The sequence below is a fragment of the Xiphophorus couchianus genome, chromosome 20 (genome assembly GCF_001444195.1).
Source record: "Xiphophorus couchianus chromosome 20, X_couchianus-1.0, whole genome shotgun sequence".
Classification (NCBI taxonomy): Eukaryota; Metazoa; Chordata; class Actinopteri; order Cyprinodontiformes; family Poeciliidae; genus Xiphophorus; species Xiphophorus couchianus.
In genome coordinates this window covers 18082098-18334494 of record NC_040247.1, presented here as the reverse complement: position 1 = coordinate 18334494, position 252397 = coordinate 18082098, and the positions used below count along the sequence as shown (strand labels likewise).

The 252397-nt window shown below is 37.6% G+C and overlaps 19 protein-coding genes and 3 long non-coding RNA genes across 35 annotated transcripts; 11 read left to right on the top strand and 11 right to left on the bottom strand.

Moving 5' to 3' along the window:
• Positions 1 to 1015: 1015 nt before the first annotated feature.
• On the bottom strand, positions 1016 to 13868 carry stat2 (signal transducer and activator of transcription 2). Of its 2 annotated transcripts, XM_028002078.1 has the most exons (24): positions 13682 to 13867; positions 13125 to 13266; positions 12886 to 13030; positions 12536 to 12631; positions 12077 to 12169; positions 11885 to 11963; positions 11674 to 11753; positions 11141 to 11292; positions 10891 to 11049; positions 10702 to 10791; positions 10074 to 10133; positions 9912 to 9932; positions 9731 to 9824; positions 9485 to 9532; positions 9323 to 9406; positions 9110 to 9208; positions 8891 to 9026; positions 7392 to 7444; positions 7075 to 7160; positions 5490 to 5626; positions 5202 to 5390; positions 4635 to 4689; positions 4356 to 4447; positions 1016 to 2110 (listed from the first exon to the last, which is right to left on the bottom strand). In XM_028002078.1, exons 2-24 carry the CDS (start codon positions 13253 to 13255, stop codon positions 1896 to 1898), a joined length of 2394 nt encoding a protein of 797 aa, XP_027857879.1. In that variant the 5' UTR covers positions 13256 to 13266; positions 13682 to 13867; the 3' UTR covers positions 1016 to 1895. The 2 variants fall into 2 exon arrangements, with proteins under 2 accessions (XP_027857879.1, XP_027857880.1); XM_028002079.1 differs by lacking the exon at positions 4356 to 4447 and having other exon boundaries at positions 1942 to 2110; positions 13682 to 13868.
• Positions 13869 to 18666: 4798 nt separating this feature from the next.
• apof (apolipoprotein F) lies at positions 18667 to 22430 on the bottom strand. The gene is made up of 2 exons (XM_028002095.1): positions 22159 to 22430; positions 18667 to 21074 (listed from the first exon to the last, which is right to left on the bottom strand). Exon 2 carries the CDS (start codon positions 21052 to 21054, stop codon positions 19744 to 19746), a length of 1311 nt encoding a protein of 436 aa, XP_027857896.1. The 5' UTR covers positions 21055 to 21074; positions 22159 to 22430; the 3' UTR covers positions 18667 to 19743.
• Positions 22431 to 28615: 6185 nt separating this feature from the next.
• LOC114135135 (uncharacterized) lies at positions 28616 to 33143 on the top strand. The gene is made up of 6 exons (XR_003593544.1): positions 28616 to 29376; positions 30521 to 30620; positions 30699 to 30792; positions 30901 to 30945; positions 32174 to 32249; positions 32340 to 33143. It is a non-coding gene; the product is annotated as an uncharacterized LOC114135135 (long non-coding RNA).
• Positions 33144 to 33170: 27 nt separating this feature from the next.
• On the bottom strand, positions 33171 to 42908 carry c1galt1lb (core 1 synthase, glycoprotein-N-acetylgalactosamine 3-beta-galactosyltransferase 1, like b). The gene is made up of 4 exons (XM_028002101.1): positions 42353 to 42908; positions 41982 to 42244; positions 37748 to 38412; positions 33171 to 35583 (listed from the first exon to the last, which is right to left on the bottom strand). Exons 2-4 carry the CDS (start codon positions 42196 to 42198, stop codon positions 35293 to 35295), a joined length of 1173 nt encoding a protein of 390 aa, XP_027857902.1. The 5' UTR covers positions 42199 to 42244; positions 42353 to 42908; the 3' UTR covers positions 33171 to 35292.
• A 7603-nt stretch (positions 42909 to 50511) lies between these two features.
• Positions 50512 to 63022, bottom strand: os9 (OS9 endoplasmic reticulum lectin). 3 transcript variants are annotated; one of them, XM_028002085.1, is made up of 15 exons: positions 62829 to 63022; positions 62277 to 62459; positions 60741 to 60804; positions 60040 to 60116; positions 59651 to 59749; positions 59194 to 59395; positions 58820 to 58987; positions 58596 to 58714; positions 57980 to 58028; positions 57724 to 57806; positions 57425 to 57628; positions 56575 to 56770; positions 56043 to 56210; positions 55573 to 55682; positions 50512 to 52929 (listed from the first exon to the last, which is right to left on the bottom strand). In XM_028002085.1, the coding sequence occupies exons 1-15, from the start codon at positions 62976 to 62978 to the stop codon at positions 52792 to 52794; spliced, it is 2010 nt and encodes a 669-aa protein (XP_027857886.1). In that variant the 5' UTR covers positions 62979 to 63022; the 3' UTR covers positions 50512 to 52791. The 3 variants fall into 3 exon arrangements, with proteins under 3 accessions (XP_027857886.1, XP_027857887.1, XP_027857888.1); XM_028002086.1 differs by having other exon boundaries at positions 57724 to 57803; XM_028002087.1 differs by lacking the exon at positions 56043 to 56210.
• A 2495-nt stretch (positions 63023 to 65517) lies between these two features.
• On the top strand, positions 65518 to 79481 carry b4galnt1b (beta-1,4-N-acetyl-galactosaminyl transferase 1b). Of its 2 annotated transcripts, XM_028002088.1 has the most exons (12): positions 65520 to 65888; positions 68276 to 68381; positions 70527 to 70749; positions 70839 to 71015; positions 71923 to 72029; positions 74922 to 74959; positions 75045 to 75225; positions 75551 to 75643; positions 75720 to 75907; positions 75985 to 76125; positions 76223 to 76460; positions 77231 to 79481. In XM_028002088.1, the coding sequence occupies exons 3-12, from the start codon at positions 70535 to 70537 to the stop codon at positions 77446 to 77448; spliced, it is 1596 nt and encodes a 531-aa protein (XP_027857889.1). In that variant the 5' UTR covers positions 65520 to 65888; positions 68276 to 68381; positions 70527 to 70534; the 3' UTR covers positions 77449 to 79481. The 2 variants fall into 2 exon arrangements, with proteins under 2 accessions (XP_027857890.1, XP_027857889.1); XM_028002089.1 differs by lacking the exon at positions 68276 to 68381 and having other exon boundaries at positions 65518 to 65888.
• Positions 79482 to 82392: 2911 nt separating this feature from the next.
• arhgef25b (Rho guanine nucleotide exchange factor (GEF) 25b) lies at positions 82393 to 113507 on the bottom strand. 2 transcript variants are annotated; one of them, XM_028002083.1, is made up of 17 exons: positions 113310 to 113507; positions 112561 to 112666; positions 97652 to 97968; positions 97478 to 97564; positions 92924 to 93048; positions 90579 to 90645; positions 90384 to 90487; positions 90211 to 90280; positions 89469 to 89558; positions 89240 to 89332; positions 88095 to 88145; positions 87932 to 88009; positions 87648 to 87839; positions 87399 to 87579; positions 86766 to 86956; positions 86541 to 86681; positions 82393 to 83149 (listed from the first exon to the last, which is right to left on the bottom strand). In XM_028002083.1, exons 1-17 carry the CDS (start codon positions 113355 to 113357, stop codon positions 83045 to 83047), a joined length of 2046 nt encoding a protein of 681 aa, XP_027857884.1. In that variant the 5' UTR covers positions 113358 to 113507; the 3' UTR covers positions 82393 to 83044. The 2 variants fall into 2 exon arrangements, with proteins under 2 accessions (XP_027857884.1, XP_027857885.1); XM_028002084.1 differs by lacking the exons at positions 112561 to 112666; positions 113310 to 113507 and adding an exon at positions 108030 to 108409.
• A 4043-nt stretch (positions 113508 to 117550) lies between these two features.
• Positions 117551 to 121415, top strand: ankrd33ab (ankyrin repeat domain 33Ab). The gene is made up of 4 exons (XM_028003453.1): positions 117551 to 117808; positions 117885 to 118014; positions 118143 to 118283; positions 120031 to 121415. Exons 1-4 carry the CDS (start codon positions 117551 to 117553, stop codon positions 120864 to 120866), a joined length of 1365 nt encoding a protein of 454 aa, XP_027859254.1. The 3' UTR covers positions 120867 to 121415.
• Positions 121416 to 125282: 3867 nt separating this feature from the next.
• Positions 125283 to 134145, bottom strand: prkag1 (protein kinase, AMP-activated, gamma 1 non-catalytic subunit). The gene is made up of 13 exons (XM_028002252.1): positions 134018 to 134145; positions 132070 to 132121; positions 131888 to 131988; positions 131730 to 131811; positions 131547 to 131605; positions 131397 to 131442; positions 131250 to 131304; positions 130819 to 130945; positions 130061 to 130226; positions 129937 to 129974; positions 128554 to 128700; positions 126760 to 126859; positions 125283 to 126659 (listed from the first exon to the last, which is right to left on the bottom strand). The coding sequence occupies exons 1-13, from the start codon at positions 134024 to 134026 to the stop codon at positions 126637 to 126639; spliced, it is 1005 nt and encodes a 334-aa protein (XP_027858053.1). The 5' UTR covers positions 134027 to 134145; the 3' UTR covers positions 125283 to 126636.
• A 1215-nt stretch (positions 134146 to 135360) lies between these two features.
• rhebl1 (Ras homolog, mTORC1 binding like 1) lies at positions 135361 to 141740 on the bottom strand. The gene is made up of 8 exons (XM_028002254.1): positions 141301 to 141740; positions 139486 to 139557; positions 139333 to 139400; positions 139093 to 139175; positions 137833 to 137889; positions 137699 to 137746; positions 136877 to 136958; positions 135361 to 136798 (listed from the first exon to the last, which is right to left on the bottom strand). Exons 1-8 carry the CDS (start codon positions 141350 to 141352, stop codon positions 136706 to 136708), a joined length of 555 nt encoding a protein of 184 aa, XP_027858055.1. The 5' UTR covers positions 141353 to 141740; the 3' UTR covers positions 135361 to 136705.
• A 1702-nt stretch (positions 141741 to 143442) lies between these two features.
• LOC114135194 (zinc finger protein Eos) lies at positions 143443 to 151113 on the top strand. Of its 7 annotated transcripts, XM_028002249.1 has the most exons (9): positions 143629 to 143953; positions 144486 to 144543; positions 144637 to 144741; positions 144848 to 145102; positions 146214 to 146381; positions 146476 to 146625; positions 146832 to 146963; positions 148458 to 148589; positions 148662 to 151113. In XM_028002249.1, the coding sequence occupies exons 2-9, from the start codon at positions 144504 to 144506 to the stop codon at positions 149330 to 149332; spliced, it is 1653 nt and encodes a 550-aa protein (XP_027858050.1). In that variant the 5' UTR covers positions 143629 to 143953; positions 144486 to 144503; the 3' UTR covers positions 149333 to 151113. The 7 variants fall into 7 exon arrangements, with proteins under 7 accessions (XP_027858049.1, XP_027858047.1, XP_027858051.1 ...); XM_028002248.1 differs by lacking the exon at positions 143629 to 143953 and adding an exon at positions 143443 to 143524 and having other exon boundaries at positions 148458 to 151113; XM_028002246.1 differs by lacking the exon at positions 143629 to 143953 and adding an exon at positions 143453 to 143575 and having other exon boundaries at positions 148458 to 151113.
• A 978-nt stretch (positions 151114 to 152091) lies between these two features.
• On the bottom strand, positions 152092 to 152948 carry LOC114135455 (40S ribosomal protein S26; the record flags this gene model as incomplete). Its single annotated transcript, XM_028002762.1, has 3 exons — positions 152092 to 152190; positions 152340 to 152470; positions 152753 to 152948. Coding segments are annotated over 3 exons (363 nt in total), but the record flags the coding sequence as incomplete, so codon positions are not given.
• Positions 152949 to 154613: 1665 nt separating this feature from the next.
• LOC114135616 (uncharacterized) lies at positions 154614 to 157179 on the top strand. The gene is made up of 5 exons (XR_003593623.1): positions 154614 to 154759; positions 155394 to 155516; positions 156496 to 156670; positions 156896 to 156955; positions 157067 to 157179. It is a non-coding gene; the product is annotated as an uncharacterized LOC114135616 (long non-coding RNA).
• On the bottom strand, positions 156383 to 159301 carry fkbp11 (FKBP prolyl isomerase 11). The gene is made up of 6 exons (XM_028003053.1): positions 158543 to 159301; positions 158393 to 158455; positions 157064 to 157151; positions 156920 to 156953; positions 156740 to 156810; positions 156383 to 156634 (listed from the first exon to the last, which is right to left on the bottom strand). The coding sequence occupies exons 1-6, from the start codon at positions 158669 to 158671 to the stop codon at positions 156426 to 156428; spliced, it is 594 nt and encodes a 197-aa protein (XP_027858854.1). The 5' UTR covers positions 158672 to 159301; the 3' UTR covers positions 156383 to 156425.
• Positions 159302 to 162565: 3264 nt separating this feature from the next.
• On the top strand, positions 162566 to 171702 carry LOC114135615 (ADP-ribosylation factor 3). Of its 2 annotated transcripts, none has more exons than XM_028003054.1 (5): positions 162566 to 162657; positions 165668 to 165899; positions 165983 to 166093; positions 166183 to 166307; positions 167662 to 171702. In XM_028003054.1, exons 2-5 carry the CDS (start codon positions 165752 to 165754, stop codon positions 167821 to 167823), a joined length of 546 nt encoding a protein of 181 aa, XP_027858855.1. In that variant the 5' UTR covers positions 162566 to 162657; positions 165668 to 165751; the 3' UTR covers positions 167824 to 171702. The 2 variants fall into 2 exon arrangements, with proteins under 2 accessions (XP_027858855.1, XP_027858856.1); XM_028003055.1 differs by having other exon boundaries at positions 162645 to 162701.
• A 7218-nt stretch (positions 171703 to 178920) lies between these two features.
• On the top strand, positions 178921 to 203001 carry erbb3a (erb-b2 receptor tyrosine kinase 3a). The gene is made up of 29 exons (XM_028002364.1): positions 178921 to 179340; positions 188439 to 188596; positions 189280 to 189466; positions 189801 to 189926; positions 190741 to 190806; positions 191027 to 191145; positions 191607 to 191748; positions 191942 to 192055; positions 192602 to 192719; positions 193413 to 193486; positions 193576 to 193666; positions 193823 to 193843; positions 194467 to 194675; positions 195739 to 195871; positions 195999 to 196092; positions 196242 to 196399; positions 196480 to 196536; positions 196634 to 196775; positions 196862 to 196972; positions 197051 to 197149; positions 197311 to 197496; positions 197579 to 197731; positions 198505 to 198583; positions 199214 to 199360; positions 199455 to 199552; positions 199639 to 199827; positions 199930 to 199992; positions 200083 to 200332; positions 201374 to 203001. The coding sequence occupies exons 1-29, from the start codon at positions 179247 to 179249 to the stop codon at positions 202132 to 202134; spliced, it is 4239 nt and encodes a 1412-aa protein (XP_027858165.1). The 5' UTR covers positions 178921 to 179246; the 3' UTR covers positions 202135 to 203001.
• A 971-nt stretch (positions 203002 to 203972) lies between these two features.
• pa2g4a (proliferation-associated 2G4, a) lies at positions 203973 to 211553 on the top strand. The gene is made up of 13 exons (XM_028002365.1): positions 203973 to 204156; positions 205842 to 205970; positions 206112 to 206217; positions 207535 to 207604; positions 207693 to 207785; positions 208008 to 208071; positions 208204 to 208282; positions 208379 to 208457; positions 209167 to 209300; positions 209386 to 209480; positions 210043 to 210170; positions 210251 to 210304; positions 210429 to 211553. The coding sequence occupies exons 1-13, from the start codon at positions 204075 to 204077 to the stop codon at positions 210489 to 210491; spliced, it is 1176 nt and encodes a 391-aa protein (XP_027858166.1). The 5' UTR covers positions 203973 to 204074; the 3' UTR covers positions 210492 to 211553.
• Positions 211554 to 213151: 1598 nt separating this feature from the next.
• On the top strand, positions 213152 to 215325 carry LOC114136094 (uncharacterized). The gene is made up of 4 exons (XR_003593735.1): positions 213152 to 213265; positions 213365 to 213391; positions 213812 to 213834; positions 214991 to 215325. It is a non-coding gene; the product is annotated as an uncharacterized LOC114136094 (long non-coding RNA).
• An 871-nt stretch (positions 215326 to 216196) lies between these two features.
• Positions 216197 to 229219, top strand: crbn (cereblon). The gene is made up of 11 exons (XM_028003548.1): positions 216197 to 216329; positions 216614 to 216726; positions 217593 to 217795; positions 217927 to 218076; positions 219818 to 219974; positions 220083 to 220145; positions 220247 to 220331; positions 220461 to 220576; positions 221568 to 221632; positions 225247 to 225378; positions 227070 to 229219. Exons 1-11 carry the CDS (start codon positions 216269 to 216271, stop codon positions 227251 to 227253), a joined length of 1329 nt encoding a protein of 442 aa, XP_027859349.1. The 5' UTR covers positions 216197 to 216268; the 3' UTR covers positions 227254 to 229219.
• A 7725-nt stretch (positions 229220 to 236944) lies between these two features.
• LOC114135784 (oxytocin receptor-like) lies at positions 236945 to 242564 on the bottom strand. The gene is made up of 2 exons (XM_028003360.1): positions 241199 to 242564; positions 236945 to 239275 (listed from the first exon to the last, which is right to left on the bottom strand). The coding sequence occupies exons 1-2, from the start codon at positions 242043 to 242045 to the stop codon at positions 239058 to 239060; spliced, it is 1065 nt and encodes a 354-aa protein (XP_027859161.1). The 5' UTR covers positions 242046 to 242564; the 3' UTR covers positions 236945 to 239057.
• Positions 242565 to 243083: 519 nt separating this feature from the next.
• LOC114135785 (uncharacterized) lies at positions 243084 to 248096 on the bottom strand. 2 transcript variants are annotated; one of them, XM_028003363.1, is made up of 5 exons: positions 247867 to 248096; positions 246367 to 246481; positions 245653 to 245816; positions 244038 to 244152; positions 243084 to 243915 (listed from the first exon to the last, which is right to left on the bottom strand). In XM_028003363.1, the coding sequence occupies exons 1-5, from the start codon at positions 247933 to 247935 to the stop codon at positions 243683 to 243685; spliced, it is 696 nt and encodes a 231-aa protein (XP_027859164.1). In that variant the 5' UTR covers positions 247936 to 248096; the 3' UTR covers positions 243084 to 243682. The 2 variants fall into 2 exon arrangements, with proteins under 2 accessions (XP_027859164.1, XP_027859163.1); XM_028003362.1 differs by having other exon boundaries at positions 245653 to 245819; positions 247867 to 248095.
• Positions 248097 to 248187: 91 nt separating this feature from the next.
• vhl (von Hippel-Lindau tumor suppressor) lies at positions 248188 to 252158 on the top strand. The gene is made up of 3 exons (XM_028003364.1): positions 248188 to 248611; positions 249946 to 250065; positions 251390 to 252158. The coding sequence occupies exons 1-3, from the start codon at positions 248425 to 248427 to the stop codon at positions 251575 to 251577; spliced, it is 495 nt and encodes a 164-aa protein (XP_027859165.1). The 5' UTR covers positions 248188 to 248424; the 3' UTR covers positions 251578 to 252158.
• Positions 252159 to 252397: the final 239 nt, after the last annotated feature.

The following is a 252397-nucleotide window of genomic DNA, read 5'->3' as shown; positions in this document are numbered from 1 at the left end:
GAATTTGACATTTAGACGGTGGAGGACCTATAAATGGTTTTGCCTTTTTTTTTGTTATATTAATTAATTATTGAGAGATGACAAAACATCTACCACCTGTAGCCCCAGTTTCAACTTTGGTCTTTTCATGTCTCCTTGTGTGCAATAAGCTAGATTGCTGTTACACATTTCAAAACAGGAAAGTTTTGGTGAACCAAACTTCCACTTTAAGCCATGAAGCAACAAGATGTGCAAAAGTCAAAAAGGTGAACAAAGGCTATTTGTTTAGCACTGCTGGATTAGATGAAAACATGCTGTTGCATAGTACAATATTTGAGACTTTTTTAGCATCCATAAAGTAGCAATCTAAATATACTTAAAGTTCTGAGTTAACATTTTATTCTTTTAATTTTGAATAATGTCATTTTTCTACAAAATAATTATGTGACAGTACAAGTCTATTTCCTGCAGAAGCAGAATTAAGGAGTATTATACTATTAAATATACATTTATTCAGCAGGGTATAAAAAAGTCACATTCATTTTGTGATGCAAATGTTCATATCAAGCTAAAAGAAATTATGTAACTGAAGCATTCCTAAATGTATTGTCTGTTTTTGAGATAATCATAGTTTTAATTAGTAATCCATGACTTTCTGTCATGTATATCTAGCAAATGGATTGAGAACCTTGATGTAATGCATATTATAAACTCTCTAGAAAAACTCACAATGTTTCATTAGGTCTTCAGCTGAATCCTGAAAGCAGGTTTTTGAAAATTATTCAATTATTCAATCGCCGTTAACATTACAAAAATTAACGGCGAGTTTAAGATCATCTGCACGTCTTTAATAATCACGCCAACAACGTTATCCACATCTATACCAAAACATCTAAGCAGAATATTCCTTTGCCCAGTTTGAAGCCACATAGGTGAATATTTTTCATTCTTATGTTGTTATGCCAAGTAAATGTGTATGACCTGTGATCATAAATGACTAGTTCAGTCTGTAAATCAAGACGTGATTCAAATCAAATTGTTTTCTTTCAACAAGCTTTATTACATAAACCAAGTGAATTAAACTCTCCAGAAGTACAATTAACAGTGGAGAACAACTGGATTTAAATCTGAAGTCAGCTAAAAAGACAGCTTATTAGAAACGATTTCCATTTCACCAAAAAAATATAAAGACTGAGATTAAATAGAGTACTAAAGTAGAACAGACTTTTTAGCCAAAATGACAAACTATTTGGAAGTGCAAGAGTAGACAATATATGTAAAAAGTCTTTATACGGGTAAATGAATGTTATAACGGCAAAGGAAGGAAGAGCCAAGCTTTGGGAAAACAATATGTTAAAGGTAACACAAGAAAAAAGGGTAAATTTTTACCACAGTTTCACCGAGATTATATTGATTTATGATACAACACTGATTAAATTGAGTGAATTTATATAGACTGCATATAAAATAATCAAAGGAGTGCCTTGGTTTAGGACAATTCTTCACAGGGTTCGTGGACGTCCAGCTAAAAACATAAAAATTTCAACAAAACAAAATAAAATACAAGTTTCAACCCAACAAGAATAAAATAATTTAAGAGCCACATTTTCAAGAAGAAGGCGTCTTCAAAGTGCTTTATACAATACTTCCCACCACTTGACCATTTTTCTGCTTCTAATCTTTGAAAAATGAATTGATAAAATTCCAGACTTAAAACCAGCTCCTTCAGTCTTTGACGTTTTGTTTGCATAAATATTAACGGGCGAAGAAGATTGACAATGACTTATCAACATGATCGGAAAATCAATGAACTGTTGCGCTTAATATTCAGCTTGTTCACTGCATCACAGTTCTTTACATGGATTTTGCAAATAGGGGTCAGCATATTAGTATAGTGATGGCCGGCATACACAGATCTACTGGAAAATGCCTCCACAGGTTTGTGCAGGCAGGAGGCTGGGTGCTAACATGTTGAAATCAGTCAGGAATGAGTCGGGCTGTATGAAGTCAGAATCACTGAAGCTCGGGTACAACAGACAATCGTCCTCCAAGGGTTCGAGAGAGCTGCTCAGCATGGGATCCTGAAAGATTTCCAGCTGTGACTGCAGAATATGAGGCTCATCCTCTTGTTCTAAGCGGGAGGAAAACCAGGAAAGAGAAAGTTATTGCTTTGCTTTTGGTTTCTGCGGCTGCATTTGTGTTGTTATGACTCTGATTTTAAAGGGGAAGTGAGAGTGATTAAAAATGGCATTTGGTCATGTGCACAAAATAAAAAAGGAAGGACTGATTCTGCATGAAAGCACAGAGGAGAAGAAATTGAACAAAGTATAATTTATCACCTGTAGTTGAGGTAATGCAGCAGCAGCAAGGCATAAGTTTTATTTTGAGTTAATAAAACTCAAAACAAAAGATTTGAAGAAGTAAAGACGCAGTAAATAAGAAGTACTTCAGTTGAAAAGGTGAAACCAAGCCATTCATTTTTTTATTACACCCCAATGCCTTTTTCAAAGTATTTATTACTGTTAACTTTAATGATTATGACTTCCAGCTAATGAAAACCAAAAATTCAGTTCCTCTGAAATCAAAGCATTAAAAAACTATTCTGTAAAAGAAATAAAAGCTTTATGAAAAGTTTTTTTACTCAATAACATTTGCGTGAATTACTGCATTAATGCGGAATGGCATGGAGGTGACAAGCTTCGCCACTGCTGGGTCTGTTAAGGAAGCCCTAGCTGGTTTGACACCGGCATTCGGCTCGCCTGTGTTGTCTGATCTGCTGCCTCATACCTTGTTCTTGGCAATACTTCACAGATTTGGAATAAAGATTAGGTCAAACCAGCCAATCAGTGACTGGTTTGACTATGTACTATTGTGGTTATTAGAGCAGGAATTTGGCGATATGGCTGGTGCCAAGTCCTGCTGGAAAATTAAGTCAGAAACTCCATAAAGCTTCTCAACAGAAGGAAGCATGAAGTTCACTAAAATGTCCTGCTGGACGGCTGCTCTGACTGTGGACTTCAGAAAACCCAGTGGACCAACACCAGCTCCCCAAACCATCACTGACTGTGGAAACTTAATGCTGGAAATCAAGCGATGTGGATCCTGTGCCTCTCCACTCTTCCTCCAGACTCTCGGACATCGATTTCCAAATTAAATTTTAATCTTACAATCATCTGAAAGGAGAACTTTGGACCAATTTTTTTTCTCCTCAGCCCAGATAAGACGGTTCAATAAAGCCTCCACCAGCTGGAGACCTCCACTTGTGAATTGCCTGCAAATTCTTTAACAGGCTTCATAATCCTCTCCAGGCTGTAGTTATTCCTTTTTTTGACCAGACTTTTTTCTTACATATGGTACTGATTGCTGCCCCATCAGGGTGGCCCATAATAAGGTAAAAAAAATTACTTACTGTATGTTTTTTTAGTCAAATGAAACATTTATTTGTTTCATTGGCTGAAAGCCATAACTATCAAAATCACCAGAGATAAGCACTTGTTTAACATCTCTGCTTGTAATGAATCTGTATATTTGTAATTCAATTTAGTTTTGAATTGCATTATAGTTCTTTTACTTTTACAACTAAATTACTGGATTGCAAAATTACTTTTACGATTCAAAAGTACCTAACTTTTGAATTGAATTTCTGAAAAAATTACTTATTTTCTTGAAATGCATATGGACTCACATTCCCTTTCAGGCAAGGTGTGTTATTGTCACCTTCCTAATAATGGACTAAGTCTTTTTTTTTTTTTAAAAAGATGATACCAGCAAAACAAAGAAAAAACACTTTTGGAAAAAATTAACTTATGCCTTTATTTTAGGAAGGTGTCACAAAGTGGTCCTTTCAAACAATTTAAAACTAAATGAGAACAAGTATGAGTATTTAACATAATTCTGCAAAAAAACAATTAGAAGTATACTATTAGTTTTAATTATCACATAACCATTTTTCTAAGTCAATACTTGGTTCATTGCTTCATTATGCTAAAAAAAAAAAGACTAAAATATCTTTAGTTTTCCTAGTTAATCTCTGCTCATTTGGATGAAATGTAGTTTTTACTTTCATGAAGTGAAATGTAAAAAAGCAAAACCTAAATGCAGCCAGACTGAATGAAAATGTTAGTAACCATCTTTTGTAACCCAGATACCCGAGAGGTTTGGTGAGAACAGAGGACAACAGGCATGAACATGCGGAAGAAACGACCCACAATGGGAGACATGCTCAGCGGTGTCACAGCCATCACTTAGCGCATGCTCCCCACTGCTCTCAAACACCACAAAGCCAAACTAAAGCAGTGACAGAGCTCTCTGATGATGGGGTTGATTGGTTTGAAGGTTTTCAGCTGGATTTGACAGCAAGGAGAGCCAGGACTCACCAGCTGCCTCTCCATACAGGCCATTCATTGGCTCCAGGCAATCACCCTGTGTCATGTCACAGGACATGGGTGACCTAGCTTCCAGTGTGTTCCTACATGACCAATGACAAACAGCCATTACAACCAGTAGCTCATATTACTAAAAAATTAAGTGGGTAAACTATTTATTTTGTTTTTCTTCTGTTATAAAAGGTTGTAAAAGGGTTAGGGTTTTATTTTTTTGCTTTTTTTTTGGCAAACAAAAAAGCCAGCCTCATTCAAGAAAAGAAAGACACTTACTCTTTAGAAACAAACATCAGCTTGGTTTTGATGTACTTCATGTAAGGATTGTCAGCTGAAAAGGTTCAAAGAAAACATGTGATTTTGTGCGTTTAGCCACAATAACATCTTGTAGAAATATCTACACTGCAAAAACACAAAACCATACCAAGTAATTTTAGTCTAACTTTAGCACACTTGAAATAAGACAAAGCTAACTTATAAGAAACTTTTCAGCAAGATAAAGAAGGTTGTTTTAAATCAATAATTCCTTAATATTGACAAAAAAGTACTAACTAATTGGCAGATCATTTTACTTGAAGCAAGACATTTTTCCCATGTTATAAGTGAAATTATCTGCCCATGGAACAAGTTAATTTTCATCAATATTAATAAATTAGTGACTTAAAACAAGCTCATATTTCTTGATGAAAGGTTACGTGTAAGTTAGTTTTGTTTTATCTCAAGTGTCCTACGATATTTGGAATAGAAACTAGTCCAACAATACTTGGTAAGATTTTGTATTTTTGCAGTGTAAAGAACATTTGGGTGTAAATTAAATTTTGCAGTGGCATGTGAAACCCATACCTCCACTCTTCTCACAGTACCACTTTCCAAAAGCTTCATCTTTTGGAGTGTCGGGATACAGGAAAAGCAGAGGACTTTCTGGGATGTTTTCGGCTTCCAAGATCTGGAAATTTCTGATGATTTCGTGGAACGGGATCTGGCAGAGATCGGTTTTTGTGAAGGGCTGGACCGTTTTTATATCAGGCTCACCTAAAATTAATGACAAAGATACAAGAGTGATAAAACAGAAAGAATAATAAAACAGCTTTATTTGGTGTTGAATGTATTTTGAAATAAAAAATGTCAAACCAGTTGAGTCTATTTCCACCCAGGAGAAGGTGATTCCTCCAACCACACTTTCACTGAAGCGCAACAAGAAAGTGCCTCTCTTCTTCTTCTTCAGGAGCAGTTTTTCTTTTCCTCTGCTCACAAAACCCATAATAAGGCTGCATTTAGAAAGAAAGAAAAAAACACTTTACTCTTACGTGTTTGTTTTTTTATGTTGAATTATATAAGGTGGCCTTGATTGTGAAGAAAGGCACCTGCAAACAAAATGTATTATTATTATCATTATTATTATTATTACTACTACATAAAACCAAACTAGATCACGCTCGTCCTACAGGTCATTGATCTAAAACATTTGCAATCTAATTTTAAGAAAATCCTAGATCTGCAAAATTATGGTTGTTCTGTATAACATTTTGTGTTGTATTTTTTAAAATAAATACCAAACAGCCACATACTTTACAGAACTTCTAAACATATCTACACAGCATGAAGAAGTGTTGTGTTTTTCATTGGGATTCTGTCAGATATGATTGATATAAATTGTTTTAATTGTGAAATGGAATCAAATTGATACAGGTATTTTAGTTTTTCTATACGAATAAACATCTGAAAAAAAAAAACGTACCATGAATTTATATTCAACGCCCCCTAATCTTTAATATATACATATATAGCTGGAAAAAACTGAAGAGTCCACTGCACTGAACCCCATTGAAAACCTCCTGGTTATTCCACCAAATATCAATTTCTGAACTCTGCCTGAGTTAAAACATTAGTATTGTTGTTTCTAAATGAATATGAACTTGTTTTCTCTGCATTATTTGAGGTCCGAAAGCTCTGCGTCGTTTTATTTTGACAATTTCTCATTTTCTGCAAATAAATACTACATTTTAACATGGAATTTCGGAGACGTGTTGTCAGTAGTTCATAGAATAAAGGAACAATGTTCACTTTATTCAAACATATACCTACAAAAAGTAAAATCAGTGAAATTGATCATTTTAAGTGTTCTCTTAATTTTGACTAGGCCATTCCAGTACATAAAATCTTTCATTTAAATGATGCCATTGTATCTCTGCTGTATGTTTAGGGTCTGAATCTCCACCCTCAGCTCAACTAATATGCAGCCTCTAACAGGCTCTCTCTTGCAATTTTCCCCACCACCACAACATACTGTTGATTCAAAGCTTGTGGTAAAATACAAACTGAGGTTTTATACCAATGCATGCCACATTTTTCAGATTTTTTGAGTAAAATAATTTGCGAACTACATATCATTTTGCTTCCATTGTCGCTTGATGTGTAAGTTTGTGTTGATTTGTCCTGTAAAATCCCACACATATGTAAGTGGAATACCATAAATGTTAGCATTTAAGTGTGTAGAAATATTACTAAATGCTTCACGATAAGCACACCTTAATGTGTTCATCGTTAAACACATTAATGAAATGATTTATGATTTCATTTATGATGAAATCATAGATCATGCATTTATGATGTAATCATAAATGCATGATAAAATCATTGTAGTGTAACAGTGTTAGATGGTTGGGATATATGTGAGGCCCAAGTTGCTGCGGGGTATGAAATCCAGAGCACTCACCCTTCCCTCCAGATGTTTTCCAGGTAGGATTTCACCATCACCAGGATGCCATCAAACCACACCCAGAAAGTCTCAGGACCACTTTCCTGAAATGAACAGAAAAAAATATATATCAATATAACAGAATAATAATACAAGTTGTGTAAATGTAAAAAGTTCTTAACATTTTCACAAGAACCACTGTAACTATAATTATACAGGAAAAACTGAAAGACAAATTAGAGTTTAGGTGCATATACGCAAATGTTGCATTAAATGGTGACGTTGAACATCGCAAAACATTATTTTACAACAAATGATCTACTTTCCATTCTCACCTTTGAAAACTTTGACCATGTCACTTGGCAGATGTCGTAGTTCTGCTGCTTCCCTGGCAGAGCACAGAGAGAAAGCTGCATTATTCATGTCCATTCAGGTCCACTAGCTCTTAGAAAACATGTCTGAAAGCAAAAACACTGAACTATGCTGCACAACCCTCATCATTATGAATTCCTGTAGAAGTGCAGGCAGGTTTTTACAGTCTTCAGACAGCCACGTGAAAAACATAAGCCCGCCCTTTAGACATTTTAATGTCTTTAAATGACAAAATTATAGCTTTAGATGAGCATTGACGCATGGCTTATTGAACTGATTTACTTAACGGAGGACAAAAAAAGCTGCAGGGGCAAATGCTTATTTCATGAAGTCATGGTACTGGATAATGTTTGGGAGACGGACTTTACTTGGACGAGAAATAATGTTTTGAAACAAAATTGTTATACACTTGTTGACTATGTCAACGGGTGTATAACACAGTCCTGTAATTTTTTTGTTGTTGTTTTTTTTAAATAACAGTGCAATAAGATGTTAATGGTAAACTAAAAGTGTCATGCACCATGTATCGTTCATATTTAAATTTGTAGCCTGAGCACCTCTGGGTATTTTATTACTTCCTATTATATAAAACCTTAAGATAGCAACAAGGTACTTTATTTTTACTGTATGTAGTTGCTGTAAATCTAATAAAGCTGTTAGGAATTACACTACACTTCTTTTTTTTCCCCAACAATAAAGTTTATATTTGCAAGCAGTTCTATCTCAGACTGAAACAAAGCAAAGATAATGCTGAAAATATAGGATGTGAAAAATACCAGAATATTAACTTATTAGTTCCCTAGTATTTAAAGACAGGTACAACATCCATAGTAGCTATTACTGACACAACTGAGGTCATAAAAATTGTTTCCAGTCCTGGATCTTCCAAGTAGACTTTAGGAAAATCACTAATACAGCTGCAAAGAATAGATAAGTCGATGTTTTTACTACGAAAAAGCCCTTTTTTAATCTCAGAGGGAAAACAGAGAGCTGGCAACCTACAAACTTGACTCAGTTACACCAACTGGGGAGGATTGTAAGAATTGGACAAAATACTGAGAGGTTTAGGAAGAGAAACTCAGTCTGGTGCAACTAGCCCCTTTTTCTGAAGGACGATTTGGTTTACAGAGATTTCAGTGTCCATTTTATTTGTTGCTTCAGTTGTTTTGTTTAATTATTTTGGACATTTAAAATGTCTTCCAGTTCCAGTGTTAAATGTTTGTTAGAAATTGAAGTGTATTAATCTTTCAGAAGGCATACTTGCATTATTATGTAATTACCCTATATTCCTTGAAAATCAACTCAAAACAAAATGATTGTGTATTGCAATAACTCCTGGGACAATTTATTTTCCAGAAAAGTTATTATCCTGACAGGAATAATAATACATATGCAGCCCAATACAATACAAACAAGACATTTCTCTCAGAATAAATTCTTAATTAACTTTTTAAGCATTTACCAAACAGCTTGTGTGCAATCATTTTGCGCTGATCATCATCCAGACCACGTTTTGTGGCAGAGAGAAACTGCCAGCTCAACATCTCTCCAAACTGTGGCCAAGGAGCTGCAGGAACGGTGGTGAAGAACATAATATCCTGGGCAAAGACGCGAATATTAACATTGTTGACATTGTTAACAATATGCAAAGTGTTGTGAGGTAAAGAGTGCGACTTTTCACCTTTGGATCCAAGCTAAGCATGTTGAACCAGAGGATAGATGCCCAGGCACTTTGCTGCTGGCTGGAGTTTGAGATAATAACCACAGGAAGGGAGGAGGCCTGCAGGGGTGAGGGAAGGACAGATTCAGTGCAGGTCATTGCTATGTTGATGATTAACATCTTTGCTGCTTGTTACTAAGAGTTGTAAATCAAAAGAAGCAGCCAAAACCTCACCTGCAGCTCCACTGAAAAGCCCTTCAGCTCAAAGACAGTGTTGAAGTAGATGATGTGCAGCTCCTCTGTAACACTCAGAGAAATCTGTCCAAGAACACACCGTCAGATCAAACCCATGACAAAAAAAAACAACTGAGGGTTTATCGATTTAATTTAACTCACCTCACTGATTCCTTTTCCACCCCCTCCAGACTTCTGCTCCTTCAGAGACTAAAAAACAAACACTTCAAGTTAAAATTATTCTGGCTATGAAAGTTTGCCAATGACTACTCTGATAATCTGGCATTTACTGTTAAACATGTGGAATAATTTAAACATGGATGTTTCACTGTGTTAAACTTGCTTAAATGCTGTAGAAATATTAACTGGTTAGCATTTACCAAGTCTTTTCAAACCATTAATACTCACCAGATGTCTGAAGTCTGCAACCATGCCTCCACTGAGACTCTCAGCCATGTTCAAATCCTTGGTTGCACTTCCCAGCACATTGAAGCGCCGATATCTACAAACAGACCAGCCATTAGTGGAAACAAAAAAAACCTACCCAGCTGTTCTTGTTACATTGAGGCTGGGAAGAAACAAAACTCACCCTTTGATCTGAGGAGTCTCCCTAAATTCAAGACCGAAGAGAGGAGGGCAGCGACCAGAGAGAGGAAATAACATGTCATTCATTATCACATGGAGGAAAAAACTAAAGGCAGGGGATTACTTCTGTGAGCACTAATTAAATACTGTAAGCTAGAAATCTTACCTTGACATGGATACATTCACCTTCATGGAGTGGTTCAGTTCAGCAAACTTAACCAGAAGTCTAAGATTTGAAGTATCAAAACAAAGAACGGCTTAGATAGAAGCTTATAGTGCAAAACAAAAAGGTGATAGATCTAAGTAATATTTGTAAAAACAAAACAGCAAACCACTCACTGATCAGAATTAATGTTATTATTATGTGATAAGCTACAATAAAATTAAAATAGTTGTAAATTTGCATGTTTTATATGTCTATAGAGATACACGAATCAAATGGTCAGAGATCGGATTAGGATGATTTTCTGCTCGGATTGTTGATCACAACTTTTGATCTGGTATAAAGTATTAATAAAAATAATCTTGTAATTTGTTCATTTTCTCTGAATTCAAAATTAGAACATCTATCAAGGAACCTGCAACACTTGCTTAAGTTTTTTATCTGTTATGGTCTTTAGGGAAAAAATCTGAAAGTATCAAAAATGGTTTTGGCAAACCAGACCACAAAGAAAACCATTTGGCACAACTTTATAATTACAACTCTGAAAAACAACCAATAACTCTCAAATCTCTTTTTAATATGCATAAATATTAAAAATATTAAAGAGCACTTCACATGGTGCAACACTGACCTTGTCTTAACAGAGAACTGGACATTTGTACGCAAAACCAGGGGGCCCTTTCCCTGAGGCATGGATGGCTGAGTCTCGACCACAAACGAACTTGGAAGTATCATAAAAAAAACTAAGTATCAGTGCATTTTCACAAAAAACAACCCCAAACATCAGCAGAACAAAACAAACTGCCTTGTAATGGCATACCTCTTGAGTAAGTCTTTAAGAAGAGCATCAACTCTCTTATTTAGTGCAGGTTTTTGGGCCTTTATAGGGTCGTTTTCATAGGACATTTTTCCCACTAACTCGTCCAGCTTATTGAGAAACTCCCGGACCTGGAACAGGCACACTGCCACGCAGGTGAACCTAGAAGACAAAGAGAATCAAGATTTAAAAGCTGTAAGTGGAAATAGTTCATTTCTAAAACTTAATTTATAAGGGGAGTATATAAGTATACCATTTTTCCAACTGATCTAGGCAAACATTGTCTGGAGCACCGATGCAGGATTTCTGCTGCCTCCTCTGCCAGTCCACCAGCTCTTTCCGCACCAACAGATTGATCAGGTCTTCAGCCCGGTCCAAAAGCTTGTTCAAGTCTGCTAGGGTGCTCTAAATATTAAATATAGAAGATAAATAAAAAGAATTATACAATATGTAGGGAAAAACAGAGATACACTGATCTGGCTTTTGACGTTTGATATCAAATTGAAGTTTTTATTGAGGTCTTAGCAGCTGATTCCACCAGAACTAAAACCTAAAACGTATGCTGTAGATTTCTTATCAGCAATAGCTCTTAATTAAACATGATAAGATAAACCCCACATATCCATTAACCTTTATCTGATTTTAATGAATTCAAGAACAGTGCATCAAAGTATAAGTGACTGACTGAAAACATTAGGAATTCTTACTTTGGATGCATTTAATGTGTTTTATTAATGCTGCTTTTAATAATTAGTTCACAATTAGTAAATAGTAATAGCTTCCTACCTTTCTATAGTCATTCAGTTTGTTGATTAGTGACTGAAACATTTTCTTCCGTTCATTCTTCTGTGCCTCATCTGTCACAGCTGCATGAGAATTTCCATTGTGGGTTGAAAGTTTCCATGTAAGACAAAAGAGCATGAAGCTGTGATTCAGACCACAGTATTACTCAGTATCAGTGAATGAAAATAGAATTAGGAGCCTTTAAAGTCCTAACCTTCCATCTTGTGGGTTTGATATTTAAAATCAAACTCATCTTGCTGCTCCTCCAGGCATATAATTGCATGTTCCAAACACTATGTGCCACAACATTCAGCACAAGACAGAAAATGAGAAAAAATCGGTGAGCATGATACAGTTTATCAATACAGAGCAAATCAGTCACAAAACAAAATAACACTATCTTCACCTGCACATCGTTCCTCAGTCCAGCCATTTTGCGTTGAAGCTCCTGCTGACAGGTCGTCTCCATGGCTTCCTGCTCAACTTGCAAAAGCTGCACCTGAAACAAAGGAGCGGGGAATTTAAAGGCTGGGAAAACCTACAGCAATGTGATTCTTCTGTTGATTAAGTTACAGAGAGACAGTTGCGTATATTAAAGTATTAATGTAAAAATATATATGAATAAACAAAAGTCCCCTTAAAAAGTACAAAAAAATAGCAGCAATCAAAAGTCTTTGAATTCAAGATTGCAATGTTGTGCATATTGATATTGAAATTTAATGTATTGTGACAGAGCAGTCATGCATATATCGAAAGAAACATAAACAGTGAATGCCGCTTCTATTATTGTGATGTGCAGCAGGGTGTTGTATGTCCCCTTTACAATGCATGTACAGTACACTAGCAAAATAAGAGTTGCCCAAACCTGTTCATTCAGCTCAGCACTGTTCAGGATTTCCTTCTCTTTTTCCAGAAACCACTGGATTGTGCTTGCCAAAGCACAGGGCTCATCTTGATACCTCTATCAGAACCACATATCAGGTGAGGATTTAAAAAAAAAAGAATGAGGAACTGTTACCGCAAACAACATAATGAATGTGATTAGAGCTGCAATGTTAATTACTTTTCTAATGCTTATCTTTACAACCAAATACCTGAGGTGACGTCAATGGGAACTCAATGTTCCCTTTGAACATAATGCAAACATGTTTAAAAAGACACAGAGAGCAATTCAGAAGAAAAACAAATACCTGAGTGGTGTTTATTTTTACACACCTGAAAGCTCTGTTTATAGCGTCTGATGTTGTGCTGCTGCAAGAATGACTCCTCCTGAACAAAGCGGCTGTGCTGGATATCCAGATTCTCCAGCAGAACCTGGTACAGCACCATTGCAAGGCCATAGTCCCTAGCTGCTCGTTGCCTAAGAATTAACACACCATACAGACGGGGAGTAAGTTATGTGCAAGATGCAGTTTAGTAATAACCATACAACATTATAGGCATTAGTGTCTTACCACTCCTGCTTCTCTATCCAAGCCGACAGGTAGTGGCGAACATCCATAGGCAAACCATCCCTGTCATAAAGCTCATGAAGCTGCTGCCAGTAAATAGCAGAGAGCTGCCTCAGTCTGTCCCACTGGGCCATCCTGAGATTCACTGGGAGTTACAACAACAGAAACACACATGCTGAGAAAAACAAGCAACTGATCTATTACTGTCAGCAATGGCTTTCAGACAGACCTGACAAATTGTAAGTTACATGCGAGGGAATAAAGTATTGAACAATCTGGCGAGTTTATTTCACTTATTTGTCCCACAGTACGGAAATTCAAGAGTGCCAGTAGCAAAGTGTCAAGGCAGGGAGGCATGTAGGTTCACACAATATAAATATTACACAAAATAAGTAACTCTTGACTGCAACTTCTTTTTACAGTAACATATAATGACCGCAACTACAAGCTACAAAACCACTAATACTGGCTACAGTTTATTTCCCGAGTTGCAGGATTTTCGAGGACATGTCAACACCATTAACCGCGTTAAGCACCGCAGTAGCAATATGTTTACTCACCTTTAGTTAAGTTGTCGCAGTCCACGTAATTATCTAAGTGACTATGAGCCAAGTTAGGACAAATGCATAGCTAGCAAACGCTTTAGGCTTCGCAAAGAGCCACAACTGCTGCTGTATGTTACTAAAACAACTGCCGAGTCCGAGAAGGCGTGAAAATGACATTTCCTCTTTCTTTTCCTCTCGTTCTGTCTCTAATTGGACAGCATTTTCCCCTCCCAGTGTGTTTTCGAAAGAGACCCTCAGGCGCCATTTTGGCTCATGAGTATCAGACATTGGATGAAACTCAAGAGCCGAAATGCCGTTCGCCGTCACACAGTTTCCGTTCCAGCTCAGAGCGAGGACCTGATTGGTCGAATCGTTCAGAGAGCGCTGCATTCAATTGGCCAATTCTCTACGTCAATCAGTAGAGAGGCTAGGAGACAGCAAAATAGAAACTTACGGCGCTGTTGTTGCCATTATCGTTTCTCAGAAATTACGTCGAGAAAGTGACTAACCAAACCGGAGCATGTGACGCACCAGAAATCACAAACCAGATTATTTATGCAACGGTAACTAAAAACATTTAATTAAGCAGCACCTTGCTTCCCTTTCAGTTGGTTTATATGTGACCACAAACAGAGTAAATACGTGACTTTTATGTTGTAAATGCATTGTGAACCGTAATTAACTTTTAAGTGGAATGTTGAAACAGCATTCCTTTTTATTTGATTTACTATTGCATGTAATTTATAATATAATAACGTTAAAGTAAGGTATTACTATGTGAAATAGGTGCATATAAAAAGTTCAAGTTAAAACAAACAAGCAACAATATTTTACATAATTTCGATTTTTTTTTTTATTAAAAATAATTTCTTACTTTTGTAAAAGTAAAAATCTGATATTAATTACTCTCGGGTAGTGCCAAGACACGTCAGATCTAAAAACAAAAAAATCGTTAATCTGTATTAGACAGAAAAAGAAAATAAATGGTGCGTCTCTTGGTTTATTCCTGTTGCATTTCTGCTCCTTGATGATTTTTAGCATATAGTGGATATTATTTTAGAACGATACATTTAGTTGGCATCATAGCACTGGATGTTTTCTTGTTGAAAATGATGTAAGGAAAGCAAACTTTCTAATCCACAAATGCACTATTACAGCGTGTACACATGTAGTCTGTTTTCTTTACATAGGTAGGTTAACCCTTCTCTTTGTCTCCAACAGCATAAATTGTTTGCATGCTTTTAGCTGTAATTGTCAACGTGTCAAGTTCACATATTTACATAAAAAGATACGAAACCTTTGGGTTTATAGCTCATAGATTTATTACATTGGTAAACATGTACATAGAGCAAAGATCACAGAACAACTCACGCTACAGTGTCAGGTCTGTAACCTACGTAGATCTGTTGCTCACTTGAGATGTTGAAACAAAACTTAAAATATGCATGAATTACTTGTTAAACAGATCTGAAAAGATACTTCTTTATACACATTATCATCTTTGTGTTATCAGAGAGGCAGGGAACACCAGGAGTCATTTTCACTGGTGTAACACAGCTAGGGTCAAAATGGACTAACCACATAATTTACATAGAAAAAGTTGATAACAAATGGTGTTAAATCATGCAAATTGTAGAAAGGTCTCTGTAGTTGGGTTTAAATTAGCAACAAACGGACATTATGACAGAACCTTAAGATGGAGACGATGGAAGAGAAATCAAGTCCTGACATGTATGAGAGCTTGGGGATTCTGTATTGATTTGTAGGGACATTCAATAAGACATATCTCACCTGTGTGTTCTGTCTTGTGTAACAAATACACAGAATGTTTGGGTGTTCTCATGTAGCCATCAGTGATGGCATAGTTACTTTGAAAAAGTAACTTGAATCTGACTACAATACATACCTTACTATAAATGAATTACTAATTTTCAGGAATGGATGGAGGAAGAAAAAAAGGAGAACTTTGTTACTGAACTTAAGTAGATTTTTTTAATTAAAAACACTTTAAGGTTCCAAGATTTGCAGACTTGAAATCAAACTAATAAATCGTGTGAAAATAAAGTTGCCCCTAATGTTTATCTACAAAGTTTAACATTGTCCTCAGTGTTAAACGTTTGTCACCAATGGTTCTCTTTATGTCTGATGTTTAACATTTGGTGTTATCGTGGCCATTTAATGCCATCAGGGATGTTTAACTTTATCTCTGATGTTTAGCATTTAAAATCCAGGATATTTAACATGGTCCCCAACTTTTTTATTTAATCAAGGATAATGCTTAACGTTATCCTTAATGTTTAACATTATTGCCAATGTTTATCAGATGTAAAATTTCATCTCCAGAAAAGTTTCCTTTTGCATTAAACATTGGAGATAAAGTAAAACATTCCAGATACAGTAAACACAGCAATAATGACAATTTAACCTTATATAACCTTAAACATCAAGGACAATGTTAAGCACTGGAGATAAAGTAAAAAATTGGGGACAACTTTAAACATTGGGGATAACATTGTCGATGATGTTTAATATTGTCTCTTTCTGTCATCTCAAAGGAATCTTCATGTCAAATCTCCACATTCAAAGACAAACAGCCTGCTAACACTTCTGGTTCTCTTATTATGCAGCTCTTGACATCTGGCACCTCTCTTAGATGTGCAAACAAATTGTTTAGTTATTGAGTACTGGTATCTGCACACCAGAGTTAATTCAAATTTGACTTTTCCTTCTGTGTCCCAGGCTGGGATTTGAACCCAGAACCTTGGGGCGTGCTGTGGTGGCGCAGCGGGTTAGCACGCCCCACGTTTGGAGGCCTTAGACCCGCGGACGTCCCGGTCCCGACGACCTCTGCCGCATGTCCTCCTTCAAAAAATGGTGCCGGCTCAGCTGGCTGCCTGCAGACACAGCTCCTGTCGTGTGCTGTAACTGCGAAATAATTTCCCTGCTGGGATGAATAAAGTAAATATTATTATTATTATTGGCGCAGTTGGTAGAACCACACTGTGCAGCCCAGACCATCATCTTATATTTCATTGAAGATCCTGGTGGTTGTGGGACAAAACAATCAACCTCCACTGACGCAAAGGATCCGTCAGGACGTCCAGGAAGACAGAGGTTGATCCTTGATCCAAATGAAGCTTCTTATGTTGGCTCCAGTTAACTAATCACAGGAGGACATCTGTAAGCGAACGACGTACAGACCCAAAAATGTCTTCAGAACCCATGTCGTCTCCTTCTCTTCATCCTTCTTGCTCTGCAAGGACCTCCAGGGGTTAGAAGGTGTTATTCACTGACAAGAAAAACATTTAATGTTTATGGTTTCCAGCTCCATTATGATGTGGGGAAACACTTTCATCAAGCATCCCGTTTTTGAAGTGATTACAACAGTGAGGCTGCTTACTGTTCCGCTTCTGTTTTTGTTTGTTTGCTTTGGATTTTCCTTTATAACGATTTTCATTTCTCAATCATCTAAAAACCTCTTTAAGTTTTTGCTTGTTTTCTAATAAATATCTATATTTTTATTAGTTTTTATTTATTTATTTAGCCTTTTTTTTTTTACCTTTTTGCATTTTGAAGAGACAAAAAGGCAAATTCTTTAAAGTATTTGCTATATCTCTTCCTGGATAAGGAAATGGTTGCTGTTTTAAACATATCTCAGTTGGGTATGGCAGTGCGTCAGCTCCATTACAGGAAAGCAGTAATGGAGCTCAGTAATAGAACTCTGCTTTGTTCTTCCATTTCAGAGGATTGTGAAATAACATTTCTGGGAAAAGAAATCTTCAGTGTTCCTACACTGAAGCCAATCCTGTTATTAAATAAAAGAACATAAAGTTGTTTCGGTGCATACCTGATCATGAACAACCTTCTATTGACATTTTCCACAGTTTGTGTGGCTTTTATTTACAACAAAAAAGTTCAGTGTGTTTTGATGGGTGTTTATGCAATAGACCAACACAAAGAAATACATAATTGTGGAGACAAAGAATTGATCAAAGTAACACCCAAAGTAGATTTTTTGATGTCAACTTATTTTTCCTTGCTGCCACCACCATGTTTAACGGTGTGGGTGGTGTTTAAATTTTAAACTTACCCAGATTGTTAAATGTTGCCCAGAGATTTTAGTTTTGGTCTCATTTGACCAGGAAACCTTTTTCAACATGTTTTCTGTACTTTATACAAAACATGTTAGAATTTTGTTGAAGCAACGAGACAAAATGTAATGTTCATGAAGCATGAAAACTTCTACAAGCTGCAGCACCTGAAGTCAAACACAACACACTTTTATTTCTTGTCATAAAGTATGGCTCAGACAAACAGCAAAACATGCTATGCCATGTGTTTTGCTCTGAGAAACTGCTAGCTGAATTTTAGAAAGTAAATTCTCTCTAACACTTAAATAACTTGATAAAAATATTTACTCCGTCTATTGCAGCTGCGGAGTCAGATTTATGTTTGAGCTCATTGTATTTCTCTCTGCTGGGCCTTAGGGATGGCTCAGAGGTGCCAGGAAGCAGCACATGCAGATAAGGACAGAGCTCTCCCTAAACTTCAAGTTTTAGTTTCGGTCAACATTTTATCTGAAGAGTTACAATCCTGCTCACCAGAGCAAGGCTGGCGATTACCGAGTTATTGTGAGGTGCAGAGGTATTGACTCCTTTTGTCTAATTAAAGCAGATGCTGAGCACCAGTGTCTGCTTTCTGTTTAGGAAGAATCAACAAGGGGCTAGTTGAATGCTTTGTAGCTAATATTGATGATTAGTTAGCTTTTTTCAGCATCTTTTTTTTTGTTATCATAGACCTGATGCCCTGTTTGCAAGTTCTCTAGAATAAACAAACGGATACAAAACTAAACTAAAATGAAGAACACTGAATATGAACTTAATATACAACTTATTAAGAGAAAAAAACATACAAATTATAGGAATATCAACATATCAGTTTACTTTCCCTCCATGTACGTCACATTGGGGAAATTAAGGAAACAGGACAGAAAGACAAGATCAAAGTTTGAGGAGTTGCAGGTTTATTTTCCTGAGATCAGTCTTTCAGTGCTGCTGCAAAATGTACAGGTAATTCAAACTGATATCCGCTTTATAAAAAATGGTGATAACTCTAAGAAGTCTAGTTTGTCATTTCAGGTTAGAATGAATATTCACAGTTTGCTATAACTAAATGAGTCAATTATTAATAAAAACATTTATTTCTTTATGTGAAGTAGTCTAGTTTCTAATACATTTAATTTTCAGATGTTGTCAAGTCAAAAGCTTGAAAAACTTTCAGATATTCATTTTTCTTTTATTAGTGAAACGTTTTGAAAATTCTAACCTTTAATTTTAGTACATTTATTCCTAAGGAAAACAATCCCACTGTAAGAAATTCCTGATGAGTTTAAAATAAACTTAGCTACAGCAGTATTTACACTTTTCTTTTTAATGACAATAACCTTTATAAAAAAATATGTTTTTTAAATATCTTTAAACTTTCACAATGTCTTGACAATTTAATATGAAACAGACAACTTGTGAAAAAAATCAAACCCCTCCATTTCCTCCCCATCAAAAACAACCAGTCAGAGCCAGGAGGAAGGTCTTAGCACTGCCAATCATGCTTGTGTATGTGCTGCTCAATGCTGAAGAAACAACCTACAGGAAATCTGTTTATCTATGTTCCCTGTAGGCTCCATTGTGGTGAAGGAGCTATAGAGTAGCAGAGATAAAGGTGATTGACAGCACTAAGGCCTTCCTCCTGGCTTTGATTGGTTGTTTTTGAGTGATGTATTTCTGCAGATGACAGTAGGACCACAGAAAGAAGGCCAAGCAGTTGGATTTGTTCAGATGTCAGGACATAGTGAAAGTTTGAGAAAATATGTTATAAAACTTTTTTCTTTTATAAAAGTTACCTAATGCAGCTTTAAAGGCGAAATAGTGTTGCACAGAAGATCGGCAGTATGACTACCAACCATTTATCTACCTATGTTTTTGTTTAAAATATTTATTTCTACACTTGGGATTTTTCACCCCCAAATAAACTTAACGATTAGGTATTCCTACATTACAAATTGCCTGAAGTGTACTTGTTCACTCGGCAGTAAAGGTTCCCCTCTCCAAGCTGGACTGGTTCACCAGCACATCGTCCTCTGCCTTCATGGAGTTCATCAGGTACTTGACTCCGGCTTTCACACCGGTCTTCACTCCTGCCCCCACAGCGTACCCCGCCACCCCAACAGTCCCGCCTGTGGCCACCATCAGGGCATCGGTACCCAGGTCCACGGCGCTGAGGATGGCTCTCTCCTTGGCCGTTGCCGAGCAATTGATGGAGGCGTAGTAGACCGCCGTGCCGAGGCTGTAGAGGGTGCTGACCGCGGGGATCCACTCCACCACGTTGTACACGCGCTCCTCATCCTTGTTGATGCAGCTCCTCTGAGGGCTGCGCTTCATCCGCTGACCTGAGGATTGAAAAAGCTCTTCCTGGGGGTTGCACTGGCGGATCCAGCACTCAGACTCCAGGGATGTGGATGGAAAGATGCGGCTACCTTTCTTTAACACGGCTTGGTACATTCCAGGCATGAGAGGTCCACCGCTGGTCACACCGGCACACAGGACTCCGAGTCTTTCACAGCTTCTGACAGCATCCTCCACTCGGCCTGCAGCTCCTCTTACAGCCGTTCCCAGTAGCATGGTCCCATTCATTCGGCTCCAACCATCACAATGACCCTCCTGTGATGCAAGGCCACCATCTTTCACTAAAGCAAGCTGCTGAATGTTGAACATCACTCCATCTATTTGCTGACTTGCTTCTTCTCCCTCGGAAAGCAGTGCTGCTGAAGTCGATGCTGATGTAGACCTGCTCATCTTCCTCTCTATAAGAGCCACCAAATCCATCAGCAGCTCCTCAGTGTCAGCCTTCCCCAGCAGGTCGTACAGCTTCAGAACCAGGAGCTGAGCCTCCTGTGGGCAGCCTGACGCCACCAGGACAGGCACCAACGAGAGTCCCATCAGCTCCTGAGGGAACACAGAGGATAACGGATCATCCACCGCGCTGGCATACAGCAGCTCCTCACAGCTGACGTTTCCTCGAATCTGGAGGTGATCTCGAATCTGACCCTGAAGCGTCGCCGAAATAGTCCATGTCGCAAGTTGAGCAGATCGGATCTTCTCCACGTTTTGAGAACGAGTCGATGTAGGTTCAGATTTGTCTGGCTGTGGACTGGAACCAAGGAGAACCTGAATGTCCTGTTTCTGCTCAGCATCTTCACTGGCTGGAGTTGTTTGGAGCAGGTTGTCCGTTTTGGGTGGAGGAGGCGGGACTCTGCAAAGGCTCTGTTCGGTCAGCAGGAGCTGGATCAGAAACAGCCACTTCAACTTGGAGAACATCCTCCCTCTCTTCATAGGGATCTTCCTCAAAGCCACTAATACAAGATCAAGACAATACATACTCAAAAAAACAGCAAGCTGTCAGTAAATAAAGTTTGCAGAGATTGTTGTTAAAGAAACAAGTTATAATTCCCTAAATAATAATCTTAGATTATTCTTAATCAGGTTTATCTTGTAGACTTGCCATTATAGTGGCTGTGCCTGGTAGGATTCAGTGGACTCCTGTTGGTTCAGTACAAATGATGGATATACCTTTGTGTTTGTTAGTATTTTTGCTCCAGTTTCTCCCTGGTCTAATTTCTCTTTATGTTTATTCATTCCATGTCAATTAGGCCAACTCAGTTCACTCTAGCCACTTTTTTTTGTGTTGATGTTCCCATTATAACTTTAGTTCACTTGCAATCAGACCTCTGTGAACGGCATGCAGTCCTGCACACAGCAAGGATGCTGTGTTTACCAAAGTAAAATAAAGGATGATTCTGTTTTTATGTTTATTAATTTTGATGTGCAATCAGACCCAACTCGCTCCATTAACGCATTCGTAAATACTGTTGTGTCATAAGTTAGATTTTTATTATGTCTTAGTTTTTTGGACTTTTTAATTACGTTGTTTTGCATACTGCACACCGGTGTGCCAAATACTTCCGCACGGTGTGATGAAATATTTAATTCAGTAGTTCCCTGTCAGAATGTCTGTTTTCTGATCTCTTTGTGACTTTGTAAACTGAGTTTATCTTCTTTTTTTATTTTTATTTATTTAGTTAGTTTTTTTTAATCATTAGGTTTTTTTAATCATTATCTTCAACCTCTAATTCTGTCACCTGCCTGCCTCCTGCTTGTATTTGTGGCCACAGCAACTATTCATCTTAAAACGTCGTTCTGTTCAGACAGTAAGAACATCATGAACAAAGATGTTTTTTTTAATGGTGCACAGTAAATCAGATCAGTAAAACAAAATTACAAAAAATTACAATGCAAAAGCAGCAGCAGGGCAATAAATGAATACATTGAATGTGTGGTTCTTATTTCATCTCGCTCACAACTTACATTATTCATCCTGTTCCTGACAGCTATGAAATTAAGTTTTTGCGTAATCTTAGATAATTTTATCCCACCTACCTTAACAATAACCACGTCTTGCAGACTGCAGCGTGTCAGATGGCTTCAGGACGTGGGAGGCTGTTTCTTCTCGTTCTCTCAGCAGCTTTTTTTCTCCAATGAGAATCTGCTTCTCTAACACGGCATCTCAGAGCCCTCCCTCTCTACCATCCGTCTTTCAGCCGCCTTTTCTATTTGGCCTCATTGCTCAATAGGGAGCGCAGGGCTTGAATATTGATTCACGTGGGGAAAGTCCATGTGGTCTAAAGCAGTTTTGTTTGTGTGTCCTGTTATCCACTCATCCCCCACAGTTCTTCTGCTCACTCTCACGCAGCCGCTCGGTTTTGTTTATGACCCACATAGTTGAAAGAAAATGCCCCCCGCCCCACTCCTCACACCGTGAGCGAATTTCTCTCTTTCACTGCCAACAAGAGGAATAAAGAAAGTGAGCTTGTTTTGAAAGTAAAAACGGGATTTCTTCACATAGTGGCATCTATTTGGATCTAATTTCTGCCTTCATTCGATTTAATCGCTTGGGGTCTGCAGTGGTAGCATCTGTTGCCACTCTAAATGTCTAAATGTCGAAAAAGCCCTTTTAGAAATTTTAGAAAAATCTACTTAGTTATTAATCAATTGCATTATATTTTATTCACTGGTAAACCATTTTACAAAACCACTGGTACCACAACCTCAAACAATTCATATAAACTTAATCTAGAAAAACAGTTTCTGTAATTTATACTTTTTCAGGTTGACTAGTTTCTAGACAGTCTTGACAAGTAATCCATGCATTTCCGTTTCTTTTGGGTTTAATAATAAGGCCTGGATGAGGATTAATATTTATTTTACCACCAGGCAAAGCAAGCAGGATGGAAAAAGTCTTACATGTTCAATGAAAGAGCATAATTTAGGGTCACCAAATCCCCAGTCTGTATGTTTGAAACAGAGTTTGCTGTCCTTCCATCACAAAAGCAAACATGTTGTGTTTGCTCTGCTGGGATTTTAACTGGAACAGTGCGCTTTGATCAGATGAGATTGAGCTTAGTTGGAACATAAGCTTCAGGTCAATCTGGCCATGGAAAGGCACCACATGCCCAATGTTTAGAATGATGCAAGATTTTAAATAAAAATGTAGTAAATTGAAAACATTCAAAGGGAGGTTCCATCCAGATCAGATGCCTGAACCAGAGCAAGTGATTTTCTTTTGAGGCAGAGCGGCAGCTCTACTCTGAGGTCCCTTCAGATGACTTGATTACTTGACTTGTCTCTCATTTCTAGTCCATCTTGCACTGCAGCTGCTTGTGTGATCTCATTCGGTTATCCCTCATGACCATAGATGAGGGTGAAAATGTAGACAGACCAAATCTAGGAACTCACACTTAAGCACAGTTTGTTCTTCAACATAACAGACGAGGGCTGCACCTACATTTCTCTATCCATCCATTTATATCCCACTTTAGTCACATTCGGGCCTGAAATTAGAGATCAGTCCTGAAATCTGGATGTAGTGTTGGACTCTGAACCTTCAGAGCCACATAAAGACAGTTGCAAAGTTGGCCTTCTATCAGAATATTTCTCTGATTAGAGGACTGATCTAGAGAAACTCATTCATGCTTGCGCCACAATATATTAAAGATCGGCTGCTGTTGTATCAACCTTCCAGACCTTCAGGTCTTCCACAGAACCAGAACCAAACATGGAGAAGCAGCATTCATCTTCTATTCTCCTATACTCTGGAAAAAACTTCCAGAAAACTGCAAAACTGCTGAAACACTGAGTTCTTTTAAATCAAGACTAAAACCTAGATTCGCCTTTGATTCATAATAATTTTAACACTGATCAATATATTTGGTATTTATTTCCTTGATGATTTTGTAGATAATATTGCTGTTTCATAACTTATTACTGTATTATGTTTTTTATGGTGTGTAAAACACTTTACTTCATCCTACCATCAGTTATGAGTGAAATACTACAATTTCTCTGTTTTGAGCTCAGACTTTGATTTTAGCTGCTTTTCATCTCGGTCGCTGCAGTGAATGTTGTGCCTGAAGTAGCAAGCAGAACGCCATCATCACCATCTTCTTCACAGCTACACCCTGAAATCCTTCCATGAACTCCAAAAACCTGACTAGAGCAGCCTTGGTTGACTGCAGCCTCGTGGGGAACAAGCTCAACTTTGTGCCAAGAATGCAGGCTTTTCTCTTGCTTAGGTTGTAAAGACCAAATTAAAAACATCCTCTGCGCCTTATTCTTTTGCAGCGCCCCCATGAAATGCTTCCAGGTACTTTTAATAGTTCATGAGAGACACATAATCAACCCTTCTTACTGGACCATCTCGCTCCCCAGACCAGAATCATAAGAAAAGCCTGTGGTGAAATAAAAAGCAGAGAGCAAAGTTTGTCTACTTCAACACCCTACCTCCAGAAAAAGTCTAAATCTTCTCCTATGTTTTCAGCAGTGATTTTATCATCCATAATTAATTTAGGACATGACATGGTTTCAGTGCAAAAAGTTAACTTTTTCCAAATTACTTTCAATTTTAAAGATGCTAAAGATAAATTTAGCTTGAACACTTTTCCCAGAACTTATCAGTGGTAAAAATGTGTGGCAAAAATAAACAATGCCATTTGTGCACAATATTGGTAATTACATTACAAGTAACACCCAGATTTTCCCGGTGAGATAAACTGACTTCATAGGATTTGTGCTAAATATAATGAAGAATATCTATATTTTGGAAAATGTCAGTCTTGTTGTGATGATATCAAATTCATATGGACTCCAACTCTAATTCTCAGAAACTATTTTAAGGTTTTATTTATTTGTATCTTTTGCTTTGTGACCAACTACTGCTTTACACCACCTCAGCTTTGTTTAGATAGAAAACATTCAGTCGTTCTCCTCCTTCGTCTTTGTAAGCTTCCTTTTACTCAGGGATTTTCAGGCACAAAAATACAGATTTACTTTTTCACAGTTTTCTAAAACTGTTTCTTATTTTTGAGAGGTGGCTTAATTTAAGCGAGAGCTGATTCTACCCACATACTGAATAACTTTTTCAGGCTCTAAAAAAAATTATTTTGTCAAGTTATTAATTTATGCTTTTGCAGAAGATATTAAATTACATAAATCCCTCTTGTTTAGAAAAAAAAAACAGATGCAGCTTCTGGGTTCAAGTTTGATTTCACATGAATCAGAGCTGTTCCTGTGCATTTATGTCTCCATTTATCTTAAGTATCTTTACCTGTTTACTCTGTTTATTTGCTTTGTTTTAATTTTGCTAATTTATTTCTGGTTTAGCAGCTATTTCGATTATCAGCACTAGGGGGCGATGTGTCTCCAAAAAAAACCTTGAGATTGTTTTCTGTGAAATCCTGGTCTGATTTGTCCCGCAGTGATCGATCTGTTTCTAAACAAGAGCCAGTTATAACTATGATAATAGATGCTGTCACAAATGGGTCTAAGGCATGAAAACACATTTAAAAGAGAGAGTATTTTCTCAAAAATGTTTTTATAAAGTCTAATTCTTGGTTTTAGCTCTCTGTTTAAATGGTAGTTACTCACTGAAAACACTTTACTTGTCTCCCTGAAGAAAATGTCAAAAGATTACAGGTAAATACAGATAAAATTGTGACAATGAACATGATTACATTGACCCTTTGTGACCTTCTTCCAGCCCTTAAGGAAATAGGTGCATTTCACTTCAATTAGCAAGCAGATTTATCCAAATAATGATTTTCATGCACTTCATTTAGTGATCACTTTGGAATAACACACAACAGAGCAAATCCTTTTTTTATTTAAAAGCAGAAACAAAGGTAATATATAAAAAATATAAGTTAATTAGAGGGGCTGCTTACGCAATTATTTCTGTAAGGAGCTGTGAGTTGACACCTGTTAGTAGAGGAGAAACAACCTCAGTAGTCCAATCAGAAACCAGAGGAAAGGTGACTGCTGTTCACACGACCCTCCTCTCCAGAGGCCAATCAGGGGTTGAGGCTTATCCAAATAGCCAGACGCAATGAGACTGTGAACCTGTTGCATGTCAAAACCACCTGAGCACAAACATCTATGCCAGGTTTGATTGGTTCTTGAAATGGAGCTACTAAATTTAGTTAACTGGGATTCCTCAGAGAACTGATGGGAGAACTGTTAAATAATCTTAAAAGCCTCTTTGTCTTTAAAAGTAACAAGAAGCTCCTTGTTACCCTCTTGTTCAAGTGTAACAAGAACCCATGTTAAACTCAAGACATGGGTGTCACTGAAAGATCTTCCTTCCTGGCAACTTTTACTGCTAGTAATTTGTCCAGCACTTTATGAGCACCGTTGTACTTGATTAAAAGCACTGTAATTAGAACGTTAAGTATTCTTTTTACATACAAAGGAAAACATTTAAGTTCTAGGCTGGGTTGGCATGCTGTGGACATAAACAAATAGCAGCCAGGATCCTATCTGAATTCCTTCAAACTCTTGAATGTCCTGAAAATGTTTTGTTTTCTACTTATCATCTTGAGGCTGTTGGAGATTTTAGGAGCTTCCCTGAATGCAGGTCAACACTGTTTGCCCTAGCCATGTCTTACATTTGAAACATTAGGTAAAACTCAAAAACTTTATGTTTATAACAATTAGTCCCCTAGTAAAATGTGCAGAATAAATTACAGTTTTAAATAGCAAAATAACAACAATAATGTGACTGCAGTCACATGTTGAGAGAAACTAGCAAAACATTGATTTAATGTAAAACAAATACTGATCGCAAACTGCAGTAAATGTCTCTATCAAGTTGGTTTGATCACAAGACAAATGTTTCGTCTTATATTGGGAGAATGATTTTGTATATCCATGGCAGTGTTAACACAGATGCTTACAATGAACTACTGCTTAATGTTAGGAGAGTAACATTAAGCAGCTATTGTATGTGTGTTGTTTTTATTTGTCCTGTATTTTCTTTTTACTTTCTCTAAAGATTAAAATCCTCTTTTAGACATACAGTCTAGGTTGCAGTGTCCTCATCCATTAAACATTCAATAGTCTCACCATGGACTTCTGAGGAATACCGGACAAGTTATCTTGAGACGCAATAGAGAAATATTTCTCTTTAATTCATTAGCAGCATTTTAACACTGCTACTAAATGTTGCACTCTTGAAACAGACAAGAGTTCTTCAGTGTCTGCAGCTTTATTTGCCTCACGCTGTGTGTATTTTTTCTAATTGCTCTCTCAGAAGCAGACGGGTACCGGCGCACAGAAACAAAACCGTTAAAACGTTTCCTGATCAGGAACGATCAGGAAGCTTCCCGCACTTTGCTGCGCATGCGCACTGCTGGTCCGAAGCATTCACTCCAGTAACAAAAATATTCAAATCCAGTTTACTCAAAATAACTTAGTCTTGTACCTTTCTCAGGCCAAACATGTACATTACTCACATTACTTGAGTTGAATTAACATTTTAGTGAGACTTAAGTAAAGCATACAAACCTAATTTAAGTAAGAATAGGTATTGCATTTTAGAGTGTGTTTTCCACAGTAAATAAATGAGTGAATTTATGGTCATTTTAATTCCATATTACAGTAAAAGTTGCCGTCACCAGATTTATTTTATGTTTTTCAAGCTTAAACTTTCATGTCACCAAGGATTGATGTCTAGATTATGTTCATCGTCAGGAATCAAACCAAATTAAAACAAGTGAAATATTGCTGCAGCAATTCATGTTTGTTTGTGATTCAGAATGATTCAAAACTGATAAACCACTGTCAGGGAGGATTAATCAAAGTTTTCAGTTTTTGTTTATAGAAAACTATAAAGGACAAGTGTGTCCACTTGTCCTTTCATTAGGACAGAGGGCGTGGGAGTTATTTGGACTCTTACGCACCAGTCAATGAGAGCGTAGACTGAAGAGCAAACATCCGCCTGCAGGGCGTACAGTCAGCTGCAGTCAACCACATTACAAGCTCCATTTCCTGTAACCAACACCCACTATTATTTAATCATTTAATATACTTTACAGTTGCAATAAAGGAAAAAATCCTGACTGTAGTTTAAATAGCTGCTCCACATAACGTCATACTGCAGTGTGGGTTTTCTCTGATCCACAAATGGTCAGAATAATAAACAATGGGAAAGGTATATACATACAGCCTCACTGTTATTTGGATAAATGTTCCTTTACAAGTTGTACATTGAATAAATCTTTTGCAGACATTATCAGGGTTCTGGGGTGATTCTGGTATGAATAACCCTAAAACTTTCTCTTAAATGTATTTGGTTTGTCTGTGTGGACAAATGCAAACTTAAATTCAGCTTGACACTATCTGGTGAGATTACTGAAATTCAGAAATCCGTGTCAGAATTGGTTTTAAAATACAAAAAGCAGGTTGACGTATCAAAGCAAACATTTCAAAGTGCTTTCCTCAAACGGAGGTGGAACATAAAATATATATGAAAACCATATATATTTTTATTTCTCCCTCACAATAATACAACACTACATTTTTGAAATATTTCAGCTATGTACTGGGTAAGTTTAGACAAAAACATTTCATGTTCTGGGTTGTTAGACCAGAAATAACATCTTAAAGGCAACTGTGAACATGCTGCTTAAAACCACTTAATAAGATAATGAAATAACATTTGGTGAATTTATGGCCTCTTCTAAGCAATGAATTACTGTAAACCTCAAGTTGTTGGTTAAACAAATCACAATACAACTACAATAATTTCTCATAAAAATGTGAAACAACGAGGAAGTTTGAATATTTTTCAAACAAATACCCCGAAAGACAAATGAGAAAATAACACAGTGACCTATCATTGTTGTGATCTTTGCCTGACCTGCTGATGTTGGTGCAGTGGCAGCTTTGTTTGGGCGGTTCCCTGTTTTCATATTAACTTAATAGACATCCTCACGAGGTCGCCAGTAATGGGTTCACAGAGATGATCGATAATAATCAGTGTATAATTTCAATGTATTTCATATAATTCAAATAAGTACTAATGACTGACACACATTTTGAAAGATAATAATACTCCATCAAAATGTCGCATGAAGTAAGTTATTTAATTAAACATGTCTGATGACAGAGAAGCGCAGCATTTCTTTGGGAGGGGGTGGAGTGTTAATCGGATTACTTGTGAGCTCAGAAGAACTATATTAACTGAGATCCTCAACCCAAAGAGTCGCTTAGCTTGAACTCAAGAGAAGCAAAGCTGATCGGTTTATGCTGGAGAACTCCAACAAGGTAAACATTATATATTTTTTATTCTATTATTTTAGAACAATATCAACACATTTTCCACATTTTCATAATATGGAGAGAGAAAAATCCTGTAGCTGTTTTGGTTTATTGCTTCAATGAATCACACAACTAGTGTAATATTTTTATAATAATATAACAAGTTCTTGTACATATTAGAATAGTTTGGTATTTTAATTGTGATTATTTTGTGTCTCAAACAAAAGTCATATACTGTGTGCTCTGTAGCTCTCGTTGTCATTCTTGTGGGAGTCATTTACAGAAAAGATAACAAATAATGAATGACTGAAAGCTGAATAATTGATCAAACTCTTAAGATGCATTTTATAATTTAAAATAGATTTTTAAATGAGTTTTTTTTTTTGAAGGTTCAACCATAGGGTTTTGTCATGTTTCAGATATTAGAGAAAATCTTTAATAATAGTTTCTGTGGAAAACCTAAGATATAAATCAATCAATTAATTACATGCCCATCTCAACCATATGAATTATTTCATGTTACAAAGCCAGACTGCTTATTGGTTAGAAATTAAATATCCAAGCAGGCACTTTACTTGTTTTTACTTTCTCCAACCATAAAATTTATCTTTCAGACAAATAATTGATGTCCTCATACATAAAATATTAATTCAACAGCTTTTATGTTTTCCAAAGTAGTTCAATATTCTCATGATGGTTTCTGTGAAAGGGGTTTATTTTAAATACTCATGTTACTCCTGGGAAAAACTGAACCAGAACCAGATTTTTTGGGCTAAGTTCTTGAATCTAGAACCTAGAGCCATTAAAAATATAGGAAATGGGTTAGCATTAGCGTTATCTCCTTTGAGCTCAAACACAAATATTAAACTTATATCATCAGGTTGTAGCTATTAACATAACAATCAAGATTATTTTTGTATTTTTAGAAGTAAACTGAACAATTCCTTTAGATATTTTATTTAAATTTTAAACAATTTAAAAAATTTTAATGCATCTTTCCTGAAACACCAAGTCAAATGTAATAATATTCTCATTCTTGATTGGCAAATATATAAATATTTTAAATATATAGTTTGTTTTAAAATTAAAGCAATTATGATAAATCCCTTGATTGTTTGCTACCATTTAAAATTGTATGATTTATTTTCAGAGAAATGGAGGTAAATCTTGCTTCCCTGGTTGTGTTGGTCTTTCTTATATTTCCTGTGACGTGTTTGAGTACAGGAGACACATATAAACCACCCAGAGAGGTAAATGTATTATTTCCTTCCTAAGCTGTTCCCTCAAAATGTTTTACCTCACTCAGCACTTTTCCTCTTCGCTTTCAGAGAAGTGAAAACAAACTACTCAAGAGATTTTATCCCACTGACTACGACAACTTTGTGGGTCTTTTGGGAAAGAGACATGCTGCTTCAACATTGAGTAAGCATTTCTTGTCTTTATCATTAATCTCAAAACATTTCCGTTTTCTTGTAAGGCAGTGTTTAAGTTGGGGTTTAAAAAATAAATTAAATTTTCTGTCTTGCACAGATTATGCCGATGACATCCTTGCTGACCCGCTAAAACAAAAAACAGGTGAGTGACTCTGCAACGTCTAAAGTCGTTTATTCAGGGCGGTTTAAAAACCAACTCTTTTGCTTTGGTCTGCTCAACAAACCTACAGTTTCCTATATGAACTTGATAGTAAATGTTTTGCTTTGCTGATATTGATAATGGCACATACATTTTAAATTCTTTATCAGCCAAAACTTTTGCAATTTAAAACTGTTTTTCACATCATTAAATCAAGATACTTGGGATTTGAATTAAAATTTTGAGCTTGTGATTTCAGATTTATTGGTAAGGGTGTAAAGGAAAAATAAAAACAGCCGTTTTTGTGCCAACGAGCTTCAGGAATTTATAAATGAGTTTTGAACCTCAACTAGAGTTATTATATATTTGTAAGATTGTGTAAAACTAGTACACAGACTCCAGATGTTTTTTAGGCTTTTCATGAAACTATTGAGGAGGAAAACAACCCTTGAACTGTCAGCCTGTCATGTTGATTCTTGTCTGATCTCCCCTGTGGTTGAATTATTTCTAAAACATGTTTAACATTCCTATATCGTTATTTATTCTGCTCAAAACTTTTTCACATCACAACCACAAAACCTCACTGCATTTTAAAGCATGCAACACAAGAGAGATATTTTTACATATTTTACAAATTTGCATACTTTCCAATTGGGGTTGATTGACAGCACTAAGACCCTCCCCCTGACTCTGATTGGTTGTTTTTAACTGGGAGTGGTGCATTTCTTCAGATAATTCAGGGAGGTGATGGAAAACATGGTGGCAGTTTTAACAAATATGTAAAAAATATTTTTTTAAAGTTATATACTGTAGCTTTAGCAGCTAGAATCCCAAAAATAGACTTTATAAATAAACAATATACAGAGTGTGACACTTAGTAACCTACCCAACAGTGCATTATAGCAAAGACAATTGAGATTTAATATGTTGTGCAGATGTAACCTGCTTTAAACTTCTCAATAAATCTCTTCCTGAGTTTTCTGCTGCGTTCTTTGGGCTTCAAATGTCTTGAGGCCTTCACAGAAAAGCTGGGTTTTAATATTTAATCAAAAACAAATGGATTCCTTATACTAATTAGGGTGACTTGTCAAGGCACTAGATTGCATATAATGTTCTCAATGGGTGTTAAAGGTTCAAAGAGTATTACACATTTGACAGTAACTCTACATTTTGTGATATAGGATCATGTTTAGCCTAATTTGTTAACTAGTAATTTAATCTTTGTGTGCAGCAGGAGCGGGTTGTGGATCAGTGCAAACATTTCTGCAGATGACGGGGTTTAAATTCTCCAACTGTGTAAAGCAAAGGTCAGAAACAGACTTCAATCTGCCCTAAAGACAAATAAATGTGATACTAGGCTATTGTACCATATTTGAACCATATTTGCTTTTCCACAGAAGACAACGCTCTCTGTAATGCAGATGTCAAACATCCGTGTGTGACCAGCTGCCATAAAACCTGCAATTTATCAAAGCTCTCCTATTCAACAAAGTCATCCATTGTTAGCAGCCAGAGGAATAAACACGCTGGTTAAGATATTGAAATCACAATTGTGACATCTGTTGCAAAAATGTATCACAAAACAGTACAGTAAAATATTTATTTATAGTGATTAAAGTACCTTTCACAAAAAAAACAATCACACATTTTCTGTGCTCTCACAAATCTGCACACTTCAATTCCAACAACTAACATAAATACATGTCAAGTGTCAATACAGCACTGCACATTTTTCCCTTTGAGAAAAACCCTAATATTGACAAGATTGTCAAGGAACTGGTGTCTCACTCTTCCCATTAATAAAAAATTCAACGCAGCAAGTCTTAAACATGAGCCCAAGCATCTTCTTTAAAAGAGGCTTTAACGTAAAATATCCCAATTCGACTGACAATGAAACGTGTGAAATCTTACAACCATCTCCTGTTAAAAAACAACGGATAAAAAGGGAACTACGCTGTTCACACACAAATAATCAGTTGTAACACCGAGTCTGAAAGGCTTCCATGTAAAACAAATTTAAAGTTGTTGAAATCAAAATCAAAAGTGCAGTATGTTTTTTTGTTTTTTTTCAGCCACTTCTTGGTCATCACTTTTTCACAAACATAAAATTTTCAGTTCATCAGACACTGTAGATAAACTAAAGCATACAGAAGCAAAACGGTGTCTAAAAAAAGAAGTAAACACACAATGAAAGGCTTGAATAAAATTATCCTTCATCCTGCTTTTCCCCCCCCATTTTAACGTCACAGTGCAAAGTCGCGTGTGCAGCTCGTGGCTCATACATTCTCAGTTCGCAAGGCACATTCTTTATGCGTCAGCTTGGGGAGAAGGATGCAGGAACTTGCCAAATGTACGTGTGTGTGTGTCTAGTGGCAGTTTCAGAAAGCGCAGATAAATATTCTGCAACCGTTTGCTTAGAGCAGACTAGGTGTTGTTTCAAAGAGAACAAAGGATTATTCAGTCAACTACTTCAACTATCTAGTTTTTCCAGCTGCGCCAGGAAACGCGGCCGCATGAGTGAAACTGCTGGATGAACTGAATTAAGAAAAGAAAACTACTAACAAAGAAGACAAATCCGTATTTGTCTTCCTTCACTGGGGAATCTTTTCTCCAGTGCAGGAATCTTTGGTTGGATTATATAGATCTGGAATATTATAATAACCATGTCTGGCTCATTTACACAGGATTGGGAATATTGTAGATTAGATGTTATGGAACAAAGTAAAACAATTCATCATCAAGTTGTGTCTAAATCTGTGTTCATGTTCCCTTTACAGTGCTGTGAAAAAGTTGTTGGTACTTTTTGTGTTTCCTGACATATTTAAGATCATCAAATAAGTTTTAATAGTCGACTGTCTCAATGTGAGAAGATAATTGAATCAATAATCAAACTAAATCATTTAACTAAAGTTGACCAGGACATTGTAAATAATGGAACCATGACTTTTGCTCTACCAGAATTATTCTGGTGCAAGACGTCTGGCCATCAGAATGTGACCTAAAGCTCAAGCAAATATTTGAATGGCTCTATAAATTAAAAATATATATATTTAATATTGGTTTTATTCAAAGTTCTGACTTGAATCTGATTGAGACGTAGCATCACTTTAGAGCAGGGCTGTACTACTAAAATCAAGTAAATAAAGTAGTCCGTGTTATTCAACACTATAGATTAGACATCTGGTTTTCAAATTCTTTTAGGCTCGGTTGAACAGAATTATTCTCAGATATAAAAACAGGATTTGTCTTAAATTCTTTGAAAACGTTTGATATATTTAGCCAAGTTTAATAAACTAAACAAAAAACTGATTTGGGTGCAGCAAAATGTTTTATTATGTGTATTACTGCAAAAACTCTCTTGGTCTGAAATGTAAGGATTTGGTGTTTTTCTTTTTTTTTTAATTGTTGGCAAAAAACCGGCAATTTTTAAAGTTTCTGAACCTTCATTAGGAAGCTTTTTTACATAAATTCAAAAAAGCAAATGAATAGTCTATGACAGCCATGGCTGTCTGGGTGAGCTTGAACATAGAAACATTATAAATAAATATTTCAGACCAGACTAGCTTGGGCATCTCCTCAGGAGGATTTTAAACTGTAGGAACATGGAAAGCTTTAGCAGGTGTAAAACTTCACTACACTTCGGCTGCCTGTTCCGGACAGGCAAGATTTTCTTCATGAAGCATTACAAATAAAATGTGACGACGTTGACAAAAAGTCCCAAGTGGAACGTTACGCTTTGTGTCCAGCTGAAAGACTCTGAAACACAGCCAACAGTTTGAGAGGTAGCTCATGCAAAAAAAACAAAAAACGATCACGAATGCGAAACTGGATATTTTGAACTGATGAGAAAGTTTTACGGCTCAGAACATGAAACCACGGCGTTCTTTGCACAACCAGGTCCCCTCCCTTGCAGATTTACAGTTCTCTGTGTGGAATGAAGTCAGACAACTTCTGCGGTTGTGAAGGAGAACCAAATGACAGTTTACTTGTTGTGACTGCAGACTTAAAACATAAAACACAATGCTTAAATGCTTTAAAATGTTGGAACAGCATCACCCTCTCAAAAATCAATATAGACAAACACAGGTGTCCAAGAACATAGTTGTAAAACCACTTAAAAAAATAAAAGGGTAAAAGTCTCAGCCCGAGGAACAGTCTTGCAGTCACAGCTGACATTAAAAGCAGTCGCTGAGCTCCAGAATCCTCAGGGAATGCACTTGTATGTGGAAGAAACTTCGGATCAAAGTGGAGCCAATTTCCTGCTTGTGAAGAACTACAATCCCAGATTATCACAATGCATGGGTAGCACAAAAAACGCCCATTTTCTCCTACTTAAAATCTGTGTTATTATCAAACCGGCGCTTCAGCGGGGTCTTTAGCAGCCACAGGTGCAGGACCTACTTCCTGCGCTGAATCATCTCCAGCCCCGGACTCCTTCACCCCAGATGCCCGCTCTTTTACTCTTTCGGCAGAATCCCAGGGATTTGGAAGTTCAGCTCTGTAAGCCTTTGGGGTCGGCGGCTGGTAGCGGTATCTATAGCCAAAGGCACGCAGGTGATAGGCGTAGTACTCCAACATGTACATGCCGGTGGCGTCTACATAATGAAAAGACACCGACACATCTGAACAGCACTTTGGACCCTACAACAAAAAAAGAGAAAGCATGTAAGTCACAGGTGTCAAACTCCAGTCCTCAAGGGCTGGTGTCCTGCAGTTTTTAGATGTGCCACAGGTACAAAACACTGGAATGAAATGGCTTAATCACCTCCTCCTTGTGTAGATCAGTTCTCCAGAGCCTTAATGACCTACGTAATTATTCTGTTCAGGTGTGGTGCAGCAGAGGCACATCTAAAAGTTGCAGGACACCGGCCCTTGAGGACTGGAGTTTGACACCCCTGATGTAAGTTTTCTACCATGTTATAGAGTCAGAACCCCTCAAACTTTCCAAGTTTTTGTCATGTGCGATAGACCAACACAAGTTGTACATGACTGGAAAGTAGGGCTGCACCGATTGCAGTTTTCTGACTGATTGCCGATTACTGATCTTTTAAAAAGCCTAACTTACCGATGCCGATTTTGACCGATACCAGTTTTTTGCCTGAAATGTTGCTTAATATATCAAGAAAGTTGCTGAATTGGCAACAATGGCGAGAGTAACTGTAAATGTCCAGACATGACCCGATCGGCCGTTTTGTCAGTCAAACCTCTCTCACAGGAGAAAAGAAAAGCACAGTGGTTGATTTTTAGACCTTTGCCAAGGTTGAAAACATTGGTGGATAAGAACAGCTCCACATGTAAGAACCGGCCAATCACTGATCTCCCAAAATTAAGGACCAACTAAAGTAGACCAGACAAGTAATAGTTGAACTCTCGTCAAATTAAATTAAAGAGCGACAAACTGGAAGCCATTAGAAGTTTCACAAGTCATGTAAAGGACACATACGCCCCTTTTTCAGGGCCGGCCCGGCTTTGAACCCGGGCCTATCGTTTTTGCATTAGCACTTCCAGCCCGGTACCACCCCGCTCCCTGGAACCCCGAGAGCTGCGGTTCCAATCGGGCCAGCCAGACCGGGCCTGTTTGGTGTTAGCTGTTGATTGGTTCATTGGCTGCGGGGGCGGGACAAAGATCAGATTTCTGGATCAGAGGAGCTCTAGACTTTCTCGATGGCTGTCATTTCAATATGCTGCATCAATAAATTCCCATCATAATCTATTCTTACTCTACAACGGGATTACAATCGCCTCTTCAGCCAAAGATTTTAATGGTAAATGTAAACAACATTTCTCCAATTTAACCGATTAGAAGTCGGCAAGGCTGTGAACAAGGGGATTTCCGCATCTGGCGTCGCTCCAGCCAGGAAATCCCGCCTACCGCAGCGGTAGTTCAGCTGACCGCGAGTCCAGATCAGAGACGACATTCAGACGAGATTTAATTTTTTTTTTGTTAAACTTAAAGCTGAGGTAAATGTTTCCTCGCTCATGAGCGCCTACAGAAAAAAATAGGACGGGAGACCCATGAAGAAAACTGTTCTGCGGTCGCTGGGAAGATCACCTGGGTAGCAAGAATTCTATTTACGTGATGTATCCAGCTCAATGCTAAACGACCAGGGCCATAGCACCAATTTTCTGTCCATACAATGACTAGGGAATCGTTTAGTTGTATCTTTATTTATGAAGACGCTTGAGCTGGTTTTTAAAAGAATAATTGGCAGAAATGTGTTTGGAGCTACAAAGAGGGAAAACATTGAAATTTACAGCAAAAAGATGATTCTATAAAGTAGTCAGGAGGGGTGGATGAATGCAAATTATACTTATTGTTAGAGATAAAATAAATAAAGATTTTATTCTACTTCACAACATTACGCTTCTGTGTTGGGTTATCACATAAAATGCCAATAAAACTCATGAATGTTTGTGATTGTAACATGATAAAATATGAAGCAGTGTGTACAAACTCTCTTACAATACAATTGAGGCTGTATGAAGTAATTTTCCACTCCCTACAGTGTATGCCTATACACGCCACCTCAATCTGGACACATTGCCATGGCAATTTCTGACAGGAAAACGGTTCAAAAGTTGCCACGGTAAAAAGACAAATGAGTAAAGTGCACATAAGCTGAAAAACACCCAGCGCTTTTGCTTTGTGGTTGTGATTATAACCGTATATGGTTCTTCAAGACAGGATTGTGAAAACCACAATCTAATGTAGATACTGGCATGTCTGACTACCTCACTTTATCCCTTTATCCCATAAGCATGCTTTATAACACCTTAGATCAATGCTGGGATTTACAGCACTTGCCTCTGAGATGGGGTAGTAGCAGTAGCTCCAGTACCAGAAGCTCTTGGGGAACTTGGCAGTGAGGTGTTGCTCGGGGACGAAGGGGTGGAACGTCTCCCTCTGCGCAGTGTCTCGGGAGTCTCCTGCCAGCACCCCAACCTTCTCCATACACTGCCCCATCGCCAGGTCCTCTACAGACGAAGTGTGAGTGCACACTTTGTCTTTAAAACCTTCTACGAATCTCCGCAGGGCTTCTCTGCTCAGTACGTATCCCGCGCCGCCGCTCATGTACCCCTGCTTGGTGTAGGGCTTGAATCTTCGGCCAAAGTAAATTGGCTCGTCCGGCGTGTGATTGGCAAGGATCCATCGCAGATTGTCCACTATCACGTAGGTGTCGTCATCTGCCTTGAGGAACCAGTCTGCCTCGTTGGCGTAATGCTCGTAGGCGTAATGGAAGGCCCTGATCGTTTTCCAGTACAGCTGATCGCGCCCCTCCTTAGTGCCAAGTCCCACCGTGGGGAAGTCGGGGTCATCCACAGAGCTCATGAAAACGACTACGTTGCAATGGCGGCTCCATGTGTACTTGACATGCCGAGTCTTTGTCTCCAAGTTTTTGGGACCAGTCATCACCCAGCAAAGGATTCGCACCTTGTTGTACAATTCGTCAGCCATGCGGCTATCCTCACCTGGCAAGGAGACAAAAACACATTAATGTTCTTTTATGTGTAATGTCCATTTCCTCTTGTGAACAAATCAACAGAGTTCTGGATTTCATCAAGACATACACTGGAGACCAACCATGTCATCATGTTGCTGGGTTGACGCCTTGGGCACAGAGATACTTGCATGTGAAATTACTCCCAACTCATTGTTGCAATTGGACATAAAGTCTGCTGAGGAGCTTGGTATGTGTAAAGATTTATTTTTACAGGATAGTAAAAGCTAATAATCAACAGTGTTATACACAGTAAACACTGGCCATTGACAATGGAAGTATTTTACCTTGTTCTAAAGTACATATATTGTATTAATTTGACAAGTTTTATATTGAAAAAAAATTATTTGTTTGAGTCTTTACAAAAAACTTTATGATTTTTGTCTGTCATCATTTTAAATTGTTTTATTTTACTTAATTTTTCCTTAAAATCAAAGTATTTTTTAATTTGAAAATGTCAAATCTGGGATTTGCCTTATTTTCATTGTTAATGTTTTATTCCAAAATAATTATATTGACACTCTTTATTATTTAAATTTTTCTAATGAAAGTTTTACCAATAATGCCTCTTATGTACATACATGTACAGTAGAAATAAAGTGATTTTTATCATTACTTTTGCCTTGCTAGTCTTTAGTGTCATTAATACAGGTATATATGTTGTCTGCAAACGTTCAGTGAACATTTCTGATGACGTACTGGGGAGGTTTTCTGAATATTCAATGTCAGCTGAGAAGCCACTGCACAGAAGAGGATGATGGTGTGGCAAACCTTTTGCCAAAGTCAATTAAAATGATACTTCTCAATGAAAATAATGCTTACAGTGTCACCAAAATCAAGTTGTAGCCTCCATTTCTCTCCCCCAACCCACAGCTCACAGACAGCTCAGTGACAAAGGCTCACAAGACAGAAGGTCAAAGCCTTGTTGTAAAAAGAGACAGAACGAAAAACCTGTCTGTTAAGCCAAAGACAAAAGCTGGCTCATCAGAGCTTTAGTCTGAAGATCTCAAGCGATGCCTACATGTTGACAGCCACTGTTGGGGGTGAGATTAATGCACAATAATGGAAATGAACAGCCTTGTTAACAGTGCCACGTTGCTAAACTGGTTTGTGGAGAAACTCTGAAAGCCGTTGTCTGAAAAAAATGCAATGGGATATGCCAACATTCAAATTGTCAAATCTTCGTAATTTCTTTTTGATTTCCATGTGTCTGATATCATTGGAAAGCTTAAAGTATAAATGTTTAGAATCTGTAAATAACTCAAAACACCCCCAAGTATACTAGTCCATACTTTGGCTGTGGCCAGTCACTTATGTAGAAATATTGAAGCAACATCTAAAAGATATCAGTCAGGGCAGACACTGGGCTTTCAAATGGACAATAACTCTAAACATACAGCCTTATTGGTAACAAAGTGTCTTAAGGACAACAAAGTCAATGTCTTGGTGTGGCCATCATAGAGTCCAGATCTCAGTCCTGTGGAGAAGTTGTGGGAAGATGTGAAAACTGAGGTCACTTTCACTGTAGCATTTGTTTCACTCCTACAAAAAAACCAATAATCAAAGCATCAACAGCACACATTTTCACAAAATTATTGCTGTGGTCTATTGTGTTATTGGGATCAGGTGTGTTCCTTATGTTCTCACCAACCAAATCCTTCATTAAATAAAATTAAATAAAGCCTTTTCCCCAACTGTTCCAGACAGCTGTTTATTCAGTTTATTTGACAAATGACAACAAACTATTAAATATAGCTGACTGAGAGTTTATTATGTCCACGCCTTTCATAAAGATTTGAAAGAAAAAAAATTCTGGCAGCCTAGCTTATTTAATGGCAGTCATTTTGACTTTGATGAGTAGGTATGTTATCAAATTTACATTGTACTTCTGCATCTTTGCACATTGTTTTGTACAGGTGGAAAACCTGAGACTCATCTAAATGGAATGCTCTCCTCCTAATATACCTGCTTTTCTCTGCTCAATTATATCGAAATGTCTGTTGAAAAAGAAAACTGCTTGATGTACATCATGTACGATGGCAAAAAATGCAACATTTTAGTCATGCTACTGTACAAACAATGCTCCTCTCTTTTTTAATGTAATAAAAGGACGAATTGCCGAAAGTCCCATTAGCTTGTAGCTGAGACAATGTCTTTATTTTATTAAAATCTCTTCCTGCTTTGAAGCAGGTTCAACAGTGTTGAACTGAAAGCCGGCAGGTCTTGTTGTCACTTCAAGCAATAGATAAACTGTAGCATTTGTTTCACTCCTACAAAAACCCCAAATGTAGCTACAGCAATAAGAGATTTCTATAAAAATCCTACAAGTCTTTAAGACAAACCAAAAATCTCTACCAATTAGGAATGTTTCTAACCATACCTGACTTGACAAAAATTCAAGGCACATTACTTGCAAACCGGTCTGCAGTCTAAAGTAGAAATCTAAGAATTAGTGAATGGCATCTCAATCACACACACTGCTGCAACTACACAAAGAGCAAGGTTATTTTTAGTGTCACATTTCAGACTTATAAAGCCCCTTTATACATTCAGCATGTTCTCTAAACCTGACACCCACTGAGAGTTTCAGCAGTCACATGTGAATTAACATCCTGGTATTTTGCTGTAACAGTTTGTGATAAAATTTTAGGCAAATTGAGATAAGCATGGGTAAATTAACATATAAAAATATAGTAAGTGTTTTAAAAGTTAAAACAAAAACACTAAAATCTTCTATCATACAGAAGATAGAAAACAAAGAGGATTGTTTTGTCCTCTTTATAAAGTCTTGCTAGGCTTGTTCCTCTAGTCTACATAAAGCAGAGTGGTAGAAAAGGGTAAATTCCCCTACAATAAGCACCTAAAAACTATTAAATACAGCTGTTTTAAAATCAAATTAACTAATTACAATAATTTTCATAATCAATGTTTGATCATATTTTAAATGCAGGAATAATTTGAGATTTTTCACTGTCACTTAAAGCAATAAGACTGTGTTATCCATTGTATTTTTATTTGTGTGTAACCTTTTTTTATCCAAGGCTATACTGTAAGAATCTACACACCTATTTAGAAAATGATCTTAGGAAATAAAACAAGCTCTTGTATGCATTTAGCTTCATCCAGTGAAAGCACATTCCAGACAGTGACACATAAATGCTGCCTGTCTTTTACATTCTTCCGCCTCAGAATAAGCAGGAAGTAGATTAATGCAAAACTCACGTTTAATGAAGCCCTTCATATTACACCCAGTGTCTTAAAGGGTTATGTAAGGCTTATACAACATATTAAAAGGTGATCTTTACACCAATACTCAAGAAACGGAAGAAATAATTGCTCAATAATAAAATTACTTAAACATCTGAGATGCTTAGGTAGATAACATTAGGTATAAAAAAAAAAAAAACTTCCTTTCATTTTGTCTAGTCAATCATTAAGGTGTGTTCAAGTTAAACCCTCTCATTAAGGCTCAACTGATCTGAATTCTTACTTCTGTAAAATAAAAGTTGCTCCTTTATTGCTCCTGGAAGACGAACATACCTATATGATGAGGGTGATCCAAGTTAAACAGAGCGGACCTCTCTTTCTTCCATATCCCCTGGTCTTCGTCCAACTGTTGCTGCTGGACACCAAGTTTCCCATAGCCTTCGGCCTGCTCAGACCTCTCAAACCAAACCTGCCGCAGGAACACGTACAATGTGAAGGTCCCCACCACAAAACCCGCATAAAAGGAGAATCTGGAACCCAGGGCCTTCATGCTGGACCAGGTGTCCTGCAGTTAATCACTGTGGCAGCAGCTCAACCTAAAGGAGGGAAGAACTGGAGTGAATATAATGCTATGTTGGAGAGTTGTTGATGCATCCGTGGCTGTACATGTGTCACTCCCTGTGTACGAGGTGTGGTTAACTCACCAGCAGCAACGGCGGAATATAAAACATCGCAGCCGAAATATCCAACGGGCTACTTCCTCTCAGCGATCGTAGCGCTTCGGCTCGGGGAAGCGAAACAACGAACAACAACAGCTAGCCATAATAAAAACCGAGCTAAGTTCTCACCCAGCGCCACGGAGAAAGGAGCGACCAAAACCCCCAGAGCCTTTTGTCCGAGTAAACTCCCAAGTGAGAGAAAACAAACAATGACACTCGTGTCCGGTTAACCATTGACTCCAGCTCTGTGTTGGAACCGTTGGCGAAAGCTAACTGGCTAGTCCGTTATTCAACCGACGGTGCTTGCTAGCGTCAACTTCGCTGTTAAGTTATTTAGCTGTCGCGTCGCAGCTGCGCAGCTAACGGAGACCCCGCCGACGAAGGAAGGAGGCTGGTGTTTCACTTTCACTTAAGTAAAATCCCCAAGAAAACCTGCAGACAAGACGTTTAAACGAGCTCCACGTCGGTGGAGGATTAAAAGGTCTAACTTGTGTGACTAACTGCTGTCTTCCGTCCAGTAAAAACCGTTACTTCCGGTCATATTAGTCAGGGGGCAGGGTCGGACTTTTACCCTAGTATACGTGACTTGTTGAGAATAAATGGTTAAAAAGTTTTATTTTCCTCCCTGGCCTGATACTTTTATCTAATATAAAATGGGCTCAAAAGAAGTCTTCAAATGAACTGAAAGAATAGAATATACAACTTTTTTTGCTTTGCTATTTTATGTTAAATATGCTACACATAAAGTACCGCGGATGCATTAAGGACACCCGGGTACTTACGCAACTTTCACGCCCTCTTTTGGGGGAAAGTTTACAGGCATGTTTTCACTGCAAGATTAAAAGATGGCGGCAGCGTAAGTCACTCTATGCCGTGCTCTCAGTGCTAGCACTCTTATTCTGCAATTTTCCTGAGTGTACGAGCGCTCAGTCGAGTACTTTTCTACTTTGTAAGTTTACTTTACTCTCGGGAAGATGCCTAAAACAGCCCAAAAAAGAACTAGTGACCACAGCAAGTTGGAAAAAACCTGCACTGGTATTGATGAGAAAGACCACGACTATGTCGGTCCGGCTCTCCAACCGGAGATTGGTGAAGAGGATTTCCCGCCGCTCCCGGTAACTCCAAGTAAGCCTCCTGTTGCCAAGAAGCCTTTTCCAAATATGTTATGAACAAATAGCAACTCAAATCCTGATGATGCTATTGCTATGCTTGCTAACCTGATCAACACGAGAAGTGATGCTTTAGAAATAAAGCTGGGAAGTATGCTAGAAGAAATCAAGGATATTAAAATGAAAATTAACTCAGTGGAAAAACGAGTGGAGCGCAATGAAAAAGATACAACGTCCTGCTTAATCCGTGTTACTGAGATGGAGCGCTATGGTCGTCGTTGGAACCTCAGACTTCATGGAGTCGCTGAGACCGAGAAGGAGGATGTTCGGGAGGAGGTGTTGCGGGTGTGCCAGGAGATTCTTCCGAAGGATAAAGAAAGGCTTCAGATCTTCATTGATGTCGCTCATCGAGTTGGTAGAAAGGTCGCTGCCAACTCCCGCCCTCGTTCTATCATCATTCGCTTCATTGCGAGGAGATGTCGTGATTCCATATGGAAAGCGGCTAAGGGAAATGACTTCCTGAAGAGAAATGGTCTCCGTTTCACCGAAGACCTTTGTAAAGAAGACCGTGAATCCCGGCAGAAGCTTTGGCCATGTATCCAGAAGGCTCGTGAAGAGGGAAAATCTGCCTACTTCGTAGGAGGTCGTGGTTTTATCAACGGGGTGGAGATACCCGCAGTGTTTACTCCAATGCTAGAATAATTGCAAGTCTATTCTCATTGATGGGTCCACTATTTTGGAACTTTACCCTAGGTTGCAAACTGAGATCTGGAACTTTAATAAGGTACTGACTCACGGTGTTTATGTCGTCTATAGATACCATCATTCATTAAGTTACTTTTTCTGTTGTTTATATGTTATCTCTTTCGCTTATTTCTCGTAATGCCAGGGGGTTGCGCAATATGTTAAAAAGAAAAGCATTATTCTTGTTTGCCAAAAATTTTAAATCTGATTTCTGTTTTTTTCAGGAATGTCACTCTACAGTTGATGATGTTACTTTTTGGAAATCCCAGTGGGGCAATTCTGTTTGGCTTTCTCATGGGTCTGAGCGCTCTGCAGGAGTCATGACTTTAAAACATAGATTTAATGGGAATATTATTTCTACTGAATGTGATTCGCTGGGTCATTTTATTTTTCAACTCTTTTTCTATGAAAATCGTCATTTCATTTGTGCCAATATTTATGGTTACAATAATAAAAGAGATAACGATAAGCTGTTTATCACAGCTGAAAAGATCCTTATAGAATGGTTAAAAAAAATGGCCAAATGCTATAATTCTTATGGGAGGTGATTTCAACACTGTCCTGGATGGTAACCTTGATAAATGGCCTCCTGGTCGACCAAATGCCTCAAGCCCGACTATTAAAGATTTTATGGAAAAATTTAATCTAATTGACATTTGGAGAACTGAACATCCACATGACTATTTATTTACCTGGAGTAATAAGTCATTATCTCAACAATCTAGGATAGATTTCTGGCTGATCTCAGATTCAATAAAGAAAGAATCTGTGACTGTTAATACTTTACCTACTCCCCTTACGGACCATAAAGTTGTTGAAATAATTATAACACTCTCAGATGGTAAATATTCTAGTTATTCTCCTTCATACTGGAAATTGAATAATTCTTTATTAAACTATAAAGAGGTCACTATAAAGATAAACAAATTATTGAAATTCTTCTGGCATAAAGCTCAAGCAGATAATCTTTATGGTATTAATTGGGAACTTTTTAAATTTGAATCTGGAAAATTTCTAAGAAAATTTGGTAGTAACAAGGCTAAGACAAATAGAAATGAAGAAACCAAAATTGTAACGAGAATATTTGAACTCACTCAGTCGAATCCTTCTAATTTAAATGACTTCGAACTACAAGAGTTAACTGAATTACAACTTAAATTGGATCATTTTTACATTAATAAGAGTAAAGGTGCGTTTATTAGATCAAGGAGAAAATGGTTAGAAGAGGGAGAACAAAACACTCATTATTTTTTTAATCTAGAAAAACACAATTCAACCACTAATTCTATTACCAGTCTAAAGATTAACAATGTTGTTACAGATAACCTTGATGATATAGCTAGATATTGCAGTTCCTTTTATGAAACTCTTTATCTCTCCAACTTCTGTCAGGCCTCAGCTGATGCCCTGTTGACCAATTTATCAGTTAATCAAATTTCTAATAGTGAACGAGAATGCTGTGAAGAGTCAATCTCTTTACAAGAGATTGTGGACGCCATCTCACATCTCAAAATGAACAAATCCCCTGGAATTGATGGCCTGAGTGCTGAGTTTTACAAACACTTTTTGTTCGACCTCGCTCCCTTTCTTTTGCAAGTTTTTAATGAAAGTATAGAAAACGGTTCGCTCCCTACAACCCTCACTCAGGGTTTAACCACTCTGATACCAAAACCAAGAAAAGACCCTTTACTTCTAGATAATTGGCGTCCCATTTGTCTTCTTAACAATGATTACAAAATTTTTGCTTTAGTTGTAGCTAAAAGATTAAAATCTGTCCTTCATTCAATTATCGATGAAACTCAATCCGGTTTTATGAAAAATAGGCATATCACAAATAATATAAGATTTGTTTTAGATATTTTAGATTATCCTGATCTTGTTTGTGATAATGGTTTTATTTTATTTCTAGACTTTTATAAAGCTTTTGATACGGTCGAACATGAGTTTATTTTTCAGAGTCTAAATAAATTTGGGTTTGGGAAATTCTTTACTTCTGTTGTTAAAACCTTATATCAAAACAGCAACAGCTCCATCAAATTAAGAAACGGCTCCTCTCCTAGATTCAACCTCTGCAGAGGAATCAGACAAGGCTGTCCCGTCTCCCCATATTTGTTCCTTTTAGTGGCTCAACTTCTGGCCGATCATATTAAAACTGGTCCTGTAAAAGGGATCACTGTTGCTGATAGAGTGGTTACTTTAACACAACTGGCAGATGACACTACTTTATTTTTAAAAGACCAGAGCCAAATCTCTTTAGCTATTAAGGAAATTGGTCCTTTCTCCAAAGCTTCAGGTCTTTCTCTTAACCTTAAAAAATGTGAGATAATGGCCATTAAGGACTGTTCTATAGCCTCAATTGAAGCTATACCAGTTAAGAATGAGGTTATTTATTTAGGTATAAACATCACAAAGGATCAAATAAAAAGAAGCTCCCTAAACTTCGACCCGCTAATTCAAAAGACTAAAAAAAGACTTAATCAATGGTTAGTTAGAGATCTTTCTTTGCGTGGCTGTATTCTGCTTACAAAGGCTGAAGGCCTCTCCAGACTAATTTATGCTGCACAGTCATTAGACATTGACAATAAAAATGAGAAGGAAATTGACAAACTGCTATTCAACTTCATATGGAAAAATAAGACTCACTATATTAAAAAATCTACTCTAATGAATTCATATGAAAACGGAGGACTTAACTGCTTATCTTTCTCTATCTTAAATAATACTTTTAAAATAAATTGGATCCGTAATTTTTTTTATTCTCCAGCGTCTTTCTGGAATACTATACCCTTTCATATTTTTTCCAAATTCGGTGGTCTAAAGTTCTTTCTAATTTGTAATTTTGATATAACGAAACTACCAATTAAACTCTCTAATTTTCATCGGCAGGCCTTTTTATCATGGTTACTCATCTACAAGCATAACTTCTCTCCTCACCGATACTTTATTTGGAATAATAAGGACATTCTATATAAGAGGAAAACTATATTTTTTGATTCTTGGTTTAATAATAACATTGTTTTGGTTGACCAATTGTTCAGCAGTGATGGTCTGTTGTTGACTTATGAAGAATTTCTCTGTAAGTTCAGTTTTCCTGTCTCTCCTGGAGAATATGCCAAAGTCTTTGGTGCCGTTTCTACAAAGATCTGTATGTTATTTCGGCAGAAGCCGAGAATCGTTTATCACTCTCCCATTTTATCTCCCATACATTCTCCTGTTGGCAAAATTTGTTTGAATCCTTTTCCTTGTAACAATAATAAGTCAATCAGATCCCTGTTTCTGAAGGACGTGACCTCTACTCCTGTGGTCGTTCATTATTGGAATCGCTTTCATATTACTGTGTCTTGGAAATTTATCTGGCTGCTCCCTAATCACTTTCTTCTCTCTAACAAGATAAAGGAAGTTTCTTTTAAACTCATTCACCGAATCTACCCCGTTAAAGTCTATTTAAAGAAATTCAATTCTAACATTGATGTGAACTGTTCCTTCTGTGTTGTTTGCCCAGAATCGGTCACTCATTTGTTCTGGTTGTGCCCTCATTCTAAAATATTTTGGCAACATTTTTGTAACTTTGTTGATTCCAAAATTTCAGCAGGCTTTCACTTATATTGGGAAAATGTCTTATTTGGATTTCAACAAAATGGAGGAATGAATGTAAAGAGTCTCCTTATCAATTTACTAATTATTAAGGCTAAATTTCACCTACATAAATGCAAATTTTTGAAGAAAAAACCAAATTTTTTAGTTTTTTTGATCGAACTTAAACATTATTTATCAACAATTCATTCCTCCACTAATCAAAAAGCAGAATCAACAATACGGGCTTGTAATCAACTTGGAATTTTGGATTATCTTTTAAGTTAATGCACTGTGACATCTGGCACACATATCACAATTTGTGCTATTTCCTTTATACATATTTATATTTATTGTCGTTTTCTTATCTTCTTGCTTTATTTTATGCTCCCCCTGGTAAATTATTGTTATCTTCCTGAGATTTGTTCACAGTACATTTGTATTGTTGTTTATTACAATAAATAAAGTTTAAGAAAAAAAAAAAAAAAGTTTACAGGCATGTCCAATAAATTGTAATGCTTTTCAAAGAGACTTGTCAGATTAAAAATATGTTTCGGAAAATAAGTATGAAACATACTCTTCTTTAAACAAAAATTTCTGTATAATTTTTTTTTTTGATTTGTCAGATGTATTAGTGTTTTCATTAAATGGGAAGTCATAGAAATAAAGGCTTGCAAACACCTATAGATGGAGTTAGTGAAATAAATTAGCTTTAGTAATATTCTAATTTATTGACTAGGGTTTGAATGAGTCAGTTCCAACCGTGAGTGTTTGGGGTTGAATAAAACTAATCTACATATTTTACTTCCATAATTGGGGGGCGTTATGACAACTCTAAGGGCCCCTGACCGACAGGGGGCCCTCCACAATTTATTCTTTTTTTTTTTTTTTTTGTTCATAGAAATAAAAAAAAATTGGGCCCTGTCAATTACAAAATTAATCATATTGTGTTTTCGAAGATTGTTTTTAGCAGTAAAAATTTAAGTTCCCACTCCCAGACCAAAAAGCAGACATTCATATTTGCCCTGAACCCTCCTGGATCTGCAGGAAATGGTCCGTTCCTGCTTGGAGCGCTTGACGGTGACGGTGTTCAGCAGCAGTCAATGCAAGACAAGAGAGACTGTGGCAGATACTATGCTACTAAGAAAAATTATAAAATCAGGTTTTCAAGAAAAAAAATAGAGAGAGGGAGAGAGAGAAAAAGGTAAGAGTGTCAATTTGTAACCCAGATTTTCTCCGAGGCGGGTAGACTGTGTGAGATTATCAACCATTTAACATAATTAGCTTAGCTATTTCACTAGCATTTAATGAATTAAGGAAAACAATTACCAACATATTGATATATTTAACTTGTACCTTGTACCACTTAAGAACAGATGAGTCAGTCAGCAGCAGCTCTAGCCCACGTCCCTCCTGAGTGAAATTAAAGCTGCAGTATGTCACTTTTCTATAAATATTTTTTTTCACATATTTGTTAAAACTGTCATTATGTTGTGACAGCATGGTATGAGAGATAATCTGTGAAAAATCTATTTCCTCTGCTTTCTCCCAGTTCCCTAGAAACAACCAGTCCTCAATCTAGTTAGCATAGCTACCAATGATGGCAGATAAACGATTTCCTGTAACGATATGTTGTTTCTCCACCATTAGCACATTTAGCAGTGAGTGAATGAGGGTGATTGACAGCACCAAGACCCTCCTCCTGGTTCTGATTGGTTGTTTTGGTCAGAATGTTGCATTACTTTACCCAGTAATAGTAGTTCAGGGAGGAGGTGGAAGAGATTGATGTTTTCACAGATTATCTGTCTCATGACAAACTGTCACGACATGGTGACAGCTTTAATAAATATGGAGAAAACATATTTTTTTATTAAAGTTATATACTGCATTTTATTGAGAAGTCTGGATTGTTTTATGTGTATTTTGCACGTTGCTTTTGACTGTTGTTTGTGGGGAGAGATATTTCAGTAATCTAAAACTAATAGAAAAAATTTAAGCCACCTACTTGCATACTGTATGCAGACTGTTGGATGTTAAATTCATGAGCAGTAAATATTGTGCCAGTATCAGTATTGAACCAAAGAAAGCAAGCCTTTAAAATTTTGATGCTTTTTATGGGTCAAATAGACTCAAAAAATTGTAACAGCAGCTGCACAGGGGGGGCCCAATCAAATTTTTTGTCAGGGGGCCCAAGATTCCTGGCGGCACCCCTGTGTCTTACAAAGCAAACGTGCTTTAACAGTCAGTCGTGTCTGGACTGCTAGTTTGCCTGTTTTCAACATTTAAATGGAAAAACAACACAGAACTAAGACCGTCACTTCAAGCTGTGCCTATCACAGTACAAATACCCAGACATTAAAAATAATAACCAAAAAGCAAAGTAGAACACATTAGCAAAAACACTAAAATTTAGGAGATAATTGGACATCAATGCACAAGTCTATGTTGAAATATTTGTGCAATTATTGCAGCTTACAAACAACTAAAGCAATTTGGCCAGATTACTTTTTTTTGTTTGCTTTATAAATACTCTAGCTGACAGTCAGCAAACTCTTTAGTTCTAACAAAGATAGGTTCCTCGATTATTCAGTGACTATGTAATGAAACACACCTCTATTACCTGAATGCACTTACCAGGCGATAAAACCACAGTTTACATAAAATACCATTCCACCATGACATAATTTGGAGTTATATAACAAAAGCACAGAGACTGTATTGTTAAACACATTTACTCAAGGAGTTTATTCTCCACTTAATTTGTGTTAAAACACAACAGAAACAATTTAATGTATAATTGACAACAATTATGTACAAACAGAGCTCCAAGAAGCAGAATTATTCACAAACTATACAAATTCAGCCCTTTAAATCCACATCTGAATTCATTCATTTCACAAGATGAACCTTGCAGAAAATGGTGGCATGTTTTTTTTTTTGCTAAATTAATATAAATTAACTATCTTTGTCACAAACAAATAAAAACACACATGCTTTGAAAACCTTGTTGCACGACAATGGTTCATTGAACCATTTAGAGTTCCTTTAATTTGTGTTTGGCAGAAAAATCAGACATATTTGGGGCAAGAGTTTGTGCACATATACAGAGCTGCTCAAAAGTATTCATATCTGTTAAACGGCTTCATGTTTTGTCACATTACAGCCACAAACATGAAGGTTTTTTATTGGGATTTTAAGTGACCAATCAACACCAAGTTGTAAACCTTTGAGGAATAGACAAATGTGAATGGATTTCAAATTATATATTACAAATACAAATCTGAAAAGTGCTTTACCTCTTTTACTTTAAAATCCCTAAATAAAAACACAAGCAACTAATTAGTACACAGTTTTGAGTGTAATTTAATCTCACTACAAATACAGCTGTTCTCTTAAGGCCTCAGACGTTTGTTGAGAACAAACATCATGAAGAGAAAAAGAGGACAGACGACGTGTCAGAGATAAAGTTGTGGAGAAATTTAAAGCAGAGATAAGTTACAAAATACCCATTGCAGAGCACCATTGAAGTCATCCGAAAACAGAAGAGTTGCTGCACAACTACAGCCAAGAAAGGTCCGGCAAACACAGCATTAATCTGGTAATTCTGGAGGAGCTGCAGCCATCCACAGCTCAGGTGGGAGAATGTATTGACAAGACAACCACAAGTCATCATTTCCACAAGACTTCCCTTTATGGAAATGGCAAGAAGAAAAGCATTTAAAAAAAGAAGCATGAAGCTCTGTTTAATGTACACCAAAGGCCAGTGAACATGTGAGAGAAGGTGGTCTGCTGAGTTGAGACTACAACTTAATTTTTTAGACAATATGTGATGGAAAACTGACACCCCACATCACAACGAGCACAACATTAATGTGACGTGAACGTCATTCTGTGGAAATGCTTTTGTACTGCAGGGACAGAGCAGAGTTAATGTGAAGTGTGGTGGAGCTACATATACTAACAGGAAAATCCTAAAACTAAAAATAACTGGTTGCAGGAAGCATAAGCATTGAGGCTGGGGCAGAGGTTCAGCTTCCAGTAAAGCAACAACCCTAAACCTTCAGCCAAAGCCACCATAAAATGACCTCGCTCTAACTTATTAAAGATTTACAACAGGCCAAAGTGCAGACTTAAATATGATTGACACACTGTAGCAAGACTAACAGAGCCACTCCATTCCCTCTGATTTCAAGCTATTTTCATGTTTCAAGCTGATGGAGTGACTTGAATAGAAAATTAAAGCAAACTGTGGATCAATATTATATTAACTCAGGAAACTAAATACAAATGCAAGCCACATTTTTTATATTTTAATTACTAAAACACCTCTGAATACAATGTGTATTTCCTTTCACTTTGGACTTTGCACTGTGTTGATATGTCACATAAAACTCAATAAAACAAATAAAAGATACAGCTGTGAATAATTGTGACTTTTGTTGTTAAATTTGTCAGGATTTAACGTTGCTTGTTGTTGTTGTCGTATACTTTTCAGTATGACAAATATGCAGTCCAAGGTACAGAATTTCACACGTCTGATAAATTAGCAAGTAAGAACTGTGAAGTGAATGGCAGCATTGAAGACAGCGCAGAACTGGTTGCAGCTTCAGAAGTTGATGTAAATGTTCAGTGAAGCTAGAAAATGTTTCTAGAAACATATTCGCCTCATGTCATCAGGTTCCGTCGGCCTTCTATAAACTGAATCCCATCAAAAACGGGAAAATGCATAACTTCATTCAACTGCACAAGTGCAGCTCACACAAACTTTGTGCAGCATCTGAATGTTGTCTATTGCAGACACCAACATTATTGCCTTTTCAGTTCACATTAAATTATTTTCTAAATGTGCAAACAGCAGAGTTACATACCATTTATCAGATTCAACAGCAATAATTGGTCAAGCTTTTCAAACAAACTGTGGTAACAATTATAGTCCCTCCACCTGCTGGTCTCCACAGGAGTTCATCGCAGCAGGGGCAGTGAATGTACACCGTGAGCTCAAATGTCCACATCGTCCGAGTCCGACGTGCTCGATGACTGGGTTTCCTCTTGACTTTCTCCCCATACAAACCTGTAGTTGTTTTCAAGCTCCTGCTGTCTCTTTTGCTCTTTATAAACCTCCTCTGTGCCTCCAGTCTGTGGAGTAAAACAAAAAACTAATCAGACAGATCCAGTGTTATTTTACTTGCAAAGTTAAAATTTGGTTAAAAGTGCATGCTTCTAAATCTCTACCAGCTTATTGGTACAACACAGAGGAGTGGCGCCATGCAGACTCCAGAGTCAACAGCAAACACTGGCAAACGCAAACCAAATTCGCTTTTTTTGCTCATGTGATTTTTACATGGCAGTCTCAATGGCTCAATTCTGATCTTTTACCCCCCAAAAATTAGGATTTGTGCCACTTCCATATGTGGTATTGCAACGGATAATTATCCATTTGTTGTCAAACGCCTGAACGGTCATTTCGCATTTTACTTTTACATCATTGTTGTGAGAAATGCATCATAAGAAAAATCCAGAAGCATTAAATCTGGATGTAAACATTGGCTGAACATTATGATTATGAACTTATGAAAGAAGTTGTCACTGCAGCACAGATCATCATAATCCCATCGCTCCTGGTCTGACTCCACATCCAAGCAGACTTCCAACACAAATGTTGCACCAATGCACCACAAAAGATAATCTCTATTAGTTGTGCTTTTTTTTCTTAATTTACTTCCTTCGTGTTGTAATTTTTTGACAAAAATGTTGGTAACAGGTGCCAACAAAAATGGCAAATCAATCTAATGATTGATTTCAAATCAATCATTAGATGGCACCATCCATTAGTGGTTCGGTAAACAATGCTTTTCTGCACATGCGGGTCGCTTTGTGGTCCTAGACTGTTCACACAGAAGTCTGACCGCTGTAGGATTTAGTAGTGTGAATGACCACTCAAAAAAAAAAAAAAAAAAACAGAATCAAGCATAAAAGAAATGTTTAATGACCAGGCCTTAGCAAACCTCGCTGGCATGCCAGCGAAGTCTTTAGGTCCAGACATGGTGTGCCAGACACTGGACTTAAGGGACTGGAGTTTGACCCCTGTGGTGAATGTTACACAGGAGAACACCAACCACTATTTCTACCTTTTAAAAAAAAGTTAGTGGTAGCCCTGTTAAAACAAACTAAAATAGCTCTCTGATTAACAGAATGTGAGGCCAAGTAATGCCTAAAAAGTGCCGTAATAAGAGAAGATTTCCGTTTTTACAAGTTTTAAATCTCACTGTGTTGTCAGCAATAACAGACTGAGAAAAGGGGAAGGAACTCTGCACAACGCGCCCGGACAAGAACCTTGAAGCTGAAGCAGAATCATCTTTGTGCGCAAACGGGGTCAACCTGTATCAGTCAGCTTGTAGATTAAAAAAAACCACCAACTACTTCAAAAAACAAAAGCCTTCAGTTGCTCTCAGTCAGAGGAATTAGGATCTACTTACAGTTGCCTATTCTCTAAAAAATAAAATACATTATTAAATAAAATAAAGGATTGCTGAAAACCAGAATAATCCACAGAAAGATGCTTTATAATTTGCAATCTGAATCAGGGATGTTACGTAGTTCTGCCTCTATGAATTTGGACACAGGTGAAACCTGGGCGTGGAACTGTAAACTTTGAGTTGATTGGATAGAAGCACCAACCCAACAATCATCACTGATAAATTACCTCCTTCACTCTGTTTTTTTTGGGGGGGGTTTTAATGGATTATTATTGTGCCATGCTTTTCCTCAGGGTTATTCAGTTGGAACGCTTAAACTCTATTAAAGCTGCTATTTTACCAAAACAGACAATGATTATTTCATTCCAGATGCCTTTTATCTTGAACAATTTTATGTTTTATAATTCAATATAGCCAGTTTCAGAAAGTTTTACAATTCAATTCAGATTCCCATCAAAGCAGCAGAAACTGCAACAACAGACAACAGGAGCTAACGTGATCTGAAGAGGCCAGCTGTGGTCTTGTACTTAACTGTTATGACTGAATTATGGGAGAAGCATTTACTTTAAATTTGCACAAGCTGCTAATGTTTCAAACTCAAATTGCAGTTTGGGGAATTTTAGACAGTCACTAAAACAAATAAAAGCTTTTATACAGTCACATGCTCTTATGTCGTAAAAGCCCAACAGGAAATTTCAAATCATAATGGTTAACCATTTATTGATAATAAAAAAAAATAGAAAGACTTTCTCCATCCAAAGGGGCATTAAATAAACATTTGTTTCAACTTAGATAAAAGCTAATTTGAAAACTGGAGTCAAGATCACTTGATTAGAGTCTAATCTGGGTCTTGGAGGTTTCGAATTTCATGGTAAATATGGCCTCACTTTATGTTTCAGTTTTCACTTTAGGAATTATAAAAATTAAGCCGAGAGAAAACCTCAGGTGGTTCTGAGGGTTTGTAACGTTAGATTTTCCTGGGTGAAATACAATAGCAAAATGTTGTGATTAAGATCAGCATAAATGTTGGATACAAAGTCAAAGCTGTTCAAGTTATTTTTGTCTGCATAAATTATGTTTATCTTATCGTAACTGCTGCTAAGATAAAGTTAAATTCTATGCTCCGTCATCAGTGCATTTTCCAGAAGGAAATAAAGATCATTAGAGGCACAAAGACACTCACTGTGAAACTAAATGGAGTTTTTCAATAATAATCGAATTTATTGACTCGGTCTGTAAACCCCACAGCCGGTTTCAAACAAAGTGTTTGCATTTAGGTCACATTGACTTATGGGTAAATTACCAAGAGGTTTATGAGCAGCTCCCTGAAGGACTTGGTGTCTTCTTCAGTCAGCCACTGATCGCCTGTATCCTCTGCATTCTTTCGTGTCAAAATCTTCACCTCAATTTTACCTTTAACAAGGACACAAGGATAAAACACGATCACCCAGATAGTTCAAGAGCAGCACAGCTGAATGACAGATTAATAAGAATGAATGGAGTGAACAGAAGAGTGGATGAAAGGAGACACAGAAATGACAAACCCTTCATCTCCAATTATCTTTTAAATAAGCTCTGGCATACAGCTGCAATCTATTTCCCTTTTGAAGAAGCATAGAGAGGATTTGTCGCCATTTTGATGGCAAAACTGTTTTGGAAAATTTTTATAAAAGATGTAAAGATAAGATAGAAGGAGACAGATAGCAATAAAGCTAAAGACAGGCGATGGAAAAGACAAAAGGCTGTGTGTATAGCCGCACTGCCCCTTCATACCTTCAGCCTTTAGTCCTGCCTTCTCTAGCTGCTCTTTAACCACGTCCTTTATGTGCTGCCACTGGGGGTCTCCTTCGCCCATCTCCTGAACTTTGACCTCACCATCAGGGCTGCTGCCCGTCTTATACTTAGTAATTTTGATCTTAACGTGGTCGTCAGCTGCTTGGTCTGAGGTGACAAAAAAGGGACAGAAGAGACAATTCACCTCAAAACCCATCAGCCGGAGGCGCCAAACAACCTTTTCAGTAACATTTCTGTGGCGCGGCGAATTCAGGTAAATGGGTTTGCTTTCATTCATTTCAGTTTTGATTTTATTGATGAAAACTAAGTCACCCACATCTAAATTAATAGCAGCAAAAGACCACAAACTGACTAAGAGTTTAATCTGAGACCATTTCTAATTTTTGCATCACGTTCTCCGTTTTCTGAGATGAAGAATATAATTACATTATAGATGATCATGAATGGTTGTGATGATGACAAACATGCACAGGAAGACGGCGGCCCAGGGCTTCAGGCCCGTGACGGTTACCTGGCTGCTGAGGAGCCAGGCTGGGGCTGCCTCTGCTCGGGTCACTGGTCCGTTGGACCTTCTGCTGCTGGGCGTCTTCAACATCCTTCTCCTCCAGATGATCCAGCAACTTATCCAAAGTCGTCTCCAGAGCCTGTGTTGCCTGAGTACGATCAAACTCTCCTTTAAGGCCCTCTGTTTCCAGCACCTGCTGGGCCTGCAACACAAACACAATGACGACATTCAGTTTCACTTAAATGCCACAAATTAGATCTCTAAGGCTACATTCACAAATGTTGATGCTCAATTACGATTTATGTTTTAAGTCAAATGTTTGTCCCCATATTATTACTGAATGATGCGACTGCAATAGGACTTCTTACGTCTTACAACGCTAAAATGACTCGCATGCGCAGAAGAAGGTGAACGTCGCAGAGCAAGTGTAAAGTAAAGTGTGCGAGTGAATTAATATGAGTTACAGCAATATTTATTTATTGAAATAATTTCATTTAGAAACTGGATCTATTATATGTCAAAATTTCCTTTGAGATCGATAAAGTATTTTTACATTTAAAATGTGATAAATACTTCAATTTAAAGTCATTCAGCAATGGAAGATGACATAACACAAAGGAAGAAGAATTGTGATGCATGTCTCTCCTCAATAGCCTAAAGTGCAACATGACTGTTCAGACTTCAGACACTTTGAAAACAATCAGATACATATCACACAATTCAATTTTTTTGAAGGGTGGAAAAATCAGACTTATGTGTGAGAAACAAATCTGATGAATGTCGCATTTGGGAGAAAAAAACCCGGTTTGGGTCTTAATTGTCTGCTGTGTTTAATCTATTATCTTAGGGTTCAAACCTCATCTATGATGTTGTCAAACTCCTTCTGCATTTCTTCTTTTATCTCTTCGATCTTCTCAGAAGGCACAGAGAGGTCGGCCATCTCATCCTCGAACTCCTCCAGCAAGTTCTCGTCTTCATCTCTCGCCTCCCCGCTGAGTTTCCCTGGATGCCTGTCACCTGTTGATTTCTCTTCTCTACTTTCAGCCTGGTTTTCTGCTTTCTGTAACAAAAGAATTTGTATATCAGAAAGTTTGTTCATTGCACCACACAAAAAACAAGGAAATGGAGAAAACGAGATGTGGGGAAAGTCCTGACCTTCCTGTTGCTCTCCTTAAGGTGTTGAACAAATTTCATCAGATCTGCTGGGTCTGTGATGATTTTAAAGTTGAATCGTTCTGCTTAAGGGAAACATAAAATCACATAAACAATGACCACAGGGTACTTAGACACATATGGTTCTAAGAAGTAAGTTACAAAGTAAAACATATAACAGCAAATGTTTAAAAGTTTATGGTTGTAAAGCAGTGACCTGAACAGTAAGGAATTATACTCTTCATTCTTTAAACAGTACCTTCTTCTGCTTCATTGTCTGCCACTGAGTTATAGTCACCATTCGCCACCTTTCAAAAGGGAAACATTTAGTTAAGATTGTGAAAGATTCAATAGAAATAGAGAAATTACACCCACTAGTGGTAAATAATGGAAGTGCAAAAATACTTTTTAAAAAGGAGATATGACGGTTTCTATAATTAGAAAATGTTGTTTGTCAAATGATTTTATGTGTTTTAGTCAGATTAAAAGATATTATAGTACAAACAACATCTGATACAGTCTGCCTGTGGTATCATACTGAAGATTTGGAGTGTGCACTGAGACAAATGAAATAAACAAACAACAGAAAAGGAAAATTAGAGTGTCAAGGTAGCAAAAATGCAAATGTGACTTTTGTTGCTTGTCATATCAGTCACAGACTACAACTTGACATCAATAAAGGCTTTGGCAGCAGTGTAGCAGAGGTAAGAAAGACTACCACCTACAGGTGGGAGTCAGCAGCTCTTAAACCCAACGTTTTTGACCATTTTCACGAAACATTTGCAACAAACTCGTAATAAATTATCATAAAAACTTGTGAATTTCCACAATGTTTAATCTTGTTTATACAATGTTTAAACTGTATAGTTCAGTACCTCATTGTCTTGACGAGAAGCTGTGGATTTTAATTTCCCAGGTTTTGTTACTCCTTCCCAAAACTCGGCATCATCCGTCTCTTCTGATGGTTTGTCTTCAGACGCGTCAGAATTTCCCGCTTAAAAACAGAAAACAGACATCCTTCTAAATAAGAAAAATACTACACTTTGCATTCTGAATATGTAATCTTAATATATGTAACTAAAAAATATACTCCAAGTACCTGAAGTTGGCGTTTTACCATTTGACACATCTTGGTAGCTGTTTGGCGGAGGAGTGGTCTCCTCTGCTGTTACCTCCACTGTCCCATCTGCACCTTCATTACCAGCCAGCATCTCATCAAGATTCTTCAGCTCCTCGGAGATCTGCTCCACTTTACGCTTTGTGTCCGCTGGGAACAGTCAGAGGAACAGAGCAGCAACAGATATGTCGTCACACACCCTGTTATGTTTTTCACTTGTAAATAACGGATAAATTAGAGCAACTATTTCACTTCATATAACTGTACTGCTATTAATGCACCAATACAAAGCAAAAAAAATGTTATATGTTCCCATCTGAACCTGCATTGTGAACATGGTGTTTCTGTTCACTCACAGACTTGAGCCTTCACATAATCCATGTACTGTTGTGCACTCAGAGCCGGCTGGCACACGATGCCCTGTGGCTTGGAGGAGGACGGTGGCTGCAGAAACGGATGCTGGCAGGTGCGACTGGTGTGAACTGTCAACACGTAGCGGCACGACTGTGGCTCGTCCACACGGGCGATGTAGTCACTCGAGCCTTCTTCACATACAAACTGGAAATAGTAGAATCAATACTAGAGTCAGATTGTGACAATGCAGGAGAATAAAAGGAACTTCTAAGCCCATTGTAAGGGAAGCCTAAAAACATTTGAAAGTTACACAAGGTGTGTTTATTTAATCGAGCTCACAGTTTTACACAGAAATAAATCTGGATGTAAAAGAAACTGCAAATAGAACTCAAGCCCTTTTTGACCACAACTACTTGGGTTACTCCGATTACAATCATTTTGTAAATTTAGATGTCTCACCCGGACTTCAGTCTCTCTAGGATTTCCATTTAGGTCACACTTGGACCCATTTACATAGGTCTGGCTGTGGTATCGTTTCAGTTTGTGCTGTTTAGAGGCCTGCAAGATGAAGAGATATGTTGTAATATGATGTGTAAGAGCTGATTATTAAAAAAGAAACACACAAAACACTCAGTGCCTTGAAAAAGTATCAAATGTACTATGTTCCTATTTTATCGTGTTACAACTCTGGGATGCATTTGTCTTGAGCCGTGTCTCTGATACAGTTTCCACAACAAAAATTACAATTAATAAATGTATTCACAATTTTTTCACATCTACTTCATTAAAAAAACTTTTGTTTAGATGTGATCCAACATGCAATTCATACAAGAAAAAGTGAGTCTCACCTTTGCTGTTTCATTGTTCCAATCAAATTCAGACTCATAGTATCCCAGAAAGAGAACATCCCCTTTGATTTCTGAGTCTGAGAAGAAAACATATTTGTCAAACACGTTTTATTGGCAGTGTAGGTTTATAAAGAAAACAAAACATTCATATAGAACAAGATATTTGCACACTAACATGAGAGCTCAAACAAACATTACTATAATAAATTTAATTATTAATGATTATTAATAAATGTTTGGTGGCATCTCAGAACTTTGTTCCAAACATTCATATATCATTTGAAGCAGAATGTCTGTCATATTCTTTGACAATTCTAAGAAAAAAAGCAACTGAATGATTTAAACACGATCCTGCAAGGAACTGACACCAAGTTATAACCCAACAGAACAGGCTATGAGAGAAGAGTTTCTGGTTTACAGCATTCTGGAGTCAAAGGCCGGTGTCCTCCATGTTTTAGTTCTCTCTCTAAATCAACACAAGTGGATCAAATGGTGGCTCTTTAGCAGGCCTCTGCAGAACATTAGCATGCTTTAGGGAGGTAGTCATCACCACCGAGAGAAATCTAAAACATGTAGAGTACCAACACTTGAGGAGCACCCTGGTTTAACTCAGAAAAGTCTCAAAAATTTAGGTCGGAGAAAAATATATATTTTTTACTTTACATTTATGCTTATCAGTTAAAGAAATGAATTGTTTTTACCTTCAAGGTGATACTGTCTAATATGATGACCGTAACAAAACTCGTATGTCCACCAGTCCTTTGTCTGCAATAAACAAAGACAGTAGATTATGCAGTTTTCAATGCGGCATTTCTTTTGTCATCAGAACACAGAGAAATAAAAATCTATTTTGTGTGAACTTGGAAAGTCTTCTTGTAAAACTGGGGAAAAGCTGGCGACTGTGTTTTTCTTCACTGCAAAACTTGCTCGTTTTTGTAGTCTCTATTGCTAGTTGCCAGACTGGGGATGGAGCGAAGAGAGGAAGACATGCAGCAAAGATTCCAAGGTCGGGAATCGAATCCAGGGTGGATCTGGCGCCCCAGAACCTCCTTTTTTGTTGTTGTTAAAAGCTGACAACTTTAAACTTGCTAGTTCATAACTTCTCCAAAAGGTGCTTGTATCCACATTTTTTCCCATAGCGTACCTTAATGACTAAAGACTAAAATGTAATCTTGCATACACTTAAAAAGAGGTTTCTTAACATTCTTCCCTTTTAGAATCCTTATAGAAATTTCATGATTTCTGTGTTTATGTTTGTTCCCTGATTTAAATGTAAAACATATTTAAATTTGTGGCAGACATGGACCGTGCAAAAGCAGACATCAATCTGGGTAGACAGATAGATGGCTTAATAGTTGATGGATGAATAGATGTGTGAATTAAACACAGTCTGTTAACTGTTTTCTTTAACAAATCAACAAAACCTGTCCTCTTAACGAAGTTTAATCTATCCAATTAACCTGGAAATGTATCTGCATCTGTAGATTTTTAGTGTGGAACTGAAAGAAACTCAATGAAAAACAAAGACAGTTATGCAAATGAAATCCAGACCTACTTCAATAGATTATGAAAATCTATGTTATGGAGATTGTGTGTATTTTTTAAATACAAAAACTACTAGAATTTCCAAAGTAGAGCAACCTACTTTTGGAAATTCAGATGTTTATCATGTAGGTAAAAAGAACAGAGAATATAAATCTGACAGCACAAGACTTTTTGCTTTTCCATAATTGTCTGGATCTGTAAAAGACTTCAACCAAATTTCAGATTTTTCCAAGCTGTGTTATATACTAAGATACCATGTACTGTTTCCAATAAAAGAAAAGCAACATTATGCCTGCCAACCTTGCATCATTTTGTTTTAAAGATAAAAGTAACAGTAAAACAATTCGGGTTGCAGGAAATAGTGTTATCTTGTAGAAATAGTAACCAAATCCAAAGATGTAGCGGTGCAATTACAGAACAAGCAGTTCCGATTACACTGAGGCAACTTTGTATAAAAAAAATGTATAAGCAGTAACGTTGTAAAAATCACAAACATTTAGTGTAAGAGCAATATGTGCAATAGCACATGTAATAAACTATTTTCCTGCAAAAGCTCCACTGTGACCCACTATCACTGTGCTGTAGTTTGAGACAAACGCTTTCTAATCGCTCTATTAATTAACAGGCTGAGCATCTGATAACTGGATTACACAGATAAGCAGAGGAAGACACGGATACGTTTAAGCACCAACCTTCACAAGACAAGGGACTTTATGCATTGGCCTCAGCAGCTCGGGGATGTCTGGTCCAGTGTAGCCCTGCGAGTCGGGTTCAGAAGCTGGATCCTGATGAAACCGGACTGCCTGGGCTGGAAGTCGACATTCATAGAGCTGCTTGTATTTATTGGACACCATCATGACCTCCTCTGTCTTGGTCTACAACAAGAAGACAGCCCCAACAACAGTTTTAGCTTTTAATACAAACAGTCAACGTTGATTTATTGCAAGCTATCTTGATGGTTTCCAAACAGTTAAGTGTTTGTGATGGAAACACAGTGGAGACAGAGAAGCTACCTGTGTAAAAGATGTAGTGACAGCTGTTGCAGTGAGCTGCGCATGTAAACTCACAACTACTCCGTTAATCTTCACGTTAGGATTTAAGAAAATGTCCGAAATCCAAACGAACCAACAGTCTTAGCACACGTTAACAATTACTATACAAAAACATTATCGCTAAAAACAGTAGCTTTCATCCTAGCCAACGCGCTACATGTTACCGTTAGCGTCCGAAACGCCTTGACTCACCTGCCCCAAAATGACGGGGTCGGAAAGAATTTGAATCCCGTATTTCATTTCATTTAGCTCCTCTAGGTTCAAAAAGGCTGAGACAAAGAGGGGACATATCAAAACAACAAGGCACAGTCTCTTCAGCCACCGCACCGAGGAAGCGGCCATCGTTAACCCTCTGATCGTAACCACCGCCTCCTCCCTCAGGCGCTCCACTGGCAACAAAACACACAACGCCTGACATGGTAGACGCTGATTGGTTACTGACATAAATCCTGTCCTGTCATTGGACTACATTCTTGTCCGTCAGCGGGCTTTCCGTTTCCGAGGTGCGTTTGTTTGAAAGACTGGGACAGATTTTGAAGGGGCGGCGCTGTTGATTCTGCAGGCACGACTAGCTTTCAGGGTTTGTCTTCTTATAAAATAAACACACGTTTTTGGAGAAAGGCGTGCATAAACACAACAATTGGCGTGATTGATGAGGCACATTGCATAGAAATGAATGGCTTCTTTATTGCCTACTTTTTCTGTTTCCCTGCATTTTCAAATTTTAAATGAAATTGTTGCATCTTATATGATGACGGGGACAAAAAACAGTTCGCTGTTGGGATGAAACGAGTACTTAAAATGTGCTTCATATTTATAGAACACATAATGGCTTATATGGATTTCCACTCATTCACACACTCACACACATGTAACCAACCAGTAGAGGATTTGACAATGGCTGTGAGAATTACACTCCAAGGACAGCATGGACAAGGAGCTCAGAAGACCAAAATAAAAGTGTTGTTTCTCTAATAGAAGGGAAATATTATCCCACTCAGGTGTACTAGCTCCCAGTTAAATGTAAATGGAGGCACACATATTCAAACTAAGATAAAAAAAAAATAGAAATAGAAAGATAAAAATAAGAGACTGTAAATGTAAATGGAGAAATTTACTGCAAATTCTTTCCTGCAGAGGTGTAAAAATAGCATGCTCCAATCAAAAGAAATGTGCAACAATTCTTTTTTCTTTTTCTTTTTTTTGCTTTTCCTTCCATTTTTGGATTTTTGAACACTGCTTGAACCTGACTGACTTCAACAAAACAGCAAGACCGTCACGTATCTGGGCTGAATTAGGTGTTTTTGTGAATCGCTTCTCTGTTGAATGCTTACTTAATATTTTGCTGGTTATATTCTGTGTTATTCTTATGTTATATTTTTGCTTTGCTGTTTTGAGTCTGCCACATGTTAGACTGTCTGGATCCAGAATTTAATTAAGTGTAGTATTCACTGACTCTCTTCTCCCACTCTGCCTCCTGCTTCCTTTTCTCTTCCTTCCTTGACTTCTCCACACACACATTGTCTATCTTAGAGTTTAGCTACAACATGTGGAGCTTTATAATTTTTTGTCTCATGTTTTGGACAGGTCTGAGTCTAGAATGTGACCTGACATCCTCCATCTCTTTTGTTTTGTTTTTCTCCCTCTACCTCATCACACTCATCTGAAAAGGGGGACAAACACAAATCAGATTTGGTTCTGCATATCTGATTTTCCCTTTGTTTTCTTGTTTAATTAGTTAGTTAGTTTTAAAATAAATTTGTCAGTGTTCCACTTCATTTGTCCATTGTTTGTTCATTAATCTGATTGGATTTTATTTTGTTCATAAATTCTCAGACTTGATTAGAAATAAGTGAGTCAGTGAACAGCCATAGCTGTGTGAAGAAACTGAGATTGGCTTATGATTCCAGAGATACTGGAATAGGTACTCCAGTTAAACTAAAACATTTAAATTTATTAATAATTTAATTCAGAGTAATCTATTGATTACAGTTATTAATAATTCCATAAAGCAAATATTGGTGCAAATTCTGATTCTCAACGATTTTTATGTCACTGTGCGAGATTGGAACATTTTTGGTTCCCAGAAGTCTGATTTCCAACAAATGTTACTGTCAGTTGTTATAAAAATGCTGCATATATTAAATATAACTTGAAAGAAATTGGACTTCACAATTTAACTCCTTGAAATTGAGCCTCTGTCTCTTTAAGAAATTCTTGCTCTTTCTGGCACTCTGCTTTCAGTAGCTGGCATAATTAGGTCAGCAGATGTGCAGTTCCACTAGGTCTTTGCTAATTGCTGCTGGCTAGTCTGAAGGAGCTGAGCGAGGAAGCCATTGTGGAGGGGTGGTCTTTACTGCAGAGGCTCAGAAGCTTGGAAACCACAGCTAAGAGGAGGAACTGCTTCTCGAAGGCGACGCTTAAAGGATTTCTCAAACATGCATGAAAGAATCAAAGTAACACTTTGATTCTTGTTTATGAGGGAATAGTATCCCAACCTGATGTAAAGCTAAAAAAAAGGCACTTTTACATAATACTGACCCTTTAAGTACAAATAACATGAAAGTACTCTGTTCATTAAGGGGTCATGTATTTCCATTGTTCTTACTCCATACCAAAAACAGCTGGTAAGTGGAACTGAGCTGCTCTGAAAAGGCCGAAACACATTTCAAAGTAGGCTCAGTGTAGGATGTGGGAATCTGTCATTCAATTACATTTACAATCATATTCTACTTTATTGACAGCCACACCCATCTTGAGTTGAGTGTGGAGTGGGGGGTTGTGTGCAGAGTAGCAGAAGGAAGGGATTGGCCAGGGTACACTCTGACTGTACACATTGCTGCAACAAAAGCGATTTGTGGTTTTTTGTGTGTTTTTTTTAAAGCATTTTATGCTTTTGAGGTGAACACGCTCCAGTCTGAGCAATTCAAAATAAATGAGCATTCCATTTGTCAGGGCAGGCTGGAGCTTGTGCAGCTCAGACATCCCTCTGGCTCTCGGCGTGTAGGTGCGGTGCCTCTCCGCTGCGCTGCAGCCGCTGTTGCTGCAGGGGGAGCATTCGTCCATCCACAGAGTGCTGCTGCTGCTGCTGTGTGCTGCGATGTGCGGCGGCCGCCTTATTATCAGTCTACCCCATTTGCTCCCTATATCTGGTTTTACTTCCATCAGTCCGCCGCGGAACGGATCCGTCATCACAGGGGAGCGCAATGTGCAGCAGGGAGGTGACACGTCTTGGAGCGCGTCTTAACTGAGGTGAGGAGCCCGTTCATTTTAATTCCTTCAATAATAAGCCACTAATTAAAGACAAAAGGGCCCGTTCTCAGGAGGATGTTTTTGACGATGCTTCGAGCTCCAGATGAACATTGAACAGTCTTTTTTTTTAAGCAACACACAAGCAAAAAATGTATTTGTGTGCAAGAGATTGCCTAAATGAGGGGTGAGGTTGCATTTGTCAAATGGGTTTAGGATGTAAAGCGTGCATTCGCCTTTTACATGGAGCTCCCCTGCAGTATTTTTCACCGTTAAAGGTATAGGCTAATGGGCCTGCTTGCTGCTTGCCGATTGGCATTTCAGCCCCGCTGTTTCGGAAGGACGGAGAACTGCGTTATCCTCCCATTTTTATCACAGATGTCGGTCGGTGGATGGGATGTGGCGTTAGAAAGATGGACCCAAATGAGCAGTGATTCTGCCACTTTGGGAGGAACCCTCAGAATATCCCAACAATGCTCCTCATAGTTCCTGCCTGTGAGCCACTTCTCACCAGCAGGCATGTTGATTGTGACACCAAACTGACAAAGGCATGTCGTCCTGTTTTTGCCCTTATTAAAACCTAATATTCCTATTTTATTTTTCACTCATTTACTCCTTTCCCCCTTTTTACATTGGAGTTTTACGCACTAACTTCCTTTTAACGTTGAATTGTAACATCAGCCTAATTTCTGTTAAAAATAAATAAATAAAAATAATTCTCCCTTACATTTTTCATCAGGTTTTATTTTCTTTAGCATCAACAATAATTTGATGCTAAAACCAATATATTTGAGTGCTTATTGTCATGTTTGGAGTGTAATGGATGACCCAAAGTTTTGCATGCAGGGAGAGCAAAGTCATTAATAAGAATTAACACAAAGAAAACTTGCTTTGACAGCAGATGCTTTGGTTAGAGTCTAACCAATGTATTAAAAATCAACCTGAGACACGGAGTGAGGAAAAGGGCTGAGTAACAGAAAAATCAGTGGAGAACAATGCAATCCAGATAGCTTAAGTAAAATCCAATTAGATACCATTAAAAAGTATGCAAACTGATTGCAATAAAAAAAAAACAAGTAGAGAACTACATATTTAAAGTTATACCCATTAGCGCAACCTTTGTGGAATACACTTACAGATGAGTTTAAGGAACTAAACTCAAGCAGGATGTACTTGCTTGACATCTTGCCAGGATGACTTGCAAGATGTACATCTGAACTACTTCAGATGTACTTTTAACTTAGTAAACCAGAATTACTATTTAAATCTACTAAACACTCAACATCCTGACTAGATTAATCAGTGTCCCAATCCTGTGATGAAACCAAACAAAAACATTACATTTCAACAGGGAAATGCTGTAAACTTTCTGTCCTGCCGACATCACTTTCCAGTGGTGTGTGTTGTAGGAATACTCAAGCAGTTAAAGGGAATGATCAATATCTGTTTTGTCTGTACATCCAGTAGCTATAGCTTTCAGCTCTTCACATCGTAACGGAGCTCAGCACAAACTGTAGCAGCAGATCGAAGTTACTGCCATACTCGCTGAAATTGAAAAAAATATAAATATATTATGATTTGCGCTATGCTAAGTTGGGTTTACATTAACTGCTGCCATCTCGAGGTCAGCCGCTGGACTATGTAAATTTAGAAAACATCTTAAGATTATTTTGAGACATTTCTGTTTTATTTGATCTGCACATGCACACTTCTTCTTTAAATGCGCAGTGAAAGAGATGCTGGTAACTTACTGTTTACGAGTGAGCTTAACTCTAAATAAAGTAATGTTCACTCTAAACAATAAATGTGTTGTGTTTTTCACTTCATATATATTAAGACGATAGTGCATTTTATTGTTAGCCTAATAAAGTTAACTAATTTCTGTAAGTCAGGGTAGCTATTAGACTTTATAGTGTGGAGAGAAGAGAAAGCAGCAAAGGAAGCAGAAGAGTTAAGAGTTACATGTGAGGCAGGATAGCTGAGGGAAAGGGCAAGCAAAGGAAATTAGAGGACGAGAAACAGCTGGCATACTGGCAGAGGAAACAGGACAGAGTAAACCATGCCCTGTTTCCTGGACAGGAGTGTGAACTCAAATCATCCTGACACATGGAATGAGGAAAATGGCTGTCAATTTATATTAATGTGCATTAACTAAAGTGTCTAAACAATCTATTAAAAATCAACCTGAGGCATGCATTTTTTATGTTTTCTACGAGCACCCTCTGCTACTTAGCAGTAAGAAGATTTCTGCATATTTATCAGATTAGAACTATGATAAAGTTAATTGTGAAATCAATCAAGTAATAAAAACTAACAAGACAGAGTTACTCTGCTTTTGATAGTGAACTTCCAGAATAACTGGGTTGATTGTTTTGTTAACTTACTTGCAGATGGAGCAGAAACTCAGATGTACACATCACTGCCTGCTTGGTTTCTGGAAATGCTGGTTCCTCCCAACAAAGATTAATAATTCTCTGACTGGATCGAGCCACTGAGGTAAAATTTGAGTAGATTGAGTTTTTCTAAAATGCAGTCTATGCTGTGTAATGATTACTGTAGCCTGAGCTGTGCTGCAGGCATCTGTTCAAAAGAAGAGTGTCTCTCAGACCCGACAACACAGAGGCTTGTGTTGTGCTCCATTCACACTACGTCACATCTGGAGGCTTGTAATGGATTCTGTTTGGTTATGTTGTGTTTTCTTAATTGCTTTCACAAATGGGTGAATTCTCACATAATCTCACAGTATAGCTCTGTCTTAATAAACAGAGCTATACTGTATATGGACAACATGACCGATCGAAGCACTGAAGCTCACAAGCAGATTATTCCTTTTTTTGTTGTTGTTGGTCACATTGAGAGGATAAAGACCTTATTGTGGTTTGCTAGAAAAAATGTGTGGCTGCGAGGAACTAGAATGGTGAGGGAATAAAAAAGAGTAACAATGCTGGCCAAGAAAATGAATGAAACCAGATACAAATTTCTTTGTGTCAACATGGTTAACTGTTAAAAAGATAAAAAATATGCCAACAATAAACACAACTAGTCTTTAATATGGACTATTTGTCTATATTTAGTCAGGCACAGCACATAGTAAATGATACAAAGTATGTTTATTTAAATTCAGTCTCACAATCTATGGTTTTATTACAAATCCAAAGTGTATTTGTTAGACTTCAGATGTTATTTACATCACTATATCGATTATTCTTCACTCAAAGATTGTATTGATCATCAATAGAACCACCTTACACACTTTAGGAGAAGAAGCAGAACACCTTACTGAGATCTGGATCTGTCACCTCCCAGTCAACCTGACTGGGTTTCTGGACCAGTGATTCCAACACTCATCTCCCAGCTTGGCTAATGGGAAAATATAATTATTCAAACTGGCCTGAAGGATTGGACATGTAACCAAGTCTTTACTAGAGTTCCTAAAAATAATAACAATACTACAGATGTCAAATGAGGATGCAACATGAATTTTCTTTTCACAGAGAAAGTTGTCCAGGCAAAAACTATTTTCACAGAATGACATTTGTCACTTTGAGCAGCATTGTTGTATTTATGGTTTCCTGAAAAAACAGGAGGCAGTTTTTCCTGTAAAGAAAAAAAAAGGTAATTGTTTTTTACCATCTCCATATTTAAATACACAAATCTCAGCATTTGACAGAATATAAGACAAATGTGAAAATAAATAAATGACCAGACAGTTTATTTTCTTAAAACAGTTGTTTCTTTTGCTTTTCAAACAATTGTTTCAAAATGGCTAATATTACCTCAGAGCTTTTCTCTTGCTTATTCAAGTGATGCCATCTTTGTTTCTAATTAAGATTAATAATGTAAATAAAAATTCATAAGAAATTTTTATTTAGAAAATGGTTTGAAAATCCAAGTAAAACCAAGTTATAAGTTGAAATAATATAAATTTATCAACTGAACATTTTAAATGCTATGAAAGCGACAAAATACACAATAACTGAATTGACAACAAATTCAACTGAATCATGAGTTAAAATGACACATACAAATAAAAACCTCTCTGTTATTTTCACCCATAGGAGGAAAGTTCTTAGAAATCAAACTGCTGATTGTGTAATAACACATAAGTATAGAAAATACTCATATCATAACAGGCTGCATAGTGACAGTGTTGTTTATACTGTTTCCTTGGTTCAAAAAAGTGTTTCATTGAAATTCATTACACATGGTGCTTACATGTGTAATGAATGAAGACATTTGGCAGAAGCATTCATACATAGAACATCTCCATAATGAAGCATATGGAGGTACAAAGGTTTCTGAAACCAGTTTTCTTCTAGCTTTGAGAGGAAAACATCCATTACAGTTATAAAAACCCAATCCTCACTGAGTTTTTGCTTTTTATCTCTGAGACAATATTGGCTGATTACACACATTATCTGTTTATACATAAAATTAGATTACAGATTCCATTTCCTGTCCATGCGAGAGTTAATCATAATAGTTCCCAGCTTTTGTAGTTCACTGTTTCGTTAACGTTTTGAATTCCACTGAGGTTTCTTGAGTGGCACACCCTGTGTTGGATATTGCAGGGTGTCTCATAGGGTGTGTACTTGACAATTAAGCAACTAATGGGTGACCTGTCTACACCTTACGCGACAGGTTTCAGTATGCGGTCCCTGAGAAAGACGGTGCTGCTCGCCATCCTGGTGTCTGTGGTGCTGGTCCTGGCTCTCCTCCACTCATGGCCCACTCGTGCCTACAACACGGTGGACGTGTGGCAGCATCTAGGGCCGACAGTGGAGAGGCACCTGGAGGAGAGGCTGCCAGAACTGGACCATCAGTTAAGCAGCGTCCCCTTTCATATCAGGAAAAGTGTAGCAGGGTAAGGCTTGTATTCTTGGTATCATGAATTCATTTTACCTCATGTGTGAATCAAAATCTACTTACATGTGAATTTGGTTGTCCACTCAGCTTGCTGGCACGCAATGGGTGCGTTTGTGAGGGTGAGAGTCCAGGAGTAAACCTGCCCTTCGCCCAGCTGCTGTTCCCGCGGGTGTCAGCTCACTCTCTACACACGGCCTTTGACGCCTCTGAGCTGGAGGAAATGAAGATGAGACGAGCTAAAGAGTACAGAGGTTTCCAAATGAGGTAAATAAGGAAGTTACAGTGAAGCCTGGGAACAAAACTCATTAGGGCACTTATTATTATTTTTGTTTGTTCATCCATAGACACAGAAAAACACACAGAAATATCTTGTAAAAAAAGAAATACTGGCCATATTTACCAAAATCAAGTGATCAACTAAATTATGTGGAAAAACAGAGAACATTAGACTGATAAAATTATACTGATTATTCTGATGGCTTATGGGTAATATTTGGTGTTTTTAAATATCAAATTAAAAGACAAGACAGGTTTTTTTGTTGGGTGGAAGAACTTAAAAAGATAGGATCATAATACTTAAACAATTTATTTTCAATTAACAATTTATGTGGAATATATCTAATAGGAAACTCTGCAGACATAAAATATCAACAGCATCTAGTCAATAATGAGTTACATAATTAACAGTCTGTTCAAATCAGACAAAAGGGTTGATGACATGAACTGTTTTCTCACCTGGAATGAAAACAGGAAATACAAAGCCTTGTTGAAGTGACAGTGACACTGCATGTCTCCGTTCATAAAAGTGTATTTATAATTCAGGTTTATATATTTAATATAAAGCTGTCTTTAGTGTTTCATTGGTTATAGGTGCTACGTTCTGCAGTTTCAGGCTTGTTTTTTAGAAGGTTGTTGTGGCACCGGTGGTGTTTATTTGCAGCAGCTCAGACAGGAAATAGATAAAGATGGAAGGTGTCTCAGAGTCAGGAATTGAACCGCTGCGTCGAGGACTAACAGGCTGCCACTTTACCTCTATACACTATGCTGCCCGCAGCCATTTTCAAAGAGCAAACAAACCCATACATAATCTCTGCTTGTTCTCGTAAAGAGTTGGTTTCAAGATGATCTGATTGCTTTTTGCATAGTTTTGATCAAAAACCTTCCTCATCAGATCCAAGACTGCTGCAGACACGCTCATCATCGCTGAGGCCAACAATCCCCTGCAATATCCAACACAGGGGGTGGAAGTACGGCCCCTGAAAACAATCATCATCCCAGGTATTACTTTACCCGACATCTCTCCTCATGTTGTGTAAAAGTCTTGAGTCATTTCTCAATGTTTTAAAATATTTGGATTCAAAAAGTTTGACTTTTATCTAGTCTTTTAAAGTAATTTCAATCAGTCCAGATTTTAAAAGGGAGCTGCAAAACTCTACACCAGTGTGACTGGTAATCTGCAACAAGACAATTATAATAAGAAGTATTCACTGTGTTTTTAGTATTTGTTCATTGCAAGCGTATCTTTGAGTATTATTACATTACAATATTATTTGTTGTTAGTTTTAATTGTGACCGTTTCGAGATCATTATAATTGTGAGATTAATATTTCTCCCTAAACATTGGACTAGTTACAGATGTCATCAAGTGTTATTACACTGTCAAAAGCTTTAACAACACAGTCATTAATATTTCCACCTGCCGGAAATAAAGTGGAACGAGTAGAACCAACAATAAAGATTTCATTAAGCTTTATTACCCTGTCAAATCATTTAATGATAAAGTCATTAATAATTCTTCTTACATCAATTGGAACAAGTAACAACAGTTATGAAGATGTTATTAAGTGTCATGATAGTATCATTAATTGTTAGAATTATTATGTTTTGTTATCTTTCTTACATTAGTAGTTTTATATTACTAGTTGTTTTTTATTTTAAGGTTTAGTGTTCTCACCCCAGAGAGGAGGAACTTGTTAAACTGTGTGTAAGACATAACTAACCTTTCCTTGACCTCAAGCATGTTTTCACAGGTGCTTCTCTAGGGGGCCTTCCTGAGATACTCCTTAGTTGCCTCTAACTGTCTGTGTGTAGAATTTAGTTCCTGTTTCCCTTCCTTGTTATCAGGGTAGCCCCCTTTTTGTTAAGATCACTCTCCCACTTTCCATTCACTCCCTTTCTCTGCTAATAAAAAGACAAGTTCTGCAGCAGAATGGCATAATGCAAGGAGATCGGCTTGTAGGAGCTGATCCTCTGTGCCTTCTCAATTCTTGCAAGAATTTGGTTGAAAACTGAGTAACGTTGTCTGTGGTTCTTTTTATATAGGTTGAGAAAATACCTATCATTAATATTAACTCTTACCTCAAATAAAGTGAAACAAGTAGCAATGGTTATGATGTTATTAAGTGTTATTACAGTGTCAAATGCTATACTGATAGTCAGTAATATTAAGTCTTCCCTCAAGTGGAAAACTGAACTATTTGTAACTACCATCACAGCTGTAGAACGAACGCTTTGTACAAATAAAACAAAGGATTACTTGTTCTTCAAACAAAGGGTCTGAAATACTGATTGAAAAACTAAAACAGAATTACTTATTCTTTAACTTAAGAAAAAAGGTTCTTTCAACAGTCCTAACATTTTTTGCTTCGATTGTGTCAGCTATCTCCTTTGTTATGGCCTTCCTGTAACGCTTTGAAAACAGGGAGATCATCTTCTTGTCTTAATTTCCTGGAAGCAGCTCTCAGAAATTATAGCTGTTCTTGCAATGGTTGTACTCAACGTTAATCATGGTGAAAGCCTTTTCATGAATTCAAACTTGGTGAATCTCTTCTGGACATTCTCATAGTGGGTGATGACTCAATCCACTGTGGTCACTTAAAAAAAGGAGCAAAAACAAATAATCAAAAAACAATGTGATCTTAATTCAGCATTTATTTAAAAAACATTCCAAGAATGATGCATTCCATTCTTGTAGACTGGCATTGGTAGACAATACCAGTCTACCAATGCCAGTTGGTAGACTGGCAGACAAATGTTTAGTAAACTTGACTGGTTGTTATAAAGTACAATGTAATTATTTCTGATCAAATATTTGTTTGGCAGAAGTTCATACAGCCTGTTATTCAGAATGCATCATTTAATGTCTAGTTTTAGGCATATGAATGTATCTTTTCACTTAATGAGCATTTAAAAATTTTTCCAACCAGACACCATGGTTTGTGGATGTTTGCAAGAAGTTTATTAATAAATAAATAGATTAAATACTAGTTTTACATTTGACAACAATAGCTGTCTAAATCGTAACTTGTTAACTCAGCTGGTGGATGTTGATTCCTGCTCTCCTTTCCCCACTTGTCCCCTCACACTCTCCTTCACCTGGAGAAAATAGTAACACAAAAATGACTTACAAAATTTTCTTGGGGAATATTTCACCTGCTCCTTTGTCTTTGGTCATGTTCATGGCAGGTGTTATGTCATGTTTATGACAGTGCCATGTCAGTCTTGTGCAAACCCTTCAAATAAAGTGTAATCAAAAATGACACTTTTAAAAACGACAAGAAGTCTGTATCAATGGGACGAAGGTATCAATAAATAATAGTTGTTTTTTCCCCTAAAACTCAACGTGAGAGATTATTGTAAAAATTTGTTTCAATATGATTATTACTATCTCATAAAAAACAACTTAAATTTCATGTGTTCTTTAAAATATTGTCAAATGCTAATATGTTGTATGTTCTGGGAGAAAGCAGGAGAGTTTAAAACCAGATGCCATCATGTCTGTACTGTCTCAGTTGATAACAACGATGCTGCATGAAGCTTCAATCAGGACTGCCTAACTATATGTGTTAGGTAAAGTCAGGACTCCATCCTGTCTCCCCTTTGTCACATTTGACGAGGTAGAGCTTAAACCAAATCACAGACACAAACTGGGTATGGTCGGTATGTTTGTTCATTAAAGAAGAACAAAAACAATTACAGGAAAAAACTGAAGGGATCATGACACTTCATTTTTCTCAAACAGGATTCTTGTATCAAAAAGTTTTTTCTGCATTGTTTGTGAGTGAAGTAATTTTTACCACTGACTGAGAAATATCCCAAAGCAGCATCTGTCGCCGTTTTGAAAAACTGAAAACTCCTGCAAGTCAAATTAAAACTAACTTATCGTTCCAGGCTTGGCCTTACACGACCTACCCAGAGACAATTACACAGTAAGTATCCTCCTGTTTTATTTTCTGCTGTCCAGATTTGTGGATTTCTGTAACTTTTTCCATTTCATCTTCCGTCCTGCTGCAGATAAACATTACTGCCACACTAGGAACACTAAACGTAGCAGCAGAAGTGGAGGGAGTGAAAATAAAAGGTGATGGAGGGATGCATATGAGTCTGTCCAGCAGTTTGCTGCTGAACTTGAACCGACAGCTGCAGTTTGTCACCTACACAAACACAATGTTTCATCCCAACACTGCAGACACAGGTAAGACCTCTTCAGATTTAGAAGTGGTTATTGCTAAAAATTTTATCAAATTAATTACAGTTTTTCCCATTTTTATATTTGTATAAAATCCTCCTTCAGTTCGCGCACAATGAAACTATTCTAAGATGATTTATGATGGTTTGATCCTTGATATTTTTGAAATATTTCATACTGTTCAAATGCATCTCTAAAAGCACAAAATAATATGTACCTGTACATAGTGAGTGGATGTGAAGTTTTTAACTAGCACTGCATTTAGATGGGTCGTTATTTTCCAAAATAGAGAGGAAACGAATCACTTTTTTTTTTTTTTTGTGTCCCTTAGTGGAGCTTGAGACAGAAGGTCATCAAGCTGCCTTCAGCATCAAGATCCGTCATGGAGTAACTCCAAAACTTTACGACACTGGACCTCAGGAAGGTACAGTAGCATGATCTTTTTATTTGTGATTTCTGCAGAAAGAGTGCTTAACATAAAATCTGTCTGCCCTCTGCAGAGTACAACGTCAGTGCGCTTGTTACCGTAGCGACAAAGACCTTCCTGCGTTATGAAAAGCTTCAAAAGCTTATTGACAGTATCAGAAAATACTATCCTGCAGTCACGATAATAATTGCTGATGACAGTGAGAACCCAAAAACCATTTCTGGGCCTTACATCGAGCAGTACATCATGCCTTTTGGGAAGGTAAGCAAGCTGGTCTTTCTCTGCTGTTGCAGCTAATTCTCTCTGAGTCTGTAGAGCTCAAACCTCTTGTGTCGTAGGGTTGGTTTGCTGGACGAAACCTGGCTGTTTCTCAGGTCACAACCAAATATGTGCTTTGGGTGGACGATGACTTCTTCTTCACGGCCAATACCAAGCTGGAGAAGCTTGTAGATGTTTTAGAGAGGACCACTCTGGATCTGGTTGGTGGTCTGGAAGATAAATTGTTGCTCAAAATGAGTCTATAAAGTTTTATCGCGGAGATTTGACTCCATGTTTTCCATTCTTGTGTTTTTGTAGGTTGGGGGTGCAGTGCGAGAAGCTACAGGGTACACAGCTACTTACCGACAAACCATCTCCATCGAGCCAGGAGAGGAAGACGGAGACTGTTTGCACATGAGAAGAGGATTTCATCACACAATTGAGGGATTTCCTAACTGCGTTGTGACGGATGGGGTCATTAATTTCTTCTTAGCTCGCACGGATAAAGTCCAGCAGGTCGGCTTTGACCCCCGTCTCGCCAGGGTAGCTCACCTGGGTGAGTACAGTAAAAACACTGAGATCAAATTTATTATCAAAACAGCAAAATATGTGCATTTTATTCCTTTCTGGATCATTTAAACCACATTTGAAGATACGATGCTGACTAAAAATAGGGTTCACCTAATGTTCTCATAGTGTTATCATAGTGAACATAGTGTTCACTGTGATATTTTTAGAAAAGCTTTGAGGCAACAGCTGCAGATGAAACAGTAGTTATTTTAAACTTTGACAAACAGTTCAAATTAACTTGCACATCCTCTCTGCAGTGCATGAGTATCACACTCCGGGGAGATGTAGGTGTTGACACCTACACTTTTTATGCAGTTTTGCTCATATACTTCATTTCTGTGGTGCTATGTTTGTGGCACTAATGTGAGTGCATATATTTATCTAAAAAAACAATAGTTTGTGGTGTAGAGCATTTATGTCACACTCAGTTGCTAAATATGTGTCTGACATGCTTAACTCTGACAGAAGATATGAAATGTCTGTGCTTGCCGCCACCCTGACGCTCCAGCACATCATGTACAAAACACTTAGAGGGAAAATATTGCACAAAATTTCCACATACCACATACCGATTGTTTTCATCCAACCACAGCATTCCTAGGATAGAGAAGAACCAATCAGTGCAATATGTAATATGTAGTTAAGCAAATCTGCTTACTATCTCATATAGGAATATGTGATATTATTGAAAAGACAAACCAAAATGATGAATGATTCGATGTTCTGAGTTCTCTTGTCTTCTTATTTCTTTTTTAGAGTTTTTCATCGACGGCCTTGGATCTCTCCACGTTGGTTCCTGTGACGACGTCATCATCAATCACGCAACCAAAATCAAACTACCATGGGTCACCCAGTCAGAAAGCGACAAGACATACGCCAAGTTTCGCTACCCTCCAGCTTCCTCTGACGCCACACGTACAAAAAATGGCCTCCTGTACTTCAAAAACCGGTTTCAGTGTTTGACTCGTAATTAGCGTTCACATCTCTCCTGGTCTCTCTGAAGGTTTGTCTGTTCTTCCTGAATCTCCAAAGGCATTTTTCTCCACCCTGCACTGACACATAAAACTCGTGGCAGCTTGGTTTGTTCTGCTGTCACCTGCCTTTGAGGCAGTTCTGTAAAAACCTGAAGAGAGGATTGATGGGATTTATTTTGGAAAGACCTAGACAGTCTTCTTTTTCACATTGTTTTCCTGTGAGATATGTGTTTTCTTGCTCGGGAAACCAATTATGACACGGATGGAGTGAGAACAAGAACTCCATTATTGGTGTGAGACACTTCTCCGTAGGAGACAATCCTGAATTTTCCAGTGCCACATGAAGAATATTCAGATTCAAAGGTCTGGCTGCAGACTTTGGAGTGCTTCAGTTATTTTTGTCACCTTTTTTCCACCTCCGTACCTACAGTCCTCCCTCAAAGCCCCGTCTGAGAGAGAGAAACTTCTTAATCTGTCCATCTGGAGCGACGGCTGCTGTAGAGAGATCGGGGAGCAGCTTTGGTTGTTTGTCTGAAACCGTCTGGAGCTTTCCAGTTTGTGTGTTTGCAGCCCAGTGAATGAAAGGAAAAATGCATCTTGAAATGCTGCCCAAAAGGAAACATGGATGAACCAAAGTGCATGTTAATATCACTCAATAAAATCAATGACTAATTAAAAAACAAGCAGGTAGAATAACTAATTGAGTTCTTGAAGCAATTAGTCAGAGTCAGAAGAAAGCTGTGAGTGACAGAAACACGGATAATGTTTCTATTCCGTTTAGGTACCGAAAGTCAAAGAGTGTGTGGTGCAAAGTTATTATACTTAACTAAAATGAACAAAATAACAAAAACTGAAATTGAGAAAACATTTTTGTTTACTGAAATAATAAGTAACAGGAACTAAACTGACTAATTCATCCTAAATTTATAGATCTAATGTCCTTCGCTTGTGTGTTCATGAATTGTTATTTATTTTTATTTATTAGCCATTCCAACTGATGTGAAATCGATTTTTTTTACCCCTCACACAAGCATTTCAATTACGGCACTCCATACTCCTCCATGGCGCCGGGCCCTTAGCCCACGGATTGGCGACAGCAAAAGTTGTAAGACATTGAGTAATTTTTTTCAAAATGGCATGTTCTGTTGAGTGTTCATTATACAATCAATGTATACATAATCAATAATTTGACCTCTTTGAATTCTGCACCTAAAAATGAACCAAAGTATGAAGAACAAGAACTACTCCTGTAATTTATAGAAGCTAAACAGACACTGAGCAATATTTAACTGTTGTTTATAAACTAAGCAACATACCATAAAAATTCATTACATTAACAGAAGTAGACAAACAAAACGTCACAACAAAATAAAGCTATAATATAATTAAAAACAATTTAAAAAGATGTCATAACCCTGCTGTGGTTGAAGTAATGATGCCATAATTTTTATCATGGCCTCTAGGTGGCTCTCTTGAACCATTTCACCGATTTCTTGACGCATAGAATATGCCATTTGTAAAAACATTTTATTTTAACTATTCAGGATATTTTTCTGTCTTGTTATTTATTTGTTTCTTGTTGGCAAACGTGTTATTTCTGATGACACAAAGATTACAACATTAACAATACTGTTAGCTAAGACTTCTGCACAGTCCTGTTTTGTCTCATTTCAGAGTTTGTAACATAATTTGCCCACAGATTTGATCTTTTGCAAAGCTGCATTTGTTGTCTTGACACAAATGTATTGTTTTATTTCCTTTAAACTGTCCCACCCATCACTCTAAAAAAAAAAAAAAAATTACCAGTACACAACTACTGAAATGGAAAGTTTTCTTTTACAGCATTACGAGCCATTTTTATTTCAAATGATGCTAAATGTCAATAGAAAAAAAATTGTTTTATATATTTTTGATTGATTTTAAGGTATGAAGATGTACACCATATTACAGCACCCTTAACAAATACTGTATTTGTACGCCTGCTAAGGATTTCCACACGAGCCTTAAAATAAATGGTGGTTAGGGAAATCATGTAACTGTGTGCAGTAGATTTTTTTATATACATTCTGTGTGAATGTGTCAAGATAAACCTGGATTATCATCCAGCTTGGTTTGTCATGATTGCCAAAGATCAAGAATTTGCAACCTTTACAATTCAAAGAGCCTTTTCTGGCCTTAGCCCAGCAAAATAAAACTGATTAAGATTTTTAAAATATATTTCTATTACAGAATATCTGCTTTATATTAGAATGTTAATATTTGCACATAGTTTCTAGCCCAAAACCATTTTTAATTAGACAGAGCTAAATAAAAACGACTGTCATTTTTAGTGTGATTTGAGGAAATGAAACCCAATTTTTCCAGAAAAACCCCCCCAGAAAATAGCTAAGTTTTGTTATAGTGTCTATTTGTAGAACCTCAGTTGTTTATCATTTGGTGTTGGTTGATTGGTAGCTAGATGGAAGCAAAAATACATAATTTATTCAATTAAATTAAACAAATCAATTAGTAAACGTCTCAAGTAAATAAACTATGTAAATAAACTAAGTCCTGTTTCTGCTGCACATCTGAGCAAATCTCTCATGATTTAAACTAAAATCATAAAAAAAACACTCAAAATGACACCAATAGATCCACAAAAGAAATCATGACATCCGTCTCCCCAGGGACAGCATCCATTTCCTCCTCGGGGGTTCCTTAAGCATTTGCAGCCCGTTTGTCACACAGTCTCCCAGGCGAGTCGTGGCTTTGCTCTGGGCGCTCCTTCCAGTGAGACACGCAAGGAAAAGCTCAGCAGGAACACAGCCGGGAATCGCCTCCAGTTCCCAGAATCAAACTGGCTCTGGGGATGTAGAACAAAACTGAAGCACAAATCTGTTGCAATAATTGTTTTTGTTCCAACATCAAACATAGAAATTAAAAAAAGAAAAAAAAACATTCTAACAACAGCAATATATTATACATCCCAAGAGAGGGTATTGATACACAATTATCCCATTGTTAAAAAATAAAAACAACTATGCTAAGGATTTAAAAAAAATAAAAAGTATAATTTTTTAAAAAAGCATTTTGGGTCTGCAGCCTTACAGAATCATACAGAGGCAGTGTGAGTTAATGAGTGTTGGTCTGACACTAAAACCGTGTAAATGAGCGAAGAGCCTCGGGGACTGGATGCTACGAACAGTGGAGACGACAAACAGGCTCTCTGAGCAGAAAGGAAGTCATTTCTGAGGTAAGAGCCACTGGTTGTTCCTAAAAGCTGTAGACAAAAACAGCCAAGTGTGAAAATTAATGTGAAGTATAAAAACATCTAAGCAGATGCAGTAGAACTGGCTCTTAAAGTCACACTACAGTATGAATTATTTACCTCATTAATCATCTCAATAGACACTGGAGTTTTTGGCACTGGAAAATGTGGCAGTCAGTGCTTAGACTTGAATTAAACACAATCGGTTTTTCTCCAGTAGAGCGTGGTGCAAACATACAAACATCCAGAAAAGTTAGGGTAGAATATCTGGTTCCTGAAGGCACCAGAAAAGCAAAAACAAAACCGCTTACTGTTCATGAAGAAATGGCCATGTAATCCTCCTTGGATGTTACCTCAGAAACTAACAGAGTTTCTTTTGTTTCAGAGACAAGTGAAAATAATACAAGGGCCCAAAGACTAAACTATGTGTTTTAAACTATTTCAAACCAAACTGCTTTGCAAAAATATTAATTCTGTTTAAACTTACTTATATTGTGACCCATTACTATGATGGCTTTTAATGATTTAATGATTGAGATTTTAAATCTCAATCATTAAATTGAGATTAATGATATCACAGTGTGATACTGTGCACACAAAGCACAGTATCACACGGTGCTTTATGTGATACACCAACACAAAGCACAGTGCAATTGTGGATTGGAAGGAAAATGATTCATGTCTTTTTCTACAAAACAAAAATTGAAAAATGGTGTTGGGTCTATTTCCTGAAAGTCTCCTAATCTTTAATATTTATATTTGTATTTATCTAAAAACTTAACAAACAGAAACCATGCTTTTGGATTCAGGCCCCTTTCCTCTGACACTCTTAAATAAAATCCAGTTGCCTTCAGAAGTCAACTAATGAATAATCAGAATCCATCTGTGCGTAATTCAGTCTGAATAAATGCAGTTGTTCTGTGAACGCCTGTTAACGTTTGTTAGAGAGCATGAGTGAACAAACTTCATTCCATTCATCTTGCCAAGAATAAAAAGAGGACGGCACATCTGCAGATCTTCCAAAAACATGGCCGTTCACCGAGACTGGAAGAGTTGCTGAGATCCACAACTCAGGTTGGAGACAGCAGGGAAACTACTGGTCAAGCATGCAACAAACCTGTTCTTCACAAAGAAAGTTTGTTATAAACTTTCTTTCTGAAGAAAGTATAAGTATAATATAATAGGGTAGCAAAAAATTGACTGTTGAAATAAATTCACAGACAGTTTGCCATGGATAGAGGACACAATATGTGGAGGAAGATATCACCCTGAATACATAATCCCCACAGGGGAACATGGTAGTGGTGGCATCATGCTGTGGAGAAGATTTTTTTTTTTTTTTTTTCAAAGAAGCTTATCAGATTTTACCCCCCCAAAATATGGATCTAAATATAAACCACAAAAAACGGCTAGAGTCTGTCAACTGAGGTGAAAGTTGACCCAACCAGAAACATGCAACCGGAGCCACCATTAAATGGCCTCCACCAAAGCATTTTATGTGTCAAAATGGTCCAGTCAAAGTGAACATCATGTGTCCGTGATTTGGCCTCTTAAAATCCTAGTACATTGAAATTTGTAGTCGTATAGTAGCAGATAAAGATTACTGAAGGACTGCAGAAAATGTCAAACATTTTAAATTTAAACATGAAACAAAAACAGGAAGTTAAATTTAAAAAAAGAAACACACCTGAACAACATTTCTGTTTTATACCTTTTTTATCGAGACACAACATACAGTAACATACTGTTATGATTCCACACAATCGTTTACTAAAGTGACAATGACAGATGATCACCACATTATAATCTTTGTTCCCTTTTTCCTCTTTCGGCTTGATTACACCACTGTGAGAGTTTCCAAATGTGCTTATTCCAGATAACACTCACAATGGGAGGGCAAAAACAGTCCACTGAACGGAAAACACACGCTATTTGCTAATCTGTGGGGAATGCACATATGGATTTGATCCGAGACTTAAACTGCAGGCTACAGATATGTGTCACAGAGCTGTGATTGCAACTCGGGAATTTTATATGTTGGTTCAGAGGGATGAACGTTGTAGTCATTAAAATACCCAGTGAAAAACAGGAGAGAAGAAGATTAAACATGTACAACATCAAGGAACATGAAAGACGTATCTGCGGTGAAATGAAACATTTAAAAAATTTCAGTCATTGCTACCATTTTGATCAACTGTATTTCAGATATGTGGTATAAGCACATAAACTCAGACACATTCCGACATGGATTATTTTGTACGGTTTTTCTGGCCATCCGGTGTGCAGCAGTGTGGGAGTCTCTCCTGTCAGGCTCCAGACAGGTGAAATGAGTTCATGCCTTAATGATGGTCAGTGCTGCTCGCTCTCCTTTAGCTGATCCAAGCTGTTTGGACGATGCGCTGGGTAGGACGCTCCATCACAAAACGCAATCGTCTGGAAACCGGCACCCACAGGCTGAGAGGAAATTTACAAACACAAAAACATCCGTAAGAGATGTTGCTTCCCAAGAATTGATTTATTTAATAAATAGAACTGGATTTTTTTTTGACTAAATAAACTATTTTGCAAATGCACAACCATTTATGTGAGACCTGGTTTATGTGGTCAGAAATCAGTTTCATGTCCATCTGATAGATAAGGAAACGTCCACTGAGGTCTCGGTTTGCTCCCGTTTTAATCAGATGTGCCTCATTAATTACATGTTGCCCAGAGGGAGCTAGGATCCAATATGAATCTCAGAGTGTAGATATCTTTCCAAGACGCTGAATTTCAGGCAGTTAAAGTGAAGAGACTGTTTGAGTCGTCGTTATCGTTAAGCAGATGATCTGATTCGGATGCATTTACTACCCAATTATTATTTAAGGCCCCTTCACACTGCATTGAGACAACCCTAGGGTCTCCACAGGCATTTTGCTAGATCTAAGCAAATTTGAACAACCTTTATTTCAGGGTGAAGCCATTCATGGTGCTTCTGAGCTTTTTTCAACTAGCCTATATGTGCAATTTGGAAGTGAACGCACTTCTCCCCATCCTGTGGGAAGACCAGGCCGTTGTGTTTCAGTGGAGAAAGAAGGGGAAGCCGTTTTCCAACACTGTTTTAATTCTCTATGATACACACCATGGTTTCACCATGTGACTAAGGATATTACCGACACCTAGTGGCTAAAGCTGATAACAGTTATATCAGTACATCCTCCTTTTTTTTTTTGAAAGTACAATAATCTATACATTAAGAATAAATAGTTCTTATTTAAAGTAGAACTTTAATCAACACTTCAACCACTGGTAAATATAGACAAACATAATATTTCTCCTTTATATATATATATATATATATATATATTCCAAAAGAAAACATCACAAGTTCAGTGTTTGGGGTTTTTTAATCTGTCTTTCAGATCTTCTTAAAACTGGCTCACTAGAGAGCTCTACTTTGGTGTTTGAAGAAGATGGAGTGATAGATTTGGATGGAGAAACTGCTTTATTATTTTCTCCAGACGTGTCTTCTGCTCCATGAGTTTCTTTTAAGTTTTCTGTGTTTTAAGCAAACTGCATCTGTTACGTCCGATGATTTGTCCTTTTTCATTTCTTACTGTGAAAGATTGAGGTGCAACTTCTTGAAGAACTGCAGCTTTAGCTTTCCATCCACTTGGACCTTCAAACCTGACAGTGTCGTTGCTGGTCAGAAGCAGAAGCTGCTTGGCTCTTCTGCCATGAGCCTTGTTGGGCTGGAGGTTGCGTATCGTCCACAATTTATTCATTTATTTTTTGTTCAAAGAAATAAAAAATAAAAAAATTGGGCCCCTGTCAATTACAAAATTAATCATATTGTGTTTTGGAAGATTGTTTTTAGCAGTAAAAATTTAATGTTCCCACTCCCAGACCAAAAACACACATCCATATTTGCCCTGAACCCTCCTGGATCTGCATGAAATGGTTCGTTCCTGTTTGTAGTGTTCAGCAGCAGACAGTAGAAAACAAGAAAGACTGTGGCAGATACTATACTGCTAAGAAAAACTATATAATCAGGTTCCCCAAAGAAATAATAAAATAAAAATAGAGAGAGGGAGAGAGAGAAAAAGGCAAGAGTGTCAATTTGTAACCCAGTTTTTCTCTGAGAGGCGGGTAGACTGTGTGAAATTATCAACCATTTAGCATAATTAGCTTAGCTATTTCACTAGCATTTAATGAATTAAGGGGAAAAAATTCCAGCATATTGATATATTTAACTTGTACCTTTTACCACTTAACTACAGATGAGTCAGTCAGCAGCAGCTCTAGCCCACGTCCCTCCTAAGTGAACTTAAAGCTGCAGTATGTCACTTTTATATAAATATTTTTTTTCACATATTTGTTAAAACTGTCATTATGTTGTGACAGTATGGTATGAGAGATAATCTGTGAAAAATCTATTTCCTCTGCTTTCTCCCAGTTCTCTAGAAACAACCAATCAGTGGCAGGAGGTGAGTTTTAGTGCTGTCAATCACTATCTCATGTGGCTGCTCATCCTTCCTCCCCCTCGCTCTGTGCTATGCTGCAGCTAGCATAGCCTGTTGTGAAAAAAAACTGCACAAAAAAATCCACGAAACAGCGAGGCCGTGAAAGGTGAAGCGCGTTATAGCGAGGGTTCACTGTAGTGCAGCGTGAATAAAATGCAACAATATAGCATTTTATTGAGAAGTCTGGATTGTTTTATGTGTATTTTACATGTTGCTTTTGACTGTTGCTCGTGGGGAGAGACATTTCAGTAATCTAAAACTAATAGAAAAAATTTAAGCAACCTACTTGCACACTGTTTGTGGACTGTTGGATGTTAAATTCATGAGCAGTAAATATTGTGCCAGTATCAGTATTGAGGGGGAGGGTTGGCACCTATTTTTTGTCAGGGGACCCAAGATTCCTGGCAGCGCCCCTGGTTACGTTTGCTCTTCGTTCATAGGAGACGGTTTACTGTTTACTACGAGATGGAAGCTAAAACTCAAAAGCGTAGCGCCATCTTGTGGCCTGGCATGACAACTACAGCTGGCAGCAGGAAACTGACTCATGTAAACATACCACAAGGCTCTTTAGAAATTCAAAAGGTTTGTTTTGTAACATTTGTTTGAAGTTGTCTTAATTGAAGTCTTTTTGAAAACTGTGTGCATTTAAAAAAAAGAAGAAGAAGAAGAAGAAGCTGCAACCCAAATTTAACCAAAGTGCTTTACTTGTTGCTATATTTACCAGACCACAAATGATGGTATTTTTCCACCAGACCATGACAGGCATGTTCTTTGTGCGCAGACCTTTTTAGGTACATGGGAAATTGTTCTACTCTTTTGCAGCTGTAGCACAATGGAAACACTGCAGATCCAAAAATACGAAGCCGGAGCCAAGAGGACAACAACAGAGCTGTGGACTCAGGCCAGATCAGCGTGCCTAATAAGTACTCTTCAATCAAGCTCTTGGTGGAAGTCTTAGCGACCGAGATAAAACCAGGAGGTCTCTGTTTTTTCCATAAACTGAGTCGCTGAATGGCTCTGGCAACAAATTAGGCTGAACAGATTTATAAATCCAGTCAGAAGAGAAAAAAAACAGGATACCAAACAAAGGCAGCAGGAGAAATATTTCCTCTATACATCAGTGCTTGTGACAAAAGTCACAGATTACAGCTGTGGTAACATAATCCTCACTATTTAGCTGTTCAATAAATAAAAAGCGTTTTAGTATTAATCATGTGGTATAATCTAAGGGTTTGAAAAGCATTGTTGTAATAAAATTGAGTGATTTTCCTTCTTTGTTTCTCTCTTTTAGAAAGTGGTAACCAGTCAATGCTGGATGCAAACTGTGCAGCAGAGGACTGACCTACCTTACAGCAGTGATGGCTGCAGGGCGACAGGGTGCTGAAGGTGCCACAATCGTGTTTCACCTCTGTGGACAAACTGAGCTGCTGCTGGGAGGAAAACGGAGGGTGGGCCGCTCGAAGAGCCACCGCAGCCGCATTTGGGACCTTAAACAGAAAGAGACATCTGGTAAAGATGGAGAAGACGGTGATGAAGCACTGTGCAAAAATAAAACTGTGTGAAAGGATAACCTGCGACGTAGAGGTGAGTCGTGGTGAGTGCAGAGAGGGCAGGGAGTTGTTGTAAAACAGCAGGCAGGGCTGGTGACGCCGATCCATTGGTGACGAGGAGTCGCTTGGTTGCACACCTGCACACTTCATGCTCCTTCCTAAACTATTGGTTGTGTTTTCCCTGCGCTGGTACTCTATCGGCGACTGGAGGGCTGCAGAGGACAGGAGGATGCGTCACATCAATCTGAATCACTGAATCCTAAATTAGGGGCAGACCGATTTATCGTGTCAATTTCCTTAATGTTGGGAGATCGGTGACCGGCCAATTTTTACATGTGAAGCCGATCTTATCCACTGATGTTATCAACATTTGGCAAAGGTCTAAAAATCAACCACTGCGCTTTTCTTTTCTCCCATGAGAGGATTGACTGACAAACCCACCCACCAGGTCATGTCTGCACATTTACAGTTAACTATAGTCACCCCGTTGTTGCCAATTCAGCAACTTTCTTGATACATTGAGCACCATTTCAGACAAAAATATTATATTGGCCAAAATCGGAATCGGTAAGTTAGGCTTTTTAAAAGATCGGCCAGAAAACTGCAATCGGTGCACCCCTATCCTAAATCGATGCTATCGCAAAGCTGAGCTACCATTTAGGAAGTTCCTCTGAGTCTCCAGAATCTGGACCACATCATTGTACCAAGCTTGCTGTATTTCTGGAGACGAAGCATGCATGATGAAGCGGGTTACACTGCCGTCTGTCCCCCGGGAAGTCAGGACCAGACAGCACGGATCCTCTTGAGGAGGCCCCTCTACACCCAAGCAGCTGACCTACAAAACACAAAGGGGAAGAAGATAAAACCTCCACGGATTCATTCAAATTAAAGCTCTTTCTTCACCTTGATGCTGTTTTTGAAGGTGTAGCCTGGCAAAGGGAAACCTTTTTTCTTCTCAATCGGCTCACTGAAGATGACCAGCAGCTCAAACAGGAAGACACGTCTCTCCCGCGCTCTGGACACGAGGTTGCCTTCCTGCTCACTGACAGAGAAAGTGTCCTGCTGAAGCAGCTTCCCCTGAGCTGTAATCTTGCCCTAAAGCAGCAGCACATCCCACACACAGTCAGTTCGTCATATATTACTTTTTAAAATCCATCAAATATTATTTCAAAATGTAAAAGAAATACCTCAAAACCCTGTAGCCTTCCCACATTCATCATATCGTTACAGCGTTTTGGCACAAAACACGTCACCTCTACCGCTTTCTGATTTAAGACATGGAATAAAAATATTAATCAAAACATGAAATGAAGAAAAGGTATTTCTGCTGAGCAGAAACTGAGTCCAAACCTGAAGCTTCTCAACATCCCTTCCTGCTTTGCTATAATATTTCAGAAAGTCCTGAAAGAGACAGAGAAAGGAGTTCATGTTTAGATTTTGAAATCAAATTTTTAAATTTTGTCATTGTATTTGAGGTCCAGGAAATATTTAACAGCATGAAGCAAAAACAAATAAAATTGTTATTATTTGGAAAAACTGTTTGTTGTTGAGAAGCTTATGTGCCAGAAAAAATTGTTTTAAAATGAATTATTTGTTTTTTCATCAACACTAAAAAAATGATGACTTATCTTCATCTTCTTAGTGAATTTCTCCACTAACTCTCCTTTCAACTGTACACAGTTTGCCACATGTTGAAACAGAGCCCCACACCATAATGTTCCACCATAAAGTCACTGTTAGTGTGTTTTTGTTTTCTTTTTTGAGGAAATGCAACTTCATCAAACTCGGTGTGTGCAATGACAATGATTTTAGGTCTAGTTTGGTATGTCCTCCAATTACATAAATAGATAAATGTATAATTTATTGTCCCCATTGGGAGAGTTTGTCTTGGATAATGTGTGCTAAACAAAGTTGACACCATAATTATTTAATGGACTTTCCATAGATGTTCTGCAGCAACATGAGCTTCAACCTGCATTTCCTTCAGAAGAGGAGTCTTGTGCAGCAAGCAAAGATAGAAATGATTGAGGTTAAGTGGACAACTTAATGTTTTCATGAAAAAAATAAAACTAAATTCAGGTCTTTCAGACTCTCTCTTGCTCTTTGCTTTCATCAATCAGGAGATGCACCTCTTGTAATTTCTTGGTAATGAGAAACATTTTTATAGAAGACCTAAATACTGGCAAGTTTCTAAATACTGACAGGTTTCAGGAGGTATATTCGCTGTCCATGCCTTTTTAGTTCCTTACCCTTGATGTGGTCAAAACTTATTATCTGTGGTTTTCTGTTGTATTACACAAAACCTAATTTATGGACTAATTTGTAAAAAATAAAATCACATTTTGGATACTTTGACTTATTACTGACCGCTGGTGTGAAGTTCATGTTGTTACCTCCTTAGAAATGTATTTTCAATACTTATGTTTCCTCCTGTGTGCACGTCAAATAAAAACGAAAGGAGGAAGCAGTGTAAGACACATGTGAAAACTCATCACCTTTAGCAGCAGTTGATACTTCATGATCCTCTGGACGGGTTTGATCAGGAGGTCATTGAGCTGCAGCCTGTGACCCAGCTGCTGCCGTAGATCCTGTCGACACGTAAATCAGAGCAAAATGTTTGAGTGTGCAGTTAAATACACACTTTGTTGGATAACGCGGTTGTTTCAATCAGATAAACGTCGGTCTGGTGATAAATTGAATAGTTCTCTCATGTTATGCTCTCACCTCAAAGTAGGTCTCGATGTACTCTGAGACGATATGTTCCGACTTGGGTTTGTTTTGGCAGTAAACCACGTACATGTGAAGTCGCCGCTCCTGCAGATTTAACACAGTCAGAGCCTCAAACGTTTCCAAATATTGAGTTTATGTGAGCAATCGAAGGCGAGAATGAAGAGAGAGGAAGCTAAATTACTGAGCCACTCAGGGTCTTGGTTTCCTCTACATTTAACTGTGTTCCTCACCAATGATTTTTAATATCAGTCCAGGAAATGAGCTTCATTAAAAAGTTTCACTGGCTGACAAATAAATGTTTTATTAGCTGCAGCTTGCAAAGGGAGCTAAGAAGGTTGAGCTTCACGTGCAAATGTTTCTTGTACTTTTCTCATTAGTTATCATTAACATTTTTGCTTCTGCGAGGTAAAAATAAAATAAAATAGTAATTCATTTAAGTTGACAGTGAAAACAAATGACCTGAAAATCTCTCAGAGCAGATAAATTTGTTCCTTTTCACCCACAGTCTGGTTTCTGTGGATGATCTGTAATGCTGATTGCAGGCTTTGAGGGCTCTGTAGCCAAACTACAGTGATTATAAGATCCCTTTATTCTGCAGCTGCAGCTGAATAAACCTGGGGGGAAAAAAACATCTGCAAGGCAGCTGTCTGAGATGACTGAACAAGCCTCCAACCTAATGGAAAATATGCAGGAAACACTTCTCATTCACACTTTTGTGTATTTTTTTAAGACTTACATGTTTGATAAAGAGCTGAGCCAGGCTGTCTGGATCACTGACACATTTTTCCAACTCTCCCAGGAAATAGCTGCAAAACACAGTCATGTTTTCAGGCAGGACGCACAGCGTTGAAGAAGACATGACACATTTTGAGTGATTGTTTAGATTCAAAGCCAGCAGGAGGGCCTCACTCCTTGTGCCAGTCGTAGATCTGGTGGATGTTTCCGAAGACAATCCTGTCCTTTCCTCTCATGTCCTCCGGGACGCCCTGGTTGGCCATCATGGTCATGTAGCCCTGAACAAACAAGCATTTCAGTTCACAGTCACGAATTTAAGAAGTTTATCAGATCAGCTCACTGCAGTGGATACTGTAGAAGGAGACAAACCTGAACCATGAGCCCAAGATCTTCAACGTATAACCTCTCCGTCTCGATCAGCTCTGTCAGGACGTATCTGGGACAGAATTAGGAGACACACAGAAATATGACTGCTTAGTTTGCAAGACAAACTTAAAAAAACAACAAGAATTTACACTTGATGAATTGCTGAATTGCTCTAAATAATGAACGTATTATTTTACCTCATTGGTTAAAAGTGTTGTGCAATGTCTATGTTTTCCTTATGTGAGAGTTAGTGTTGTTGCTATGGTTACAACATGTTTATAAAACAGGATCTTGCAGAGGGTTCACGTCTGAACAAAATGGAAATATCTGCCTGCAACACTTAAACTGAATTTTGAAAAAAATAAATTGGCAAATATAATAACGAGTAACTAATTAAGCTGGTGCTTAGACACAAATGCAATAATTCAAATAATAAATGTGTAAAATGCGCATAGTGAACACATTTGAACTATAAATATGTTTGGCTGTGTAATTTGCCTAAATGTAAGGTGAACATAAAAAAAATAAATAAATATAATAATAAAAAAACCTTTTATATGATATTTGAGTAGAACAGTTCAATTTAGGTTTTTGTTTTCAAGATAAAAAAATAATAAAATGCAGTTTATTTTTCTTCAAATAATTCATTGTTGAATGAGGAGCTGCAAATCAAAAACCAGATTCTGCTTCTTTAGCTGCTCTGAAAAATATGTTTCTACTTTCCTTCTGTGTGAATCATCGTGCAACATGGAGATGTTTACCGCTGAACATCATCAATGCTGAAAAAACTGATGTCCAACTTGTGCCGCCCCCAAGTGGGATGCTGCCCTGGGTGATGAGCCTTTTCACCCAATTTTAAAAAAACTACAAAACATCATAATCTGATGGATTAAAATAATACAGTTTATAAGATCAACTTTGTTTGAATTAGCTTTATTTGTCTAACGTATTGGTTCTGAATGTTACTGACTTGCAGCCATTTAAATTAAAATTTATCAGCATTTATGTTACAAAAATATGGTCTGGAAATAGGAACATATTTGTTCCTATTTTTCTTCTAGCTATGCTGCATGAATCGTGAGAAAAACAAAGATCCTGAAGAGATATTTTGACCCTGCAGTGAGTTTGTCCTTTTTCACTTTAGGTTTAGGAACTGAAGCACAAATAATCCGCTTCACTTTCTTCTATGTTTTTTGAAGTTTACTCTCCATTTTAAGAATTAAGTAAACCAAAAACTTTCATTTAAGTCAATCAATCAATCAAATTTTATGTGTATAGCACATTTCAGCATCAAGGCATTTCAAAGTGCTTTACAGCATATCAAACACAGAAACACAATGCAAGACAAAATCAACAATCAAAACATGACATTATGTAAAGTTCCATCAATAAATTTGTAATTGATTACATTTCAAATACAATCCTAAACAGGTGGGTTTTTAGTCGAGATTTAAAGGAAGTCAGTGTTTCAGCTGTTTTACAGTTTTCTGGAAGTTTGTTCCAAATTTGTGGTGCATAGATGCTGAAAGCTGCTTCTCCTCGTTTGGTTCTGGTTCTGGGGATGCAGAGCAGACCAGAACCGGAAGACCTGAGAGGTCTGGAAGGTTGATACAACAACAGCAGATCTTTAATGTATTGTGGTGCTAAGCCGTTCAGTGATTTATAAACTAACAACAGTATTTTAAAGTCTATTCTTTGAGCTACAGGGAGCCAGTGGAGGGACTTTAAAACTGGTGTTATGTGCTCTATCTTCCTGGTTTTAGTGAGAAAGCGAGCAGCAGCATTCTGGATCAGCTGCAGCTGTTTGATTGATTTGTTGGACAGACCTGTGAAGACGCTGTTGCAATAATCAATACGACTGAAGATGAATGCATGGATGAGTTTCTCTAGATCTTGCTGAGACATTAGTCCTTTAATCCTGGAAATGTTCTTCAGGTGATAGAAGGCCGACTTTGTAACTGTCTTTATGTGGCTCTGGAGGTTCAGGTCAGAGTCCATCACTACTCCCAGGTTTCGGGCCTGATCGCTGGTTTTCAGTCGTAATAACTGAAGCTGTGCATTGATTCTAGATCGAACCTTGGGGTACCCCACATGTGACCTTTGACCTCTTTGATGAGGTACCCCACATGTGACCTTTGACTTCTTTGATGAGAAGTTTCCAATTGAAACAAAGAGATCCCTGTTCTTTATGTAAGATTCAAACCAAATGTCTAAATTACTCACTTCATCATCGACTAAATAACCTTTTTCCCTTTTGCCTTCAAATAGACACTGAAGGAAAAATTAAAACATATATTTTACATCAAACTGTAACATCAGCTTAGACACAGAAAGAGTTCAGGACTCACAGGCTCTTCTCCAAGGCGAGTTTTTTCTCCTCCTCGCTGTCGACTGCAGCACATGAAGGACATGGCGAGTCTTCAGCCACACAGCTCTCCTCCGCTTGCAGAGTGTTGACCTCGGATATTTGACTCTGAAACGCAACAGGAAGATGAAACAGATTTTAAGAAACGTTAAAAAATGCTAGGAGGTTGTCTGACTCTGTGAGGTGGTGAACGTTTTGTTCTTGGAGTTTAATCTAAATCATTTTGTGTGTTTTCAGTATCATTTAATTCAAAGCTTAAAGCAAATGTAATAATTTGTTGGTACAAATTGTTAATCAAACCTCTTGACAGTTTTGAGCCAGAAAACTGTTTGCAGCCTGGAGAAACATCAGTAGGAGTACCATAATATGCATCAAAGTCAACATAATACACAATAAATAGCACATTAAAAGAGGTAATTACTTCAACTGGAATGATAAATAAATATTTTATCACATTTTTATGCTAAAGTGGTGGTATTATGTAGCTTCCAGGCACATCCTGAATTTTTATAGCACAATCAGGTAACTATGTTATCTTCAGTTACTATAAAAATGCTTTATATATCAAACATGACTTAAAAGAAATTTGTACTTTTCAACTTAAAACCTTGAAAGTGGGCCTCTGTCTCTTTAAGGACCTCCTACTCTTTCCAAAGCTCTGCCTTCAGCACATCATCACAACAATGCCGTTCTTAAAAATGTTAATCTGAGATTATCACCTTCTTCATACAAAGCACTTTGTATGATGAGCTCAGCAGATGCTCACTTCCACCAGGTGTTTGCTAATTGTTGCTGCCACTAGTCTGGAGGAGCTGAGTGGGGAAGGAGTGCTCTGTGAGGTCGGCTGGCGACTCCAGCTCCAAGGCGGAGCTTTGTGGAAATATGCGGCGCTTTTTCAGACCAAATGTTTAGGCACCCCTGAATGGTTGTCACGGGAGATTCAAAGATTTCTCAATAATGCATGTAAGAATCAAGGCAACACTCCAGGTATGTTTTTGATGAGGGAATAACATTATTTTATGATATAAAGCCAAAAAAAATTTATTTTACATAAAATTATGTGAAATTCTCTTTAAAAAATTATTTGTATTGGAAGAAAAAGTTAATATAAAATGTGGAATATATGTATTTCCAGACAATCTCACAGATCAAATTGAAAAAAAAAAACAGGGTACCAGAGTCCCTTAATAGAATAGAAATAATCTTTACTATCCCTCAGAGAGGAAATTCAGGATAATGGTTTAAGAAGCACTGAAATAAGTGAGAATCTTATTTTTTTTTTAAGCTAAAATATTTTATGCTTGGACGTGGATGAAAAATATCCATTCCTGAGTGAATTTATCACAGCGCAAGCATTTAGAAAGTAATTTTTCATTGTTGCAACAATGCAGAAAGCAGTGTGTTCGCGTGTCGTCGGCAGATGTGTCAACTCCTGCTTAATCAACTTTTATCTCCAGCATCTCCAGCTGGGAATTACCTCTGCAATGCAACTCAGAGTAACCTTAGAGTTAATGAGCAGCTTTTATTAATGCTGCAGTGGAGACGGAGAAGCACGCAGGATGGGTGATGGTGTGCTGCTTGTCAAGTCATATAACAGATACCAGGGTCACTGACCCAGGCACAGACACTGGTTATATAACAAATACCCCTCCTCACCTAAAAGCACCACGCTCTAATGTGAAAATGACTGTAATCCTCTTGACGTGATTTAGTCTCAACACATTTTGTCCTCTGCCTCAGTGCAGCAGATCTCTAATCTCTCTGCAGAACTGATCATATTTGTAGGTCAACAAAGCACTTCATGTTTATCCAGAGACACTTTTGTTTCTTTCTGGGTTTACGATTCACTGCTGACGGGTATTTTTAAGGCAAATTGTTTTTATGTTTATTCTTTTCATTGCTGAATTAGATGAAACAGCTAAACCACTCTGATATCTCTCTGACCTCCTGTGAGCCGTATGACCTTTGGGTTAGCTTGGTTTAGCAGAAAGATGTAAACTCTCCGCAGATGTTGAAAACGTTTAGCTGGAAGAATAAACTTCTTTATGTAAGTGGATGGAAAGAAAGATGAATAGGGATTTAATTAGCGAGCCACAGATGTGCCACTGGAAGTGTTTATCTGCAGCGGCTGCTCGTCCTGTTTCCCATTCATGTTACAAAGAATACCATGAATGTTTCTGTCTAACACTCATAAAGACTGTACATTTCTAAGTGTTGCAACAAACTAACCGTAAGCTTGAGGATTTGGGCCTTTGTGGCAAACAGTTTGGTCTCTACCGGTTTAGGTATAAATATTAATGTGTTACAATAACCTGGTGAAACTGCTTTTCTTTTGTTATACAGACTAAACCAGTTACGTCTGAATAACCGTGCCAGGTTTTCCCCCCAAAACACATTTTTTCCAGTGAAAGGTAGCTAAGACAGAGTTGAGTCAGGAAGATCACAACACAAACAAATGTGTGATGGACTGAAATTTGTTCAGTTATCATTCAGAGGTACATTTTCTCTTTGAGTTGTATTTACTCTTTTTGGTTGTGTTGCTTTGCCAGCAGTTTGGGCTAAAGATTTTAATCTCTGGTCTGATGTAGTGGTCAGATGCGACCAGCATCAACTTTCTCCTCAGAGCGACGTGTCTGGCTCTTCCATTAAACTATTCCCCTTCTTCAGGTAGGATTGCATGTTTAAACACACATGTACGGTTGTAAATCAGTTTATTAACTTTTGGAAAGCTTGTGAGTATATTTTTGACGCTCCAAATGTTGACGCAGTCTGTTGTTAGCACCGTTGTTAGCTACCATACTGTTGTTTCAGGTTTGGTATCATTGTGCATGTTTGTAAGCTAACTCAGATAATACATGCTGCAGCAGAAGCGACGTGTCTGGCTCTTTCATTAAAATCTTCCCATTCTTCAGGGATTTTGCATACAAAAACTTGTAGATATTTCCTTTCTCTTCCAATTATTTACAGTATTTTGTGTTTGTATACTTTGAAAAATAGTTAAACTGCAAATACAACATCAATATTTCATCAATCAAAGCTTTCTCCATCTGAGGAGAAAACATGTATTTAACCTTCTAATGTTCTGGTGAATATTTAGTAACAATTATGAAACTTGATCTTTCTGGCTGGAAAACTCTCAGACATCCTCAGACCTGATTCTCACCCCGCCTCTGGGATTCTTCCCCTCCTGGTGAAAAGGTGTCGTCTTCACTCCCTAACTTGACCCTGTTTCATGCTGTTAAAGGCTGCTTGACAAGCTGATTACTCCCAGATGCTATCTACAGAAGCACACATGATTGATTTCACTCCTCTGTGTAGATTAAACACTACAACGGTAGATGTTGCAGAGGCCTGTGTGGGAGTACGCACATCAGCCATGTAGCGACTTCTTTGGCACCACTAATGAAAGTCAAATGATGTGTACAAATGAATTTCTTTTCATTTGCTGCAACATCGTAGCATTAAAGGGGACCTATTATTCTTCCCCAAATTATATTATTGGATGTCAAAAAACATGTTTATTGCATTTTTTCTCAACAAAATAATTCTCAGATAATGAGATTTTAGCCTGCTTAGTTCTGCCTATTTTGAGCTCTTTTCAGAGCTGTTTTAGAGCCTCTTGTCACTTTAAATCCAAATAATTTGCTGCTGGCCACAACTCAACATTTGCACACGCTCATAAAAATGGCTGCAAACAGATACGCAATTTTACAATCCTACATCTCTGACCCAAAACAAAGTGAAGCCTGCTGCGCAACCAAGAAGAACACAGCAAGTGACAAAACACTTGTCTCTTTCAGCAAACCTTTTACAGCAGTAAAACCAGCTTACAAAACATCCTGGAACTCAGCTTGGGTTGCTAGGTGACAGGCTTAGCTCAGCTGAGGTTGCTAGGTAACAGCACAGTGCAAGTCAATTGTGACTCAAAATTTGGGAGGATTTTGAAACAGCTCATTTTCTAGACACCAAAACACATTTTGCCAAAAAAACATGTGGTTTGTAAAGCACTTGGGTTGTTTTAGAAGCAGAAGAGACCAAAAGTGATGTATGAAAACATGCTAAATGCGAAATCTGGATTAACACCAAGTATCTAGAAACAAATAATCAGTAGTTGCTGCACAAACTATATAGAAAAGGGAGAAAGTGTCACTTGTACTCTCTTAAAACAAGAGAAGAACTTTTTCACTTAGATTTTTGCTTCCTCTTTGCTTAAGGATAGATTTAGCAAAGTAACATTGTTACAAATAAATATTAATTTAGTTGTGCAACCATAACTAAGGCATCATACAATGTATCCTTAACTGAATACATACAATGAACATGTCATTCCCTCTGATTCTGATGAGCAAGCAGCACAATAAATTCAGCTCTATTTAATACTTTTTTATTTTCTGCAGATAGATACAGTATGTCTTATGTTTAAAATGGCCAAAATTAGTACTTTGTTGGCAGATATTATAATGATTGTTATTACATTACTGGTTGCTAAAGGGTGTTAATGCTAATTAAAGGAAGAGTAAGGCAGGTTAGCACTTACTGGGCTGTGTGAGTCATCCAGAAGGTCACATAAGTAGCTCTGACGGGACATCAGGGACGGAGACGTCGCTGTGGGACTTTTCCAGTCCTGCAAACAAAATGAGCAGCATTAGAGGCTGTAAAAACAAAAAAAATATGTAAAGGGGGTTTCCATGTTCAGCCATCAGGTTCGCACCGTGTTTTCAGAGGACAGTATGGTGTAGTTATTGTGCACTTCCAGTGAACTTTGCCGAGTCTCACTGTGCAAAAAAGGCTTTTGCTTTCCCTCTGCCTTGAAACTCTGCTTCTCGGCTTTCCCCGTTCCACCTCTGGGGTCAGAGCTCAGCTTCCGCACCGGGTTGGTGAGCCACTTTTTCAGGGCGCTGACCGGGTGCCGGGATGCTCCAGACGGGGAGTGAGAGCAGGGGCTGGTGCTTCCTGAGGCCTGGTGGGGCAGAGATCCCGCAGACGGAGCAATGCTGCCTTCACTGCACGCCACAGAGTACGACTCCGCTGCAGGGGGAGACAACAGCAGATGTCACAGACAGATTGCTGCTGCACAAAAATGTTGATCAATTTCCTGCGCTAAGTCCAGAAATGTAACTTAAATCAGAGGAGCTGCTGGAGCCAAGGCTCTGACTGAAATAAAAATAATACAGAAATAATATCTCCTCTGACAAGCAAGCAAGACAGAAACAACAATTCCTTTTGTTTGTTTTAGCAACATATTTATTTTTCAAAAATATATGACATCTGAGTTTAACACCCTAAGAAAAAGGAAAGAAAAAATAAAGAAAGAAACAAAAATGGGAAGAAAGGAAGAAAGAAAACAAAGAAGTAAGCAAGATTTTTGTAGTTTTACAACACATTTATTTTTCAAAGAATGACATGAGTTTATATCCTAAGAAACAAAGAGAGATAGAATGAGAGGAAGAGAGAAAGAAAGAAGGAAAAAAGAAATAAGCAAAGAAACTAATAAAACAGGAAACTAACAAAGAAATCACACAAGGAAGAATGAGAAGAAAGAAGGAAGGAATGAGGAAAGGAAATTAAGAAAAGAGGGAATAGCTACTTACTACTGTATATATTCTCTATGATGTTATAAAAACCCTGGAATACTTTAATACATTTTAATTTTAGGATTTTCCAAACATTGAAACCAAACGCGCCACATCTGCACTGAACGCCTTCCGTCTCCATCATCCATCTTCCCTGTCCAACCAAAGTCATTCAAGAGTTTTATATTATACATTTGTTCTTCTTTCCAGAGGCCCTCAGTCACTTTCAACACAATTATGTAAGTTGTAATCATAATGAGAAACTTTCAAGAAGCCAGAAACCGGGTCAACCATTTACACAAACTACTTGAAAAATAAGTATAAACACACCAGGCTGACTGTAGCAAATCATGTATTGTTTTTATTCGTCCTGCAAAGTTTGCTGTCCCATTTATTTGAATGAAACCAGATTTAACATCCCAACAATAGAGGAATATGTAAATATAAAAGCAATTGTTAAAGGAGCTTGTTTGATTTTTCAGCATTGAACCGAGCTTTGATTAAAGCCGTTTGATCAAAATCACATAAAACAAATTGTTCTACTTTTGCAATGAATCTCAGTGTTTTGGGGAGGAAGGTGGGGGACCAAAACTTTGACTTTTAATTCCCATGGAGAGAAATTAATGCTGAAAAGGATTCATGATCATTCATCTTTGTTTTGCAGCACTTTCCTAATCCAGAACTGTAAACAACCTAATAGAAATAAGATATTAAATAGTTTCCAAAACTTAGCATTAATCCGTCTATCTATCTTTCCATCTTTCCAGGATAGCTTTCCCAAACCAGACACCCTCCAGTCCATGACTACACCTTGAATCCCTTCCGTTTGATTTATTTAAGTATTTAGTTTTCTTTGACAAAAGTCCAAATCAGAACCCTGAGTCTTGACTTCACAACATTTTCTCACTTAACTTGGAAAAGTTTTCCAAAAACTCTTTTGTACATTTAAATGCGTTCTTGTAATCACAAGGACGCTGGAGAATAAAATCTGTCAGTTTGGGGTCAAAGTGCCGACAACCAACCTTTTGATTAAAATAATGTATAAATTAAGGAAAATTAAACCCCAGATCATGCTGCTGACATTGTGAGTATGGCGTTCTCTTGGTAGCATTCAGTGTTGGTTTTGTTCCACACTTATCCTTTGAACCCACAGTTAAAGCTTGGTTTCATTTGGCCATAATGGAAAATGTGCTATTTGTTAATGTTTTCTTGATCAAGGTAAAACAAAATGTCAAAAATAAGCTGAATGTCCTATTCTTGAGGGAGCCTGTACACTATTTAGTTCCAGGTAAATGTAATTGTTTTACGAGTCAATACCTGTGTAAGTACAGTGGATGTTTTATAGCAGAGTAAAATATTACACAAGATGTAACAATAGAAGAATAAGAAGGCCAAGTTAAACTTTGACCTTACAATAGAGGGTGACGGAGAGAAAAAATTAAAATTTTCCTTAAGAGACTCACTGAGGTTTGGCTTCTTACGTACATCTTCATCTGTTGAAACCTGCGCTACTTCACCTGACATTATTTAAAGCAGGAAGAAAATTTCAACCTTTATGCTTTCACACACAAAGTTTCAAGAAGTGTTAAAAAGATAAACAGCTGCAAAACACACGCGGATGAAAACAAAACATGTCACTTGATGGCAAACAACCAGAGAACAATAAACAAAAACTTCGACACGGACTAAACCTGAGGAACCGTGGGAACATAATCTAATGAGAAAACAACAGCACTCGGGGAATCTCTGGAGAATATTAATGTTTAAAGCATTGCAGGTGTGCTGAACATAAATAAAAACCTGTTGTGACAGCAAAACAGGAAGTAGAACAGGAAAAACTCCAAGAGCATAGACCAGGAAGTAAGATTCACAGAGAAAAAACTAACAAAACATGAGGCAGATGCAATAAACTATAACAGAATATACATTTTTACTCACTTTTGAAATGTATATCTACTGCGTTGTATATCTACTGTACATTTATTAGGTCATGAAACAGATTTTGGTTTAGAAACTTTTTAAAAGGAACAGCTGCAAACAACGATTCCTCCAGTTTTAGTTTTCCCAACTGAATAACAAATACTTCTGATCCTTACAGCTGCTCCAATTTAAAATTTCCACTCATTATTAAGTAGCAATGTAATTCTACATGAATAACTATAAAGTAAATATGCCATTGTAAATCATCTTTAAATTAAAAAAAATATTTCAATGATTATTTGAGGACCCAGTCCATGTTTTTATTTTTATTATAATCCACATTAGAGGCTCAAAAGCTCAACTTTGAGTAACACTGCCTCTCAGGACAAAACATGACAAAGATCACTTCAATTTGTGTTCAAGGAGAAACAAACAAACTTTATCCTAAACCACAGAAAGTGTTTATTGACAGACACCGTGACACCAGGCTCCTCGTATTGCACAGCTAAAAATACATGAAGCACAAACTCATGTTGTCGCCTGAAACCTGCTGCACTTACATTTTACGACACTTTGCAATGGAGCAATGATGGAAAGAAAAAGATCACAATTAATGTTAGAAAAGCTGAGAGTCTCATCTCTGTAAAGATGCTATAAGTGAATAAACAGACATGCAGAGCGCTTTAATCCTGGACAGAAACAACCATACATCCTCTCTGTTTTCACCTTAATCCGTCAGTTTCTGATTAAAATCACATCTATGCAAACTTTAACCCTGGCAAAACAAGCACCTGGGTCACACAGGACAAATAGTTATTCAAACACACAATCAGATCTAAGGTCAACTTAAAAATTTGTGAACCCAGCATGAATATTTTGGACTGGAGCTGGAGTACCCAGAGGGAACCCAGGCATGCACAGGGAGAACAGGGACCACAGGTGAGATTTGAATCCAGCTTCTTCTCGCTGCGAGGCAACAACGTTGCTTTATTGTGCATTTCTTCTGTGACTCAATTATTGTTATCACAACATGAAAGATCAGACAAATTTATGTTAAGTTAAAAAGTTTCTTTGAAACTCTGTCTTTAATTTACAACTGCAGGGAACAAATATAGTCGGTTTTCTGTAACTGTTTCTAAAATAAAGATGATTTTCTTTATTTTTCTAAGGACTCTTTATATTTAATTAAAGATAAAATGTAATTTCCAGCCTCTTCCTGTTGGCGAGTCAAAGGTAAATTGAAGTCGTCTGACTTTGTTTTGCTATTTTTCCACTTTAACAAATTTCGTCCTCACATTGTGTGATCCCATGTTCTCCTTTAGTTCCCCTGTTGGTGTCATGCATGTGCACAGAAACGCTTGCCTGGAAATTATTGTACTTGATGCTCATGTTGACAACGAAAAATATTTTAAAAATAATTTATGAGATTCATAAAATCTTAAAAAGATGAAATAATTTGCCTACGAAAAATATTGTTTCTCATAATACGTTAACACTTTTCGGTTTTGTGTTTGAAGCAGAAAGCATCTTTCTAACTATTACAGAAGTATTATTTATTTCCCATCTTCCAATCTGGTCATTGTGACGGTCGGCAGCATTATTTGAAAACTGCTGGAGCTGCACTTCAATCAGCATCATGATGTTTGAGCTCTAAAAATGATGAAAGCTCTGCACATTTCACATGCTAGCCCCACATTAGTGTTACATAAGCAGCTGTAGGGTTGATTATGATTAGGGCTTAATAACATGCAAATACTGATGGATGCAATTGTTATTATTACCAAGTCCTAGAAAATAATGATACTGTCGTCACAAAAACCACAAATCAGGAACTCTCTCCAGTCACGTTTAAGTTCTTACTCCTGAGAGGGTTTACGAAAACGTTAATCTGGGAACGACGCTGCAAACTTTGTCTCATCCTGCTGGATCAACGACAACCAGACAAGGTTTACTCGTAAACCACACAAGGAAATTATCAGGAGGTCATGCAATAATATCAACAATGTTATAATGGGATATGTGGGCTGAAAAGACGAGGTTTTTCTTTTAAAGTCCTTGTTAGATTTTTATAACGCCACACTTTATTTTGCACAACAAATGTCTACAACCTGACTATTTGTGTCCCTAATTCAGCAAATTACAGCTGCTGTAGTTTCTGATCCAGACTGTTCGGCGTTTTCCTGCGGCGCCTTGCAACACACACCTTGAACTTTTCCACATTTTGTCGCTTTGAAACCACAAAGTTCAGTTACACAAAGTAGTGCATAACCATGAAGTGAAATAAAAATGAATCATGTGTTTTTAGACAACATTTAAGAACAAACTTCACCATGAAGGACGAGAAAGACAGCAATCGGGTTAGAAAATAATATTCCAAGATCCACAGCTCAGGCGGGAGAATGCATTGGTCATGCTCTCCTTTGAGAGAGGAGTAAGAAGAACGTGTTTGTGAAATAAAGTCATAATAATTCTCGTTTAGTAGTTGGTTTAATGTCAGCGACAAAAAACATGTGGAAGAAGGACAAAAGTTAACCTAAATGCAAAATGCTGTGTGTGGAGAAAATGAAGCTTCCCATTATCCTGAACACACCGTCCCAGCAGTGAAACATGGTGGTGGCAGCGTCATACTGTGGGGGAGCTACAGAGCAGCAGATTAGAGTTGATAGAGCTAAAGCATGAAAAGGTCGTTCTGCAGTAATTGACTCGGGTCCAGAAAATTAGAAACAAAGTGTTATTTTCCTTCCACTTTTCAATGTATTAGCCTGTCACATAAAATCTGAACAAAACATATTAACGTTTTGGGCATAATTTATGTGAAAACATTCAAGTGGTGTGAAATCCTTTTGAGGTGAAAGGATTCTGTTTCCATATATTCTGTCTGGTTTGGTTACAGTTAAGTATCAGTGACTAATAAAGAGCTCAGAGACGAACGATGAAGCAACGTTACATTAGTAGCTGCTGTTTCACCTCCTCTCCTCTCAGTAAGCTAAGCTAGCTCTAGATATTCAGGTTTGGATGCTGCTTGCTTTTGCATATTTCATTTATGTTAAATCATATTTATTCTTTACTTTTTCGTGGATCCTTTGATGTTCAAATAATGCACAACAGATAACTTTTTAATGGCTTTCATGCAACATGCATGAAGTCTAAACTTCTCTTGTTTCTGAAAGAATTTCACCTCAGAGGACCTCACAATTATAAATTTAGAGTTGGATTCATGTCTGACTTGTTTAAATGGGAATCTGATTTAGCAGAAGAACCATCACAAAAGTGTGAGATATTCAACTTGATGCTATTTAATTAGAGTGAATCTGTGTGTCTGTATTTACTCCATCACACACTGGAAATAATGACTTGGCTTTTACTGGTGAACTCGATGAATCAGAGCTGGGAGTCAGACTGGTGATGTGTGGTGACTCAGGGAAACTATTTCAATGAAAGTCCAACAATTCTGCATCTGGAGGCGTTTCTCTTATAAACAGTAACAGTATGAGTTACCAGCGAAAAACGAAAACAATCTCAGATTGCTGGAAGAGAAGGGAACATCTAGAACGTTACAACACAGCAGGAGTTTTACGGAGATAACAAACTCATTCGCTTGAAGAAAAATGCGCACAAGTTCTTGATTCTAGGATTGCTTTCTTCAAAAACGCAACGAGCTCATCGAGCAGACCTGCGAACATTTCAATCCCAGAGATGTCCCGTTCAACTCAGAGGTGAAAAAGCGCTGCGCCGTTTTCATTTTCACCTCTCACATGTGGCGCTCGCTGGGTCCGCACAGAGAGACGGAGCTCTGTAATCTCCCCCCATGAACAACTGGAACAACAGAGGATTTAACGCTCAGAGCCGGAGAAAGACGATTGTCTACGTGTGCGCATGTTTTCAGCTGTCTGCGCCACGTTGGAGTATTAAAGCATTTGGTAAATCACTTTCTGTGCAGAATGGCGCTCAAATAAGCCATAATATGAGATAAAAGTAAGCATGCAATGTATAAAATATCCCTTTGTTTGCAAATGTTTTCACTGAATCTTGAGATTATTATGTTGCTGGGGGTGTTTAAATCCACTTTTTTTTTTAGGCGGGGTGTATTTGCCGACAGTGACTCACCGCATCCTAGATTTAGTGATTAGAAGATATTTATCAAAAAAAAAAGCTGCAGCTCAGACGTGGAAGTGCAGACTTTTTCTGCTGTAGTTCGGAAAACTGAGTTAATCCATAACTTTAATCTGACTGTCATTATTTTTGGTATTCTTCTAGAGTCGTGTAAACGTCGCACTAAACGCCTTCTTTCTGTCGTTTCACGTTTGCAGAAACGACGTGTTTAGAGTTCGTCGTTACTTTTCGTGGCAGCGGATTTAGTGTGGTTCGGCAGCGCTTTGGCTTCATTACCACCTCTGTGTGTGTGAGAGCTGCTCCAGCTCAGCGTCTTTCCTCTTCAGCTCAGTGATCTCCTGCTCCAGCTTCTCCTAACTCGACTCACTTCCGTTTCCTGCTGGGACCTGATCTGCTGCTTCACATCAGAGCTTCTTTTCTGGAGGAGACGGATCGGCTCAGTGAAGATCTGAAGTCTGAGTCTATTCAGCTTGACTCAGAATGCAATAAAATAAGAAAGGTTTTCCCAATCTGATTCAGATGTTGACATAAAGAAGCAAATAATGAAACAAGATTCAAGGATGCATTCACAAAGCCGTTAATGTCATTTAAGCTTTTTGAGATCTTCTCATCTGGCAAACACAAACTTCAATGTTTTCTGTAGCACAGCATAAATGTGAAGTGGAAGAAAAACTATTCCCTAGAGTTTCAAAACACTCGCAGAAAAACACCCGAATCTGACAAGCTCTATATTTGTTTTATGAAAAGTCTGCTTTACTCTGAAACCCCAAAATAAAATCCATTTTCACTAATTGTTTACAGATTCAATCGTCTGAAAAAGGAGAAAGCATGGCATTCGTCTAGACCTGCAGCTCTTTGGACTTCACACAAAGGTTCTTTATATTTAGTTCAGAAGGTGCAGAACTAATAATCCATCCATTTTCTTCCGCAGTCGGGTCGGGAGGTGCTGGTGCCTATCTCCAGCTAACGTTCCGGGCGAGAAGCGGGGTAGTCGCACAGAACTAATACATTTTTTAAATATAGATATAAAAAACGCATCTTTTTTTACATGGAATAAATCCTGCATTCAATTTCCACAAGAAAATGACACCAGTATCAGTATTATTTTTGTTTGCTCATCATTATGTCACAAACTAAGTGCTTTTTCTTATGTTTACATAATTTCCCACAAACATCAGCATTACATAAAAGAACTGAACTTTTACTACATGCTTTATATATTTTTTTTTTATTTAAACCCTAAAAACAGACATAAAATGGTGCTTCTTCCAAAATCACCACAAATTTCTAGTAGTTGATATTCATTAAAAATGCGTAAGTTGTCTTTTCCCAAAACGTTATGTAATATTTACAGCTCTAGACAAGTTTTATGTTGCTGGACTGAGGCTGCAGACCTCTGATCTGATCTCAGCAAGTAGAGAGTTAGAGAAGAATCAAGTGGAGGAGCTGCAGAAATCCACAACTCAGGTAGGAAAATCTGTTGACAGAACAACTAACAGTCATGCACAGGTCTCTCTAGTGCTTACTTTTATCTCATATTATGGCCTATTTGAGCGCCATTCTGCACAGAAAGTGATTTACAACAGATTGAAGCATCTGGTTCGCTGACACCCAAATGAACGTTAGACATTATCCCCTTGGTGGAACATGGTGGTGTCAGCATCATGCTGTGGGGATTCTTTTCTTTCAGGAAAGTTGTTTGGAGAATCACTCTGGTTTAAAACAATAAAATCTTTCACTTAAATATGGAAACATCTACTTATAACTTGGCAAAATATGAAAAAAAATGCATATGTAAAAATGAATGAGAACAAAATGTTTTACATTTCAGTGTAAAGCAGTATAGCATTAGTCTTCTCATTTTATTTTAAATTACATTATTTCAGCAGTTTTCTGAATCAATTTTATGATTTATCAGTTTGACATCAAACTGGTTTAAAAGTTATGGATTTTTAAAAAAATGCATATGAAGAAAGAATCACAGTTTTTCCTGAATGTAAGCTTGTTTTCAGGACGCCTTGTTTTCCTCAAGAAAATAAAAGTCAAACTCATCAAAGTTTGTTTTCCCAATTGGATTCTCTTCGAGGTACAAGCTGAGATCTGATTTCGAAGGAAAATTGCTTCACAACTTCATGACAGGCTTCTCTCCAGGAGGCGGACATGTTGTGATGCAATCGGCCAGACACAGGATTTCAAATCGGCGGCAGCAGGGAGAGCAAAGCGAGCGCGAATATCCAGAGCAGAAAAGACCAAAGAGAAAGAGAAGTTCAGGTCAATTTGAAGTAGACTAAACTGTGAACCTGAACTGAGTCTGCTCGAGAAAAGAAAACATCTGTACAACATGTGGAGAAACTGTGGCTGAAGGAAGTCAGAGAAAAACAGAAAAACGGAAGAAGAGAGAAACGGAGACATCAGTTTGTATGAAATACAGAAAAAATGCCTCAATAGACCAAAACATAGAGATCTCAGCCACGTTTGGCAGGATTCTCCTTATCAAAACAAATCTAAAAATAGAAATGACCCAAAGGTTTAAAGGCCCAGCGATTAATCACAAATAAGAGAAGCATCTTGTGATGATTTTTCAGACTTTTCAAGGGATAATGACAATTTTTTTCTTTATTTTATCACATTCCAGCATTATTTTGTACATTTGAAGAACAATTTTTAAAAAACCCTTAATTTCTATGATTTTTAGAGCAATTTGTCTACAAGGACACAAGCTGAGTTATTAAATTTAAATATGTTCTGTTAAAAATAATGCAACACAATCTATTTTTGTTATAGTATATGGACTTAAACAATTAGGCTTTTAAAACTTAACCCTAAACATTTTGACATGCACTTCAAAAACACTTGTTTTTGTTATTTTGATGAGGTAAATTAATTAAAAATGTTCTAAATAGGATTAAAGTTAATTAAAAGATTCAAGCTTTGAGAGAAGAAATGTAATTGTTAGCCTTTTTTTAGTATTTATTTCGAGCACCGCTTCCCCTCCACTTTTGACCTAATTGTTATGAAATCCGAATATGTTTTCTGATGTAGCTGAAAATAACTGTACTTTAAATACACCCCGTCAGATTAAATAGTCCTTCTTGGTCATTTTACATCTTGTGATTCGCAGCTCACAGATGTCCGGAGGTTTACAGAATCAAACTAAGCAGTAAAATATTTCGTTTCTCCTCCCACATGATGTCAGATTAGAGCTAACGCCGTTCATGATGATGGAGGGGAGAAGCATGAACAGCTTCAGTCTCTCATTTTTATTTTGTGACTCAATTTAGAGCAGTGAAGCTGCTCTGTGAACCCAGAAAGTAACTGTTTCTGTACAAAACGAGACTTTTTGATCTTAGAATGAGCAAGTGAATGGATTAAATATTCATAAACTGTGATAGGTGAATGGATTGGACTTATTTTTACTCTGAGAAATAACTTGAGTCCATCTCCAGAGACTGAGATAGTTTTAGCATCGATTCATTTACGTACCTCTACTTCTGACAAAGCAGCAGCCGCATTGGCTGAGAAGTTTTCTGAACAGATGCTGACACCCGCAGCCTCGCTGGTGGTGACCCCCTCTCATGGTGATCCGCTCGCGCTGCTCCACTCGACACCATCAGAAGCAGACACAAACACGAGCCCGCAGACACACACACTCTATTCCCACGGTGATCCCACGCGGACATGAGAGGAAAAGTGTGCAGAGAGCTTTCCACTCATATTCCAAATGTGACGAGGGGAAAAATTGCTGAAAAATAACGGCAGTCTCATCCCATGGTACAACAAAGGCAGAGAGATGCTCCTGACTTTGGATCAGAACCGTCTCTGTGTGGTGAGACAGATCATGAGTGGGGCAGAGAGTGAGAGAGGGAGCGACGGAGAGGCAGGAAAGAGGAGGAGGAGCTGCGATGGGAGACAAGCTGCCAGCATCTGGTCCCAAGCCCCTCCTCTCTGCCTTTATTTACTCCACTTTTATATTCAGAGAAAGAATAAGCAATTAGTTATAATGAATTAATTACTAATAAATAAATAATTTCACATTTTCAAATGAAAATCCAAAAACTGTGGCATACACATGCATTTTACTGCATTTAGAAACACATTGCTCATCTAGAAACTGAAATATTCTCCTTAAAATCAGTCAGATTGGATGAATTACAGCTCTGGAAAAATATAAGAGACCACTTAAAATGATCAGTTTCCCTGATTTGACTTTTTATAGGTAAATGTTTGAGTAAAATGAACATTGTTCTTTTATACTATAAACTACTGACAACATGTCTCTGAAATTACAAGCAAACATTTTGTATTTATCTACAGAAAATGAGAAATGGTCAAAATAACTAAAAAGATGCAGTTTAGCTTCATCCATTTTCCCACTAACTTTTTTATTGTCTTTGTTTGACCTTATGAGGCTGTTTTAATGAGCTGTTTTTAACAGCATTAAAAACAGTGTCTTTAATGCTGTTGTATGTCTTGATCTTATTATCTAACACAGAAATGATTGTTTTTGTATGTAAAAAATGAAATATTTGAAAATCCTGAACTCATTTGATTTCTGTTTAATTTTCCAATACAGAACATTGAATTATCTTGTGTATGATTGACGATACAAGCAAACTTGTCCTGCAGAAACCTTGAGGTGTCGCCGTGGATCCGAACCTCAGTTTCAGAAAAATCACCCGAAGTGTGAAACTAAATCAACCTACTGGCACTTTTGAAATGCCAGAAGAGAGATCTTCCAGTCAAACGCGGACACAGAAATACTGTCTCATATTATTAATAATGATCTCATTATTAAAAATAAGAGATCACTGCACTGATCCAAAATGTTCCCACTTCCTGTTGAAACCACCAGTGAACTCAGCTGATGGGGAATGTGAACCACTGTGTCACTCTGACTTGAATGTGCTCCTTATGATAATGCCGTGAATTTCCACTGAGGTTGTTTGATAAACTATACTGAACTGTGGTGCTGTGATTGTTGTTGGGATCTCAGTGAGAGAGAATGTTGCCTTTCCTTCAGGGGAGAGATGGATGAGATAGAGCAGCAGCACAAATACCAGGAAGTTCACTGGGACAGGAAACTGGGAAAGAGCCACAAGGTTCAGTTCTCTGCAGAAACAACCGATGACGAATCTGAAGCCTGTGGAAGATTCAGTCCTTCAGGGTATAAAATAAATATTTCATAAGTCTTTGGCTATTTTTCTGTATTTTAGTCTCGTGGATGGACCCTTGGTGCTTCAAAAGAAAAAATGGAGACATTTAGTCCTCAATAGTGGAAAGAAACGTGGTTACTTCAGGGTTTACATCACCCAATGCATAATTATTTTTTTATTAAATAAGCCTTTTAGATCAAGAGAGATGCAGCATGTCTTTAAAGTAAAAATACTTTTGTGCCTGTACATGTATAATAAACATGCACAGTAGTGCCTAATTGGGAAGTGGAAGCATTGAAATGCCACAAATGAAAATCTGGAGCAGTGGAGCATTTATGTTCAATTCCCTTTCCTTTCACACTCTCACATAAAATCCAGCTCCACCAGACGCCTGTTTCCTTTTCCTCTTTGACTATTCTGCAAGCACGTGTGATCCTTCCTCACATGGGGAACAGCATCACAAGCCAAGTAAACCAAAATACAACCAGCTGCAGAAGAACGAGCTCAGGAGGAACGAGGAACACAAACACGGCTATTTTAGGCATGTAGAAAGAAAATGATGTGAAAACAAAAGGGATTGTGAAAACAATTTATGATAATAACCGTATTATAAGGTCGTAGTCTGAATATTGCAGATGTTCACTGACACTGTTACTGAGTGGCTGAGTAGCTGCAGCTGAAGTCACAAAGAAAACGTAAATCAAACTCTCAAGATCGCGATCAAACCAACAGAACATTTTGTTGGCTTTGCAGAGCCGTGCCCCTGAACAAGCCCCTTCTTCACCCCACACCCTCTTAAATAACCCACAGAGAACCAAAATCACACACACTCTCCTCTGAACAAAGACCGTTCCGCAAAACACAAGAATGTTTTACATTTAAAAGTTACTCGAAGCTCCAGATGTGCAGGAGTAAAAGTATAGCTAATGACAACATTTTTAAACAGTGGGGTCAGTGTTGAAAACAAAATATTGGTGTTTTTTTGTGTAGTTTATTCTGTGCATGTGTACCTCAAAACCATTGAAATAGCTCTTCAAAGGGTTCATAAATATCAAGTCACATCCTAAAAAATATCTGGCCATTGTTTAATTGTCAGGTTCAGCTTCAATCACTGAATGCATTTAAAATTTTGAACTAGAGCTGAATAAATAGAGTGGAAATCCATTTAAAAACAGAAGAATAAACGATGACAACTTTGCCAACATCTAGCAGCAAATGCATAGAAAATGACTTAAAATGCTAACAAGCAACATAAATCTAACTCCCTGATGGCTGCCCAGGCCCATGACCATGCTGCCCTGGGCTGAGAGTCATAACTCTTCTATTAAGACCACCACTGCTGCTGAAGAAAACCAAATGTTATAAAGACTCGTACTGCTGACTCTGAAGCAGAAACGTTTCATCTAGAAGCCAAGCGTTCACCATCTGAGCACTGCTGCTTAAACTCGCCACAAGCAGGATTAGATTTAAACATATTTATGCACAAACTCAAACAAAGCTAAACATGGAAAAAGTCTGCAAAGAACAAAGTAAAAGCTGTCGCTTCCGTCTGCACATGTAAATACACAGCTCTGCTCTCTGACAGACGGAGAACGACTGATCACAGCCACATGCAAACAACCCGGTTATCTTTCAGCAAACTCTGCCGACATCATGATCCGTTCCTGCTAAAGCGCAACGATCTCTCCACAATGCAGGACTGCTGCATGTGCATGCCTTCTGCCGTGAGCAAACACAGGCTTTATAAGTCTGTAATTAATCATCAAGGCGGTGCAACATGAGACCCTTGCTTCTGGTCACTCTGTGTGTTTTGGTGCAGATCAGAGGCCTTTTCAGCGAATATTAGCACTGTGAGCACAGCTCCAACCGAAGAGCTGCAGGCAACAAAAATCAAACTGCTCTAAACCCTTCAGCACAGGAGTGTCAAACTCATTTTTGCTTTGGGCCAAATCAAAAACCTGAATGTTCTTAAAGGGCCAGTTGTGCCTGAATATGTTGATAAAACCCATTAAACTGTTAAATTAATAAATAGCTGTTTGTTTCAGCATTCAATATGTGTTTCTTAAAATTAATTAATTGCTGATCAGTCCCTCCAGGATTTTGTGATTGTTTTTGTATTTTTTGCAATCAAAAGAACATACATATATTTTGTGGTATTAATTTAGGAATATTTGTAAGGAATTTTGTGCTAATATATGGTGTCAAATGTGAATTTTAGCTACTCATCATGTCAGTCACACACTATAACATGACATCAAGTAGGACTGCAGCAGCAGTCACTTAAACTCAATGTTTTTGACCAATTTTGAGAAAAATTTGCAGCAAAATCAAAAGGAAAATGTGGGGATTTGTTAATTTTGTGTGAATTTTGCGAATTTGTGAAAAACTGGAGACTTATTGATGTAATTTGGAGTCCAGAGGGCCATGTAAAAAGCTACGGTGGGCCAGATTTGGCCCCCGGGCCTTTAGTTTGACATCTGTGCTTTAGTACTTCTGGTCTAGTTTCTGAAGGAAACATCTTAGTGCACTTGAAATAAGACAAAACTCCCTTACAAGTAACTTTCCAGCAAAATCCAACAGTTTGTTTTAAGTCAATAAATCCTTAATATTGATGAAAAACTATTAATTAAAATAGCAGGTTATTTCACATATAACAGGGGGAAAATGTCCTTTCATCAATATTAAGCAAAAGGTGGCTCTGCAAGCTATTGACTCATTGAAAATTATTATTTGTAAGCAAAGATTGTTCTCTTACTTTGTGTTGATCTATCACATAAAATCCCAATAAAGTAAATCAATGTTTGTGGTTGTAATTTCACAAAATGTAGAAACATTCAAGCACTTTGGACATGTTACTGTACCTTTAAGTCCTGCAGCCATGCTGGACATCCTGGCACAGACAAGCTGAGTCCTGCTGTCCTGACGGTCCTCATCTGACGGAAAACTGCCCCTGCTGGTTTCTGAGACCTGATCCACAAAACAGAAAACCGAGTGAGCGCGTCAGGAAGACAGGAGAAAGACAACGTAATTTATAGAAAATGTAGCATGGGACAAAGTGTAGTATATTCAGTAGAAAAGATGATTACATGTTTGTCACAGCTTCACCTCTCTTTTTGCTTGCCTGTCAAATAAAGTTGTCTCTTATCTTATCTGAGGAATTTCTCCAAGAGGCAAAAAAGATAAATGAATGCTGCGCAACATGAACTCAGACAAAGAAGAAGTGAACTTATTTTATGTTTGAGGCTTAATTGATTAGGAAAAGTTGGGGGAAAGGCACATTTTTTTAATGTTAAACTTCTTTATATTGATTGATTCAAACAGTGAAAGGTTTCTCTATTTCTAAAATCTGATTCAAATCAGAAATATTTACAAATGCATGTATTAATGAATATAAGGTACAACTGATTTTAAACTGATCTGACAGAGAACAGCTTAAATAAATTTGCCTTATACAGTCTTATGTTTCGAGATCTTATGAAATATCTTCCTCTATTGCATCTAAAAGAAATTCTGCATTGATTTAAGCTTATTGATTATTAAGAGCAGTTCCACTGTTACTTTAACAACCTTTATACTTTAGAAAAGTTGGTGCCGCAGACCAAACACTCACTTTTCCAGGACCATCAGTCTTCCCCTGCACTTTTGCCAAAGTCTTCATTTTGCTTTTTCCACTTGAATCTTCCTCTTATGTGTTCATATCTCATCAGATACGGATTTTATTTTGAAAAGGATTCCAGAAAAACATCTGCATCATCCCGTCTAAAATCCAGCAAACAGAAGATAATTCCCTTCCTCCGTCAGTTCTTTCTTTCTCCTTTGGTTTGCAGAAGACAGTAAGCCGAACGCAGACGCCTCTGGTCGATGTCTGGTGATCAGTCAACCCGGGCAGGTCTGGTCCCGTCCCACAGATCTTTGTTCACTCTGTGAAAAACATTCTTGGGAATAAACATAAAGTGCCTTGTCAAAGTATTCACAAACCAGAATTTTTCAGTTTTCATTTTTTGTCATGTTGAAACAACAAACTTTGACATATTTTATTGAGACTTTTTTTGCCGTTGACCAACACAAAGTGATGCATAACTGTGAAGTGGAAGGATAGGAGGCTTGGCTTTGGTTTTATTTTTAGAAATGAAATCTACATCAATGCTTAGCAGAAACATTTCTCCGTGTCTATTTGGAGTCTGACTCGACCAGCTCTGCACTTCTAGAGACGACAATGTTTTTGCCAAACAGCTCAAATTCAGTCAGATTGGATGGAAAACATCTGCAAACATCAATTTTTCAAGTCTTACCACAGATTCTCCTTTGGATTTAAGTTTGGACTTTGAGCCATTTTACCACATAAATATACTTTGATCTAAACTTACAATTCAAAGAGCTTTTTTTCCCCCTCTATTAAATACAGTCTGTACACAGCAACAAAACTAGCTAATTAAAAAATAATGCTTTTCAAGTTTTACAGTCACCTATTGACAAAATTGTGTTAGAAATTATAATTTTCTTCTCTTTTTTTTTAGGAACAATGAGAAATATCAAATGATTATTTTAAAAAAGGAAAATGGCACCAAACTACAACTAAAAACATTAAATAAAATCACTGGACAAAAATGTTACATCACTTAGTGCTATCCCTAAATTAAATCCCATGGAGGTATTGCAGAAGAAAACAAATCAGAAAATATACTAAAACTAACAGATTTTATGTAATTTTTGTATTTATAAAAATGTTATCTTTACATTTTTAAACACTTTAGTTTGAGTCACTTCAGCTCTACCAGATTATTTTTCTTGCCTCCTCAGGATTATGCACACATTGCATTTAGCATTTAGAGCAAACAGTTTAATTTTAGTTTATCTTATATCTATCATATAAGAACAATTTTTCACCAAGTGTCCACATGTTTGTCAGGACTTTTCGTCTCTTTCATTCTTTCTTCCATAAAGGCTCAATTTGTAGATTTCAAGAGTAGAAAATGTTCTTTTATGGTGATGCTCCCCAGATTTCTACGACTTACAAAAGAATTGTGCACAAATGACCTTTGCAACAATCTTAGCGCTTAAATTGAGTCAGATGTAAAAATTAATGCAACATTAACCACATAAAGAACTACGGCAAACTTGGCTGAAATCCTTTTAAATGGGTAATATAACACAATAAATATAGAGAATTTTTATCGGAACTGATCATATTTTTTTTCAGTAACAAAAAAAGGCTCATTCACATTATTGGGATCTTATTATCATCACTAAAGTCTAATTAGAGACTAATTTAGCTCTGAAATGCTAAATCTCAGTGCTGATTTCCTGCTGCACTTTGATCACACCTGATTGGATTTAACTGTCTTATCAATTAATTACATTCCGCTTCATAAGCAGCTTACACTTCTTTTACTGCAGTACATTTCAATTAATTACCTGATTGTTGGGATATTGCTTAATTCTTCCAATTTTGAACAGATAAAGGATAACATTATTATTCTTATTAATAAAAGAAAGTTACTAGACGACATGTAAGATTTTATTTCTCACAAGCTGGACTGTTTGCAATTATTCCTCATCATTTATTGTGTCACTCCTATGCCCCTTTACAGGTTGAGTTGTATTTAAATTAATCGTATCTTCTGAGAATGAAAACAAGACAATAGAACAGCACAAAGAATGTGCAAAGACATAAGTTTCCAGCTTGAAAGCATTAAGGAAGCAAAAATGAAATTGGTCTGAGAGGCAAGTAATCCTCTGTCCTGAAAGCTGTTTTAAAAGGGATGAGCTAAGCGCAGCAGATAAGTGAGCGGTGTCTCCGCTAGGACTCGGTGAAGTCTTCTCCTCCTAGCTTTCCATCAGAGTTTGCAGATGGGTAATCTTCATCTGTTTGCAGAAACTGGAGGAAACTCTGACGGCTGCGCTGGAGTAACTCTGGGAGAAATCAGGAGATATTTAGAGGAAATGACGGAGGAGTGACCCTGGATTGCAACGACTCCCAGCTGAGCCGCTGCCCTTCATTGGTGAGTTTACAGAATTTCCCAATATTCAAACTGCAGTAGACACTGCGGTGTTATTTCTTTTCTTTCTCTAAATAGTGTAAAAACACATTAACACACACTACCATCCTTAAAACATTTACAATAGATATTCATCACAGTATGTGTGAAGCATGCTCTGCAATGTGTTTAAAAGCCTCTAAAGAAAGTTTTAATTTGGTTTAATAACATTTTTTATACTTTGAGCAGAGTCAGACCCTTAGCTTGGCGGCTCCACACGTGAACTTTTCCTCATTTGACCCTCCTCAGTTCGGCGGCGTATTTTTACTGCTGATCCACTTACTCCCCAGTAAAAGCACACTGATCTGATGGCGTTATGTCTGTGACTCACAGCAACGTACGAGTCATAATCCCTGACTCTTCCTGCTCCTTCCCAGCCTGTCAACAAGAAAACTATTGACTCTGTTTTCCAACCAAGCAGATCTAAAATCTGATCCAGAGTGTATCAAAACACAGTAGCCTCTTTTCCACATCTTGTCACATTATAACCACAAACTTCAAAGCATTTTATTGGGAATTAAGATGCATGACAACTAGATTTTTGCAAAGTGGTAGAAATACAGCCACCAGTCTTTTAGGGTTTGCCTCTCGCAGCTTCACACATGACTGGAAATTTTGCAGTCGTCTTTACAAAATAGCTGAAACCTCAAACAGATTGGATGGAGACGGTTTGTGAACATTATTTTCCATTCTAACCTATGGATATGATTTGATCTAAACCATTGCATTACAGCTCTACCTGTATGTTTGTAGTGTTCTTAGTGTGAACCTCTGCCCCAGTCTCCAGTCTGTTGCATCTTCCAGTCAGCATAATCCATGAGTTGGGATATTTGAAAAACATTTGCAAAATTTAAAGTATTCAAATTGATCAACATAGTGAAGTTACAGATAGCTCTACTTCTTTATAAAGTTAAAAATATACAATTACCAGAAATAATTTAAACATTATTAAAGACTAAGGAGAAAATGTATACGTTATGGTGGGAATCATAGTTTAAAGAACTACTAGAAAAATCTTTTGTCTCAGTAAGTCGAGTCAAACTATGGAATAATTTGAATATTGAACTTAGACAATGTCCAAACATAAAACTGTTAAAATGATCATAATGTATGATCATTTTACATGTTTACAGTCATGCCATAATGAGTAGAGCTCTATGGGGTGTTCAGAGTTTGGGATATTATTTAGTAACACAGCTTTAAGTCAGCTGTGTGTGTTCCTGGTCTTCATGACGTCAAGTCAAGTTTATTTGTATAACACATTTCAGGAACAAGGCAGTTCAAAGTGCTTCACATCATAAAAACAAAATAACCGCTCATGAAACAAGAAAAAAACATAAATTTTTCTCAAATGACTTCTTCAAAATCATCAAGCAAATACAGATCAGATGTGTTCATCAATGTTACACTTACCACCAATCAAAAGCTTCTTTAGCCTTAGATTGACTTAAAGTGTTATGGAGTTTTCTGGAAGTTTGTTACAAATTGGTGGTGCAGCTGAATGCTATTTCTCCACGTTTGGTTCTGGTTCTGAGGATAAAAAGCAGACCAGAACCAGAAGACCTGCGTGGTCTGGAAGGTTGATACAACAAAAAGTCTTTAATATATTTTGGTGCTAAAACATTCACTGATTTATAATGTTTTAGCACCAAAAACATTATAAATCAGTGCTCAGAGAATTTTAAATTCTCTGAGCTACAGGAAGCCAGTTCTTTTTGCTGATTTGACTATCTTTGTTTTATTTTTATTTTTTATTGCTTAGATGTGACCAAACAAGTTGGAGTGACTCCCATTCCAGTGGTTCTGTTGGACGATGGCCGCTGAAGCAGAGGACCCCCACCTGGGCTCAGGTCCGGATGACGACGGCGACGCACCAGGACCGGACTCGGACTCCGACAGCATCCTGTCCGATGACTCTGTGCTCCCTGACAGCTCAGTGGAGGCAGCAAACAGCAGTGCAGCCAACACTGTCTATGAGGCGTGCGTCCGCAACGACTCGGCCGCTCTCCAGAAAGTTCTGGAGAGAGGGGTGACCAGGGAGGAGGTGATGGAGCTGGACATTAACGGATGGGTGAGAGTCTAATTTGTGATGATGTTTCAGCTGTTTGAAATCCAGTGCAGTTGCTGATGTTTGATTTCACCAACAGAACGGCCTCATGGTGGCTTGCTGCAAGGGTTTCCTTGACATTGTGCATGGGCTTCACACCTGCCCCTTCATAGACATAAATCATCAGGATAATGAAGGCAACACGGCACTAATGATTGCATCTCAAGGAGGTGAGTACAACAAAATACAGCAACTCACAAGGAGGTGAGCGCAATAAAATACAGCAGCAGCAATAAATGACTGACTGAGCAGAGAATAAAGTGATTATTTGGTCTTTGGCTCTCTCCTCTTCTTGCAGGTCATATATTCACAGTGATGTATCTCCTAAACTACTACCCAGGTGTTGACACTGAAATAAGGGACTGCAGAGGATTCACAGCCCTTATCAAGGCTGCTATGACTGGCCGCTGTGACGTCGTAGCTGCCCTTGTTATGGCCGGTATGTAAGGATTAAGGAAAAGATACAGTTTCTGTTTACAAGGATGGGTTGTTTAAGGAGGGTTACATGCAAAATCAATGTTTCTTTTAGCTTTAAATCATGGTATAATGTCATTCCCTCATCAAAAACATACCTGGAGTGTTGCTTTGCTCTCACAAAGTGCCACCTGTTTGCCCAAAGCTCCTCCTCAGAGCCCATCTCCCACTCAGCTCCTCCAGACTAGCGGCAGCAGCAACTAACAAACACCTGCTGGAACTGACAGTCTGTTGAACTCATCATACGAATTACTTCTCAGTTCAATGCTCCTAAGAACGGTAGTTATCGGCATCATGGAGAAGCATTGTGGTAATAATGGACTGAAGGTGGAGTTTCTGAAAGAGCAGGAGGTTCTTAAAGAGACAGAGGCCAGTTTCAAGGCATCAAACTGAAAGGTCCTTTAACTGTTTGATATATGCAGCATTATTATAACAACTGCAGGTAACATAGTTACTTGATTGTGCTATAAAATAGTAATATGTGCCTAGAAAATGCATAATACGACAACATAAAAAAGATTTTGTGTCTTTATATTTCGCTTCAAAAATGCCAGTATTTCTAATGTTAACTTAAAGTTGATTTTTCAAACAATTCCTGATTTTCTGAACGTCTTTGAGGTTTGTTTAAAGCTTTTATTTTGAGTTATGTCTTTTCTTTATCAGGTACAGTAACTGAATAGAATAAAACAAAAGCAACCAAATTTAAAAGAAAAACATCTGATTTTGAGAAAGTTAAGATAAATAATGATCAAGAAAAGATCATTACATTATGGAAAGAATTGAAAGGATATTCTGGATGTCTAAACCATTTGGACTTTCATGTATAATGAAGGGAATTAATCAAAAAACAGAAAAAGCAGGGAGAGTGTTGGATAAAAAGAAACGTAGATTCCTCAGCTCCACAGAAGCGTCTCAGTGCGGCTGATGACAGCAGCCATGTTTCATCAGCGCCTATTTAAAGCCGGCTGACTCGGCTCCTGAGTTAATGACTCGGTGACACGTGGCTGCTTTAAGGGATCATTCTGAGGGCATTATCACATGTCTACAGTAATCTCCTGACTGGTCCTCCTGGCAGGCTATAGATTAGGTACTTACTACTTTTTCGCTCACATGTTTTTCAAACTCGCTGCTGTGACTGACCAGATTTCTGGTAAAGATTGCATAAACTTTACTTTGGCATTGAACTGTGATGAACAAGATCATCACATCAACTGAACAAGATCACAGTGCAGTTAATGGATTTTATGCTACTTCCAACACTAACTAAACTCCCAACCAATGAAATTTGACTAAGGAAGTAAGCTGAATGACTAGTCAAGTCAATATTTCTTGTTTAGGACATTTCAGCAACAAGGCTGTTCAAAGTGTTTTACATCATAAAAACAAAATGCAGACGAAAACCAGAAGGTACATTGAAGATACAACAGCAGATCTTTAATGTATTTTGGTGGTAAGTAATTCTGTGATTTATAAATTAACAGAAGTATTTTTAAAGTCTATTTTCTGAGCTACAGGGACCCAGTGAAAGGGCTTTAAAACTGGGCTGATGAGCTCTATTTTACTGGTTTTAGTGAGCAGCAGCGTTCTGGATTAGCTGCAGCTGTCTGGATGATTTTTTACGCAGACTTGAGAAGACACTAAAGACTAAAGAGCCAGCTTTTCTTCCTCCTCCTCCTCCTCCGCCTCCTCCTCATGTCTTTCTTTCTTTTCAGGGGCTGATGTAAACGCAGTGGACTCCTTCCGGGGAAGGTGCGCTCGTGACTGGGCCCTGAAAACAGGTCGCTATGAGACCTTCCACCGTCTCCGCCGCCTCACCATGCGGCCGAGAGCCGAGCAGTTCTGCGAGAGCTACGTCCCAGAGTGGCCCGACCTCGTGGGCAGAGTGACCAGGGCGACGTCTCAGAAGACGTCTGCAGAGAAGATCACACTGCGGATTAAAAACACATTTGGATTCAGTTTTCCTCGTGACCCCCAGGAGAACGGGGTGATGGACCACATGGTGCGCATGACCACCAGCATCCACAGTCCGCTCGTTGTAACTGGTTGCCACCCTCTGCTGCCCACCAGCCCCCCCGAGGTGGGGAAGAGACGGCTCACGGTGGCGGAGCTGGTGAAGAAACATCCACAGAAGGATCTGGAAGGCAGCTCGGTGTGCCACAGCAACGGCTCGGTGTCGCACATCACCCCCTGCATCCACTCTGCAGACACAGTGGCCTCAGTGTGCTTCCCTGACACCGAGCGCAGAGGCAGCATCCTGTCGGTGGCCTCCAACAAGGTGGCCACCGCCTTCATCCCTCGAAGCATGGCGAGACGCAACAGCGTGTTCCCCTCTGGGTGTATCCCTCAGATCAACGTGAACAAGCCTTCAGACCCAACGCCAAAGAAAGAGAAGAAGAAGAGGAAGAAAGATAAGGGCTGCCTGGAGCCACCTACTTGGAAATACAAGGAGCATAAGGACGAGAAGAAAAAGGAGAAGAAAAACACAGAGAAAGACCAGGAAGGAAAAGGAAACAAAAAGGATAAAGAGAGTAGAAAGACAAAAAAATAATGGTGGAAACAAATAACTCCAAGGCTCTCTAATCTGGATAATAACAATAATTCATAATTCACGCCCAAACATGTCTGAATTAGATTTTTTTTTTTATTTAATGCTTCTAAAAGCATTCTAGTGAATGTTTTACTTTATTTGTTTGGGAGTTTGGTCACGTTCAACTTCATGCCCATCTGAAGAAAAACATCTAAAATCAGCCCTGAAGCTCAGGGAGCATTTCTTCCACACAGATATCAGTTTAGAAATGTTTTGGCAAGATTTTGTTTAACCTGAAGCTCTAAAAGTCACAAAAACACCTCAAATGTACAAAATATTTATATTAAATTTTAAACAGCGTAGCAATATTTCAACATAGTTGGTATCAGTAAAAACACCAGAGATGCTTTTTTATAAGATGCAGCACATAAAACCCATATTGAATCATTTCTTGACAGATATAGTGCCTATATTATCACCCATTCAATAAAGCCATAAGTCACAAATCAGGTGTTTGTCTATATTTGTTGCTATTTACAATTCAAGGTCTACATGTGGAAGCTAAATTATTGCAGCTTATTATCGTTGCTGTGCAGCACAAATGTAAGAGCTGCACAGCAAAAAGACCAATCACAGCCTGACCTTAATAAAAACCACAAAATTCAGATTTTAGTAGAATCATATCTGATAGACCAACACAAAGAGATTAAAACACATGAAATGAGAGAAAAATGACACATAATTTTCACATTTTTGAGCAAGTGACATCTAAAAAGTGTGGCATAAATTTGTTTTAGACCGACAGGCTTAAATTAAATGTTGCCTTCAAGGTGGCCGAAGAATGAGACGATTAAAGCAAATTTATCTGTTAGAATAACCAAGTCAAAAGTAAAAGTAATCATCAGTACATATATTGTGGAGAAACAGCAAAAAAGCCAGAGAGATGGGATATTAAACTAAGGATTAACTCTGAATAATAATAATAATAATTTATATTTCTAAAATAATTATAAAAAATTCTACCACTTTGTAAGTACAGTTTGATCAACTTTGTGTTGTTTTATCACATAAATCCCCATTAAAATTTGTGTTTGTATTATAATAAAATGCAGAAAGGTTCAAAGGCCATGAGTACCAGTTTATGCAAAAGAATCACTTTATTATCTTATTATTATTATTTATTATTTTACAGCCTGTGTGGATGAGAAGGAATGTAACGGAGAGTAAATCCTCCCGTCTTCTGCAGTTTTCTAATATTGCCAACAACTAATCAATAAGATATGAACAGTTCTCAGTCCATAGGTGCATGGTTTTGAATAAATTTAGAGTTGCAAAGGTTAGTGTGATATTTCTGAGTATTTAAATACATTTAAAATGCAAAATGGAATAAAAGACTTGAATTCTCTTAAGATTTGAAACATGAAACATTCAGAACTTTCTTGTTCAATAAAATTATATAAATACAAATGGTTAATTTAATTTATTAAATGATCATTATAAATGATGAATCATCCTTATTAATTTCTACATCCATTTCGTATGACCGAATAGTGAAGTGTTATGATTTGCGGGGGTTTTCGCAGCCATAGTTGGCCATTAATTTACCAAAGTATAAAGAAATCAAGCAGCTGAAGAATTTATTAAATACAAATTACTTATGAAACATAAAAGTTTTCATATAAAAATAAATGTTCACACACAAATATCTGCACATAGATAAGCAAAATTCAAGCTTTCATGTTTTAATTTTTACAATCAAAATTTTTTTGGTAATTTTTTGATCGTGGAGAGCAGTATTAAATTTAATTTGCCTGTTTCAGCAGAGATAAATAAAAAAATAAAATACTGGGTTTATAACTTAAACAAATTGGTAAGTTTACCAATAAAATTACAAAGAAAAATTTTCAGTGTTTCATTGTTGGATTAATCTGTTAAACAGCTAAACAAATAACAACGAATGTGACTGTTGTTAAGCTCAGACGATCAAATCTGTTTTTCACTTTTGGCGATGCTCTTAAAAAGAAGAGCAGCTCTAAATCAAATCCTGCTAAACCTGATTCAACCTCAGGTCAGTCCAGTCTGAACCATCCCACATAACCAAGACAGATCTGATTACTCCTTCACGTTACTGCACGGATTATTGATTATCTGAGCTTAGTTAGCAAACTAAGTTACTTTAAAACAAAGTTTGAGTCAAATAAATTTCTTTCAGCCTTCTAAGATGCATGATGCATGAGAGATTTTCTCCAAGAGAGTTCTGAAGACAGTCAATCCCCCTTTCAGCTATAAAGTTAGCCATCTCTGTTGTTGATTGCTCTATTCCTCTTTCCTAGTGAATAAACAGTACAGTATGTGCATAAGAGCATTTCCTGAGGGGAGTTTGCAATTTCCTGCATACATTTGACCTACAAATGTGTTTCCTGAAGAGCTGGCTCTAAGATAAATGCTGTCTGAAATGTTGCTAAAACAGAGCAAAATGATGGGAAACCAACAGGAAAGGCTGCAGCAGCAGAATCTATATTTTACTGGACAGATTTACAGATTTAATCTACAAGCAAAACATTTCTGAAAATAATCTCACTTCCTGAATACCTTAAATATATATAGGGAACAGCACTACACCGTTATCACTAAGTATGACCTATTATGTGAGTATAACTGAGTTTCATAAATTGCCAGGTAGAAGCTAATATGTTACAAAAAGAAATGGCCCAAACGGCCTTGAGGTACCCCTTATGTTTTCTCCGGATGCAGATAAAGACTGTGCTTCACTGAGCCTTAAAATCAGCTCCCATCAGACTGACTAATAACTTGTCTTTTTATCTGTTCTTAGATTCCTTTAAATCAGATTAAGGCTTTTTAAGATGTTTTACTCAACATCATGATTCAGACAGGTTATATTTAAAGAGGTCTGGCTGTCATTAGTCCTGGAAGTGGCAACTGAACCACAAAATGTGGTTAATCTGTTTATTTGAGATGTAAGAAGGGGGTTATCATAGTGTTATATTGAAATTTGTTTGATAATCTGAAGCAGATTTTAAAGTTTGACAAAAATCAAAACCACAATAAATCTATAAGTGGCTAAATACTTTTCAGAGGATTGTAGGTGTGTAATCAGAGTGTTTTGATTGATGATTGGTCATTAAACACAGCAGCCATAACAGCTTCTACACCACTGTAAAAATAAAAAAAAGTGCTTCTCAACACCCACACCTCCTGACTGAAAGCACTGACTGGTCATAGATGTATTTCCTTCATTTCTTTAAATTACACTGGCTTCAGATTATGATTATTTCCTTACAGTAGGTGGCTCTAACTGCCTGTAGGATAACTCTGCTCTGTGGAGTCCTCTAAACCTGCTGAGACAGATTTCAGCTTATCTGGTAACAACGTCATGCTGCTCTGTTTACTCCTGTCAACAGGTTTTCTTTGCTCGTCAGCAATTTGGATATTTGGAGGAAATGGAGAAACTTGTCCTCATGCTGCTGAAACAGAGAGGCCACCTGGACTACTGTTGAGCTCAAGTTATTAAAAACAAACATTTCCCAGAATCATCTCCAGCTGCTGCCACCAGGGTTAGCGTAAGACCGAGCTGCGCTACATGGGAACGCTTACAGAAACCCTTCCAGGAAGCCGCAGGGCCTCTTATTATTCAGGCTAAAAGCTGTTTAGATCATCTAGTTGTTCCTCTGCAGTGCAACTAGGAGATTAAACTTTCTGAATTTGGCTTTAATGGTTTTGTGATGCAAACAATAAGCCTTTTTCTAAATACATGAATATATGATAAATGCCACTATTTATACTCCTGACTTATTTATGTTTGAAGTATTTTTATTTTACCAAAATATTTCTTCTGACTGAATATTAACACTTTGGAGTCACTCAGTTAAAATCCCAAATAAAATCTGATGGGAAAACCTGCGAAGTGAGCTACAGATTAGGGTGATGGAGAGGAGACCTTCCAGCCTCATCAGCAAAGATAAATCGTCAAAATAAAAACAAAAAACGCTAGTTGGCAATTATAAGGATTTTGAGGGCAAAGATGATCCCACTACTCATTTGGAGGAGCATAAATCCTTTTCCACATAAAATTTTTGCCAAAATGTAAATAAAAATATTTGCTTTAAATTAATTTTCCGTGTACATCCATCTATTCTCTATTCCCACTTGTCCATGCACAGCCACAGAGCACATTCGGTTTCTATCTGCAGGTGGTCAAAAGGCAGAAAACCCTGAACTGGCTTTTATTTTTTTGACTCTACTTGTTTTCTGATGCGATCTCTTTCAATAAATGTGTGCGAAATCTTTGTTTTGCTCATATGTAGCTTTTAAAATGACTTCTCCAACCCACAAGTGAGGAAAATGTCAACAAGAAAAGAATAGCAGATTCAGAATTCACTCAGGTGGATTTTAGGACAAGCTGGTGACTCATGCAAATTAGAAACACAAAGGTAAAACAAAGGTTTTATTTGACATCTTTTAAATTAAGAATCTCAGATTAGTACAAAAACGATGCATTTACATGCGGTTGTACACACTTCATCAGGCATAAAGCTGGACATTTAATGTTCCTCACACATCCATCATAGAAAATGGAATGATAATGCTGGTTTTGTGATTCTTAGGATTATGTCCTTTAAACAATGGATCAAAACCTAAAAAAACTAAACAGTTAATCTGTTATGTTTTGACTGCCATCACTGTAGCTAACAAGAACCAGAAAACATTTTTAACTTGACCATAAAATAGAGGAAATGCTTCATAAATGGAAGACTTAGCATTAATGACAAAATTATTTTTCCAATAATGTCATCAATCAAAGTGGGTCACATGCAAAAAAAAAACAACAAATGTTTGAGTATGATAAACAATCCATTACATATGTAGTTACACGTAGCAGGACACAACACAAAATGTCAAAATAAAACAAAAAATACTTGTATATGTATCGATATTTGGACATTTAGATAAGAACAAAGCTGAATGGTGATTCCTGACCAGAGTATTTATGTTTGTTTGGAACCTGGATTATTTCCACAGGTTGCTGCTGTGCTGCAGGATTGTAATCCTAAACTGCTTGTGCAAACTCTTCCAGCTGCAACCTGCAAAAACCCAGACTTAAAGAACAAATCCAGACGTTTACCACATTTTTATATTTAATGGCAAAAACGTTTTCAAACATTCCTAACTTGACTTTGTGATGTTGGTGAACGTTTTTGGTGATGCTTAAGTCAACACTGAAATAATACTTACAAAGATATAGGTCAACACAACACCTGCCTTTAAATAAACATCCTAAATCAAATGAACAAACAATAAGAGAATAATCTGATAATCATCATACAAGCTTTAAAGAAAAAGTGTCAGGGGTTTACATACTGATGCTGATTCGCTCGAGTTTCTACATCCAATTTAACTCTTAGAGAAGCTTAGTGCCTTTGCTGCTTTCAGCCTTAAAATAAATTGAAATGCTGGTAAAATGGAGGAATGTTTTTTTTTATTACTTCATAAAGTATTAAAAGGGCAGAGATGGTGACTGTGCTGCATTCCTCAAGTTTCTTCTTCTTTCAAAACTCTGGTCAACTACTAGGGATTTCGAATTTGGCTCAATTTAAAGAAGGTTTTTGAAGAGTCCTGTGCTACTAGCTATAAATTTCAGTATTGCTAAAACTCCAGAGACAGAGAAGTCTTTCTATATGGACGTTCACGGAGAAGGCAACGCACTCTCTTGTTTCTCCACCCACATGCTTGTGCTTTCCCTTTGCTCTGGTCTCATCCCAAAACAACATTCCTAATTACTCCCTAAAGTTGTGCCTGTCGAAAGAAAAAAACACAACAATAAAACTAAATCAATGGATCCAAATGTATTGAATATAAGTAGCATATTATGCAGCAGCTCGTCAACTTTACTCACCCTCTTCTCCGTCGGTCAACACCAGCGCCTGGAGGATATCAGAAAGCGAGACGATTCCCTTCACCACTTCGTTCTCATCGACGACCACGAGTCTGTGAACCTGGAGGAGACAGAGGACCGCCACCCAAATGAGCCTCAGGTCTGCTGAGTACAGTAACTCAATATTACCACAGGGCAAAGAGAATGAACAGAGAGAACGAAGAACCAACATGTGAAAAGGTGAAATTAGCTGGAACAAACATGCTGGATACATTTCAGTCTTCTGCTGATTTACTGAAGTGATGACACACATTTAGAGGGATACAAGTTATGCGTTTTTATGCACAGACGTCACAAAATTAAACCGAAGAAGCAAAATAGATTTCCGTCTCCTCATGCACACATTTCGTCTTCTACACATGGATACAATGTCATGTTACTTCCTTCTCCTACAAACTCAAACAAGAATGAGAGTCAATGCAAATTTAGAATAAAATAAAAGCTAATTAAACAAATGTTCTATGGTTTTACTCATTTGAATATCATTATAAGATAGCTGATACTCACTGATGTGTTGCACAGAAAAACTTTACACTAAAGAGGAGGCAGACACTCTAACGCAACAATTTGTTCCATTACTTCAATATTTATATATTATACTGTTTTAAATAACAATCATATTTTTATCTTGTGACATCCAAGCAACTAGACTTAAAAGAAACACTCATTTTATGCTCTTACTGGAACAAATATGCCAACTCCAATATAAACTGTAGGTAGAAATGTCACAATAACAAATTATCCAAGAAATTATTGCAATAAATTATCATATTGTTGTTTTGAGACCATTCTCCACATGATAAAGGCATGACAATGCAAGTACACCCTCTCAAAGATCAATACATTTTACTTTCCAAATAATATTTAACACTGGAGCTAGAAGACATTTTAAATATCCAAAACAAATAAACAAAAAGCAACATATAAAATTAATTAGAAAGTCTCAACAAAATAAAATTGATCTTCAAAATATATTAATCCTTTGGTTCAGATAGGAGAAACAGGCAAAACTGCAAATTAGGACTTTTGTAAAAAAATAAATAAATAAGCTATTTTTTACTGTGTGCCAAATGTTTGCAGCATTTTTCAAAATGGCAGCTTTCCAATAATAATAATAAAGATTAACCGAACTACACACACAAGCATGCCAGCAGAAATTATTGCATCCCTTTTTAATTTATGACAGGTTTAACTGGTGGGTTTAGTTTCTCCCACATGTGAGGTGATGATGCTGCAGGAGAACCTGGGTGGTTAAATCCATCTGCACTTTATTTATGCAGCTCTGGTTCACCTTCTTATTAAATTAAGTTTATAAAACTGGTTGACTTGAATTTTCAATAATTCACTATTAATTGACAGACTGATTGGGTCTCTAGCATCAGATAAAAACAATGGAAAAAGTGAATTATTTTGTTACTCATCAGTCTTAGTAACTGTGAGTCTTTATTAACTCCAGCTTGGTGCTGGTTTTCATATAAGACTATATAGACACAAATCATGAGAAAATATTTCAATGAAGCAGACGGTGTCAACCTCAGCTGTCTAAAACTACACCGTCCACCTTCCTACGTTATGACAGCTGATTGGCTCCATTTCCTGCAATACAATCTGAATTTTCTAAAGCAGAAATGGATAAAAACTTTTTCTCCTCGTCTGGGAGAACAAGAAATTGTGACTATTTATTTATTTATAGTCTTGCTTTCTTTTTCTTGTTCAGGACGTAAAAAGCAGGTTTTGGTGTCCTCCGCTCCTCACCTCGGCCTCTACCAGTCTGGTGATGATGGCTTCAAGGGTCTCATGTCTGTTGCAGGTCAGGACTCCCTCAAAGTACTGCGAGCGATGCTTCAACGCCTTGGTCACAGTCACGTCCAGGTTGTTGTACGTCTTCTCTGCAGCCAGATTCTGTTAGAGGGAAAACTCTCAGCGTATGATGTTTCACAGTGAAGGGCATTTTCACACAAATGTATCTAAGAGAAGCAAACAGCAGCGTGACTCTGAGGCTCACACTCTGGCGCTAGAAACACAAACACCACGCAGCAGCTTCTCACGGTTGTTTTGAACTCCCCTCAAGGCTCCAGCCCTGCTGTGCTGTTAAACTGGGGCAACTTCTAGGATGAAAAGTCAGCATAACTCTGAATGTGGTTTCTCAATCACTTCCATTGTGACCCACAGAGGAAAACACCAGACAAGCACTTGTTCACTCTGCATGAAGGGCATTGCTTCACCTTTCAGTGAACCCTCACTGATGATGGTCACGCTCTGTCCTCAACTTCAAAAGTGCTGTCCCCACCCCGATACTGAGACGAAATACGAGGCTTACATGTTCTTCAGATGATTCTTCCTTTAAGATCTGAATGCAGGTCTTTCATGTTATCTTCAGCAAATTGAAGGATTTATATAAATAATCAAATGTAATTAAAAGAAGAATTTATTATTCTTAATATCACAGCTGTGACAAGCTGGAAGACAACAAAGACACTATCTGAGGTAATTAAAGGAGATCCATTATGCTTCCTTCAACAGGTTAGGATATGATGTCAATTATGTTTTTTTGCACAACATTTTTATTAGATAATGGGATTGTAGTCTGTTCAGTTCTGTCTATTTTCACAATGAGCTGTCCACTGGTCACTTTAAATCCAAATGAGCTGCTGCTTTCCACACCCCCAAATCAACATTTACACTCGCACGTGAAAATGGCTGCAAACAGATGCGCAATTATGAAACTGTGCTTCTTTGCAAAGCATTAGTAGAGCCTCCTGAACAACCAACAAGAATCCAGAAAGTTGTTTCTGGATGGTAAGTCCACAACAAAACATTTGTCTTTTCCAGCAGCCATTGTACAGAGCATGTAGCGGTAAAACCAGCTGACCAAACGTGCTGGAGTTCCACTTGGGTTGCTAGGTAACGGCACAGAGCATTCAGAAGGGTTTTGAAACAGCAGATACCAAAAACATCATCTTATTGTCAGAAAACAGCTGGTTTGTTTTGAGCGCCACAATTGTTTTTAGAAGCAGTTGAGACCCAAATGGAAGTACAAAAAAAAATGCAAAATGTTCATTTATAAAGTAATGAAAAAAATATACCTAGAAAATAATATTAGCACAATATCAAAATAAGTGACTGCACAGAACTTACTATGACATCAAATTTTGAGTATATGTCCACCACTCGACCTGCAAGTAAGACAAAATAATTTTAGAAAACTGCGGATACTGAGAAGAAGCAAACAGGAAAAAGAAGCTTCAGTCAGCCCGCTTACCTTTGTCATCCACAACAGGGAGCGCGGACACTCGTTGCTCCACAAAAATACCCAGCGCCGTGTACAGAGGGGTGTCTGCTCGGACCACTGCTATGTTCTTGAACGTCCCAATGTTCAGTTCCTCTAAAGTCTGATTCAAGAATGAGGCTCTTGGCATCTCTGATATCTGAGCACAGAAAACAGCCATCTTTAGGGAATCACAGTTGTTTTTCACCATGACGTTTTCCCTACTTTAGTTTTAGTTGTTGAACTTTATTACAGATCTACAACAAAAAAAAAAGATAATTATGTTGCATTGCATTGAGAAATTGTTGATTAGCTTGTTTCAAATTTTGTGAGCTATTAAAAATAAAATACAGAAAAGTTTAAAAAAAAACTATGTATAGGAAAATATATTTTCTATGACATGTTGAGACATTTCTGTGGTTGGTTTGGGCTTTCAGACAGCAAGTGAGACCAAGACATTGGAAGATAACAGGTTAAAGCGGAACAAAGTCACTTTGTTTCATGCTTTTGAGATTTCAACGTCAGTTAATAAAAACATGCTGATTGGGAAAAGACAAAGATTAATATTCTCTAGTGAATACACACACAAACTCCCAAGTTAGTAATGCTAGTCACTCTAGCAGCAAGATGATGACAGTTTCTAAAATGTTTCAAAATAAATTTAAAGATCAGTAATAGATCACCAAACTCTAATCGGTCTTTAGTCTAGACATATTCATCCTGTATCTGTAATAAAACCAGTGGAAACTTACAAAAAGCTTCAGGAACTTAAGAATCCTCTTGTGTGTGAGGATATACAGCGTGTTCCCGGTCAGCGGGTCGATTACAGGCAACCTGTGGATCTTGTGCCTCAACAGAGACGACACCGCATCATACAAACTGAGATGTAATCAGAAAAAACAAAATCACTAAGTTATTCAAACTTATTTTGTAATAAATGTTTAGAAAAAAGTGCTATAGTGTACGTTTGTTTCTTGCAAAAGAAAGTCCAATAAATAAGTTCAAAGAAAATAAAGTCATAAAGATCACATTTAAACAATCGTTTGATCTCTATGATGGCATCAGATTCAGCATACTTAAATGTCCAGTTAGGAACGATCACAATGCTGATCACAACTATGATAAGAAAAAAAAAAGAAAGAATTAAACTTTACAGTAAAAACAATGCAGTGCTGCTACCAACCTGGCATTGGGAGAAATGCAAACCAAAGGCTTGAAAGAGTCTTGAAGGTACACCTCTAAAATGAATACAAAAACAGAAAAATAATAATTAATTACAATTAATAAAATTATAAATGTTGAAGTTTGAGTGATCATTAAAAGCTCTCACCTCTCCATGTTTCAATTTTGTGCTCTTCCAACTCATATATCTGAACCTGAAAAATAAAAAAGCACAGGTTCAGTCACTGATGAAATAAATTAAAATGACATTAACAGTTTATGTTACAAACTTTGTGTTTAAAACACAAAAGCATCTCACCAACGGAGACTTGTAATAGCGATGAAGAATGTTAATGAAGTCTGTTATAGTTAGCATACCTGTGGGTTGGATTGGAAAAACACCACCGCGAATAATTAACTATATTATAACATTTATTATTGTTTTTTTTTTTTTACATATGTTTATCATTAGTGTTACTTTCAAATGAAAATTTTTTCTTACCCACAAAGCACTGCTTCTTGCTGTCCCAAAGAGGAGCTGCTCTCACCCCATTTGAAACAAGCGCAAAGAAAGCCTTCTTCACCTGAAGGATAGTTAAATATTCAATTAATTTCTGGAACCAGATAAAATTTGCATTTGTGTAAATGTATTTGCTTTACCTGAAGCGACGTATCAAACACCACTAATTTGGAACTAGTGGGCACGAGGTCGTAACAGCGGTGCGACTTCATAAACCTGGTGTAAACATTTTGCTCTCGTTCTGAAGAAATTAATGCAATGTACACTCTTCTGTGAAAGTGGATCTGATTGAGGCAGAAATATATTTAACAAAGCCACTTACCTTCAATGATTGGATCCTTTTTGCCTTCAAGATCATCAATGCTTACTGGGATCTGGAAGAAGAAGGTCAATAATCCAAGTATTAAATGATTTTAGGTCAGGTCATTCTTTTTTGCAATAGAGTTAAGGGGTCATAAACTAAATGTTGTACCTGCAACAGATATATTTGTCAGTGTTTTCAGACTACAGATACAAAATTAGATTCTGAAAATTAGATTTAGAATTGAAATCTAAATTGAGTGCAGATTGAAAACGAAAGCAGCTTTCTATCATCTTCATACAGCTACAAACTCAAAAATAAACAAAGCTGCATATGTTCAGGGTGTCTTATAACAAAAGTCAGCCTTGAATTAGATAGTTATTTACACTGATGTCAGTGGGAGGTCATGTTCTAAAGCAATAAGCTGACTACACCTGCTGCACAACAGAGCATTAAGCCAAACTGACAGTAAAAATAAAACATGGTAGTAAAAAAAAAAAAAAAAAAAGGTTAAAGCTAATTTCTGTAATATTTTTGCCAAAGACATTTACACTGCCTAAACATGCTCCATTTTGCATTACGTGTTCCAAATGGGGAAGTCATTATTACAAATTGCAATTTATTGCAAATAAATAAACAATGTTTAGCCTGGTGGGGGGCAGAAGTAAAGCCTGGTGGCCCGCCAGACTTATAATACACTGGGGGAAACTCTGAATAAACAGGCATAAAAGTCACCTAAAACCAACAGGTTGAAAGATACAAGACTTGATGAGCACAGTTGACATCAAATTGTTTGAAGTAACTTCAAGATTAACTTGAGTTTAAAAAGTAAACATTACCACCACCTCTAAAGTAAACTCATACTGAGTAAAAGCTTGACAAGGAAATCATAGGAAGAGGAGGAAAATAACCCTGGTGATTTGGAGCTTAAACAGCAATGAAGAGAAAGCCCCAAAACATTATGATCTATCTGTTTTGTACAGATCAACACATTATAATATTTTATGATCTAGTGAAGTTGTATAACCACCCATATATGAGCACACCTAAAGTTTTTAACTGTGCTGTTTCTGAACGAGAACCCGACTTTAAATACTAAATTTGTGAAATGTTCTACTGAGGAGAAACGTTAAATGTAACCCTCTGTGATCCCTATTGTTTACATTTGCTTATGCTGAGATCCCAAACTATTTGAAAGCATTTACTCTGCTCTGAAGCTGCAATTTGTACGGCCTCCTTTTAGAAGCAACTCTGGCGCTAAAGAGAATCCCCAACCCAGCTGAACTATTGATCCTGTGTTAATGGTAAACGGACAGGCCGTCTGAGACCCATGTGTAGCGTTCAGCCAAATCGTGTTTCCAGTGGTTCAGTCTATGCATCGGGTAGTTTACTGAGGTCACACTCAGAGCAGATCCGGGATGACACATAAACACTACCTGTCTCTCAGAATAAGACTTTGGGGGATGCAGGCTAGCTCTACTTCATAAAAACACAGGCAATCAGTAAACTAGTAAAACATCAAGCTGCAGGCTAGTCAGTTGACACATTTCAAAGTTTAATCTTAAACCCCCTCGGTTGTCGTTACTGAAGCTCTGGTCATACTAAAAAAAGAGACTTTTGTTCACCACTATTAGCACTGGCGTTAGCTTGTTAGCTAGCTAGCGTCAAAGTTGGCTGACTTTTAAAAGCGCCAGTCGAGGTGACATTTCATGACGGCTCAAGCTTTTAATGCACTTTCTTTGCACAGTTTGAAATCAATAGACAATCATCACATTTTTGCTAAACAGTGGCCTCTGTTATAAGCTTTCCTAACCAACCTCTAAGACAGAGACAACCCTAAAAACATATATAAAAAGCTTTCCAGCAAGTAGCTAAACTTTAGCGTACTAGTCAAAGCTTTAAACTGAAGTGGATAGGCTGCATTATAAGGGTTTCAAGAGTAGAAATAACAGCAAAGTTCATAGCTTACACACTCCATGTTCCACCCGGTCTACAACTGATTGGGATCTCACAAAGGCACGCAAACCTCCTTCCGCTGTGACGCAAAGGGAGCTGTTACCGTAATATCTGTGGTACTGGCGCAACCAGGCGGCATCGCCGTAATAAATGTGTTAAACGCATTTCAGGACGGGATCAAATAAAAACGTTAAGATCCTCTTTTATATAAAGTTTTAATGGTAAATAATTGCTTTGTAAATGTAATTGTGCGCATTAGGGAGAAGTAAATGAAACAGAACTCAATATAATAGTTTATTTGTTCATCAAGAATATTTACGTTTTGGAAGTATTTAGAAAAAACCTTCAAATTCATGTATCCGTTTTTTGTTTTGGACTGGGTTTTTTTGTTGTTTTTTTTTTTTCATTTTTATACTCCTGATTATATAAGTAAAATATATGTGCATAATAAAACATATGTGTTTTTTATTTAGATTGCAATGCTTTATGGGAGGTTATTTAATTTAACTTGGTGTAGACAGACATGCATACATACAAGTCATGCATACTTATAACATATGTATGCATATATGTACATTTTCAGTCAAGTTGATCAAATTATAGTATTTTGAAGTATTGATCAAAATATTTATTTTATGACTGAATAACAAAACAAAAATAATTCGATGACTGATTAATAAAATCAATCAGCAGGTAATTTTTCTGTTTTTATATGGTCAACACTATACATTAGGCTAGTTGGGGGGGGAGGGATTATAAATTTGATAAAACCTGTATGACAAATGGCAGAATGAGAGCATATTTAAGATATTTTTAATATTTGTAGCAGTCCTCAGTGTGTGGATTTTTCCTAAAATAAGTAAAATTGGGATATTTCTGTATACATAACACAGTATGCTCACTAGATAAACTACTAGCAGCTGTTTTCAGTAGAAAGTCCAGGACTTGAGTGAGATACCTGACTGTTGTGCTTGTAGTTGAGCTTGTATTTGTTCATTAAAGGCCTTTAGCTAAGACTAATGCAAATAAATCCACACCCTTAATGTGATTTTTTTTTTTACCCCTCCAGTGGGTCTTTTGTGGGTTCTAGTGTCCCTTATATGACAGTAGGCTGACAGGAAACGGGGAAGGATAGGGGGGAAGACATGCGGCAAATATCGTCGGGTCCGGGAGTCGAACCTGCGACGGCCGCGTCGAGGAATGAAGGCCTCCAAATATGGGTCGCGCTAACCACTACGCCACCACGGCACACCCCTTAATGTGATTTTTAAGAATACACAACTAATTATACAGCCTCATGTATATCATAAAAAAATAAATGTTGGCATCGTAAAGAAGAAAAATCAGGGACATCCAACAAGTGACAGATTTGTTTATTTACAAAACAGTTTACAGCAAGATTTCTAAATTACTGTTGACCCACAGGGGAATACTGGTGTTCAGGTGCACAACACCTGCACCTATGGTGTCAAGTCAATAAAGGAAAAAAAAAACAAAAAAACTTAAGAGCACCTTGAGTCAAGAAAAGGAAGCAGATGAAGGAGTTTGAACATCTGTAAGGCACAAGACACATCATCACCAGCCTCTGCTCAACTATCATCAGTTACCCACCATTTAACTATCTAGGCAAAGCATTTTATAAAGTTAGAAGTATCCAGTACAGCTACAACACAAAGCTTTAGGGGATAAAACAAACAGAATTACTGTACATTAGATTTCTGTAAGGGTACGGGTTTTGTAAAAACAAATCAAAAAGAAAAGATTTCAAGTGTTTGACAGTGACCATTTGTCAGAAAGGCTACAGGCACTATGGTTGGGTTTTATCAAGCACGTTAAAGTCATCAACTTAAAACTCACTAAACTAACTCCGTGGCCGCCTTCATAGTATTTTGTAATACTAAAATGCAAATCAAAAACTGAAATCTATGAATCCTTTAAGTTTTGATAAACAATCCAAGAGTGTACTCCGTGTAGAAAAACGGAGCGCAACAACTTGCGTCGCTCCAGATATTTTCCAAAGTACCAAATCACATTCTAAGATTTTAGTTATATAAAGGGCTTCACTTGTAATTAGCAAATATTTATTCCACCTACAAGTGTTGTCCATAACAACCTTATCACAATGAATGGGGAAAAATTATACTACAGATATGAGCGATGTGTATCGGCTTAGTTAAATATACAATAACAGAACGGTGTCATGACGACGCGTCAGCACAGCTCATGAGTAAGAGGTACCTGAGGATGAGCAGATAAAAATTACAGTGAGAACTGAGAAACCCCAGTGAGATTTCTTTTCTTACAGAGTGCTGATAGAATAGTGACCACATTTAAAGCAATGTGAACTGTGAGTGCATTTCTGTCAAAAAGACCTGCTGAAATCATGGACCAGTCCTTGGAAATAATAATAATAAAAAAGAAGCACAATTATTCCCAGAATGCATTTGAACGTTAAAGTATCCAGTGAAGATGCTTCTTTGAGAGGTTAATCCTGCTCTAGACATTTCTCTCTTTCCATGGTTACAATTGCTGGGATCTAGTATCATTTGTTGGGCAGCTGCTTTGCTATGTAAATCAATCTTGAATTCTGAGCGGAGAACAAACGTCCCTCTGCTCCATCAATGAGGCCACTGTTAGCAAGCTGGTGAAGTTGTGCCTCATGTCTTCAGTAAATCAGCTCACTGGTGTCCTGCATAAACCTTTACATCACTGCACACTTCTTCTCCTCTGGAGGTGCATTCCCGTCAGCTTTCTCCATCTCCAAAATGATTCGCTTGAAAACCTCCACAGCAGTCTGCGTTTCAAGCAAGAGTCTTTGTCAGACATGAACAATAGATTAGCATCAAGGGCTAACTTTAAGGGTTTTTTTTACCTCGTTTTCTTTGGCGGAAGACTCCATGAATGCTGCTCCCCAGGAATCAGCTAGTTTTTTCCCCTCCTCTGGTTTGATAACCCTTGAAACAAATTGACAAAATGCATAGTGAAGCGGGAACATCTCATTGGTTCCTTGTTTTAAAAAGTGTACTCGAAACCTTCACATGGTCAAATTCAATAACTTCTTAAGATATAAATCCTTCTGGTTAATAAATAGGCTATTGTGACCCGAGTTCCAAAGTACAACACAATAATTTGAATTTGGCTAATTAAGCTAATGTCAGTTTTAAACATGTATAATTTTTACTAAAAAACATGGAATTCAATTTAACCTAGATGATTCTTACACCAGTTTTACTTCATCACTTCAAATATGTTTTGTTTTTTTGTTTTTTTTTACATCAGTGTAGCTGTACAAATCAAAACAAGTTGTGAGGTCTAGAGTGCAACACAAGTTACATTTAGTAGCAATTTTAAGCACATTTTCTAAAGTTCAAGCACTTTCAAAAACTTGAAAAACACCAACGAATTTAAGTTTCAGGTGTCATAGGATCTCTGTTTAAGGACTGTATGGCAGTCGCAATGTTTAGGTTTCTAAAGATTGCTTATTTAAGCGAGTTTTCATCACCAATTTAAGCTGTTGCTCCTAATGATGAGTTTCAGAGTGTCTATAATTAACCAACCATAATGCAATCCAGGCATGTTATAAAATACTCCCACTTCATAGTAGGAATGAAAACAGCTTCTATGAAAGCAGGAGAAACAAATAATATAGCTATGATAGCTGTAGCCTAAACCAAATAATCACATCAATGCTCACCTTTCCATGTGAAGATCTTTTTTGTTTCCTACAAGAACAGTTGGAACCCTGAAAAGAAACATAGCTCAAATTGTACAAATACACACTTTAAATTTTCTCAGTTATAAAGAATTTAAGGGACTGATTGGACTTACTGAATTTTGCCAACCATATCTAGCAGCTTGTCGTGTAGAACCTGCACAACTTCAAAACTGGACAGGGGACAGACAATGTTATTTTAAACATTGATCTGGAAGAATAATATTAACAAAACTTCAACATTTGGATACAGAACTAACCAAATGGGAATCTTATGACATAAATTACTTCATGGTATAATTCTAATCAACATGAGTTTTTGCTGCTTAGCTGTATGAAATGCTCTAACTGTGAGCATCATAGTTGTTTTGCAGCATTTGAAGCAGCACTAAACACTAAACCGACAGTTTCCCTGAGTCTTAACTGTAGTTCATAGTATTACTAAAAATAAATAGTAATACTAAACACTGACCTCATTTAATTTGCACATCTATTAGATGCTTTTGGCTTTGATACTCTCCTGTATTTTCTATTCAGAGACCCAGTTTCCAGGATTTCCAATTAGAACTTAAAGACAAACATACGCAGAATGTCACTTGGTATTTTATTTAAAATAAAGTATCATCGATTTCTTTTGGGTCTGACAAAATCTTGTTTGATTTAGATGGAGATAAATATATTTACTGTTTATGTTCAACCTAACAGTTTCTTGAATGCTTTCAAGAACCTAAACACCAAAATCAAATGATTTACCAGAAAAGGACTCAGATTAAAACAAACATTTTTAAATCAATAAGAAATGGTGATAACTTGGCTGAACAAAATAACTGTTAAAATTCAATTAACTGAATTTTATTCTAACCATTAAAAAGTCAAAGAAGCAATGTTTTGAATACTTAATAGTAACGTCTTAAAAAAATGTGAAAATAAGAAAACTTTTGAGGATTTTTAGGCCCTTAGGTCTTTTTCTTTGAGACGTTTCTACAAAAATAGAGGGACACTTGTAGCTTATTAAATAGTTGTGTTATCTAGTACAATTTAAAAGTTGTTACATTCTTTCAAATGAGATTGTTTAGACACTAATCTCTTAAAACATTTGGTTGATATAACTTTTATGGTTCAACTTAAATAAATAAAAAAATAAAATATATATATATATATATATATATATTATTTTTCCTCTATAGACCGCTTATAAATAGCTAAACAACAAAAACTCCAATCTGGAATGAACTAAAACTTTACTTGTTATTGATGTGATTCAATAGTAAACACTGGATAAAACCCAAATAATTCCCGTCTTGAAGCAGATCTAAGACTTCTTAATGCAAAGTTTTTTACTGAAATAAAGGTAACTACAACAGCCATCCACTCACCTTTTCATGGAAGTCACTGAATAGACCAGAACATAACCATGGATGTCCATTGAGTGGGATTGTGGAAAAATTGAGTACTCATCCTACAGAGGGAGAATAGGGATTTCCATTACATTTTATAAATAAAAGTCTTGAAGATTTCAAAAACAACACTAAAAACAAGAGGCAAATATGCCTATTAGTCAGAAATATTCAGTTTAAATCACTCAGATCAGTTATGACAACAACTAAGTAACTTACTTGTCCAGCTGTGTCAACTAGCTGCAGATTGAAGTCCTGACCTTTCACGTTGACCATTTTGTTAAACGCTAAAGACAAAAAAGAGCAGTTTTTACAATTTTCACATTAAACCATAAAGTACTCTTAAAACTGAGCAAATATAAAATCACTCACTGTTTTCAATGGTTGGGTCATAGGAGTCGACAAACTGTCCTTCAACAAACTGTATCGTAAGAGACGACTTCCCTGCATGAAGAGCACAGAAGACTCTTAAACAACAAAACGATTCAATGATAACTGATGTTCATTCGTGATTGATGCTGCTCAGCATTTAAATGCAAACTATAAAAAATAACCTGACAGGAAAGAAAGAATAGGCAACCAGCTGCCAATGTGTGAGTTTTTTCCAAACAAAGTAGGCTGGACCTTTAACAAAGCGAGTCTTAAAACTAAGTTTTGATCATAATTTGTGTCCTTACAAGCATCCAAGGGTTTTAAAAATTACATTTCAATATCTGGATCATCAGTTGGGTTAGTGACCTTTCAGCTTGTTGCAAAAAGCACAGAGTTAATTAGAATTTAAGAGAACAAGGGTAGTCGGTCTGTCTTTACAGAAAATAACACAAAACTGTTAAAATGTTGCGAAAGCTTTAGAAGTTGAACTGAAGAATATTTTGTAGATGTCTATTTTTCTGGTGGAAATTTTAGCTGTAGATTTTGTCATTTTCTCTACAGCAACATGGATTATAGTCAGGAATTTTGTAAGTGAAAAATGTCTCAATAGCTCTGCGTCGATGAGCCAATTTACTCAGAAAATTGTTTAAATGTTCATTAGAATTTAAAGTTTATTGATTTTTGAGAATGTGTTCTTGCATTTTTATGTCATTATTACGATTATATGACTTGAAAATGTTCTCAAAACAACAATGTTATCATTTATCGCAATAAGTTCTGGGACAATTTATCATCCAGCAAAATTTGTTATTGTGACAGGCCTACTGATATTATTTACCCCATACAAGTCCCAAATTCCACAAAGAATTGGAAGGAAATATTCTAATTTCAAGATTTATCAATGTTATTTAAAAGAACTAGAGAATGTTTTTAAGTTATAGCTTTTATTGAGAAAAAACAAAACAATACAAGCACTTTAACAAATTAACTAAACCACTCAAGGTCATTTGTTTACCTTTCTCGGCAGCATCTAAAAATAAAAAAAATGTGTAATTTAGGCCTTTAATGTTTTACAAATTTTTATTTTAACCCTGAATTATATCTTTTGAAAACACTGAAACTATCTTAACCATCAATTAAAATATTTATATACTCTTTTAGACTAATTGTTTATTTTGATTATTTTGACACGCAAACAGAAAGCCAGTTTAAAGAATGCGAGGCAAATGAATACTTCTGGAGTGATGACAATCCTTATTTGATCAATAAAACACACGTGTATAAAAAAAATAGTTCAAAATTCACAACTTTTGAAAACTTTTAATACAAGTGGTAGGCACCGTTTTAAACTTGAGTAGGTTGTGAAAAGATAGTGCGTTGTAACCTTGTGCCTATTTAAACAGTAAACAAACATTTTCCGAGTTAAGCCTGAAACAGTGATGCAACAAAAGGACAAACATCGAGATATTATTAAACAGAAACAGTTGGGATAATATATGAATAGTGTTTGAAGGGTAGATATGTTAATTAAATGAATAGTCTACATAAATGTTATGGTTGAAATTCTTAACAAAAAGCTTCTTGGTAGCCGAATAACACCTGCTGAGCTAACATTTAGTGTCACATAAGGTAGCATATGGCAGAAAATATAGAGCTAATAGCTTTTAACTTTGGTATTAAGAATATGAATATAGAAAGCATATATAAGCTTGTAGACAAGATTTTAGTGCTGATAGGTAGATACACTCAAAACGAAAACAAAGCCAGGATATTAGCATGTTAGCCTGCTAGCTCACCGACATCAGCTGTACTCACCTACGGACCGGTAACCTATGACCGCGATCTTTCTGTATTTTGGTTGAGGCATCGCGGTGAAAACTTTGCCGCACAAGTTCTGAACAAGGTAATACGCCAACAAATTTCACGATCTGAACAAACTTTTATCGCCACATTCGTCCCGCGTCACGTGACAACAACAAACTTTCCGGAGCTCTGCCCCGCTCGAGCTCTCCGAGCTGGGCCTCAAGCTGGGTTTCCACACTTTTACCGAACCAAAAACAACCTGCGCCTAACTCAAACAGCTTCCAATTTCTGTATCTGAGTCGGACGTGAACATGTACACGAAATTTGTAGCGGGAAAAGAGGTCGTTCGAAACAAAACTGTAAACACAAAAAGGCGAGTTCAACGCGGTCGCGAGCTGCAAGTCAAACTGACGGAAATTGCCATTGTGTAAGCACACCGTCGTAAAACCAGCCGATGAGTCAGAGAAATGACATGAACGGGCTTTCAGGCTTATTTGTACAGTAGATGTCACTCTTTGGACGTCCCAGCAAGTTCCTGAGAACTATCCTTTTTAAGACTGTTCCAGACAGACGGCAAACAACATCAAATAACTCCTTTTTATTTAAATCACAAATATTGAACTCAACTAAACTCATACTATAGAACACAAATATGAACACGTGTTTACTCAGCTGGCCTCCATGATAATGTTTGGAAAGATAAATTAGAATACACACTAAATCTGAAAAGAAATTCCCTTTTATTTCTTTTTTCCCCTTTTCTGGTAATAGTATAGTGAGGATGGTTGCCTTATAGTGTGAAGGGCAGATTTTAGTTGAATTGAAAATCTATTTCTGTGCCAGATATTGCTATTTGCTAAAAGCACAGATAAATGTGTATAGTTTCACCAGAATGTTTCTTCTGACATGAAATACTATTGACTGATTGATCCACTGATTATTGGAAGAGTGAACAATACCAGTGGGAACATGCAAAAAGTGTTTGATTGCTACAATAAGAAGTGTATATAAACAGTTAGATAAAAATGTAAGTAAAAAGCGATGTATTGTAATTTAGATTTGGAAGCTATCTGTGTAATTTTCTATCAATATTTTCAAACATAAATTTATTGGCATTTTGATAATAGCTGTCCAGCCAAATGTCAATATCTGCGTATTACTATTGGGTCACATGGCATTGGTGTCTATCTCCAGAGAAACAGAGACGCCCTGGACATCATCAGTCAAGACAAAATTAAAATAAATCTAAATCTGCCATTCCACCGTATCTACTCAAACTTCTGTGACCACGTTCCCACTGTCCACAATGCGGATGAAATAGTGGCCCACAAAACATTTGAACCACCAAACCAGGTCACGGTATGTTTGATATTTAACAACCCTATTTACACCAGTAGCAAGCAATATTTCATACAAATTCTTTGATTATTAAAGGATGTTCCAAAAAAAAACAACACATTGAACAAAACAGACCTGAAGCTTTACTTTTAATGGTTGTCTAATTTGAAACTTTACATAAAAAAACTAATAAAGATCATAGGACTGTAAACATTTTTACTTAACCTTATTTCTCAATTTGAATTTATAAAAGCCAGCGTGTAATATGTGATTTAAGTTTTTGTCTTTCCTGTCTCATCAACAATCATCTTCTATGCATTTGTACATGTTAAAAATTGGAGGCAACAGTCAATACCTGACTTTGTATTGAGTGAATCATTTTTTGAATAGGGCTAGTTTGAACAATGTTTTCCCTTAATAAATGAAATCATTTGAAAATGGCATTTTGTATTGAAGGTACGGTAGTTATTTTTGTCTGACTTTAAAACTGGCTAGAAGAAACAATTAAATGTGACCAAAAAACATATGTAGAGGAAGCTCATGATTACAGTGAGCAGTTGAAAGCATTCCGAGTTAAGACCTTGAGTTATGGCAAAAGATGAATTGCCACAAACACTAATACATGTGGAAATATACACAAAAAGCTTTTTAGCTGCTAGACAATAAAAATAATTTCATTGATATTCGAAATGTCATTTCTATCTAAAATTAAAATATAAATTACAAAGAAATTTCTTTTTCAAAACTGATTGTGATAGTAGAGAAACTATAAAATGTATATGTAAAATGTGTACAAAGTCAACAAATGCCTTGCTCTGAACTGACGTGCCTAATGTGATCCGGAAGTTATCCCAACCTAGATAACTATTCTTCCGGTGAATATTGCCGTCATAAACAGGTAGATAAAAAAATCTGATTTACCTCAATGAAACGGCCTTGACAGAGACAGGTAATTTACCAAGTTTTTAAGAATCGGACAGCTTTTGAGAGGTATTTATAGTCGTTAGTCTTTGCCGTGTTGAAACAGTCAAACCACCAACTGACTAGCTGCAGCTGTTGGTGTGGCTGCGGCTGCCATAGCAACCGCTGAAGAAACACTGACAGGCTAACGGTTGTTTGTTGTGCTAGCCTCAAACATGACGTCGAGCCGAGTAGTGTGTTCAGTTCAGCGACATCTACCCAGTTAGTATCATAACCTAATGCTACTTCCTGGCGCCGTTACTTATATTTCTTACTAGCATCATTGTTCTTTGAGTTTTTATCAGGCTGTCGATGATGTCAGACTGTTGTATCGTCTTGCTGTTGAGTTCAGCTAACTTGACAAACGGTAATTTCCATCCCATGCAGTAAGCTAACGTTAGCTACCAAGGCCATAAACTTGGGTTACCTCACCCTCACCGTTATGTAAACGCTGTCTTTCTGGTTCGTGATCGGGATTTCAGATTATTTAGACACAAATAAATTCTAAAATAGGTTGTCTTAACTTTGAGCTTATTTTTTGAAGTTGTCATTTGCTGGTTCTAATTGTCTGGTTTGGTAAGGTTAGGAGTGGACCTAACCTAGCTGCCAGTAATCTACTCTAATGCGATTAATTGATCCACATCAACTAATCTACAAACATGATTGATTTTAAAGTGCATCCGTCAATCATCGCACAGAAACTGTGTGCTTTAGGAGTGTTGCAGTTAAGTGTTAGAAATGCCAGATTAAATCTGCCCTCTGTGTTTCTTTAACTCACTGATCAATTGTAATCTGTATCTGTTTTCCTAAACAGATATGTATAGTGTTTGACATGCAATGGTGTTCAGAGATTAATTATGTTTGAGAAAGTACTCAACTTGACCTAAATATAATTTCAGGATTCAGCTTGAACTAGTATGGATGTTGATGACTGTAATGGCAGAGCCTATATTTCAGGTAAAGGTTTATGTAGTAGAAGCTACCATGTTGTTTAACATTGGCATGCTTGTTAAATGTGGGACTCCGCAGTTATTATGGTTGTGGTTTTAGGTAGTGGGGAGTCATCACTGGAAAGAGAGTTTTCTGGGAACCTTGGAGGTCCAAATGTAAGCACCCCAAATAGCAAGAACAACTCTCCTAGACGGTCTCTAAGTGGTGAGTGGGAAGTTAAACTATTCTTATTTACATGTGCATTTCAATAAACAAGATTGATCAATTAATGTCATGTTTCCTCTGTCTGATTTTTCTCGTGCCTCTGCAGCCAACTCTATTAAAGTGGAGTTGTACAGTGATGAAGACCTAGGACGCAATAATGAAGATGAAAGAATAGAGCGGATAGATGATGGAGGCTCAGGACAGGGATCAGAGTCTGGTGGAGGCTACAGGGAAGTCATGAACCCTGAGACCATGGCACCTGGAGCCACCAGACTGCCGAACGGAAAGCTGAAGTGTGACATTTGTGGAATGATCTGCATCGGGCCTAATGTTCTCATGGTGCACAAACGCAGCCATACAGGTGACTAATGTGTTTAAACCATAAACATTTAAGTAAGAATTAAGAAAGCACATCATGTGTAAACAATTTAAGACATTTTCTGGATTTATACCATTTTAAAAAGTATGGAGTTGTTTTTTTATTATATATTTTTTTTAAAGTGTGGATAGGAGTGGAAAAATGTTTGGAGTTGGAGTTTGGAGTTTCTATTTTCTAAAAGAGAAATAAAATCGAATTTTCCAAAATGTAAGTGGTTTTTACATTGAAACCATATTGAATTAATGTCCTTTGATTTTGATTTGCTGCATTAGTTAAAAGTTTAGCCTTCTCTGTTTGGCTTTTCAAGTTTCTGGCTTAGACCCCACACATAAATACATACCTATTTAAAATGGAAAAAAGGACAATTTTATAGTTTTGTTTTTTTTCTCCAACTTTTACTCGGTTTAGGCTAGGATTCGAAGCATCTTCCTTACATGGAGCTATGATGCCAAACAACATCTCATTCAGAAACTTTTGAGTACTGAATGTACATGTGATGTTACTGCAAACAACTAGTGGTTGTAGCAATTTCATAAAAAATCCCCATTCTTTTACTTAGTTTTCTTGTATTGTCTGTTTTTGCTTGTTGTGATAACATTAATAGTCTATTATTGTGCTTTTGTGGCCAAGACTTCCTAGCAAAAGAGATTTTAAATCTTAATTGGATTATTCCAGGTAAAAATAAAGATTAATTGAAGAAAAGCTTTAAAAAGTTTACAAAATGTTTTTAAGAATTTGTGAAACATAAGGATCTTTGATTTTTCTGAGTTGGTGCAGAAGCAGAAAAATCAGTGAAACTATTCACTACTACAACGCTGAATCAGAAGCAAATGTCATTGTTGCGTAATTTCATAAACAGTGGTACAAAAAGATAATAATAATAATGTGAATTCTTAGTACTCAAATCTCTAAAATATAAAAAATGAAAACAACTGATAAAAGAAAACAAGTAATTCTGGGTCTGAAAATGTGCTACATTTTGAATGTAAGATCCTCAGGAATCCTGCGTTCTTGTCTAAGTAGACTAACACAATGCACTAAGCCATGTAGTTGTTTGAAGAGAACATGTGCTAACTTATTTTACAATTCACAGGGGAAAGACCATTTCAATGTAACCAATGTGGCGCCTCATTCACCCAAAAAGGCAACCTGCTCCGCCACATCAAGCTGCACTCAGGAGAGAAGCCGTTTAAATGTCCCTTTTGCAGCTATGCTTGTCGAAGAAGAGATGCCCTTACTGGGCACTTACGCACTCATGCAGGTAGAACAATTTAATATCTGATAAGTGTGTTTTGTTGTTCTTTTCTTTCTTACAATCAGTCTGCGTTATAACTGTCTTCCTCCTCTACCTCCAGTGTCCTCTCCAACCATAGGGAAACCATATAAATGCAGTTTTTGCGGCCGTAGTTACAAGCAGCAAAACACCCTGGAGGAACACCATGAGCGCTGTCATGGTTACCTACAAAGTCTGGAGTCACAACCAACAAACAGTGCTCATAATCTAGGTATAGTACTGGCACTCATTCCTCTTACAGAATGGTGACCGTAAAAACTCCTTTACAAGTTGATGACCACAATCCTCCTTCCATAATTGCCTGAAATCCCAAAATGTGGTTTTAGATTCCACAGCAAACTAGGACTCACAAGAAACGCTGTCTGAGTTATGACGAAACTTTAAAATAACGTAACAGTTTGTTTGTACTCTGTCCAGGAGAGGAGATGAGAGAGCTAGAGTTTGTACCAGACTCTCTTCTGCAGCCGTCCTCAGACAAGATGGCTTTTATCGATCGGCTCGCCAACAGCGTCACTAAACGCAAAAGATCCACACCACAAAAATTTGTAGGTGAGCATTTAGTCTCAGTGTGGACGGTTTTAGGGATTTAACAAAGCAATATTCGTTGCTTTAAGTGTAAATTCAGGTAGTCAAATCTGCCTTTTTGATGGGATCACCAGTCCTCTGTACTTATTCTCCCAGAGGGTTCAAGTAGCTTCCCAATTCTGTTTCTAGTAGTCAAACTTATGTGCAGTAGGAAGGACTTTAGTGATTTAACTAAAGCAAAAAAATTTAGATGTATTTATTTATATTTATATCACATCTACGCAGTTGATATTGCAATGGCGATTTCAATTTAATATATTGTGCAGCTCCACTTTAAAACCAACAACTTGAGATTTTGTGATGGATCAACACAAAATAGCAAAACATTGTGAAGGGATGCATTTTTTTTTTCAGAACTTTTATACAAGTAAAGATCTGAAAAGTGTGACAAGCAGACTGGTCAAGGAGTAAGTTGCAGAGAAGTGTAAACTGCAGTTGGGTTGAAAAACAATATTGTAGATTTTGGATACCTCACAGAGCATAGTTCAATCCGGCATCACCAAAGAGAAAACAATATGTCACTTCTGAAAACCCACAAAAGCACAACTGACCATCTAAACTGTCTGCCTGAGCAAAAAGGCTATAATTCGGCAAGGCAGCCAAAAGGTCAACGGTAACTCTGCAGGAGCTGCAGAGAGCCACAGCTTACTGTTTGCATCAAGACATTTAGGAGAGTCAACTAAAAAACAAAACTAGAAAGCTAGCACTGCATACAGCCCTAAACATACCATCCCTGTGGGGGAGCATATTAGTGGCAGAATGATGATGTGGAAATGTTTTACGTCAGTAGGAGCAGTGAAGCTGGTCAGAGTAAATTCAAGGCAGTCCTGGAAGTAAACCTTTCAAAGGCTGGAAAAGCCTTGAGACTGGGACGGAGGTTCAACTCCCTTCAGGATAGCTGTCCTACACATGCAGACTGATCGACAATGGAATGATTCAGGAGTAGTCTAGTCAAAATTTACACTTAAATACAATTGAAAATATGTAGCAGACTTTACAATTAATGTTCCCAGACCTTCTCTTTCCAATCTGGCTGGCCTCGAGTTGTTTTGTGAAGAAGAATAGGCAAGAATTTCAGTCTTTGGCTGTGCTAATTGGAAGAAAGACACTAGCAGCTATAATTGCAGCAATAGGTGTTTATATAAAGCATGGACTGAGGTGGGGTTAATACAAATGCATGCCACACTTTTCTGATTTTTGTTTTAAAAAATTATGAAAACCTTGTGTCTTCTTTTTCCCCTGCACAAATATGCCTTTGCTTGTTTTGGTCTATCACATCATCCAGCCAGAAAAAGTCATCCTTAAGGCTGTAATAAGAAACAATTAGGAACAAAAGTCTTTCAGGAATATAAATGCTTTTGTAAAGCATTACACAGAATGCATCAAAAGTTTCGGTAATAACTTATTTGATGGAACTGAATATTATATCATGAGATTGTGTGTGTCTTTATGTTGCAGGACAGAAGCACATGCGCCTCAACATTGCGGATGCACCTTATGACCTGACAGCTGGCTTGGATAAAGGTGAGGACGTGCAAGCTGGGGACCTGGAAGAACCTCACTTCGCCAGCCTTGCAGAGTACACAGCAGGTAATGGAGGAGGATTATCAGATGCCATTAGGCCTCTACACCTTCCTCCCCCTCATCCATCCTTTTTTAAAGAACTCCGGCCGAGCCTCAGCTCCCCTCACACCTCCGTTGCTCTGGGCCCGAGGTTGGATTGCACGGGCACCGGAGTTGGGCTGGGAGCTGTTGTTGTTGGCGGGAGGGAGGCAGCAGAGGGTCACGAAGACCTTCCTGCTGGCCGAAGTCATGCACCGTCGCCTAGCAATGGTTTCCAGGACTCCACAGACACGGAAAGCATGCCGGACGAGCCCTGCAACAGCACAGCTCCTGTCCCAACGTTGCCCAGTAACAACGGGCATCAGCTCCTTCACTCCAGCAAACACATCGCCAGACCTCCTCCCACCTCACACCACAGGAGTCGGGAGAGACGCAGCCCCAACCGAGCCAAAGATCGGGAGCTGGAAAGAGAAGATGGAGGACACCCAGCGTTTCTGCCTCCCGCCTCGGCTCCGACTTCCAGCTCACCTACGGCGCCTTCCTCTACCTCCAGGGAGGCTTTCCGGGTCGTAGATGCAGAAGGGCGGGCTGTGCGGTCGTTCCGGTGCGAGCACTGCCGCGTGCTTTTCTTGGACCACGTCATGTTTACCATCCACATGGGCTGCCACGGTTTCCGACAGCCTTTCGAGTGCAACATTTGTGGCTACCGCAGCAAGGACAGATACGAATTTTCTTCACACATTGTCCGCGGAGAGCACATTATAGACTGAGGTTTATCGCTGGACGCCCTTCTGTGCATACAGAGATCCCCCCCCTCCACTCAGACGAGGACCTGGCTTGGTTTGATCTGCACATGAGCTTGAAGGGGTCACCGACGGCGAGAAGCCGCTCCTGAATGTTTCAGATCCTGGCACAAAATTGTAATAGGATTTCTAGTTATTTTATGAGTGATTTAAGTATTTAAAGTACATTTTCATTAAAGGTGTACCAAAGTGTAGAAGGACAAAATGCATTCTTTTATCCACAGACGTGCCTTGCACCAAATTTCAGGATTCAGACTGCATGCACAAACTATAGTAGACAAATCCTCATCAGAATTAACACGGGAAAGTCTATGGTGAAATCTTTAAAGAAATGAATGCTTCATTCGAAGTTTATGCTTTTTCTTTTATGTTTCTTTAACACTGGAGGAATCCTGTGCAGTTGCTTTATTTCAAAAAGTACAACTCAAGCTCAAAACCAAGTCCATGTTAGCTAAAGTAAAACATTGGAAGGGGTTGTCCTTTATATTATATTAGAAATGCACTTTGGTTTTTACAAGAGGTGAAATGAAGAGATTTGTGTTTGTATGTATTGGCGTGTGTGAGAGAACAACCCTGAGGGGCCCTCAGTTTTGTTGTAAAAGTGAATAATGAAGGCCCTTGTTTTTGTCTGTCGATGCCTTGAGGAATAATGTATGAATCTGTTTTCGTCTCTTGACTGTTTTGTTTGCACTGATACCTGCCAGAAATCTGATTATATTAAATTATTTTATAGAAATATAGTAATGTTCTGCACCTCTCTGAAAAATAATGAGGAAAAACCGGCTGAAAGCTCTGTCTCGAGAGGAGCGGGGTTTAGTTATCACTGCCAGAGTTTTAGTTCAGAACTTCCCTTTGAAAAATAAATTAAGACCTGATCCAACACTAATATATAACAAATCTATTTATGATGTATTTAAAATGAGTTTGATGTTCTGTCATTGTATTGTGCCTTTGACTTGTTCCCCAGGCTGGAAATGCTAGACTTCATGTCTTTCTGGATGTCACAATAAGGATGTCACAGAATGATTTAAACACTTGCGTTCTTATTTTTGTTAGTATTTCATGCATTTTAGATTCTCTGTGGCTTTTTAGCAAATGTTTACCCTGTTTAGCAAAACTAAACCTGATATTCTATTATGAAAGTTGAAGATTTAAGGTTAGGGTTGTTGGACCTTTTAGTGGTTAAAGCGCAATGTTCTGCCCAGAAGGCAGTTTGAATCTCGAGTTAACAGGAATAAAATAAACAGTTATGAAAAATGTTCTTAAAATTCAAGACTGACTCGGGCTTCAACCTTGTGATCATGGTTCGAGTCTTTTCCCTCGTCAGTTTTTCATTCATTAGTTTTCTTATTTCCAGGTTCAAACTTTTCTAAGACGAACTAAATTGAGCCCACTCAGCCACTTTAGGCTTTAAATGAATATTAGTGGTTGTGCCAGTGTTGTGAACAGTTCCTGTTTTGTCTTACTGATCCCAGTTCATTGATTCTTGCAGTTTTAACAGTTGTTTAGATATGCAGACGTTCTGAAACATAAAATGTTTGAAAATAACGGTTTAAGGCAACGTGTTTGTTTGGTATTAGTGTGGTTCAGTGCGGCACCAAATAATTTCCTCATAACTGGGCCAAAGAACCATTTGTTTGCTACTGTAAAGCACTTTTCCTTGGTTATAGCAGCGAGAGGAAAATTCAGACATTTGTACATTTGGGAAAAGGCTGTTTATTGCTGTTATTAAAGGCTTTTGGACATTATAATCCTCATCTCCACTTTATTTTGTGGAAGTTCTTTCAAACTGTGTGACGTAAACGTATACCTCATTTAATCTGGAAGGAAAGTTTTAACTAAGCACATATCTCTGCTAAAACAGACTTGAGTCACATTGCACTTTAATATTTCAAAGTCTAAAATCACATACATTTTTCTTTTGACAGGAAATAAAATTCCCATTCTTCAGCAGTGAACAATATCCTGCCTTCCTGAGGATAGTGTTATATGGGGAAGAGGTTTTCTGAAATTTATAGATTCCTGGAGTTTATTTAAACACCTAGTGACCTCATTGTTAAGAATGTTGACTTTAAAGTGTTCATCTTAAATATATTTGTACAGCAAAAGCATTTAATACCGAGGTCTCCCTTTGCGTTTTCATTTAAGCCCCTCATGCAAAAACTTTTTAAATGTAGAAATAAATGTTGTGCCTTTAGTTGGAAGTCTTATTTTTCTAACAGCTGTCTTTTATACACTAAATGCTGTTTTGGTCCAGATTAATTATCCCAAACTCTGATCAGATCAAGTTTCTAAACTACTGGCTTATTCATATTTTTTGATCCTATAAAAAAATCCAAAAGAATCGTCTTGGCTCTCAAATTTACAATGTGCCATATCCTATATTTACCCACTAAAGGCACAAGTTTGACCCTCATATTGTTCCAAAGCTATTTGTTCCTGAGCAAACCCAAAAACGTTCTAGATAACTCACTAATAAATACATCAATTCAAGTTATTATATTTACTAAACTATAGTGATCTTTGTGATGCTTCTTTAATGTTTAACTTAATCTTTTTCCTCTCAATATTGCTTTAAATAACTACAGCTTTTTAAATGTATCATATGTACTTTTGCATTTGCTTAACTCAATCTGAACTTGCTGTAAGTTTTGTACTGTAAGCGTCTACCCTAAATAAAATCTCATTTGTGTTTCCTAGAAAAACAAAAGACTGAGTTTCACTGATTCAAGTTTTGTAAAGGTGTTTTAATTTTCTTTTTCAGGAACACAGCATCTTCAGATTTCACTTTACATTGGTTTTGGAGGAGCTCTTGGTGCGCCAGCCTGTAAAGAGAAACAAAAACAGAAATGTTAACACAAGAGCCGCTACAAACATCTTGTGAGCTCATCTCAACCAAGTTATTTTAGTCCAAATCTGGAAGCCGGCTTATTCCAGCGCCAGTCAGACTTATAAAGTCTGGAGAAAAACTCACAGCGGGCCTGAATCTTGGTGGTGGGGTTCGGTCCTTCCTGGCCTCACAGGAGCGGTTCCTCACCACTTTGCTGTGGATGGCACAGCTGACACAGTAGTGCAGCTTCACGTAGAGCTTGGGCAGAACATAAGCTGCAAAGTGAAGAATGACATCAATATAAAAATACAAAAAATAAATTTTTTGTATAAAAATCTGTTAATCTTAGCTGTCAGGTCATGGTTGGTAGATGTCACTCATTAGTACACAAATCTGATCTTTCAACTTAACATTTTAAAACCTAAAGTGTAGCTTTTATCAAACATTTTCTGTCTTATGTTACCCATGTAGATTTCCCTTCTTTTTAAAAAAAATCCAAATCCTTACTCTTAATTCATTGCTGAAATTTTGGGTATTTTGTTTGAGAGGACACTTACAGTCGAAGACGCTGGCATCTGAGATGTCTCTCACAGCCGCTGCCTCCACAATGTTCCTGATGACAAACTTCTTAATGGCCTTGTCCTTGGGGACGCAGCGGGCGCAGTTTGTGCAGCGGATGGGCTGCACATGTCCACGGCCCTTCTTGGCACGACCGTTGTTTCTTCTCTTCTTGGTCTGTAACACACAGAGCCAATGTTAAAAAAAACAACACACACACTAAACTCAGGTGACTGTTTTCATTCGACAATAAAGCAAAATAATAAACGGTAAGTTTCTCGAGTTTCCGTACATAACATACCAATATAAAACATCTCCACATTTCTTCATCTGTTCACTAATATAGATTATTCAATAACACTTTCGCTCAGACGGTTTGCCATCTTTTTATTCAATGATGTGTTGTGAAATATGAGATTGTCTGTATATAAATTCTTGGTAGTTATGTTAGTTAAGAGGACTGCTACAACTCAATTTACTGACAATATCTGAAAAGGTAGGACACTCCAAAATTTTAACATGTCATGACATCTAAAGGTTTTGAATTTCAGCCTGTTTTGGTATTTTGGCTGGTTTTATCACAAATTTCAATGTTAGCCAAGAAACATATTACCCCAGAATATCAGCTTTTTAAGCTCTGTAACTGTCTTTATCTTGGTATCGAATACATTTTAAAAAGTGTTTTTTTCCCTACATACATTCTTAAAATACTACTTATCTGTTACAAATAAGCTAAATGCCAAAGTCACCTCCCTGCATAGACAATAGTACATCTCTTATTCTTATGATGGATTGAAAATGAAATTGCGTTTGAAACCTTGAGATATAAACGTGTAGTACAATTCACAACACTCGGGAATCCAAACTATGTCACTGTGAACCTCCAATAACAGAGAGGTGCGTTGAATTAAAACAGATAATTAGGGCTAAAACGTTTTATGAAGGATGCGGTAGGTTACCCGACTGGGTTAGCTTCGGGGTTTTGAACTTTAGCTGCCAAGAGGCATTTTTACATCCATGTATTGTCAATTTAGCGTTTTAATGAACTAACGCTCTTGAGAATCAAATTTTCGTGACAAATTTATGTTGCTGCAGCTCGTCTCAGTTTACATTAGCAGCTACTTTATCGTTAGCCAGCCCAACGAACACATGCACAAAACGGCTAGCCTGCTAACGGTTAGCATTAGGCCCCGACTCTTTTACTACTTGTTCTGATGGATATTAATAGCCTGTTCGACGTGTCGTGTATTCGTTATGGGTTTAAAAATGCTTACATGTGTTCAGAGCGCCACACATGTCGATTAAAATACGAGTTTATTATGTGTGTGAAATGCCGCCGTCGGTAGCACACACTCACCATGTTGCACGGGAAGCTGGAAAGAGGACCGGAAGAGGCTGCACGGCGACACAAGAACCCGTCCGCTCCGCCCTCTGACTGATTTAAACATAGAGTAAAATCTACCGTCTACAGAAGAAGATGTCTAAAATGAAAATATCTCACGTATCATCTCATATCTATGTGTATTTGTGTCTATATATAAGATTAGGCTGTTCTTAATCTTGTTTTGCAAGGTATAAGTCATTTGATTTGTTTATTACATATAACTTGTACAATCGTTACCCATTCTCACACACCGACAAATATATTTGTGGTTTTGGACTCTACATTCATTAGTTTCTCGATTTAAACCCTGCACTAATTGCTGGACAGTGCACAAATGAGTCAATACTGACCTCTAATTATTATACAGTAGCATTACAGAGGACTTCACACACCCTGAAAGTCAAACTCAGTGAATCGCATTTTAATTCAGTTGTATTAGTTTGTCTTTAGTTGAATCTATTCACAAGTCCTTTTGTCCCCACAGGCACCCATACCAGAACTTTAATTCTCCTTTCATTTCGCTGCCAGAACTCTGGAAGCTTGATAACGGCAGCAAAAACAAAAGTAACGGCCGCCTGGCAAGAAACTGGGTCCGAAACCACACAGCTGGCGGCAGCATCTGGTGAGTTCTCGTTAAAAAAAAAAAAAAAAAACATGTTCAGGGACGTGCTGTGGTTCCACCCACGTTTGGAGGCCTTGAGTCCTCGACGCGGCCGTCGCGGGTTCGATTCCCGGACCCGGCGACATTTACCGCATGTCTTCCCCCTTTCCTGTCAGCCTACTTTCATATAAGGGACACTAGAGCCCGCAAAAGACCCCCTGGAGGGGAGAAAAAACCCCAACAGTTTCATTGTTCAGATGTTCGGGGTCACCAATGTGGAAGTCAGGAGAAAAAGACGAAAAAATAATTTGAGTCTTGTTTTATTCTCAGTGTCTTCCAACCGTTGGTGTCTTCTCACCTCACCTTCTCCCCTTCTCATTAAGAGTATTCGTGTGAAATATATACATTGTATCCGCCACAGAATCATTTGTTTTGTTGACTTTTTAAGTGCACTTAGACACTCTGCAAATTTGAAACCATAAAATACTTCTTAATCGGAGTGTTTTAGTGGACTTCTGAAGATTTTAACAAAACTCCCCTCTCCCTTTGAAGAGCAGTAATCCCAGATAATGGTGCTGCCATTACCGTACTTTAATGTGGGTGTGGTATTCTTTTGCTGACACTTTGTGTTTTTTTGCTTATTTCTGACAAACAGGTTTTAGGCCCAGAAGGTCCAATTTGATATCAACGGACCATAACACAAAAGATCTTACCCAGCTCAGAATTTCTCTGCAAGACGAGGATCCTGTTTTGCGATTCTTCCTTCAACCTCAGCCAGGTATTTTCTTGAAGACGGCCGTTTATTCAAGCATTACATATTATGCTTCTGTGAACAGGGGTACATCCTTATCCTGACTCATCACCTTTTGTCCAAAGAGATGATTTTGATCCTTTTAAACCTCTTTGCAAACTCTGCTAAATGCTCCAAATGTCAGGAAATCCTTCTCAGACAGGGTGTGAACCATTAGGCAACCAGGTTGTTGCTGCTTTTTATTCGCTTTGAAAGTGATTTTTCTTAAAGATTTTGTAGTTAAGTGTTTTCTTTTTATGGAACATAGTGCTTCTGTTCAGATTCTTTTAAATTATTTTTTTCTGTTTGCATTTCTTTTTTGTGATAAACTGATTTTAATATCAGGCTTCAAAGATTTTTTAAGGAAAAATGTGAACTTTGACTAGGCCACTCCAAAGCCAGTAAGTTTGTTTTTCCAGCCATTCAGTGATGACCTTTCTGTCGTACTTTGGATCATCGTTCTGCTGCATTTTTGCCTCAAAACCAGGTTAGCTTGAGGTTAAAGTCACAAACTGATGGCCGCACATTCGCCATCAGGTGTTTATAAAGAAGAACAGAGTTCATGGATCCACCAAGAGCCAAAGCAGTCCCGGATCACCATGATGCCACCACTGTGTTTGACTGTAGAATGATGCTGTTTTATAAAATGGTTAGTTTTACAGCAGAAGTAAAGGGATGAGGTTTCCACCTTCTTTTTGTCAGACAACAGACCGTTTCCCAAAAGATCTTGGGAAAGATTGTAAAGCTTTGGCTCAATTTTAAAAACATTTTTGACATAGTTGTTATAGGATATTGTTTTTTCACAAAGTGCTTACAAAGTGGTGTTCTGTACGAAATAAGCGAAAAACAACAAAGTCCTTGAAAAAGTTTATTTAAATTAGATTCTCTGCCAGGACCTCATTTGTTCTTGCTCTTCTTATCTTTGGACTTCTTTTTGCTGAGCTTCTGGGCGTTGGCCTTTTTGTAGAGGTAAAGCCCCACCAGGCCGAGCAGCGTGGGCACCAGGGCAAAACACACCAGGGGGAAAACGTCGTTGATGATCTTCTGCCACTGCGCCTGCGGTGAGAGAGAAATCACCTCCACCTCGAACTCAAGCGTAGCATCACCTGCGACAGATGCGGTATTTTGCTGTCATCCACCAAGTATGTACCGAGAAGTGACTTAATAAAATGCATCGTTACTTTTTATTTGTCATTGTTTGGTCTGGGTACCTGGAATTGTAGGAGGGTATCCTTTTTTTCCATATGCAAGGCGAGAAGGAATGGTGGCTTTTATTTTTTGCCTGAAGACGGGAAAACAAATTTGCTTCTCAAAAATCATTGGACACATTTATAAAATGTTTTCTTCTTTTTTGACAAAAATCAAAGCTTTTTCTCGCCTGTGAGACTTACCCTTCACAAACACCAATCAAGCTTTGCTCCAGACCTGTAAGGAAAGTCACACAACACTGACTATGAGGAAATAAAAGGTCTCAATGAAGTGTCGCTGATGCTGCAGGAAAGCTGCATTATTAATATCATTATTTGTATATTTACCAGCAATGACTGTCCTCTTCCCCAACACGAGAACGAGAGGATCCTTGGACAGCGAGGAGTCGATCAACTGCCCATCCATCAGCTTTCCCTGAGCAATCAGAGAAACAGGAACAGGAGTAAGAAAGAGAAAAACCAAGATTTCAGAGTTGATGGCTGTTGTTTTTTCTCACACCAGGTGTGTAATCAGTTAAGGTTTTGCAATTAATTGTAACAGAATATATGAATAACCCTAAATGTAAAACAGAAACATCATGAGAAACAGATTTTTGGTCCATTACTTTTGATAAGAGGAGATCATTCAACATTTTTCTTACTAACTAAGATAAAAAGACATCAGTGATCTTTAGACCAGATATGTGGTTATCTTAAAGGTTTTTAACAAAAATCACTGTATTTATACCTTATTCAGTATTTATGGTAATACTAATAATTATTATTAATGATAATAATAATCATCATTATCACAATTATTATGACTATTCATAATAAAAAATATTATTACTATTAGAAGTAATAATAATTGCAGCTATTGCAGCAATAGATATGTATTGAACTTAAAATTCAACTTATGACATTAATGGAAATTTCAACCTCAGCTCACAATTTAATAATAAAAAAAGAAAGTAAATTTGTATCGTCTAAATTTTGGGAGAGATTTTATTAATTTCTTTATTTTCCTTTTTTCTCAGTTTTATAATAATCTATGTTATTTGTATTATTAAGGGAAAATAAATGCATAATATTAAATGGCACAGTACCATATGTAGTATTTCTCACCAACGTGTTAATTTCCACTAATGGAAATTAACACGTTGAAAGTTGAAACTATATTTTAAATATATATATATGTATATATATATATATAAACTGTGAGAGCAACTGAACATTATAAATCGCTGCCATCATTTTTATATTTCTACTATAATAAAATGAAAGCGATGTCCAACCGAGCTGGTATTATGCTGACGTGTTGCACCGCCCCTATATGCCTCATAGTAAAAATCTAAGTCGAATCGGTTCCCGTGTAAAGTCACATGAAACACAGACGCGTAAAACCACATCATGTCCAAAGTGTGAGTCTAAATCACGAGCCTGAGGCTTTTTATCGCTCAGTCTGAGCCGCTGTATGGAAATGCTGCAGCGGGATCCACATGGTTCATGCGGACGGTGCCACATAGACAACATCTGCCCTCGTCATCAGCTGGGCTCGTCTCTGCCGTTGTTTGTAAAAAAATAAAATAAAATAAAATAAAATAGGTTCCTTCCCCAAATACAGACGGGCTCGCTGCTTTATAGGATAAAGGAGAGCTGAGTGTCTGATTGACTTACTGTGTAGTGGACTTGCAGCGTGTCTCCCATTGTGGAGAGTACTGAACAAGTTTCTGGCTTCACCTACAGCATATGAAGAGTTCAGAAACTGTTATTTTGTTTCAGGGTGTTGCGTTGTAGCATTTCCTGCTGCTATACTGTAATACTCACCAGTGTCTCGACCTGCAGCTCATCCGTTTCACTTTCCTCAACCTGTGCGAGTGCACAGGAGAAAACAGCAAGCACCAGGAGAAAAACCCGTGTCTTCATTGTGAACTTGTGGAGAAGAGCCGCTGCCATCCACTAACTTCCGTCTGGCTTCTTCTGCACCCAGCAGAGCGGACAGAGAGAAAATATCGAGCTGCACCGCCTGTTTGGTCGATAAGTGCGTCCAAAATGGCTCGGCAGCAAATAATGCTGAGGTGTTGTAACACTGTGGCGATTAGCCACCCGTGGATGTTGTCCCAACACCTGGGTCTCTCCACGAAGAGCCCGCCTTGAAAATTCCTCCAGCAGCATCCCATCTGCCTGCCGTGGGAGGGAAGCGGAAGAATGACTCCGCGCAGCCGCTAGGGGGCAGCGGCGCTCTGCTTCAGCTCTTCCCTCACGACGACTGGTGGGAATTCCAAGACTTTCTTGGGATTCACACCACTTGGCTGAGCTCAGAAGAAAGAGCGTAATCTTTCGGAGACTCCTGTCTGTTTAGCACACCTGATTGAAATGAACACGTCATTAGCAGGCTCCAGTAAGAGTTAGTGAATGGGTTAGGACCACCAAGAAAATGTTGGAAACCACAGTTATGGTCATGAACAGGACCAGTAGTTCTGTTGTTTGACTGGTTTGAGCTTCGCTGTTTTGCAGTCCTCTCAAATGTCCTTTAGAATGAGCAATTCGGCAATTGCAATGCAGTCAGGGGAGGATCCGAGTTATAAAAGGAATTAGTTTTTCAAAAATATAAATATATACAAATATTTAGAAGGTTTGAGAACCGAGCTAGCTAATTATTTTAATGATGAATAGTTTAAACCATATAGTTCCTTAAAAAAGGCATAGATTACTACTGATCCAAACACATGGAGTTAAGCCCATAATTATTAATATGCTTGGCTGACTAAACATGTAAAATATATTTTCTTTCAACAAGTAAGTTTCTGATTGGAAATGAGACAGGCATCTCTCAAAAGATAATAGAACAATGTAAAAGAAGTATCAGTTTAAGAAAAATAACTTATATTTTAAATGAATCATACAATGTTGAAAATCATTTATACTCTTCCCAGTAGCCAATGAAAAAATATGCATTCAGTCAAATGATTTATAAAACTGCTGCACATATTTTTGCGTGATTGTATGGGTATTTTGATTATGTTTCTTTGATAATGAGCTCCGTGTCTTGGAGGTTGGCAGTGCTATTTGTCATTATCCTAATGTTTTGTTCCCTCCACAGATCAGAGTTGAGACTGTAGCTGGACCACTTCAAAATGATAACAGAACCTACAGTCAAGAAAAACATGTTAATAAAATAAAAAAGGACTACTTTAAACCTAAACCTGCCAGGGGCATGAATAATTTTGGCCTAGTCAAAGTCCAGACATTAATCCAACTGAGAATATTTAGCAATACTTAAATACTGATCTTTAGAGACACTTTACATCCAGTGTAATTGAGTTTTAGCTGTTGCAGAGTAGACATTTAATTTTCAGCTCACAGATGTGCACAGCTGGTAACCCAAACGACCTGAAAATATTATCCATGCGTCACTTTTTGTAAAAAAAAAAAAAAAAAAAGAAAATTATGTATCCTTTGCCTTTCACTTCACAAATATTTGATATTTTGTGTTAGTCTATTAAATAAAATCCTACTAAAATATATTACTTAGTTTTATTGCCAGAAGCAATCATAAGATTCGGCTGAGTTTGCCTTTTCCTGAAAGTCACATCATTTAAAACGGGATATTTCTGAAAATGAACTACATCACCAGCTTCAAAACAAAAATGAGAATCTGGTGTTTATGAAGGTCAGTGTTTCATCATAGTTATTTAAAAAAATATTATTTGCCTGTAAGGCCTACCTAACTTAAAACTTAATCACAGGAACTTAATTGGGGTTTGTACAGTTAAACCACAGCGAGAGATATTTGTTGCTAGCAGGAAGCAACATGCAAAGGTTATTGTTGTAAACACAGCCATTCAACAGCTCTTCTGGCACAGACTCTGCAATTCATTCGTTTGCAAATGTTTCACCTTCTTAATAAGAAATTGTGCTGACTGAAAAAGATGTAACAAGACTTCTTGGCTTTCCTTGTTTCTGTTAGCAAATTCTTGGGAAAAAAATATGACACCTTTGCATCTCTTCAACGTTAAACTTTTTAAGAATCAAAAAATATTATTAAACATTAAGCATGGATTGTTCTCACAGATTAGAGACATTCTGGAAACTGTTTATGATGACGAGTCTAGTTTTCTTCACCTATGACTCACATATCAAGCATCTGCACCTTCCTGCCAGGAAGCACTTGTTACCAGGTAGCTAAATGTCAACAAGTAACACATTAAAGAATGAATTACAATTTAACTAGAAGTCCCTTCAATGCTTGCAGATCCAATACATTTATGAAGTGCAACAGTATGAATGTCCTTCTGAAAGAAGAAATCCTGACTAATGCCACATATTTTAGGTTCCCCATGGCTCATGTGGTGATTATGGAGTTCCTACACATTCATACATTTTAGCTTAATATCATATTTGACATCTTCTAGAATACTGGACCTTCAAATCTGTGTCAGTTGTACTTTTAGCAGATCTAATCAAAAAGACCCTAGAACATACAACATTTGTCTCAAGAACTGTTTTTCCTGATAAATCGTAAAAGGCAAAAAGTCTGTGCCAGGAGTTTTAGGAAAAATTGAGTGTTTGAAGCCAAACATCTAAACATGCATAGAGCATGTTTCATACAATTTTTCTTGTTGCATTTAAGTACCAAGATGAACCTAAACATTAAAGATTGTGTTTCCATGAAACAATTTAACAAAAGAAATGTCCAAGAGTGATTTCCTTCCTAACAGACAGAGACTTATTCTTATTTAAACATGTCTGACTAACCAGACAATCTGAAAACAGTTTGTGCTGCTGCAAGATAAGAACTCATGACTCGTCTGGGTGATAAAACCTACTTCCCCCATCTAACGACAGTACTACTCAGAAGTATGAAGGTAGAGCTACTTGTTTATATTTTAGATCTATGATCTGACTTAATTGCTACATTTACATGTGCATCAGTTAATAATAGGAAATAGATTACGCCACCCACAGACCTGCAGCTTTGTCTGTTTTAAACTGTTCAAACCCCCCTTCATGCAGTTTCTCATTGTTATATTTTGCTATGCTATATTCTAAAGCAATACTTTAAATGGCTTTAAGAACAGAGTAATTCTTGTGTAACATTAATTCTGCAGATTTGAAACAAATTAACCGGTTTTATGTCTTCTAAATTTTTTCACTTAACTTCACAATTAAATGAGTCTGCATCTCACACCCGGAGCTTGCATGGAGTGTTTTTTGCATGCCTGGGATCAACATGTTGCAGTCAATTACAACATAAAGACCCATAACCCACAAAGACAGGCCCTTTACACCTTCCAGAAGGTTTTTAAAAAATCAGAATATCACTGAGAAGGTAGAATGTCTATATTTGCTGACAATAAACCTAAAAAATGCCTGAAATTTACATATCTGATCTGGTTAATACACATGCGTTTTCCCTGATTGAGGCATTGAAATAGTAAATTAAATGTATACGCTGTTTTGTTTCACTGTGTTTGGCAGTGTGCTAAAAAAAACAAGATTGGAAAAAGTGAAAGTTTGCATTCAGGACATACTGTTTGAACCTTCAGATTAAACTTTTTGTATCACAAAGTATCCAATGAATTATATAATATCAGGAGTACCTTTAGAACAATTACTCCAGTAAAAGTAAAATATAAGGTGTATTATAGTTAAATTCTTTCTTTTTTTTCAAAATGTTATCCAAGTAAATGTAACCAAGTAAATAGTTACTATCCATCTGTGGTCACTATCACAAAAAAGAAGCAAACTTACTCAATTATAATGCTAAAACCGTTCGATGTTTCTAAAAAACTCATATAAACACAATTTGTAGTTCATCCCTTGGGGAAAAAAATCCCGCTTGCGCCGCTTTAGTTTAAATATCGCGAGGTTTCGTGTGTTGGCGAGTTGTCCTCCGGGAGATCTCGTGAGACCTTTCAGTAGTGGACTGCAAGGCTGAGGTAAGCGAGGACACCGACCGCACCATCAACACGGCACGTATCACGTAGGTTCCGACAGGTGACTGAATTATACGGGGGAAAGTGTCGCTCCGGCAGCGGCCGCCGCGCTGCCTCGGTGCCGCCCGGTCTCAGGCAGCAGCGGGCGGCTCGCTGTAGCGGGATGCCCTCTGAGGTGATGAGCGGAGGGAGGGATGGATAAACGGATGAATGGGGTGGATCAAGACGGTCCAAACGCTAGCAACCGCCGCATCCAAATGTTTCTATAAAAAAAGTTGATAAATTGATATAATTTAGTATAATTTAGCTCGCAGCGTTTGGGAGCCATGTGTGGTGAAATGTAATGGATCTGAGGCTGCTAACGGGGGCAGACAGGGCGGCTGTAACCTAACGTAGCATCCCGGGCTAACCTGACACACCGGAGCTGGGGGGGCATCGTCAGGCCCTGCTGCCCTTACTTACCTCCCTCCATGCAGGGATAAAAGCCCCAGATAGCTGAGAGGGGAGCTGGAGTCAGGCAGTGATCAGGCGCTCTGTCTCCTCTTTAGCACCATGGACAGGGCTGCAGAATATTTCCTGTTTATATTTGTATTATCTCAGCAAACTGAGCAGCAGCAATAGTATCTGTTTCTCAAATTGTAAGCAACTGTGCCCATTTCCACACAGATTCAATTATTATTATTATGTACGTCATCAATGAATTTAGTTCAGAAAGAACAATCCTCTTGAAATTTATCTTTACAATATTCAATTTATGTTAAATCCTTTAGATAAAAGTTACTTCTGCTGCTCATTATGTATTTTTTTTAATCCAATTCAATATTATTGAATACAATATCTTCTAAGTTTGCATAACTATGAGAAAAATAGTGTGGAAAAATAGGTACTTCTTTCATTTCATTGCCTAAAACATCCATCCATTCAGGAATCCATTCAAGCATTGGTCAATTTATCTATGCATTCAAATAGAATCTGGCATAAATTAATTATGAACTTTTGTTGCTTTCCAATAGCAGGGTTTCCCCTAGTGTACTATAAGCCTGGCGGGCCACCAGGATTTTCTTGTGCCCCCACCAGGCTAAGCATTGCTTATTTATTTAAGTCTTTTTAAAATGTTTGCATTTTTAAGGCTTTATAGTTGGTGTTCAGGTATTAATCTTCCAATATTTCAATAACACATAACTATCAAGTGATGTTTTAAAATTTCGATGTCAACTTTAAACGTTTTTTAATTTTTTAACACGTTGGGCCGCTGGATGAATGACTGCCCTAGGAACCAGCCACCGGGCTTAGCAAGCTTTCTATTGGAAACCTTGAATAGGCTTAAAGGTGCAGAGTATCTGAAAAGTTGACCTGGGCAGAAAACCTGCAGTATTTCAGCTTTAATTTTTGTCATAGTCTCCATTGCAAAGTGTTTTGTAATGTCATGGAAAGTAAGTTAACTTGGTGAGTTTCTTTTTTTCATCCTGTAATGCAGCTGAAAATGACCTTTTACCACCAGATTCTGGTGGCAAAACATATACTTTTTCCTCTCAAGTTTAGCTTTTTATAAAACTCAGAATACAAAAGTCTGGTTTTATTGTGTCTTAAGGCCTTTAGCTACGGCAGTGTCTGGTGACATGGTGCCTGGCTCATGTTTTAAATGCGTTCTAATGAGGCATGATAATGTAGGACATGCTGCATGTGCTCTGAGGGGTTGGCGTGATTGCAAGCTTACATGTGAAGGAGAAGGAAAGGCTGTGAAAGGAGTCTGAACAGATTGTGCTGCTGCCTGGAGTCATGGCGCAGACATGCATCTCTGTCACCTTCTGATGCCGACTGTCGCTGTGGAACAGCGCGCCGCACCTGTTCAGTGCAGGGACGTAGTTTACTTTACTGTTTGCTTTATTTATTTATTTATTTAAAAGAGACATTAATCAATAATCGGCAGAGTTGGACTTGCAAATGTGTGTGAGTGTAATCTCCATTTGCAGAGACTAGGAGGTTAACTAAAGAAAACAAGATTAACATATTAAATAACATGAGTTGCTCCAAGTATGAGCTGTCCTATAAGAGAATCTGATTGCCAAAGGCACTTATCCTCACCCGATTGTCCTACAAATCTTTTTATGATATCTGCATATTTAATCCCTTTTTATTAAGATATAAATGAATGTATAGTTAAAAACATGCAGTAAAGGTATGGCGTTGACTTTCATAGCCAACATTTTCAAACCCTTCCTGTTTGTGTTTAACCCATCATACAGTATGTGACAGAATTATACTTGTGCTTTTGCAGAACTAAAACTTCTCTTTATGCTCCGTAAAAATAAACTCAATTCTGTTCACAACTTTTTTTTTTACATGTTTTAAAAGTAAGCAATAAATGCAGCACTACAGTTTATTCCTTGACACAGCAAAATAACTTGCACAATTTTTTCTATCAACATTGAGAAACAAACATTCAGCAACCAGTCAGAGATCGTTTGCTGACTAGTTATATAGTCAGCATATATATGTATATATGTGTGTGTGTGTGTGTTTAAATGATGTATTCAGACAACAACAGTGTCATCTGAATACATCTGATAAGTAACATGAGGTGAACCTACTTTAGGAAAGTTGTTAATATAGAAAACAAGAGGACCGAGTTTACAACCCTGAGGTACACCAAGATTCCTGTTTTTTTCTGAAAATATGCGTGCAGTGACTCAAAAATACATACAGTGACATCTACAACAAGTGACAAAAAGTTAAGGAAAATCCTTAACTTAATGTGTAAAAATGATTTAGAGGAGCCAACGTAGAAACCTATGGTACACCAACATTGCTATTGATCTTTATAGTTGACAATTCTTTTGTTACTTCTTTTGATCAGTCGAAAATGTTCAAGAAAGTCATTAATATACTAACTAAATCACAGATTATCTATTATAGACCCCTGAGGTGCACCCTCATTGGTATCAAACATTTTGGAAAAAAATGGTTTCAGAGATTTTGTTCACTAGAAGTCTTTTGTTTTGTTTCTTTTCAGTCCTCCTTAATTGTCGGTCCCTGCAGGACGACAACAAATTGCCTCCAGCACCTTGACTGAAGCACCAGAACCTGCTCTGAAGTCATGGGGAATATTTTTGGGAATTTGCTGAAGAGCCTCATAGGAAAGAAGGAGATGAGGATCTTGATGGTGGGGCTGGACGCTGCTGGGAAAACGACAATCCTTTACAAACTGAAACTGGGGGAAATAGTCACCACCATCCCTACAATCGGTGAGCTGAGATAATCACATTAATTGCACCATCACAGTTGTTCACTGTGTTTACATGAAACATGACATCTCCCCTTTCCTCAGGATTCAATGTGGAGACGGTGGAGTACAAGAACATCAGCTTCACTGTGTGGGACGTGGGCGGACAGGATAAGATCCGGCCCCTCTGGAGGCACTACTTCCAAAACACTCAGGGTGAGCAGAGCTAATCAGCCAGCCTCAGCAAATGTCTGCTTGTTTTCAGAAAACGGTGAGTTCAGTCTGATTTATTCTTACTGTTTCAGGTCTGATCTTTGTGGTGGACAGTAACGACAGAGAACGTGTGAACGAAGCTCGAGAGGAGCTGATGAGGATGCTGGCTGAGGATGAGCTGAGAGATGCAGTTCTCCTTGTGTTTGCAAATAAGCAGGCAAGAAGCGTTTAGTTTTCAAACCGCTGCAAAGTATATAAGATTATCATCTGTTTCATGGTGCTCCAAGTGTTTATTTTCACAAGTCGCAGTTGGTTTAGACTATTATAGAGTAAAAGAGCGTTCAGGACACTGTTCCCACCTCCATGAACAAGCAAAAATGTTGGAGATGCAACAGGATATTAAAATGCAAGATGCATGTTTAAAAATAAACAGAACAGTTGTGCCAGTCATGTAGAAGGAATAATTATACACATTTCACTGCTTCAGATGCATGAAATCATAATTACATGCCATAATTAGAAGCTCTGCATGGAGCGATGTGTGGGACTTATCCTCAGGAAAGAGAAAGCTGTAACATTCAGTCCTGCTTTCTTCTTGACAAAGCTTATAAGGGTTGATGTTTCTTTAGAAAGCAAATTAAAAAATGGTTTTGCACACTCACCAAGACTCCATAGCAACCAATAGAGCCTATCAACATGCCAGCCTCTTGTTTTGAGGCTTGCCAGAAAAAAGACTTTTCTGACCACAGTTGTCAGCGCTACTTGAACTTTGACTAGAAAACATGTTCTTTGGTCAGATGAGACTAAAACTAACACTCCACGTGGGTTTGGTGTGAAAAAAGGATAAATATTTGGAAAAGCACATAATCCCTGCTGATGAGCACAGAAGAGGATCTGTGATGAAATGGGCTGACTCTTCCAAAGAGAATAAAAATCTTTAGAGTGCATAACATTTGAAATACCAGCAAAGGACATTTAGGGTATTTTTACACCTGATAATCTGTTAGGCTCGTTTTGATTGGGGACCGAATTTGCAACATTTGTTACATTTTGAGCTGATGTGATTCACTTTCACACCGCACTGTGTCAAGCGAACCAAACCAATTGAAAAACCTGTTCCCCTCCTCACCTGTGGTGGCGCTGCACCAAGAATCACTGAAGGAAACGACATGAGCGCAGCTTCCTTCTTCAAGAAATGTAAACAATAATGGTGTGGCATCCGATTTTAGTGACTGTAGGATTTCTCTTTTGCCTTTGCCAAAAGGACACAAACTCTTTCTCTCGCTAGCAATAGACTTGCATGTTTGTTTTGGTTGTATTTACCCAGAATGCCATGCGCTACAGTCCATTTTTTTGCTTCTAGAGTGGTCTCCGCTATAATTCTCTGTTTGCTCTAACCTTGTGAAATGTTGCCAGACAAGATTTATTGATGCCATATTGGAAATTAAGGGTTGTAAAGCTGATTACCAGGGTGTGTGTCAACAATTGCGATACATCAGATAAAATTCTGTCATTAAATTTAGATTTTTAAAAGATTGTTACATGATAACCTTCCCCCCTTGTATTGACAGGATTTACCAAACGCCATGAACGCTGCGGAGATCACAGACAAGCTGGGCTTGCACTCCCTCCGTCACCGCAACTGGTACATCCAGGCCACATGCGCTACCAGTGGCGACGGCCTCTATGAGGGCCTTGACTGGCTGGCCAATCAGCTCAAGAACAAAAAGTAAGAGGGGGCAAACCTGGAAAACACAGCCAGCAAGCCACCCGATCCAGTGTTTTCTTTCCTCTGGGGATGGAGGGTGAGGTTTTGGTGCAAGGGTTTTGAATGGTAGGCGCAAAACAAGACCCTGGTTTTGAGGGAGACTTCATTTTTGCTCCGTGCTCAGTGGTTATTTAAAGAAAAAAAAGGTTCATATCTAACCACATGCACTGATTCACACTAACCGTAAGCAGTCACAGCAGACACTTACTTTTGCTCCGTCCACCTCTCGTTCTTTGGTTCGGTGTGCTCTGTGTTAGTCTGTAGTGCCGTGTCCAGTTTTCGTTTTCCAGGTGTGAGTCATTAATCGTTGTCCTGTCCTGCAGGGTCACAGAGATGTGTTACACAGCCACGTTAGTCTTTGCGGGTTCTGATGGTTTGCTCTCCTTTCCCTATTGTTAGCAGTGCTGAACACTTCGTCTCGGTGTCTAGATGCAGAGGGATTTTTCATCACAAACAGCTAAAGAAACAATTCTTACCCTGTACTTGGCTTCAAACATAATCCCATTAACTCAGGTCAACCTCTCTGTCCCTTCTGAAAAAAAGCTTCTCCACAGCATGATGCTGCCACCGCCATTTTTCATGGAGAAAATGGCAGCTCCCTCCACATGCTAAACAAACAAAATCTTACTGCCGTATTTTGGGAATATTGTGATATCCTGTATTTAACTCTATTGATCTTCAATTAACTTTAACCAGCTTCCCAAAGTCCCTGCTGAAGAAAAGCCTCCCCACAGCATGATGCTGCCACCACCAGGTTTCATGGTGGAGATGGTGTGTTAAGCGCCGTGTGTGGAGTTAGTGTTCCTCTGCATCTATCCACACCTGCATGTTGGCTAGGTGCAGAGCGGCTTCTTCCTCAAGTTTGCTGCGCCTCCGATGGAGGTGGGGGACATGGGATTAGAAATTTATTGCAATGTTTTGTGTTGCTATTATGACAGTAACAGTAAGAAAGAAAACCCACTTATATCATAATAACAGTAAGAAAAAAAATGATCGCTTGTTTTTTAGGTAGTTATGGCTGTGACTACATGTCACATCATTCATGGCATCACAAATACAAATATTGTTCTTGGAAAAACTTTCCCATTTGAATTAGTCTTCTTCGGGATGCCACTTATTTAAAGAACTGTGGTTTACATCACTAAACTGCACAGAGTAGCTGCATTTAATCATATTTTCAAAGTTACTGATATTTATTTTTACTCGAAACAAACAGTGGAGAAAACTGTGGAAATGATAATACTGTCAGCTTTGTGGGGTTTTAAAAAAACATAAAATTTATCGAGAGAACGAAAAATCTAAATTTGTATTACAAGATATTTGTTTTTATCATAAATGATTTGATAAATGCCCACCTATAGTACCCTATATGGAAAACATGAAACAGGAGATGGTTTTCTTTCTTTGAGACTTTCTTCTTGCCACTCTTTTATAAAGATCAGATCATGTGGAGTTAGAAACAGCAGCAGCTCTGTGTGAGTTTCACTTTCTGTTTTAGTTGTTCTGACCTGCAGAACCTGGCTTTACATTATAATAGCATTCTGCAGATTCATACCATCATAGCTGGTTCTGACAGTTTCCTTGCAGGCAGCAGAGAAATAATAACTCATGAACATCTCTCCCATCATGCTAAAGACACATCCTCTTAATGCCACATTATGGAAATCTTTTGAGAGCCATGCTGTGTAGTAGCTTGTGGCAACCTGAAGCACTGAAACTGGACATTTTAAATATTTAAACCTGTGCTACACGCTCTCAATTACCTGACATGGATGCAGCCTTATCAGCAGCCCTTCTCCATTCAGAAATCCGTAGATGAGGAGGCTGCTTGTAGGTTTTCTCTAACCTGCTCTCATTGTCGCCACAAAAATTGACTAAAACTCTGTGATCGGCATGAGATGCCATCATATGCTTATGTGTTTTTAGGACATATAGAATCATTTTATAGTACAATCAAACAATTATGTTACCTTCAGTTGTTACAAAAGTGCTTTCCTATATATCAAATATGACTTAAAATAAACCTGACTTTGCAATTTGGCACCTTCAAATTGGGCCACTGTCTCTTTAAGAAGCTTTCCAACACTCTACTTTGTTGTCATCACAACAAAGCTCCTCCATCATGCTGTTTAAAACCATTCTTAGGAGCGTTGGACTGAAAAGTAGGTCATATAGTGAACTCAGCAGACACACAGTTCCACCAGGTGTTTGCTCATTGTTGCTGCCGCTAGTCTGCAGGAGCTGAGTGGGGGAGTTGTGAAAGAGCGCTGCTGTGTGAGCACGGAGCTTGGCTTCAAGGACAAGATTTATGGGAAAGATGACACTTTGTGAGAACCAGTGTTTTACACAGCTGAATGGTTGCTGCAGGAGATTAAAGGATTTCTCAAACATGCATGAAAGAATCAAAACAACTTTCCAGGTATCTTTTTGATGAGGGAATGACATTATAATATGATATAAAGTTTAAAAATGTCATACTACCTACCGCCCCTTTAAAGTGAGACACAGCTGCTTGTCCACCTTCTAATGTGTCTAAATCAGCTCTCAAATAGCACCAGCTTATGGTTTTTGTTTTTGTTTCCCCTGTTGGTTCTGTCACTTAAAGCTCAACTACTGAATGTGAATGTTGTGAAGGTATCTTCACCTGGCTGTAATTATGGATAGTTAATGTTCTGTTTGCATATTTATTGAAAGGAGAGACAATCCGTCTCCACATTCGTCTTTGACTGATGACGTCACGGCTGAAACCAGCAGAATCCACAGATTTTTAATGTCTTGCAAAAGTATTCACCTCTCTGCATTCTGCTGCACTGCAACAAATAAACTTTAATGTTTGTAACTGGATTTTTAGGTGGTCAACACACAAGGAATTGCATAAGTGTGAAGTGGTTTAAATTATTACCTTGTACTCCAGTCCATTATTTTATCAACTTTGACAAGTTGGCTTGTCTTTTATGAAAAAAAAAATATTGCCCACAGCATGATGCTGCCACTACCATGTTTAAAAGTTGGCGTTGTTGTGTGCAGTATTATTTTTCTGACACATTTAGTGTTTTGCTTAAGTTTTAAGCTCATCTGACAGGATCAGACTTTAATTGTGAAGACAAATTTCCTTCCAATTCGCTGTTATGCATCACTTTGCGTTGGTCTGTCTCGCCATATCCTGACTAAATGCATTGAAGTTTGTCTGTGTTTGTCAAAATGACCAAATACCAAAAGCTAAAGTTCAAAGTCGTATGAATACTTTTGCAAGGTGCTAAATGTCAATAAAATGTTTTTTTCTGTGCCATACTCAGTCACATACTATCAGCAGTGTCACCTACTGTACATCCTCTGGCATCTTATCCGTACTTTTCTCATATCTAACGTGTTATACGGTTATGGATCAATTCATTTTGGGGGTTCATGTGGCCTTATAGTTAAATTTTTAATTTGACTTGCACATATTTATCTATTTAAAGAAAAACAACCTGCTGTTTATTAATCAGCGCCCTCAAAAGCCAGATTTTGCACTGCACTTCACATTGACAAGGCAAACATTTCCTCACAAGGCGTTCTCTTTGTTTTGCTGTTTTGCTGGATTCATGTTCGGTGGTTGGACTTCTTCTTTGGTTTTGTTTGGGGTTTAAATAAACTTTCACGTAGACAGTGTCTGTAAAACAATGGTAATTAGTGTGGAAAAGAATATTTTCCTTCATACATTCTTTACCATTATAGTTGCACAAGTAGATTTAAAAAAAAAAAAGTTCCAGTGCTGAATGCATGGAGACATCTGTATGTGATGTAAGACAAGATCCTGCTGTATTAAAAAAATTAAATAAACTCATTTATTGTACAACCTGTCTCCCCTGTTGGTGTGGTTGTTACTCATGCATTGTAACAAAAAAAACCAAAACCTGACAGTACATCTTAGTATCAGAAATAAGTTGAAATAACTTGTATTTCTGTCAATTAATTAAAGTCAAAATAGGTTGTTTTTTTTGAAGTAATATTTCAGTTGTTTTAAGGGCAGCACAAGTTTTGGGGAATTTTTTAGTAAAAATTAATTGTTCCATTGACTCATTTCTGTTCAAGTTGACTTTATATCTAAAATGAAAGCCCAATTAAGCATATTAATATTTTTTCGTGCATTATTGTCATTACTTTTTGTTTATAAATCCGAATGGGGTGAACAAGTAAAATAAAAATGAGGTAATTCAAATACTTTTTTTGATCCCTACAGAAACAAGCAAAAAAAAAAAAACAATAGACTACCCTAATTTGTTAGTTTATTACTGCACTTCAAAATAAAACATTCAGTTAACAAAAAGATTTCAAGTGAACATAATTTAATTTGTTGTGTGGCATGAACAAGTGGCATGAACTTTTAAATTAAAACAAAAAGCCCTGTTTAGGGATTCTGCTGCATCTTCAAAAGTTTCAATTTGATCTAAATTTTGGGCCTTAAACTGCCAGGAGTGTTTGTTTTGTCATAATTTTCACTTAGTTACAACTTTAATGTGAATTTTGTTATTACATTATAATAAAACACAAATGGCAATGACGCACGGCATCAAACAGCCCTGAGTGAAGTCTGCTCCTGCAGCTGACTTCTTGATTTAAATTACTCTTTTCTTTTTCACGTGGATCTTAAAGTTACATAATGATTTTAAGAATATTTTAAAATCCATTGAACTTTGCAGACATGCTGGATCAAATCATTTTCTCCACTTTATAGAGTCAGGAACATCTGGGAACATGAGTCCTGTGCTGTGCCGACATCCTGAGGCCATTCGTGTTTTCTGCCTTTTGTCCAAGGAGGTACGGTTTTGGTCACAGGTTTCCATCAAAACATTGCCAAAGAGTGGGAAAACCCTGCTCCAAAAACAACTTTGTCAAAACCAAGGATTAATTTGATGATGAACAACACTTTTATATAGAGGATGATGAGGAACCTGGTCAAAGGTTGAGTGACTCAGGGATTAAAACACAAACATGACGGTTCCATGCCAAGGACTCCTCCCTTAATTCCACATTAAACCTGTTGGTGTCTTTCCATTAACTAGACTTACTTCTCCTTTGCAGCTATGTTTGTTATTGAGGAACTAATGCCAAAAAAGTGAACAACCCTGCAGTAGTCACATTTGTAAAGAATATAATTTAAAGCCTCTGGGACGTGATTGTACGTTCACTTGTAAATGATGAGCTGCTGCGATGTTTGACCAGAAGAGGGCGACAATATTCCGCTGAAAGGACATGAAGGATGTCCTGCGCTACACGCTTCAATGTCTCTGGAGAGGCTTTTAAGGATTAATAAAAACATTGACATGATTATAAACAACTCAAACCCATTAAAGTAAACTGCAAAATCAATTTCTAAATTACAGTCACAACGTTTTATCACATCTTATCAGTTTTCTTTAGTGCTACGACTATAATAGAGTACACTTTTGTTTGTTATTTTAGAAACGCTATAAATATCAGCCTCTACATTATTAACTGGTTTGATTGCATCAGATCACGTTGCACTGATTACATGTAGTAAGGAGAACATTTCAAAGCTCCTATTTTCACTATAAGAGATTAAAAAAATTAGAAGAAAAACAAATTTTGACTAAATTATTGAGCCTCATGGCATTTCCGAGTGCATATCTGTGTCATGTTGGTCAAATGGACTATAACTACCAAAATATATTTGCTGACCCCTCCAAGTATTTGGGTTAATTTGTTTCACTTGCTGCTGTGGCTGCAGGTGAAACAGGTGTAAAAAAACTAAATATCCCTCAGTCAACTGTTAGCGGTTTTATATGAAGTGGAAGTGATTGCTGTGAAAACAGCATCTCGGCCATGAAGTGATGTAAAATCACAGAGCTGGGTCAGACAGATCCGTACTGTGAAGAGCTCGCACATTTTCAGCAGAGTTGAACAGTTTCACACCTTCAAACCCCATGTGGCTTTCAGATCAGCTCAGGAACAATTTGAAAAGAACTTCATGGGTTTCCATGAGTGACCAGCTACATCCAATCCTTACATCACCAAGTGCAATGCAAAGAATCTGATGCAGTGGTAAAGTATGCAGCCACAGGACTGCAGAGCTATGGAGATATATGGAGATATATTCTCTGGAACTCTGGGTTACACAATGTCACTTTGGTCCAAATTTTGGACAATTTCCCAACAAAGTCTTTTGCAGAGATATTTACATCTTGAACATATTAATCCTGATAAAGCCAAGAAGTCGAAACACGTTGGACTATCAATAAAGTTAAAGAGCTGCTGGAGTTTTCACCTCAACACACCTTGAACATTTTCATATCTTTCCCCAAGACATTTACAGTCCAACAGATTTCTAGTTAGACTTGTTTTTTTTTTTTTTATGGTTTTATGATTTGGTTTTTTCACAAAAAAATCTGAAAAGTGTGTTGTGCGTCTGTTCTCAATCTCCTTGTGTCCATCATCTTTCAATATAATTAGTTGGTAAATTTTGGACAATTTCCCAATATTGTGGGAACAGTTCCACTTCCCTTTCCAAAATCTCTGGGCACCATTTATTCACATGGATGTGTGAGTTTACTGACTGACTTGCACTAACCTTGTGACCAGCTTGACAGAACACCTTCAGGATGAATCAGTCAGATCGCAGACTCAGAGTCTGCGTTGTTTTCTCATCCAACAAAACAAATGCACTTCTGGAAAAAGGAAAAAAAAAACTACAAACGCTTGTATCTAAACCTTGTGGAAAGCCTGTCACAGCTGCACAGTGTGGGCTGACTCCATAATAAACCAGACAGAGTGAGAATTGGATGTCATTCCAGTTCATTCTGAGGTCAGATAAATATGTTTTTGCAATATAGTCGACGACTGAAGGGGTGAAATAAGTCAATGGGTTTTAAAGTCCTTGAACAGGAAATTACCTCTGACAAAGTCAACACAGAAATATGGTCAGCTTTCATAACATGTTTTGAACCAGCAACAAAGAGAACACCTTACAACACAACAGGCTTTTTATAGTACTTAAAATAATCTTAAACAATTTGTTCTTTTAATTTAAATAGATTTTCGCTTGGACCGTTTTCAGTATCAGGTCACTTTCTTTGACTTTTTCACATTATAAACCTTTGGAGAGTGTTTATTTTGTATCTGACAGATTTGATTTGTGTTAAAATAAATTGTTTTGCAATAATCTGTAGGGATAAGAAGCAGTTTTATATTTAATAATCCCTTCCTGTTACTAGTGATACATTAACCTTTGTCTTGAACAACCTTTCTACCTCCTTACAGGAAAGTAATACAAAGGTTTGGGTTTTTTTTCCCTTCGTACATTTTCGATGTTGTTGGATGGAACAACTCAAGATGTTTGTGTTCCTGAGAGAGACTGGCGGTGCAGGCAGAACCAGTTACTGCAGAGCGGTTTGGCCCGCTTGTCCACTCCTTAGGTTGTTTTTTGCTTTTTTTACTAAGGTCCTTTTGTTCTTAAACCAAAGCAAGATAACTTATCTCAACCAGGAAGAAATGTTTCTTACAAGCAAATTAAACCATCTGCTGCTCTTGTTTTGCACAAACTATAGTCCTAAGTCCAGCAGTAAATTGCTGCAGCAGCAATGCTGTGATGCAGCAATAAAGTGATCTTACACCTCAAGAACTTCAGCAGAAAGGAGTGGCAGGGGTCAAAGTCTCTAGGGGCGGCCAAGGAGGAGATTCGTGCCAGCAAACAATGAGTAACAGATAAAGGGGAGCATTTAAAGCTATCTTAGTCGTTGTTGTTGTTGTTTGTTGCAGTGGACAGGACGAATGTCTTTAGGTAACGAGTGAGACGCTGACACACCCTGTCTGATGGAGATGATAAAACTAGTTTTACATGAAGCAACAAGAAGAAAAACAAGAGATCATAACAACTTTGACTGACACTTTACAAGGCAGAGAAGTTCATATGTTCACAGGATGTTGGTGTTAGAAGAATAAGTTAGAGAAATCTGCTGCAAGTCTCACTTTGGGCAAAAGGGGCATAAATCCTGGAGAGGCCTTCACAGAGCACAGATCTGAATCTCATGGATGAGTCTAGATGAGTTGGAGCAATTTGTCATGATGGAGGAGGGAGTGCATACCTCCAGAGACTTGTGGCAACCCAGTGAAGAACTACAGAGAGCGATCACAGCGCTGACCATTAAACCCCACGAAGGCTAACAGCTTCAGCCTTCTCATTTTTCTGTTTTCTTGTTACAAATCAGTACATCAATAAAATATACTGATAAAACTTCATGGAGATTTTGACGCAGGTCACATCTGAAAAGATTGGATACGCATCAGATGTAGGACAACATGTCCAAGTGGCCTGGATTGCGTTTGAAAAAATTAGATCTGTGTCGTTCAAAAAGATCAAATACAAATCTCATAAAGGCAAAATATTTAAAAAAAGATGTAGATCACTTCATCCTGCAGTGCGAATGTAGTCTCTTTCTCTTTTGGAAGCAATATGTAATGAGCAGTTTTTATCATAGCTATTTCCACGGAAAAATTAACCTTTTTATGTGTAATTCTGATATATATAATGATACATTTTGTTAATTTACCATGCAACACCTGTACAGTCTTACTTTCACTCTCCGCACTCCTGACTTACTGATGCCCTTTATTGTCTCTTGTCTATCTATCTCAATCAACTTAAAGTACAAAACATGAATAAGAACTTTAATTGTCTACTAAAATCAACACATCTTCTCCCTTTTGTTAGAACCTTATGAGTCTGGTTGTGACACTATCGGTTCCGCAACTCAGTCTGATTGGGAGAGCGCATCAAATTTCAATTTCTGCCACCGATTATCCATTAGATTTGCAGATGAGGACAAAATTATATGATTTTACTTTACAATCCTCCTCAAAAATCTATAACTACCTGAGCAAAAGTACCTCCTGATGCTATTTATTTATTTATTTACTTTTTTTTTTACTGGTTTCCCCTTCTTGTCTCCTGGGGAATCCCAGCGGATTACTCTTTTGTAAATCTCTCACACTGTTTCACATTTCAGTGTTTTACCTTCAGTTCGTGAGATTCAATTTGCCTCATTGTGCTGGTTAGTCAGCAGTGTTCACTTTGGACTGCTAGAGGTAAAGCAACTGGAAGCGACCCACCCTTGCAAAGAATCCAATAGGTCAAAGGTTAAATACAGGCTTCTACTTCATTAATGCAACCTATCTACCTGTATACCAGATGAAACCCTGTTTAATAAACTCAATCACTCAATAATTATTATTCATTGTGTTCTGACACATTTAGACAATCAGCTTCTTCATATGAAGAAATATGAAAATGACCTGTGAAGAAAAAAATAAACACAGAAAACAACGTATTTTACCAAATGTTTTTGGTCAATTTCATGTTTAACATTGACATGACGAACCAGACTAAGGTAGCTGCTGACTGCTTTTCTCTCAAAGTCATTTTTAAACTGTATCTGACTTTCTGTGGTCAGTGTTTAACTGTGGGAAGTGACAAAAAGTACAGAAAGGTTATTTTTAAACTTCCGTTTATTTATGTAGCAAATGTCAATTCAAACCAGGCTGCAAGGAAAAGAAATGCAGTACTGTAAAAAGTATTTATCCTTTACAGAGTTCCTCTGTTTGTTGTCTTTTAATCACACGTGAATATTTAAGATCAGTAAACAAATATGAATTTTATAAACCCAAACAATCACGATTTTGTGTATTACATGTATAAAAGCTATACAACCCAACCTTGTGTGAAAAAGTAACTACCAGATTTTTAAGCCAGGAATTATTATTATTAATAATCTTTGATAGATGATTTCTCCAATTATGAGTTCAGTTTTCAGACTCAGGCATGGTCACTGACTGAGCATTCAAATAAAAACTGTCTGCCAACATGAAGGAGGCTGAAGAGATTTCCAACATTGTTTTCCTAAAGGAGCTGAAGACTGAAGAGGAAGAGACCAATCCCCACACTGTAAAAAAAAAAACAACAACAAAAATGGCTCTAATTTTTGATGAAAATACCGGCAGCTGCGGTTGCCAGAATTTTACCATATAAATACAAATTTTACCGGATTTATACGGTAAAACTCTGGCAACCACAGGTGCCATTATTTTGCCATAAATTGGAGACATTTTTTTTTTTACAATGCAGTTATTGCAAGCGCTTGATGGCAGTTGCTGCAGCCAAGAGTGAAAGAAGTAGTTATTAAATTTAATAGGACAATTAAATCTATTAGGTTTAATAGGACCTTAAACCCTGGACCCACAGGTCGAGGTTTTGAAAAACTCTTTCATTTTCGAAGGTGCATTCTCAAAACAAACTATTAATGAATCATACATAAACATAACATAGAGTCATATTCAGTAAACTGGAATATGTATCTGATGATGCTTGTTTGTCAGAATGAAAGCACCATTTTTAGCAGGCCTTTTTCTTACTTACTTAAAGTAAGAAAAACTAAGTAAGTAAACTTAAACTTAAAATGTTTAAGTCTAAGTTCAAATGTTTTTTTTTGTTCTAGTCTTAAAGATAATTTTATCATTAGCTGTAAGTGGAAAATTATAATAATTAACAGAAATAAAAGCTTCAAAACATCAGTCTGTGTGTGATTAATGTGCATAATGTTTCACTTCCTGATTAAGTAAATGATAGTTTAAATTCTTGAATTTGTCTGTATCTATCAAAATATAATGAAACAAACCGCATATTGATCAGAAGAAGAAAGGAAAATACTCAAACGACTTAAAAATACAAACATTGTACATGTTTTGTAGCCAGGTTGTTGTGTGTTGCAGATTTCTGCCCAGGTCCCTCTTGAAAATGAGATCTGAAGGAAATAAAAATAAAAGAATAGCCTGATAGCAGAGAGAAAGGACGACTTGAACACTTAATATTTTAGTTGTTAATTAATAATCATCTGAAATCTGCTTTTTTAAAAATTGTTTGATTATCTAAAACATTTAGAGTGGCTAAAAAGAAGCGTCAGGTGTTCTGAGATTGTAGTCCAGGTTACAGGTAGACGCACAAGCCCCGCCCACATAAATCAGTGCCGCAGAAAGCGCCGCTCCCGCCGCTGATTGGCTGCTGTCACTGAGCCGTAGTGATTCCTCCAGGTCAGACCGGAGCAGGCGGCTCGTAAAGTTCCAGCTCGCAGCTCACAGCCAAGCTGAAAACACGTTTAGGATTCCTTCCCGAGGCAGATTTTGAACCTTACTTCTCCTGAGAGCGAGGAGGAATTAAAAAGAGGAAACGCCAACTGGAATTAGTCGAAGAGAAATTTATTTTATTGATCTAAATGGACAGTCTCGGGTTGAAATCCCGCAGGACAGCTTTGGATGACAGAGGAATATTTCCCCCCCCCCCCGCCTTCCAGATGATCTTGTGATGTTTGTTTGAAATTCATGAGCCCGGATATTTGAATGAGGATGACTGCTCTCATGAGGAAGATGCAGCAGGTGCTCTGCGTCCTGCTGCTGTGCGCTCTCCAGCGCTGCTGCGCTGACACGGATGGAGGTGGGTACACGCACACACACGCACACACCCCGGCACACACATGCATCGACACAGTATGTTCCTTCTTAATAATAATAATAATAATAATAATAATAATAATAATAAACATTTACTCTGAGATAGCGCTACTCCCACAGCAGACAGAGCTTCAATCGCGGTGGGAGGACATCTGCTTTTCAAAAAGAAAAAAAAAACCTGTTCCGCAGACGTGAAACTTGTTTGCTGTGAGTCACCTGCACCTCTCCCACGACTCTGTGTGCTTTATCATGTTTGTCTCAATTGTTTCAAGGTTTTGCGACAGAGCCCAACCTTTTTAACCACCACAGGAGTTACAGTCAGGCCAAAGTATGTGCCCCAGATTGTGAAAAGGTTATCTAAGAAATGTTGAAACCACCTTTTTTTTTGCTTTAATCAATAGTAGAGAAACTATTCAGGCTTGGTAGTCACGTGAAAGTAGGTTGTAAAAGAGAGAAAATCTATCTATCTATCTATCATCTATCTATCTATCTATCTATCTATCTATCTATCTATCTATCTATCTATCTATCTATCTATCTATCTATCTATCTATCTACTTCCACCTGAGCAGAGCATCTCTGTAGCTTCTCCAGAGACACCAGTGGTTACTTGGCTGCTTGTTCCAAACTCTTTCCATTTTCAAATAACAGATTAAACGGTGTACGATACCCAAAGTTTGGGATTTTATTTTATAACATCACTTCTCTTTAAACTTCTCTGTGTCTTTATGATGCAGCTGTTCACTAAAGTCTTCTATTTAATCTCTGAGGCCTTCACAGAAAAGCTGGATTTATTCTCAGATTAAGTCAGACATACTGTAGATCGACGCTGTTCGCTAAGAGTGACTTCTGGAGAAAGTAGGTTGTGCTGTGTTGTTTTTTCAGGGCTGCGAAATTAAAAGACACCAAATATAAATCTAAAACTCACTTTCAGATTTTTATGTGGAAATCATTGTTTACTATGTTTAGAGATGCTACAAATAAAAATAATCAAATGATCAATAAAGATAAGCTGTAATTTGATTATTTCTTATATTTGGATACAAAATAGTGCTGAGAGTAAACTTTTGTATTTGTTTATTTTACGGTGTAAATATAGCATTGTAAGTATAAGTATGTAGTAATTTTCTACGCAAAATGTTTTGTGTAATATTTTACTTCATTTAATTTTTTTTAATATCAATATTTCTTGTAGTTTTTTTTATTTTTTTTATTAAGTTTTTCCAAAAGGACATAAATTAACATAACAGAAATTTTTAATATAGACATAGATTAACATCAAAATGCAAATATGCTGCTTCACTTGTTGCTGGGTAAAATGCTGAGTAACTGATTGTGTGTAAGTTTGGGGTTTTCAGTAGCAGATTAGAGACAGGGCCGGTCCAAGCTTTTACAGGGCCTTAGGCAGAATTAGCTTTGGGGGCTAAAAATATCACTGCTAACAGTGGTTATTTACAGGTTTGGTGAAATCTGGGAAAGGGGTGGAGAATAATTGGCTGAGTTTAAAAAACAATCATGAGTGATTGGTTATTGCTTGCTGAGATGTATCACAAAAATACCACTTTATACAAAGAAAACTTTCTAATTTCCTTAAATATTACTTTTAAACATTTTAAAATTGGTTAATTCATCTAATCTGAAACATTCAAATCAAACTGAAAACTGCTCTCCTTTTCACTAGCAAATCTAAAAAATGTCATCCTATGGTCTGTGTTAAAATTCAAGCATTGATGGGAGGACCCCCAATAGTTTGAGAGCCGTAAGCAGCAGCTTAGTTCACTTGTACCTTGGGCCGGCTCTGAGTAAATGCTTCCCTTTGCTCCAGTCTGACAGAGCTTTACCTGAGAGGAAAAGATTCAAACAATCCCAGCGCACACTTTAGAGGAGTGCAGTGCTTGAGTAAATATGTTGCTTCTTGAGTGTATAGGTGAAGGCATGTTGTGATTTGAATCTGTGTGTGAACTTTGACCTTGTGTTCTTGTTGCCACCTGGTTGTTAGTGACTAAAGTGTCTCTGATTGTGAAGACAACAATGTGAACATGAGGTCATTGATCGCTCAGGTGACAGAGCCTCTGGTAAACGTCAAACTCTCAAAAGATTTCATGAAAGCAACAGATGAAAGAAAAGGTATTAGTTTCTAATATTTGATCCAGAAAGCTTTTTAATCCAATAGGAATGAAACTTTACTAAATAATCGATCCAGAATTGCAAAAAGCTTATTTTTTTATTATCTTATTAAATGTCCAAAATGGAAAGAATAAGAGAACATGACATGTGCACAAAGCAGATGTGATAAGAGTCATAAGTCAAGAAAAATGTACGAAAAATTGACTAGAAAGTTCCACATACCCGCAGTCAAGGAATTAAAAAAATATTAATAATTAATGCCAAATAATTTAATTGATCACTTATTAAAAACGGTTAAAAGCCACTGAAACTGTGACAAAGGTTGTATGATGTTCTTCATAAATCTTACCAGCACACACAGAATCTCCAACACTCACTTGAAGAAAAGTTGTAACAAACTTTTTAGTGCTAACAATAAAACATTCCTGCATTTCAAAGGATTTTACACACAGAGTTGGAAATAAATGTAGTGTTGTCTTTCTGCACATTTAATTGCTTTCCTCATCCTTTTGAGCATAAAATCAGGATAACATGTCACTCAATCCTGTAAGCAAACATGTTACAGGTTTGTCAGTTTGGTTTCCTTTATTAATGTTGTCATTGTGGAATGAGGAACAGTGCATGACTGTTTACTGACAAATGTTAAAGGTTAATTAAATATCCTGAACAAAGATTTAAAATATAACTTCATTAGTTATTGTCAGAGTGATTTTCAGATGCATGCATTGAAAAGCAAACATGGCATTGAGCTTGATGGCAGTGATTGATGTGAAGTAACTCACTGCAAGTTCATGAAAGTCACTCACATTGGCAACACAAGAAGCATCTGTAATTCCATTTATGCACAACATGTGCCTGTAAACAGGGGCGTTAATATAGAAGTGAACCAGCTTGTGTGTTCAGGTATTTTTCCTAGTGTTTGCAGATGCACGAGCGTGCACTCAAGGTATGCAGTAATCTCTTGCTGCGCTGTGCCAAGTTTCTATTTACAACAGTCAGCGTCTCCTCTGCTTCTATTGAACTTGTTTATCTCCTCCTCCCTCTATTCTTCTTCCCTCCCTCTGTTGTTTTGCAGAGCTGAAGCCTTGGTAACAGATGAATGAATAAAAAAAAAAGAACAGCCAAACCCGATGCAAGCTCTGCTTTCATTACTGTGTCAGGTTACAAGTTAGCGCAGGGGACAGTGATGCCATGCAACAGAGAGTTCATTTGGCTTTTGATAGTTAGTGAGGCTCCACCACATTGCAGCCTTTTTAAAGAGTGGGAAAAATACACAGATTGTTTGCAGATACACATCTACTCTTGCTTTTCACTCAGAGTAGAGCCATTGTGTTAATCCCTGCTTCTGTATTGACTCATCGCCTTTCACCTCATCCTTTTTTTCCCCTTCATCATCCATCAGCTGACTCAGGAAGTCCTCCTTAAATAGAAAAAGAACATCTACAGTCTGTGTGTTATGTAAATGTGAACATACCATATCTGTCACATTCTGTTCTGTGTAATTTTACTCTGGTTTGTCACCCTGTTCCACATGCATATTCTGCATACTACACCAGGTGGAAGATTCTTGAACATGATGCACTCACAGGTGTTTCTGGCAGCTCAAGCACCATATAGTCAACAGCTCAGTCATCAACTGATAACATCAAGCTGCTCACAGATAAACAGCATTACGGTCGAGTGGCTCATAAAGTCATACAATTTCAAATACAGGCTGCAGAAGGGTTTTTTTAATGTCATTTTGAAAACTTGATGCGTGGCACTCCCTTCATAAGCAAGCATTTACAAAAACGTTAAATAATGTAGTCGCTTGCTTTAGAAATAGAAAATGTTTACAGCGAGTTTAAGAGTTTAAAACATGAGAAGGGTTCAAAAACAACTTTTTGTTATGTTTTGAGCATCTGTAAGATCCAAGAGCGGACAGGAGGCAGTCACAATAATAGTAAAATGTTATTTCAATTGGGGGAAAAAAGACAAAACAACAACAAAAACCCTGCCAGTAATGTGAACATTACATAACACCAGAGATGAAAAAAAAGCTTTGGGCCACTGAGCAGGTAAAGGGAAGATCTGACAAAAACTGAATGCAAACCAGGAGTATAAATACAAAGAAGGGTGATTACTGGTTCAGGAATCGGGTTAGTCTGATTATGTGAGCATAGCATAGGCATGAATTGTGACACTAATAGAGAATGACTAGAAATGACAGAAACCATGTTAGGAATAAAATAAACAGGGAGTAGCAACCTGAAAATCTGAAAAAATAAATACATTGTGAAAAACAAATCAACACAGGTGGATTAAAGTTAAACAAATATGCAAAATGAAAAGAAACAACCAAAAGTTTCACATTTTTCTTTCTTGGCAAAACAACTAGCAGAATCCAGTAACTCCATGGAAGTGTGACAAGTTTATAAAACAGGACTCTTCTTTGTGTTTGCATATGCATGCATGCACATGCACTTTTGAGGTATGTAGCAAGTGCAACAAGCTAACAAAACAATTTTTGTTGGTGGAACTGCAAATAAGGTCTCCTGTAAAGTGCTGTTTTTTGCTCTTCCTTGAAAGAGGCTGCTGATGTTGCCTGTCATCGCTCCTTAAACCTGCATTAGTTGTGAATGACCGATGCAGATCAGTCACACACAAAATGGGTCACAGAGTACCAGCTTGAAGCTTTGACGTATGAATTTCCTCATAATTTCTTTAGTTTTCCATCTCACTTTATCTAAAGTGAAATACTAAACTCTGAGAAATCATAACTTGTTGTTCTAGCTTGGTGTTGGTCAAGGTCCAGTAAACAACATCCAACACTTCCTGTTAGACAGCAGTTGTATAATATTTCATTGCAAAACTTAATCTCACACTGTGGAAACTGGAGGAAACTCAAGAAGAGTTAAAGGAATAGTTGAAGACTTTTAACTGAGATTCTGGTAAAAGCTTATGAGTTCTTTATAAATTACCTGCAATGGTTTAGTGTAAATCTAGATTAGTTGGTTTGTGGGTAAAGTTACCTGGGAGTCTAGGAGATGCCATGTCCAAAGTGAGCTCTCCTGTCTTAACACAACTACAGTCTCATTGAGTTTTATGCTTTTCTAATAGTAGTTACTCTGAGTTTAACATTTCAACATGTTAAATCCTCTTTGCATGTTTCAGAAGGACGCTATTTCATGAGCAATTACACCATAGGTTACCTTTGCTTTCGTCCATTATTTACACAGAAGCTGCTGGATTTTTGCATGGGAACTCAAACTAATTGATGGCGTGCAACCAATCATCTTACCCGTCAAGCACCAAATAGGAACTGAACATGTCAAGCTTTTCCGGTTAGAGAAATTACATGATAGAGAAGAGATAGAAAAAAAAGTAAATGAGCAAAAGATTCTAAAACTACTGTTAAATTCTGGAGACTGGAGAAGATTTAAGATGGGAGAAATGGGCTTTAGCTTGGACTGTCTTCATTCCACCAGATGGACCAATCTGGATTTATAACAAATAAGAAAATTATTAACGACACGCAATACATGTTACCTTTTTAACAGCCCCTCACTTATGGATTCCCGGACTACTTTAAGTAGAAAATGAGTCAAATATTGTCTCTGAAAAGTTTGGGTTTGATTATCCTGATTTTCAGATCACCTAAATGCAAAACTCAAAAAATAAAAAACTCAGTTTGTGATGTTCCTCCCCAGTAAACCTTTTCCCGTGTTTAGATTGAGATTATTAGGGTAACTGGATGTTGATGACTGTTCCATCTAAAAAGGTTGGGCAAGCGTAACATAATGTCCTGTTCGTGAGAGCTTATAACGCCACTTCTGAAAAACAGTCTCTGAACAGGATAAGCAAACAAACCTGTTATATCAGAAAGGCGACGGATCGAAACTGAAAAATCATCTGAATAAGAAAAAGATCAAGCAAAGAGATTTTTTTTGTTTTATTTACCTCAGTGGGGGAACTTTTTTATGTTCTTATTACCAAGTCAGAGCCAGTGAACCCAGTGTTCTCAGAAACTCTTAAACAACCCTCAGAAGGACTTTATAATCACTGATAAGCTTGTTGCCACACTTGAACACACTCAGAGTGGTTTTTCCATTCCTTCAGGGGACTTCGCATTAACATAGTTTCATCTCCAGGAGACGTAGCCAGAATTTAATGTTCCAAATAATAACTTGCGCAGTTATTCCTGTGAAACGAAACCTCCGCAATGTTTTTCATGAATTAATAAAAGAAGGACTCTTACAGTGGGCTTTGACCTGGCTGTGCTCTAGAGTTAATAATCATTAGTCTTTTATGTCCTTGTTGATCCTGTTGTCGGCTGCCTGCTATTTTGACTCACACAGGTTTTTGAGAGTCTGGTTTCCTGTGTTTTATAAATGGTCTTCAAAATGTGGGGAATTTGTTGAAATAAATACAAAAAACAGCTTTGCAGCTCAGAGTTATATTATTCAATAGAATCGGAAATCAATGCATGTTAAAGGTTCAGTTTCTTAAAAACACAATTTCAGAATTATCTCTTTGTGTTTTTTTAGCATAGTTTTTATGTTTTAGCAATAAAATGCATAACGTTTTGCCAGTCTTTCTCCTTTCAGCATGAATCAGATTAGAAATCGCAAAAATACACTTTTTAAAAATTCAACTTGTTTTTCTTACATATTTATAACTTATTAACATGACGCCCAAAACTGTCGCCAAAACTCACTGTACATGTTGCAGTGCCCTTCAAAATAAATGACACAGGAATATTTTGTCAATATCTTGTTTGAATATTTTTGCTAAACCATATGAGGTTTATCTAAACCTCTGCTTTGGTCATCTGGTACAAAATAATCTTTTTCTATCTCAGTGCTCAGAACAAAGAAGATTATAATGGAGTCAAGATCAATGTAGAAAGACTGTAGAAAGAGAAATGGTCTAAGATCCTTCCTCTATATTTTCACTGCACCACTGGTGATTTTATTAAAGACAAATATTTCTGTAAATAATAGTATTCTAAATAAATATACTCAAATGTAAGGGTGGGTTTTTCTACAGTTCCTAAGTTTGAGATAAAACTGTTTTAATTAAAGGTGTTTTTAAGGTAATTTTTTGTGTCATTAAATGTGGTTGGCAGTGTTTATGTGTTTCTATGTGACACTTGGTCATGTTGAGTTTGTTGTCCTTCTTTTCGTCGTCTCCCGTGTTTCCCTGGTATTTGAATAGCAAAGCAGCCTCATAGTGATGCTGACTGTGTCAACTCCCACAGACCATAAACAAGGCTCTGGGTGTTTGTTGGGCAGAATGACGCGTCCTGAACACAATTCGCAACTTGTTTCACACTCTTACAGTACATTCATTCATTTTCACCAACACGAACACAGCCTCTTGTAGTAAAACGGCATAAAACGGTCTTTGTGAAAAAGCACACTGTTCGCTCACGAATCCCTCGTTAAGACATCCACAAGAGTGTCTATCATTGAGTTATTTGTTGTGCTGTTTCTCTTCTAAACAACTAAAGATATGAATTTCCCCCTTGCGGGACAATGAAGTTGCATTTATTCTATATTCAAATACATCTGAACACATTTTACATAAGAAAATACTCTGGTGATTCTTAAGACGAAGAGATAAATACAACGACTTGCAAAAGTATCCGCGCCCTTTTAATGTTTTCACATTTTATCCCATAAAATTCCATTTATTTTTAGGATTTTATCTGACCAACGCAAAGCAGTGGATAATTGGGTAGAATGGGGAAAATTATGTTTATCAAACGTATGTCAAAATAAAACCCTGAAACTCTTTGTGCATTGGAATCCAGCAAATGGACAGAGTCAACACTTTTGCTGCAATCACAATTGCAAGCTTCTCGTTTTCTCATCCCTAAAGACTGAAATTTGTGCCCCCTTCTCTTTACAAAATATTTCAAGCTCAGTGAGAGCGAATGAAATATAAATTTTTAAGTCATACCACAGATTGTCATTTGAATATTCCTGCACTTTGACTATGCCAAACCATGGCTGTTTGCTCAAAGTTGTCATCCAACCAGAAGGAGAATATCTGTCCCAGTCCCTAGTCTTTACAGACTCTGGTTTCCTTCCAGGATTGTCTTGAATGCAGCTCCATCCAGCTTCCCATCAACTTTACCCAGCTTCCTGCGGAAGAAAAACATCCTCACAGTGAATCCTGGTGGTGGCAGCATCATGTTGGTCATGTCGATGTTAGTTCTTCCCTCACATATGGTCAAATGAACATCTTAAGTAGCAGGGTTTGGGGTTTTTTGCAGGTTTTACAAACAATTTAAAAAGCACTTTATATTTTTACATAAAATTATTTAAATGAGGTGAAACATTCTGGATCTGAAAATAGATGTTAAATACTTAATCTCAGCTGATCAAGAGGTGTTGACCTTTATTGTTTTATTAAATTTATTTGGTTTTATCTCATTTGTAGTGATATTTGCTGCATTATCTTTAAAGCAAAAGTTTAAAACTAGTTTTGAAGAGAATACATTTATACAAGTTTGACAATATTATGTTTCTGGTCTCTTACCTTTGCTGTGACACAGTGTTAGTGCATTCTAAGGATTTATGGTTTCGAAATTCTGCAAAAGTACAGGAACTGGCACCATTAACAAGAGAGGAAATTATGTCCATATTTGTTGTTGATGAAAGTAGCCTGGGGTCCGTTGTCCATGCCTTAGCTGTTGACGCCGGTCTTTGTATATGGCTACTTTTCATTTTTATTCTGAATCTCCATTTTGCTGATGTAATCATTGAATGGTTGAAGTTGAATGTCGCGGTTTGACAAGTTTACCTGCTATCCCACAACATAGTGCCCAGAAGCATGTAGGTTTTGTGTCTGCAAAAGACACAAAACCTGCACATTAACATTCTATTGCACATTTCTTTTAAATGTGCAATAGAAAATAAGAGAAATATTTGAAATAATAGGAGTCTCTTTCTTTTTTTATCTCTCCAGTGGCTGTTTGCTCTGGCACTCAAAATGGCATGAGCACAACAGGAGACCCAGAGAACCATTACAAACTGATGAAGGAGCGATACACCGGCTGCAACATCGTGATGGGAAACCTTGAAATCATCTTGATGCAGCACACCCGGGACTTCAGCTTCTTGCAGGTGAGCCTGGGAACATCGGCCTCTGCGTAGAGCAGATTATCAGTAATCCTTTCGCAGATGTGTCACTAGAAGAATGTCACTAACCAGTCCAGACATGGATGTAGAATCAACCGGTGCCAGAAACATTCCTACCCTGAGGTTCCCTGAGAAGTTGGGAACCAAATCAGTGGAGATGCTGTCACTATGGGATCATTATTAGCACCGGCTTAGCACCACAATACATTAAAGATCTGCTTTTATTGTATCAACCTTCCAGACCTCTCAGGTCTTCCGGTTCTGGCCTGCTCTGCATCCCCAGAACCAGAACCAAACGAGGAGAAGCAGCTTTCAGCATCTATGCACCACAAATTTGGAACAAACTTCCAGAAAACTGTAAAACAGCTGAAACACTGACTTCTTTTAAATCTCAACTAAAGACCCACCTGTTTAGAATTGTATTTGAAACATAATCAATTACAAATTTATTGATGGAACTTGACTTAATGCTTTGTTTTGATTATTGATTCTATATTGCATTGTGTTTCTGTGTTTGTAATGATGTAAAGCACTTTGAAATGTCTTGCTGCTGAAATGTGCTATACAAATAAAATTAGATTGATTGATTGATTGATTATTTGTGGCTGAAACGCATTTAAGTGATGCTTTGTTGTCTAATGTGCGTTTTCTATTACTGAACCTTGCAGTCTATAAAGGAAGTGACAGGCCACGTTGTGTTCGCTATGAATGAGTTCAGCCGTCTCCCTCTCGATAACCTGCGTGTGATCAGGGGCAACAATCTTTATGAGGACCGCTACGCCTTGGCCGTGATGCTCAACTACAAGAAAGACGGCCAACATGGCCTTCAGGAGCTCGGCCTGACAAACCTCACAGGTATGCTGTTTGCATGCTATGTATGTTAAAAGTGTGGGAGGCTGAGACAGAGCAGATAAGAGCTGGATATGGTCCTCAGTTACTGTTGGAGCTCTCACACGCTCTCAGTGAAGCCGCACCCTCCAGAATGTCATCTGTCGGTGAGGTAACTGGAATGTGTCGTGTACAACCGCCCAACTGTCAAAGTAACGAGCTCTGAACCACTACGCTGCATTTATATGTGCTGTAGTAAATAGTGAGTGCCAACGTCTGACAGGATGAGTCATGGGCCTGTCCGGGCTTGCTCTGATAATTCTCATTCTTTTCCACACATTTGCATTTGTGCCGCCCACAGAGATACTAGAAGGAGGCGTCCAGATATTCGACAACAAGTACCTGAGTTACGCTCCACAGGTGAACTGGCTCGACATAGTGAAGGATGCATCAGCTGAGATTATGATCCAAAAGAACGGTCCTGAAAGTGAGTCTGAACTAATGAGCAAAAGCTTTTAGAAAAAATATATTTTGTTAAAACTGTCGTCATGTCGTGAGAGTATGTTATGAGACAGACAATCTGTGAAAAGATCGAGCTCCTCCACATCCTCCCTGTGCTGCTATTATTTTATGAAGAAATGCAACACTCCTGGTCAAAAGCAACAAACAAAACCAATCAGAGCCAGGAGGAGTGCCTTAGCGCTGTCAATCATCCTCATGAACGCCGTGGTAAATGTGGTAATGGCTTTCCAGATAAACAGGAAAGCTGTTTATCTGCCATCATTGGTGGCCATACTTACTAGCTCTAGCACTCATGACAGGCCCTGCTGATGGGGAGAAGCTCTATCATAGCACAGAAAGAAGGAAGGGGTGAGTGGCGCAAACCTGGGCTTGATTGACAGTGCTTTACCCTCCTCTTGGCTCTGATTCAATGTTTCTAGTTAGCACCGGGAAAAGGCAGAGGAGCTCAATTTTTGACAGTTTATCTGTCTCTTACTGTCACAACATAGTGACACTTTAAACAAATATGCAAAAAAAAAAGTTTAAAACACATTCCTCTGAACGTAATGGCTCTATGTCGTTTGTGACTTTAACTTATTGAACTGAATAACCGAAATAAATATTTTTATTTTTATAGTATCTAATTTTTAAAGATGCCTATGTACAAACAAAAAACACAATTGACGAGTAAATCAGTTTGCAGGTAAGATGTAAGTGTTTAAACCTGATTTCGCTCTGATTTGTTTTCACTTGCTTTCTTTTGTAAAACTACATCTACTAACAGTAGAAATGTTTTCCAGAACCTTGTAATGAAGCATGTGGGAATGGGCCTTGTTGGGGACCAGGAAGCAACTCTTGCCAGACCTGTGAGTGACAGAAAATAAACCTTTATCTCTTATCCGTTAATTTTGCTACTCAACTCGTTATAAAAATACCAAAAAGACGACTCTTTGTAGCTTGATGAGTTAACTCTTTCACTGTATGCTAATTCAAACTTCAGCAATAATTCACATTTCATTGGCTTTTGTGTGCCACATTTTACTCTCACTTCACTGGAAGCACAACAAACTTCCTTCTCTGTTTCAGTGACAAAGACTGTGTGTGCGCCTCAGTGCAACAGCCGATGCTTCGGAAGAAGCCCGAGCGAGTGTTGCCACATTGAATGTGCTGGTGGCTGCAACGGGCCCCTGGATACAGACTGCTTTGTGAGTCTAAAACTTACAGTAAACAGATTTTAGACAGAAACCAGCTTATATAAAATAAACAAATCAACTTTTTGATAAAGTTTTAGGTCAAAGTATTGCACTGTTTGCTCCAACTGCAAAAAGGCTTTTAGTGAGGAAATTTAAGTATTTCTGTAGAAATGTCAATTTAAAAAAGCCCACGCAGAAGTTGAATGTCTTATTTTTCACACAAGTATTTTAATGGTGCAATTTATGCAAATGATACTATGCTTTGCTGCTAAACATCTGACAGTTACAAGCACTTATTAGGAACTGCTTAATGATCTTCAATATCATTTTTAAAAAGTCTAAGAGAAGTTTCTAAATAAACGATAAAAGCAGTCATAAATAACAATTAACCACTTAAGTAGCAAAAGATTAAAAACATGTATGCAAATGCACAACCTTTGCATCTAATTGTTATTTTATGTTGCATTTTACAGGCTTGCAAGAATTTCAACAACTCAGGATCATGTGTGCTCCAGTGCCCCCAGACTGTGATCTACAACAAGCATACATTCAAAATGGAGGACAATCCCAATGCCAAATACCAGTATGGCTCTATCTGTGTGGCCCAGTGCCCCCGTAAGTCCCCACACATGCTGTCTTATACTCACACACTTAGGAAAAACACTGACTGTACATAAACCTATTTAAATACAGTGATGATAGTCATAATGCTCTGGTTATTAAGCTGCTATAAGTGCTAGCTCAGTTTAATGTAAGTCCCTGGCACAGTGCACAGTGTCCATTAATGTCATTTTCTGTTTTTGAACAGCCAACTTTGTGGTGGATGGCAGCTCATGTGTAAGGAACTGCCCAGCAGATAAAATGGAGGTGGAGAAAAATGGAGCAAAGCGATGCGAGCCTTGTAGAGGACTGTGCCCCAAAGGTAACCACTTTACAAATAGCAATATTGGCATGTTGCTTATAATAACTAGAAATATCTGTTACACTAAATTACGGTATAATGCACACAGTAACATATTAGTAAAGGAGAACAAGCTAGTAACAGCAGTGTTGCTAACAGTAGTTAACATCTACAATGCTAATGGGGGTTAAAATGATTAAGAAGTTTAAATGTTAATATAAACATTTAAACTTTATATTAAAAAGTAATATAAAGTTTTTTTATATTACTTTTAACATAAAAGTAATATATATTAAATTATTACTTTAGCATGTTAGTTATCGATAATGTACACAATCTGTTACACTACAGTCTGTAAACTTATGTTGAAAGTGCAAATTACAAAACCTGCTGATCCCTGATTTGTCTGAAACTTAGTAATAAGCCAATGGAGTATTTATAACTTGTGGTTGAAAGTGTAAAATTAAATCTCTGTTGATCACTAGTTTTAATTATGCCAATACACTATTATGTTTCTTGGTGTTTTTATTTTTTTTAATGTATTTTTTCTCCCATTCTTTTTCACAGTTTGTGACGGCACAGAAAAACAGAACAGCAAAACCGTTGATGCAACTAACATTGACAGTTTTATAAACTGCACTGTAATCAAGGGCGGTCTTGACTTTACGGTACTTGGCATAAAAGGGTAAGAACAAATGAAAATGTAAGAATTATTTTATGTTACAAGCTGAACATTCAGAACTCAATTTATAGACACGACAAACGGGTTCATTCTCAGTATCAGTTTCCCAACCATGTTTCTCCCATTCACATATATTCCTGTTTTAGTCGTCAAAGCAAAATTAGTTAAAGGTTGTGAGAGAAAGCTTAACGACTCATATTGTGTCTTTAATTGTGTTCACCTTTAAAGTAATACAAGACTGTGTCTGAGTTCAATAAGAAATCTTAAAAATTGTTATAAATCTAAGTTAAAAGCAGACCCAGTGTCAGCCACCTGCCTGAACAATGATCATGGAGAAATGATGTGACAAAATGGATTAAGATGTGGGCTCATCTCTTGTTTCTTGCAAACCCACATCTTGTCTCAAGCCCTGTCTGTATCAGGCTGTGCACAGGAAGTAGAGAAACATGATGCACACACAACCATCTATAAGTTTTGATAGTTAAGGCATAATCCTTTAAGTAACATGTTTAATTTTAAAGCAAAGGGAAAACAATTCATTTGGTTTTTTTTGCTCTCTGCATGAGTTACCTAAACCTTCCCCTCAGAAAATTCTCAGTTTATAATTACCTTATCATGAAGCATTATTCTCAGTGCTTCATTGAGGGTATTTCGCATTAAATAATCTTTTTCGTCTTTTTTCTTTTCTGCTCAAAGCGATTCTTACGAAAATATACCACCCCTCGATCCAGAAAAACTGAAAGTCTTTAACACTGTGCAGGAGATTACAGGTGAGTTTCTAAACTACAGGAGTATTTTTAAGTTGCTGTGATATTGTTTGCACGTTTTTAGAGTCTCTGAAATACAACTTGATTTTCAGACTACCTCAACATCCAATCGTGGCCTGAAAGCCTGTCGAACCTGTCAGTCTTTTCCAACCTTCAAACAATACAAGGAAGAAAACTTTACAAGTGAGCAGCTGATGTTTTTCTTTCTTTGCCTTATTGTTTTGCTGACCCATAAATTATTGTGTTCTGTTAACAATTGCATACACAATAAACCTTAAACGACATTGAACTGGTTTTCTTTTTTATTTCTTTGTCATGTGATGTTTTTACTTTCTGTAGTGGAGGGAGCCGTAACAAAAGGTATGTTAAACACCTCAAATTGCATCCTCTTTTTGGTGTTGGTGTGTGTTCATCCCATACTGGTATTGTGAGATTAAACTGGTGATGGACACTTCTGTTTAAGGGTTTTTCTTTCTTCTGGTACCTGGGCAAAATCTGTTGTATTGTGAGAATGGTATCCAATTTTACAAAGGAAAAAATAAAATGCTAATTTCTCATTTGATTGTTCATATTTGGAGATTAATCCCTATCTATTCTGTTAATCATTTATGTTTTCAAAATAAAATTAATTTCTGTTTTGTTCCACTGCCTACTTCCTTTCGAGATTTCCAAAATTTAAGTTTTGCCTTTTCAAATGAAATGTAAAATTTCTTTCAAAGAAACAAAAATTAAAACAGGGATGTAGGAAACCTTTAGAAATGATCAGAATCAGTTTTTGTTTTGTCTTTGATGTGACAAAGTTCAGAGAAGAAACTCAAAACTTAGACACTCTTCTGTGTTTATATTTTTTAATTGAAATGGCAAAACCTAAACTTAGTGAACCCACATAATCCAGAACAAGTCTTTTTAAAGTAAGCCATTTGTCCAATTCAGATTTTTTTTTATACAAAAATACGCATTCACGTTATCATCTGCTGTTTCAGGGGCTACTCTTTCCTCGTGATGAATAGCCAGTCTCTCACCTCCCTCGGGTTGCGCTCCCTGCAGAAGTTAAATGACGGCGGTGTGTACATCAACAAAAACAAGAAGCTGTGCTACTACAACACTGTGAACTGGACGCGCATCATTTCCAGTCCCCAGAAACAGCAGAATAACCCCGTCATCAAGGAAAACCGGAGGCCGGATCGGTGTGGTGAGTGGTGTCATAATGGATTTAGTAAACCTTTTTAGTACTGGTGAAAGCTAAAATTATTTTTATTTATTCTGTATTTAACTAGGAAAGTCCTTCTGAGATCAATAACCTCTTTTTCAAGGCAGTCCCGCTCAAGAGATAACAAAATGATTAAAATACAATGCAAACTATTAAAAACATCCACATTTTAAAATGTTACTAAGGTGACCCTGAACATCGTGGTTTTTATGAATGAAAAACTGTATTAAAATACAGATAGAAATCTAATTTATGACACAGAAGCTTCCTGCTAATAAACTAATGCAGCCAGTACATACAGTTTACTTTAAAAAAGAACATGCTCTGAATTAAAATAAGTGTGTAAAATAAAACTTTTTTAACATTTTTGACATTTTTATCATCTCACCAATTGAAATATACAGCACCCTTCACATATGAAGGCACCTGTGGTGAATAAATGTAAGACTTTCCTTTATCACTTTTATTAAAGGAGCATAATCTTAGATTCTATGTTTTTGAATAATTCAACCTTTAAATTAAGCACTTTTATTCAGGAGGGGAACAATTTCACATTTTTTTGAAATCACCTGCAGCACCAACAAAGTGGTAAACCACATCAATTAGTTACAGGCCTTCAGATTTGATGTGATCTTAAGATCTACTCTGTGACGGTAAGCGGAGTGCTTCCTGGCATGATTTTCCAAAGCTCATAAATCTTTTAGAAAACCTTCCCCGAAGATCTGAAGCTGTTATATCTGGACTACAATAATAACCCTGAATATTAGCATTCAAGTTAATCCTTTTTTTTTAAGTTGATATTCTTTGAATATGCCAGCTATTTTCATTTGTTGTTCTATAATTAATTGTTGAGCTAACTAGAATCTAAAAGTTGCATCAATTCTGTAACAAGTAATCTTTCAGCCAAGAGTTTGTACACCTTAAGCTGTGTTGCAAAATTTATTTTTCGTTCTGTGTTCACACCTACCGATGTTTCTTCTCCACCTCATCCCAGCGACGCTGAGGCTACTTCACCACAATCATTTGTCTTTCTTCTCCCCTGCAGTTGAGGAGGGCCATGCGTGTGACCCCTTGTGCTCTTCTGACGGCTGCTGGGGCGCGGGGCCGGATCAGTGTGTTTCCTGTAATAAGTACAGCCGTGGAGGGACGTGTGTGCCAGACTGCATGTTCCTCACTGGGTAGGTCTTCAAAAACAATAACATTTACGATAAATAATGCAAGTTTTAGCTGGGTGCTTTACAGATTTCAGTTCTTTTTGCTGTCTGCTGAATATTATCATTCTTTTTTTTTTTGCTCTTAATGCAGAAATAGGAGGGAGTTTGCCACACAGTCAGGCGAGTGTTTGCCATGTCATCCTGAATGTAAAGTCCAGGAAGGGATGAAGACTTGCACAGGGCCGGTATGATCCCTTTGCTATTTTCTTACCCTAGTAGCATATGTTCTCTAATTGGTCAAAGTAGAAGAAGAGTAACGTTTGGGCAGAGATCCACTGCTGCCCCCTAGTGGCTCAAATACAGTCTCCGCTCTGTGTCTTTTGTCTACCTCCAGGGAGCAAATCACTGTGTAGCATGTTCCAGCCTGCAGGACGGTCCACACTGCGTCTCCTCGTGTCCCGATGGTGTGATGGGCGGGGACGGAGTCATCATCTTTAAATATGCCAGCAAACAAGGCCGTTGTGAGACATGCCACATGAACTGCACCCAAGGGTGAGTGACGATTACAAATCTGTATCCCTGCATGTGTATTTTCCTTCTTTAAACTAACTCTTCATGCATTTGGCCTCCAGATGTACTGGCCCTGGAATCGGGGACTGTGTGGGAATTGCTCCTCGAGCCCTGTCTGGGTAATATGTTTTCTTATTTAGATACGTCTTCTATAGTTTTGATTTGGGTAATTATGAGGTTCTGATTGCATATCATCCTTTAAACCCTTGTGATTAGACAAGCAACCACCGCCATCATATTGGGAGTCCTCGCCATACTCTTCATTTCATTCTCCATCTTTATGCTGACGACGCTGTGGCGCCGAAGCATCGTCATCCGTCGTAAGCGAGCCATGAGGAGATACATGGAGAGCGGTGAAGTAAGTCGGCATATCTGTCTGGGGTTTCCCCACTCCTGTTTGAATTTAAAGACGACAACATAAAGTTATGCTTTGTGTGTCTTCAGAGTTTCGAACCTTTGGAGGAGAAAGAGAAAGTCCACGCTCGGATCTTTAAACCCTCGGACCTGCGTAAGATCAAACCTCTGGGTAATGGAGCATTTGGAACCGTCCACAAGGTACACATTGCAGCATTCGTTTTCCACATCTGATTCCTATTGATCGGTGTCTGAAGCTGGCCTCTCTTTATATCCTAGGGCGTTTGGATCCCTGAGGGAGACACAGTGAAGCTGCCTGTTGCTATCAGGACGATTCATGATCGCACGGGTCGACAAAATTTCTACAGAGTGACAGATGTAAGTCAACTTCAGTAAAATGTTTGTATTGTCCATCCATCTGAAATGATGCTTGAAAAGAGTGTGAACTTGTATGGAAAGGAATTCGATTTTGTTGACAAAAATGTGATTGAAAACTCAGATATTAAAGTCTTAATATGTAACGGAAATGATTTCCACAGCACATGACTGCGATAGGAAGCATGAACCACATCAACGTTGTGAGGACGTTGGGTTTCTGTCCGGGTGACAGCCTCCAACTCGTCACCCCACTCAGCAGTCAGGGCTCCATGCTGGAGCATGTCAGGAACAACAAGAACAAGCTGAGCCCACAGAGGCTGCTCAACTGGTGTGTCCAGATAGCAAAGGTAAAGGACCAATGCAGTCTCTGTTTTTTAGTTTTACACACACATTTCAAAGACGAGTCACATTGTTCTTCTTCACCATCAGGGAATGAATTACCTGGAGGAAAACAGGATTGTCCACAGGAACCTGGCTGCCAGAAATGTTCTCCTCAATAACAACTTCACAGCACAGATTTCAGATTACGGCGTGGCGGACCTGCTCTATGATGACAAGAAAAACTTTTTTAATGAGGGCAAGGTGAGTTTTCTAGGAAGAGTTATGTACAGTGCTAATCAAGAGTATCAAAACGCCTTGAATCTTTCCTCATTTTTTTGCATTACAACTAAAATCTTCTTATTGAAATGTTATGTGCCAGAATAACACAAACCTACTTAGAGAGCAGCCGAAAGGCCTGCAGTAACTTTAGGGGAGCTGCAGAAAACCATAGCTCAGGTGGAAGAAGTTTGGTGGGGCACTTGTTTGTCTTCAACTTCACAGATTCAGCCTTAATGGAAGATTTGCAAGAAGAAATCTATTGTTTAAACAAAGTGATGACATATCCTAGTTATAGTTTCCCACCAGCCATGCAGGGGAAACATTAAACATTCAAAGGAAAGTAATTTAGTCAGAGGAATCATGGTGAAACACGGTGGTGGCAGTATTGTGCAGGGATAGGGAGGAGTTTATGTTAAAACCAGGAGGCTGACAGCTTTAACTGCAAGTCATGCTTGTTAGATTTATTCTGTTGTTCTTGTAAAGATTTTTTTACTCATTAATTTTCTACAAATTTTCTGTTTTCTGTTGATGTCATCTAAAATCTTTAAAAAATGCATTGAAGTTTCTTGTAACAAATCGAAATGTGAAGAAGTTCAATGGCATGTTTTTTTTTTATCTGTTGTAGGACACAGAAACAGGAAAACAGACATTTAGGAAAATTATTTTATATCTTTTAACATCCATTATTTTCTATCTCCACCGTTTCTGTTTTCTTAACTGATTTCCAATAAACACTTTTTTGTTTACATTTGCAGACACCAATCATCAAGTGGATGGCCTTGGAGAGCATCTTGTTTCGCAGATACACTCATCAGAGTGATGTGTGGAGTTATGGTAGGCTCTAAGTACTGACTTTATTTAAATGGGACCTATTATGCAAAGTTCACATTCTTAAGCTTTTGTACTTAAATAAAACAGCTTTTCTTAAGCAATAAATTTACAGTTTCAAAAACCTCCAAATTGATTCAACATTACCTAGCAACCCAAGCAGAGCTCCCGCACATTCGGTCAGCTGGTTTTACCGCTGTATGTGCTGTACAATGGCTGCTGGAAAAGACAAGTGCGTTGTTGTTGACTTACCCTCTAGAAACCACTTGCTGAATTTTTCCTGGATGTGCAGGAGGCTCAACTTCTGCTTTTCAAAGATGTACTGTTGTATAATTGTTCATCTGTTTGCAGCGATTTTCACGTGGTAGTGTAACAATTGAGTAGTTGGCCATCAGCAGCTTATTTCGATTTAAAGTGACAAGAGGCCCCAAAACATCTCATTCTGAAAGGAGCTCATGATTTTACTCTGTATAATGAGATATATCTAAGAATGATTTTGTGTGAAAATAGTCATGAACATGTTTTGTATTGCCCGTAGATCTGTCTCATCCTGTTCAAGGAAGCGTAATAGGTCACTTTTACAAACTTAAAGACTGTTCTGCTCAGACTGCTTCAACATTCTCCTCGTAATCTTAGGTGTGACTGTTTGGGAGATGATGTCTCACGGGACAGAGCCATACTCCACAATGCGTCCACAGGAGGTTCCTGATCTGTTGGAAAAGGGCGAGCGTCTGTCTCAACCTCAGATATGCACCATTGACGTCTACATGGTGATGGTCAAGTGTAAGTCATTTTAATTTTACAGGTGAAAGCTGTTTTTTTTGCTGGTTGCAGTCTCACAGAAAACTATTAATAACTTTATTTCTTACTTATCCAGGTTGGATGATCGATGAGAATGTCCGTCCAACATTTAAGGAACTGGCTGGAGAATTCACCAGAATGGCCAGAGACCCACCTCGCTACCTGGTCATCAGAGTAAGACCTACCTGGCTTAGCACTGTGTTGTTTAGCTGTTGGTGCTAACGCAGCATGCTCATTTATAATTTTCCTGGTTTCGGCAGGAAGACTGCAATCAACACGATTCACCACTTGATGAAGTTGCCCAGCGGAGTGCAGACCTGGATGAGCTGGATGATTTAGACTTTGATTTGGAGGACATTGGAGTGCATACCTCAGCAGACTGCGGGACTCCAGGACCACACCTCCTGTCCAGGAGTCTGAGCCGCATCTCCAGGACCGACACTAACAAAGTAGGGGACAGTGTTCTGTTGACATTCCCTGTATTTCATGCCTGAAAATGCACTGCCTGCTCATCTGTATCCACATAACATTCATTGATTTTTGTGGTAAAGGTGGTGCTCAATCCATCAACCATGGCTGGATACCTGCCCATGACCCCAGGCTTTGGAGGACAGGTAGATCCATTAAGAAGCTTTTTTTATCAGCCCACGTCATATTCAGACTACTTAAATGGTTAATCTCAAATGATCTGTGTTGTGTGATAGTCCCGTTCTCGATTGAACTCTGCGCGCACCATGTCTGAAAGCTCAGAGGGCTGCGGCACTGCGGTGGACATGGAGATGAGCGAGGACTTTTCTTTGCCAGGAAGTCTGAAAAGAAGACGCCAACGTGAGGACAGCGCTTACGTATCACAGAGGGACAGCATGTCCGGTGGGCCGCCGGAGACCCCCTCCCCTGACACAGAGGAGGAAGATCAGAACGGATACGTCCTTCCTGGAGGAAGCCCAGAAAGAGGTGACAATGCTTTAGCGTTTAAAAAGCTTTGACATGAGGTTGAGAGGCTTCAGTAAACCTGCTGTAGCTGGTCAAGGGTTTGATGTAAAAATATTCAAGCACACTAGACCAAAGTGAAATAATAATAAAAAAAATTTTAAATAAATGGAATGTGTGACAAGGTTCGTGTTGAACTGGAATAAGAAAACTGGAGACTAGTCTTGGTTTTGAGACGTACTGAACTTATTTGACAAAAGCCACAATGTCGAACATCTGTTTAAATCAGGATTGTTAACGTGGACGCACTTACGCATGCAATTAACGTATTAATATTACATAGTGCAGATTAATCAAACTACATATTTAAATATGTTGTGCTAGCCCAGGTGTGCTCAAAATGTAACATGCATGAATTACGCCGGTCGCTCGGCTGGATGAGGACAAGCCGCTGTCACCTCATCTCAAGTTCAATAGGAAATAAGTTCAGAGGGATATTTCTAAATTAACATTTAAAACAAATTACTTCCTTAAAAGCTCCCTGACTATAAAAAACGTGGAAATCTGAAAATCCTCAGACATGTTTAGTATGTGACACTAAAACATATTCTTAAACATTTTTAGAAAATGTGCAGAGGCAGTTTTTTTCCTCTGTGTGAAACTTCTTTGAGCTTCAAAATCTTTCCTTTGCTTTTGTTCAGATTTTTTTTAGCTTTACCTGTTTGTGGACACTTTTATCTGTTAAACATTTCCAAACCCTATTTGTTGCAAAGTTAAGAGAATAGGGTGCTTTGTGAAGATTCTCATAAAGTTTTACACTTTTTTTATGATAGTAAAAATTATATTTAGGCTTTTTAAAAATGATTTAAAAAATGTTTTAAAGGGGTTGTTTTTTAACAGAAATGTTCCAGAATTTAGAAAAACACAAATTTTTGTTACTTGCATGAAAATGTACGTCATGTTGTTCTACAAACATCGTAGGTACAGCCTTTTGGGATAAAGCTTTATTTTAAACAATGTCTCATATTTAAAATTACACCCATTTTTGTCTTCTTACGGTTTCAGAAACCCTAATGTACTCATCTCGAGCCACTGCAGGAAGAATGGGAAAGTCCTACTCATTGGGCCTCCTGGATAGTCCAGATGATGAGGAGTATGAGTACATGAACAAGCAAACAGCTGTTTCTCTGAGGCACAACCCTCACTGGCTGAGGTCGAACAAGAGACGAACTTATTCCCTATCGTCACAAGCGACAGCCTACTGTGACACAACGCTGAGCTTGGAGGTCAGGGGAGGGCAAAAGATGAGTCAGAAAAATCCCCATTCAGCCCAGCAGGGTTCCAAGGAGGTCCAGTATGAATACATGGACATCAGATGTAACGAGAAAGTGGAAATCCCACCAGAGCACGCTCTCACTCCACCTCCGATTCTACCGAGGATGAGAGGAGACGCTACGGAGAGACAGGAGAACGAATACGTCGAGAGTGACGACTATCAGTACACGAACAGACAAACAGCGCAGCAGCAACCTGTTGCTGACAATAAGGAGCCCAGCAGTGACAACAGTGAGGCGGATGAATACGAGGACATGGACTGCTTTGCAGCTCCGCCACCTGCTGTCGATACAGTCGTTTACCAGAACATGCGGAGGGAGAGCGAGGTAGCAGTGGACTGCATAGAGATGCACTCGTTGGGCTTTGATCCCAACGTTAGGGTGCGAGCTGGAGTCGGTATCGGGGAACCTACATCCAGTGAAAGGTCCTTTGACAATCCAGGATACTGGCACAGCAAGATGTTCCTGAAGTCCAATGCAATGCCGACTTGAAGAACATGTTTATCTCAGTCTTGGAAGAGATTCATGAAGGACCTGAAAAAGGAAAAGAATCAAGAAGCCACATAATGTAGCCTTTGATACAATCTCAATGAAACATAAAAATCATAAAGACTGGAATTAAAACCTTACAGAACATTTAATAAGGTGTGAAGACTTTGTATTTTTTTTCAATGAACCTATATTACAAATGTTTGTGCTTTCATGTTTTTTTTTTTGTTTTGTTTCAATAAGAATTTTATGTATATATTTAGCATAGATGCCCATATCATTTTGAGGGGGAAAAACTACTGGAAGTGCATCTGATGATGAAAAACCTCAGGATATTGAAGAACTTTATCAGAATAAAGACTGGCCTTATAATAACTGAAAATGATTATACAAGTAGTAGTAAACCTTTATAATGCTAACTGGTTTATTCATTTGTAAAATGCTAATATCCACATGCCCTTTATTAGACCTTCATCATGCTTCCCTACCTCCATGATAGCAGGGATTGTGTGTTTATGTCAACTATGCAACAAGACATTTGCAGTTTTGTAATGAAACATTATGGGAACGTTTCTCACTAATAGTAATAACACTAGTAGATCTGTCTTATTTCTCCATCATTGTTAAAAATGGGCCTCTGTAAATTTTTTGTCATGTTTTTGGCCTTTGATTTTGGGCATTTCAGGAGTTAAAAGCACTGAGTGTTTAAAGCACTAACACTAAACAGATTACAAGCTACAATTACTGTTTACATTTTCAGTAAGTTAAATGTTTTTGAGAACAATGCACGTCAATGTATGTTTTTAGACCTCTGTGAGGGATTACAAATGACATGAATTTTGTAAGCAATAAAAATAATTACAAACACTATTTGAGGTCTGGTTTTGTTTAGCCCTTATAATAGAAAGTCTATATATATATATATATATATATATATATATATATATATATATATATATATATATATATATATATATATATACAGTACAGACCAAAAGTTTGGACACACCTTTCTAATTCAATGGGTTTTCTTTATTTTCATGACAAGGCAAGAAATCCCACTTATTAACCTGACAGGGCACACCTATGAAGTGAAAACCATTTCGGGTGACTACCTCTTGAAGCTCATCAAGTAAATGCAGAGTGTATGCAAAGCAGTAATCACAGCAAAAGGTTGCTACTTTGAAGAAACTAGAATATAAGGGGTATTTTCAGTTGTTTTACACTTTTTTGTTTAGTGCATATTTCCACATGTGTTATTCATAGTTTTGATGCCTTCAGTGTGAATCTACAATGTCAATAGTCATGAAAATAAAGGAAACTCATTGAATTAAAAGGTGTGTCCAAACTTTTGGTCTGTACTGTATATATATATATATATATATATATATATATATATATATATATATATATATATATATATATATATATATATATATATGTATACATATATATATATATGCAAAAATTATGGGTGGATCATAACTTGAATCATTGTCACAGTATTCAGAAATAGTAATGTAATGTTTTCCTTTTTTGCTGTGCAGGTCTGGATATAGATTATTATAAGACAAAATAATATGAAATAAATATTACTATATATTAAATAATATCGCTATTATTCTCATAATGGCTATGAGAAATAAAAAGCATATATAAAATTGGAAGTACTACAAAATTATTAATGGTAAATAACTAGTGATAATTTGACCTGAGAACAGCGTTGCAGAACTGTTATATGATAAGTTAGCTTGCCATACCATTCCCGCGTTTTTGGCGGGCTGGGTTGAGGTTTCGTCACGCCGTAAAGTGGGAGGAGCTTGCGGGGCATCCGTAGGCTTGCGCGCGTGCAGCGAGCAGCTGCGTAACGGTCTGAGCCGAGCTGATCTGCTGAGAGCTGTCGCTTCGTTGGGCCCAGGAGCGACGGGAACTTCACTGCCAACATGTCCGACGAGGAGCAAGAGCAGACCATAGCCGAAGACCTGGTGGTCACCAAGTATAAGATGGGGGGTGACATCGCCACCCGTAAGTTGATGGAAAAAATTAAAAGCCGTTTGTGGCTGGAACGACCTGCCCTTAACGGCCTGTTGCGCTGCCAGCTAGCGACGTTCCCCACGCAGCGGCAGCTGCAGCCTCTGCCATGTGCTTTTACATTCAGGGAGCACGTATGCTATCATAACCGGCAGGCGAACAGGTGCAGCGCCTACAGTTTTATACAGCCAAGTTAGCCGAAGCTAGCTGGTGTAGTTCAAGGTTGATGTTAGGTTTTTAAATGGGGGGACCCTTTAAAACATTGTGAGATGCTAACAAACGAGCTAGCTCAGCTTGGTACATGGTTGTCCGTTAAACTAAACGCCAACGAGCCGAAAGATAAGAACGGAACCGAGCTTCATTCTTCTGAGTCGGTCATGATAGCACGTACTTGAGTTACTGGTATCTTTTTTCATTCAGTAACCTTACAAATATGTATTAAAAGCCATTTCTGTTCACTTTTTATTTTAATTTTAGAGTCACTTATGCACCAGGTTGAATGGCTCTTAACAGGCTAACATTAACTTTAACATATGGAGGAATTATTTTTATGAAATTATTTAGTTCAGGAGTTTAATATTAGTTGGGAGAAGTTTTTTCCGTACCTGGACGTCATGTTTGTTTGGCCTTTTTTAATAGTAAAATAAGAAACACAGTTTAAGTAATTTCTCATATCATATGAAATGATTATGAAATCAAGTAAAAAGGTGAACAAGTCCAAGTTTGTAACCCAGAGCCTCACATGGGCTTTCCTAAGTTTAAATATTGATACGTTTTAATATAAATTGTCTTATTTTGTCTTTTGTTCTGCAGAGACATTTACTTACAAGTTGGTTTAAAAACCATAATTTCTTTTTATAAAAATAACATTTTGTAGGCATGGCTTGTCAAAGCTCTTAATATTCATCTTTAATTTAGTCTGAAATTCTGTTTATATGGTTGGTTAAACATGTTTGGTAATTATTGAACCAAATAGTCATTAAAATGCTCCGATCTAAAATACAATTTAATTCAATATTATTCAATTCAACATGATTGGAAAACTCTGTATTGAACCATCCATTTATTTTGCTTCAGATTCCTATGTGGACCAGTTGACTTAAAAGAAATGTGACAGATTATAACCCTGTTTGTATATTGTTAATTTCCGTCATGAACCTATCAGAGCAGGTACAAAATCATCCATATAATAATGATTATATGGATGAAAAATATACACTATTCTAATTAGCAAGTATAGACAGAAAAAGAATGATTTTCTTTCCCTCTCCATCTTCATTTGTGCACTTTGTACTCAAACCTGCACAGAATGTGTTCTGGTAAAAAAAAAAAAAAAAATGGTTACACAGAATCTCATAGACTGTGTTTCACATCAGGGCTTGTATTACCTGCCTGTATTGTAGCTGCAGGTAATTACGGGTATAAAGCCGTGCTTTGGGCATTGCAACACAGGCTGTTGAGCAGCAACACAAAGCTTTGGGTGGATGGATTACAGATTCTGTCTCCACTGCAGTTCCATTACACTCACTGAGTATTTTGAAATACTATAACTTCTCATAGTAGTACACTAGTGAAGCTGTTGTCCTGACGTCCCTCAATTTAACAGTATCAAAGTCACACCAGTAGACCAGCTACTAAGCTGTCCTGCTTGTTAATTTGTGCGGTTTGTTTCCACACAGAGGCTCTTCGTAAGGTTGTGGAGGCAGCTAAAGCCGGGATCTCTGTGCTCAGCCTGTGTGAGGTGGGCGACGCTTACATCATGACCGAGACCGGGAAGGTCTTCAAGAAGGAGAAGGAAATGAAGAAAGGTGAGGAGAAGATGGTGTCGCTTGCATCTTTCAATCAGCTCAGTCTGGATTAGGTTGATCAGCTGTTTTGAGGACTATTGATTGATTGAGATCAACTTGTGGATCGTTTCTAAATGAAGACTCCTGTCCTCTCTCTTCTAGGCATTGCCTTCCCTACCAGCGTCTCAGTCAACAACTGTGTTTGCCACTTCTCTCCCCTGAAGAGTGACCCCGACTACACACTCAAAGATGGGGATCTGGTCAAAATGTAGGTGCCACACTGCAGTAATGTTGCTGCTTCCAGTGTGTTTTCCTTCTTTATGTCAATGTTTTATGTTAGAGATGTGTCTTTATAGCCGACTGTATTTAGAACGTTTCCTTATTTCATCCACTTGAACACATAATCAAGTTTCGTCTGGGAAAGAAAACAAGCACAGGGCATGCTACTACCACCACTTTGTTTTTCTGTGAATATTATGGACTATTGCACAGTGGTGTTTCTGTGATAAAACTGCTGTTTTTGCTATTGTGCCTTAAAGTTAAAGTTTGGTTTGATCATGATTTAATTCTCCCACTGGGTTTTGAGAGGGTTTACCAAGCCCCGAATGTATTATTTGGAAGAAAATAATTGTCTGTTAATCATACTCCTTGTCCAAAATATGGAGGACTGATTGAACACCTCTAGCACCAGCCATAAAACCATCCAGCTCCTTGCTGACATGAGTTTATCTCGTCTTTTCACTCATTTAGGAGAAAACTCCAGTTTTAGTAATTTTACCTGATATATTATTTGTGACTGTCTTCACTAAGCAGTAGTTGGTATAAAATGCTGCTGTTGTTTCGTCTGCTTCTCCTGACTGGAACATTTGTACAGTGAGATTATTTTGCTCCTTCGTCGCCTCTTTGCTCTTTGGCTTTAGCTTAAGGATTAGTAGCCAACCAGGAGCTTTATATCTGGTTAAGCTGATTTGCTGTAATTTGGAGCCAGTGAACTTGAGAAGCAAATACACTGAGATTAATCTACATAGTGGTCCAACAAAGTGTTTACTTGGCCTGCAACAGTTTATTTGACTTTTAGACGATACGTCCCATTAAAAGTTGACTATTTTTTCAAATTATGACATTTTAGCAACAGCGTACACAATGTTCTGTAGGTGTTTTGATAGAGGCTGTAGTTGCACTGACTGTCACCATTTATGTGTTAAATATTCTTAATTTCTACTAATAATTTATTCATCTCAAGAAAGTGCATCAAATCAAATATTGTTGGTTCTTTTAAAGATCAAACTTCATGTTTATGCATTTAGTGAATAAAGAAATCTAATATTTTTCTATATTTGGCCTGTAGATCACATGTCGATTGGTGCAATTTGGTTTCTAATCGTGTCTTTAGCATTCATAAGGAATTGTTTTAAGAAGTTTTGTTTTCTACTGTATGATGGTTACTGAATATACCCCAGTGTCTTTTGCAGAATCATATTTGTTACTAGCTGTTAGACTTCCAAAAAGGGAATTCATAGTGAAATAAAAGTGGCAGCTAAACTTCATCTCTAAATGTTGACACTCCGTTTGGTTTTTCGTTTAGAGACCTTGGGGTTCACGTTGACGGTTTCATCGCAAACGTCGCTCACAGCTTTGTTGTTGGAGCCAAAAAGGTGAGAGCTTTTTAAAAACAAAATCCTGTTTTTAGTCGCGTTTCTATATCCTCTTGTTCACCGTTGCTGATCGGTTCTATTGCTGCAGGGGAACCCCATCACAGGCCGAAAAGCTGACGTCATCAAAGCGGCTCATCTGTGCGCAGAAGCGGCGCTGCGCCTCGTTAAACCCGGCAACCAGGTAAAACAGTCGTGTGGCTAAAAAGATTAGTTCTGTGAAACATAAGGTTTATGTACCGCTTAATCTTAACCTCAGGTTTTCTGCTGCCTTCCTCTTTGCTTTTTAAACGATTCAGAGCTGATTAGTTAATGGAATAGATCAGAGACTGGTTTAAATGTAAAAATCTTAGAGATAAAATGCAGACTTTGTTAGAAAATGTCTGATTTTGTTTTTCTCTCTCAGAACACTCAAGTGACAGAAGCCTGGAACAAGATCGCACATTCATTTAAATGCTCTCCTATTGAGGGTGGGTGTCTGCGTCGTCATGTAATGGGATAATGGTTATGCATTCATAACCTGTCAGATGATGTTTCCATGGCACTATATTTCATTCCACAATGTGCAGCATTATTCACTGCTTTGATTTTGTGGTTTTAAGGTATGCTGTCTCATCAGTTAAAGCAGCATGTGATAGACGGAGAGAAAACAATCATTCAGAACCCGTCAGACCAGCAGAGGTACTGTCATTGTTTAATCTGAAAACGTTCACAAAGATTATTATAACAACGGGTAAGATCTTCACATAATTATTCTTTTCTGATTATATTCTCCAGAAAGGACCACGAGAAGGCAGAGTTTGAGGTACATGAAGTTTACGCTGTCGATGTTTTGGTCAGCACTGGAGAAGGGAAGGTAAGTCACCTCTGCTCCTCACTTTTAGGCCTGTCACAACAACTGTTTCTGGACAATTAATCGTCCCAGAAGTTATCATAATAAACGATATTATTGTTGTTTTGAGACAGTTTGCCAGTAATATAATGGTAATAATGCAGGAATACATTGTCAAAGAGCAATAAGCTTCGAATTCCAATGAACATTTAACACTGGAACTGGGAGACATTTTAAATATCCAAAATAAATGAACAAAACAACAGAAACAACTGATGAAATGAATTATAAAGTCTCATTAAACAAAATTATTCTTTAAAAAGTGATGTAGTTGAGACCAAAAGTCCAGACTGAAGACTTTTACCATGCAGTTTTTGGTAGAAAGAGAAAAACGATACATCTGAAATTATTGAGTTTGTTTTAATTTATCATACGATTAATTGATTTATTGATTATTGTGACAGGACTACTCACTGTCACAATTTTTTATTATTAATTACATCACAGGGACAATATGTAAACATGTTAATTTTCATAACAAGAGATGTTTTACATCAGATTTAGCCAAAGCTACTTTCAGTCTAATCCCTGGAAAGACAATAAAATAAAAAAAAATCAGCATTTAGATATTCCATCTGAGCCATTCATACCCAACATTCTCATTAATTTACTTTATCTAATTCACATTAAGACCAATAGGGAAAGTTGAACTCCATGTCTGGTTTATCTTCAGGCCAGAGACTCAGGTCTGAGGACCACCATCTATAAGCGGGACCCCAGCAAACAGTACGGCTTGAAAATGAAGACTTCTCGTACGTTCTTCAGCGAAGTGGAGCGACGCTTTGATGCCATGCCCTTCACACTAAGGTTAGGAAGCAATATGTCGCCTTTACCGCCGTCTGAAGTGCTACATGTCCAGCAGGTTAATAAACGCCATTGATTCTTTAATCAGGGCTTTTGAGGATGAGGCTAAAGCTCGTCTTGGGGTGGTCGAGTGTGCCAAACATGAGCTGCTGCAGCCCTTCAGTGTGCTGCATGAGAAGGAGGGTGAGTATCTTGCCTTCTGTTAGGTATAGAGTTACGTCCCAGAAAATTACAAAATCACAAAGTTCATTTCATAGATCAATAGCACACAGAATCAAACACTAAGTGTTTCATTCTGTTAATTTTAATTGTTATAGCTTACAGCTAATGAAAGCCCAACATTGTTTCTCAGAAAATCAGACTAACGCATAAGACCAATGAAAATACAATTTTCAGTACAGAAATTCTGCCAAACCTTTTTTTCTTCCACTCAACTTTCCATTATGAGCAGCCAGTCTCCTCCATGATTGTGTAGTTCTTAACATGTTATTTTTGCATAGAAAAATAACTTAATGATCATGATTGAAGTCCAAATCTTCAGAGAAATTAAAATTGAGGTTTTGCTTCAGCTTTAAGCTTCAATCAATATTAATACAAGTAAATGTCTGACATGAATCACTTAGTGTATAAAGAACCTATACATGTTTTCCCTCCTGACATAAATCACTTGAATAAATTCCCATTTTAACAATATTTGAATTTATTACGGCACATCTTTACTACCTATATAATTATTTCCCTCCAGGAGAGTTTGTTGCCCAGTTCAAGTTCACAGTGCTGCTGATGGCCAACGGGGCTCATAGAATCACAAATGGACCCTTTGATCCAGAGCTCTACCAGTCGGAGCACAAAGTTCAGGATCCAGAGCTAAAGGTGAGTCTGAAATAAGTTATAAAACTTCAACTTCTCAAAAGTCAACATTGTGCATCCTGAATTTCTCCTCCCTTCTCAAGGCTTTACTACAGAGCTCTGCAAGCCGTAAAACACAGAAGAAGAAGAAAAAGAAGGTAACCTCTGCAGTGATGTGCAGTAAATTCTGGCACTATGTTGCTTTTTGCCACTTTCAGCTGAATAGGACAGATAACTAGTTTGTCAGTTTCCATATGACTTTAACCCTTTCATGTCCTCCAGGCGTCAAAGACGGCAGAAAACGCAACTGGACAGCCGACTGAGGACACGGAAGCACCAGAATAAACAAAACTGCCTTTCCACACATGCAAGACCCCAAAGACAAGGGAGACAAAACACGACAAGTTTTCCGGAGCTCTCTGCCAATCAAGCAAATTAAACTGATAGGTTTATTTAGAAATACCTACAGTTGATCAATATTTGGCTTAACCCTTTGCTTTATTAATTGATAGAATCACTGGAGAAATGTTTTCTTTTCTTCCCTAACTTGGTCAAGGAATGGAGGGAAAATGAGCATGTAATTTTTTTTTTCTCAAAATCTGCATCATATGTGTATGTTTTTTCTTCATGCAGTTTTTCCTTTTTCTTTTTGTATGAAAATCACCAAACTTTTTTAAAACATGTTTTAAACGTGTTTAAGACTTTTAAGTTTTTGAGATCTGCATAGAATTTCCTTTTGATTTATTAGTTAGAAAATAAGCTCATGTTGGTTCTGCAGCAAAGTAATTTTAATGCATCGCCACTTGTTTGTAGTTTACAAACTCATTTAAAATATCGAAAACTGGAGTCAACCTGAATTCTTTTCCTTGCCAATATTATGCAGTAAAGGATTAAAAATTAAAATAAACATTTATATTTTTATTATGACCATATTTTTCTTTGAAGCGTTGATGTTTTAACTCCTAGATTTTAAAAAGCTGAACAGACGATATTTTAGGTATACACGGAAAGGAAGTGGAAACAAACCTGATTTTAGGGAACAATCTGCTACATTTACTGCCATTCCCCTTTTTATGGTGAAAATGAACATCTATACTTTGTGATCTTGTTTAAAAACTGAGAACTTTTCTACCATTTACACCTGTAACACACTTTAGTCTTATGAATCATGGAGACTAAAGCTGTTTAAAGTTTTGGAAAACTTGTCTGAAGACGAGTCTTGAGTCGAGACAGAGCTGTACGATCATTTCATGTCAGTTTCCATTTGGAGGTCTGAGAGAAGTGGTGGTTCATATTTGTCCACAATGAAATACGTTGGGAGAAAAGCACAATGCTGCTCTTTCAAACTCAACCACTGGGCAAGTAACTTTACACCTATGAAAATGGAATAAAATGTTTTCATACACATCTGGTTTTCTTTGTTTTTTGTAAATCTGCTTGTAGTGGTATATTCACCCCCAGGTTGTATAATTAAGAATTATATTTTTATACAGGTTAGGAAATGATGCCGAAGACTGTTAAGCACTTTGCAACACGAAATGTTTGAATAACATGTGATTTCTTAATTCAAATACAGTTTTCAAAGTATTTAATCCCCCTTTGAGCTTGTATACAAAGATTGTAAGATCAAATTGAGAAAATATTAATTTTATTTAGATTTCTACATATACCAGTTAATATGCTCTAGAAAATGTACAAACTTTGCCACTAGTCATTTGTTTGCAGAAATTAAAGTGAATTTGCTAAAGTTAACAGGTAATTCCTAAAATCTTGTAAAAGAAACAAAATCACATTACCTCTATGTGATTCTCTTCCTAAGATATATAGCATGTCTAAACCTGTAAACATTACGATTCAGAACAAACAAGGTGCACTTTACAACAACAATCAATTTTACTTGTACAACTGAAGAGAAAATAAAAAGCTTCAAAATACAGTAAACATGAGATAAATCTTTACAAGTTAACTACAATTTTCAAGCAAGTTATTTCACTGAGCGAAACGCTGAAAACAGGAGAGGTCTTTAAAAATCAATACTTGAGAATAAAAAAGTAAGCCGGAGAATTAGATTCGTAATACCATAGTTTGAAATTTGATTAATTTTAACATATCAAATGTTATGTGAAATGTGTTGTTTATACCAGATCCAGTTTTGAAGATCATTCCAAATGGTATTTATAGCATTATAGTGAATATTGTCTCAGTAACCAAGTCATGAATTGTTACTAATGCTGAATTTCGTTTGAAAAAAATATTTTCAAGAGAAAATCATTCACCAATTTTGTAACATATTTGTTTTTAGAGAGAATGGAAAAGAGAGATATTTGGTTAGTATTTTCTTTAAAAGAGCAGGATTTAGAATTAAATGTTTTCTTCTCAGGGTTAATAACGGGAACTTTTAATGTTTCTTATGAAGTTATTACTACATTTTTTGTCTGTACAGTTAGTAATTTGTTATAAAAGACAGTCCTATTACTATTACTTTAATTAGTAAAATCATAGCAGGGGTAACTGGCTTTAACAACGTGAAATTAAGATTTAATTTAGATTTTCTCTGTATGTTTGGTCGCCTAGCAACCTGAGCTGAGTTTTTAAATTAAATTATTTATTAAAACAGTTTAATAAATTATTATTAAATTATTTAACCGTTATAATAAATGAAATATTTATATAACAAAAATTATAGTAAAAATATTTATATAAATTATAAAAGCCAAACAATAGAAACCGAGTTCTGCTTTTAATTTCTGGGCCGCCAGATTTTGATATACAGTACAGTAAAACTATCGTACTCTCCTTTCCCGCTCATACTTCGTCCGCCAAAAACCTCCCGTTTGTCCCGCAATGAATCCTGGGATACGATGGGCAGCGAAGGCTACACCATTTGTCCTTCAAATCTGGGGAAAAGAATGACGCACTTTGTCTACGAGCCCTCGTTGCGCCGCTTTGATTAATCACACTTCAAAGGCGGCCTCCGAAGGACGCAGGCACTGAATTTTGTTGAACACGTCCTACATTTCCCTATGCGCCCTGCGCCAGTCTGATGTGACGTCACACCGTTATAAAACTCGCGCTCCTTCGTCGTCACATCCTCTTTCCGTTGCTCTTCTCGCTTTGAGGTATGGTGGATCGTCTCACCGCGAACGAAATCCAAGTTAATCTTTGATATTTACAAACCATCTGCAGTTGCTAACCAGTTATTTGTGTCGTTTTTACAGAAACATCTCCACACGATGAGAGCCAAGGTAAGATAAGGAATTCAGTTTCTGTATTTGAGATGTGTTTCTTCACGCGTTGCTATTCTGCTAGCTTGTATCTTAGCTCGGCCTGCCTTGCTACTTATTAATGCCCAATAGACAAGCAATGCAATTTAACCTTAATTTATGCTTAATGTATGATATTTATTTATCTGTAATGGCTCAAAGTTAGGTAATTCCACTCTACGGATAGTTATTTGAAAGAAGGCCTGTGCGTCTTTGCGTGCTACCGTTAGCGAAGGCAAATCAGTGACTCCATTGATGCCATGTGTTTTTGTGTGGCAATAGTGAGATTTTAGCTCAGTTTTTAATCTTTTATTAGAAGCGCACTGTCTTCCTTTTCAAGCTGCTGTTAAAGTAAATGTTTCAGATGTAAACTGTCTTTTTTTTTTTCTCTTCCTCTTCTAGTGGAGGAAGAAGCGTATGCGCAGGTAAGCACCCGCTGCAGGCCACCTACACCGTGATTCTTTTTATTTTTTTAAATATATATCGGCGTGAGGTTTATTTCTATGGGTTAGCTTACTGTGGTAGCTAAAGCTAAGCACGTGTAGTCTTTTTATCTACATTTAATTGGAGATGGCACTTAAAAATTCAAATGAAAATGCCACACATGTAGGTCACAAATTAACTAAATGAGGGAATTTGAAATCTTTTCTATTCTGCAACACAAGTTTCTCAAATTGCATCAAAGCACATTGAAAGGTGTGACAAACTATTGATCACAGTATGGAATAATTTCTACATCTTTTAAATTATTCATATAAAACTTTAAGAAAATGTTCAAAACATTTTGATGGTTGGAATTAATACTAATTACTTGAATCTTTTATTCAGCCTAAAATTTGAGTCCATACTTTTGGATTTTTTAAAAAAAGCAGTAGTTGAGGATATTGTAGCATGAAGAACTTATTCTGCATCAATGTTTTATCAAAGTAAACCCTGCAGGTACATTTTGCTATGAAGTCTAAAAGCAAATGGGCAGCTTTTGAGCAGTCAGTACGGCAATCATAAACAAGTTTAAAGTCCAGGTAGAACTTTCTGTACAATCTTTACTGAACACAAATTGGAGTATTTTATTATTGGCTGATTTTAAACAATTTTTAGGAAGTTAAAAATATTGATGCATTAATACAATTTGATAATTTAAATACAAATTTAACTTTAGGGATCACAATGACTATTCAGAAGGGACTAATAGGTCAATTTTGTTTTTAAAAGGTGACTATTTCATACACCTACATCCCATTCACATATCGCTGTTTTGTTTCTTGTCACTTTGGTTTGGTATTGAATCCTATTTCCACTTAGTTTTATTTGCTTGAGCCAGTTAATATTGGTGAATTATGACAATTGGTGAACCCTAAGCTAGTTGAGCCATGCAGAAAATGTGTTCAGTAGTGAGGCGTTTCCTTACAGTAGATAAAAAAAAAAAAGCATTTCACAAAAGTTCTTGCTTTATGAACAGTTTTATTGATAAATGGTCTACAAGAGCTAGTAGAGACTCAGGAAGCAGAACGTGCCGAGTCGATGAGTTTATTTTGAGTGAGCTGGACGTTTTCCTCAAAGTTGCCGTTTTATTTCCTACAGGCTGAAGCGTAAAAGGAGAAAGATGAGGCAGAGGTCAAAGTAAGCCCTCATCGCTGCCAGCTGTGATCCATCTGAGCTTCTCCAGATCTACAGACCCATTCATCCAGGGAGTGGATCGCTTGGAGCATCTACTGAAATTGAGGCCAAGTCCAGATATTCCATCGGAGGACGACTTCCACCGGGCCAAGCTGTGGATGCGTAACTGGAGGAAGGCAAAGATACTGGAAGGATATCAGAAGTGCAGCTGCGTTGTTCATGGACCATAATACAACTTGTTTTCCAAACTGTCATGTGGTGTATTGAACAATAAACGAACACTGTTAAGTTTCCAAACACTTAAGCCTCTTTTATTCTGTATCAATAATTAGCTTCAGAGAAATTATGGCACTTATGTTAGCCCTCTGGAGGGGCTGTAAAAGCTTGAGGAAACTGGAGATGTGTGAAAAATAGTGGAGGTATATCTCTAGATTAGAAAGTTAAAACATTTATTACAAAGTGAGATATTGCAACTTTATTGTAAAAATGATATATGGAAGTCAAAATGTAGCAGACCAACCACTCTTGCAAGGTTTCCTGAGCCTCTAAAACTGTTCTGTTGGGTCAGGACAATCATTTGATATGACTAGGAATTCATAAAAGGCATCGAATCCTCCCTTCAATAAAAGCAGTAAACTTGAGTGTAAAGGTTCAGCAAAGACCGACTGTGACCTTGACTATTTCTGAGCAAAATCCATTCAATTGGAGCCTGTTTTATATGGAGTTGATTTAAGTCAATGTACTTTGAGAGATCCTCCATAGGGTTAAAAATACACTGAGCTGAGGAAAAAGTTGACTGTCCAGAGTCCTGTTTTCAACGTGTATTTCATTTTACAAAGGAAGAGTCCATAATGCTTGAGGTCCAGTGTGAATTTTCCAGTCAGTTTTGGGGCGCCACATAATCTGCAGGTGTGGGTCAAAAGTGTTTTCTGAAGTCTGCAGCTAATTTGAAACTTTTTAAACCGAGAAATTTCCTTGTTTTTCTTTAAAATTTCGGAGATTTTATTTTTTTTCAGAATTTTATTTTATTTTTACTTTTGGAGCCCAAAGCTCAAAAAATATTTCTAGAAAATTTCACAGATTAATAAAAAAAAATAAATAAAAAAAATGAGATTCAAGAGAGAAAGAAAATCTTTCATTTTTCTCAAACCGCACGGTCACCAGGTGGCGCTCTTGCCTTCACCTGGGCCCAGCACAGAGAAGACGCCATAGAAGAAGAACTGGCATTGTAAACAGAGAGATATGGCTGACGGAGGAGACAACGTTAACAACAACATGGGGAACCATCTGCAGCTGCTACCAGGTAACAGGCGGCAGCAGAGACATGTCTCACGGTGTCCGCAGGGGACAGTCCGTGTCCTCCTCCTGACAGCCGCGCAGACAGCCGCAACAAAGGCCACTCCTCGGGTTTCAAAGCCGCTCTGGTCCATCTTTGATCCCGAAGCTTTCGCTTTCTGTCTTTGTTGACATTTGTAAAGCAGCCCGTTTGGCTCCAGCAGAGTGTTTTTTAGCGGCTGTGGTTGTGTTGGGATGCAGAAGGAGCGCTAACCCGTCTCTCTGTGTCTTCACTAACTTGTGCCGCGACAGACAACGAGGAAGAAGAGGAGGAAGATGACATGGAGACTGAGGACCGAGACAGTGACGAGGCGGAAAAACCCAGCACCATCACCTTTGACCCCAGTCTTCCCACATCTCATGCTGTGAGCAATCAGTTATAACCTTTTCTAAAATGTGAACAAATCGCTGTTCTTTTCTACAATCACTGTATTTATATCAGTAGTAAGAAAGCAGCATTAATGTTTCCCTGAATTGAGATTTTAAATATCCAAAATAACAACACTGCTCACTATCAATAAGCTTAAGATAGCTGAAAATCTGTGGAAAGTTTTACGTTTAAGGAATCATTTTATTTGTCCAGGATGGATTTTCTTTCTTTCTTTCTACAATCAACATTTCACTAATTCCTTTCTTCCACTCTTTTCCTATTTATGCCACTATTGCTTTGAAAAAATGATCATACCAACTCAGCCTTCTGGAGTGTGAACCTGCACCTCAGAGTTAATTTTTTTTACAACCTCTAACTGGTTTTATTTCAGGATTGTCTGATGTTTAGCTCCATCCATTGCTCTAACCATTTTACAAAAATTTTTGCTGAAGAAAATCATCCCCAAAACTTGATGGTGCCACCACTATGTCTCATGCGGTGACATATTCACTGATATTCTCTCACAATCCTCTGAGACCTTCACTGAACAGCTGGATTTGGACTGAGAATAAATTATGCACATTTGAACTCTATTATCTAATCACCTTTGTGACTTCTGGAGTTTCTTTGCAGTTTCCTTGTGACATGACGGCATAAAAATGTTCAAGGTGTAAACATACCTTTTGAAAGGCAATGCATTTTCTAAATCTTCTGTCCTAGGAATACAAATCTTGATGATGAGAAAAGCCTTTCTATCTTTCTAAATATTAATCTACTACAGGCTAGTTTCTGCTTTTCCACCTACAGTGTATTTGTCTGTTGTCTTGTTTTGTAACAATACCTTTGTTGTTCTGATTACAGTACCTGGGTTCAGACATGGAGGAGTTTCACGGCCGCACGGTGCATGATGACGACAGCTGCCAGACCATCCCTGTGCTGCCTCACACAGCCGTGATGCTGGTACCGGGTCAGACGCTGCCCCTGCAGCTCTTCAGGCCACAGGAGGTCAGCATGATGCGCAGCGTCATCCAGAAAGACCGAACCTTCGCCGTGCTCGCACACAGGTACAACACAAACATATAAAAATTCCCATCACCCATGTTTTATCTTCTCAGTCAGAGGAACTAGATGTTGTTGTAATCTTTTAAGTTGTTCCGGGTCACCAGTACTTCAGAGCTTCTGCATGTGTTTGCAGTGATGCAGGCGAGCCGGAGGCTGAGTTTGGAACAACGGCTGAAATATATGCATACCGAGAGGAGCAGGAGTATGGCATCGAAACTGTGAAAGTGAAAGCTGTTGGCAGGCAGAGATTTAAGGTCCATGAGATCAGAACTCAAGCAGACGGGTAAGTGTATTTGGTCCCATGAAATGAGAAAGCAAACTGAATACTTCTTTTCGCTTCTCAGGTCAGTAGAGACAACAGAATATACTTTGTGTATTCATGGACAGGTTGTAAATGTTCATACAGGAGTTATCAGATTACTGAGACTAGATAGAAGGGAGACAGTTCAATTTCTTGTTAATCCACATGCCAAGAAGTCCCTGAGCTGACACTGAAACACTAAACCCAGCATGAAAACTTAATATTAAGCACCTTAAAACTATTACCTCAGTAAGAAAAGAATATAGGTTTTAACTTTTCTGAATCTTGATTTAATTGACTCTAGAAGTTCACAGCTAGAGGGCAGTCTAACCCCTATATTAAATCCAACATGAGGAAATTCTGTAGGAGTGCAAAGAGTGCAGTAATGTTTTACTGCTAAAAAAAACAGACTTGCACACACTTTAATAAATATATGCAAGTTTTGCAGTAAAAAGAGACAGATAATTTACTTCCCTTATTGTTCATGGGTTGTGGGTTGTTAAAGGCTTCTTTGAGCACACAGATATCTCTCCATCTGGACACAGTATTTTAATAACTTGGGGGAATTTCTGGACAACATAAACTTAAATGGCTTCCAGCATCTCATTAGGTTGCTGTTCAGCTAACTGTGTGACAAAGACACTTATGGCTTATCAAAATAAAAGCACTGTCTCTTTTGTTCTTCCACCAATTTGACTTGGACTGTAATTAAGAAGTTTAAATCCTTACTTGGACTTGAGAAAATTTTCTTTGGAACCTCATTTTTTGACACACACACACACCATGCAGTCTTCAATAAACTCGTGTCTTTCTTCTACTGCTGATTTTTAAATTTTATTTAATGCAGAGCAGCTTCCTGAAAGTTAAGGCTAACTTTAGCTTATTTACTCTCTTTTCATGTGACTTGATCAATTTGGTGAAGCTTTAACCAAATTATTTGGTGTTCCTGTTGATTGTAGTTGGACAAAATGTGGTGAAAACGTTTCGTGTTTTCTTCAGTAATTTATTAGTTTGCTTTGAATAACACAATGGAGATCTTGAAGAAGATACAATATGTTGGCGTTAATCTTGTCTGAAATAACATATTTTCCTTTTTCAAGGCTTTATCTTTAATCCTTTTAACTTGGGTAAATAAACACATAGTTGGTTGATAAAATATGAATATATTGTACCTTTTATGTAATTAACGTATTTTCTGTTGTCCCAGTTTGTAATGAGGGGTTGTTTGTTTATGAACCAAGGAAGTGTTTCTGAATTGAGGCTTCTTACGTCACTGCTGGAGCCGTGACATACATCATTTTAACTACCATCCTCCTCTGCCCAGGAAATCACTGAGATTTTCTTTCAATATAAGCAAGTTCTTATTAAGACACATCTCCATCTTTTTACTTACGATTATATAATACACACGAATTGTTGGCCGTAATCTTGTTATGAGCTCCTATTATAGCGATATCTCCAGACATTAGAGCACTTCAACTATTGCTCACTTAAATTAACCTTTTTATCTTGTGCTTTAAGTTCTCCTCCTGAGAAGAAACATTTGTTTAATCTGTATTAAATTTATTTTGTACCAGTTACGTAAGTTTTATTGCTCTTTGCTGGCTTTCTTGTTGCAGCAGCTCTCACTTTTTACATACTTCCTGTCATACACTTCCTAACATTTACTCCAGACATCACATGTTTGTGCTGCGATTCATCACCTTCCTTCTGTGTCTCTCAGAATCAGACAGGCCAAAGTGCAGATCCTGCCCGAACGGATCCTTCCAGACCCGCTCTCTGCTGTGCAGCTGACGCCACTTTCAAGGCTCCACATGTCCCCCTCCTCCAAACTCAGAGCTCAGAGCTGTAAACAGGCCCAGCGCTGGTTGAGCCAGCAGGTCAGACGCTTCTCCGTGAACAGACAAATGTGTATGCCTCACTTCATACCAGAACCAGGGGAGTTAAATTAAAAACTGAAGATCTGGTGGATTCGTTTCTGTTTACAGAGGAAGTTTCACTGTGCCAGCCTGACTCCATGGCCTCCCTGGGTCTACTCTCTCTACGACTCTGTGAGTGCTGCAGTCCACTTATACAACACGGCCCATTATTCTCTAAAGAACATCTCACAGAACTGAATGTACACCTTTGTTCCCGTGGCTCAACCTCGCAGGAGTCGCTCATGAACAGAGTGAAGAAGCAGCTCCATGAATGGGACGAGAACCTGAAGGATGACTCACTCCCAACAAACGCCGTAGGTCAGCCACTCTCCGGTTTACTGCTCATCGATCATGCACGTCCGTGCGTGTCTGGCTCTTGTTTGTGCTCGCTTTGCTCTCTCCTGTTTATTTCATCCATCTCCTCTGCTTCTGTCTGGCTTGTGTCAGACTTCTCCTACAGGGTGGCTGCCTGTCTCCCCATAGACGACGCTCTGCGACTCCAGCTGCTCAAGATCGGCAGCGCCATCCAGAGACTCCGCTGCGAGCTGGACATCATGGACCGGGTAAGCAAAGGTCACAGTGTCCCTGTGCTGCGACGTCATTTTCCTCATGTTGTGATGGGATCCAGTTCCAGGGCTGGGTTCAGCCGGCAGACAATTTGTTGCTGCAAAGATTCATTCCAGAGTTAACTTACTATGAAACAAAAGTAAATGTTGGTTGATTTGATTTTAACAGCTGGAAAATATGGCAGAGGGATGCTTATTGTGTTTGGGGTGAAAGGTGAACACAATATTGAAGCTTTTTTTTTCTGAATACGTCACTCCAGCCTTTCTTCACGTGATTATGTTACACATTACAAGGCAGTCTGGTCTTTGTCATCCTGGTTATTCTGTATGTTTAAACCCTGTGTATGTGTCAGGGCGAGTTAGGACAGGAATGTCTATAAGTTCTTCCATGTCGATACAAACAGTCAAATGTTCTGCATGATTCATTTCAGTAATTTATCAGCTCTGTGCAGAACATTTTGTAGCCATAGTTTGAGGGAAAGTTACTTCTCATCAACTCAGTCGCCTCCTCATTTACACATTCCTGTCCTGATCAAGTGATGATTCTAAGTACAAATAGAGACCACTAAGGTCAGGTTGTTATGACTCTCATATTTAGCTGTCATAGAAAAGGTTTGTGATTGACTTGATAAAACACCAATAGGGTCATATCCTTTTTTTGAAACAAATTGTTTACATTATTAGCATTAAGCTGTTGTACAAGGACACAATTTTTGTTGTCTTTTATACCGAGTTGATAATAGACAAATAATTTGAAGTAAAAAAGGTAAAGTAACTCTTCCAACATACTTTAAATAGAGGGCAGCTCTGTTTACTTGTAAGGTGGATGTGTTCAGGGTTTTTTTAAAAACTTGCTTTCACCTGAGTTTCTCTTGTTGAAGCCTGGAGGTTTAAGATGAATTTTACAGCTTTGTCATCGATCGGTATTTATCAGAGGTAACGTTTGACGCATATTGAGTGTTAATTTGGTGTTATGTCTTCTCTTCAGTGTACGTCGCTGTGCTGTAAGCAGTGTCAAGACACAGAAATTACGACAAAGAATGAGATCTTCAGGTGAGAACTTATTTTGCTGTGACTTCTTTCAATTTAAATATCAAAATTGTAATTTTAATGGATTTCTGATTGAGAAATACATAAAACAAATAAGGGCCGAAATGCAACCCCAGGTCCATAAAGGAGTCAAGAGATTAAAATAAGACACTAAATGAAACTGTTCTAGTGCTTTGAATGAAATATATACAGTTGAAACCAGAGGTTTACATACACTGAATAAAAAGACACATGCGCCTTTTTTTCTTATTGTCTGAAGTTAAATCAGACCAAACGTTTCTTGTTTTACGTCAGTTTGAATATGATTTCTATTTCTAAATGTCACAATAATGTCTTTGAAATCAGAAGTTTCCCTGAAGTTGTGAAGAAGTTTCACTTTGAAAATCTCATATGTCTGCTGAATCCAAAAGACACAAAAAAAGTCCAGAACAAAGGCAAATTTACCAAAAAAATGTTCATCCGGTTAAGCTGACCGGCCAGACGAGGAGGCTTTTGATATGAAAAGCAGCTAACAGTAACTCTGGAAGAGCTGCGGAGATCCACAACTCAGGTGGAAAATCTGTCAACATGACATCTACTGGACCTTCACTTCACAAAGCTGGCGTTAATGTTGGAGTGACTACAAGGAATGACACGCGTGCTGGAAACTAGTAATACACGTCATCCTGGACTCAGCTGGACACGCCATTCCCACAGTAAAACATGGTGGAGACGGCATAATGCTGTGGTAAGCTGCTTGTGGTTGATGTGAAGGTGAATGGAGCCAAATCACTGTTGTTCATTGGTGAAAATCTGTTGTAGGCTGAAAAACATTTGACTCTAAGCTTATCACAAAAAGCAATCAATCAATTACCGGTAGTTGCATGATAAATGAAAATGAGCTCAATCATTTCCATTGTGATTTTACATTTTTGTTTACAGAGACATAATATTCTATTTTACTTATGGTTTTGACTATGTGTGGCTTTTATTTCCTTTTTATTGATTTCTGTGTTTTATTTTTGGATATTTAAAATATCTTCCGGTTCCCGCATTAGGCGTTCTTTACAAAATTACAGTTTACTGGTTTTTGAGACTTGTATTATGACGCTGTAATCAATATATGGCTTAAAAATTGTTTTATGGTTTGTTGTTTTACAAAATGTGCAAAAGTTTGAGGTCTGAATAATCTTACAAGGCTCTTAAAATGTACAATTTGTACATCTATCCACACAAAAGTTGGCTGTTTTATTTTATAAAAAAGCAGAATAAAGCAAACCTTTTTCCTCTGTAATCACTGCCATTACAAACGCATTGAGGTTGAGGCTCGTTTGCCTGGAAGTTGTATAGATTCAGAGTTACGTCATGAGTAAACCTGGCACCTCCACACCGACAGTCTCTGTTATCTAATGTCATTTTCCAGCCGCCTGTGATGTGTTTTGGGTCACCTCTTTGTGCAGCAGAAACACACAAAGACGCTAAAGACCTGGGAAATTGTCCAGAGCCGCGATGGATATTTTTCCAGACAAAAGTGTGGTTTAGTCACCAAGATCATCAGAGTTAACCAGCGATTATGTGTGCTGCCAGATCTGTGATGCATTCAGAAATAATAACTGTGTCTTGCTAATGCATTTTCAATTAGGGATCTAAGAAAAACATAATTACATATGACATAATTTCATCTTGGAAAATCTTGACAGCAGTGATGTTTTTGAAAAGAAAAAAAGGAAAAGCTTGAACGTCTCATATTTGATCCAAACAGTCGCATCAAAGTATCTGAAATTATATATTTACAGCATTGAAACATGTTTCTAGTTTTATTGTATTACTTTTGAATAAACACAACAAATTTTATAGTTAGGATTTTGTTAGCAAAATATGTGATTATGTAACAGGCAGTGAAGTCGGACCACTTTTTTCAGTAACGAGTCATCTAACGCGTTGCTATTTCATATCCAGTAGTCAGACTACAGTTACTTATCGAAATCACGTTGCGTTACTGTGCGTTACTTTCTTTTGTAATTTAATTTTATTTCCGCTATCCGTCTTGTCGAGTGATCGCCGTTTCTATGCGACAGTATCAGCAGTTACGGAAATTTAAACAATGGAGGGATGAGGGAAATGCGCATTTTGTTGGTGGAAAAACAGGAAATTTTTTGAGTTTCTGTCGCCAAGTCCGATTATTATAAGCGGTTTTGGGCTTGGAAATAAGCGACTCTTGATCAATCCCAGAATTTGTCTGTCATTAAGGCAGTTTTAGTCAGGCTCTCCCTGTCCATCATTTCCCGGATGATCCGTCCCGCTGTGTCTTTGTTAATGTTAAGTTAATATATTACCTGAATGACGTCGAGCTTCGCGTTGCGCTCCAGAAAACTGCAAACATCGAGACTAATATGATCAGCGCAATAACCGTGAAAACAGCCACGAATGAACGAGTCCGTAAAGTTGTGCAACTAAACGCCATGATAGTTATTAATATTAAGATAAGTGTCACAAATCTGTGCAGCGGGACAGCTGAGTTGTGGAGCCGCAGGAGGAGCGCTGTGCGCTGACAACAAACGCAGGGCCGTAACGCACAACCTGGAGGTTGGGGGAAGTGATGGGGGCTTTAAAATCCTTCTTAGAGTTTTCCAGACAATAGTGGACCACACAAAAACACACACAAATTACTAATGTTTTTTTTATACTGTAACCATTGAAAAATCTCCTCTTCAGTTCAACCTTATAAATGGAGACACATTGTTGATTATTATAATCAATTATACAATAACTTCCCATTAAGTATTGGCAAAGATCAATGTAATTTTCACAGGAGGCGGAGCGTTATTAGCAGCTGCTGAAGTTAACTAAAAAAGTTACTTTTAATGTAACTTAGTTACTTTCCAAATCAAGTAGTCAGTAATCTAACTAAGTTACCTTTTCAAGGAGTAATCAGTAATCTGATTAAAGTTACTTTTTTAAAGTAACTATGCCATCACAAAGCAAATTTAGTGCTGCGTAAATTCGAAATGCATTTTCTTTTAATTCTGTTTCAGGTTCCTGCATCCTTTTGGCCAAATCAGTGATACTAAATATCAAACTCACGTTGTGCAAAAGCAGTAAATGTTTTGAATTTAGAAAAACAGTAACATGTGAGAGAGGAAAAAGCTTAATAGAGCTTTTATTTAAATCTTTTTAACATGTTTCACATTTATTTTGGTAAATTACCAAAGCAGCTTAGGCTGCGGCAGAATTTTAGATTTACTTAAGTAAAAAATTGATTTTAAGGTTTGATTTAAAATTTGTGAAAACATGATAATGTGATTTTTATTAGCCTGTTGGTATTAACCCCCATTTTTTTCACCTTTACTTCGCCACTATCACTACTCTTCCTGAGCTCTGTGAACTTGGTGGCTAAGATCAGGTTTGGACTCAAAAAGGAAAATCCAGTTTAAGTTTGAATCCATTAGTTTACAAAATGTGACTGAAAACAGTTCTTTGTGATTGTTAACCGTACATAACCATGCAATCTGAGGTTGTTGAACAAACTGCTGGACTCAGACACAGCAGAATTATCGCTTATATTTAAATGTAATTATTTTTTAAGTCTTCAGTGAGTTTCTCAGCTAATGACTTGTTGCCTGTTTCTCCTCCACCAGCTTGTCTTTGTACGGCCCCATGGCGGCATACGTCAACCCTCACGGTTACGTTCATGAAACGCTGACTGTCTACAAAGCCAACAACCTGAACCTGGTCGGCAGGCCCTCCACACTGCACAGCTGGTTTCCAGGGTAACTCTCACTGTGTTCAGTTGACCTCTGACCTTAAACTTTTGTTAAATGTGTTTAGAAGTCAGCATGAATTCACCAGTGTTTGTGTTTTCCCTCTGCTTCATATCTGCTCTGGTCAGAAGTGCCTTTACCTTTTTATTTAAACAGGATCTAATGCGACAAACACAATAGCTAGCAACACAAAGATGGAGCTTCAGCTCTTAGGAAGGTCGAGACGCTGCACAAACTGTAAAACCTTCACGGGGTTGTATTTCTAAATGGATAAAATGTACTGCTGCAGAGGAACAAAAGGTTTTTGAGACCAAAAGCATTGGTTTACTTTAAAAATATAACAACCCTGCCCTGTCTGTGTAAAAGCAGCAGTGCAGAGTCACTGTTGCTCTTTTTTTCTTCACCATTTCTTTTAGATGATCTGCATTTCACTCAATCTGTGTTGGTCTGTTCAGAATTTGGTGCATTGTTTTGGTGCAGGTCTCAGTAGGGAGTTTGGGAATTACAAGACATGGAGACTTTGATTTTGTCCTTTGCTAGTGTGTTTGAATTATTGAATAATTCATTTTCACTGTAGATGAACTCTGGTGAGTGTACTTTTAAAGTTAAATGAATTAGACCCAATGATTTAGATTCTGGACTGGGATTTATTCATGCAGAGCTGCACATATTCTTTGTCTCAGTCTCAGTCAAAACATCCTGACTGAGACTTTGAGGGGTCAAAATAACACTCCCTGTCCTTTAGTGGTGTGTAAAATTACACACCACTAAAGGAAAGGTGTACATGACCGAACAGAAACTCAGTAAAGATTTCCAAAAACAAAGAGCTGTTTGGACAGAGGCTCTTGAGGTGAATTCAGTCAGTGGGATTAGAGTTAAGAAAAGCTTTCTTGTGAAATTATGTTCTTATTAAGCCATTGCAACCTTATTTATGTAGCACTTTTTGAACAAAAGCAACTAAAAGTGCTCATGTGTTGAAGTTAACAGCAACATACATTAAGATAAAACAAATTGAAACATATTTAGATTACACAGATTTTAAAATAAAGTTAAAAAACTAGGTTAAGCGTATGCAACAGCAAATAAAAATATTTTTAGCCTTGTTGGGAGCATTAATGCAGCGTACAGGAAGCTTCTTCCAAATGTTTGGTGCATGAAAAGTGATTCTGCTTTGTGTTTGGTTTTAACTCTTAAAGTGGTTAGTAGATTTTATTCAGATTATCTTAAAGGTCTTAGTGGATTATATCATTGAAGAAGATCAGAGATGTAGTCCAGACTTTTACTAGTAAATGCTTTGTTAGGGAGATTATAAACTCTATAAGTAGCCAGTGTAAGGACCTTAGTACTGGACTGATAAGGTGATCTCGTTATTTATACAGAATACTTTTAAAAGCATTTTTTTTATCAACTTTTAGCTTCTCAGGTGTGTTTTCCTATTGACCACTAAGATAATCTGATACTTCATGCTGGATTCCAGGACTGGATAAAGATGGAAAAAACGATAACAGACATATATTTTCAGACTTTATTCCTCATCCAATTGTCTTGTGAGTTTTTGTATTTACAGTTGTACATATATGTCAATATGTACAACTGAGACCACTTAGGAAAAGGGTGGATTTTTAAAGTGAATACGATTTCTAGGAACATTACACTACACATAAATGATGACTTATCGTTTAATTTCTCTTTCCTCTCAGGTACGCCTGGACCATCGCTCAGTGCCGGACCTGCGGCTCTCACATGGGCTGGAAGTTCACGGCCACCAAGAAGGACTTGTCTCCGCCTCGCTTTTGGGGTTTGACCCGCTCGGCCATGCTGCCCCGCATCCCGGAGGGAGAGGACGAGGACGGCGGCAAAGGTTCTCGCCTCTTCTGCCTGTGACTTCAGACCATCCGTTCCTCCTCTTCAAAAATCGCCTCCCTACGCCCCGCTCTCCTGTCAGTGTCAAACTGCAAATACTTTCTAACTTAATAGTCATCAGTGCATCGTAACAGCTGCAACATGTGGCAGAAAATCCATTGCAATAGAAGAGGGGGTCTTTGAACGGCACTTTTCAGGGTCGATTTCAGGAGGATGGATGGAGTAATGAGAAGGAGACGAAGGCCGACTGCCTGAACAGACTGGGAACTTGTTCAACACCCCTGCATGCAGCAGCTGCACATCAAGCTGTTTTCTCTCTGTACGAATCAATATGGCTGAAGGTTCACACACCTACACACACAAATAAACACAAAACGGTCGCTTCATGCTTTACGGTCTCTACTGTTCTCTCCCTGCAGTGCAGAGTCTCATCTGCATGCATCTGGCACCGCGATAGCAGCCACTTTGTTTAGTGAACTTGTTGTAATTTCAGCTGTTTGTCTGAGATATTTTATCCATCATAGAGCAGCGAGGTTCGGCTCAGTAAATTAGAATATATTTGAACAGAGATGCTGTTTCAGTAATTCACTTATTATTCATTATGCACTGGGTTATATTTCAAGTGTTTATTTCTGTAAATGTTGATGGATTTAATTTACAGCTATTACAACATTCAGTTCCTCAGAAAATTAATGTTAGGTGGAAATGGATTTTTAATGCAGAAATGTCACTGTACTGAAAAGTCAGGGCTCCTTTTGTATGAATTACTGAATTAGTGCACCATAATACGGAGGTGCTGGTCTTTAGGAGGCTCGGGTTGGCTGGGGGAAGAGTAAAGACTTGGTTTCACGTATCCTTTTTTTTTTTAGAGCAGATAAGACACTTCTGATGTTGCCTATGGTTCAGCACAAAGAGTAAGTTCCAGGTGCCTCTTCACCATTTCCCCCAAACTATTCACAATCCTTTCAACGCTGAAGTTATCCCAGTTGATTTGTGCACTTTTTTCACAGTTTTTCTTTCCACCTAACTTTCCATTAAGAGACTCGGATACATTGCGATATGATCAGTCAGATACTTTGGTTTTTTATTCTCTATGATTGTGGAAATCTATATTGTGACCATAACATATCTGTTTATAAATAGTTTTTTTCCTTGACTGTATGTAATGTTTAAATTTTCTGGGGTTTTTTTTTAACTGAAAGCCACAACCATCAAAATTAAAAGAAATGAACACTTTAAATATATTAGTGTAATAAAAAGGAGTTTCACCTTCTGATTTCGATTATATGAAATAAACTACATTTTCAAAGATATTCTAATTTATTAAGATGCATTCATGTAGATCTGTGATAACAGACTATTTTTGAAATGTTAGATCTGATGTATTTTTGTATGCAAGAGTTTTTTTTGTTGTTATTTTTTCCAGGATTAATTTAACATTCTTGCTGATGTGGGGAGGAACCGTGCAGGTAATTATCACAGCCATGTTTTCTTGTTTAACCAAACAAAAACCGAAGGGTAATATCAGAGATGATGATGACGATAATGTGTAATATACTTGATCAAATCTGCTGGATTTGCATTCAGCAGAGGCTGTTTGTCTCGTCTGAGGGTATGCTTCATGAGGCGGCCGTTATCTCTGGTGCACAAGTTGAGCGTCAGATATGTATCAGTGCCTCAGGGCGGACTGTTTGTAAAGGTCAGAGCTAATTAAGACGGAGCGTTCGCCCTTATTCATTCATTTTGTTCATGCCGTGTGGCATGTTAGAAATCCGGTGCCTATTCTAACAGCTCGACGTTCCTTTTGTTGCTTTGGAAAATCTGTGAACCGGTCCTGAACACGAGCTCACAAACGGCAACCCGGCGATAAGATTCACGGCTTATTGTTTCATAGTTTCTGCGTTTGTTTTCCATCAGTTTTTGCAGAAAACTGCTGGGTCTTTCTCTGTATAAACATGTTAGTTGTATTAAATGACTGTTATTCTAATGATTTGTAGATTATCCTTTATTTCCCAATCGTCTTTTTGTGTTTTTGCAAAATGTTGGAATTTTATCATTTCTCTACTAAAACAAAGCAGTTGAGCATAGTGAGAGATCATATAAAAACTTAAGAATGTTCATCTACAAACATGTTTTTTTGTTTTCTTTGTTTATGGTTGACATTTTTTCAATGAAAGCTTCTTTTTTTTTTCCTTTACTCATTTGCTGAGGAAGATGATTATTAGAGCACTGGTTTAGTCATAATCATACATCTACAAGCAATTCAAAATTAGTTTGCATGTTTTGTCTCATTCATCTGACGGGAACAATAAAACGAGAAGCCCACGGCTTGTGTGAGGATATTTGCTGGATACTGAGGTTTTGAAACATTTTATTTTTACTTTTTGGTAAGTTTTAGATCAGCTGGATGTTTGATTTTGCTTTAGTCAAAGTTGGCTGTCTTTCCTCTTGTTTTCAGTATTCAAACTAAACTGAGCCAAAGTTTGTACTGCACTTAGAAATATAGCAGGACTAATTTACTTAGGATCTTGAGTAAAGTGTTTTTATTTCATTGTAAGAAAACGGGCAAGACAAAAACATTCACAGCTGAAAATTCTTGATTTGTAAAGCATGTCCCTTAAAATTTAATGGAACGACTGACCAATATACTTTTTTCAGGTTAACTTATGTTAAAAACTCTTGATTCGACCTTTAATTCACACTTGTACAACAAATACCTGCGCTGCTCTAATTATGAGATAAAGAGCTGCAGCTCTTAATAAGACAAACGGGATGCTGCTGTGTTTTAAAAACGTTTTAAATATGAATTACCTTAACTTTTATGCCTAAAAGTGGTTCAAAAAAGTCCTGGTTTTTCACATTTTATCTAAATAAAATTTACTTTTATTAATTTAATAGATTAGAATAGAAAAAAATCCTAACTGTCCTGCAGTGGTAAAATTCAGATGTGCCAGCAGCAAAGCATGAATGTTTACCCAGGTAAAACATATAAAAACATAAAATAAGTAATATAGACAATTAAAACGGAAGAAAAACCCTTTTTAAAGGTTTCTGTGGAGTGCAATTTAATATATATATAATTTCTGGTGGGGAATAAATGAAGACACATTCATTTCCTCTTAACCTGGCTAAAATTAGCCATTTAACTTTATAGAAAATAGTTTACAAGAGGGAGACATTCAAAGGAAGCTCATGCTGAAAGCAGGCCACAAGATGCTAAAAGAAGTCTTCAAAAATAAGAAAACCTCTCAAGATTGAAGTTACACCTGTTGCTTCTACACCTGGATTATTCGGATTATTTAAAGTCATAAACTTGAAAACTATGTCATATTTTCTTCCCAATTCACAGTTATGCACCACTGTTTGTCCATGAAGCAAAATCCCAACAAAACACTTTAAAATTTGGGTTTTCAAAACTTTTGCAAGGTGCTATATCCTGTAACTTTGCAGACTTTGCGTCCAGTCATTGGTCTAATTTTCATTCCTATGTTAATCTAAAAGCAGGAGGTTTTACTAAGAGAAGCCTTAGCTTGTTTTTATTGCACCAGTGACTAAAAATGGACACAAACGGAGACCTTGTGCTGCTTTTCATGTTTCTGTCCAGAGTGTTCAGGCTCAGACCACAGAGATACAGACCTGATGGTTCTGTATCTCTGTGGGTTTATAAAGGTGGCACTAAGCACTACTACTTAGTGGAGTAGTGCTTTTAAAGAAGAAGCTAGAAGCTCCTTTCTAATTTTAACAAATCTAAAGAGAGGTTGCCATTGCTTCTGAGCCATCATGTCTACACATTATGTGATTTTTGCATTTTATGTCTGATGTGGACGTAAATTATTTGCAGGCTCATTTGATGCCATCTGTTGAGTCTCTGTGTGTGGGAGAAGAGATGTGGAGCCTCTCTGAGGATTTTAATGTGACAACCCTCGGAGAAAAACCTTTCTTGTACCACTTTGAGAGATGCATTATATGACATTTCACCAACACAACTTGGTTATTTTTTTTTCTTTTGCTTTGTGTCTGCAGCAGCTGCTGAGTCTTCTTTTCATGTCCAGGAGGAACAGCACCTCCTAAATTATTGCTTTTTACTTGAGCTAGAATTTGGCCTAAAAGGACCGGCTGTATTGATTATGACATTGATGTCTTTTTGTCAGGTTTCTGATAGAAATGTGTACAGTTATACCACCATACATATATTAAATAGTTAGGATATCATTGAGGAATTAATTTATGACAGGAAATCAAGTCCAAAAGTGAAACTCAGGCGTTATTTGCCTTCAGTATGCAGATAGTTTTATATTTTAAACACTTATTTCTGTTCATCTTGATGCCTGCCAAAAGATTGTGGCCAGCTGAATAAACTGGATTACCAGGTCATTAGATCAGTGGATGTTTTCTTCCTTGATGGCACAGGCATATTCCAACAATGTCAAGATTAATCAGGATAAAACTGCCAAAGAGTTGTTCTTTCACAACAACGCTGGACGGAAATTAATCTTGAGACGTTGCAGAAGCGAATGTGTGCCAGTCTAACAAAAATATTAGCGTGTGTGACCTTTTTTGTTTGGTGGTGGCTTTTATCCTGACCAGGCAGTGTAAGAACAAAGCAGATCCAGGCTGTGATGTACACTAAGCAAGACAGCAAGTGTGGAGAACAGCTGTGGCAGCCATGCACACTGCGCTCATTAATCATGGATGTCAGCTGGGCATGTTACGGCACATGGGCTGCTCCTTGTAAGCATGACATGTTTGCACGCTTAAGTGATGCTTGTTCTTATTAGGCTTCATTACTATCAATTACAATGTGCCTGCAGCAAAGAGGATCACAGCAGGACATTGTCTGATTCTGTGGAAGGTGCTACTGACTGACAACCAAAACCTCCTAAAGGTTAAACAGGGAAACTTCACACTACTGAGCTAGTTTTGGACATACAGACTTCACAGTGCTGCTTTGTGCGGCCAAAGTTTGATGAAAGACATTACTCCAAAAAAAAAAAAACAGCTCACTGAATCCACAGCACAGCGACTTTCAGGAATGTTCATCCCTCTTGATCTTTTCAATATTTGTCACTTCACAGCGACAAATATCACCTTCGTTTTGGGGTGTTTAGAAGGGATCCATTCTTTTGTTTTGATCATTTTTCACTCAGATACATCTAGTGCCACTGACTGCCTCCAGAGGCCACCTAATTTGTAAATCTAATGTGTCATATGCCATCTAATCTCACATCATGAATACTGAAAAACACTGTAGAGAGGTCAGGAGAACGTTCTGGAAAAGTGTATAGGAGGGATGGCTTATAAATCAACATTCCAAGTGTCAGACATCTCAGAAAACTGTAGAGTCCCTCATTTGAAAATGGTTAGAGCACGGACAATAGCAATACACAGCCGCCCACTTAAACTGGCTGGATAACGAGATCACAAATCAGAGAAGCAGCAGAAGAAGACGAAGTGGAAAATAAAAAGCCTGGAGGACCTCCAGAGATCACAGCTCAGGTGGAAAGTATGTCGTTAGGATAACTCTTTGTTATGAAACAAAAACGAAACCTGAGTTAGAGCTGTAAGACGGCCAGTTCCAATTTAGACAATGCAGCAGACAAAGAAGGTGTTCCGGTCAAATGAAACCAAAAGTAAACTTTTCAGCTGTTTGCAGAGGAAAATAGCATCAGGCTGTGGGGAGCCTGATGCTGCCTCTTCCTCCTCGCTTTAGAGGAGGAAGGGAATCTGGTCTAAGCTTATAGGAAGACGAATAGATCAAAATACAAGGAAATTTGGAAGAAAAACAGTCAGAGGCTCCAAAAAACTTGGGGCTAGGCCAGAGGTTCATCTTCCATCGTGGGTTAAAATAGCCTAGTCAAAGTCCAGACATGAATCCAATTGAGAATATGTTGCAAGATCAACTGTGGTTGAGCTGACTGGGCAAAAAGTTTAACGTCAAAAGCTGGTAGAGACATACTCTAAACGACTTGCAGCGAAACTGACTCAGAGGAGGGATCAAAACAAATGCACACCACACTATTCAGATTTTTATTTGGTAAATATTTTTATGAATCCTGAATCAGTTTGCTTACACTATAATTATGCACAGCCTTAAGTTAGTCTAGCAGCACATAAAATAATAAGAAGAATGTGCAAAGGGTGTAATATTTGGAAAAAAATAATTCATGTTTATTTACATTTGAACACATATATCGCATATTAAATGATTTACAGCACTCTCTTCAGAGTCAGTGGAAAAGCCTCTATTGGCTTTGCAGCAACAAGAAGCTTCTTTCAATTACTGACCAGCTTTTTGCATGTTTCCACTGGTATTTTGACCACTCATATTTGTAATGAGCTCCAAGTCTTTGCAGCTTGCGGGACTCCTGGTAGAGCTGCAAAATGTATCAAATCGCAGATTTAATGGTAATTTCCACATGTGCAAAATCGCAAAAGATTGCTTGGACGAAGCATTCCGCATTTCAAGTGGCAGAGTCTGTTTGATGATATTATTTGTGAATAGTTGGATGGACTTTCACTCTATTTTATTCCTCTACACCTGATATAGACCTAAGAGTACAAGATGGGTCAGCAAGATTAGAGAAAGGTGAGGGAACTGCTATTATTTCAATTTTCATAAATAATGGCATAAATAATGGCACTCTAATCATCTCCACAGATTCAAGTCAGAACTCTAAATATTAATATTCCTCCTTCCAGTCAGAAGAAACCTGTCTGTAAATTACAGGACGACATTAAATCTGAATCTACCAGCAGTATGAATAATTCTGGACAAACAAGAACAAGTGACATGTTCAAACAGCAACTGTGTAAACACATTTTGGTTTCACTTTATTTTTGGTCACTTCAGCCTGCTGAAATATTCTTTCCTGTTTGGGTCAACAAAGAAAAATATCTGAACAGGTTTCCCCAGGCACTCATTGTTTTTTCTTCACAGTTTGTTTGCTGTTTAGTGCATGTAGCAGCGTGATTGACACTGTTTGGCATAAAAACTGACATAAAGTCTATAAATATGAGCTTACATGGCATATATGCACCATGTTTGGGTTTCTCTTCCAACAGTTTATCATTTTGTGAGCCTTTAAGTCCAGACTGGTCCCGTCATCTATGACGGCGTAATAGGCCCATTGTAGATAGAAAAAATGTAAGCTCAGAAATTTAGAGATTAATCTCAGCAAATTGCTAGAAGGAAACCTGGAAATCTCTTGAGTATGAAAAGTTGAATATTTGCTAGAAATTTTTAGATTACTATTACAAATTTTATAGAAAAAAAAAATCTAATTCTTTCGATTTTTCAAACAATTCCGTCCCCCCCCCAAAAAAAAAAAAAGATTTCTGAGTTCAGTCTCAAAATTTTTGTTTCTTTGCGGAAAGTTACTTACTTTTTCTACAATGACCCTAACACGCCGTCATACATCATCCGCTGCAATAACCAGCTGATAATTGTTTTATTTAGCAAATATTGCCTGATAAAGCCTACAAAAATGGCTGCTACGCTTCTTCACTTGAGCTGGAAGCGTCCAGACTCTCCTTCTTGATGCTCTTATCAGAGTCTGTTATTTCTGCTCCTGAATCCTTAGCAGAGAGCTCCTTCTCCAGGCTGTCACCGTCTTCTTTGTGGTCCTCCTCCTCCTCCTCATCCTCTCTGCCATCACTCAGGCAGGTTTTGCTTCTGTCTCCTCGCCTCCTGCTCAGGCCACTCCTGGCCAGGCTCCTCCTGACGGTGGACGGGTCCACCAGGGTCCCGCTCGTCAACGCCAGCTCGGAGGTGATGTCGCTGCTGGACATCTTCTTGTTCTGCAGGCAGATGAGCTTTATGTGCCGCTCGTCGGCTCCGCTCAGCTTGCGCGGTCGGCCGCTGCGCTTCTGGTCCTCCACGGTGCCCGTCTTCCGGTGCTTCTGCAGCAGAGCCTGGATGGCGCTCTTGGAGACCCCCGTCTGCCGGGCGATCTTAGCCTGAGAAAGTCCCTGCTGGCTGAGGCTCACCACCTGCAGCCGGGTCTCTATGCTCACTTTACCCATAGAGCTAAAAGTCTCACCTCTTCTAACAGGAACAGGCCCGGTTCATGGTCCAAACAGTCCGCGGTTTCTGCCCATTCAAGAGGCTCTAAAACACCAAAAAGGAAAGTGCAAACAATAAGCAGATATAGCAGACAACCAGGGCGCTTTTATGGAGGAACTAGTGTGTGAAGAGGGAGCTGTAAAGCACACATGGGCAGTTGTTGTTTTAGAAACCAGGAAAAAATAAAATAAAAACATGTCGAATTCCTGTTGGAAATTACTTCGTCGCTTATTCTCTGAAAGATCAGATGCATCGCTTTGTCGCCAACCAGCGGTCAGGAGTAGGAACGTCCAAACGACAACATGAAAGCGTTATTGAGAAGCAGAAAAAATATATGATTTACGTTTTGTTTTTTTTAACAAAGGAAAATTTGCTAAATGTTGCGGGCTTTTCTATTCAACCCTCTTGAGTCAATACTTAGAACAGCCTTTCTCTGCAATTATAGCTCTTTGCTAATTACCTGCTGGTCAGTCAGTCTGGATGGAGAGCGTCTGTGAAGAGGTACTTTCACTTTTTGTCTCAGATTCTCTGCTGGATTTAAGTCTGAACTTTTACTGGACCATTATAAGACACATTCTGGACATGAACTGTTTAAACTTTTGTCTTCAATTTGGTATATGCACTATTTGGAAAAGCCATTCGCCACAGAGAATCTCTTCCCCCAGGTCGTCTCCCTGATGAGGAAAGTCCTCAACTATGAAACAAAACAAGAATTTTCGCAGTGTCACATCAAATATTTTTTTCTTTCTTCATGAAAATTACTTGAAACACATGTACATTTTGCACTTTGGTTTTTATTTTATCTCCTCTCTAGTTAATATATTTGTACTAATGTCTATATGCTGATAGTACTTGAAAACCGAAGTCAGATTCCTCATTTGCATTTGTGCACACTATCTTGGCCAACAAACGTATTCTGATTCTAACACATGTTCTGTTTTTGATCCAAGCCTCTTGTCTTTGACTGTGCAACTCGTTAATAGTCTCTAATAGTTGTTATTGGGTTTTTTTATTTATTTTTTTACAGCATGTCTTTTTATTTAGATTACCTATCTGGCTTGAGCTTTCAAAGTTGCTGGGTATCTCTTGAACATCCAAACCAGTTTGCCTTCTCCTGGAGGTGACTGTTTGGGTCATCTGTAAGACTTTGGCAAAGTGCAAAGCATTTGAAACAAGTAGTTCTGGTAATGTTTGAACCTATAATTATGTAATCTAAAACTGTTTAGACATTGCTAAAAAAAAAAAACCTCTCCCTATCCCTATATGTATATGTCTGCAACTCTCCCCTGATCTTCACTCAGTTCGTTGGACCCAGCCGGTGTTCAGAGTACCGGCCAATCCTACGAGTGCTGTCAAACAAACCCTTTTCATGTTGTTAAAGAAAAAGCACCAGATGCAGTCAGCCATAACCACTTACCAAACATTAGCAGGCATCGGTCCTGTCCAGTTAAAAGACATCCTAACACATTCAGCACCACTTGTTCAGAGATTTAGATGGATATGTGATCCATCCATCCATCCATCCATTTTCTGTTCACCCTTGTCCCTAATGGGGTCGGGAGGGTTGCTGGTGCCCATCTCCAGCTACGTTCCGGGCGAGAGGCGGGGTACACCCTGGACAGGTCGCCAGTCTGTCGCAGTATGTGATCCTGTACGTATAAGTTTAATCTTGTGCAAATTGCAGATAATCTACAAATGTATATAAATCAAACATGTGCACCTAACTCATGTTCTTAAAAGTAGTTGAACTTGTAATTGTACACTGAAAAAAAAACCCAGTGTCATTAATGTTTTATTAACCCAAAATGACATGATGTTCATGTCATTCTTCTGGAAAGTCTGGTGTAGCTCTCTCAAAAGGTAAATAAATAAGTGAGTGAGTAAGGACACATGACTGTAGAGTCTCTTTTCCTTAAGTAAACAGACAGGGCTTCTCATCCTCCTCTTCTAAAATGGGAAATGTTTGAATTATTCCTCCTATTAATAGTAACACTTTAATTGTGTTTCTCACACTCAGGGTTTTGAGAAAATAAAACATCTCCAAGTGAATACTAGCTGCTAATACTGACACTATTATTTCTTAAACTTGAAACGCCTTACATGAATAAGCAGCTTGGTCAAGAAGAAGGATAAACTTTCTGTGTCCTCACTTTAAAATTAACCTTGAAAAAATTACATTCAGATTCCTTTGTTATCACATGAAGAGAAAGAGACACGACAGCATTGAAACATAACTTGTTTTCAGCTGGTGCAGTGAAAATAAATCCAACATGTTCTTTGCATGTATACAAGGTGAAAGTCAAACATTTGTCGTCTTGCTGCTGGCAAGCTGCGCTACTCGTGTTAAAATTCCTCATCAGTCTGCAGACCTGTAGATAATACGCTAATTCCAGATGTTTAACAAGGACGGCTACAAAGTCCAACTATGGCTAGTAGGATCCTTTAAACATTTAATTTAAACAGAATATTCAAATCTGGCTGGCTTCCCGATTCGCGCTGAAGAAAAGCATCCCACGCCACGATGCTGCCACCTCAGTTTTCATTCAGTTTATTTAATAAAGCATTTTGAAAACAATGTATTCAATACTATTTCACAATTATATAATAATTTATTATGGTCTGTCACATATCCCAGCAAAATACATACAAGTTCCTGGTTGTAACATAAAAAGTTGGGATTGTTCGTGGGGCAGGAATACTTTAGCAAGACAATGTAACACACGATTCATTTCAAGTTTATGCCTGTAATATTATCATTTCATATGACCTCAGAAAGAAAGTAACAGAAATAGTGCCTCTATAGATTTATTATTCACTTGTCAGAAAATTTCCCTTCATCACAAACATGAACACTTTTTTCAGAGCAAAAACATCAAACCTTTTTGTACATTTATACAAAGACTTTTGTTCTTTAGCTTTTCCAGCAGATTATTATTGAACAATGAAACCCAGATCCAACAAATGACTGTCAATCTGTGGTACAATTTATTGTGTCTGTAATATTTCTTTCCAAAAACCTTTGTATATATAAAAAAATAAAACATTGCACAACTGAAAATAAAAATAAGAGCCCACAAAAGTCCAATCTCTTCCAGGCTTTAGAAATATCCTGTTACATGAAAAAAAAAAAAAAAGTCTTTATCCAGTTGAAAATGCTCCATTTAAGTAAAATCACCTTTCAGACCAACATCTGAAGGAGACTCTGTCCACATCTCATTTACGGCCATCCATCCCTGATTTGCTCTCCTGATAATTGCTTCAGAGACAAGCAATAACGTTAGAAACATCAACAGATAAATCATATTTTATGTGCAAACGAGAAGAGCCAGATACAGTCTAGATGTGTTTCAGTTATTGGTGTGAAACTGTGGAATGAATTGAACGATGAATTTAAGTTATGTCCTTTCTTGGCGAACTTTAAAAGAGCTTTAAAATGTAAAATGATAAAATCTTACGTTGTTATGTAGATTTATATATGTATTGTGAAGATATCCTGGTAGGCTGTAAGGTATAAAAACAGGGCAGGCAAGAATCAGCTATGCTTCGGCCTATTCCTTTTTTGGTAAACTGTGGGTTTGTTTATTGTTTTTTTTTCTTTTGTTGTTTCCTGTGTTTAATGTGGACAATTTACCAAAATAAAGTGATTGATTGATTGATATTTTGTCTTCATCTCTCTGTCAAACACAAAGAGAGCTCAGAGTAAGCTCTTCTCAGCAAGCAGGTCTCCATGTTACCCCCTCCCACCCTTTTTTATGACATGGCCTTACAATCCCTTTGACTCTGAGGCATTTTTAAAGCTCGTATACAAAGTGCTGACAAGCGTCACTTCCTCACGCATCGGATTCTTACCGGCAGAGAGCGCCGGTGGACGCAGGAGTTTCACCAGCCTCTTGGGGAACTCCCCGCAGAACAGGAGGTAGATGCAGGGATTGGCACAGCTGTTCAGGCTGGCCAGCAGCATCAGGATGGTGAAAATCGCAGCTGGAGGAACAGAACTAAAAACATGTAATGTGTCTGCACTGAAATCTTATGAATATGTTGTAGCTTCCTGTATTAATTTACTCAAAAAACAAATTAAACTGTGACTCAAAGGTCGCAGGCCTGCCGGGTCCCAGAGGATACATGACCTCTAACACAGAGAGTAGATGCCAAAACTTTACATTCATAATTACATTTAAAGAAAAATTTTAAGAATTTATAATGATTCAAAATTTGCAATGGTATTTTATGTTCAATTTAAAAAAAACAGCAACAACTAATGATTGCACAAGTAAAATTATTTATCTTTCCATTTTATCAAAGAAAAGCAATTGGTAATTAAGTACAAAAGCAGAATATATTACACTTACAGCTGCGCAACATTTCTTAAAATATACAAGTGAAATTTGATCAGTTCCAGCTGATAAAATTGTGCTTTCTATATCCATGCAAGAGTAATGACATGATGTCTGCATGTAAAAAGGTTACAGGGACACAGAACCTTTACTGGAAAATGTGAACTATCTTGTCCAGTTAATATTGTTGCATAAATATGTTCTTCAGATCTGTTTATGCTTCTTGTTTGTTTTCTGGATGGATTATTAATAATGTAGCTGCAAACTAAACAATATATAAACTTCCCTGCTCTATTAAGTTTTCATTGAAATACAGGACTCTGGACTTTATTCTCTTAGAAATAATGAGAATGTAAGTTTTATGACCAGATAAAAGTGTTACAATTCAATGTGCAATAAGTTAAACACACATACGTAACAGAATAATTTAATGTAAAAATGAAAGTATAAATTGTTGTTCGTTATATGTTAAAAGCATATATGTTTACTTAAGAATCTAATTTATTGCTCTATAGTTCTTTGTTGCAACAAGAGATTAAGTCATTTTATTTGTTAAGCTTTCTCAGTCAGTCAGTCAGTTTAAGTTCAGACTGAAAGTTTTTCTCCCTGACATTTAACACCAATTAAAGAGAAAAGCTAAAGGGGGGAAGAAAATCACTGCAGCTGAAAATAAGTACGGTTTTGGTTTTTATTCATATTATTAGGTATTTTCTGCCAATTTTATAATTGTCTTTTTTTTTTACCAAACTTATTTTTATTTTCTGTTTTTTATCATTCATGTTTTTGATGTTGTGTTTGTTATGAAGCACTTTGATCAGCTGAGGATGTTGTAAATGTGCTAAATAAATAAACTTGGTCAGTTTTGCTATGTTAACAATGTAGATGTCAAGCAGATTGGTCTTCAGTTAAGCAGCTTAACCATTTAGATGTTAGGGTTAATGTATGTCATTGTTGCATGTTGCATAAGAAAGAAGAAATAATCAACAGTATAATAAAGTCACATTTTAATTGAAAATTTTATTGTGCTTGTGTTTTAATAAATTAACACTTTAAAAATTCATTTAACACATTTATTATACTGTTAAAGTGAGCCCATCTATAAATATTAATTTATAGGATTAATTGGGGGTCCAAACTGAATTCAGCTCAAGGCCACATAATCTCAGGTTAGCTATTTCAGTAAATATAAAATAATGAAATAATAATTATTTTAACACACAATGACATCAAATAATTGTCCGATGTCATTGTTTATGTTTTTGAAAAAGAAGTACACTTTATTTTTTAGCATTTTTGTTTTGATATAATGCATGATATGCATATAAACTTTAGATTTATTTTTCATTACATTTAATCATTACATTAAATTAGTTATTTTAATTATTAAATCTACATATGTTCTTCACTATTTCATAAAATAAGGATAAGAATAAATAGACATATATATTTTTTTATTAGATTAGGGGGAGAAATGGTGGCCCAAATCAAATTTCGCTTGATCCCCATTCAATTTCGGACCGCGTTTGTTGTTTATAAGGAAAAACGTGGTGGTATTTTTGCAGCAACTTACTCTCTTTAGGCGCATTTGCGTCCCAGGCGGACCACAGCTGCACGGTGAAGAAGGGAGCCCAGCACATCACATACACCAACACAATGACCACGGTCATCTTCAGCGTCTTCACCCTGGCTTTGGACATCCCAGCCGCTCCGCTGGCTCTTGCTGGCAGCGGCGCCCCGACGCTCACTCCCTGCCTGTGAGTCTTTCTGGACAGGTTGGTCTGGATGGCTCTGCAGATGCGCACCTGGCAAACTACCACCGTGGAAACCGGCAGGATGAAAATGACCAGAGTGGTCCAGGTGATGTAGGTCTGCAGCCCCCAGGGCTGGATGAATTCCGCCCAGCAGTCAAACACACCGGGTGCGACCTCCACTTGGGAGAAGATAAAAACCTGCGGCAAGCTCCCCACGAGAGAGACCCCCCACGCCACGCACACGGGAACGTTCAGTCTCGAGCGCGCCCGCTGAAACTTCACCATCGGGTTGCAGATGGCTTGGTATCTGTCCACCGTCATCACCACGATCATATAGGTGGAGGAAAACATGCCCAGGACCTGCAGGTACTTCACCAGGCGGCACACCAGGTCGGGTCCCACGAACCGGTCCGTGATGTCCCACATGAGCTGCGGGCACACCTGGAAAAAGGCGACCACCAGGTCCGCCAGGCACAGGTGGAAGACGAAGACGCGCATCCTGGACATCTGCTTGCGCTGCCGCCAGAGGAGCAGCAGCAGGGCGGTGTTGAGGATGGTGGCGGTCACGAAGATCGCACCGAGCAGCGCGATCTCCACCCGGGCCAGACTCTCGTCCCGCGGGACGTCGTACGCATCCACAAAGTCGCTCTGATTTAGCGGAGGCATTTTAACTTTAAACTCGGACACAAAGCGTCAGGAATAGAAATAGTATATATACATTAAAAAAAAATCTATTTAATTAAAAGAAAAATCCTGCATATAAAGTTTGCAATCTTCTCCCTGAGAATCCTTGATCAGACTTCAGCTTCTCCAGCTATAAAGATGTCTTTTTTTCCCCACCAGTATTTTGCCGGAGGTAAAACGCTGCAGAAGTTGAACTCTTGGTTTGGTCTCCTGTGCTGCGCCCCCTGTTTTTATACTGGAGATCAAACTGGGTGGAGCTCACAACCATTGCTGAAGGTTTGGCTATTAGGTCAGCAGATGATAGAGAAGATAGACAGAATACAGACTGAAACATATGAAACTGTTTCCATGAAAACAAACTCAACATGTAGATTTGCTAAATGCCACAATGATGGCGAATACGTCTGCTAAATATATCAGTTCCAGTGCTTGTTTTGGATTTTTGATCAAATGGTTCAACTGTTTCTCTCTTTCTCACTGTTCTACCTAATACTTCTTAAAGTTTTAAGTACTTATACACAGTCAGTAAGTCAAAAATCAAATATTGATGGGTGAAATGTTCAAACTAATCTGAGAGATAGCAAATCTAAGATAAAGCATATGAAATTAATAAACTGATATGATAACAATAGCATTTGTAAAGGATTATTACACTTTGTCAGTACAATAATGGAATAAGGGGAAAAAAATCTGAAAACTTAATACAATTCCTTAATAAAGAATTACCATACTTTTCCAAATATGGAAAATGAGAGAAGCCAATTTAATACTTCTCCAGAATTTTTGAGACCGAGTAGAAATCTTGTAAAACAGGAATTCTGAGTAAAATAACAGGAAATAAATTATGTTATTTTGCTAATCTCCAAAATAAACATATCCTATTAATCTTGGAGGTTAGCATGAGGTTAGGCTAAATGTTTCAGAAAAATAAAATCAGGGAGAAATCTATGTCTCTTGTTTCACATTGATGACTGCTGCTCAACAAAAATACACAAACACATTTTAGAAAACAATAATTTCTAAAGTTCAGCTGCATTGTAATTTATTTTTTTCCCAAATGCTTCTTACAAGTATCACATACATTTTTGTCATTGGGAAACTCTTTAGCCATGAAACCGTCTTCACTTTGGACAGCTACTGTCCAGAGTCTGTTTTCAGCTCAACAAAAGCTGTCCCCACCGGCTGCTTCTCTCTGAATTTATGAACAAGGTTTGGTCCCAGCCTGCTTCCACCTCTAAAATTACCTTTATCGCCTCAAAATGTATCGACTCCTACACTTCTTTGAGCTTATCTTTTCCCGTTGAGCTGGTTTGAAAGAATGTGACTGGCTTTTGTGCAAAGCCCCTCAGATCAGATGCATCAAGAAAATTCCTCACCACTAAAACTAACGAAAGGACAAAGCTAAGTGTACATCTCAGATTTAAACTTCTATCAGGCAACCACATTAATAAGGCCACCTTTCCTTCAATACCTCATTCTTTCATGAGAGATCTTGTGTCTGCAGCGATCCTACCACCAGTGAGTGCTTCAGGCAAATACGCCACTTCCAAATGCATTGTGGGACGCCTGGTAGTTTCATCCACATAACGACAGGAAACATATAGACGGTGGTCCATATATCAGCAGTCAAGGTCAGAGTCTCCATCTTCTATGTGAGCTTTGATCTTGGACATCTGGCCCTTGTATCTCTGTATCACCATGTCCTTTAGAGTCTGTTTGGATGGAAGAGTATATGTGGGATCAAGCAACGCCACAAACTCCTTGAAGCCACAGTCATCAACAATGGAAAAAGGCTGCGAATCCTTCACTAGCATGTTCACAAGAGCCTCATCTAGCTCTCGCTTCCGGTCCCCTAAGACACAAAAAAGAAGACAAGCAGATAAAAAAGAAAAGAGATAAAAATGTGAAGCAGAAGCATATTGTGTTTCTGTTTTTTTTGTCAACGATGACAAAAGTATGAGAGATTTATGCTACCTTTATTTGCCTTCCCCTGGTTAACCACAGCTCCATGCTTCGCAGTATAATGCCTAATCATGGAGGAAGTACTTCCGTGATATTTCAACTCAGCTGAACACACCAAACACTGGACCTGTATGTAAAAAGGCACTTTAAATCTCAAAAGTTATAACCTGATGGGTTCTTACACTAAACCTGGGTATCAATGCATGATACAATGACTCCACAAGACAAAAGTAGCAATAGAAAAGTATGCAGTTCAAATTTCTCGTGATTTCTTGTTGATTTGTGTCACAGCATAAACAGTTAGCGAGTGCTACACACGTGACTCGAATAAGTGGGTGATTAACAGGCTTCTGCAGCTCTTGATGGCATGCATAGGGGGTCATGCAATCATTTGGACTAGGTGGTCTGGAACAGAAACGCATTTAAAATATGCATGGCAGTGGTCCAGAGGACCGGAATTGACAAACACTGACCTAAGGACAACTCAAGCACATTTGTGGCTAGTTTCCCAACTACAACATTACAGCCGTTTCATAACGGCCGTAATGTTGGGGCAGATAGTGCATCACCAGTAACAGTGTTTTTGGAGCTCTTCAGAGCTCACACGTTATTTGCATTGGTGATTTTTATTGCAAAACATCAAAGTTTATCCTTTTTCTGCTTACTCAATAACTAACGACATATTTATTTGTCATGTTCCAGCTAAAAGCTATTTATAAGCACAAATGGTTAGGACAAATCATATTTTATTTATGGTACTCCCTTTACGTATGTATTAAAAGTTATTTGTCAGAAATGATTTGAAATAGGTTCTTCCCAAAGCAATTGAAAGACTGGTTATGATTTATATTTTGCAGTATTTTATGGGTTTTATGTCTCTAAATATAATGATATATCCCCTTCACATAGACCTAATAAAGACCAAAGATATTGTACTACACTGATAGTTACCACTGTGTATGTATTGTCCTATGTTCAGAGGTGGGTACAGTACCCACACATTGTACTCAAGTAAGAATAACACTACCGTACTTTAACATATCTTCACTCAAGTAAAAGTAAAAAGTAGCCGTTCAAGAAATTAATAAAGCAAGAGTAAAAAAGTATTTGGTAATGAGGCTACTCAAGTACTGAGTAACTGATCAGGAATAAAAGGTTACTGATTTAATATTTAAAAATTACATCATCAGACAGACCAAAATATAAAGTTATGTTATTTTTTGTATTTCATAGGCCAAAATGGAAATAATTCATATAAATTACCTAATTACAAAATAAGAAAATCAGAAGAAACATTTTTCCAAATCAATTTCTTCAAACCTATAAGACTTTAACAAAATCTGCAGATGTGTCTATATCTGGTAATCTTTTGGTTAAAACAAACTTGTTTTTCAGTTAATGAAGTTACTCACAGTTAGTAGAGAATCCAGACATTTTACTCAAGTAAAACTAGTGACACTTCATAATAAAATTACTCAAGTAAAAGTAAAAACTACAGCATATTAAAAATACTCCTAAACATATTTCCCCCCCCCAAAAAGTTACTCAAGTAAATGTAACTGAGTAAATGTAATTAGTTACTTCCCAACTCTGCCTATGTTAAGTATCAAAGAGCCAGCACACCTACCTTATCAGGCTTGACCAGTTTAAAGTATTCCCACATATCAGAGCGACCTTTCTTCCTGGGTTGACCCCCACTGTCATGCAAAGGCAATGAGTCCACAATGGAAGAAGGTTGCGAGTCTTTCACCAGCATCTTCACAAGAGCTTTGTCTACATCTGGCTTCTGATCTACTTAGATAAATAAAGACATACACAAATAAAAAGATAATGAATAAAAGGAAGATGTAAAATGGGTCTGTGGTTTAGTAACAATTGTTGGAGCTATTTCTTCTTTATTTCTTTATTCATTTGAATTTTGTTAGTTTATTCTTACATTTCTAGTTTTTGTATTATTTGCAGGTTAATAATTGGTGATTCTATTTATCTTTTGTTTTATTATTTGTTCTTATTTATTCGTTTTCTAAAGACAGGAAGTGAGGTGGATCAATCCACTTTCTATAAGTGTAGGGGCCTGGTAAAGACCAGCAGGCATTTGGGTTTGGGGCCTGCGGTTTTTACCAGAGCAAGAGAGGTAGCATGAAAACAAGAAAAGGTTTGAACTCTGTAATTGTTTTGCTGAAACAAAATAAATCATCCGGAACAACAAAACAAGTTTGGACAGTGAAACTTCTTTTGCCTGCGTAAAGAATCTTGACCCCAGTGTCTGATGGAACTTTTATTGGATGTTTGGTTTGACAAACAATCGCCACTACAACAATAATTAAAACATTCACCCTACCTTGGTTTGTGTTCCCATGGTTAACCGTGGCTCCATGCAGGGTAGAGAAGTGCCTAATCATGGATGAAGTATTCCCATGATACTTCAACTCACCTAAACACAACGAGCACTGCACCTGTAGAGACACAATTTGTAGATCAAATTGTCGTTTGAGTCTAAAAGGTTGTACTGTAATGGTTATACTAGTCTAATACATCAATGATATGCTTGTAGCTCACAATACTTAACTTAATTTCTGCTAACCACAATCAACACAGAGGTAAATTAGAAGAGAGCATGACTCAAAAATAAGGTAAACAAGACGCAGATGCACTTCGAATGCGTTACCTGGGTGCCAGTGCATAATACAGCGGCTAAATGGACAAAGTCATGATTTATGCTGTGATTTATTCAGTGAGGAGGCAGAAATCTGAGAACAGTAGCTTTGAGACCTATCAAACCAGCACCGTATGGAGGGATTTAAATGTGCTGAGCCCAGCCACTCTATAAGTCACCACAGTGACCAATAAAAAAGGCTTTGATTTTAATTTGCTAGCAATCAGATAGGCATGGTAACTGCTGCACCCGTTTTAACCACTATAGTTACTGTGATGCGCAAAGGCATGCATCACCTCCAAACAACTATGTCACTAGAGTATGTCTCACTTTTCTGCACATAATCAGTAGAATAGAGTAGAAATACCTTTTATTGTCCCACAGTGGGGAAATTCAATTGCAACAGCAGAATCAAGATATGTAGATGTACGCAAAACATCCAAAAGTGCTGTGCGTATATATACATATATATGAAAGATATGAGATTAACAATATCAATACATGTTACTGTTCAACATAACAACAAAAATATACTGTGTGGTTATCAGAAATAGAAATATTGTACTCACAATCCAAGAAGTGTGCAAATGAGTAAGATGACTATTTTTTAAACATATGTTGTTTATTTTGCATTAAAAAGAGACTGTTTAAAATACAGGATATCAGTGCAAAAAAGCAGATGTGTGTTAACACACATCTGTCACTGATGGAGCTCTCCATTTCAGCAACAGCTGTTCTAGTGTGGTCCGGATGCAAAAAATAATAATGATAATACAAGAAGAAGAGTTATATGGCTCTTCATTGAAGTTTCATAAATAAAGATTTCAAAAATCACATGTTCGGTTTTACTTATTCTGCTTTTAGTTCAGAATAATCCAGTTGAAGTTTGAGGGGTCTAGTGGTAGTTATGGAGCAGGAGCAGTTCCACTGTGGTCCAGATGCCCAAAAAGTGCTGAAATCACCCTTTATTGAAGTTTCACAACTCACATATGTAATTTTAGATATTCTGTAATCAGTGCAGAATGATTTAAACCAGATTTAAAATGTTTTAGTTACTAACTAAAGCAGTTCAAAGATGCTCACGGTCGTGAAAAATTAGGTGAAATCACCCTTTAATGGTTTCCTCAATGGGAAGCTATTCCTATTGCTATATTACTAATAAAAGAGCTAGGACAGCACACCTACCTTATCAGGAGCGATCAGTTTAAAGTGTGCCCACATGTCAGAACGACTTCTCTTCCTGGATGACTCCATGTTCTCACTCAACAGCAAAAATGCACTAAAAATGCTTACAATAGATTCATCGTTTCCAGCTGAGATAAGGTGTCAGGGCCGCTGGTTGGTGTTTGAAACTGTATCGAAGCTTCAGAAGCGGACAGCCATAGCATTGTTGTGGTTCTTTCTCTGCACCACGCACAGCACGCACGAGAGGCACGTTGTGATGGCCGTGATGTCGTACGTGGCTTTCTAACCAATCAGAACACCGTGTAGTACTGCGTCTCTTCCGGAAAAGAAAAAAATAAACAGGATAGTGGAGCTAAAGGAGCTAGGTGCGGGTTTTCTTTGAGATCTTTCTGAACTTAGTTGCGTTTTAAGTTTTACTAACAAGCTAAACTGCAAAAAGAGCAGTCGTCGTTTAATTGTTGGTTTTACTTCGAAAGAAAGGGGCCTGTTGGAGTTAGCTCCTCCCTTGTTAGCCACTCAGCTAATCTTGCTGCACTTTGCAGTCGGTGTTCAGGACTAATGCCTCAGGAGGGAGAGGAACCTCTTCCCCCGGTTCGCTCTCTGAACAGCGGGATTCCCGTTAATGTTATCTTCTGTAATCGCACCAGCCGTGTTGTCCGGCCGCTGTGGATAAATTATGAAGGCAAGCCAACGAGTTACGCCGACATGCAGCCGTTCTCGGGCCGAAGAATGACGACCTATGTCGGTGAGTGAATGAGCGAAATCTATCACTTAATCGATTAATCAGTAAGAGGAGATGTTCTGAGATGGTGCATATTTATTTTAGCGAAGTGTGATTAGAAAGCTGTGGGTTTTTTTTTTATCTCAATGTGTTGTTTCTCGATTTTAAGTGAAACACATTGTCTAAGTCCACTTATTTACAGTGCAGAAATAGCATACAGCTGGACCAACAATGAATCTCATTTCACTTCATGTCTGGTATTGACTTAAATTTCTGTATAACCGCATCTTATCCTTGCATATTACTTCATTTGTTGCGCTCAAATAGCTCAGATTATCTTAAATCTTGGCAAATATAAACAGAGTAAAACACAAAAATAATTTTCAAATTGCTTTCTTTAAGGCAAAGAGTGATTCAGCTTAAACCGGCGTTGTGTGGTAAAAATAAGTGCTCCACCATGCAGATGTAAGAAGTCACACCAGTATGTGTATGACAATATGAAGTTGACAAAATGATGCAACATATCAAACAACATTGCTGTGATTTTTTAAAAAGGAAAAGGATAAAAGACATTTAAAACCCAGAGAAAAAGTATGTGAAGTCATCAAAAATAACAGGTAAACATGGAAATAGTCATCAATGACTCTTAAATAAATGTTGGTTTTATTTATAGTTGTCCTTTTATACATCTTAAAAATCAAGTTTGTTACAATAGAATACATTTTCAATTTAAAAGCAGTGACAGGAAATACTGTCCTTTGAAACAGACATTTAGTTTACTCTCTTTTGCAAGGGGAAATTAAAAGTTAATTAAATTATTAATTTAAGTTACATCTGGTTTGTGATGGATTATTGACCTTGTGTGAGCTACCTAAGCATGTGGCGATGTATCAAATGAGTCAAAGAATTCAGACAGTTTTCATTAAAAAAAAAATCTCTTTGAGTGTGTCTTTACAGGAAACCTTAATCATTCCTACACAAGAACGTGGCTGAGATGGCCCAATTTAGCCTTAGCATTAATTTGCTGAACATGAGTTCCTGCTGGTCTTTGAGAAGCTGGCCTAGATGTTATCATCTGTGCCAGGAAATCTGGAGGCTGTGATCATGTGAGCAGATCTGTAAACATGATGCACACGAGTCAGTAGAACGGTTTCAACGCCCAGATCTCTGTTGTTGCAGAGGGAGGAAGCTGCTGCTCTAGCCAGCTACACAGATGTTTCAGACTTAAACAGATTCATAAAATTCAGATAACTGGCATAGAGGAAAAAATCTTGTAGTGATGCTCCAGGTGGATGGTCAAAATCTTTTTGTATTATTGTAAAATAATGTGTTATTATTCTGTATTTGCTTTTTTTAAGGGCACCCTTGGATCTTCAGAGATGCAGCCTCGGATGAACCTTTAAAAGTCAACTGCAAAGAGCTGTTTGTTCCCAAACCGTCCGGGGATGAGGCTGTTCATGTTAACATCACTTTACCAGGTAAGACTCTTAAAGATATTTAAGATATCTATATACTGTAACATTTATTGTCGAATTTGTAGAGGAATAAGTTTAGTTATATTTCTCCTGGGGCTCTAATGATGCTTTTTATTGAATTAGTTGTGCATAAAAAGTTAAATTAGATTTCTTTTTTAACATCAACACTGTGGCCAGCCCAGTTTGTTTTAAACTTCATGGAAATTCTCCTTCAAGTTCTTAAAAGAAATGGTTGGTGTTTTAAGCCTAAGAACATTTGCAAAAAAACAAAAACATAAATAAATAGATAAAGTCCTAACATATTAGCTCCATAAAGGAGTAGAAACTATATGGCATACAGAAATCATACACCAAATGAGCCAGTGACTGATTATACAGATTTTATTTAGTTATTTAAACCTTTTATATTTTTTTTGACTTTCTAAAAACTTCTCAATTGTTTAATTATCATTATTTCATAATTCTAATAATTAATATGCACCAATCAGGCTTTCCTGGTCAATGGCAATTTTTTCTTCTCTATTATGTCTGATATTCTAATTTTGACCAGCTCATTTTTATTCCTAAGATCTTTAAAACATTACAGAGGAATAGGTGCTGCAGGTTATTTGATAAAGGTTTCGGTAACAACTTTATTTAACGGGGTATGCAGAAGATTTACATGACACTGCCATAAAAGTACCATAACACCTGTAATGACGAGGAAGGAGTCTTTATGAATGTTTACGACTGTTGTCATAAAGTGTCATTCAGTAAATAATGACACTTATAATGCAAAGTTGGCCATTTTAATGGACTTTTAATACAAGTTGTAATGCAACTTTTATTAAGTGTATTTATTTATCGAATAATGCAAAATTTACAGTTTTAATGGACTTTTAATACAAGTTTTAATGCAAATTTGCATTAAAAGTGTCATTATTTACCGAATGACACTTCATGACAACAGTTGTAAACATTCTTAACGACTACTTCATGTTCATAATAGATGTTATCTCATGTTTATGACAGCATTATGCCAGTCTTATGCACACCCTGTCAAATAAAGTGTTACCAAGGTTTGTAATCAAACAAAAAAATAATTACTAGGTTAGTATGTATGCACTAAAGTGTATATCCCTAATACTTCTATGATTTGTAAGATGCTTAAAAGTACAACAAAGTGCATATTTTTAATTCATGCATCTATAGACTGCATATGATGTTCATTCTTGACTGATTCTGTCTTATTGATCTATGCACCTGATAATACTGTATAAATAAATCTGGAGTAAAAGGCATTAATGTAATAAAAGCAACACTTTTCTTATTGTCTGTTTCTCACCAGTTGACAGTCTGAAGGATCGAGCTCTTTATGCTGTGCGACGTCTTGTGCGACCAGAGGACTACAGGAAGCTGGAAATCGCACGATGCCTTCATGAGGATCTGGAAAATCCACCCAACCATCGGAAAGATCTCCAGCGCATTAATCGGCGGGTAGAGCAGCATCTACTGGGGGCAGGAAGCCCCCAGTAGATGCTGGGGCCTCAGTAGAGCAGCGCTCTCTCAAAGACACTAAAGACTGCCAGATGAGTCATCGCTGTTGATTTGCTGTAAAGGAGACTCACTTTGACTTCCTGTCTCATTTGTGATATTTTCCCAGCAGATTTAGCAAAAATGTCTCCTTCAGGAGGTAAAAATCAATTTAGCCTTCAATTGGAGGGTTTTGTTATGAATGTGAAAAGCTGTATTAGGACCATAGATGGGGGGTAATTTCAAAAATTTATTTTTTTGGTATTGACAGCAAAGTATGAGCTTGGATAGAGTATAAATGAATTTTAAAAAGCTATATGCAACTTTTGGGAATTCTTACCTTTCCTCTCAGATTAACAACAAAATTTGAGGATTTTTGTTCGACCTTTTCTCGCTGCTAACTTAACATCAGAGAAAGCAGAGCTGAATTCATCAAGTCTTTAATTAAACGCTGTAACATGAGCTTTTCTTTGCCTTCCCACCCAGCAATCTGTTGCCTTGTTCTGAATTGACTTATAGCCACTTTACCTGAACTACTTTCACCGTTTATTTTTTGAGAATTAATAAATATAATATATATTTGTTCCTGCTTGAAATTATTTTTGGGATGCAGTGCACCTGAACCAATTTTGCTCAGCCTTTAAATAACTAAATTAGACAGTTCTGGTCAGAAGTAAAACTTCTCATTTCCATGACTGTGATTAATTTCGGACCATTGATGCATGTATTCTTTTAAGCATCACAACTTTTTGATTGTGGAGTTTCTCAAGCTAAAATCTAACCATACACCCTAACTATTAAAACACATCTTAAAGTTGCAGTG

Bases quoted from the DNA above. Each gene is read 5' to 3' on its own strand.
- stat2 (XM_028002078.1), bottom strand. From the start codon at position 13,255: ATGGCCCAGTGGGACAGACTGAGGCAGCTCTCTGCTATTTACTGGCAG. The intron at 12,632-12,885 runs GTGTGTAAAAAT...TGGTTCTGATAG, and splicing joins GCTATAAACAGAGCTTTCAG to AGGTATCAAGATGAGCCCTG. The intron at 9,027-9,109 runs GTGAAAAGTCGC...GTCTTTGCCCAG, and splicing joins TGCTTAGCTTGGATCCAAAG to GATATTATGTTCTTCACCAC.
- apof (XM_028002095.1), bottom strand. From the start codon at position 21,054: ATGAAGAGAGGGAGGATGTTCTCCAAGTTGAAGTGGCTGTTTCTGATC.
- c1galt1lb (XM_028002101.1), bottom strand. From the start codon at position 42,198: ATGAAGGCCCTGGGTTCCAGATTCTCCTTTTATGCGGGTTTTGTGGTG. The intron at 38,413-41,981 runs GTATGTTCGTCT...TCTCCTTGCCAG, and splicing joins GGATCACCCTCATCATATAG to GTGAGGATAGCCGCATGGCT. The intron at 35,584-37,747 runs GCAAGTGCTGTA...TTTTTGTTGTAG, and splicing joins GCTACTACCCCATCTCAGAG to GGTCCAAAGTGCTGTTCAGA.
- os9 (XM_028002085.1), bottom strand. From the start codon at position 62,978: ATGGCCGCTTCCTCGGTGCGGTGGCTGAAGAGACTGTGCCTTGTTGTT. The intron at 59,396-59,650 runs GTGAGACATCTA...TACTATTTCCAG, and splicing joins CTAGAGAGACTGAAGTCCGG to TTTGTATGTGAAGAAGGCTC. The intron at 58,988-59,193 runs GTGAGTGAACAG...GACTGTTCCCAG, and splicing joins TTATGTGAAGGCTCAAGTCT to CGGACACAAAGCGTAAAGTG.
- b4galnt1b (XM_028002089.1), top strand. From the start codon at position 70,535: ATGCGGTCCCTGAGAAAGACGGTGCTGCTCGCCATCCTGGTGTCTGTG. The intron at 72,030-74,921 runs GTATTACTTTAC...TTATCGTTCCAG, and splicing joins GAAAACAATCATCATCCCAG to GCTTGGCCTTACACGACCTA. The intron at 74,960-75,044 runs GTAAGTATCCTC...GTCCTGCTGCAG, and splicing joins TACCCAGAGACAATTACACA to ATAAACATTACTGCCACACT.
- arhgef25b (XM_028002083.1), bottom strand. From the start codon at position 113,357: ATGAAGACTTTGGCAAAAGTGCAGGGGAAGACTGATGGTCCTGGAAAA. The intron at 88,146-89,239 runs GTGATGAGTTTT...TGTCTCTTTCAG, and splicing joins AGTATCAACTGCTGCTAAAG to GACTTTCTGAAATATTATAG. The intron at 86,682-86,765 runs GTTATCCTTTCA...TTTCTGTTTAAG, and splicing joins GACTCACCTCTACGTCGCAG to GTCCCAAATGCGGCTGCGGT.
- ankrd33ab (XM_028003453.1), top strand. From the start codon at position 117,551: ATGGCCGCTGAAGCAGAGGACCCCCACCTGGGCTCAGGTCCGGATGAC. The intron at 118,015-118,142 runs GTGAGTACAACA...CTCTTCTTGCAG, and splicing joins AATGATTGCATCTCAAGGAG to GTCATATATTCACAGTGATG. The intron at 118,284-120,030 runs GTATGTAAGGAT...CTTTCTTTTCAG, and splicing joins AGCTGCCCTTGTTATGGCCG to GGGCTGATGTAAACGCAGTG.
- prkag1 (XM_028002252.1), bottom strand. The intron at 131,606-131,729 runs GTAAGAAAAAAT...TCCAACCCACAG, and splicing joins CAAGAAGCAGTGCTTTGTGG to GTATGCTAACTATAACAGAC. The intron at 129,975-130,060 runs GTAAGCGGGCTG...TCTTACTTGCAG, and splicing joins CCCTGTTGTGGATGACAAAG to GTCGAGTGGTGGACATATAC.
- rhebl1 (XM_028002254.1), bottom strand. From the start codon at position 141,352: ATGCCTCAACCAAAATACAGAAAGATCGCGGTCATAGGTTACCGGTCC. The intron at 139,558-141,300 runs GTGAGTACAGCT...CTCTTCATGCAG, and splicing joins CATAGGTTACCGGTCCGTAG to GGAAGTCGTCTCTTACGATA. The intron at 139,176-139,332 runs GTAAGTTACTTA...CTCCCTCTGTAG, and splicing joins TAGTTGACACAGCTGGACAA to GATGAGTACTCAATTTTTCC.
- LOC114135194 (XM_028002248.1), top strand. From the start codon at position 144,504: ATGGATGTTGATGACTGTAATGGCAGAGCCTATATTTCAG. The intron at 144,544-144,636 runs GTAAAGGTTTAT...TTGTGGTTTTAG, and splicing joins TGGCAGAGCCTATATTTCAG to GTAGTGGGGAGTCATCACTG. The intron at 146,964-148,457 runs GTGAGCATTTAG...TTTATGTTGCAG, and splicing joins CACACCACAAAAATTTGTAG to GACAGAAGCACATGCGCCTC.
- fkbp11 (XM_028003053.1), bottom strand. From the start codon at position 158,671: ATGGCAGCGGCTCTTCTCCACAAGTTCACAATGAAGACACGGGTTTTT. The intron at 156,954-157,063 runs GTAAATATACAA...CTTTCCTTACAG, and splicing joins GAAGAGGACAGTCATTGCTG to GTCTGGAGCAAAGCTTGATT. The intron at 156,635-156,739 runs GTACCCAGACCA...CATCTGTCGCAG, and splicing joins ATACCCTCCTACAATTCCAG to GTGATGCTACGCTTGAGTTC.
- LOC114135615 (XM_028003054.1), top strand. From the start codon at position 165,752: ATGGGGAATATTTTTGGGAATTTGCTGAAGAGCCTCATAGGAAAGAAG. The intron at 166,094-166,182 runs GTGAGCAGAGCT...TTACTGTTTCAG, and splicing joins CTACTTCCAAAACACTCAGG to GTCTGATCTTTGTGGTGGAC. The intron at 166,308-167,661 runs GCAAGAAGCGTT...TTGTATTGACAG, and splicing joins TTGTGTTTGCAAATAAGCAG to GATTTACCAAACGCCATGAA.
- erbb3a (XM_028002364.1), top strand. From the start codon at position 179,247: ATGAGGATGACTGCTCTCATGAGGAAGATGCAGCAGGTGCTCTGCGTC. The intron at 192,720-193,412 runs GTAAGAACAAAT...TTCTGCTCAAAG, and splicing joins ACGGTACTTGGCATAAAAGG to CGATTCTTACGAAAATATAC. The intron at 199,828-199,929 runs GTAGGGGACAGT...TTTGTGGTAAAG, and splicing joins CCAGGACCGACACTAACAAA to GTGGTGCTCAATCCATCAAC.
- pa2g4a (XM_028002365.1), top strand. From the start codon at position 204,075: ATGTCCGACGAGGAGCAAGAGCAGACCATAGCCGAAGACCTGGTGGTC. The intron at 206,218-207,534 runs GTAGGTGCCACA...TTTTTCGTTTAG, and splicing joins GATGGGGATCTGGTCAAAAT to AGACCTTGGGGTTCACGTTG. The intron at 208,283-208,378 runs GTACTGTCATTG...TATATTCTCCAG, and splicing joins AACCCGTCAGACCAGCAGAG to AAAGGACCACGAGAAGGCAG.
- crbn (XM_028003548.1), top strand. From the start codon at position 216,269: ATGGCTGACGGAGGAGACAACGTTAACAACAACATGGGGAACCATCTG. The intron at 216,330-216,613 runs GTAACAGGCGGC...GTGCCGCGACAG, and splicing joins CCATCTGCAGCTGCTACCAG to ACAACGAGGAAGAAGAGGAG. The intron at 225,379-227,069 runs GTAACTCTCACT...CTTTCCTCTCAG, and splicing joins CTGCACAGCTGGTTTCCAGG to GTACGCCTGGACCATCGCTC.
- LOC114135784 (XM_028003360.1), bottom strand. From the start codon at position 242,045: ATGCCTCCGCTAAATCAGAGCGACTTTGTGGATGCGTACGACGTCCCG. The intron at 239,276-241,198 runs GTAAGTTGCTGC...CTGTTCCTCCAG, and splicing joins CGCAAATGCGCCTAAAGAGA to CTGCGATTTTCACCATCCTG.
- LOC114135785 (XM_028003362.1), bottom strand. From the start codon at position 247,935: ATGGAGTCATCCAGGAAGAGAAGTCGTTCTGACATGTGGGCACACTTT. The intron at 246,482-247,866 runs GTAGGTGTGCTG...GTGTCTCTACAG, and splicing joins AACTGATCGCTCCTGATAAG to GTGCAGTGCTCGTTGTGTTT. The intron at 243,916-244,037 runs GTAGCATAAATC...TTTGTGTCTTAG, and splicing joins CCAGGGGAAGGCAAATAAAG to GGGACCGGAAGCGAGAGCTA.
- vhl (XM_028003364.1), top strand. From the start codon at position 248,425: ATGCCTCAGGAGGGAGAGGAACCTCTTCCCCCGGTTCGCTCTCTGAAC. The intron at 248,612-249,945 runs GTGAGTGAATGA...GCTTTTTTTAAG, and splicing joins AAGAATGACGACCTATGTCG to GGCACCCTTGGATCTTCAGA. The intron at 250,066-251,389 runs GTAAGACTCTTA...GTTTCTCACCAG, and splicing joins TGTTAACATCACTTTACCAG to TTGACAGTCTGAAGGATCGA.